The following is a 288,358-nucleotide window of genomic DNA, read 5'->3' on the forward strand; positions in this document are numbered from 1 at the left end:
GTAATTTCATTTTTAGTTGTCCATTCTTCCTTGTTTCAAACATTGCACGTATGAGGTGAGTCCACCTCTACAGGAAGGCACTCTGTTGTATATTTTCCCTACTTGTATAGAAGGACCACCTACAAGAAGGCATCCTGTGATGTCCTTAGGCTTCCAGGCCAGACGCAGCAACTGAAGGGGAGGAATAAAGAGTAGTAATTACTAAAACAAGGAAGAAGGAACTTACAGTAATGAAGTTACTAGTTAGTAACTAAAGCATCATCCATTCGCCCATTTCCTCACTACATCTATGAGGAATACCAAAGGAGCTCCTGAGATGGGGCTACAAGACAAAAGCCCAGCCTTAATGAGGTAAGCAGTAGTTGAAATAAAACCATACCTTTTCAAGACTTGAAATACAGAACCCCAACTCAAGGAACTCAAGACGAACAATGCACCATCAGAACAAAACATACATCAAACTTTGCCATATCCCATCTCTGAGAATATTAGACAAGAATCTAACAACATGTCCAAATTAATTTATGTAGCAATCCTACTGGCCCCTTAGCATAGGCATCCTGATCCACAGACTATGAAACAAACATGCCCTTAGGAATTATCTTAAGCCCAATGGGTAAGAAACTGTTTAAATGGAAAAAACAATGCTTGTAGGCAGTTGAGTTAAAAGCTATAATTCCATTTGACCTGAGTATAGGTCAAAAGGAGGATGAGCATATCACAGCCAGCTGTACACCATGTAAAACATAACTGCCACAAACAATATAGGGAATGAAATCTAATGGACAAACAAATCTTCTAAACAAAAATAAATATTCCATCAAGATTCATTCTAGCATGAACCACCTCAAGGAAGGAATGCTTAACCCCTTGCCTGCTGATGACGGAACCGCTCCCGTCATCAGCTGCGGTGGCGCTGTGCTGATGACGGAGCAGTTCCGTCATGGCCTGCTCGGAGCGCCTGCGCGGCGCGAATTCCGCGCCTGCGCTGAGCGTTCCATTGAGCGGGGCGGGCCATGACGGAACCGCTCCGTCATAAGCACAGCGCAACCGACGCTGGTGACGGAGCGGTTCCGTCACCAGCATGCACGCGCCGTATTTCCGCCCCGCCCCCTTAGCACTGCGGCGGAATAGCCGCCGCAGTGAAGGGGTTAAAGACCGACTACAATAATCCACTCTATACAGCCATTCTGGACAAAGCGAATAGTTATAGGAGCATCCCACAGTGTCAAAGATTAAGAAACACTGAAGACCTCCAACTCATAATGACAGCACCTTCAAGAGAAGTAACAAGGTGACAACAACAAACCTTGTACCTCATTGTGAAACTGGAAAGAGCCTCCTACGGAGCACCTTCAAATTTGATACAGCCGCTGTAGATCACCTAGTGCTCTAGAGTAATATAACGTTGTTGAGAAGCATACAACAGGAAGTAACCCTTTCTGTGCTGTAATATTCAGGGTTAATCAGTTGACCAGAAAATTGAATATCATGGTTAATACCTCAAATAAGTATCCAACTAAGAAAACGATAAGGAGAAAAAAATCCCTGTTCTCTGGAAGATCAAAGAATGCTACCCCTTCTAGGAGCATTCTGTCTGAAAGGACACTGTTATCAATACAAAAAACTGAAGAAATGATTAGAGCCATTTAAATCAATACCTGAGAAGTAGGCAGACCTAAAGAGTCAAAGAGGATCATACAGAAGCTCTGCTCTTGTAGAGGTGGGAAATTGAATTGGTAATTAAAGATTTTTACTTTACTGAATCCAGGGAACAAGTTCAAACAGTCCAGATCTAAGGACACATGCTTCCATCTTGAGCCGCCATTACGTCTGAATTCAAAGGTGCTGGACCTTGGCAATCCTTGTCAAAATAAACAGGACAGAACAACGTCTAAGTCCGACATTCTGAAGAAAACAAGAAAAAACCCCGAACTGCGCCAGGGCTTCAAGTGCTCCTTCACTTTTCTATTTAAAACAAACATAAAAAAGGCTGGATGCATAGCACTTGCCTGAGGAAGCTATTAATGTTTCATTTATTTAGAAAATCCTTTGGAACTTCTTGGGATGGAACTGAAGTTTCAGCTGATGCATGACTGAGTGGGTACACATCCTTAACCTTTGTGGTGAGACTCTGACCTTAACTACTAGGCCACCCGAGATGCTCTCCATATGTCTGACTGAGTCAAATCTAAAACAGGGATGTTTTCAACATAGAACATTTTACCAGTAGATAGAGCGGGTGAACTTTTTGTCTGTGCATCAGCATGGCCATGTCCGGGGCAGTGCTACTACACCACAGGGTGAGGATTTTAATGGGGGTCAAGGCAGATTTGAGAGTTTGACAGACAATTTTGTCAGATTTCAATTAGGTGTCTTTGGATTTCATGGAGGACAATACAATCTAGCAGGTCCAAATGTTTTGGATGCAGCAGGTGCGTTCGTTTTTGGACTATTTTGGGACAGAAATTGGTGTGCTGAGAAGTGGCTAGCACACTGGTTGAGACAGGAATGGAACATTGCATTGTTTTAGTTTTTTCCGCTGTTGGTGGCACTGGTGGTAGGGGTGGGCGGATATCTCCGTTCCACCCACGGAATGTGCATAACGGGCGTAACGGAAGTTGGCCGCCCGCCTCCCGCCGCCTCCTGCCCGCAGTATTAAATAACATTAAAAAGCCTTAAAATAACATTTAAAATAAAACTTACCTTATCAGCAGCACATCCCTGTCCATCGCGCCTTCTTTTGGGAACTGCGCATGTGCGGGAGCTAGCGCAAGCGCATTCCTGCGCAGTTCCCAGAAGAAGGTGCGATGGACACGGATGCGCCGCCGATAAGGTAATTTTTATTTTAAATGTTATTTTAAGGCTTTTTTAATTTTATTTAAAACTGCGGGCGGGAGGCGGGCGGGCGGCGGGCGGGCGGGCGTCTCGTAACGGAATTATGCGGAGAGTGCAGAGATTGGTTCAATCTCCGTGCCTCTCCGCGTAAGTCCCTTACGCGACTTACGCCCACCCCTAACTGGCGGTGTGGGGTGCCGAACTGCATAGAAGGACCGTGCTTTTTCATGTGGATAACATGACTGTGGAGGAGTTGGTAAACAGGCAGAAGGTGAGGGACTTGAGGGTCTTGCAGCTTTTGCAAAGGTTCATGCTGAGTTGTTTGAGGCTGAATGTGGTTCTTCGTGCCAAAAATGTCCCAGGGGCGAGTAATGACATTGCACATGCTTTGTCTCATTCGCAGTGGGGGCGATTTTGAAGACTGGCCCCCGGAGCGGACGAATGCAAGACAGAGCTTCCGGGCGAGATCTGGGCCTGGGGTGTGTAAGAGTGATAGGCCTGGTCGAGAGGTCTTTATTAGAATCCACAAGAAGGAGCTACAGGCTGGTGTGGTCTGAATTTGGATATTTCATGGAACAGTCTGCAGCAGCATCGAGCATGACCAGGCAGGACACTGAGCAGGGAGTGTTGTGTTTTGTGGGTATGCGACGTTTACAACGCAACCATTACAACGCCGTTCCATTACGACGTGGTCATAACAACGAAAGTTGTTACAACGAATTGCGCTGGGGGGCGCTCAAGGATAGTAAATCATTTAATTTACTATCCCAACACCTTCCCTACTATCCACGGGGACTGGTGTTGGAATAGTAAATTAAAATGTTTTAATTTGCGCCCCCCCAACGCAAGTCGTTGTAACGACTTGCGTTGTTACAACCGCGTTGTAATGGAACACGTTGTAAAAGTGTGCGTCGTAATGACGTACATCCGTTTTGTTCTATGTTGTATTGACAAGGGTTTGTCGCAGACAACAATAGCAGGAAACCTGGCAGGGATATCCCTCTATAGCAAATTATATTTTGGGTTTGATCCTGCCAAAGATGAGATTCTGAGCAGAGTGCTGAAGGATCGGGGGCATGAATTAGCGGTGGGGGGAGAGAGCTCTGAGGGAGGCCATGACATATGAATTGTTACAAGGCTTGTTGGGGGTGTTGCCAGAGTGTTGTAACAACATGTTTGAGGTGTCAGTATTTAGGTTATGTATGATTTGGATGTTTTTCGGGGCTTTCCGGGTCTTAGAGTTGTTGGGAACGGTAAAGCACACAGGAAGGTCCTATGAGAAGGTGAGATTGGATCAGGTCCGACTGGGGTTTTGGCTAAGTCAATCTAAGACGGATCAGGCTGGCAGGGGTAGTCTGGTTGAATGAGAATGGTTGCAGTAGTGTTTGTCTGGTACAAGAATGGCTGGATTATTTAGCAAGACCAGGGCGGCCTTTGACAGGTATTTACTACCATGTGTCAGGAGACCGGGTGATGGCGTTTCAGCTGCTGGCTGTCCCGTGCATGGTTTTAAGATGTTTGGGCAGGGACCCAGCCAGGTTTGGAATACATTCCTTCTGCATTGGCGCTGCTACAGCGGCGGCGCATTAAGGATGGTCTAGGGGTAGAATCCGCCAGATAGGGAGATGGAGGTCTAGGTGCTGCGAGAGATATGTGTGCAAATAAGGGAGGTAGAACCAAAGAATGGCGGGAGCAGGAAGTACTAGTACACAGGAAAAGGGGGGAACTGTTCTCTTCATACGCTAGATCTACTCCTTTATGTTGCAGGTTGTGTGAGCCGCCCAGGAACCAAAACGAGTACCTGGACCGTGGGACATTCTTTCGTGTATTGGGCAGCCAAATACACAGATTAACAGGTGTATGGTCATAACCTAGGTTTGAGGATCAGCCACCATGAAGTGTGTTGATGGGGAAAAGGAGGGATGCAATAGGGGGCTTTATTGCCGTGGTTGACAAAAGTGGTGCCGCACAGAGGCTGCCCAGGCATGCTGGTTCTACCCTTGGGTAAAAACGATTTGGTATGGCTATCAGGAATGACAATATTGCAACAAATGCAGAGGGATTTAGAGGCGATAAAAATGGAATCTGGTTGGAACATGCTTACTATGGACTGAGTTCGTGCCTTGCAAAGTGTGGTTTTGGAGCTGTCAAACACGCAGCCATTGAGAAAGCCCGCAGGAAATTGAATAGGGCAACAAGGATTTTCTTCTAGGAGAGAAGCAAACGAGTGATTGCTCTTGTGGGTCTAAAAGTGGAAGAGCCGTTATTGTTCAGGTACAAAAGGGGTGCACCCTTCGCAAATGGGGAATGCATACTCCATGATGGAGATGTAATTAGTAGGTTGTGGAATAAGTCCATCTGGTGCCACAGGGGATTCAGAGAGTGGACAAAAGGTGCACAAGATTCGGCTGGGGGAAGCAGTTAACCGCCCTATGGGGGTTCCCTGGTTGGTAGTACTTTGGAGGGGTGGTGAGTCACATACGGGTAGATCCACCGCTTGGGGGGGAACAGGTGACTAATGGCGGGGTGTGGGATGCAAAGAGCAACAGAGGAAATTCAAGAGAGGATGTTGGAGGGAAAGTGAAGCGCAGAATGGGGAGATGGAGGAGGTTGCAGAGTGAAAGGGGAGGAGTGAAACAGGTCTGATGATCTGAGGATGGATGGGGAGAATGTGGGTATGATGATAGGAAAGTGTTATACTTGCATTGATGTTTTTGGTTAATAATGTTAACTGTTACAACCATGTCCTAATAAAATGGCCTTTTACTCTTCAAGTAACAGTGTGGAGTGTAGTTAATGAGAGATGTCGGGTCCCGGGGGAAGTGGGGTCGCAGACCAGTCTTCCCCCGGGAATCTTTGCGCAGGGCCGGAAGGACATGATGGGGAAGGGATCAAGGGGTTGGGTAAAAGGAAGGGTTATGGTGGGATATAAAGGTGCAGGAGAGGAGGTCTCAGCCTCTTCCTGGCACCACAGGGGATGGATAGTTTAAGTTGGTCCTCCCACCCACCCTACAAGTTAAAGGGAAATGGGTGTCGGTGATGTTTAGCGTGCCAGTTTAAGACAGTTTGCAGGTGATTGGGGCAGCAGTATTTTGGAGGGGTGGTGGGGCACATACGGGCAGATCCAATCCTCAGGGGGAACAGGTGACTGATGGCGGGGTGCAGGATGCAAAGAGCAAAGGAGGAAATTCAAGATAGGATGTTGGAGGGAAAGTGAAGCGGAGAATGGGGAGATGGAGGAGGTCGCAGATTGAAAGGGGAGGAGTGAAACAGGTGTGCTGGTTTGAGGATGGATGGAGAAAATGAGAGGTATGATGATGGGAAAGGGTTATACTTGCATTGATGTTTTAGGTTAATAATGTTAACTGTTACAACCTTGTCATAATAAAATGGCCTTTAACCATTCAAGTAACAGTGTGGAGTGGAGTTATTGCACAAAAGCTGCCGAGCCATTGTCGCCTGGACAACAGCGACCCACTTGGGCCATCTGATTTCTTGCTGTTGGGGGGAGCTCACCCTGGGAAGTCTGGTCACCACTGCCTGGGTCTACTGAGGCCAATGGCGCTCCTGGGTGGAAGAATTATCAGGATACTCAGCGGTCAATTTTTATTTACACTTTATCTATTTACCAATCAATTTACCTTGGTCTGTGTTTAAAACTATTGATAAATACATTTCTAAATGTTCCTGGAACCAGAAAAAGGCAAGAATGTTCCTTTCAAAATATAAAGAACTTAAACGTGTTGGGGGGTGGGGGCAGTTTCCTGATTTGTATACATATCATCCTTCTTTATTTTTCATCCGACAGGCTTGGTTTTTGTTACTAGTACACATGATTTATTAATGCGTACATGGGTTACCTTAGTGAGATCTGCGATGTTTCCTTACTTTGGGGGTCATTAGGATGGCGGACGGACTTGAGTCTGTCCGCCATCGAGTGGCAAACTGGGACCTTCCGCAATACATGCGGCAGTCCCGCATACCAAATCAGGATGTGACCGCCATCATGGCGGCCGCATTTTGGTATTTAACATTGCGGCGGATGCTGCCCACAGCAGCACCCGCCACAAAACGAAAAAGCCATGTTGTGCATTTCACTGTACTACATGGCGAGCACCACACTGTGGCTGCCACTTGGTGCAGTTAAATGTAGGGGGTGCACCCACACCTTCCCACAACACAAGGGGGGCCTGCAACGGGCCCCTAGAGGCTTTCTCCACTAGCCTTTCCATGGCGCCATCGAAATGCCGGTTTTAGCCATCATCATAATTTGGTGGACAGTGCCTTCTAGGCAGCGATACCATTTTATGGTCCCTCGACTGCCTACCAGGCAATCTGAATGACTGCTAATGACGGACTAGTGGTCTTTCCGTTCGCCGTGGTCAGGAAACAATTCCCACAGCCATTTTAATTGGGCAGTGGGAATATTGCGGTCCGATGGCGGAAGGACCGCCACCACATGGCTGGAGGTGGCCGTCCTTCCGCCATCATAATGAGCCCCTTTATCTTTAATAAATGGCGGGCACACACCTTTATTTTCTTCCGCACAGCACAGCATATTTTACCCAGCTATAGTACGATTATCTGCTGTCGGGGTCAGCCTTGAGCTCTCGTGGCCAAAAGTAGAAAACAGCAAAGGTAGCCATCTAAATTATAGAATTTACATTTAAAAGAAAGCTTGTGAGGTCAGGTACATGGCGCATTCCGAGTTCCGATGTTGTTTGATTTCGTTCCTCCTGCCTCTTAACTCTGATTGCAATCATCTGCTCAGTGGTAGCCCCCCTTAGCTGCACGTGCAGTTTCACAGAGTGCACCTCTGTGAGAATACATTCTCCTCACTCACACAGCCCCTCTCCTCGTCTGCCTGGAAAGCGCTCCGCCAGCAGCGCGGGTCCACCACTTGTTCTGACTTTCTTTGCCCTTCGCCTGGTCAAAGTATGATGATGATAAAAAAGTCCTGGTCAAGATAGACCCGCTCTCTATGCCCAACCCTTGTTGCAACCATTCATCGGCAGATGAGATGTTACAATAATTGGAACCAGTATTTTTTTTAATTTGTACAACCAGGGTCGGACTGGGAACTCAAAGCAGCCCTGGCCATTATCTCAGACCAACCCCTGGGGAAGCACTGCCTGGCTCCGGGAGACTGGAAGCATGTGCTGCTTTTGTTACTGGAGGCCGATATTGCAGCAGCACTTCAAAACCAGCCCCCAACACTCCAAAACCGGCCCCACCCTTCCAGCCTCCCAGGGAAAAGCCCAGTGCCCGGTAGGGCTAGTCCGTCCCTATGTACAACTCCGCAATAAAATACAAAATAAAGAATGAAAGGAACTTGAAAAATGTCTAGACAGTGGGGTGTTGTATGGACCTTAGAAAGCAGATACACTTTACTCCACAGAGATTCAGTTTTTAACACTGTCCAATCATTCTGATGCCTGGGCTGCTTAGCTACACTTTTCAGGACTGAGTAGTCCGGCATTTTGAAAACCTACGCATGGTTTTCCAATAAACTGCTTGTATCGAATTCACAGAGGGAGTCAGTAATATTAGATTGTTTTGTTGAAGTTTAATGAAACCTGAGCTCAAGTTCGCATAGAAGACATTATTCGAAATGGACCCATTGGGATGGGAGTCTAGCGCTTGCTAAGTGACCGGCGTTTCAAACCCAACAGATTAGGCTTTGAGTTAACTGTGATGCAAAAGGGTGTGCTTGTGGAGCATTAAGATTTTTTTTAATAGTTTTTTTATGTTTTAAGCAGATATGAGTAGCACAATATGAGTGAGTGTGTGTTTTGTTTGCACTTGTGCAGTGCTTAATTTGTAAAATATTAAGTGCCAGGGCTCTGAACAGGAGGCCACTGCAACTTGCACCACCCATTGCTCCGTCATCGCTGCCAAAACAACTACTAACCATCTCTCTCACATGTAAATGCGACAGTTCAGATTATTCCAGGTCCCCAAAGCTAAAGGAATGGCTTGGGAGGCAGGCATTAGTAATTTTTTTATGTATATTGTTTTCCTAAACAACTGTTCTACTGCTCAGCTCTAAATTACATGAGCAGCACCACCTTGTGGCACACTGCCCTAAGTCTGGTGTTGACAATTAGGTGCCGGTGCCGAGCACCGGAAACCAAATAAGTGCCGGTGCTCAGCACCGGAAATCTCCGGCTCAAATTAAGCACTGCACTTGTGTAATATTTAAATACGTGAAGACAGATAATTGTTGTACACTCACAGTGTTCTAATAAGCAGGGACGCAGGAATTAATATGATTTTGCAGTTGTACCGTTTTTCGCATAATTATGGATTAGCTGCGTCTGCCACATAATTTACCATTTGCAACACAATCTGCAGATTTTCACAAAAATATTTTGTTTTTAGCTCAAACAGATCAAAAGTTAATTAAAACGCAGCAATACGTGTTGCACGCAGTGGAGGGCCCTCCATATATGTTAACAGTTAACCTTTCTGTTGCTTATTCCTTTGGTTGGGATTTAGGCTGGAAATAATGATGAGGTGAAACCTTTGCTCAGACAGCGTTAACATGAGTTAAAAAAAAGACAAAATAATGAAGTAATACTGTCACAAAATGTGACACGTTACACTGTCAGCCCTGTCGCATAATTTCGTGCTCACCTGCCACATGTTTCCAGTGGCCCTGCTATTATAACTTTTGTCTGTTTTACAGTCTTGCTGTCACTTCCTCATTTTTCGTAATAAACAATTGTATTTACATTTGAATTTAAACAAAACACAAGGTAAAACGACTATCTAGCATTTCTACATCCATTAAAAGGAGCAAGTAAGGACTTTTTGCATAATACCTAAAGAAAAGAAGTATACAGTTGTCTTCAAATGCTCAGTTTAGTAATTCCTATTTATTTGATAATCAATTTTGTCTCCCAAAGCATTTTGCTGTAACAAGCGCTTCTTCAGGGGGCACATATATTCTGAAAAAACTTCAGAACCCCAAGATTTAAATGGAATATATTTATGGTATTAATGTCAATAATATAATACTTTTTCTTTTGAACCATAATACAATCAAACACATCACATAATGCAGAACGTTAGTGACTAGAATAAAGTTGAAGCACGTGCCCTCTTGACAATGGCCAGTGAGTCCATTATAAAAGAATAAACGTCAACCCCACGCTTGTTAGCCTGAAATGCACTGGGAGAATTAAAAAAAAACACTCTTCATATTCCCTCAGCAATGCATTTTTCAAACATAATAAAAGCGGTAAGAAACTAAACATAAAAATAAGTAAACCAACGACAATGGTGTTGTTTTCTCAAGTGATTCGGACACATCACTGCATTGATTTATTTTGTTAATCACGCCTATTACACAGAATGGCTCCCTCAACACACAACTAAATCCCAGTCACAGACGACAAATCTGTTGTTCACAGTGACATCCGAGTGTTTTGTGTGAATCCAGCCCAGACTGCAGCGCGCATACCGATATTTCCCACATAGCCAGTGCACAGTTTTGAATTTAGATAACTACATGGTCACCTTACCTGCACCCCTCTTATCATTTTGGGGGTTAGGGCTAGGGTGGTTGACCTCCATACTATGGAACCGGGTTCGAATCTCGGCAGGGAAGCTCAACATACCGTGATTCTGAGCAAATCACTTACCCCCAGATGCATCAACAACCCATTTTGCGATTCCTTAATAGCGAAAAATACCGATTCGATATTAAGGAAGAGCAAAATGGAATACATCAAGAAATCACTTAAAAAATATCGATTTCTTAGAATTCCTTAATTGCGACTCGCAAATTGCGAGTCGCAATTAAGGAATACCTCCCCATTCATTCCTGTGGGCTAGAGGCCCTTAGGAATAAATGGGAAAACAATCTCAATTTGCGAATCGCAATTAGCGATTCGCATATTGAGACTGCGATTTCAAGGGTGCAGGGGTGTCCAAAGGACACCCTGTTGCACCCCTGAAATTGATCTGTGCACATATGTTGCACACACACATGCCCTTATGGGCATGTGTGTGCGCAACATGAAACTTTAAAAAATGCACTTTAGTGCATTTTTCAAAGTTTTTGAAAATTACCATGAAGTTGTACTTCATGGTAATTTGCATGCCCTATTAGCGAATTCGCTATTTTTAAAACGTTCATGCATTGCATTTAAGGAATCTCAATTTGAGATTCCTTAAATGCAAATAATCACAATTTAGCGATTTTGCAATTTGCGATTTTTGCATTTGGGATGATGAATCCCAAATGCAAAAATACCGGTCACAAAGGGGCTGATTCTGAGAATTTGCCCCTTTGCGAGCGGATTTGTCTTTGATGCATCTAGCTGTTAATCTCCCTGTGCCTAACAAAAAAAAGAAAAAAAAATGACGTGCCCTTCTGTAAGCAACTGGTGCTCATGTAAAGCGCTCTGATACCTTCGGATCAAGTTTGCGCAATATAAAAAACTCTGGATTTTTTTTTCTTTTTAAATGGAACACGCAGATTTCACAAATATTCCTTGCACCCACTACCATGTCTTTGCTTTCACTGCCATATTGGCAAAAAAAAAGGTGCAGTACCTTATGTGGCCAAACGAGATCCCTAGGGACACCTATTGACAGCCCCCTCCCCTTCTTCGTGCACATTAGAACAGTAAATGTTGCTGCACCCACAATAATGTGCTGCATAGGTAAATACATAGAAAGTCCCAAAGGCGAGACAGATTGCATTGCAAATGCTTATCTGGTCAGTGGCTCACAAAGTACCTTACCTTCTACTGATGGAGATTCCTCAATGATAGTGTCTTTGGCTATAAGGGTTGCTAGTGACTCTCTGATTTTCAAATATGGGAAGACTTCAGAATCTGCCAATTAGTACTCCTGCTTGTAAATGTAAATCTGTATTTGTAAAGCGCAAACTACTCACCCTTACGGGCCTCAAGGCACATGGTGCCGTCCTGGAAATTAAGTGAGCTATTGCCCAGAGTCACATGGTGCTGAGCTCCCACTGGAGCCAGGAATCGAACCATGAACACTGTGCTCCGAAGTCAGCTGCCCTGGCTGCTGCACCACACCTCTCCACCAGTGCGCCTCCAGACACATCCAGCCGTCATTGCTTCAGATATCTCCTAGAATGGTAATTCCTATCAGGTCCTATTTGGCAAACTGTTCCAGCCGTCCCACTTCCATAAGTGAATTGTTATGCCAGAGTGGAGTACGCATTGGAGCTTCTTTTACCAGTCTAAATATCCTGTGGCCTGCTCCCAGACTGCTTCCAGACTCAGAATCAGATATTTCGCGTGACGCTTGTGTGCGGGCAGGCGCTTTCAGGTCTCTCCTTAAAAATAACGCGATAGCGCTTTTAAATTTCCTTTTTGTGTATTTGTGTTAATTTTATTTAGGCATTGTATTCCCTGGTTTTAACTCACCCTATACTTGCACTGTAATCGGCTACTCACCGCCCTTGGCGGGTCCCCGATATCGCATCCCGAGTAGAGCGGCCATTTTGGGGGTAGAAGTGGACGCCTGGCGGCGCCATTTTTGTTAGCGGGCTAGCTGTCACCAGGACAGGCTAGACCTGCATTTAAGGCGGGCATTCTAGGCGGGCTCCCTTCATCAGATAATTCGCGCAACGCTTGTGTGCAGGCAGGCGCTTTCAGGTCTCCCCTTAAAAATAATGCGATAGCGCTTTTAAATTTCCTTTTTGTGTATTTGTGTTAATTTTATTTAGGCATTGTATTCCCTGGTTTTAACTCGCCCTATACTGGCACTGTAATCGGCTACTCACCGCCCTTGGCGGGTCCCCGACATCGCGTCCCGAGTAGAGCGGCCATTTTGGGGGTAGACGTGGAGGCCTGGCGGCGCCATTTTTGTTAGTGGGCTAGCTGTCACCAGGACAGGCTAGACCTGCATTTAAGGTGGGCATTCTAGGCGGGCTCCCTTGATCAGATAATTCGCGCGACGCTTGTGTGCAGGCAGGCGCTTTCAGGTCTCTCCTTAAAAATAACGCAATAGCGCTTTTAAATTTCCTTTTTGTGTATTTGTGTTAATTTTATTTAGGCATTGTATTCCCTGGTTTTAACTCGCCCTATACTTGCACTGTAATCGGCTACTCACCGCCCTTGGCGGGTCCCCGATATCACGTCCCGAGTAGAGCGGCCATTTTGGGGGTAGAAGTGGACGCCTGGCGGCGCCATTTTTGTTAGCGGGCTAGCTGTCACCAGGACAGGCTAGACCTGCATTTAAAGCGGCCCTTCTGACGCGCAGCGTTAGCACGCAGCGTTAGCGCCGGAGTCACGCCAGAGTCCAGCCCGTCTGCGCCCGTCCGCGCTAAGGACGGGAAAATGGACAGGATTCTTGGGGAGATATGCAGTTCAGAGGTAGATTTACATGCCAGTCATATATATACTATTCAAGATATGCGTGCCTTAAAACTATCTCGGATACCATGCCACTTCTCCTGCTCTCCTGAGGCACTCCGAAATTCTCCTTGCTGTGGCTGTTCTTTCAGCCATGATAGGCTGCCGATTGGCGACCCCCTCATACCTCCCCCCCTGTTCGCCTACCTTGTACCACCAGTCCCATGAAGGAAAGTGGTTTTCTCATCAATGCAAGATCTTTGGTGAGAAACAATATCGCTTTCAACGATTTTGTTTCGGCAAGAAAGCCCATTTGGGTGTTTTTAACAGAAACTTGGGCCTCAGACCACTCTGGCCCGGATCTGGTGGCTGCAACACCGGAGGGATATGCGCTGGCTAGGTTGTACAAGGTTGGGCGTAGAGGAGGGGGGCTAAGAATTCTCTATAAGACTTCCTATTCCTGTCGCATCTCTGAACTGTCTGGTCCTTCTGACCTCTTCCAAGACCTTTCCTTCTCAATTGGTCTCCCCAGGGCCACCCCTTTTGTGGGGGTATTGATTTATAGGTCCCCAGGTCCTAGTACTGATTTTACCCAATCCCTGCTTCACATCTTGGAACCCGATTTTGGTTGCGCCCAACTAACGGTCCTGGGCGACCTAAACTTCCACCTGGATAATGTGACTTCCAGAGATTCGTGTACTCTCCTGAACTCTTTATCTGCCTATGGTCTTCAGCAGTTGGTCAAATCTCCCACCCACCAGGCGAGTCACATCCTGGACGGGGTCTTCTCTAACAATCCCGGGCTACTGATAGGCCTCCCCATTCCACTGAGCTGGTCGGACCATTTGGCTGTCCCTCTGGAACGTCAGGAGGTTCCCTGTAATTTTAAGTGGACAGGCCCCAGTAAACTGGTACCCAGAAGAGACTTTAGGAAGGTCACTAATGCTTCTCTTGCCCCTCTGATTCAGATATCTGCCATTAGTTCAGCCAAGGATGTTAATATAGCCACTGCTGAACGGACGACTGCGGTCACGACAGCAGTGGATTTGTTGGCTCCTGTAACCATGCGTTACTCCGCCAGGCAGAGACCTTCTGCTCCGTGGTTTTCGGAGCCTCTAAGACTCCTGAGGCAGGGGTGCAGGAGGCAGGAAAGGCTTTGGCGGTCGAGATGGGATCCCCTAGAGAGGGAGAAACACAAATCTCTCCTTAAGGAATACAAGACGGAGGTTATTAGGGTGAAACAAGAGTATTTCACTCATCTTACGACCACTCTCACCTTCCCGAGAGATCTTTTTAAGATAGTCGACTCCCTCTGTACATTGCAAATGCCTGACCCTACAGTATGTTCACAAGTCCTCTGTGATCAAATCGCAGGATTTTTTCATACGAAAATAGTAGACATTTACTCGGCCCTTGACTCACAAAAGGTTTTAACACCTCCTCTCTCTTCTGGTGCTGTCCTTCATTCTCTCGAAGTTGATGTCCCTGCCACCACTGTGAGCCTATCTATGTTTCCTCCGCTCTCTCTCCTGGTCATGCTACCCCTGCTCTTCAGAGCTTTCAGAGGACACGCATTGGACTGCGCTGCGCTGTGGGTGCGCTGCGCTTTTAATTTCCCGTTTTTTCATCTTTGTTATTTTAATTTCTTTCTCCCCTGTTTTTAAATTCGTGCATCATTCCCTCACACCCGCACTTTAATAGTGGACTCACCGCTGCTTGAGCGGGTCCGGTTCTGTGGTTTTCGACACCTTGGGGAATCGGCCGCCATCTTGAGAGGGCTTGGGACGTTTCTGGGCGCCTTTCTGAGCGGTCTAGTGTTTTAGCTGACACGCGCTCTCCCTTCTTAAGGCGGTTTCTCAAAGGGGGTCAGCCTGGTCACGCTACCCCTGCTCTTCAGAGCTTTCAGAGGACATGCATTGGACTGCGCTGCGCTGTAGGTACGCTGCGCTTTTAATTTCCCGTTTTTTCATCTTTGTTATTTTAATTTCTTTCTCCCCTGTTTTTAAATTTGTGCATCATTCCCTCACACCCGCACTTTAATAGTGGACTCACCGCTGCTTGAGCGGGTCCGGTTCTTGGGTTTTCGACACCTTGGGGAATCGGCCGCCATCTTGAGAGGGCTTGGGACGTTTCTGGGCGCCTTTCTGAGCGGTCTAGTGTTTTAGCTGACACGCGCTTCCCTTCTTAAGGCGGTTTCTCAAAGGGGGTCAGCCTGGTCACGCAACCCCTGCTCTTCAGAGCTTTCAGAGGACATGCATTGGACTGCGCTGCGCTGTAGGTACGCTGCGCTTTTAATTTCCCGTTTTTTCATCTTTGTTATTTTAATATCTTTCTCCCCTGTTTTTAAATTTGTGCATCATTCCCTCACACCCTCACTTTAATAGTGGACTCACCGCTGCTTGAGCGGGTCCGGTTCTGGGGTTTTCGACACCTTGGGGAATCGGCCGCCATCTTGAGAGGGCTTGGGACGTTTCTGGGCGCCTTTCTGAGCGGTCTAGTGTTTTAGCTGACACAAACTCTCCCTTCTTAATCCTGCTCTCTGCGCGCAGCGGTATCGCGCAGCGGGAACGCCCTCATCGCGCCTGAGTCAAGCCAGAGTCCTGCCCATCTGCGCCCGTCAGCGTCCTGGAGGCGGACGGAGTGGCGGTAGGGGCTGGCTCAAGGCTCATGTATTCGGCGTCAGATCTACTCTCACTTAGGATAGGTAAGGATGCATGTCGAGTGGTCTTTCCTGGACGACACAGAGGCAAAAGACGGTGCCAGGGATGCGGCTGGTTACCAGTCAACTCCCCGGTGGTGGGGGCTGTCAGACCTAAGGCCAAGGTTAACTATCTGTGCCTCTTACTTAATACTCGCTCTTTGAGCAGGCATGCTCTGGATATCTACGAGCTTCTAGCTGTTGAAAAGCCTGTTTGCTTAATGCTTACTGAAACTTGGCTGGGGGAGTCCTCTAATCCGGACATTGTGACTGCTATTCCTTCTGACTATGTGATCTTTAGGCATGACAGACTGAATGGGAGAGGTGGTGGGGTGGCGATTGTGGTCAAGAGATCTGACTCTTGTGTGGTTATCCCTATGGAGACCATTTCTGGATGTGAATCCCTGGCGTTTTCTATCGCCCTATCTCCCCATCAATCCATCTCTGGGCTCCTGGTCTACAAACCACCAGGTCAGCTGGGGTCCTTTCACAAGGAGCTTCAGGTGCGGGCATCAGCGCTTTGTTTGAAGACAGAACACTGTATTGTGTTGGGGGACTTTAATATTCATATGGACGTGGGGACGGATAGTGACACGATTAAAATCAATGATGTCACCTTATCTTATCTTATCTTATAGAACCTGCACGCACGCTACCGCTTCTGTTAACTTTTTAACCTTATCTTTATTTTAATTTTAAATCGCCATAACCTGGCTTTTGGTCACGCTTCGCGCTAGTGCTGTAATTTGCGCAGACGCGCCTGTGTTTGGAGGGGAAAACTAGCGAGGCTTACTTGCACGATAATTTGTGGAAAACCCACCCACATTTGTGGGATTTAGTCAGTGGGGCTACTTTGAGGCTCGGGAGGCATACATCGCAGCGCTAGCCGCCATCTTGGGTGAGTGGGTTGGGAAAGTGGGCCGGTGACTAGGCGCCATCTTGGTTGGCGGGCTAGACGATCGCATAGCGGTCTCCAGCGCTCTGCTTCCGCATCTTGGCATTTAAGGTGAGCCCTTACTTCAGCAGGTAGATCTTATAGAACCTGCACACACGCTACTGCTTCTGTTAACTTTTTAACGTTATCTTTATTTTAATTTTAAATCGCCATATCCTGGCTTTTGGTCACGCTTCGCGCTAGTGCTGTAATTTGCGCAGACGCGCCTGTGTTTGGAGGGGAAAACTAGAGAGGTTTACTTGCACGATAATTTGTGAAAAACCCACCCACATTTGTGGGATTTAGTCAGTGGGGCTACTTTGAGGCTCGGGGGCATACATCGCGGCGCTAGCCGCCTTCTTGGGTGAGTGGGTTGGGAAAGTGGGCCGGTGACTAGGCGTCATCTTGGTTGGCGGGCTAGACGATCGCATAGGCGGTCTCCCGCGCTCTGCTACAGCATCTTGGCATTTAAGGTGAGCCCTTACTTCAGCAGGTAGATCTTATAGAACCTGCACACACGCTACCGCTTCTGTTAACTTTTTAACCTTATCTTTATTTTAATTTTAAATCGCCATAACCTGGCTTTTGGTCACGCTTCGCGCTAGTGCTGTAATTTGCGCAGACGCGCCTGTGTTTGGAGGGGAAAACTAGAGCGGCTTACTTGCACGATAATTTGTGGAAAACCCACCCACATTTGTGGGATTTAGTCAGTGGGGCTACTTTGAGGCTCGGGAGGCATACATCGCGGCGCTAGCCGCCATCTTGGGTGAGTGGGTTGGGAAAGTGGGCCGGTGACTAGGCGCCATCTTGGTTGGCGGGCTAGACGATCGCATAGGCGGTCTCCCGCGCTCTGCTTCCGCATCTTGGCATTTAATGTGAGCCCTTACTTCAGCAGGTAGATCTTATAGAACCTGCACGCACGCTACCGCTTCTGTTAACTTTTTAACCTTATCTTTATTTTAATTTTAAATCGCCATAACCTGGCTTTTGGTCACGCTTCGCGCTAGTGCTGTAATTTGCGCAGACGCGCCTGTGTTTGGAGGGGAAAACTAGAGAGGCTTACTTGCACGATAATTTGTGGAAAACCCACCCACATTTGTGGGATTTAGTCAGTGGGGCTACTTTGAGGCTCGGGAGGCATACATCGCGGCGCTAGCCGCCATCTTGGGTGAGTGGGTTGGGAAAGTGGGCCGGTGACTAGGCGCCATCTTGGTTGGCGGGCTAGACGATCGCATAGGCGGTCTCCCGCGCTTCACGGTGATAAATAACTATGGAGGACCCAGCGCGCAGCGTTGGCGCGCAGCGGGCGCGTCGTAGGCGCGCCGGAGGTGCGCCAGAGGTAAGCCCGTTTGCACCCGTTTGCGCACAGGACGCGCTGGCTGCTGGAAATGCTGCCTCGGTCCCCCTCATGCCCCTAACTCATACTATAGAAGATCTACTAGTCCCGTCCCCTGTTGTCACGGGAGAAACTCTTCCTTCTGTTACTGCCGGAATCCTCAATTCTCTGGTCTGCGGCCTGCTGAATGTGCGATCTTTATGCAGGCATCATACAGAGATAGCGCTACTCATAGAACAACATGAGTTAGACGTCTTATTCATGACTGAAACATGGACGAGGACAGATAGCGGTATAGAACTGGGACAAGCCTGCCCCCCAGGATACAAGATTAGACATAACTAAGGGTGGGCGGGCGGCTACGCTCCGTGCACGGAGTGTGCGTAGTGCCGGCTTCTACGCATTTTGCGTAGCAGGCGTAGAATCCGGCACTACGCACGCTCCGCAGACGGAGCGTATCTGGCCGCCACACGCCTCCCTCCCGCCCTCCCTAAATACTTTAAATTAGGAGTGTAAAAGAATTAAAAGGCACTTACCTTGCCCGCCGCTGCCCGCCGCGTCCCCGGGGCTCGCTATCTCCATTCTGCCGTCTTGTGTACTAATGCGCATGCGCGGGCGGCCGCGCATGCGCATTTCTCACGAAAAAATGTACACAAGACGGCAGCAATGAAGATAGCGAGCCCCGGGGGCGCGGCGGGCAGCGGCGGGCAAGGTAAGTGCCTTTTAATTCTTTTACACTTTTAATTTAAAGTATTTAGGGAGGGCGGGAGGGAGGCCTGCGGTGCGTAGTGGGGCTACGCGGAGTGCGGAGGTGGGCGTAGTTTCTCGCCCACTTCACGTAGCTCCGCGAAGCCCCACTACGCCCACTACGCCCAGGGTTAGACATAACCCTCGTGTTGGGGCTAGAGGAGGAGGTGTAGGACTGATTTATAGGGACTCACTGGACTTCTCCCAGTTTGAAATCAAGCAAATCAAGGATTATGAACTGATGGGGTTCTCTCTGAAGGGACAGGGTGGGGTACTATTAACTGGTCTCCTGTGTTATAGACCTCCGGCTGGCGGTACATCGGCTGTGTCCGACCTTACCGATCTAATGTATGACCTTTCCAACTCCCATGCCAGACTGATGGTACTGGGGGATTTTAATATGTGGCCAGATGGACCCACAGACTCAGCCTTTACATATCTCACACAGGCCTGTCGCAATATCAAACTAGAGCAGTTGGTTCTTTCTAAGACTCATCAGATGGGACATGTTTTGGATTAGGTCTTTGCTGACGCTGGCTAGGTAAAGGTTAGCAATATCCTTCCGCAGTGCTGGACGGACCACGCCCTAGTCCTCTTTTCGGTGGCTCTCCCGACGGGCTGCTCTAAAACTAGTAACACAGGAATGGCCAGGACAGGGAGACAATGGTCCAGGGTTCTGAGAGGCGCAATCTTTCCAAATCTGCTTGCTGAAGCTTTTCAGCTGGCAGACAACGCGGATGAAAGCTATAACGCGCTCAAAAACTGCCATGCCATGGTTTTCAAGGGAACTTCTTCAACTCAAACAGCAGTGCAAACAGGCGGAGCGGAGATGGAGGAGACATTATCTGGCATCGGATAAGATTCTCTTCAAACAGGAACGGGCAGCCTACAAAGCACAGATTAAGTGTGCAAAAGCGAGGTTTCTGGAGGAAACTTTACTGTCAGCCTCGAACAAAGCACAAGCTTTGTTTAAAATTGTCAACGAGCTGTCACGACCGGCCCGCGCTACCACCGCTATCCCAGCCTCTCAGCTACTATGCGATTCATTGGCCAAGGCCTTTGAAGACAAGATCACGACCATCCTGAGCAACCTAAATCCCACGACACCTGGGGCTGCTCATCCTCCTACATCGGAGTTGGAGGCTGGGAAAGCCAGGCTGAAAAGTTTGCCTCTCCCGTCTTTTGCAGAGTTTGTTGTCCTAGCGGATAGTGTATCCTCTGGGTCCCCCCTTGATGTACTTCCGCACAAACTCTGGAAAGTCTTTCGGGAAGAGCTGTACCCTCCTCTCCACGCAATTTGCTGCCAATCTCTTGGCTCCGCCCAGTTCCCGGACAGCTGGAAATTAGCAGTTGTTTCTCCATTACTGAAGAAAGAATCACTGGATCCCTTATGCCCCGCTAATTACAGACCCATATCATTACTTCCCTTTCCGATTAAGATCCTGGAAAAACTGGTCACAAGACACCTGTCGAGTTTTTTGGAAGTTAATGAATGTCTGGACGCGGCGCAGTTTGGTTTCAGAACAGCGCATGAAACCGAATCAGCCTTGGTGACTGTCTTGAGTGACCTTCGTTCGCGTGCCGACTATGGACGAGCAGCCTTTTTAGTGCTGCTCGACATGTCGGCAGCGTTCGATACGGTCAGTCATGCTATCCTGACCAGGAGACTGGAGGAGGTTGGGGTGACGGGCCTGGCCCGGGATTGGCTTGTTTCATACCTGGCCAATAGACATCAGGTGGTTGCCCTGCCCCCCTTTAAGTCCACCGTTAAAAGGGTTGGTCAGGGAGTACCCCAGGGCTCGGCCATCAACCCTATTCTTTTTAATCTGTACCTCCACCCCCTGGTCAAGCTAATCAAATCATTTGGCATTTCAGTCACCAATTACGCTGACGACACCCAGCTTATTTTCTCCTTCGAAGGGGAGAATGCGGTGTCCCTGGAGACCTTTCATAATTGCATGGTCACCACGGCAACATGGCTGAGTAACAACTCGCTGCAATTTAACAGCTCTAAGACAGAGGTGTTACACTGCTCAGTGGACCGGGTCCCTCGATCTCTACCACAGGACTTCTGGCCCCCCTCTTTTCAGGGCACGGCGGCAGCAGCTACCTCGGTCCGGAATTTGGGAGTGACAATGGAACCAAGTCTTCAACTGGACGGTTTCATTGACAAAACAGTATCCACATGTATGGGCCTGTTGCGTTCTCTCAGGAAGATTCTTCCTCTGCTCCCTGTCAATGCTAGATCAGAAGTAGTGCGCAGCATCATTCTAAGCAGTCTGGACTACTGCAATGCACTACTTCTGGGGGCACCTGCTATGGCGATAGGTAAGCTACAAAGAGTGCAGAATTTCGCGGCTAAGCTAGCACTTTCTCGCCGCCGTTCTGACTCATCTTCTGCAGCTCTTAGAGACTTGCATTGGCTCCCTATCCCTCAACGGATCGAATTCAAGGCGCTATGTCTGGTCTTCCGGGCTCTGCATGGCTCGGGACCGCTGCCCTTACAGGAGATGTTCACTTGGTACACCCCCGCAAGAGCTCTCTGTTCTGCCTCTGCCTATTTGGCGGTTGTTCCTAAGATCCGAAGAAAGCGAATGGGTGGCCGTTCGTTTGGTTTCACGGCATCCAAGCTGTGGAACAATCTGCCACCGTCGCTCAGATGCTCAGGAGACCTCCTTTCTTTTAAAAAACTATTAAAAACTCATTTATTTCCTAGGTTAGGATAACTGCTCCATGATCCTTCTTTTATCGTGTTTCAGGACCTGTTTGATCTCAGCGCCAGGATGCCCGTCGGGTGACAGTATGCGCTTTATAAGTGTGTTATACATACATACATACACCTCCCCCCTGGGCCTTATCCCCCAACTGGCCGTTCCGACTCATAACAGGGGCCACACCCTTGATCAGGTGTTTTCCACCACTCCACTTGATATGGCCAGCCCTGTCCCTGTCCTTTGGTCGGACCATTTTCTGATCAGGTTTCAGATTGTGGGTATTAGCAAATTACCTTCTACCACGTCGAGTTATCCTAGGCAGGCTGGTCAGGCATATCATCGGGTGACCCCTGAAAGTCTTGCTCAGGCCTGCTTGGTTCATCCCTGCCCTCTATCAGGAGACCTTGAGAGGGATCTCGATTTGCTGCAGGAGTGGCTAGTGGAGCGATTAGATGAATTAGCTCCTGAGATTGTTCCCCGGAAAACCTCTAGACGGACCTCCGCTCCTTGGTTTACTGAGGCATTGGCGCTGTCACGGGCGCAACTGCAAGTTAGCAGAAAGGCTCTGGCGCCAGCAGTATGATCCTGGGGCCAAGGTGGCCTATAGGGCCGCCATCGAGGTCTATCATGCCGACATCTTGATCGAAAAGAAGAATTATTTCTCTGCGAGAATTGAGACTGCTTCAAGTTCCTGCAGGGAAATTTTTACTATCGTGAAAGAGTTTATAACTCCTAAGGTCAGTGCGTCGCACCATGAGTTCTCCGAGCCGTGGGTGATCTCACTAGCTAGCTTTTTCACCACTAAGATCAAGCGGATTCAGGACTCTTTTCCATCTTTGGGCCCGAGTGATGTCACTATCCAGGGGGATCAGTTGAATTTGACAGCTGGATCTGAACCCTATCTCCTGGAGTTTCCATCGCTCTTTGACTCCGCTTCTTTGGATTTCCTGACCAAGCTCAAGTCTGGTTCACCTTTTGACCCTTGCTCTGCTAAATTCCTGGCTAGGGTAGTGGAGGTTCTGAACCCGCTGATCAATCCCATCCTTAATTCGTCACTGACTAGTGGCGTGGTTCCCGCGGCTTGGAAGCAGGCGATGGTTGTCCCGCTCCTCAAAAAGTCGGGTCTAGACCCTGAACTACATGCCAATTAAAGGCCGATTTCTCTCCAGCCTGCCCTTGCAAAGATAGTAAAAAAGCATGTGCATACTGTACTTTCTACTTTCCTTGAAACCCATAGCCTGCTGCACTCCACCCAGTCTGGCTTTCGGTCCAACCTAAGCACCAAAACTGCACTATTGGAGGTTATTGAGGCCATCAAGGAAGTGCTGGATGCAGGAGGAAGGGCCATGCTTGTAATGTTAGACCTGTCGGCAGCTTTCGACACCGTCCCTCATGAGGGTCTGCTCAGGGGGGGCGTGGCTTGGACGCCGATGGCGATGGTCGCCTGAGAGCTCGGCTCCGGGACTGAGCCCGTGTTGATTCTGCAGATCGGAGTCCGCGGGGCACCCTAGTCTCCGCAAACCGATGATCGGACCGAGTGGGACCTGCTGCGGCACCCGGTGCAACTCGTAAACAAGCTGTCCCGGCGAAAAACCGTAGTTTGGGGACCCGCGGAGTGAGACCCAAGATGGCGCTCGGACCTTCTCGTCTTCTTGGCCGGGACCCTCAATCCGGCGGAGCATCGTTGGGCACGGCGCACCCCCCACCTCCTATCTCCCTATGATGTGATGGACTGGGTGTCGCTTTGATCAGTACTAGAGCACGGTGACCGATCCTGGTCGGCCGGGAGACCGAACTATCGTGGTCCTCAGAACACGGACATCTGGCGGCCCTGCGTGTGGATCCAACCCCCTGCGCCGCACCCGGCTGCACCCCGCAGAGTGCCTGAACCCCATGGGCAGCACGGCGCCTTGGCGCCACAGAATCACCGGGGGTGTTGGTGATTCTCGTTCCAGATCCTCATCGGCCAAGCGGGCCTGCCCGACCTGGCGCCGATTGTCCCCGCCTCCTCCTCAGTGCCCATCGGCGATGCGGTGGTGGCGCGGCCCGAGGTTGCGGAAGACCAACAGGTCCTGGAGACCGGGATCGTCGACCCTCGGCTCAACGACAACCTGCTGAGAGAGACATAGTCGACGCCCGCATTCGGAGGTGCCTTTGATTGACTCCTGCGCCATGGGAAAGCCGAGAGGACCCAAGGGGACCACCCCGGCTGCCTCGGATTCGGAGGCGCCGGACAAAGATGATCGTGGAGAACCGGAGAGCTCTGGTAGCCCTCACTTGCAACAACAATTCGACCGGGTCCTAGAGGCGATCGCGACTACGCGCTCGGCCCTCCAGCAGGACATTGCCCAGGTTGCGACGAGCCTGGGCCTCCTTAGAGCGGACCATGGCAAGCTCTCGGACAGAGTCAAGGAAGTGGAGGGCTCAGTAAAGACCTTGGAGCCGGCACAGAAGACCCTGGCCGCGACGGTGAAGGATGCCCTGTCCCGGATTGAGGCCCTGGAGCGGCGAGCGGAGGATGCGGAGGGACGCAATAGGCGGAATAACATTCGATTGGTGGGCCTGCCGGAAAAGATTGAAGATGGCGATATGGTGGCCTACTTGGAAGCCTGGCTCCGGGACACAGTGGCCCCGGAAGGCCTGTCCTCCTTCTACACCTTGGAGCGAGCACACAGAGTCCCGGCGAGGCCGCCGCAGCAGGGCCGTGCCCCGCGACCGGTGGTAGCTCGTTTGCTGCATTTTCGGGACAGAGACCTCATCCTTAATGCCGCCAGACACAATGGCCCTTACAAGGTGGAGAATAGCCAGGTGAACATTTTCCCGGACTACACGTATGAGACCCAGCGCAGACGGTACTCTTTCCTGGCGATCAAGCGCGAACTCCGGAGCGAGGGCATCCAATACTCGCTCCTGTTTCCCGCAAGGCTCCGCATAATCGTTGATGACAAGACTCAGTTCTTCGATTCCCCGGAGGACGTCTGTAGCTGGCTCGAACTCTATAGGGCTGGTAAAGATGGTTTCAGCTCGTCATCTCAGTTGGCAGTAGAACCTGGACAGCGACGGCGGTCCAAAAGGATTCGGAGTCGCCGTGGGCAGACAGGCAGACCTTCGACTGTGGAGACGTCGGCGGAGCGGAAGGGAGTGTTGGAGGTGTTGTCTACGCTATCTGGTTCACGAGATGGCCCCATTATGGAGGAGACGGACCTTGGAGACGAGGGGGCACCAACAGACTCGGAGGAATCGGTGACCGACAGTGTCCACACGCCGGTGATCACGCCAAACTCGGCTGAGGACATTTTGGATGGACAGGGATGACGGGGTGAGCTACTTCCATTTGGGTGGGTGTCCGCAGCGGGGGTGGCAGGGGTAGACGATTGCTCGTGAACTCCGGTGGGAATAGGGGTGGGGTGCCCTGCTCATGACATAGCTTTTTGTTCCGGGCTCACTCTAGTCTCGGCAGCCCGAGAGTCGAGGGCCCAATGCCGGCGCCCAGCCCGCACCTAGCCCTTAAGGCCTTCCTGTGGTGGCGACTGCAGGATTAGTTTGGGACTGTGGGATTGTTGGGAATATGGTTTGGATGGGAACTAGATAGTACTATTTGGGTCCTGTTCTGGGGAGGGTGGGCAGGGGTTTGGTTCGGACGGGAGTTGGGGTTTTTTGGTTGGGGAAAATGGCCGCCATCAGTGTTGGGTTGACTGTTGCTCTCTCTTTGTTGGGACCGAGGTGGAGGGACCCAGCACGAACGATATGGGACAATGGCTGATGTTGCTAATGTGAAATGCATCACTTGGAATGTACGGGGCTTCACACTATGTCTAGACGTCACAAAGTCCACGCTTATTTAGTGCGTAGAGGGGTGCAAATGGCGCTGCTGCAGGAGACCCATCTCAACAAGGCGGAGGGGGCGGCGCTACAGCGTAGGTGGAGAGGGCAGGTCTTCTACACTTCGTACTCAGCGTATGCCAGGGGGGCGCTGATTTGGATCAGAGCTGGGGTTCCTTTTCAGGTTACGAAATCAGTGGTGGATCCAGAGGGTCGCTATGTGGCCATCTCAGGCACACTGGGGGGGAGGGACCTGAACGTTTGCTGTGTTTATGCGCCTAATGTGGACCAGCTTGCCTTCCTTTCCAGGTTATCGGGCTCGTTGGCCCACTTCTTCTCTGGGCCCCTCCTGCTCGGAGGGGATTTTAATTCAATAGTGGACGTGGAGGCCGACCGCTCGCACCCCCCCTCCCTGACTCTCCGGTTCACCGTGTGGCTAAAGGTAGGAGGGAATGGCAAATGCACTGGGGACTTACGGACATCTGGCGGGCACAGCACCCCGACACTAGGGACTACTCCTACTTCTCGGGCCTGCACGAGTTGCACGTCCGTCTGGATGGGTTTCTGGGCTCGGCGGAGTTGGCTTCCGCAGCGATCCGTTCTGAATATCTGACCAGGACTATCTCAGACCATAACCCTCTCCTGCTGGACCTTCGCTGGTTTCCCGGGGTTCCCGCTGTGCCCACCTGGAAAATGCGCCCGGAGATCTTGGAGGACTCAGTCTTTAAGGCGGACCTAGAGGATAAAATCTCGGAATATTTCGCGTCCAATGGGGGTACTGCGGGATCGAGGGCGCTGGAATGGGATGCCTTCAAGATGGTGGTCAGGGGCTACTGCATTTCTAAAAAGGTGGGCATGCGGCGAATCATCCTTGATGACTTGGCAGTGGCTGATCGGAAACTCTGTGAGTTGGAACTCCTCCGCCCCGGGCGTCCTGATCTTCAGGAGCGCACGGCAGCGGCGAAGGCGGCGGTGGCGGCGGAGGTCAAGCGGTTGCGCTGTTTCGACTATAAGGCCTATATTACTAGGTCGCTGGCGGAGGGGGACAGATCGAGCACGTTGCTGGCGTGGTTAGCTAACCCCACACGCCAGACCTCTCTAACGACGTCCATGCGCACGGCGGAAGGGACCGAAGTACACACTCAGCCTGAGATCTTGAGTTGTTACCTGCGCTACTATGAACGCTTGTATCGCAGTCGCTCCGCCGGGGACCCCGACCTGATTGAAGACTACCTGCGACCCCTGGAGCTCCCGACGGTGGAACCGGACGTAGCGAAAGCTCTGGGCTCCGACAACGAACTGGGGGAAATTCGCAGCGCCATTAAAAAGATGGCGAGGAATAAGACCCCGGGCCTAGACGGCCTTCCGATTGAATTTTATTCCGCCTACGCTGACCTCCTGGCGCCTAGGCTGCTGATAGTTTACAGAGAGGTGAAACGGCTGGGCCGACTCCCCGGCTCGATGTGCGAGGCCTTAGTGGTTCCCCTCCTCAAACCAGGAAGGGATTCGTCCGACCCGGCGTCCTACCGTCCTTTATCGATGTTGACGGTCGATTATAAGATACTGAGCAGCATACTAGCATCGAGGTTGCTTGGTCACATGCGTTCTCTGGTCCATGAGGACCAGGCCGGATTCATTCCCAAGCGAAACACAACCATGAACATCCGCAGGCTGTTCCGTTTGCTAGGAGACCCACTTGTGGACGCCCCATGCCCGGTAGTCCTTTCAGTGGATTTGGAGAAGGCCTTTGACAGCCTGGAATGGGACTACCTGCGCAATGTGCTGCTACGGTTCGGCCTAGGAGAAGGCTTTGTTAGGTGGACTACAGTACTATATGCCTCGGCGTCGGCCAGGGTGCGGGCAGGTCCGCTGATCTCCTCGCAATACCCGGTGGAGAGAGGCACGAGGCAGGGTTGTTCACTATCCCCGCTTCTCTTCGCGTTAGCGGTGGAGCCACTGGCGCTGCTGCTCCGATCGGGGGCTCACTTTAACGGTTTACGGACACCATCGGGCCCACAGTATGTCTCGCTGTACGCTGATGACCTGTTGCTTTTCCTTGAGGACCCGGTTGCTGCCCTGAATGGGGCTGCATCGGCGCTCACGGCATTTGGGGAGATCTCGGGCCTTCGGGTGAATTGGGCCAAGACCTGTCTGTTCCCGGTTCGCAGGGGAACGCCCAGCCCCGACATCAGCAGGGAGATTAGGTGGGAGCCTGACTGCTTTAAGTACCTAGGGGTGTACGTCTACCACGACCCGACTGACCTCCTGGATCGGAACATAGCTCGCAGCACCCGCGCGCTGCATGGTAGCATGAACTTCTGGGCTACTCTGCCGCTCTCGGTGGCGGGGCGGATCGCCCTGCTCAAAATGGTGGCGCTCCCCCGGCTGCTATACTATTTCCGTGCGCTGCCGATTTGGATCCCGCCGGCCACTTTTCGCCTGTTACGATCAATGGTGGTGGGATTCCTCTGGGGTTCGGGCCGCCGGAGAGTGGCCCTCAAGACCCTGACGAGGCCGAAAGCTGAGGGTGGTCTAGCGGTGCCAGACTTTGAGAAATACTACTTGGCAGCGCAGCTACAGACCTTCACCCAGGAGGTCGCCAGAGAGTTCCGAGGCCCAGAAACCGGGAGGGGCACAGGGATGGCTAGGCATGTTCTCTCCTTCATCGCGCTGCGACAACGTCTGGCCTTGCAGGACCTAACGCTCGAAGAGAGGACCATTCGACTGTGCTGGAACCGTGCCCACGCCCGGGGACAGTCGCGGTTGCCATATGCACCCGAACTGCCTCTGGGTATGTTGACGGCCCTGCCTCACGGCGGTGACTGGTCACGTCTGGCGGACTGGGAGGATGCAGGTCTGCAGCTGGTGGGTGACCTCTTCGAAGACGGGGTGCTACTGCCCTTTCGGGAGCTCATTGACCGCTTCGATGTTCCTCGTGGCGACTTTCTTTTGCACACGGCCTTGGTCCGGGCGATTCAGGCGCACTGGAAAAACGGACTGGAGGAACCTCCTACATCTCAGGTGTGCCAGTATGTTATGATGTCCGCAGGAACGGTCAAGGCGGTCACTTGCCTGTATGGCAGACTGATCAACGAGGGGCTGACCCCCCTCACCACCTTAAGAACCCGCTGGGAGGCGGACATAGGGAAGGAGATCCCGGAGACGACCTGGTCACAACTCATGGGGCGGGCCTGGAAGGGCACGCGCCACGCTCGCTTTCAATTGGTCCACTTCTATGTACTCCATAGGGCATATTTGACCCCGGCGAAGATCCAACAATACTTTGCCACGGACTCTGCGGACCGCCCCAGGTGCCGTGCGCCTGGAGCAGACCTCCTCCACATGTTGTGGTCTTGCCCGGGGTTGTCCTCCTATTGGCTTGAAGTGGGGGATACTCTGAAGGAGGTAACGGGGCGGTCCTTATCGGTTGACGCGGCGGTCGGGCTCCTACACTGGTTTCCGCATACCCCCAAAAATAGAATCTCTAGTAAATTTATCGATCTAGGGCTTCTCCTTGCCAAGCGGGAGGTGACCAGGAACTGGAAGGCAAGGGTTGGTCCAACGGGGGTTCGATGGCACAGCGAACTTTTGAAGTGGGCGGCGGGGGAAAGCACGCTGCGATACCAGCTAGCTAGGAGACAACACAACGCGAAGGCGCAGGAGGCAGCGCTAGAATGGGAGACATTAGTGCAGGCCCTCAGGGATTATTGCGCTTCCAGCGACTCCGACAGTGAAGATGCAGCTCGGCCCGAGTCCCGATAGGCGATTGTACTCTACATGTCTGTAGCATTTCCAGGGTTTCTCCCACGGATCCTCCTATGTCTATTTCCGTACACTGATGGCGGGGTTGGGGGGGGGTCATGCCTAGTTAATAGTTCCTTTTGGGGGGGGGGTTTCTTTTGCCTTTTTGTAGGATGGTTTGGAAAAGCAGATGACGGACTGTGGATCATTTGGACCGGCTTCGACCTCCTATTGAGTCCCCACTGGTAATCGCCGCCCGACCCTCGGGTTGTGGGCTGAATGGCTGTGTAATAGAATGTCTTGCCGAGGGGAGATAGGATGTGTTATACTTTTTCCAATTGAACTTATAATGCTGGTCCACTTTGTAAAATTTTTACTAATTCCTGCAATAAAAATATATTTCAAAAAAAAAAAAAATGAGGGTCTGCTCAGCAGGCTCCATAAGATCGACCTGAGGGGGACGGTGTTGAGCTGGTTTCGATCTTATCTAGCTGGTCGCTGGCAGGTGGTCTGGGCCCCTCCATACTCAGCCGAAGTACCGCCTCTGGAAGTTGGAGTCCCGCAGGGCTCAGTGTTGAGCCTGATTCTTTTTAATATCTTTATGACCCCTCTGGCAGTGCTGGCAGAGTCCTTCGGGGCTCAGATCGTGTCATACGCCGATGACACCCCGCTCCTTTTCACTTGTGGGAAGGGGGCTGAGTTTGACGGAGAGAGCATCCATGGGTGTCTTGGGGCTGTTTTTGAATGGTTTCAGAAAAACAGCCTCAAGTGCAACCCAGATAAATCGGAGGTGCTCTTCTTCAGGTGTCAGTCTGACCCTAGCTGGCAGGATTGGTGGCCGGTAAATATGTTCCCTCCCGCTTCTTCTTCTTTGGTGGCCAAGAACCTGGGGGTCAAGATTGACAACAGCTTGTTGCTTAAGTCCCAGATTCTTGGATTAGCCGGCACGTGTTATGGCCTCCTTAAAATGTTACGCAAGTTCCTTCCCCTGATCCCACTGGCGCATAGGAAGACTACAGTCCAGGCCCTTATTGGGTCAAGGCTGGACTATTTGAATGTTTTATAATGGTTTACCCGAATACCTACTCCAAAAACTTCAGGTGGTCCAAAACTCGGCGGCACGCGCCATTTTTAACCTGCATCGCCGAGCGAGAGCCTCGGACCTTTTACATTCTCTACATTGGCTGCCTATTTGGAAGCAGATTGTTTTTAAAGCACTTACGCTGGCACATAAGGCACTCCATGCTGTGGGAGCCGAATATATTCAGAAACAACTTGCATTCTACAAACCAACTAGATCTTTAAGATCGGAATCTCTTGGTTTGGCCGTTGTCCCTGTTGTCAAGAAGGCAAGGGTGGGGAAACGCTCCTTTAAACGCTTGGCGCCTCAGCTATGGAATACCCTGCCTCTGTCACGCCGCAGTACATCGAATCTGTTGGCCTTTAGAAAGGGTCTGAAGACGTGGCTTTATGAACAGTAACTTACTTGCTTGTTTCTCCCTTTTGCCTGCCCTCTGTAGTCTGTTGTGGGTCAGAAAGCGCCAGGACACTCCTCGGAGTAGCCGAGCACTATATAAGTCACCCATAACATTAACATTAACATGAACATTGACTTGCTTCTAAGCAAGCTGAGGTCAGGGTCTCCCTTTGATCCCTGTCCCCTTAAAGCCCTGAAGGAGTGCAGAGACACCCTATTGCCCCCGCTCTTAGACATCATGAACAGAGCAATGAGGGATGGTATTTTTCCCGACCAATGGAAGAGTGCTGTAGTTAAGCCCCTCCTTAAGAAGCCCACACTAGACCTTGATGTGCTCAAGAACTTCTGCCCTATTTCCTTGCTCCCAGCCCCTGCCAAGATGCTGGAGTCCCATCTAAACAAGCATCTGGCGGCGTTCTTGGACAACTCGGGACAGTTAGATCAATCCCAACACGGCTTCAGGAGGGCTCACAGCACGGAGGCGGCCCTGACGATTGTGCTTGATGACATCCGCACTGAGGTCGACCAGGGCCATACCTCCCTGTTGATTCTTTTAGATCTGACAGCCGCCTTCGATACCCTGTCTCCCTCTGTGCTAACATCTCGTCTGAGGGAAATAGGGGTAGATGGCGTGGCCTTGAGCCTTCTGGCTTCTTTTCTGAATCAGAGGGAGCAAAGGGTTAAGCTAGGAGACTTTCTATCTCCTCCCACTCCTGTGCAATGTGGGGTCTCCAAGGGTCGGCATTAAGTCCGACCCTGTTTAACATCTATGTGGCCCAACTTGCCAGGTTGGTGAGATCATTTGGGATGGAGATAGTCTCCTATGCGGATGACACACAGATCTTGGTGTCCCTCCCTTGTTCGGTGCACGCCCCTATTCATCACTTTAGAAGATGTATGGAGGGGGTTGCTGAGTGGATGATTAACAACTCACTCAAACTGAATGGAGAGAAGACAGAAGTTCTGGTCTTTGGTGGCAATGTTAACATCTGGACGGCCGAATGGTGGCCTCCTTCGCTGGGAACCTACCCTACTCCTACAGAGTCTGCTAAGAACCTGGGAGTAATCATGGACCTTGATCTTTCAATGGCACAGCAGGTCAATAGAACAGTAGCTACCTGTTGGGGCATCATTAAAGTACTTCGCAAAATCAAGCACTACTTGTCCCCACAGGCTCGTAAGCAGGTCGTTGTTGCATTGGTGGCCTCGCGACTTGATTTTTGTAATGCTCTCTACGCAGGGGCTAACAAAGGTCTCTTGCAGCGCCTCCAGACAGTACAGAATGCTCCTAGACTATCCTTCACCCCGGCGGCCAGGAAAACCCTACACTGGCTCCCTATTGAGTCTAGGATTGCCTTTAAGACCCTCTGTCTAACCTACGGGGCGCTCACTGGTAAGGGGGCTGAGGGCGTGAGGAAATTGCTGCATCCTTACGCTCCGGAGAGAGCTCTCCGATCTTCAACCAAGAATCTGCTGGTGGTTCCCCGCGTTCGCAGAACCAAATGGGGTGGGAGGGCATTTTCAGCTGTAGACCCTAAACTGTGGAATGGTCTGCCGCATGGAATTAAAACCCAGCCATCAGTCCAGAACTTTCGGAAAGCCCTGAAAACGTTGGCTTTTCTCCAAGGCGTATCCGTAGTGCTTGTTATCTGACTACTTTTGATATTGTTCTTTAGGCGCCTTGATGCCTCTGGGCTTAGTTGCGCAATATAAGACCTATTCCATTCCATTCCTCTGGATCCATAGGGGAAGTGCTGATAGTAAGGGGCAGGGCTCATATCTCCTCTCCATAAACCTTATTACAAATGCACTGCCGCTCCTTAATCATTTGGTGCCTCCCCTCAGATACATCTGAAGGATCCATGCTTGCCTTGCTAGTGCCATCACTTCTGAAATATTTTAACCTGTGCTTCCCAGATTGTTTAATACTGTGCTTCCCAGATTGTGTAATACTTAGCCCTATTGCAGGCTTTTAGATGTCAGAAGTCCCAATGATAATCTCTATGATTTTGCAAAACTCAGGGGCAGATTTATGAGCCCCTTGCGCCTCATCTGCGCTGCTGTTGCCTCACTTCTGTGACACAGCGGCAGCGAAAACCATGCGCCATGTTGCACCATATTTACAACGTGTCACATCTAGGGAGATGCGTCATGTTGTAAAACCCTGCGCCACATGAAAACTGCATCATGTTTCATGTAGGCATTCCCACGCGGGGAGAGGCGTTCCATCGCAGGAACACCTCAGAAAAGTGCCTGAGTGAAATCACTCAGTCACTTTTCAGATGCCACTGCGCCAAAACCTTGCGCCTGCTTGAAGCAGGCGTAAGGTGTGATGCACCTTGTTGAGGATAGGCAAGGTTGGAACAGTGCTGGAGTTGCGTTGAGCCCGCAACACAACTCCAACGCTGCGCCAACCTTACGCCGGCAGATGCGACACGCATCTGTTTATCTTTGCGCTATGATGCGCTGCATTGTAAATGCGGCGCATCTGTGGTGGCACAAGGGTAAACTTGCGTCACACATCTTTCCTGCGGCATCCCCGCTGATTTGCAGGGATGCACCAGGAAACATAAATCTGCCCCTCTGTCTTTCCGAACGCATTTATGACTAGGTTGTATTTTCTTAATTACTTTTTAGGAGCACTTGATACTTTTGGTAAGGGGCCTTATAGACATACTGTATTTGTAATATTGCCTCTTTTTTACCTTACCATGACGCACTTAACCTTAATAATTGTATACATTTTCTGTGGTTCAGTTCTGTCAACATTCCTTATGTAATATAATAAGTCACCAAGAGCATACAGACATTTCTGCCCAAGTTGTAATGACTTTAATTATTCACAGAATAAACTATATCTGGTGCAGAGACTAAATATCGAATAATAAATATCGACTTACCTGACTATCATTTTAAAAATATCCTGGCTCAAGAATATCGACAGACAAAATATTGTGGTGAAGAATATCAACTTTGGGTAAGTAATATTGATGTAAAAAATATCGAAGTGTTTAATATCGTTGGAAAAAATATAGATGAAAAAACATCGAAGTGTTTTATATCGTTTGCAAAAATATAGATGTTAAAATATTGATTTTGAATTAATGTTATGTATGTTAGTATATATTTTATATGTGTGTGATGCATGTATTATTTGTATAAGATTTGTATTTTTATGAAATGAGTACAATTTTTAGTAGTTATTAAAAAAAATTGTTTGAGTTTTGCATTTTTAGTTCCGTAGTGGGTTGTGGGTTTATAGAGGAATAGTAATAATTAGTTGTTAATTAATTTTAATTAATTAATTGGCAATTATTGATGTTAATTGTGTAAAAATTCTAGGTGTGTTGTGGTGTTTATGGGTGAAAATGGTGGGAAGGGTGGGAAGTAATTTTTTTAATAAATATTAGTTAATTAATTTAAAAAAATGTATTAGTAATTAATGATGGTATTTGTGTACTTCATTTTAGGTGTGTGTTGTGAATATTATAGTGTTAAAGAATGCATATTAAATCAATGTTTATTAATTATTTGTATACATATTAATTTGTCAAATGATTAATAATTATGTTAATTATGGAAATAAATTCAAATGGAAATATTTAGGTTATTTTTTATTGGCGTGGTGTTATAGGCTAGGAAATTAAATAAATTATTATTGTTTTTAAAAAATATATTTTTTTGTTAATGTTTGCTTATTACTCAATAACTCTCCCTCAGCTGACCGAAGAACATAGGCTGTTTCTACATGCAAGTATAACGGAGGAAGAGATCAGAGTACAATGTAATCCCTGATGGGCTTCCAATTGAGGTGTATCTGGGGATGCTGGATAAGGTGGTGTCAGTCTTAAAAAATGTGTCTAATAAAATATATATGCAGGGAGAAGGCACCCCAAGTTCATGGGCGGAAGCAACAGTGACCCTAATCTTAAAATCGAGTAAAGACCCTCAGAAAATTGAGTCCTACAGACCAATATCCCTGTTAAATTCTGATCATAAGGTCTTTGCCGGGATATTGGCAGCAGGGGTGGCTAAAATCATTAAGGCCATAGTGCACCCAGATCAGAGGGAATTCATAACCGGGAGACAGCTAAATGAGCTTACCTTTCAAGTTATAGGGGCAATTGATTTTGTGGTGGATAAGAAGGCCCCTCTCACGATAGTTGCAATAGATGCAGCAAAGGCTTTTGACCAGGTAAACTGGTCATATGGCTAGGAGACTTTACAAATCTTTGGTTTTCCAAGTAATTTTGTGCAGGCTGTGAAATCCCTTTACCTTAACCCTAAAGAAAAAAGTTTAGTCAATGGAGCACTGACGGACTGGTTTAGTATTTCAAGAGGCACTAGGCAGGCGTGTCCTTTGTCACCATTATTATTTAATTTATATATTAAACCCTTAGTCTGTGGCTCAGGGCTGATCCAATTATTAATCCCTTTAAATATGCATAGCTAGAGTTAAAACTTGCCCTGTGTGCGGACGATCTGCTTATGTATACATCTAACCCAGCAGAAGCCATACCTAGGTATGTTTTAGAAGCCAGCAAAATTTGCTAAAGTCTCAGGATATAAAATTTACAAGGATAAGACCGAAATAATGGAATGGAATCAAGCTAATGGAACTCAGGGGGCAAAGATCCAAATGAGATACCTTGGGGTCCACCTAGCCCAGAATTTAGAAGACATACCTAAAATTAACTGGGAGAGGGTCTCCAAAGAGGCGGGTAGTCTTTTAACATGCTGGGAAAACCTCCCTTTAAATATCTACGGGAGGGTCAACCTCGTTAAAATTATAATTCTGCCTAAAATAACTTTCTTGTATAGCTCGGTTCCATTAACTTTTAGCATAAGTGATATCGCTAAATTACAGGGTAAAATTGGCTCTTTCATATGGGCGACTAAAAGTCCCAGAATTGCATGGAAAAAGCTTAGGAGAGGTCTTAATATGGGAGGCCTAGCTTTACCAGACCTACTCACTTATTGTTACGCATTTAATTTTAAAAAATTTAGAATTTTGGCCAACAAAACTGGTTTATTATTTGATGTAATGGTACAGGACGTTCAGCAGGGGCAGGAGTATTTCCTTTACAAGTTCGGAGATCCTAAGTTCTACAAAAAAGTTAGACTTAAGATTCTGGGAGCAGCATTAAAGAATTGGATGAACATTAGAAGGGTCTGAAAATTCCGTATTATGCAGTACAGGCTCAAAGCGGGGACTCTCCCGGAACTCCCGAATGTCTGCAAGACCAACTCTGTCAACCACTTAAATTGGCCGGTATTAGTTTTTGGGGAGATCTTCTAAAGGACTCGCAGTTGGGAGTCACTATCCAGTTTAACTCGAGGGACACTGACAAGATTTAACTTTTATCAGTTATCCGCTTGGTGGGCAACGCAGACCTGGGGCACGGATGATGCCAACTTGAAATTTGATTCAGCCTCTAGAACAGATATCTGGAAATGGGAAGTTACCTTTTGGTACTGGACCCTTTTGGAAGTCGGTGAAGATGTGGAATCTAAAGTTAGAAAACTCTGGGGTGGTGATTCTGGAGGCAATGAACAGGAAATACGTAAACTTTGGTGTGACTCTATTTCCATGTTGCAGGCAGTAGTTAAACCATCTATATACGGCCCATAGAGTCTATTGGTCTCAAAAGAAACTATCTAGAGCAGCGTTTCCGAAACTGTGGTCCGCGGACCCCCTGGGGTCCGTGACACATTCCCAGGGGGTCCGCAAGAGGCAGTTTTAAAAGCACTGCAAAGTTCCTTGTCTAATTAGCAGTTTTAGAGCAACAATAAAAGTGTCAAAATAACGCCAGTGATTAATGCACCTGCTGGAGAGATGAGAGTTTTGTCCAGTTGCAGCTTTGAGATATCTAACGTAGCACAGAACAGAGGGTGCAAAGAACGTGTACCATGAATTTGAAAAAAAAACAGTGTTTTATGTGCATTGGACAGTGTGTTGCTGCTTTTGTCACAGATGTTTTTGTTACTATGCAGTTCATAAGTGACAATCGTAATCTAGCACACTGACCTATTAACTGTCATCAAAGAACTCCTTGCAAACTGCATAGTACAAGTTAGTAACTTATGTTTTTTCCAAGTCTTTCATTATCCCGCTGCTGCTAAAAAGGTTTATATGGGCAGAAATACATTTTTATTTTTTAAAGTCAATACTAACCACTAGCTGATGTTCTGAATCCCAAGTTTGCGCTTCTCTGGATCAAGCACTCTTTAAAAATGCCTACTAGTATGAATGACATGTGAATCCTACACATTGTAGTACCCTTTGCCTTATATAACATTTTCTATACACTGATTTACACGTATGGTTCATTGTCTCTATATCTATGTGATGTAAAGTGCTCTGACATCCTACAATGGTATGAGAGGTACTATAAAACAAAGGAAATACATGTGACAGAGGGGCTATGGAGAGATGAGAGGCACTGCTGAAGGATGATAATAAGGGAATTATTGAAAACACCCCAACAAAGATTGTCGAATCCTGGTGTATAGTCAGGTCTTAATTTACTATTCGTTAAAAGCCAATACAATCTATACTACTATTATAAAGAGAGAACTTGCACCTTGTGGCCAGGTAAACTCGGGAACCACAGCACCAATCACAACACCCAATACAGCGTTGGAAAGGGCAGTTGCAGCAGAAGGACATAGGCTATGCAGATGCACACCATATACATTTAAAATGTAAAAGAACCGTGCAAGCAAAGTAGTCCCTTGTGGGCGTGTCTGCATTGTGCTGTGGGTGTGTGCTGGGGGCGTGACAATCGCTGGGGACATTCCGTCACGAGTGTTGTTTTTTCTTCCCAGGTTCTATACATTCCTGCTCCCTTTAAATAGTAATTCAGTGGAGGTCCCATTCTCTTAGAACAACCCCAAGCACAGTTATGGGCAAAAATACAACTAAAAGGCCCTGCAAAGCATTATGGGATATGCTTAGCATAATTTTTAGCATTCATGAAAGGGTTTCAATGTTTTTGAATTTTACTCATCAGGGACATCTTGGGACGACGAGGTTAACTGCAGCTTGATGTATAATATTTTAAAAGCTATTGCATTTGCCTCATCAGGGACATCTAGGGACGGCGAGGTGAACTGCAGCTTGATATATAATATTTTTAATGCTATTGCATTTGCATCATCAGGGACATCTAGGGACATGAGGTGAACTGCAGCTTGATGTGTAATATTTTAAATGCAATTGCATTTGCCTCATTAGGGACATCTAGGGACCATGAGGTGAACTGCAGCTTGATGTATAATATTTTAAATGCTATTGCATTTGCCTCTTGGGGTTAACTGGGGAGAACGAAGTGAACTGCAGCTCTTTGTAGAATTATTTGGATACTATAATATTCACTTCCCACTGCTAATCTCATCCCATAATGGTTTGCAGGGGCTTGATCTCAAAATCATCACCTCTCTCACTGCTTGCTGGAAGCTAATTTCACTTTTGTGAAATGACTATATGCATTTTAGCATGTAGAAATACTTGTTATTTTACCTTGAATATATGAGGTTTCTGTTTTAATAATTGGAAATCTAACGGAACGAAATATTGCGGATTTATTGTACCAAGTTTGCGCCAATTCCGCCCACCCCTACTTTAAATACCCCTGCACCCCATAATCATAACCCACCCTTACTCTATAAAATACCCCAACACCCTTAAACACTAACCCATATTAACCCTAAAAATCTACACTGTACCCCAAAACCCAAACTTATTCCTAAACCCTAAAAATACCCCTGTACCCCAAAACCAAAACCTAGCCCTGAACACTATGAATACCCCTGTACTTCAAAACCAAAACATACCCCTGAACCCTAAAAATACCCCTGTACCCCAAAACCCGAACCTACCCCTGAACCCTAAAATACCCCTGTACCCCAAAACCCAAACCTAGCCCATAACCCTTAAAATACCCCTGTACCCCAAAACCCAAACCTAGCCCTGAACCCTTAAAATACCCCTGTACCCCAAAACCCAAACCTACCCCTGAACCCTAAAAATACCCCTATACCCCAAAACCCAAACCTAGCCCTGAACCCTAAAAATACCCCTGTACCCCATAACCCAAAACTATATCTGAACCAATAAAATACCCAAACACCCCAAAACATATACCTCAGTACCCCAAAACATATACCCCTATACCCATACTTGCCTTATCCAAACATTTTTAAAAAACATGCTTTTACCATTCATGCATTTACAACGAAATTCGTTGTAAATGTATGCGTGGTAAAAGCATAAAAAATGTAATGCCATGCGTTATAATGGCATTGCGGAGTCATGGTACTTTCATAATAAAAGTATGCGGAGTGATGGTCTGCGGAAAGAAAGTTGCGGAATAATGGGTGTTTACACTACCCCGGTAAGTACATTGGTGGCACGGCGGCCCACATCTCCAGCAACATACTCATAATTTTTCACCACCGATTTGAAAAATGCACAGGTCTCTCTCATTGATGGCCAGCACCGACATATACTTTTAGACACACCTCCCGCCACAAGTTCTAGAATTGCGAACTTTAGAGCTGGGGAGCTACGTTCGAATCTCAGCATCAGCTCAACATCCTGTGATTCCAGGCAAATTGCTTTGTCTCCCCGTACCTACCACAAATGAATGTGTTCTTCTGTAATGTAAATTGTGCTCATGCCATGATGTCGAGTTCGCGCTATATAATATTGCAAGGAAAAATAAAGTAGGGAAACGGGAGTTCACACACTACTGAATGCGCACTCTTAAGTGCATCAGCAGTGCACTGTGAATCGGAGCGTTTCACAGGCCTGTCACAGTTCAGAAATGCTATCAAAACGAAATCCTACAAAACAATATACTACTGGCCGGCAGCAAATCATACCCGGACAACGTCGGGACGGGCTGCTAGTTTATTATATAATGATAAATGTGTTTTAGACTGCACCAATGTTTCCTAAATTTCTTGGGGGGGGGGAGCCTCCCAAAGCCCCCTTGTAGTGGTCAGGTTCACTCACTGCACTTGGTGTACACCGTATGGCGACTGGTTTGAAAACATTTGCCAGGGCTGCTTTGGGTTTCCAGTCTGACCCTAGCAGGAGCAGGAGCCTCGTACTGCGAAATAAAATCAACCATTTAAAAGTTAGTCACGGAGATGCAGCACCAACTTTCCCATTAAAATGTTTTGTTTTTTGCAAATTATTTGAATATAAAATACTAAGGGGGATATTTACAACAGAAGTGCTGGTGCGTGCTGTTAGCTTCCTTGGCTTAACGGCAAGCTCTGCCACTTCGGAAACACCGGGCTGCACCATATTTACAAGAATATGGTGCAGCCCTGCATTTCCCCCTGTGTTGGTGCTACACTTAGCAGTGTAGCGCCAATGGGGCACCCTTGCACTATGTATGCAGTGGAAGATTGCTTATGTGCAGGAAGGTCCCGCTTCAATCTTGAAATTCAGTTTTCTCACTTCTATGTGTGCTGCTTAATGCAGAATACATGGACGTTACAAAATGGCATTTTTTTAAAATGGTCACCTTGCTGAACATAAACAATCCAAGGCATTTTGCTTTTTCCATGTGTGCTGCACAAAGCAGCAAACATTGAAAGACAAAAACGAGGAGAAATAAAGGATTTCTCCTCGGTTTTCCAAGTTAAGACCTGGTTTTCCCTGGCTTAATTTTGGCACTACCTCCTATTTATGCTGCCCTTGTAAATAGGGGGCAGCGTCAAAATGAATGGGTGTTGCTGTGGAACGCCCACCACAACACCCACACCCACTGCCCCCCCATTTCAGGCATTGTGTGATAGCGGACCTTATTTACAAGGCATCGTTAAGCCATGTTAAGTGGCTTAACGCTGCCTTGTAAATAAGGCAAAGCCTCAATTGCCATGGGAAAGTTGCAAAAAGTGATGTTCCCATGGAGATAGGGACTTCTAAGTATGCCCCTGAAATCCTTAGTAATTTGAGTATTTGTTTTGTGTGCACGCGTGTTTATTTTTTCTGAATTACTGTTTTAATGTTTGAAATTTAAATCATAGAAATTACTTGGGGGTCCCCGGCTTCCAGCGGTGACTCAGTGGTGGTCCTCAGGAGTCAAAAGTTTGGCAACCACTGATCTAGAGCAACCGGGAAGGAGTACAATTGTCCCAGGTGTTAAGTACCCCGCAGCAGATGACATCCATATGTTTGCGGATTGTCCGAGAACTAAGCAGTATTGGACTGAGGTAGAAGATGTGTTGCATCAGCAGGTCGAAGTTAGCCCCGGTGCAATCTTTTTCGGTCTTCCGACCAATTATCGTATGAATGCTCCTGCCTCCAAATTTGTGTTTTATGTAATAATTTGTGCAAGGAGGGAAATTTGTAGGGCATGGAAATCTGGATTCCCTCCGACCTTTGCTGAATGTCTGAAGCATATTATCTATACCAGCGAGTCTGATATGGCTTGCGATAATACAAGTATAAACAAGATTTGGGCGGCTCTAGTGGTCTGGAGGGAGATGTAAAGTTGGTCCTATGATTATGCCAGGGTACTGTCGGTCCAAATTCTCCTCAGTAACATATGGTCTTCCATGAGATGTGAACAGGAGTGGGAAGAGGAAATTGTATTATCTTGTAGGGAGAGCTCCTTTTTACTTTCCATATGCTTTACCCAAGGGTCGGAATCGGATGGCATGGATTGTTTGGAGAGCTTTCTTTAAGGCATGTATGAGGACAAAAAGAAAAAAAAATATTTGCTTATTTTAAATAAATATTTATTCATTTATTTATTTTAGGAAATAGTTCTACCTTTTTGATGTACGTAATTAATATATTTAATGTTAATGTTTAATATATGTAATCAGCTATTTTTAAAATATTGTTTATTTATTTTTATATTGTTTACATTTTTTAAATGCAATTATTAATTTTTGTTTCTCTGCTATCCAACACTTTCCTTACAGCTGCTCTCGCTGGAGTGGGAATTGTCATTTTTACCCTTTTGCTGTCCAACACTTTCCATACTGTTGCACTCACTACAGTGGGAATAGTAATTTTTACCTCTCCACTCTCCTGCACTTTCCCTACTGTTGCACTCACTGGAGTGGGAATAGCCATTTTACCCCTCCACCATCCAGCATGTTCCCTACTGTTGCGTGTACCATGAATTTGGAGAAAAAAAACAGTGTTTTATGTGCATTGGACAGTGTGTTGCTGCTTTTGTCACAGATGTTTTTGTTACTATGCAGTTCATAAGTGACAATCGTAATCTAGCACACTGACCTATAAACTGTCATCAAAGAACTGCTTGCAAACTGCATAGTACAAGTTAGTAACTTATGTTTTTTCCAAGTCTTTCATTATCCCGATGCTGCTAAAAAGGTTTATATGGGCAGAAATACATTTTTATTTTTTAAAGTCAATACTAACCACTAGCTGATGTTCTGAATCCCAAGTTTGCGCTTCTCTGGATCAAGCACTCTTTAAAAATGCCTACTAGTATGAATGACATGTGAATCCTTCACATTGTAGTACCCTTTGCCTTATATAACATTTTCTATACACTGATTTACACGTATGGTTCATTGTCTCTATATCTATGTGATGTAAAGTGCTCTGACATCCTACAATGGTATGAGAGATACTATAAAACAAAGGAAATACATGTGACAGAGGGGCTATGGAGAGATGAGAGGCACTGCTGAAGGATGATAATAAGGGAATCATTGAAAACACCCCAACAAAGATTGTCGAATCCTGGTGTATAGTCAAGTCTTAATTTACTATTCGTTAAAAGCCAATACAATCTATACTACTATTATAAAGAGAGAACTTGCACCTTGTGGCCAGGTAAACTCGGGAACCACAGCACCAATCACAACACCCAATACAGCGTTGGAAAGGGCAGTTGCAGCAGAAGGACATAGGCTATGCAGATGCCCACCATATACATTTAAAATGTAAAAGAACCGTGCAAGCAAAGTAGTCCCTTGTGGGCGTGTCTGCATTGTGCTGTGGGTGTGTGCTGGGGGCGTGACAATCGCTGGGGACATTCCGTCACGAGTGTTGTTTTTTCTTCCCAGGTTCTATACATTCCTGCTCCCTTTAAATAGTAATTCAGTGGAGGTCCCATTCTCTTAGAACAACCCCAAGCACAGTTATGGGCAAAAATACAACTAAAAGGCCCTGCAAAGCATTATGGGATATGCTTAGCATAATTTTTAGCATTCATGAAAGGGTTTCAATGTTTTTGAATTTTACTCATCAGGGACATCTTGGGACGACGAGGTTAACTGCAGCTTGATGTATAATATTTTAAATGCTATTGCATTTGCCTCATCAGGGACATCTAGGGACGGCGAGGTGAACTGCAGCTTGATATATAATATTTTTAATGCTATTGCATTTGCATCATCAGGGACATCTAGGGACATGAGGTGAACTGCAGCTTGATGTGTAATATTTTAAATGCAATTGCATTTGCCTCATTAGGGATATCTAGGGACCATGAGGTGAACTGCAGCTTGATGTATAATATTTTAAATGCTATTGCATTTGCCTCTTGGGGTTAACTGGGGAGAACGAGGTGAACTGCAGCTCTTTGTAGAATTATTTGGATACTATAATATTCACTTCCCACTGCTAATCTCATCCCATAATGGTTTGCAGGGGCTTGATCTCAAAATCATCACCTCTCTCACTGCTTGCTGGAAGCTAATTTCACTTTTGTGAAATGACTATGCATTTTAGCATGTAGAAATACTTGTTATTTTACCTTGAATATATGAGGTTTCTGTTTTAATAATTGGAAATCTAACGGAACGAAATATTGCGGATTTATTGTACCAAGTTTGCGCCAATTCCGCCCACCCCTACTTTAAATACCCCTGAACCCCATAATCATAACCCACCCTTACTCTATAAAATACCCCAACACCCTTAAACACTAACCCATATTAACCCTAAAAATCTACACTGTACCCCAAAACCCAAACTTATCCCTAAACCCTAAAAATACCCCTGTACCCCAAAACCAAAACCTAGCCCTGAACACTATGAATACCCCTGTACTTCAAAACCAAAACATACCCCTGAACCCTAAAAATACCCCTGTACCCCAAAACCCGAACCTACCCCTGAACCCTAAAATACCCCTGTACCCCAAAACCCAAACCTAGCCCATAACCCTTAAAATACCCCTGTACCCCAAAACCCAAACCTAGCCCTGAACCCTTAAAATACCCCTGTACCCCAAAACCCAAACCTACCCCTGAACCCTAAAAATACCCCTATACCCCAAAACCCAAACCTAGCCCTGAACCCTAAAAATACCCCTGTACCCCATAACCCAAAACTATATCTGAACCATTAAAATACCCAAACACCCCAAAACATATACCTCAGTACCCCAAAACATATACCCCTATACCCATACTTGCCTTATCCAAACATTTTAAAAAAACATGCTTTTACCATTCATGCATTTACAACGAAATTCGTTGTAAATGTATACGTGGTAAAAGCATAAAAAATGTAATGCCATGCGTTATAATGGCATTGCGGAGTCATGGTACTTTCATAATAAAAGTATGCGGAGTGAGGGTCTGCGGAAAGAAAGTTGCGGAATAATGGGTGTTTACCCTACCCCGGTAAGTACATTGGTGGCACGGCGGCCCACATCTCCAGCAACATACTCATAATTTTTCACCACCGATTTGAAAAATGCACAGGTCTCTCTCATTGATGGCCAGCACCGACATATACTTTTAGACACACCTCCCGCCACAAGCTCTAGAATTGCGAACTTTAGAGCTGGGGAGCTACGTTCGAATCTCAGCATCAGCTCAACATCCTGTGATTCCAGGCAAATTGCTTTGTCTCCCCGTACCTACCACAAATGAATGTGTTCTTCTGTAATGTAAATTGTGCTCATGCCATGATGTCGAGTTCGCGCTATATAATATTGCAAGGAAAAATAAAGTAGGGAAACTGGAGTTCACACACTACTGAATGCGCACTCTTAAGTGCATCAGCAGTGCACTGTGAATCGGAGCGTTTCACAGGCCTGTCACAGTTCAGAAATGCTATCAAAACGAAATCCTACAAAACAATATACTACTGGCCGGCAGCAAATCATACCCGGACAACGTCGGGACGGGCTGCTAGTTTATTATATAATGATAAATGTGTTTTAGACTGCACCAATGTTTCCTAACTTTCTTGGGGGGGGAGCCTCCCAAAGCCCCCTTGTAGTGGTCAGGTTCACTCACTGCACTTGGTGTACACCGTATGGCGACTGCTTTGAAAACATTTGCCAGGGCTGCTTTGGGTTTCCAGTCTGACCCTAGCAGGAGCAGGAGCCTCGTACTGCGAAATAAAATCAACCATTCAAAAGTTAGTCACGGAGATGCAGCACAAACTTTCCCATTAAAATGTTTTGTTTTTTGCAAATTATTTGAATATAAAATACTAAGGTGGATATTTACAACAGAAGTGGCGGTGCGTGCTGTTAGCTTCCTTGGCTTAACGGCAAGCTCTGCCACTTCGGAAACACCGGGCTGCACCATATTTACAAGAATATGGTGCAGCCCTGCATTTCCCCCTGTGCTGGTGCTACACTTAGCAGTGTAGCGCCAACGGGGCACCCTTGCACTATGTATGCAGTGGAAGATTGCTTATGTGCAGGAAGGTCCCGCTTCAATCTTGAAATTCAGTTTTCTCACTTCTATGTGTGCTGCTTAATGCAGAATACATGGACGTTACAAAATGGCATTTTTTTAAAATGGTCACCTTGCTGAACATAAACAATCCAAGGCATTTTGCTTTTTCCATGTGTGCTGCACAAAGCAGCAAACATTGAAAAGACAAAAACGAGGAGAAATAAAGGATTTCTCCTCGGTTTTCCAAGTTAAGACCTGGTTTTCCCTGACTTAATTTTGGCACTACCTCCTATTTATGCTGCCCTTGTAAATAGGGGGCAGCGTCAAAATGAATGGGTGTTGCGGTGGAACGCCCACCACAACACCCACACCCACTGCCCCCCCCATTTCAGGCATTGTGTGATAGGGGACCTTATTTACAAGGCATCGTTAAGCCATGTTAAGTGGCTTAACGCTGCCTTGTAAATAAGGCAAAGCCTCAATTGCCATGGGAAAGTTGCAAAAAGTGATGTTCCCATGGAGATAGGGACTTCTAAGTATGCCCCTGAAATCCTTAGTAATTTGAGTATTTGTTTTGTGTGCACGCGTGTTTATTTTTTCTGAATTACTGTTTTAATGTTTGAAATTTAAATCATAGAAATTACTTGGGGGTCCCCGGCTTCCAGCGGTGACTCAGTGGTGGTCCTCAGGAGTCAAAAGTTTGGCAACCACTGATCTAGAGCAACCGGGAAGGAGTACAATTGTCCCAGGTGTTAAGTACCCCGCAGCAGATGACATCCATATGTTTGCGGATTGTCCGAGAACTAAGCAGTATTGGACTGAGGTAGAAGATGTGTTGCATCAGCAGGTCGAAGTTAGACCCGGTGCAATCTTTTTCGGTCTTCCGACCAATTATCGTATGAATGCTCCTGCCTCCAAATTTGTGTTTTATGTAATAATTTGTGCAAGGAGGGAAATTTGTAGGGCATGGAAATCTGGATTCCCTCCGACCTTTGCTGAATGTCTGAAGCATATTATCTATACCAGCGAGTCTGATATGGCTTGCGATAACACAAGTATAAACAAGATTTGGGCGGCTCTAGTGGTCTGGAGGGAGATGTAAAGTTGGTCCTATGATTATGCCAGGGTACTGTCGGTCCAAATTCTCCTCAGTAACATATGGTCTTCCATGAGATGTGAACAGGAGTGGGAAGAGGAAATTGTATTATCTTGTAGGGAGAGCTCCTTTTTACTTTCCATATGCTTTACCCAAGGGTCGGAATCGGATGGCATGGATTGTTTGGAGAGCTTTCTTTAAGGCATGTATGAGGACAAAAAGAAAAAAAAATGTTTGCTTATTTTAAATAAATATTTATTCATTTATTTATTTTAGAAAATAGTTCTACCTTTTTGATGTACGTAATTAATATATTTAATGTTAATGTTTAATATATGTAATCAGCTATTTTTAAAATATTGTTTATTTATTTTTATATTGTTTACATTTTTTAAATTATTTAAATGCTATTATTAATTTTTGTTTCTCTGCTATCCAACACTTTCCTTACAGCTGCTCTCACTGGAGTGGGAATTGTCATTTTTACCCTTTTGCTGCCCAACACGTTCCATACTGTTGCACTCACTACAGTGGGAATAGTAATTTTTACCTCTCCACTCTCCTGCACTTTCCCTACTGTTGCACTCACTGGAGTGGGAATAGCCATTTTACCCCTCCACCATCCAGCATGTTCCCTACTGTTGCACTGTCTGGAGTGGGGCTAGTAATTCTTTTCCCTCCGCCATACAACATTTTCCCTACTGCTGCACTCACTGGAGTGGGATTTGTCATTTTTACCCATTTGCTATCCAACACTTTCCCTACTGTTGCACTCACTGGTTTGGCACTAGTAATTTTTTCCCCTCCGCCATCCAGCATTTTCCCTACTGTTGCACTCACTGGTTTGGGACTAGTAATTTTTATCCCTCCGCCATCCTGCACTTTCCCTACTGTTGCACTCGCTGGAGTGGAAATAGCCACTTTACCTCTCCGCTATCCTGCCCTTTCCCTACTGTTACAATCACTGGAGAGTGAATAATAATTCTTACCTCTCCGCAATCCAGCACTTTCCCTACTGTTGCACTCGCTGGATTGGGAATAGTAATTTGCACCCCTCCGCCATCCAACACTTTCCCTACTGTTGCACTCACTGTAGTCGGAATAGTAATTTTTACCTCTCTGCTATCCAGCACTTTCCCTATTGTTGCACTCACTGGAGTGGGAATAGTAATTTTTTCCCCTCGGCCGTCCAGCATTTTCCCTACTGTTGCACTCACTGGAGTGGGAATAGGAAATGTTACCCCTCCACTATCTAGCACTTTCCCTACTGTTGCACTCACTGGAGTGGGAATAGTAATTTTTACTCATCCGCTATCATGCACTTTTCCTACTGTTGCACTCACTGGAGTGGGAATAGTAACTTTTACTCCTCTGCTATCCTGCATTTTCATTACTGTTGTATTTATTGTACTGCAAAATGTATGTTTTAATTTTTTTTATGGTTAAATGTTTGAATTGGTTATTTCGTCAATTCAAAATATTGATATATGTATATATTTAATTTCTATATATTTAAATTGAAAAATTAAATAAAGTTAACAGTTAATAAATTATATTTAAGTACATGTATGTATATGTGTAAATTGTTATGTTTATATGTTTATATTTTTGTAATTACGTTTATTTGTTATATTTAGTAAAAATGTATATTACATTTATTTTATTTTGTTAAAAAAATAATATTTAATATATTTATTTTAAGTTATATATATTTTTAAGTTGATATTTTGTACATCTATATTTTTTACTTCAATAATTTTTATTCGACATTCTTGGACTTACCTGTTTAAATATAGGGAGTCAATATTTTGGTATTCTATATGTTTGCATCAGCATTTTTGTATATCGATGTTTTGTACATCGATATTTCATCACTGAACCTATCTATCCATCTGAATTATGTTCAGTGGTGTTGCCTGCGTGTCAAGGGCCATAAATGCAACAAGAACAAGCATCTGCAATGCAAAAGGTCTTGGATTTAGACAAGTTTGAGCTGTTAGCATTGGAAATGTCAAAGCCTTTTATTTATGTTTTGGTTTTTAAAACGTAAATAAAAGACATTGCCATTTACAATGCCAATACCTTTAACTCTCACAAATGCAAGATCTTTTGTATTCAAAATGCTTGAAGGTATTGCTGAGATGCCCCCTTCTGTCTCCCATGACCCCTGAAGAGCTCCCTATTTGTTACAAGTTAAATAAAGGAGCTGGTGGTCACACCTGTGCATGAGAGACCCTCTGCCCTCCTACAGTAAGAGAAACTCAGCAAAGAAAATAGTGCTTACTGACTAAAAAATACGTACCCTGTAATATCCGAAGTAAAAGGGACAGTCCTCATGGAGGTTACAAATAAAGACAAGGGGGTACTAAGGAGGGACTAATAAGCCTAACAACAAATCAGATTCCATCTTTTAAGAAAGGCACGGACACAAGCCAATGACAAATATGGGCGCAGAGTGGGCTGGGCTTCAAGTACATGCTCCAATACTGCATGGCTTGTAGCGCATGCGCTGCCCAGGCGCGACCTAAAAATGGGCCCCTCAGCTCTGTAGTAAAATCAAGGCAACTGGGGTGTAGTGGGCCCATCTCCTGCTCTTCTCCCTATGCCTGTTCAAGTCTTATGAATGAATGAGGTGTCTTATAAAGTGCACAGCTACTACTAGAGTGCCTGGATGCTGGGCAAAGAACGGGCAAGAAAAAGGAATCAGTCCTTAACCCCTTCGCCGCGGGACAAATTCCCCGGCGGTGCGAGCGGGTCGGGCTGGGCGTGGCGCTCGGGTACTCAGGACGGCTCCGGCCGTCATGAGTCACAGTAGGCGTGTGCTCATGATGGCCGGGAGTCGTCCGAACTCTGCCCACTGGGTAATTATCCCGCACAGGTGGGGAATTAATTGCGCGTGGGCGGAGCGGCAAGGTTCGGGCGGCTCCCGGCCGTCATGAGCATACTGAGCATGGAAGGTGTTAAACAGATGGCCTTTTAATTGTCTATGAAACAGTTTCTTTCTCTGGAATGCATCTGCAGGGGAAGTTGAAGGTCATTCCATTGTTTGGCTGCTAGAACCGAGCAGGCAGAGCCACCCCACTTCTTCCTTTTAGTGAAGGGGATACACAGAAGACAGGCTGACCAAGAGAGGAGGGCTCTTTGAGGGCAATGCAAGGTTAGCCTTTTGTACAAGTATGAGGGGCCAGTTTTACAGGAGGCCGAGCCTGCTATAGTCTGAGCCGTAAAGATGGTCCTTTTCTTTACTGGTACCCAGAGTAGCTGGATGTGGTACAGAGTGATCGAGGCATATTTTGGACGAATGAATAGAAGGCAGGCTTCCATGTTCTGAATCGTTTGCAATCTATGGATAAGGTAACCAGAAAGTCCAATGTATAGGACATTTGCAAATCCAGTCTTGACAGAATTAGTGCCTATAACACCGTTTTATGGGCCTCCCATGGCAGGAGTTTGAGAAGTTTCCTCAGCATCCTTAAAATCCAACAAGCGGATTTCCAGCTCAGTGGCTCCTCTTATCTTATGCCCGCCGACCTACCCCCTTCCTCACTCCTTATCTGGCTCCTTTCGTTCCCTTTCTTTTCTCAGGCCCCTTTCCACATTCTGTCACATATTCTTCCTTCATTTTCTTTCATCCCTTTCTTCTCTCTTCTCGTATTTTCGTATTTTCTGTCCCTCCGTGTCCCTCCTCCTCTCTCCATCTCCAAAAAGTAAGCGCAAAGCCAGCGCTCAGCCAGTCTCTAAATTAACTGCAGTTGCTGTAGTGCAAGCTGAGCCCCTCCCACCTTTGGGACCAGGTGCCACTGCACCAGCTGCACCTCTGGTTGCCATGCCAGATTGTGCTCGCATGCGGCTGCCTGCAGTGACTATATGATAAGAGCGTTAAGCTGCCCTGATGAGAAAGAGAGGGGGCACTGGAGGAGAGGGGCAGTGGGAAGGGCATGACATCTTTCTCAGAGTAAACAACTTGACATTTGTTCACGTTATAAGACTCGGCAAAGGCCCAGACGTTTTACATAAATAGGACTTTACGACATAAAATGGTCTGTATTCGTTTTCGCACGCTTGGCTGTCTAGACTTTACCTCATACATGGCAATATTTTATAAGAGGCAAGTAGGAGCAGGGCCGGTCCTAGGCATGGCCGGTATGGGCAGCTGCCCAGGGCCTCGTGCTCCTGGGGGCTCCGCCGCCGGCCCCACAGTAGATTGCAGAACAGGGGGCCCACTGCCAACCGGCCCCGGCCGCCCCGTGGCCCGTCATGAAATTAGGTTAAAGAGCGCTGCGCGCACTCGCGCAGCTGAGGCAGTAACTAATAACAGTCACATTACAGTAAGGGCAGGCAGTCCGTCAGTCACCGTGCACGGCGCACGCACCCTACAACCTAGCTTAGTGACCCCTAGATTAGTGGTGGTGGTGCCGTGCGCAGTGCGCGGGCGCCAGGCCAGGCCGTTAATGATGTGGGTGCCAGGGCCGTCAATCTGGTAGCGTGCGAAAGCGCTACCAATGACGGCCCTGGACATCATTTCAGCCAGCCCCCGCTCTGGAGTAGTTAACAGAACTGTGACGCAGCATGCACCCCGTACGCGCGCTCCCTTGCTAGGAGGAGGGTGGAGTCGGGAGTCGGTTCGGGACGGGCCCCGTTTGTGGATGTTGGTTGGCATAAGTTGGTTAACGTTACGTCTTAACACCATCAACTCTTATGATTTTCCCCCCCTGCGCTGAAAATCTGTAAAACCCATTGTTCATGACGAGCTCAGCTCGGCATGAGTGTACGAGAGGTGTACCTCATGACGAGCTGAGCTCGTCATGAGCGTCGAAGGGGTTAAGGTAAGAAGTGAGACCTCGGCTCCTGCTATATTATTATATATACACATTATGATGAAATTTCATACGAGAGAGACTCCTGGTCCATCGTTGTCATAAGTTTCTACATTAAGCCCTGAAATCCTTGCTGCGTTTCTTCGTGCATCACTGCAGGCATTCACTCATCGCCGATTATTTATTCATCATCCTGTACCGGGTCCCATTATCTAATTGCTGTTTCTTCATTTCAAAATTAATAAGAAAGTCGCATGGCTTGTGGCGTGTGTGTCATAAAAGCCTTTCTCCAGACTCCCAGATGCCATAGTCGCTGGCGAGGCACAGTCTTCAACTTTCAGCTCTCCCTGCCTCGTGTCGGTGCGTCTTTATGAGATATTTACCTTATATTGCGGTATCTTGCTTCAATATTTCTCTTATGTTGGGGCATCTTGTTTTGAGTATGTTTTTAATCCGTTTGTGGGTGTCGCTGGGAGGTGCCCACCTTCTCCCCAAACTGAGGCACAACAACCTTGAAGCTGTCACTGCTCACAAATTATGGGTCCCTCCGCTTGGCCCTATTCTGATTTCTTGGCAGGTACATGACATCACTTCCTGCGTTTCCTTCCTCCTGCCTGTCTCCCTCCCCTTATATAATCTAGTAGATGCATCCTTGTGTTATCTCTCTGCTCATGCCCGGCCCGGCTGTGGGTGGGAACATGGAGGTAGCTCACTACAAAGTCAGTGCCTGCCACCTCGGCGGTGTGGGAACTGAAACCAGCAGTGACAGACTGCCCCTGGCCCTCGCCACATGCAATCACTATTGGAAATTCCAGTGAACCAGTTTCAACTGGTGCTTCCTGCGTCTAGTCGCAGAGTATGTTTTTTAGACTTTATTAAACTATTGCCCGAAGAAGTTCTCTAGATTAAAAATAAATAAAAAAATAAACATGCATGCCTTTAGACATAGGCAAGGAGTTCCTGCGGATGAAATCAGCTGAAATCTACATAGGTAAAATAAGTTGCACCTAGTGAAGTGCGAGCTCTCCTACGCAGAGTAGAAAAGCAATGTGCTGTCTTCTGCATTTATGTCTGCAAGTCGCCAGGACCTCCTAAGTGATGAGTTTGGGCTACAACTCTTTGCTCTTTTTCTTGCACAGATTGAGCGCGTGGAGGGGGCAGGGACCAGGGGTCAATGTCTCTGACTTTTCGTGCCTAGGCAAGAGGTGATGGAATGCAGGAAAACAGTTTGAGGGGAGGGGGATTCGGGGACATACCCAGTGTCCTGCAGAAACGCACGCACCACATTGCCCCGAGACCTAAAGAGTGCAGGCTCATGATTTATAGATTTACTAGCAGCCCGTCCCGACCTTGTCCGGGAGCATTTAGGCTTCCCCTACCCCTGCCTGCCCCGACATTGCCCAGCAGCCCGTGGCCCTGCCAGCAGCCCGTGACCCGCCCGCCCCGTCCCCCACCTACCCCGATCATTGTTTTAGTAATTTCCCGTCCCCTGCCTGGCCCGACACCCGCGGATGTATGCCGCTACATCGGGGTCAGCTACATCGCACGCTGTAACATCGCATCTATTACATCGCTTCCTCCATTACATCGTGACCAATGACATTGCATCCCTTTGCAACGCGATTGCATTGCTTCCCATTGGCCCGAACATCACCCCGCAGTACATTACGTCGCAGGGCAAAACAACGGGGTTTTTGTGTTTGCTGCAAGAACCCACCTCTTCCCCTGCCCCCCCTTCCGTCCCCTTCGACCCCAAATCTTCTACTTTTATTACTTTGTTAGTATGGTATATTTTAATTTGTAAATTGCAAGTAATGTAACCCTATTTTTTTTTAACTCTTTTTTTTAATTTTAGCCTGTTTCGTGTAAGGAAAGCACATGCAGGTCTGGAGATCCGTCCTCCCTTGCAGGCCCAATCCATGCTTTTCCAGTTAGTCTTAATGGCTCACAAAATACCTCCTGTCTTTACTGATGGAGTTTTTTCACTTCCCGTTAATACACATTTTGCAAAAACTCGGTATTTGTCCAGTGCCACCTAATCACCCATAAGGGTCTCTAGACTTTGGGGGCCGCAGGGGAGATTACGTGAGCTATTGCCCTGAGTCACATGATGCTGAGCTGATCTGCCTCATTACGAGCAGCACGTGTATTTGCCATATGTGTGGCAACTCCTCTTACGGCAAGTATCACAATTATTTGTTTTGTAATAAATATCATCAGCTCCAACGTGTCAATAATTATTGGGGGGATAACGCTCAGTATTTAGTAAGACATGCAAACAATTTTGGTGCGGAAAGCAAAGAAAACATACATGTTACGCCCCCCCAAAATGAGTAGGGTGTTATTTATTGACCTCAATAAACGTTGACTCTGCATAACGTTATAAAGTGTGATAAATGCCACACCATTTACCAGACGTATGTAATGGGGGTATTAGACTTCGCACATTATCTCTCTACATTTGTTAAAGAATCTCTACAATTCTCAGTAAGTGGCAATTCAAATTTTTGAGTCCTTGTTAAATTGTTGGGACGATTCGGGTAATCTCTGCATCACGTTAGTTTTCAAGTGATAAGGAGTTTACCAATTTTCCTGAAATGTTGGCATTTGTGAGAAAAGCTGTGTAACAGTTGGACCATAAGCTTTGCCAAGAATCACGCATATGGGGTTAGACCATGCGGGGTGAGGGAAAGCGGGAAAAGGAGGTTCACTTGAAAGGGGATCTCTATGGGCATTGGGGTTTGGGGCATTGGGGTTTGAATATATTAATACGGCCGTCCTGCTGTGAAGACAGCACCATCCAATTCTTTCCGAGCCTCTCTTTGGTGCAGCGGATGGCAGCAGATAATTCTAAAAACTGGCATGGACATTCAGAGGCCCACTGGAGTTCAAATAACAATAATTGTAATTTTGGGAACATCGGCATAATACTAATTACCTGAGACACCCCACTTGGCCATTCACCTTCCATTCATCCATCCATTCATCCATCCATTGATCCATCCTTCATCCATCCGCACCCTACCAGCCCCACATCCATCCATCCATACACCCACCCATTCTTCATCCGCCCATCCATCCATCAATCCATCCATCCATGCATCCATCTTGCCTTCCACCTTTCACCCGTCCAGCCACACACCCTTCGTCCGTTCACCCACCCTCTCACCCATCCATCCACCGGCCCATCATCCATACATCATTCATCCATGCAACCATCTTCCATCCACCCTTTCATCCATCCAGCCTTTCTCCCGTCCATCCAACCACCCAGCGTTTCACCCGTCCAACCATACACCCTTCATCCATCCATCCATCCATGCATCCATTGATGTACATGACGAAACAGCTTTGAATGTACACGTACATGAATAATGATACAGCATACAATATTGACAGTATTAATGCCCTAACATCCTGAACATCGCATTTTTTTTTCTTTACGTAATTTCTCAAAAATGTTCATGTGGAATTAATTCTTTGTAGCAGTTGTTGCAAGTTCGGGATTTGAACTGCCGACTTTCCCCTTCATAAACGTTCCGTTTAGCTCTTTATACTATCATACATTTTTATTGGGAAGCTGGTATTTAGAGACCCAGCTTGTCTTCTGTGAATGGTTATTTGGACAGTCAGCGCTGTATTATATTGTTCGGCCAAATATTCATTTTTGTGCATTACAAACGACAGTCACTCACCCTCTCACCCATCCATCCACCTATCATTCATCCACCAGCTCATCATCCAAACATCATTCATCATGCAACCATATTATATTGTTCGGCCAAATATTAATTTTTGTTCATTACAAACGACAGTCACTTACCCTCTCACCCATCCATCAGCCCATCATTCATCCACCAGCTCATCATCCATACATCATTCATCATGCAACCATCTTCCATCCACCCTTTCATCCATCCATTTATCCACCCAGCCGTTCACCCGTCCAACCATCCACCCTTTCATCCATCCATTCATCCACCCAGCCTTTCTCCCGTCCATTCAACCTCCCAGCATTTCACCCGCCCAACCATACACCCTTCATCCATCCACCGTACATGGATGTACATGACGAAACAGCTTTTCATGTACACGTAACAGAAAAATTATACAGCATACAACATTCTCAAAAATGTACATTTTGCATAAATTATTTGTAGCAAGTTGGGGATTTGAACTCACGACCTTCTCCTTCATAAACGTTTCTTTTATCTCTTTACGCTATCATAAGTTAATTAAGAAAAGCTAGTCAGTCAGCATGGTATTTTTTTTCCCCCACATTTGTATCTTCATGTGCCTCAGCGAGGTATTTAATGTAAGCTCATAATGTTTATCTTCAGGTGACAGCATACAACATTCTCAAAAATGTACATTTTGCATAAATTATTTGTAGCATTTGTTGCAAGTTGGGGATTTGAACTCACGACCTTCCCCTTCATAAACGAATCTTTTATCTCTTTACGCTATCTTAAATTATTTATGTATCTTCATGTGCCTTCATGTGTTTATCTTCAGGTGCCTCAGCGTGGTATTTACGGGTATTAGCTCATAATGTTTATCTTCAGGTGCCTCAGCGTGGTATTTGCCGGTATTTATTTCAACATCGTACTGTTTGGATCAAGTGCCTCATATTTTAACAACTGTGTATTTATAATGTTTAGCTTCATGTGCCTCAGCGTGGTATTTGCCGGTATTTATTTCAACAGCGCCATCCAAATCATGTGCCTCAGCGTGGTATTTGCCGGTATTTATTTCAACAGCGCCATCCAAATCATGTGCCTCAGCGTGGTATTTGCCGGATTTATTTCAACAGCGCCATCCAAATCATGTCCCTCAGCGTGGTATTTGCCGGTATTTATTTCAACAGCGTCACCCAAATCAGCCTCCAAACAGCCACCCGATGCAGATGCTATGCAATCACGAGCGACTTAAAGGTCCATGCGATGTTATAGCATACGTCGTAATTCCATGCGTTCTGAAGCCTGCCGAGATGTCCTAGTCGCGTTGGATGGAAGCGCAATGCAATACTTTCGTTGCAACGGGTGTTTCCTGACACCCGCCTTCCCCGACACTGTCCCCGGAGCATTACCTGAGCCGCAGGTCCTCATTTCACCGCTCCTCGCGCCTCAGCCACCGGTCCTCATGTCTCCGCTCCACCGCTCTGCTCCTTATCGCCTGTCCACCGCCGCTCCTCCACCGCGCCATGTCCGCCACTCCTCGGACGCCTCTCCTCCCCGTGCTGATGTGAGCACGCACCTCGCGGCCGGTGCTACTTTGGGGGGACTACTTTTTTTTAAATATAAATATTGTAAATAACGTTTTTTTTTGTCATTTATATAGCCTATAACCATCTACACACCCTAACGATTTCAACGGTGTATTGGGTGTGTAGATTGGCGCTGTGGTTCCTGAGTTTACCCGCCTCAAATACTGAAAGTTATTACTTTATTATAGTAGTATAGATTAGGGGGGCCTCACATCTTCCCTTTCGCCCAGGGCCTCAGAAGGCCTAGGACCAGCACTGAGTAGGAGAATTAAAAAACAATAATCAGGAGATTGCATTTCTCTCATTCTCTTCTATTGATGCAGAAGTATTTTTCAGCCTGAATCTGGTATTTTGGCATGTATGATTTACCCATCAGTCATGGATCATGAAGGCAGCTCTGGAACACTTTTTAAACATACCTAATTTTGGTAAGCTAAAAATACTGGTCACACTAGTCAGGTGGCATTCCCGCCAAGAGGAGAAAGGTGTGACATAAGGGTCAGAGCTACCGACTTCGGAACTGGGGACTCTGGGCAAATCACCTAATCTCCCCGTGTTTACCAAAACCTGAATGTGTCCTTGTGTAATGTAACTGGTGCGCATGTATAGCGCTCCAATATCTCAGCGCTATATAAAAACTGCACACAAAAAAAACATTCGGCGGGACAGTTTCCTGCTCGGACTTGCGTTGTGTCCTGCTGGCCCGGGGCCTCCGGGCTTGCGTTGTGTCCTGCTGGCCGGTGCTGCTGGTTTGCCAATGATTGACAGAAAGACCGCCCCACCCCCTTCGCGCGCGCGTACTCGCAGAGCGGTGTGGAGCAGAAGGGACCCTCTGTGCAGCTGCGTCTACGACGGGGCTCTCGGGAGAGTGCGGGCTCGAGGACCTGTGAGCACGGCGCGTGCACTCTGAGGCAGGTAAGGAAGCAGGCGGTGTCGGGAAATAATGGACTTTTCACATTAAAGAATACATCTCTTGTTCCTTATATCTTGAGGAACGTGCACACCCTTATACTTTGACATCTTGTCAGTAAAATAGTACAACCTCTGTTAACTTTGTGTAGGATATTTGCGTAGCGCAGAGTAACTACCTGTTCGTATGGTTTCGAAGCGCGAGCAGAATCTGGGCTCCGTTCTGAAGCCATCGTATTTGTGACTCGAACGTGAATTTATTGGTATGGTCCGATTATATAACCAGGCCCACCCAAACTTTGGCCTGGCCCACCCAAACATAACCCTTGGCCCTGGCAGTGACGTCAGCAAGGCCAGCAGAATATGGCCACTGCAAGTTAAAACGTTCTTCGAACGTTATCTTTCTTTAGGAGTTGCGTGATTGGGCCTGGGCTCGCACCCCCAATCACGCATCTCCTATTAGGCAGGTGGGCTGTGTCCCCGCCGACTCGTGCAGGTACATTAGGGGCACTGCGAAGGGGACAAAGCCTTTCGTTGGAACTGGATTTGTGGATAATTAATTATTTTCTGCTGGTAAAGAGGAGTTTGTTTTGCCGTTTCGTTTTCCTGACCTTCCTGACCCCTTGAGCTGTTTGTTTAACCGATCCGTCTGTGACAGAGTTAGTAAGGAGCAGGTAAGAGAATGTGTGGCTATTGTGTTTTTTAAATCTGTAAGAAAGACATACTTAGAACGCCGTGTTTATTTCATTTACATCGTGTGTTTAAATCGTTGGTATCATTCATGAGTGGTTCTGCAAGGATGCACGACAACTAAATGTCCAAATAACCTTGGGGATTGTTGATCTTGCTGGAGAGCGTTCTTTTTTTTGGTTTGTAGTATTTAAATGAAATAGAACTGTAGTTAACGTGGATAGCCCAGTGGGTTACTGCCTTTGTCACAGAGATCCTTTGATACATAGGACAGTGTGATCAAAGACGTGTATACAAACCAGAATGGTATAATTAGATTTTTTTTTGTATTGCTAGTTAGTTCGAATTTTCCCAGTATTTCATTATTCTAATGTTGCAATACAGAGTTTGGGCAGATATAATTTCTAATCAGTATAGCCAACCACTGGGGTATGCTTTAAATCCTGTGTTTGTGGTTCTCCAGACCCAACCCTCTTAATACATATTGCCCAGCAACATGGATGAGATGTGATTCCTACACCTGGTAATCTTCATTAGCTTATGTGACATTCCCTACAGGCTGATTTGGATACTTTTATGAATCATTGTATCTGCATAATGTGTGTGTGATGTACATTACTGTGATACCCTACACTACGAGTAGCGTTATACAAGAAATAAAATGCATATGAGAGAGGGGCTATGGAGTGATGATGGGCTCTGTTGGAGGGTGGCAATGAGGGAATCCGAGGGGGCATCATGAGGGGTGGAGATACGGAGAGATGGAAGGCACTGGTGGAGGTTGTTTGTGAGGGAGTCTGAAGAGGAGGTCATGGGGGAGGGGCTTTGGAGTGATGAGAGGCACTGGTGGAGGGTAGTAGGAAGGGATTCCGAGGAGGAGGTCATAAGGGGGAGTTGCTTTGGAGTGATGAGGGGTAGGAAGGGAGTCTGAGGAGGAGATCATGAGGGGGTGTTGCTTGGAGTGATGATGGGCACTGGTGGAGGGTGGTAGGGAGGGACTCTGAGGAGGCGGCCATGAGGGGGGTTGCTTTTGAGGGATGGGCACTGGTGGAGGGTGGTAGGGAGGGAGTCTGAGGAGGAGGGCATGAGGGGCACTGGTGGAGGGTGGTAGGGAGGTAGTCTGAGGAGGCGGTCATGAGAGGATTGCTTTGGAGTGATGGGCACTGGTGGAGGGTGGTAGGGAGGGAGTCTGAGGAGGAGGGCATGAGGGGCACTGGTGGAGGGTGGTAGGGAGGAAGTCTGAGGAGGCGGTCATGAGAGGATTGCTTTGGAGTGATGGGCACTGGTGGAGGGTGGTAGGTAGGGAGTCTGAGGAGGAGGTCATATGGGGAAGAGGCTACGGAGAGATGAAGGCCAGTGTTGGAGGATGGCAATGAGGGAATCAGAGGAGGGGGAGGTCATGGGGAGGAGCTACGGAGAGATGAGGGGCACTGGTGGAGGATGGTAGTGGGGGAGTCTGGGAGGAGGTCATGAGGGGCACTGGTGGAGGGTGGTAGTGGGGGAGTCTGAGGAGGCGGTCATGAGGGGGGTTGCTTTGGAGTGATGGGCACTGGTGGAGGGTGGTAGGGAGGGAGTCTGAGGAGGAGGTCATGAAGCAGAGGAGCTTTGGAGTGATGAGGGGCACTGGTGAAGGGTGGTAGGGAGGGAGTCTGAGGAGGAGGTAATGGGGAGGGGCTATGGAGCGCTGAGGGGCACTGGTGGAGGGTGCTAGGGAGGGAGTCTGAGGAGGAGGTCATGAGCGGAAGAGGCTACGGAGAGATGAAGGCCAGTGTTGGAGGATGGCAATGAGGGAATCCGAGGAGGGGGAGGTCATGGGGAGGAGCTACGGAGAGATATGGGGCACTGGTGGAGGGTGGTAGTGGGGGAGTCTGGGAGGAGGGTGGCAATGAGGGAATCCGATGATGTCATGGGGGAGGTGCTTTGGAGCGATGAGGGACACTGGTGGAGGGTGGCAGTGAGGGACTCAGGAGGAGGTCAATGGGGGGAGGGGTTATGGAGCGATGAGGGGCACTGGTGGAGGGTATTTGTGTGGGAGTCTGAGGAGGTGGTCATGGGGAGGGGCTTTGGAGTGATGAGGGACACTGTGAAGGGCAGGAAGGGAGGGAGTCTGATGAGGAGGTCATGACTGAAAGGGGCTAAGGAGAGATGAAGTGCACTGTTGGAGGGTGGTAGTAAAGGTGTCTAGCGAGTAAGAGGTCAGTGGTGGGACACCAATAAATAATTTTGCACCAGCGCTATAATAGACCCTGTAATGTTTTTGCTTTTTAATTAGCAGTTGGGTCATTAGGGCCACTGCGTAACATATTTTAAAGTGTGTGCTAATTATATTTACTCTTATATTCAGGGTTTTCAGTTTGAAGGTGATTTTACAAATCTTTTTAGTGGGATTATGGAGAATGAAACCAGGTGGTGCCTGATATGGGGCTGGGGATCAAGGTTAGCTGTGAGTTAAGGTGCACGGTAGAGAGATTGTAGAAAATTGATTATCAGGCCTGGAAGGGAGTGTACTGCAGAGTCTGGGGTCAGATGGGGGTAATAGTGAAGAGAGATTCTCTCTGAAGGCTGGCAACGAGGCAGGCTGAGTAGTGTTACTTGCCTGATACTCCCACCTCAGAAACCTCCTCTGCCACACGGTCTGGAGAGTCCACAGAGGGAGGAGGCCACATATGGTCTGGGGAGGCCACCGATGGAGAAGGTCACACACAGTCTGGGGAGGCCACCGATGGAGGAGGTCACACACAGTCTGGGGAGGCCACAGAGGGAGAAGGCCACACACAGTCTGGGGAGGCCACGAGGTAGGAGGCCACACACGGCCTGGGGAGGCCACGAGGGAGGAGGCCGCTCATGGCCTGGGAAGGCCACCGAGGGAGGAGGCCACACTCGGCCTGGGGAGGCCACCGAGGGAGGAGGCCACACACGGCCTCGGGAGGCCACCGAGGGAGGAGGCCGCACACGGCCTCGGGAGGCCACCGAGGGAGGAGGTTGCACACGTCCTGGGGAGGCCACCAAGGGAGGAGGCCACACAAGGTCCTGGGGAGGCCACCGAGGGAGGAGGCCACACATGGCCTGGGGAGGCCACTGAGGGAGGAGGCCACACATGGCCTGGGGAGGCCACCGAGGAGGAGGCCACCATGGTCTGGGGATGCATCTTTGGGAAACCGCAGTTCAGAAACCACTAGCCAAATCTGGGACGTAGTCACCCAGATTTTGTAACCTGTTCTAAATGAGAGCTCTAGCCTGTAAGGAAATGAATGTGGACTCTTCCAAAGAGGTTACAGGGTTTGCAGCCGGAAAGCGGCATCACAATGTCTTTCAGATGAAGATGACCACTGCCTCCTAATATTACTGGACCTCTCATCTGCCTTCAACATGGTCAAAAGATGGAACCAAATGGATTTCATCAACAATGTTTTTCTCAGGTTTTCCTCCTTCCTTTCCTACCAACCCCAGTTTATTCACTTGGGCATCTGCACATCACAAAAGATCCCGATCATGTCTGGAGTCTCCCAAGCCTCCATACTGTCTCCTGTCATCTTCTACCTTTGCATGGAGCCGCTTGGTGCTCTGCTCACACATAACATTTATGATGAAGCTGGGGACTGATTCAGTTAAGGAACATAGAGGCTAGATCTGTTAAACGTTAACGCAATAATGCGTCTATGACCATAAAAGTATTATTTGATAGCTACGTAGGTCTGAATTCATTATCACACGTGACAAACACGGAAACGGAGAGGCCTGACTGGATAGTCGGAGCAGCGAAACAAGTTCGATGAGGCGCAAGCACTCACAACTGAAAGATTGAATTCAACCGTCATTAGAGACAGAGAACACCAACAAAACGTAACTCGCATCACTTGACAGAGAAAGTACATTTGGACTGGTTTCAAGGGAAAGCTCTCACTCACAATAGTGTCCTACACTTAAGTACCAGCCCTGAGGAAGACCTTCTTAGAATCCTCCTGGTCCCCCACCCCCCTACGAAGGTCGAAATGCGTCCGCAACCCCTCGCTCACTTTTTCACCTCAGGAGGCCAAGAGTATCGCCAGACCTAATTTATGAATTCATGGACAGACCAGTTTAGCCAATTAATAGTGGTTTATATTCCCCTAAAGTGCTCAAGGTACTCTCTGACCTCATCAGTCTTTGGACCGCTCATTGAATGATTATCGAGGATAAGTAGGGCTCTCTATCCCGATATATGTCTATAATGAAGTAGGACATTTCTGATCAATGTCTGTTGTTCAATACTGTTGAAGACTTGTAAATAACCATTTTTCTTGTATGTTTGTTTTTCATGTAAAGTATTTATTGTGCTACAGTCTAAAAATTTGAGAAAGACTAAAGAAACTACCTTGATGAAATAATCTAAAAATGTAATTTCTGCATTTATGGTTGCCTGTCTACCTACAATTACGAGTTGTAACAAGATATCAAGTTCATTTATTGAAAACTTACGGAGGTAATGAATTCAGACCTACGTAGCTCTCAAATTAGTACATTTATGGTCATAGAGGCATTATTGCATTCACTGCTCACACATAACAGCATCAAGATTCCCCAACACGATGATGATACACAACTCTACCTGAAAGTCTCCTCTGTTTCAGACATCCAGTGCCGCAGACACTGCTTGCAGATCATTCAGACCTGGATGTCCAGTACTATGTGAACCCCCAACTATCACCAAATGCCAAATCACTAAGATTCTCCATGAAAAACTAAAACAAAGACAGCATGGTCCCAGCTCTCTCATCTGGATGGTGGACCTCACACCTACTCCATTGCTGCCCATACTACACTCTGGCACCCCTTAGGGCACCCTACATGTCGCAGCATGTCTCGTCCCGGGCCTGAAGTAATATGACCACATCACTCGCATTCTGATGGAACTGCTTTGCCAGCCAGCACCATCTTGAAAACCAGCTGCTCCATTTACAAAACCATCACAACCAGCATCTCAGCTTATCTTGCAGACAGGCTCGCCATCTCTGGTGGTTCTCGACACACCCACACCCAGAAAACACTCAGACTGTAGATAAGAAGTATAAAATAAAAATAAACAAGACAACAAATCTTTTCCACCTATGCACCTAGGATCTGGGGAAGCGTCCCCTTATCCACCAGGGCTGCTCCATCACTGCTTCAATTTAAGAAAGAGCTGAAGTCTAACCTCATAAAAGAACACTGCATCACACTACATTAACAGCCCACATGTCAGCTTCCTCTCTTATTACTCATTGACTTTGTTTGCCGTTGACCATGAACAGTGCTCTGATGCCTTTTGGCTAGGTTAGCACTACAGAAATATCACACACATACATAACGTGCACATGATAAAGGTGCACAGCCAACTATGGGCCTCATTAGGATTGCGGTTTTTCCGCATCCTCTGGGCCGGCGGAAGTGTCCGCCGGCCCGGAAGATGCGAAAAAACCGCTGCGGAGCCTTCAAAGACCCCCCCGCCAGATTAGGATGGCTGGGGGGTCAGGAAGACCGTCCGCCGGTTTTCCGCCACGGTCGCCTTACGACCGCCTCGGAAAAGCTCTAATATGGAGGCGGTGTCTAACAGACACCGCCAGCCATATTAGGATGGGGGTAAACAGATGCCTTTCCGCAGTGGCTTCTCTGCCGTGGAAAGGCGTAAGGAGATTTCTTTGGGGGCCCGTTGTGGGCCCCCAGAGTGACAGGGGCGTGGGGGGTGCACATGGGGGGTACCTATGGTACCCCCCTGCATTTGCATGCATTTTTAACATTGCGGCGGGTGCTGATTCAAGCAGCACCCGCCGCAATGTTAAACATACAGGATGTGACCGCCAGGGTGGCGGTCACATCCTAATCTGCACGGAGGGACCGTCGCTGCCCCTGCGGACGGTCCCTTCTACTCTGGGGTGGCGGACGGACGAAGGTCCATCCGCCATCCTTATGAGGCCCAAAGTACCTAAACGGATAGCGAATAACCCAGTTATAGGGGCCTCAGCACATGTTCTACAATGACATCCCTAGATCTTCAATTACAGAGCCTTCATGACCAGCACCCCCTCATAAGCTCTCCACTGCTGGCTCTTGAAACACCTGCAGCCTAGAAACCATCAGACTGCTGCTAAGGTGTGTAAAAATAAAAGCAGGCCTTTCCCATCAATGCACCCAGGATCTGGAACACCATTGTCGTAGCCATCAGGACTGCCCAACCAGCAGGCAACCAGGTGGTTGGAAGAACTAGGGAGACTAGGCAAGAGTGGGGCAGAAAGACCCCTACAGCTAGAGAAATGGTGAGAATCCATTTCAAACCCAAAGGAAGAGCGAGAGCTCTGCCAAGTATTGTTGGATGTGTTACCTACAGTGCGTACACAGGCCAACATCTCACACGGCTAAGATATCTCTGTCAAAACTACCTTAGTTCTGTAAGGGAGAGGGTGCAAGATGCTTGGTGTCTTAGAAGAGAAAAGGGTTAGCACTGGTGGGTGACTAATATCAGGATGGAACTCCAAGAAAATATCAAGTCCTACTGGGCAAGTAATCCATAAATTCCTAGTAGGAAGGGGCAAGTGTGTGTAGAGGAAGGGCGATAAGATGTCTTACGCACAGAATGGCAACTGTGGGTAAAGCGAGAAAGCATTTTCTACTTTGTACTGGGCATTCCTTGCTTTCGCAAGGGGCTGGGCTTCCTTGGTGTGCTGAGGTATAAACGGGCAGTGGGCATTCACCATCGTGTCATCATGGGAAAGCATACTGAGTGCCACACTGGGGGATCTCGGGAATGTTTGCTTTAAGGTGACACAGCTGTACACCGGATTTATATTTCACCCCAAAACATTAATTTATAATTTCAGAGAAGTTGTGATATTCTGTAGTTGTAGTAATGCAGATGCAAGGTTTTTCCACATGGTCTAGGGTTGCCCTGGAGTCGAGCGGTGCAGTGAGGAGGTATTCCTCATCTTCTTAAACCAGGTCATTGATAGACAGATGAAGCTGCAGCATGAGGTCTGTTTTCTTGCCCTATTCCCGTTCCCTAAAAATAAGAGAGCCGCTTGCAAGTTTGCGGGCCTACCCATTGTGCTGGTGAAGAGGCACATAGCATGAGGTGGAAGGCTTCAGCAGGACCAACCCTGAGAACATGGAGTTCAAATCAGAAGCGATGAAAGGTCTAAATGTGAGAGTGCACCACTGCGTATCTAAGCTCAGAGGGGGGTGAGAAGACACAACTTGGCTGAATCCTCTGACATGCTTCTCACTGACATTGGAGAGAATCACACCTGACATAGCTTGGAGAGGCTAAATACAGCTTAGGAGTTAGCTTTGCTTCAGAACTACTGGCAAGGGTGTGTAGGAAATTAAGTATAATAATGAATACTTTGGGGCTCATTAGGATTGCGGTTTTTCCGCATCCTCGGGGCCGACGGAAGCCACCGCCGGCCCAGAGGATGCGGAAAAACCGCAGCGGACTGACCAAAGACCCACCGCCACATTAGGATGGCTGGTGGGTCCTGGTTTCCATCCGCAGCTTTTCCGCCGTGGTTGGCTTACAACCGCGGCGGAAAAGCTCTAATCTGGTGACGGTGTCTTTCCAGACACCGTCAGGCAGATTAGGATGGGATGTAAAACATGCTTTTCCGCGGCGGCTTTTCCGCCGTGGAAAAGCATGTGTAACTTCACTGCGGGGGCCCGTTGCGGGCCCCCTAGGTGAAGCGGGGTGTGGGGGGTGCACATGGGGGGGTACCTATGGTACCCCCCTGCATTTGTATGCAGAAAGCGGCAGGCACCGCAAGGTGCCTGCCTCTTTCTGCATGCAAATGCAATGACTGCATTTTTAACATTGCTGCAGGTGCAGCTTGAAGCCGCACCCGCCGCAATGTTGAAAATAGAGGATGTGACCGCCAGGGTGGCGGTCACATCCTAATCGCACAGGAGGGGACTCCGCAGCCCATGCGGACGTCCCCTCCTCCTCAGTGATCGCGGACGGACGCAAGTCCGTCCGCGATCATAATCGGCCCTTTAATGTTTAGTTATATTAATTTAATTGATACAATAATTATGTAAATTGTGTAATTAAGATATTGTTTAAGTCATATATTAGGTGTGAGTTGTTGCATTTGTAGAGGTAAAGTGTGGTAAGGTAATTAAATACAATTCTTTTATTGTCAGGTAAATATTTTTATTAATTGTTTAATTTATAATTATGTAACTAAAATTGTTACATTTATGTATTAGGTGTGGGTTGTTTCTTATGGATAAAGGGTGGTAAAGTAATTAAAGATAATTATTTTATAATCAGTTAATTATTATTAATATTTTAATTGGTAATTATTTATGTAAAATGTGTAAATGTTCTAATGTTTTTTAGATGTGTGTTGTGTAGTATGTAGAGCTATAGGGTAGAAAGTATTTTAAGTAATAACACATTTAAAAATAGTTAACTATTCCTTTTTAATTGTTATTTATTGTTTCATGTGTTAATTCTGTTGTAGTTAGGGATTTTAATTTTAATAATATTTGTAATTAATTTTTGATATGTATTAAACATTGTATTGCATTCGTAAATTGTATATTTTTTCAAAACAATTATATATATTATTCATATTTAAATATTTTTAGTGTGTGTATATATGTATGTGTGTATATATATATATATATATATATATATATATATATATTTGCTAATATTTTATGTTCTTGAAGTTAATTCGTCTGTTTCTAATCTTTCACAAAGTGCAGTGGGTGTAGTACATTTTACCCCTTTGCAATCCAACACTTTCCCTAGTCTTGCACTGGACGGAGTCGGAATAGTACATTTTACCCCTCTGCAATCCAACACTTTCTTTACTTTTGCACTGACTGGAGTGGGAACAGTAAATAATACCCCTCCGCAATCAAACACTTATCCTAGTGTTGCACTGACTGAAGTGGGAATCAGAAACGTTGCCCCTCCGCAATCCAACACACTGTTGCACTGATTGGAGTGGGAATAGTAAATTTGACCCCTCCAAAAATCCAACACTTTCCCTACTGTTGCACTGACTGGTGTAGGAATAGTACATTTTATCCCACGCAATACAACACTTTTCCTACTGTTGAACCCGACTGGACTAGGAATTGTAAATTTGACCCTCTGCAATCCAACACTTTCCCTACTGTTGCACTGACTGCAGAGCGAATAGTAAATGATATTCCTGTGTAACCCAACTGTTTCCCTACTTTTGCACTGCGTGTAGTGTGACTTGTAAAGTTTACCCCTCCTGAGTCCAACACTTTGCCTACTCTTGTATAAATTGTAGTGGGAAATGTATATGTGTAATAGTATATGTGTGAATTGTAAAATGTGATAGTTTACTTTATATTGGCTAAATTTACATGATCACATTTTTGTTTAGTTAAAATTATAAAATGTATAATTATGAATGTTTTATTTGTAGTAAATTATATTTTTTTTATTTTACTTAGGGCCAGATGTAGGTGGAAAGATACCGTTCGGTAACGGCCGATTTCGGCCGTTACCGACTGGTATTTGTAGTTTCAGATGTAGGGGCCTAAATATTACAGATTCTGTAAATTTACTGATTCCACATGTGTGTGCCACATGGCACACAAGCCTGATTCAGGGGTGCAACAGGGTGTCAAAGTGACACCCTGTCCCCCTTGTCAATTCAGTAATTTTACCAAATCGGTATTTACCGATTCGGCAATTGCCATTGGTTCCTATGGGCCTAAAGGCAATTACCGAATCGGTAAATACCGATTCAGTAATTACCGATTGTTACCGATTCGGTAATTAATTCGGTAAAAATACCTACATAGCATTTACCGATTTGTAAGTACCGAATTTGTAAAATTCGGTATTTACGAATCCGTAAATACTAATTACCTACATCGGGCCCTTAATCTTTTATTTGTTTTTAAATGGTTATGTACATTTCTTTTTAAATGGTTATGTATACACACATATATTACATTAAAAATACTAAATTATAATATAAATTAAAATGTATTTAATATTATTTTTAATTAGATATATGTCAATATATATAAATATATTCAGGTTCTCCTTTCCACCAAAAGCAGCTGAACTCTTGCCGGTCGGGTGCACTGCAACGTGAGGATGGACTCACGAAAATATTCCAAATAAACACTCCCAAAGGAAGAAGCAGGCACTAACGGGGACTCCCACATATTACTTCAATGTGTCTAAAAAGTAGATGCGTTTCGCTTTTCGCTTTTATCAATGCTGCCTGAACCGCTGTGACGTAAGGTCAAATACAGAGGGATTCTCGACATGTAGGCCGGTGGTTATATAACTTCGGGGAGTGCGGTCATCAGAACGATCTCTATGGATACAGTTGTTCTTGGAAATATGGTCCGCGGTACGGGCAAGGGGAACAATTAAGAGCGAAGTGAAATGGCTGAGAGTATCTGGCTCCTGGGGAATTCAGGGGAAGCCTATACAAGATTTCATTAATAAGGGAAGACTAAGTGCCAAGTCATAGGGAGGAGGCCACACACGGTCTCGAGAGTCCACTGAGGGAGGAGGCCACACAGGGTCTGGGGAGGCCACAGAGGGAGGAGTTCAGTCAGTGCAACAATAGCGAAAGGGTTTGATATGCATGGTAACATGGCGGCAAAATAAACCGGTATTCACTGCAACATTTTTTATTTATTTAAACTTTTACCGCGCACAGCTACCCACAGTGGGTTTCCCGGCGCTAGGGATAGACTGGAGAAGAATATATCAGATAGCCAGCATGCAGGTAACCAACTGCTTATGTGAACAACAGCGTTTTCAGAGCTCTGCGAAAACGAAGAAGACTGGTCTCTATTTTAAGGGCTGTGGGCAGGGCGTTCCAATATTTGGGACCAAGATAGGAGAAGGAACGTCCCCCCATCCTTGCCAGCTTAAATCTTGGTATAGAGAAATTGCCAATTTCCGAGGATCGTAAGGTCCGTTTGGGCCTGTAGGGTTGCACCAGCTTCTGTAAGTAAGTAGGTGCAATGCCTTGCCTGATTCTAAACATGTAGCATAATGTCTTAAACTTTATGCGGCTGGGGATTTTCAACCACTGAAGATCATACAAGGCAGATAATGCCGAAGTTCTTCTAGGAACATTCTTCAAGAGACGCGCGGCTGCATTTTGTACAACCTGCAATACTTTAACAGTGGCTACATCAGCACCCAAATATAGTATATTGCCGTAGTCCAGGCGAGATGTTATCAATGCCTGGACAACCGTTCTACGGGAGGGAATAGGGAGCATCCATAAAATCTTTTGTAGCCACCTAAGAGTGGAAAAACAGGTTGCTGCGACCTTAGTGGCCTGCTGCTTCATTGTTAACTTGTCGTCAATTTGGACGCCCAAGTTCCGTACAGCATGTGTGGGTACAGGAAGTGAACCCATCTCATTTGGCCAATGCTGAGGACCCCAGAGGTTCTTATTTTTCCCCAAAATGACCTCCTCTGTCTTCTCCCCATTCATTTTAAGACAATTCCTCTGCATCCAGTCAGCCACAAGAGTGAGGCCCGACTTAAGTGCAGAGGGGTTATTCTCGTCTTGTCCAGATAGAGAGAAGACGATCTGGGTGTCATCAGCGTAGGAGAACGGGGTCAGCCCTGCCTGTTCAACGATGTTAGCCAAGGGTTTTACATAAAGATTGAACAATAGGGGGCTGAGTATGGACCCTTGGGGGACACCCAGCTCTGAGGGACAGACCGCTGATGCCGCCTTAGGGGAGAAAACTTGAAAGGTTCGCTCACCAAGAAAGGAGGCCACCCAGGCTAAGGCCATACCAGTCACACCAAGAGACCGCAGAGAGTCGAGAAGGATGGAATGTGACACGGTGTCGAAAGCTGCGCTCAAATCCAACAGGATGAGCGCCATAGTTTCACCCTGATCGACACCGTGTCGGAGACTCTCTGTCACCCCAAGAAGGGCTGTCTCGGTCGAGTGGCGAGACCGGAAACCCGACTGGGAGGAATGTAAGAAACCAGAACTTTCCACCAGTTCAGTGAGCTGGGTATTGATGTGTCTCTCTAACACTTTAGAGAAGATGGGTAGCAAGGATATTGGACGAAAATTAGCAAGATTCGAGATATCAGCACCGGACTTTTTTAACAAGGGCACTACCATAGCGTGTTTCCATGGCTGGGGTACATGTGCCTCAGTAAGTGAGGCGTTTAACAATTTGACAAAGATCTGATGGGTAGAGGAATCTAATTGTTTAAGTATTTTAGCTGGAAGTGCATCGCACGGAGAACCAGAGCGCACACTATTTAGACAAGAAGAGAAAGAAGCATTGTCTAGAGGCTGCCATACAGAGAGTTTGGCGACGTCATTAGCATTAGCAGATGACTGTACAGCGCCAGATGCAAGAGGTGTTACCACCGGAGACGGGGTAAAGAGATCATAGATCAGGTCGACTTTTTTTACAAAAAAGTCAGCTAAGGATTGGCATCGAACCACGTCAAGCGCGGGGGGCGTAGGAATAGAGTCCGCTCCTGTCAGTTTTTTTACAACTGAAAAGAGCACCTTAGGGCAGTTTTGTGCATCTGAGACTAATTTTTTAGTAAAATCTGCTCTGACTGTTTTACAGCTATTATGGTAGCCCTTCAGAGCTTCTCTATAAGCTACTTTGCGAGTTGGAGAATAATTGCGCCTCCATTTTCTTTCTAAAATCTTACATTGAGTACGAAGGCACTTAAGCTTGTCGGAAAACCAAGGTGCAGGGGGATGATGAGACATAGTTTTCTTAGATGTCAAAGGAAGCCTGGAATCAACAGCATTATTTAACCACAGACCAACTGCACAACATCAACACAGTACTCTCTTCATTGCCCTTGACAATCCTCCAGTGGTAAAGCCTTTTTGAACAGCTTAAAACATGGTGGCAAGTGATTCATTTAATTTGTGATCAGCATTAATAAAGGTGAAAACAGAAATGCTTCTGCTGATTTGACACATTAAATTAATGTGTGGGAGTCCCCATGATTGCTTGCTTCTTCCTTTGGGAGTGTTTATGTGGAATATATTAATATATATGTATGTGTGACTTCTCGAATACAGTTATAAGTGTTATATTTTATTATAAAAACATAACATCAATTTCATTTTTATTATATTAGTGTTATTTAATATATGTAAGGTTTACTACTTAAATGTATGTATGTTTAAAAAAACGATATTGTAGACAATGATATTAGTGACAACGAATTATTTTCTTGAAAATTTTTGTAATTGTCATAAGTATAGTAGGACGATAATTTTTTACATCGATATTTATGTCACAATATTTTTGTTTGGCGATATTTTGAGAGTGAATATTTTGTCAGTGAACCGCATTCGACTCCCCCAACCACACCAAAAACTGCCTTTAAAAAGCCTGAGGGTCTGGTCGGATGACTCCCTTAACGGTGTCTCACAAGCAACAAAGTTTGAGGCAACATGCTTCGGCATTCTTAGGACGCTTGGAAAAGTTCTTCATCTACTCCACCCTCTCTCTGAGAGACTTGTAACCCAGGGTATACTCTCTTGTCTGGATTACAGAAACTACCTTTATCTGGGTGCTTCCAAAGACCTTACACAAATTAAAGATGGTGCAGAATTCAGCTAACTGAATTTTGCACAATGTCCCTTGAAGCCACAATGCTCCCCAAAGCCTCAAAGATCTTCTTTGGCTCCCTGTGGCAGAGCGGATTAAATTTAAACCCCACTGCATAGTGCATGGGGCCCTCCTGGTAAGAGGGCCACTGATCTCTGATCTCCCCCTGTTTTGCAGACGAACAGTGCACTCCTCTAATGCCTCTCTGACCAAGACCCCTCTCATCTAGATGGGGAGGTTGATCCTTTCACTACCAATGTAGCCAAATCGTGGAACACACACCCAACCTCCATGAGGTTGACATCGAATGGACTATTGTGCCGTAAGTCACTCAATTCGTGGTTATTCTAGAATAGCCCCCTCTGCTTCCTTGTAGCATTGCCTCACACTAGCAGTGCTGGGATGCTTAACGGTAGCTATGTGTTATATAAGTGTTAATAGAATAGAATATGAATGAGATAACAACAATCTACTTTGAGGTTCGTTTTGACATGTGAGATGACGGTTAAACCGAGTTCTTAATTGAATCCCGTCTGTAAACAAACAACTATGAGACTGTTAGCCGCACTCTAAGTGGAACACGCGCACTGAAAATCCTTTTTCTGATTGTACCTGGGCATCTTTTTTTTTAATCGTTTTTATTTCTACCTTTAACTGCTCTTAAACTTGAAATTGGTTACCTTCTGCACAGCATTGCACGCAGCACTTTATTTCCGAGCCAGTCCCCGGTCCACCATGGTCTTTAATGGCCTCTTGTTGTGGAGGAACGTAGCTCCTCCCTCTGCCCCTGTATTTTCTGGTCAGGGGCACAGAATTTAAACCAGATGGGTGCCCGGCCGCGAGCAGCGGGTGCGCAGGCGGCCCACCGAAGGCACGCCAAAGGCAAGCCCATCAGCGTCCCGGAGGCGGCTGGGAACTCTGCCGATTTAGTACTTCAACCGGATAAGGTATTAACCTACAGTAGAGAGACCCTAATGGAGCTTGACTCTATACATAAGTGTAAGAATGTGATCGACGTGTGGATAGGTGACTCCCTACCGTGCTGTCAGTACTTTAACTGGGGAGCTACAAACCACACTTTAAACAGCACACAAGCACCCAATACGCAGAGAAAGTCCACGCCTAATCAGGTCTCAGTGCTTCAGAACCAAGAGCACATAAATGCACTAATGCTTAATTGCCGGTCATTAAATAAACATGATTTATTCATATATGACATAAGTGAGACTAAACCAGATCTCGTGTTTTTGACCGAAACATGGCTATCGGATACGTCGAATCCGACAGTTGCTTCAGCCATCCCCCCAGGTTACTCCATTTTGAGGAAGGATCGCACTGGAAGTAAGGGGGTGGAGTTGCAATTATTAGCAAACTGGATGTCTCCATCACATGCATTCCTATGGAAGAAACTGAAGGGGCAGAGTGCCTTAGTTTTCAAGCTACCCTCTCCCCCCATCAGTGCTTAGCAGGAGTTCTTATATATAGATCCCCGGGTTACGCAGGGGCCTTTTTGAAGTCCCTTAGCGATGCCATTGCACAAGTGGCCTCTAGATTTAAACAGTTTCTTGTTTTGGGGGACTTTAATGTACATATGGACAAACAGGATACCCCTGACACCATCTCTCTGTTGGAATCCATGGCCTCACTTAATCTTGCTGCATATATCTCTGCCCCCACGCATGTTAAAGGTCATACCCAGGACCAAATATTTTACAATTGTATAATTCAGACAGAGGTTCCCCTACCTTTACTATGGTCAGACCACTACCTAGTGGGTTTTAGGTTATCAAAACTAACAAGGCATCCACTGTCCCAGGTCCAGTGGCCGTCTTTTACATCTAGGCCTTTTCACAGAATTACCTTGGCTGCCCTCAAATATGAACTAGACCAACACCCTCTTACGCCGAGCGGCAATTTAGAGCAGGGTGCCAAGGCCCTAGCTAAGTGGGTCTCGCAAGGGAGCCCCTTTGATCTCTCGCCCTCTTAAAATTACTAGATGCTCAGCCCCCTGGTTCAACGATATCCTGCGACAGTATAGAAGGGATTGTAAACATCAGGAAAGAGTATGGAGGAAAGACTTTAGCGAGGAAAATAAAAGGAATTGCATAGAAGCCTTAAGAGACTACCATAAAAAGATACAGGAAGCTAAGAAGAGCTTCTTTGCATCTAAAATTGAGTCCTCAGGGAATAAGAGCAGAGAAATCTTTAATATTGTTAAAAGCTTCTCTTCACCTAGTGCTGCGACAAGACACTCCTCTCCCTCAGCCGATTGGACTGGAAAGTTAGCTAATTTCTTCCACACGAAGATTATAACAAATCAATCTTCTTTTGATGTCTTGGTAGAGAAAGATGTGCAGGCCTCTACATCGACTCCCCCCCCCAGAATCAGGTGGGCAGCACCTCCCTTTCCCTCTTTCCCCCCTTGTCCTTAGAGACGTCCTTGTCAATTATCAAGGGCCTCAAGTCTGCCTCACCTGGGGACCCTGCCCTTCTAAATTCCTGGCTTCAATGGCGGAGATTCTGAATCCCACAGTGAATAGCATTTTGAACGTGTCTTTTCATAGTGGTTTGGTCCCGGTAAGCTGGAAGAGCGCAAAAATAATTCCCCCATTAAAAAAACCTATGGTTGATCCCATGGAATTATCTAACTACAGACCCATCTCTCTGTTGTCTTTCTTTGGAAAGACAATAGAGAAATTTGTTCACTTGGTGATTAGCGATTTTGCAGAAGCCAATAACCTTCTTCACCCGAGTCAGTCTGGTTTCAGGTAGAACCTTAGTACAAAGACGGCGCTGCTGGAGGTCTCCGAATCTATCTAAGAGACCGTTGATAAAGGAGGCAAAGTGGTCCTTGTTCTTTTGGACCTCTCTGAGGCTTTCGACACCCTCCCCCACGGTGACCTCCTGCAGAGGTAACGCGAAGGTGGACTTGGCGGCAAGGTGTTGAAGAGGTTCTCCTCCATTTTGAAGGATGGAAACTAAGAGGTCTGGTTGCCGCCATTTGCAGCCAGTATCCCGCCCTTGAACTTCGGCGTGCCACAGGGATCTATCTTGAGCCCAGTACTTTTTAATCTGTTCATGGCTCCTCTGGCTACCCTGGCAGAAGCGTGTGAGGCTATGATTATATCCTACGCTGACGACACTCAACTGCTGTTCACTTGTAAGAAGGGGGAAGAGTTTAATGGGGAAAATAAAAATAAATGTCTAAGAGAAATCTTTGCCTTGTTCAAACACAACCATCTTAAATGTAACCCGGAAAAGTCTGAAATTATCTTTTTTGACACCCCACCTTTGTACGCCTTGAAACAATGGTGGCCTACTTATATGTCTCCCCCCAGTCAGCAGTTAGGACTGTAAAAAACCTGGCAGTGAAAATGGACGATGCCTTATCTATGACACCTCAAGTACAGTCGGTGGCAGGCATGTGTTTTGGTCTCCTGAAAATGCTCCACAGGTTTCACTTTCTATTGCCGACCTCTCACAGAAAGACGGTCGTTCAGGTCCTTATCACCTCCAGATTGGACTAAGGCAATGTCCTCTATCTGGGCCTTCCAGAGTTCTTGCTGAATAAACTACAAGTCATGCAGAAGGCAGCGGCCAGGGCAGTCCTGGGACTCGGACCTAGAGACCGGATCTCCCACCATCTGAAGAATCCGCATTGGCTGCCTGTCCATTGCAGAATACTCTTCAAAGCACTGGTCCTGGCTTTCAAAGCTCTGCACGGCATGGGGGCGCATTACATCCGCAGAAGAGTCTCATATTACGTGCCTGGCAGAGCCCTTAGGTCAGCACACCAACACCTAATTGTCACTCCTAATTGTCTCAGAAGTCACCGTGTGGGATGGTCTTTTCAAGTGCAAGTGGCTAGATTCTAGAACAAGCTGCCTCTTCAGCTTAGGCAGGCCACAAACACACTAACGTTCAGGAAACAACTGAATTATTTGTTCCAGCAAATAATGGCCGCTCACCCTGGTACCGATGTTCTCCCCCTCTTAGCCTCTGTATCTTTCTGTCACAACACTCTGATGAGCAGCTGCGCGCTCTACAAATTCATTTTCAAAATGTAACATTTAACATAGCTAATTCTGTCAATAAACAGTCAGTCACCCACAAAGCCTTGAACTCCTCCTTTCCTCGCCACCTAGCGAATAAACTGAAAATCTCTGGAGGCTCTAGACCATCACGTAATGCGGAAAACTTTACTGCTGGAACCTCCCACTTTCAAGAAGGAAAGATCGATGGCCCAATCTTTTTCAGGCAACGCGGGGAGAATCGGAGCTCACTTCCGCCTCAGCTCTGGACCACCACCTCCCTCCAGGCCTTCAACACTGACCTTAAAGTTCTCTTCCAAATTTAATTCACACCTTCTCTATTATCTGAAGGACGACCTTCCATTATAGTGAATCCTTTTCTCCATGACCTTGAAAGTGCCTTCCCAGTGTGTTCTGCCATTTATTGCAGTATTATCCTTCTACCTGTCTTTAGTACTCTTTTGTAACATGCACACATCACTTTTCTCTTGTAACACACAGTTTGCTACCTCTTACATTTTGTTTGCTTTCGATACCTACACAAGTGCCACCAATGCCTACGTAACGTTTGTTCTTGTGTTTGAGTGTCTGCCATATATTGCAGTACTACACCTCTACTTCTACTTTGTACACTTTTGTAACCTGCACACATGTCACTTTTTCCTCCTGTAATGCACCTTTTCTACCTCTTGTATTTTGTTTGCTCACAATTGTCACTTTTGCCTCATGTTACTTAACGTTTACTTTTGTAATTTGCTTAACTTTTAATGTTCTCCTCATGTATCAGTTCTGTTCCTAATGTGAAGCGCTCTGAAACCTTTGGGTAAAGTTCACGCCATATAAAAATGCATAAAATATATAAATAAAAATGCTCAAGAGATAAGTAACATTCCTTGTTTTTAAAGGGGGAGTCTGCTATAGGGGAATTAAATTAGTGTTGAATCTGGTTGAGCTCTTCACATGGCACAGGGGAAGCACAGGTGTTTTCCTGTCAGCAGTGTGTGGAGGGGAATTCAGAGCATCATTTCTGCAGCTGAGAGAATATGTGACTCCTATCAGGAAACACAGCCAGATTCTGGAGAGTTAAGTGAAATTCCCTTTCTTGAAGTGTAAAGGCTGCTGTGTTTTTGAATGGCTGTTCTACTTCTCAAAGGGTGGAGGATAAGCATATGAAAAGGTATTTCAACGCAATTGGAACTCCAATCCTTGTTAATGTTTTCCTCAGTGTTGCTACAATCAACAGCTTTCAGATACAGAATTTGTTTCCTGGAGTCACCATGTATTTTTCAGAAGTCAGTTTTGGGGTGAAGTCTCTCCTTGATGATGTTGACAATGGGCGACACAAGCCTGCCGTGACATCTCAGTGGAGAGTGACTGTTCCTCTGATTTCCAAGGGTGTTTGTGCTGCGATACGAGTGAGGTACTTCATTGGAGGTGTGCGCATGTTGGGTTTAAGCACTCTAGTAGCAGCGCTGACAACACTTTTTAACCCCTTCCATGCTCATGATGAGCTCAGCTCGTCATGCAGCACAGTGCTCCTGTGCTCATGACGAGCTGAGCTTGTCATGACCACACCCGTTTTCATTGCTGTCCAGCACAGCAGAGGGATCTCTCAAGCAGCGATGTGGTTAACTTCAACCTATAACAAAGTTTTCTTTATTTTACTATGTTACCTTTTGTATCCAATGAATGGTGGTAGGAGGGTTTAAATGGCTTTACAGGGTCCATCGCATGATTTCCATTGTGTATTACACATGCACCTATCAGGAAGACAGCCTTTTTTTTGCTTTTTAGGTTTGGCATTAGCCAACGCCTTTTGATTTAAATAGATTTAAATTGATTTAAAACACATATATGCATAATATACTTATTTAGAGGCTCTTTTAGCCAGCTTTCTTCATCCTTTGGCCTGTTGGTGTGTTATTCATGTTTTACCTCCACCCACTATAGCATACACCATGGGTAAAGGGGGTCAGCCCACTTCAGGCCCTGGATAATTCCACTTTGAGCACAAGGAGCATATTCACATCCAAGCTAGTTCCCTTTTGGGTTAATGTTTTTGTTTTTAATTTATACTTTGTTGTTGTCTTTGTGTTTAGACTCCGTTGTGACAGCAGGGCACTTTATACCACTTTACACCAGATGTGAATACAGACCATTTCCACACTTTATCAGTTCCTGTCTCATGCTAATGCTGTTATAAATTCCTTTAGGGAAAGTCCCTTATTGATTGGACTTTCTCAGATAAGCACAAGACACTCCAAAAGTAATTTTACGGCTTAACAGATTGCGTTCATTTGAAACCGTTCTGCATTGTTATCTAACGCTACAATATTCTACATTTGAATTCATAAGCGGACAATTCTCTAGAACATGTTTATTTTAATTGAAAACATGTTTTCTCAAAATCACTAGTGGTTCCTTCAAAACCTGCCCAGGAAAAAAAGTCTTTATTGTGTTTAGTTTGCATTCCACCTTTATTTCAACTTTTTTCTTTCATTGTTTAATTCTTTCATTCCTTCTCTCCTTCATCCTTTTATTCCATCCTCTTTTCTTTGCCTTTCATTCCTCCTTTCATTCTTGTCTTTTTCTTTCATTCTTCCTTTTCCCCTTACTTTCCTTTTTCTTTCCTTTTTTCATTCTTTCATTCTTGCTTCCTTTTTTCTTTCTTCCCTTTAGTCTTGCTTTTCTTTTTTCCTTCATTTTTTCATTCTTTCTTGCTTTTATTCCTTATTCTTTGCTTTCATTCCATTTTTCCTTCTTCTCTTTTTTGCCTTATGTCTTTCTTTACTTCTCTCTTGCTTTCTTTCTCTCTTTATCTTTTTTCTTCTCTCAGTTTTTCTTTATTTCTCTTTCTTTCCTTCTTTTATTTACTTTTATTCCTTCCATTTTTTGCATTCTTTCTCTCCATTCTTTATCTTAACTTTGATTTTCCTTCGTTTTTTCTTATCCTCCTTTTTTCTTTCCATCCTTCTTTCTTTTACTTCTTTCTTGCCTTCTTTCTTTCCTTCTTGTCTGCTTTCTTTGTTGAGCCTTCTTTCTTTCTTCCTTTCTTTCTTCCCTTCAGTTCTTCCTTTCTTTTTTCTTCTTTCCTGTTTCCTTTCCTGCTTTCATTCATTCTCTCTTGCCTTCCTTCTTCGTTTTATTCTTCCTCAAATGCAAGAATCTGGAAACCAATGGCATAACGGTTGGCTTTTTTAAGGTCTGTGTTAGACAAGACTTTATGATTTTACTACAGCAATGTGCATGACACAGTTTCTTATAGGGATTTTTAGCCAAACTTCATCCATTTATCTGTGGTTGTGCAATTCACATTTTTCTTCAACCCACTTAAACAGGCATTAAGGAGCAACGTTTCACCTCACTTCAGCCATTGGCTGACTTTACTGTGAGCTAAGGCATGTTGTTCTTTCACAAGGAACACCTCCTCACACACAGCAGTTCCCTTCAGTGCCAGGGATTACTATAGTAATGCATGCTTTTTTGAGACTAAAAGACGCCTTTTCCTTTGGTCAATGTTTTTTTTTAGATTGGTAAACACCCAGAAGCTTCCAGAGCAATACATTTTTACAGGAGCCATAACAAAACAAAACAAGAATTGCCAAAAGGCTGGCACACAACGTCAGACCTATTGGGCTTTTCCAATGCTTGTTAGTTTTTAGATTGGCAGTTTAGAAGTTTTCGCATAAAAAGTAGATGCATTATATGGGGAATAAGCGAGGTGTGTACAGTAAGTCAGAAATGATGTTCAGAATCAACATATGCAGGTAGGACTTAATCCTTAACTCTTTACTTCCTACCTACATTTCGCACCTTTCCAACATATTTGTATAGGTTTTTCCATGATTTACATTTTCTGTGTTTTTAATGTATACGTCATTATCATCATGCTGTTGTCCTTCAATATTTGCTTGCAGCATTCAAACAAGCTACTCTTAACCAACAACTGTCATGTTCTACAGCTCCTTGCTCCTACACAAGTAGTTACTTGTGAGCATGTTTTCTTCTTTAAAGCTTCACCTTACCATACAGCATTCCTTTAAAGCCAAGCCTATTGGCATTATTGTGAGATTGTCTGCCTGTGGTTGAATCTTTCATTGCTGCTCAGGGTTTCTCCGCTTGCCCAATAACAGAAATGGACTATGCCCTGGGCAGGGAGGCGAGCCAATCAGATACCGAGAGACACCCCCGAAGTCACAAAGTCCAGGTTCAGTGAGGTTTACTTTTAACACTCACCTGCCATGCTAGTACTGTGGAATTCAGTCAGAATCAGTTGTACTAATGTATGATGGTAGGATTCTGTTATCAAAATTGTACATTAAAGTCTATTTTTGCACATTTTAAATGACTAAATGCACAAACTGGATTCTTTTATTTAGGCACCGCCTTTCCGGCAGGGATTTAATTAAGGATTTTTGCTGAAAACTATGAAGGTGACTGAACTCCCAGATTACACGCCCCAGTGACAACATCGAAAAGAGTGATGTCCCGATAAGAGTGATGACTCCTCTGCGTAACAACTGAGACAGCCGTGCTATCCCTCAGGCTACACACCTCCAAGTAACACCTCAAACAGCACTCATATGCCTCAAGAAACCTTCCTCCCAGGAACATATTATAGCCTTATAGCCCGCCGTAGAGGGCTATACCGGCTATTAAAGGCCCCCTCCAGCGTTAAACAAGGGAGAGGGACTTTAATGGCCGGTATAGCCCAGCTACGAAGGGCTATAAGGCTATTAAAACATTCTGCCACTAGAGGGCAGAATGTTCTAACAAAAAAGAACAAAGTCTTATGGGAGCGCAGGGGATTGGAATCCCCTCAGGCTCCCTGAAGCCTTTGTTCACAGCCAGAGCTGTGAACAAATAAATATTGGAATGTTGGAGCTCCAGGCTTATACCAGCCATTATAAGCCCAGAGCACTCCATTGCTTTCAATGGAGCTCCCAACATTCCAATGTTCTAATAAATAGCAGTGCTATCCCTCAGGATACGTCCCTCACAGTAACACCTTAAAACAGCCGTGCTATCCCTCAGGATACGTTCCTCCCAGTAACACCTTAAAACAGCAGTGCTATCCCTCAGGCAGCCCTCCTCTCAGTAGTAGCTTGGCTATCAGTGATATCCCTCAGGCTACAGTCCTCCCAATAACATCTTAGTGACTAGTGAGTCCTGCGGGTCAGGTGCATTCCAATAAAACCTGACATAGCAGTGATATCTCTCTGTCTACATGCTTGTCTTTTTTAAAAAATATATTTTTATTTGAGTTCCCCGCCCCCCCATTTTCGTTGTACAGAACACAGAAGAAAATTCATTACATTTTAACATCCAGGACTTGTCTGAAATCATAGAAAAATTATACAAATAGATCAAGCATAAGAGATGAAATATAAATGAATGCAGAGCAAGACATACAATTACAATAAAACAGAAGTTTAGCACAATTTGTTTTCTAATCTACCCTGGATCTCTCTCTTTCCACTTCTGTATATGATTCCATATCTCGTTTCCAAGTTTCTTGCCTATTCTGCCCCTCCTTGCATAAATCGCTTTCTCAAGGTTAAAGGCAGCTAATAGTTTCTTTAACCATTGATGGAAAGTGGGTGGCAATCGGTCTAGCCATGCTGTAGCAATACAAAGTCTTAAAACAGCCATAGCCACAAAAATAAAATACTGGTAATTAGTCTTACCAAGACTATCCTCTATTCCTAGGAGTACAAGTGATGGTGTTAGGGTAATTTCTATTGTTAGTGATCTTTTAAGAAATACTTAAACTTCCACTTGGGTTGTTTTTAAGTGTGGACAAGTAGCAAACATATGGACTAAGTCAGCCTGAGTACTGTCACATCTTGGACACGTAATGCCAGCTACTCCTCCCCACTGCGCCAACCTGGATGGAGTGTAATACAGAAAATACAGCGTTTTAAAGTGCTGCGCCTGGAGTGATGCTGAGCATAGTAATTTCTGCTCTAGTTCCAAGGATCTATAGAAACTTTCCTTCTCTACACCCACTTTTTGTATCCATTCGCCTTCATATTTTTCCAGATCATCTGGTTGATACTCTATTAATTCGGAATAAAATCTTTTAATTGTACAATCTGTACCAGCCTGTATAGTGTTCAAAATTGAATTTGTTGCAAATCCCGCCGGCCCTCCAGTTTTTGTCAAAATAAAACTTCTAATTTGCAAATATTTAAAATAATGGTTAGTATCTAACCTGTATATTGCTTGTAAATTATTAAACTGCATCACCCCCTGTGCTCCTATCAGATCACCCAATCTGTAAATCCCATGGTTGCCCCAATCCGAAAACACTGCCCCTGAAAATATATCACCAGGAAAATTAGGATTATTTCTAAACCTAGTATAAGCATTATATCTGCCTAGGCCAAATTTTTTCGAAAAAGAAAACCAAATCTTGTAAGCAGCCATAACCGTTTTGAATTTAATTCTCTTAAAATAACTATACTCTGTAAACTTCAACAGGAAATTTTCCGCTTGATCCCCTAATACTAGTGAATAAATTGCCAATGTTCCTAACTTAGAATATCCTTCACTCTTTGCTCCTCCAAGCAGACCTGTCATATATTGGAGGCATGATGCCCAATAATAATATTTTAAGTCCGGTAGGGCCCACCCCCCTCGTGCCCTCGGTAATGCCATGTATCTAAGCACCCTTCGAGTCTTCCCATGTGCCCACACAAATCGATTTACCATATGTTCCAAAAGCTTAAACCATTTTCCTTCAAATAATAAGGGTATGGCCCTAAATAAATACAAAAACTTTGGGAGAAAGATCATTTTGACTATGTTGGTTCAGCCTACTATCGAAAAATGTATATTATTTAGTCTGTCTAAATGCTTCTTAGCTTTATTTATTATTGGCGATATATTTAACTCCACAAGGTTGTCTAAATCTGGGGTTATTGTTACCCCTAGATAAACTTCACTTTGGACCACCCAGCAATCAGTACAATCTATCTTGTTATTTTTAATAATTTGTGTTTTTGCAGTATTGAGGGCGTAGCCAGACACTTCTCCAAATAATTGCGCTTCTACCTCAACCAACTCTATAGATTCTGTGGGCCTAGATGTTACAATCTCCACATCATCAGCATAGGCCAGGATTTTGCAAGGGCCCCTACCAGTCTCTACTGGGGAAATATTGTCATTTAATTCTATACGCCTTATATATGGATCCATATAAAGGGCAAATAAAAGCAGGGAACAAGGGCACCCCTGCCGTGTACCCCTCTTTATCTGAAAAGATAACGTATACCCTCCGTTTACTCTTATACGAGCGGTCGGTCCTGCATATAGTACCTGTAGGGCTTTCACTATTCCCTCCCCAAATCCCACCCTTCTCAGAATAAACCAAAGAAAGTTCCAGGAGACCCGATCAAAAGCTTTTTCAGCATCCAATAACATCACAGCGAGCGGGTCTCCTGTAACCTCTGCAAGATCAAATAAAGTAATAACCTTTCGTGTATGATGAGTGGTACCCCTCCCTGGTATAAACCCATGTTGATTAATACTAACCAGAGTGTCAATTACCTTCGCTATTCTCAGGGCGAGTATCTTCGAATATACTTTTGTGTCTGTGTTCATTAAGGTTATTGGCCTGTAAGACCCAGGTTGGTTTGATGGCTTGCCTTTTTTCAAGATTATAACAATGTCCACCCCTGCCCAGCTATTTGGAGTTGATATTCCTGTCTGCGCTTGCTGCATTGTGGCAATGAAATCCTTTTTAATTATATCCCAAAATGTTTTATAAAATTCCAGTGAGATTTGATCAGGTCCTGCAGCTTTCCCTGACGGGAGGCTGGGTAAAGCAGTCAATATTTCTTCTGGTGTAAACAAAGCCTCCAATATATTAGTCTGTTCTTCTAATAGAGTAACTACCGGTATGTTATGTAGATAATTACTTACTTTGGGAATATCAGTCAGGCAATCTTGATCATACAAAGAAGTATAACATTTTCTAAAGACTTCTTGGATCCCTTCAGAGTTTGTGACTATTGTTCCTGCTTCATCCTGTGTCTCTCTTATTTGCCCCATAGAGACATTCTGTCTTGTGTGAATAGCAAGTGTACGGCCAACGGTTTCATTAAATTCATAACATCTTTCTCTGTTTGCTAGATATATTATCGCTGCCTTATTAGCTATACCCTCCTCTGCCTCCATCCTTGCTTTTGCTATTCTAATCAATAGTTGATCTAATGGGGCACCTCTAAGCACACTCTGAGTTAATTCCTCCTCTGCCTCTGCCACTGCTTGAACCAGTTCCGCCTCCCTTTGTCTGTCCCTTCTTCGGCTTGCTACACTAAAGCTTATTGTCTCCCCTCGAATGGCCGCCTTAAATGAGTCCCACATATTCCCTGTTGCCGTACTGCCTCTATTGATGTCTAAGAAACTCCTGATCCAATTCCTCATATGCATAATATAGGCATCATCCTTTAGTAGCTCTCTCTCAAATGTCCAAGCTCGGGCCAAGTCAGTGCTCACCCCAATATTTAGTGTTAACATCAGGCGATTATGATCGGATATTATCCGCGGAAGTCTTTCAATCTTAACTTTAGGTTGCAGAGAGTATGAAATGAAAAAATAATCTAGTCTAGCACAGACTTTATGTGGGGCTGAGTAATAAGTAAATCCCTGCTCAGCAGGTTTTAGGGCCCCCATACATCCACTAACGCATTATTCCTTATGAGGTTATATAGTGAGCACCAAACTCTCTTTTTCCTGTCGTGATAACCCCCGCCAGGCGCCATTCCCAGTCCTCCTGCCCCATTATTATGGAAGTCCCCAGCCAGGATTACATTAGGGGACCAGGTGGCTAATTCCAGATCCAAAAATCCAGAATATCCGGATCATCTTCCGTTGAACCATAAACGCAGCCTACAGTAATCCATTTCTCATTAACTTTACACTCTATTAGGACCCATCTCCCCCATTGATCTTCGAGCTTCCTCCTTACTATAATATCCCTACATTTCGCTAATATTGCCACTCCTCTATTCTTAAACCCTTGCTAAGAATATGCTAATACGGTGAATCCCAGTTGTTCTAATAGGTAACGTTGCCCCCCTTCTACATGGGTTTCCTGTAAACAAACCAAGTCCACATTTAGGGATCTTAACGACGTTGAAACCCTCTGCCTTTTAATTCGGTCATTTAGACCGCAAACATTGACCGTAACTACACGTATACTCATTAGTGTACATCAAGTGGATTTCCCATCAGGCTCATACCAGCAATAAACAGTATTTTGACATTTATCTCTTGCTGAGATACATTCTCCCAGTTATACACATCAATTTTTTCCCTGCTGCCCTGCATGTGATAACACAAACAAAAAACACTGTGCTCTGTACCCCTCCTCCATCCCCTTCCACCCTTCCCCCCCTCCCACCCCTCCCTTACGGGCAAATAGGTCAGTCCTGCCCTATGCGTGACAGCTGTAGCCCCAAGTGTCACCCGCCCATCCTGCTCCCGCTCCTAAAATAATCTTCACATGCCTCTGAGATACACCCCGCTAGATGTTACTGCTGCTGCTAAATTTTAGGCCAAATTTTACCCTTAAACTCACCCTTTTTTCCTGGATTATGCCTTATTACTTCCGATGTTTGGAGGCCACCATCATAGACTTTGAACCTTCTTTCCTCCCTTTCACCTCATCCAAGTATGCCTGCCCTTTGATCTCCGAAAAGAAAATCTTAGTATGCCCATTACCTATAACTTTAAGGCGACAAGGAAACATTAAATAGGCCTCACAGCCGATATTTTGAAAAGGGGTTATCATTTGCCTCATGCGCCATCGCCTTTCCACTGTCGCATGACAGAAGTCCGGCCGGGCAAAAAACGTTGTGCCATTGTAGGATCGTCTGGCCTCAGGTTTGGCTTTATCCATAATTTCCTGCCTTAATAGGAAATTTCCTACATATATCAGAGTCGCTCTCGGTTTATGTGATGTTTGCTCTCTCCTTTGTACCATAGGGAACCTGTGAGCCCTTTGTATCTCACTATCCCAATTCCAGACAGACAATTCTGGAAAAGCCCCCTTAAGTAAAGTAACAACAAATGCTCGCACATCCTGCCCCTCTTTTCCTTCCGCGACCCCTAGAAGTCTAACATTGTTCCTTCGCTGTCGATTTTCATAGTCCTCAAGCTTCCAATGGACATCCGACGCCATCTTTTCCTGCTCGTTTTTGAACTCATTCCATTTCCCAACATCCTCCTCTAGTCTCTCAGTTCTTGCTTCCACTTCTGTGACCCTGGCTTCCATGTCTACATAGAGTTTATTCACCTTGCGTAGTGAGCCCTGTATTTTTTGGTTGGCCTGCTTCGCCCTCCGAGACTCACTTCTTGCCTCCCCCTGCATTTGTTTCAGAGTAGCATAAAGCATATCCACGGTGGTTGTCTGTCCTGGGGTGTTTTTCTGAGTTTGAGGTAGAGTATTGCCTCCTTCTTGGTAAAGCTGGGAGGTTGCTGAGTAGTCCCAGTCTAGCTTTTTGGATACCTCTGCATGGGTCGGACCCGCATTACTCTTTGCCCGGTTATGTGATCTACTCTTAAGACTTCTCAGTGGCTTGGTCCTCGGTTTTGTGCATACCTTGTTCTAATAAATAGCAGTGATATCCCTCAGGATACGTCCCTCACAGTAACACCTTAAAACAGCAGTGCTATCCCTCAGGATACGTTCCTCCCAGTAACACCTTAAAACAGCAGTGCTATCCTTCAGGCACCCCTGCTCTCAGTAGTAGCTTGGCTATCAGTGATATCCCTCAGGCTACAGTCCTCCCAATAACATCTTAGTGACTAGTGAGTCCTGCAGGTCAGGTGCCTTCCAATAAAACCTGACATAGCAGTGATATCTCTCTGTCTACATGCTTGTCATTAAAGCTCGGGATAGCAGTGATAGTCCTTCCACTATACGCCCTCCCTATTGGCTTAAATAGCAGTGATAACACTCAGATTACTCTTTTCCCAGTAACAGCTTGGATAGCAGTGATATCCCTCAGGTCAGGTATCTCCCATTAACACCTTAAAGAGGATTGCTGCTCCTAATCTGCACTCCTTTCAGTATTACCAGGTATGGCAGTGATATGAGGCTACACAACTCCTATAAAAACCTGGAACAGCGGGGATATCCCTTAGACCACCCTCATCCCTGTTGCATCTTAGCAGTGATATCCATCAGGCTAGCCACCTCTTAGTAAAACCTTATAGCAGTGACATCCCTCTCGCTAGGCCAGTGGTCTTCAAACATTTTAATGCCTTGTCCCCCCCATCCCCCAGTGACAAAATATAATTCATCGGGGCCCCCTCACATTTTTTCACAATTGTTATATTTAAACATGGCAAATTAAATAGGTCTCGCCAAATTTTAACACAAGATATATATACTATTCTGGTCACGTCGTCCTTACTATTATGTGAAAGTTTCCACAGTGTGATTATTAAAAATGGGGTTGGAGAATATTTGGAGTCCCTTCCACTTCTCCCAGCCAGGATAGAAATGACAAAAGATGTTAGTGATGGCCCACTACAGAGCAGCTTTGTGCCGATTTTTTTTTTTTTTTTTTTTTTTTTTCCCCCCCCCCCGCTTAATACAAAGCACTGCTATCAGCGTAATGCTTCCTTAGGCCAGAGCCCGGATTCCCCGCTGGGATTACTTGAGGTCCCCCAAAGGATAAGGTGGGGGGCCACCACCCAGTTTGAAGACCCCTGGAAAAGGAACTTTCCAAGAAATCCAGGAACACTTACATCCCTCTAGCCACTAACACCTTAGATAGCAGTGATATCCCTCAGGCGAGGCACCTCCCATTGATACCAGGAAAAGTAGTGATATCCCTCAGGCTACTCTCCTCCCAGTAACAACTTAGATAACCGTGATATTCGATAGGCTAATGCAAACTAAACAGATGATGGACGGAATGTTGAACAATGCACTCCTTCACCCTCGGTCAACAGATCTGGGATTAATCCATCATTCTTTTGCCCACCACGCCACCCTAGTTTGGACCCAGCCATATGCATATCAGTCTTTTCGTTTTACTTGCCATTTTTTAATATACGAAGACCTAACAGGGATCGAATATTCCTGTTACCCCTGAAAACCCTCGACGCCACCAATACACTTGATGTACATTCAATATTTCCCTATTAGCAAACAATGATGGAACTGGTACCTACTCACACTATAATTATTGTTACATTATGCTCCTCTTTCTGACTTGTTTTACTTATTATAACGAGGGCGGACGACCCATGAAATAGAAAGGAGGGACACAAATGTGCCTTTCTATATCTATACCTGCCCTCTCAGAAATGGCGCCCACTTAAACATACAACAGATTGACATCATCGATGTCTACGTAAGCCATTATAATCCCTCCTCTCCCGGGGTCACGTGTTCGTACACGAGAGACGACCGCCGGGAACCAACAGAGGAGGGATTGCCTACAGCGGGTAAGCGAGATTTCTTCCACCGCTGTCTCTTAGTTTCTAGGTGCCGCATGTGATTTAAAAAAAGCGCCGGTTACCCTGGCTTATGGCGTTTGTGGTCAGGACGCCTTTCTAAACTTAGTTCGTTCTTATTTATTTAACAGCATACCGTCGTAGAGGAACGTACCCGTTTCCTCATTGTGGCTCATCTATTGAATCCCCTCCCGGCTTTCCGCTTTGCAACAAAGCGAGATTCAGGTAATAATTCTCTGCAGTTTACACTCAACATGCGATGGGGCAGCTAGTTTTCAGGACCATTGTGAACTAAAACATTTTCTGTGACAGCATATTATGGCTCGTCTAAACAATTACTTATGATACATTTACAATCTTTATTCTTTGTCTAGCGCCATTAACTATAATCGTCAGCGCCATTGGGAAACGAGCACCAAACTGACGAGAGACACAATCTGTCAAGTCTACTGATTTTTCTCTCTACAATATCGACACAATTAAAACACTTTTGTGGTAAGATAAGTACCTACCTGCTGCCCTTTATCCTGTCATGGATAAACCCTATTCCTACGCGCATTTTCCTCATTTTCGAAGCCTCCTCATAGTTTTATTTCCCTTGCTCTTTTCTCTTCCTTACTTTGTACAGCCAGAACAGCGCTAATAAACCCAGACTTACTCCGACCAGACATTGGATTTGGAGTTTAAGGTAATACCTATCATCCATGCATGATAATTTTCTTGCATGGACAGTGCTGTCTGGATCTTCACTTCTTAGAGACATTTTTTGCTCTACCAGTTTAAGAGGCCATGCTTGATACCTCCTCACCACACACTTTTATTAAATACTCTTGACATCTCACTATATACCTCCCACTACCACAAAAACCCTCTAATTTTAGGACCACTGTGTACGAGTGAACCACGACCACACACAGGTCTTTTAATTTCCATTTCACTCACTACGTGCACACTAGCACTATAGACTAATCACCAATCACTTGCTCCTAAATGCAAGCATCATTATCACTCCCACCAACCGTGTACGAAATTACACGCACGTCACCTCTGCATGTTGGATGCACTTTTGTCACCATGTGCAGTTTTGAGATAAACATGAATACAGAATGACATGCTCACATTATTTTGTATCACCAGCCCTGAGGAGTCGTGTTGACTCATCCGTGCACGACGAAACACGTGTCGGCGAATGTTACTATTCTCAAGTCTGGAGAAAATAAACATCTTGCTGTGACAAGAAGATTTACACCAAAGAACCTGCTTCTGCGCATCTTTTTGCCCTTTTGGTCATTGTACCGCGATTTGTTTTCACACTTGTAGTTGCGAGAGCATACTTATGTTAATTTGCTTTGTCTTTGGACTTTTTTGGACGGTTAAGGGTGTTTGCCGTCTGCTCTGTACGCACTACACAACGATACCCCATTTTCTGTATACACACTGTAACGTTTAAACCCAGGTAGCGCTCCCCCGGAATCCTAACTTTCTAAAAAAAACCCTGCACAGTACTTTTCTACTGGTCCTAGGATTGGGTGCCTCCACGTTACTAACTCTACTATTGCAATAATTATCTAGCTGTTTAGTGTCCATCATAATATGGACAGGGACAAAGCAGCAGCAGATCTCTTTGAAAACCTGGCCAAAGGCATGCCCACACACCAGGCATCGGCCGCAGCGGGTCCTGCACGAATTGAGGGTCTTAGAGACAAATTCATAAAATTAGAGAAGCTCAAGAAACAAGAAAACTCAAGGTGGTGGGATGGGGCCACTCTTAAGCACTATCTAAAACTCAAGATAGTGCCTAGAGGCTTACGGTCCCATATCTTCCCCACCTATGATGATCTCGACCGAGATCTCATGACTAAATGGGAAGACTCTTTAAATCAGAACTCCACCACACTTATGGACATCCTTATTGAAAGTGCTGACCGGAAAACCACTAAATTACAGACAGAGATCTCTAACATAGAACAAGAGATTAAGGATCTTAATAAACCTGAGGCCACCGTAAAGAATTATACCCTATTAGATGAAATTCTGCTTAAACACCAAACAGAGATCAAAAACAGAAAGGCACGCCAAATCAAGAGGGATGAGGCTGACTACAAGAATGGTAGGGTTTACACCTTTGATCGCAAATATGACTCGCTGATCCCCAGACCTAAAACTAATTCCCAACCCGGGAGACCCGCCACTTCCAATTCTGCTCACTCCAGCACCACCTCCCTGAGTTCTACTGGACTCAGTGACATTGAGAACGAAATCCTAGCTAATGCTGAACCTAACAATTCGACCTTTTTTTTAGAAGTGGAACGGGTGAGGAAGGGCAACAGAACCCAGCCACCAAAGGTCGCTGCAGACCCAAACCCCATAGGGGTAAACGCAGGAACAAGCGAGGAATATCGCAGAAAACTGAGATCAGGGACTCAGAGGAACTAACCTCTCTGGTTGATAATGTGCAAGTTATCAATCTGTCTTCGACTTTATTGACACCAGAAATGATTTCCCTACTCAGTAAAGGCCTTAACTTCAACCCCTATGCAACGGGTGATATATGTCAGACCAAGATTGACCTTTTCAAATTTACACGTAACCTGAAACTTAAAAAACATTTTATGGGATCACAACAGACACAAAAACAGCCTACACTTGTTCCTAATGTATTTGACGATGTACCTTTGACTATTAAAGATGTACAAGCAACACACCTGCTTCTTTCTTTGACAGACAGAGAAGATAGTCCATTAGAAATGGAACAACTACTAGAAGAACTAGATGTTGAAACTGATTATAGTTTAACGAGTGGTCTGAAAAGCAAATCCAAATGGACACCGACACTATCTGGTGGCAACTCTATCGATAACTTTCACAAACATGTTCTGGATGATCTGAACAGAACTAACATCAAGAATCTAAACACAAAGTTCAGATACAAAGACAATTTAACTAGATGTGAACGCACGGCACTTTCAACTCTTAGTAAGAACCCCAATATTATCATTAGGGAGGCTGACAAAGGGGGTAATGTGGTGGTCATGGATCTAGTTGACTACAACAATGAGATCCTTGGCCAACTGAGCGACTGCTCATGCTATGAATCACTCAACTACAACCCCATGGGTCCAGTGACTAAACTAATTAATGAACAACTACTACACTGGAAGCAATCAGGTCTTTTAGATGATAACGAATACCTCTATCTCAAAGTTCACAGACCTACACATCCCTGGCTGTACACCCTACCTAAAGTCCATAAAGACTTACCATTTCCACCTGGTAGACCCATAGTGTCAGGGATTGGGGGCCCTACTGAAAGAGTCGCAGAATATGTGGACCTTTTTTTAGGACCCCTTGTAAAAAACCTTCCTTCTTTTATACAAGACTCGAAACATATACTAAACATCATGGCCGATATTGACTGGCAGAAGGACACTATACTAGTAACCATGGATGTAGTGTCCCTGTACACCAGCATTAACTTAGACCTAGGAATTGAAGCTATTACTAAAGTTCTTTCCAACAGACCAGCTTCACTATGGGCACACACAAACATGCTAACACAAATGATGAAGATCATCTTGGAGAATAACTTCTTCATGTTTGATCGAAAATGGTACCGTCAGAAGAAAGGAGTAGCCATGGGCTCTAAATTCTCACCCTCCTTTGCGAATCTCTTCATGGGTGCATTGGAGGCTGACCTTATTTGGGGCACCAAAGGAACACAATACACTGACTCCATCGTCTTTTGGGGTCGATACATAGATGACTGCTTTCTCCTGTGGTCCGGAACGGAGGAACTCCTGCTATCTTTCTTCGCATACCTTAACACCAACACATGGGAAATCAGCTTCACCATGCAGCATAGCTTAACCAACATTGAATTTTTAGACTTAGAATTCTATGTGAAAAACAATCAGTTACATTCGAAACTTTTCAGAAAACCAACCTCATGCAACTCCGTACTACACGCTTCCAGTTTTCATCCCGAACACCAGATACGATCAATCCCCTATGGGGAATTTCTAAGGGCCAAACGGAACTGTAGTGAAGCTTATGAATTTGACCACTGCCTAACAAACATGAAAAATAGATTTCAAAATAGAGGTTACTCTAAAACTTCTCTTAAGAAAGCTGAGTCAAAAACTAGGGCCATCACAAGACCTGATTGTCTAAAAACACGTACGGAGATGGAATCCCCCGATCAACACATAAGATTCATAACTGAGTTTAATGCTTTGAACTACTTCACCAAAAAGAGTCTGAATAGACATTGGAAACTTTTAAGAGAGGACCCTACACTCAAGGAACTCATTCCAGAGAGACCTTCCATCACCTACAAGAAGGGTTTTACCTTAAGAAACAAACTAAGCCCTACCGTTCCCCCGAACACTTCAGCACAGGACTGGCTGTCCACACGGGGCCTTGGTTTCCACAAATGTGGATTCTGCTCCATGTGCATATGGGGGAAACACGGCACCAAGAATTTTGTTGGACATGATGGAATGGTCTATCAAATTAAATACAACATCACTTGCCTCAGCAAGTTTGTAGTATATATAATCGAATGCCAATGTGGCAAGATTTATGTTGGTAGCACCATCAGGGCTCTCAAAGAAAGGGTAGCTGAACACATGAGAGCTATACAAAGGAGGGATCCCAGATACCCGGTAGCCCTTCATGTTGCAGAATGTCAACCCATAGAGGATGACATCAAAGTACGTGTTTTTGGGATTGATCTGATTCCCCTTAATATCAGAGGGGGTAACCGTGAATTGACTCTCAGGCGCAGGGAGGCCACATGGATCATGCGCTTACAGAGCGTAGAACATGGGCTGAACTACGATCCTGAGCTCCAATATTTCCTTGGAGATTAGAATATTACCGGGGGGATCCTTGGTGCACACAATGACTGATCTTTACTGTAATGCATATATGTGTTCTAACTATGATAATAGATGACTATATGAGATGATTCGTCTGTCTAGGAGTTAAATGTAATCTAATTCTGTTTTTTACTGTACCAAAAAAGAAATGTTTTTGCAGAATATATTTTGCAATTGAACTAGATATCTCGCTCATATTGTAAGCGGATTCATATAAATGCTCATCATTCGTGAACGCTTAGTAAATATGACACATCTCGATGCCCATTTATGTAAACAGAGACTTTGGGCTAACATGAATGTACTGGTATATGTACAACACTTAGAATATTGGGGGTATGGTGTGTCCTCTCTCCTCACCTCCCAACCTAGTGCACAAACCATTCAATCATAATCGGCACGTCCCTGCATGCCCAATACCACACCCTCACCTTTTCGTTTTACTTGCCATTTTTTAATATACGAAGACCTAACAGGGATCGAATATTCCTGTTACCCCTGAAAACCCTCGACGCCACCAATACACTTGATGTACATTCAATATTTCCCTATTAGCAAACAATGATGGAACTGGTACCTACTCACACTATAATTATTGTTACATTATGCTCCTCTTTCTGACTTGTTTTACTTATTATAACGAGGGCGGACGACCCATGAAATAGAAAGGAGGGACACAAATGTGCCTTTCTATATCTATACCTGCCCTCTCAGAAATGGCGCCCACTTAAACATACAACAGATTGACATCATCGATGTCTACGTAAGCCATTATAATCCCTCCTCTCCCGGGGTCACGTGTTCGTACACGAGAGACGACCGCCGGGAACCAACAGAGGAGGGATTGCCTACAGCGGGTAAGCGAGATTTCTTCCACCGCTGTCTCTTAGTTTCTAGGTGCCGCATGTGATTTAAAAAAAGCGCCGGTTACCCTGGCTTATGGCGTTTGTGGTCAGGACGCCTTTCTAAACTTAGTTCGTTCTTATTTATTTAACAGCATACCGTCGTAGAGGAACGTACCCGTTTCCTCATTGTGGCTCATCTATTGAATCCCCTCCCGGCTTTCCGCTTTGCAACAAAGCGAGATTCAGGTAATAATTCTCTGCAGTTTACACTCAACATGCGATGGGGCAGCTAGTTTTCAGGACCATTGTGAACTAAAACATTTTCTGTGACAGCATATTATGGCTCGTCTAAACAATTACTTATGATACATTTACAATCTTTATTCTTTGTCTAGCGCCATTAACTATAATCGTCAGCGCCATTGGGAAACGAGCACCAAACTGACGAGAGACACAATCTGTCAAGTCTACTGATTTTTCTCTCTACAATATCGACACAATTAAAACACTTTTGTGGTAAGATAAGTACCTACCTGCTGCCCTTTATCCTGTCATGGATAAACCCTATTCCTACGCGCATTTTCCTCATTTTCGAAGCCTCCTCATAGTTTTATTTCCCTTGCTCTTTTCTCTTCCTTACTTTGTACAGCCAGAACAGCGCTAATAAACCCAGACTTACTCCGACCAGACATTGGATTTGGAGTTTAAGGTAATACCTATCATCCATGCATGATAATTTTCTTGCATGGACAGTGCTGTCTGGATCTTCACTTCTTAGAGACATTTTTTGCTCTACCAGTTTAAGAGGCCATGCTTGATACCTCCTCACCACACACTTTTATTAAATACTCTTGACATCTCACTATATACCTCCCACTACCACAAAAACCCTCTAATTTTAGGACCACTGTGTACGAGTGAACCACGACCACACACAGGTCTTTTAATTTCCATTTCACTCACTACGTGCACACTAGCACTATAGACTAATCACCAATCACTTGCTCCTAAATGCAAGCATCATTATCACTCCCACCAACCGTGTACGAAATTACACGCACGTCACCTCTGCATGTTGGATGCACTTTTGTCACCATGTGCAGTTTTGAGATAAACATGAATACAGAATGACATGCTCACATTATTTTGTATCACCAGCCCTGAGGAGTCGTGTTGACTCATCCGTGCACGACGAAACACGTGTCGGCGAATGTTACTATTCTCAAGTCTGGAGAAAATAAACATCTTGCTGTGACAAGAAGATTTACACCAAAGAACCTGCTTCTGCGCATCTTTTTGCCCTTTTGGTCATTGTACCGCGATTTGTTTTCACACTTGTAGTTGCGAGAGCATACTTATGTTAATTTGCTTTGTCTTTGGACTTTTTTGGACGGTTAAGGGTGTTTGCCGTCTGCTCTGTACGCACTACACAACGATACCCCATTTTCTGTATACACACTGTAACGTTTAAACCCAGGTAACGCTCCCCCGGAATCCTAACTTTCTAAAAACCCCCCTGCACAGTACTTTGCATATCAGTCTTGCCCTGTGCCTCATGGGAACAGTTCAGCCTGAGCTGCAAAGCCAGGTCCTCCCTGAACCAGAAACATGCATTCTGGGACAAGTTTGGGGTTATCACCCCTCAAACGCCAAGCTAGCTTGAATCCAGTGGCAAAGTGAGCATGGGACTGTTGTCTGGGCATACCCTTCCCAATTAGGGTGACACAAGCAAAAGGAACAGATGATGGCCGGAATGTTGAACAATGCAACCATTCACCCCAAGTCACCAAATCTGGGTTTAATCCATCACTTCATCACTAGAGGCCCCCCTAGGGGTGCACGCCCCCCAGTTTGAAGAACCCTGAAGATGGCACTTCAGAGTAAAGCCAGGAAACTCTTATATCCCTTAGCCTACCCTCCTACCAATAACGCCTTAGTTAGCTGTGATATTCCTCAGGGCACCCACCTTCCATTACTCCAACTCCTTAGATAGCAGTGATATCCCTCAGGCTATGTGCCTCCCTTTTTACATTTTAAATAGGGTTGGTGCCTCTAAGCTATACTCCCACCAGTATTTTCATCTGTAGCTGTAATGTCCCTCACACTTCCTTAAAGGAACACCTTAAATAGCAGAGTTATCCCTCAGGCTACACACCTTCCATTAGCATATGAAATAGGACTGCTGCCCTTAACCTGCTCTCCTAGTATTGCCATCTTTGGCATTAATAACCATGAGGAAGTGCACCTTCCATTAAAACCTGGGATAGCAGTGATATCCATAAGACTACACTCCTCCCAGTAACAGTTTAGATAGCAGTGACATCCTTCAGACTATGTACCTCACTGTTAGAACTGACAGCATTTAGGGGCCGATTCCGATGTTGGACGGACCGGAGTCTGTCTGACATCGGTCAGGAACTGGAACTGAATGACCTCTTGTCATCGGTTCCAGACCTGCAAGTAGGATGTGACCAGACCCTGTTTAGTTGCATGCCTATACCTTTCAATGGGAGCATGCATTCCAAACGGAATGCAGGGTCTCATTGAAAGAGCAAAGGTGCAGTTCATTCCTGCACCCTGGCAGGAATCAACAGAGGGGCACCTTAGGTACCCCCTAGGCCGCCATTCTGTGGCCTTGCACCCTTGGGGCCCTGCTGGGGACCCCCAAAGACAGTTTCCAATGCCTTTCTGTGTCGAAAAGGCCGAAACAGAAAGGCAGTGGGAAACTGCCATCATAATCCCTCGAGCGGAAAGACCTGGCAGGGGGAGTTCAGAAGGGTTTCCGGATGGCTGATGGGCTGAGCCCATTGGAAGCCATCCCGAAAACCAAGTCGGATTCCTTACCGACCGAGCCATTCCGATGGGCTCGGTCGGGAAGGAATCTGAATGGGCACATGCGATGTGGTTAGGATGGCTCCAACCGAGGGTTGGAGACATTCCTAACTTCATCGGAATCCGCCCCCTTACTGTTGTCTCCCTCAAACTTTTTGCTTTCTCCCCTCATGTTTGCAGAAATTCCTTTTTGTGGACCGTAGGCCTCTGTGCACTTTACCACTGAAAACTAGTTCTATAGTGAGGCAGGGACATATGAGCATTGCAGCGGTTCCTGCACTCCCCAACAAACACAGCAAAAGACTGGGGGGGCCCTGATGGAGGGTCCAAAGAGAGGAGAGAATGCACGAGCCCTAGCTGAAGGCCGGTCCCCAGGGAGAGAACTGAACAGCAGCCACCACTGTCAGAGGTACACGGGGAGCCTTCCTGGGTGGGGTGAAGCCAGGGAGCCCCACATGGCATTTCGGACACCTCAGCAGTGCCTGGGTGGGGAGAACACACCTAGGGCATACCATGGCCTGTTATAAAGGCCCCAAAGCGCAGGCTTCCAACCATCTGGACCAATATCCCTTTACAAAAATGTACTTTATCCAGCCTTTCAATTTATAGACCCCTGGCCCCTCCAAAGCCTTTATTACAGGCTTAATTAACCGGATGACCTAATATCGAGGTAGCACTTACCTGGCGTATGACCTGGTCAGACCAGAGTCAGATCCCTATGTCCTTAGTAATATCGAACAGCAGTGCTCTCCCCGGCAATACCTTTAGGAAAAGACCCCAGCACAAATTAATTCTGGCAGAATTTAGCAGCTACATATCTGCCATCTCCCCTGAGTTAGATAACAGTGTGGATCGCCTTGATTCCAAGGTAAAGATTTAATTCACCTCAGCTCTTGACAAGTTTAGACCCCCTGTCAAGATCAAGCCAGAAGCAAGCTCTCTGTCACTTAGTTTAACGAGGAGTTGGTGGCGGAGAGAAAACACAGCTAAGTGCTCGAGCCAGCCTGGAGAAAGTCCTATGACGCAGTGACCAAAATAACGTATATGAGTGCAATCAAAGTATACCACAAAGCAATAAGGAAAGCGCGAGCGGAATTCTTCTCCGATAAGATTTTAAATAGCAATAAAACTCAAAATAAATCTTTTCCATTGTATACAGTTTTAATAAACCTGTAAACCTCAACTGAAGACTGCAACAAGATAGCAGATTTGTTTAATTGAAAAGATCAATACTATTGTTAATATGGAAAACAATAGTGTGAATATGGAAAATGATAGATTCATCTGTGAAAACGAATTCACGTCCCTATTAATGATATCGGCCGTCGTGAACTCCACAACAATCCCTACTCGCAAATAGTTAGGCAAGCTCTGAGACCCAGGCCAGGGGTTACTGATTTACAGTTCACAGATGGGATGGCACGTTAGTAGAAAAAATCCCACAGACAGGAATCACTAGATCAGTCCCACAGATAGGTGCAGTGACATTACAACGGCAAGGGAGACTGGCCCTAATAAAGCACACATGGCCGGGAGGTGCGCATATTCCTAAAACACAATGAAGTCAGATGCAACATGAGTTAGGAACATTCGCAATCAGAACAGAGCACACGCAGTGATCACACGCTCCCCATGCTGGACATCCGAACATGTTATCCACAGGCCACATTGTGTCTGTGAAAGGTCGAGGCCCACCTGTAGTAACCATTTGACAATTAATTTATGACTCTAATGCAGAAACCAACATTCCTCACCATATATGGCTCTCCGGAGAACTTTTACACCCTGATGAAAACTGTATTTAAGAAGGATCCCAACTGAATGTAAATTGAGACAGTCCTCAGACCTTGTGCATGTAACTGTTCTCCTGGCTGCTATGTTTAACTAAACAAACATTTCCTGTGTTGCCAAATGCCTCTTGCCTCTTTTTTTTTTTTAAACTAACTTTATGGAAGTTTTACAGCAAGTACATCCTTCTTCATAATCAATCAGATCAATGCAATGGAAAGTATACCGGTATATGATGGTTTTCCACAGTAGATTTTCCATGGTAGATTTGGGAAGAAGGCACACCTGCCCAGCCCAGGATTCCCGAGCAATAGCTTGCTGAAGGACTCGCACGCTGCAACGCTTCTCTGCAGCTAGCGCTACGCGCTTTTTAAACGCCCGTTTTTTGCATTTGTGTTTACTTACTTTCTTAACCCCTGATTTTACTAGGGTCATCTCGCCCCTCTCCTGCACCATAATAGTTATTACACCGCTGCTTAGCGGGTCCGGGTCTGTGGGCTCTCGATTTGTTTTACAAGCGCGGCCCTCTTGGGTGTGGTTGTGCCGGTCTGGAGCCGCCTGTTGATCGCTCTAGTGGTGCGGCTGTCTCACGCCCGCCCTACTTAAGTTCAGTCCTCTGGGGGTCATCTAGCACAGGATTCCCGAGCAATAGCTTGCTGAAGGACTCGCACGCTGCAACGCTTCTCTGCAGCTAGCGCTATGCGCTTTTTAAACGCCTGTTTTTTGCATTTGTGTTCTTACTTTTTTAACCCCTGATTTTACTAGGGTCATCTCGCCCCTCTCTTGCACCATAATAGTTATTACACCGCTGCTTAGCGGGTCCGGGTCTGTGGGCTCTCTATTTGTTTTACAAGCGCCGCCATCTTGGGTGTGGTTGTGCCGGTCTGGAGCCGCCTGTTGAGCGCTCTAGTGGTGCGGCTATCTCACGCCCGCCCTACTTCAACCTGGCCTCTAGCGCGCAGCGGTGATGCGCAGCGGTCGCGCCCTCACTGCGCCTGAGTCGTGCTAGAGTCCTGCTCGTCTGCGCTCGTCCGCGCTAAGGAGGCGCTAGGGTAGGGCCCTATAGCTTGAGCTTGACCTTGACCTTGACCTTACCTCTTCTTTTCTTTACTTAGGTAAGAATGTATTCTAGAGCCGAGTTACTTCACTTCCGCTACAGTTCTGTGCCCTGCTCTCATGCTCCTCTACATCCACTCTGTGGCCCTTTTCAATGCCCTGAATGCGCTTTCCATCTTATACCCCCGGCCCCTATTTCTGCCCACACGATGGTTTCCTTAGAATCTTCTAATATTACGGCGTCCTCCCAGGTGATATCTCAGGGTCTTTTCGACCTTAAGGTATGCCACCTCAATGTTAGATCTCAGGTTAAGCACCATTTGGACATCTATAATTTTCTTGCAGAGGAGACTCCTGACATTCTTTTCATGTCAGAAACATGGCTTCATGAGGAGGCTCTGGCTGCAGTCAATCTGGCTCTCCCCTCTGAGTATTCGATTTTTTCCCTCATTCGTAACTCGAGAGGTGGTGGCATTGCGGCTGCGGTTAAAACCTGCTACCCATGTATATGGAAGGCGACGGACATAGCCGTCTGCGAATCCGCCCATTTCTCTGTCACCATTAGCCACCACTTTACTTTTTCCGGCCTACTTATCTATCGGCCTCCCGGTCTGGATGCTGCCTTCAGGTCAGCCCTTCCTGATGTAGTCGGCACACTTGCCTTAAAAGCCGCCAATTTTAGTGTGGTGGGTGACTTAAATCTCCATTTTGATTCTCTCTACTCCCCTGCTGTTAGTTCTATTCTTGCCGACTTGGAGGCTCTCCAGCTATTCCAGCTAGTTAAACACCACACTCATGTGGGTGGTCATATCCTGGACCCTTTTTTTACTAACTTAACCTCGGTTAAAGTACTGCCCCCGAAGCCTATGGCCTGGACTGACCACCACCTAATTGAGGCACACCTCGCACTCAACACTTCTCCCCTTAAAGTCCCTACTCCTGCTATTCTCAGACGTCCCTGGAAAAAGCTGAAATTGGCTGATTTTCATCAGCTTCTTGGTCTTCACCCTTTAGGCCCCTTTACAGATGTGGAATCTGGTTATGCTCTCCTTTGTAATTGGCTTACTAAAGCTTTAGATAGGTGATTCCTATCTCTGTGAGTAAACATCGTCGCACCGAATCTAGCCCCTGGTATGATGATTCACTTCGGCTTTTAAAAATATCCTGCAAACAAGCTGAAAGAGTTTGGCGCAAGTCTTATCAGCTTGAAAAGAAAATGTTGTATCTTGCTAGGATCAAGAATTATCATAAAGCGATCTGTAAGGCCCGCGCTGCCTACTTTTCCCTTGAATTCAGTACCAGTACTAACCCGACTAAACTTATATTCAAGGTGCTTAAGGATCTTACAGCCAGCAGAGCCTCAGCTGCCGAGATCTGTTCTCCTTCCCACTGTGAGGATCTGGCCGCTTTTTTTGTAAAAAAGGTGAAGGACATCTATTGTTCCTTTTCTGGCACTACTATGTCACCTGAGAATCAGGGAATCTGTCTCTAATACTACTACGTTCCTGTCTCATCTTCCAGAATTTACGAAGGAGGAATTTAACAATATTGTAGTCAAAGTTAAAACAGGCTCTCCCACGGATCCTCTACGACCCACTCAATTCAGAGAGTCCGCTCCCTTCTGTCTTCCTCAGCTACTAGATCTTGTTAACCTATCACTATCTTCAGGTATGGTCCCGGCTATCTGGAAACAGGCTCAGGTTATTCCTATCCTAAAAAAAACCTGCCCTTGATCCTTTGAAATTGGAGAACTACCGCCCCATTTCCCTCCTTCCCTGGGCTGCTAACTGACCGAGACCCACGTTAATACCATCTTATCTAACCATCTTCATTCTGAGAATATATTCGATCCTTCGCAGAATGGGTTTCGGCCCGGTCACAGTACCGAGACTGCGCTGCTCTCTATGGTCAAACATCCCAGGACTTTGGTCGATTCTGGTCACACTGCGGGACTGGTGCTTCTTGATCTCAGTGCCGCGTTTGACACGGTCTCCCACGCTGTTTTATTACAGCGCTTGGTTGAGGCAGGTGTCGAAAATGTGGCACTTGAATGGTTTCGATCTTTTCTATCTGGTCGTACCTTCAAGGTTATCACTCCACCTTCTGAATCTAGACCTTACTCAATTGACCAGGGAGTTCCGCAGGGCTCGGCCCTCAGCCCCACTTTATTCAACCTCTATGTGCAGCCGCTGGCTGCTGTCGCTAAGCGTTGGAACCTTACTATGGTATCCTACGCTGACGACACGCAGCTGGCGGTTGCAATAAGTGGGGCTTCTGACCTTGAGGCTGCCAAGTTCCGTGAGGGATTTCTCTCAGTGGCCCGATGGATGACAGACAATTACCTTCAATTGAACGCCAAAAAAACCGAGGTGCTCATTGTCGGTAAGCAGAGTCATCTTTGGGGTGATAAATGGTGGCCATCTGAACTCGGCCCGACCCCTACTCCTGTCATCAAGGTTAAAAACCTCGGGGTCTGGCTTGATTCTCAACTCAATTTTGTCACCCACACTAAAAAAGTGGCCACCACCTGTTTTGGCACTCTTCGTAAACTCAGATCTACTTTTAGATTTTTTGACGCTCCCACTAGACAGCTAATTGTACAAGCCACGATTTTGTCCAGGTTGGACTACGCAAGCTCTCTTTTGCTTGGAGCTAATCAGGCTGAACTTCTAAGACTCCAACGCGTTCAAAACGCTTCCGCCAGGGCTCTGGTAGGCCTACCCAGATTCTGCTCGGCCAAAAAACCTGGAGCATCTTATCTCTCCGTATATTCCCACTCGCTCTCTGAGGTCCTCAAGCCTTCATTTGGCTATAGTTCCACGCTTCAAGAGGTCCAGATCCGGCGGCCGCTCCTTTCGTGTGCTTGCTGCCAGGTTGTGGAACTCTCTCCCTGTTCATATCCGTGCGCTTGACAACCTCTTGGCCTTTAGGAGAGCTGTAAAAACCTTCCTCTTTCCTCTGGATCTCTAATGTTGTTGTGTTTGCTCATTTTGGTATTGCTTTGTCCGGTTTCTGTTCTATTAGCGCCAGGACGCCCCTTTGCTGGGGCATCTGTGCGCTCAATAAATTCGGATAACATAACATAACATACATCACAGTTGCAGCAAAAATCAAAAATTCACAACAATAATCCATAAAAGGAAAACAATTTCCCCATACCCTCTCATGCCTGTGAGGACACCTCTATGGGGTGTAAATGAATTTTTCTTGTTGCGCGCCCCAGTTCACTCCCTTGCGCCATCACTGGATTAAGGAGATGTTAAGCTGGTTCCACAATCGGGCCACATCTGTCTTGGCTACCAAACATGCTCCTGCAGCCCAAGCAGGGCAATCAGAGATTCAATGCAAGGGTACGATCCAGGACTGCCGAGAGCTCCTGGGCCACCTTGACCCAAAAGGGATGTAGTGCGGGCACTCCCAGGCCATATGCAAGAAAATGGCTGCAGGGAATGTGCACTGTGCACAGATATTAGAATAAATGAGAGAGACCCCTTTCAACAACCAGGGGATTAGGGTACTTTTAACTAGTAAAAAAGAGAGAAATCACTTGGAAGACCAAATACCTTATGCTGCTCACAACATATATAGCTCATGTATTAAAACAACCATCTAATGTTAACACCATAGATTTCAAAATGTCATTATAATTATATTTTTATGATAATTAAAACCACATAGTCAATATTACACCAATCAATTTTAAAAAATACATTTAAAAAACATTTGTTACTATTTCATATTTATGTACACTTCAATAGCATGTGTCTAACACATGATACTACCAGAGCAAATTTAAAATTAAACAAATAGATAAATCGCCCCAAATCATAATTTCATAAACATGAACAAATCATAAAAGGAGAGACAAAAAAGACAGACACTAGTTTTTGTCATAAAAACACACATTGGGGATTCACTTAATCCTTGGCCTTTCCTAGGTATATTTAAACTTTCATAACTACAGGATCGGCTGCTTCCCTTGATTGTGTGTAATAGAGCGTTGACGCGTTTCGATGGATTTACATTCAATAGACCATCTTTATCAAGACTTAAGTTAATGTCTCTCTTGTGGTAGGCACTGGTTGGTTGCCACTTTCATATGTTACCTTATTTCAAATGTTTGGCTATTTCCATCACTGGCCGAAAATTCATTTGATTCTGAGACACATGTATCTCCTTATTTTTAAAATCCGGATGTCTCTTATAGAAGGGGGGATGGTATTTGCTAATTTGAAGTGGTCCAGTCAAATCAGTTAAAATTCAGCTTCGACTTGCATGTTTGCTGTCGTATTTATGTCACCTTGCTTGCATTTCAGAATGGAGACTTCCTTATTGATACTGATCTCGCTCACAAATCGGGAATCAATTCTACTTCTCTTGAATGTTTATCTCGAACATAGGTGCCGGGGTTGGGTTTTGGCGTGGAGTGTTCGTTATTTTGTTGACACGAGACAGCTCCTTAACGCTATTGTTGGTCCTTTTTCGTAAAGCTCGTCGTTCTTCAAATTGGCACCCACGTCCCAGTCTATTAGGCCACCTGATTCTCTCAGAGGAGTGGGCAAGACCACAGAACATTTTCAGACTTGTGTAGAAATTCAATTGCCCAGTAACAAACACCTTCATGGCTTCATTATATTCAGCGGAATAGTGGCGTAAACGGCATAGCTCATATGGTTGAAATGTCATGGATCATGTAGGAGAAATGTCCTGACACAGAGTGAGCATCTCTGTTTTATGTGTCTCCAGGATACTTGCATGCCTCGCAAGACATATAATGACTCAATTGAGAACCATATTTGTTGAGGCACTTTTATCTTTTATCTGAGGAGTCCATGCCCCGTTGATGTGAAGGAGGGCTCCTGCCTGTGGCCTAGAGACAGCTTTGGCTGTACTGCCTGCCTATGTTTTTCAGGAAAATCATATAAAAATACATACATACTTATATAGGGGTTTCCCACCATCACTGTCTCACCATTGGTCTGTTGACATGTCAGTCACACTATACTCCTTCCCACCCAAGCAGAAGGTATAGATCATCAGACTAGCCCACTCCAGCCATTGGATGATCTCGCTTTGAGAGACTGCATTTTTCCCTTTCACATGTAAACAAACACCTATAGTCTAGGAAATAGTTTCCCAAGAATAGAACTTTAGACACACTGCACTTCATAATGACCAATAATCCCTATGAAGAATAAGGTTTTTAACAACTATTTTCATAACACTCAAGAAACTTATTGTAAATTACAATGTTGTTTCCTCACTAGAAACCTGCTTTTGTATATGTATCCTACAGAAAATGAGCAGCAGTCATTAAAGTAGCTACAGTATATATACAAAGTTCTAGGCTGAAGCCACACCCTGCCTCAGGTTTGTCATTGGCATTTCAACCACTGGTATTTAACTTGAGTGACCTTTAGTTACTACTTGTGGAGCTGCAGCTTTTATAAAGAATATTTCTCCGTATTGGAGTGTGGACACTAACTCCCAACACCACTGCCCTGGTGCACAACTTGTACTTCTCGAAGCAAAAACTCATTAGTTTTTGCATACAATGACACCACTTAAACATAAACAGACAAAATGAGTTACACAAACGCACTTTAACTTACCAATGACTAAAAGTTCCTATAAGTAGTAGCGTGTAATCACTTACTGTGATAGAAATCAAGAAATGCATTAAATTATGTCATATGACTATTTTGAACCAACTTTCTTATCTTATCTTAAGTGACATTTATAGAGCGCACTGACACCATAAATTTCCTGGCGCTGAAAGAAAGAGTGCAGAGATTGCGAGGGGCGTACTAACCAGTTAGGGTGAAAAGCAGAGTTTTCAGAAGTTTCCTAAAGTTCAATAAGGAGCAACTTGACTTGACTGATAAGGGAAAAGGGTTCCATAGTTTAGGGGCCAGGTAAGCAAACCTGCGGCCGCCAAACTTTTTAGGTTTTACTGTGGAAGTGACCAGCAGGTGAAGATAAGCCGAACGGAGGTTGCGCACCGGACGGTGCTGCGTGATCAGCGTTTTAAGGAAGACAGGACGGGTGCAATGAGGAGGCTTAAAGGTCAGGCAGCCAATCTTGAAGGCCGCCCTTTGCTCAACTGGCAACCAATGTAGTTTGTGCAATAGTGGTTTCGCTGATTCCCACTTTGGGGTTTTATAGATAAGTCTGGCAGCCTGGTTTTGTACAATTTGGAGGCGGCGGAGCAATGACTGAGGGAGTCCATGGTATAAGGAGTTCAAAAAGTCAAGGCGGGATAGTACCAGGGAGACCACAACCTGGACCAGTGCTGCATGTGGTAGTAGATGGGATATTTTGTGGATTTTACGCAGTTGAAACATACTGGAGGAGATCACAGCACCTACTTGGGCCTTGAGAGAGAGCTCTGCATCGATGATAACCCCCAGGCTCTTTACCACACTTGCCGGGACAGGGGGGGAGCCCAGCTCCCTGGGCCAGAATTGAGGGCCCCAGTATGCTGGACTGTTACCAGGAAGGATGAGCTACGTTTTCCCTGGATTTAATTTCAATTGGTTGTGATTCATCCACGACTGTATATGGGTCATCACTGCTTGGAAACTTTTGGCAGCATCAGGGGAATCGAGAGGGAAAATGATCTGCAAATCATCAGCGTAATTAAACCCTGTGATATCCCACATTTTAAGCGAGTAAATCAGTGGCCGGAGGTATAGATTAAATAGGAGAGGAGAAAAAGAGGAGCCCTGGGGGACTCCGCAAGTCGTGGGTACCCTGGCTGCATTAAAAGGACCCAGATGAACGGCTTGTGCTCTGCCAGTGAGGAAAGACTCAATCCAATTAAAGGCGGGTCCCTGGATGCCGGCCTGTCCGACACGGTGGAGAAGGATGTTATGGTCCACTGTGTCGAAAGCGGCCGAGAAATCTAGTAGCACGAGGGCCTGAGGTGACCCTTTGTGGGCATTCTCCCTCAAGGCGTCCAATACTGCCAAGATGACTGTCTCGGTGGAATGGGCTGGCCTAAAGCCGGCTTGATTAGATTCGAGATAGCAGGAACTCTCGATAAAATTTGAGAGGCATCGGGTAACAGCCTCAAGGAGTTTGGACAGATAGGGCAAGAGGGAGATGGGACGATATTTGGAGGGATCGACAGGATCCGCACCTGGTTTCTTCAACAGGGGCACTAGAGTAGCCTCTTTGAAGCAGCTAGGGACTGTGCCGGTGCTGAGAGAGGCGTTCAACAAGGGCAGTAAGCAGTCCGGTAATGTGAGACAGTCGTCCCGGAGGACAGAGGGAGGGCAACAATCATTGGGGGACCCTGATTTGACACGGGCCGCCAGCTCAGCGAGGGAGTTGGGGTTAAGAGTAGGAAACTGATTGAAGGACAGCTGGTTAATGGGGGAAGTGTCTGATAGCCCCACAGGGGTGAGAGGAGGGATGGAGTTCTTGATGTTGACTATTTTCTCGATGAAAAAAGAGTTCAGAGCATTACAAGTCTCTTGGGATGGGGCCTGAGTGGGAAGGATTCTGTCGTCCGTGGTGAGCTCGTTCATGATTTTGAAATTTTTTTTAGGTTTGTTGTCGGCTGAGAGAATTCTGTCAGAGATGTGTGTGGATTGGGCCAGGGAAATTGCGCCTTTATAACCTTTATGGGCCGCCACGAAGAGCAATCTGTCAGAGTCCAAGTAATTGCGTCTCCAGATCTGTTCTAGCTGACGCACCTTCAATTTCTGTTGTTTGAGGACGCTGGAGAACCATCTATGTGAGTTACTGTGTCTAGTGCGTGGGAATTTGGTGAGAGGGGCAAACTGGTCACTGGCCACCTTTAGCCAGTTGCAGATGTCCTCTTCCATTACCTCGACATTGGCATCAATGTCGGTGGTAGGTCGAGTCTTGGCTAAGGCAACGAGGAAGCCTTCGGAGTCATAAGAACTTCATTTGCGTGATGACCCGCCTACCAAAATAGGGGCCTTGACCCTACCACTGACAGTGATGGTAGTATCGATTAGATGGTGATCTGACCAGATGCAGGGGGAGATAACTGGGCAGGATAATACGAACTCATGAGTCCAGATGTGGTCAAGGGTGTGACCCTTTCCATGAGTGGGCACGGAAATTTGTTGGACAAGATCGAGGCTAGATAGAGCTTCAAATAATTCCGTGGCATGAGAGCCAGCCTTCTCATCATTGAACCAGTAATTGAGGTCGCCGAAAAGAGCAATTCTGGTGTGATGTGTCATTAGATTAGCTAGCTGTTCAGCCAGGGAAATAGGAAACAAGGGCATGGAATAGGGGGGCCGATATAGAAGTATGATTGTGAAGGCACCAACCTCTGTTTCTAGGCTAATGACAAGATTGTCCACCTCTGGAAGAACAAGTGAAGCAGAGGAGATAAATCTAAATTGTTGCAATATGATGGCTGCCACCCCGCCCCCGGTGCGGCCCGAGGGGCGGTCAGCACGGAGGATGTAATAGTCAGAGGGGAGGGCCGCAAGGATGTCGGGATGGGAGTTGGTGGTAAGCCAAGTCTCTGTAATTGGCAATATATCAGGTTTTTCCGTAGTAAGAAGGATACAAATGTTTAAATGGTGCTTTACCAGAGAGTGTGTGTTCAGATACATCACACGAGCAGATGTCACACTCCTTATAGGCTCCACACCGTACTTGCAGCTCTCTGGAGTACTAGATGCCCTACGAGCAATGCCAGTGGAGTTGATCTGCCTCACTACACCAGGGGAGAGCGGCTGAAGCGTGGTTTGTAGCTGACTGAGGAAGTTTGGTGAATATGAGAGGGATTGATCAGCATCACTGGCCCCTGGGCCCGACCTGGCACGGACGGGCGCAGACGGGCTTGCCTTTATCGCGCCAAAGGCGCACCGCCGGCGCGCCTTCTGCGCTCCCTGTAGGGGGGGGACCATTTTATAATTGCTGGGGTGGGAGGGGCCGAGCACTAGACCGCTCGCCCGCTTCACACCCAAGATGGCGGGCGCTAAGAAATCGAACCCCAGGCAGCATCAAATCGGCTGCAGTGGGGCTGTGGAGCAAAGACCGGGTAAGCGCTGGAGTAACTGACAGTCTTACGAGTGCCACAAGTTAAAACCCAGATTTAAGTGCAAAACTAAATAAAAGTGCATTTATTAAAATATACAGGCATAGAATACAATGCGAGCATACAAGTCCCGGCTTCCGCCTCAGGACAATCACACGCACGCTATCAAAAAAAACTTTGGCACATAGTGTCTCACATCACTCAAGGCCTTCAAGGGATTTGATTCAAAAAAGAGATCAGTTGTTCAATTTACTTTTAGGATAAAGTTAAATAACCTAATGTATAAATCATGTAGTTAAATACACACAATCAATTTATAAAACACATAAAAACATATAAACATATAAACAACAAAACACAAAGGTGTATCAAAAAAGAGTTTTATCAAAAAGTTCATTGAGTCAGCAATAAATCAAAGAAGCAGGTAAGGAGATGCTGATATGAATAGCCTAGTAGCAAATAATCAATAATACAGCAAAACCTAGAAAAAACATCTATCTCAGAAAACAAAGTGAATCAAACACTGTAGAGATAAGATGAAGGTCGACGTTTCGGTCTCTCTACAACACAATTATCGAGACCATCTTCAGGACTGTTGTCATTAAAACACTGCTGTAAGCTGTGCTGTAATCTGTAACATAAATATTAACAATTACAAATCCATTCTAATTAAAAACCATTACTCCATACACCCATGTGACAAACCTCACTACAAAAATATGTGACTTATGAAGACTGGACATAACTTACAATATGACAAATTCAACTACACAAATACATGACTAACTTAAAATGGACAGACACTAAATGCATATAAACAATGTATAACTGCATTATAACATTTTCAGAGAAGCATATACATTTAAGCAACGTTCCTGACTCTTAACGGGCTCATATTTTCGAACTGGTTATGCACATCTTTTTGGCGCCTATCTTTTACTTAGAGGCGAAAAAAAACCATAGTGGAGAAAATGCAAGTAGCATTGTTGGTTCAAGTCACAAAAATAACCGAGTCTTCTGATGGCATATCAAGGAATCGAATATTGAATTTTACAACATAAATATGTCATCATTTGACTGCAGCAAGCCTATAGAGATAAGGTTGTAAAGGCGAGGGCACGACCGTTACATGTAATGATTATCAAATAATGTAGATGTTTCACAAACATACCCAAATTGAATGAGATACCACAATGTTGGTCTCAAGGCAAAGTTTAGCGTTGGAAGCCTGGACGAGATTCCTGCATAAAAAACCACGTGCTTAGTACACATCTCGTGGCGAAAAGATATAGAAAAATAGCACAAAGTCTGGAAAAATTACCTATGTAGAGAACACAATCGTCCCGTAGGTGAAAGCGCCACGGATACACTGGTAGATAGGTATTGGATGGTGAATGGCTCAAACAATGAAGGATGCTTAAACAATCTAAATATTTAAAGAAAGGAGCGACTGTCAGTTTAGTGTGTCTCAAAAAACTCTACAAATTAAAAAACGACCTCGGTTAAACCCACCTCTATGGTGTGGAACTTGGAGACCAAGGAACCTTTTTAGCATAGAATATTTGTGTCCACAGATATGGGATCTACAAAGGAAATAGCGAAACCTGCTTAGACAAATCAATGTCTTAAATGAACGCACCGTAGTGCATAGCTACCTTGTGAGCTGGTGCAGTTATCCAAATGGTGGTTACTGGGCGCTTGACGGCTTCGATTCTGTATTTACTGCAAAGCCAATATATGACAAAAGGTCAATTTTCATGGTCTATAGACCATGAAAATTGACCTTTTGTCAAGCGCCCAGTAACCACCATTTGGATAACTGCACCAGCTCACAAGGTAGCTATGCACTACGGTGCGTTCATTTAAGACATTGTTTCAAGGCTTATATTTGTCTAAGCAGGTTTCGCTATTTCCTTTGTAGATCCCATATCTGTGGACACAAATATTCTATGCTAAAAAGGTTCCTTGGTCTCCAAGTTCCACACCATAGAGGTGGGTTTAACCGAGGTCGTTTTTTAATTTGTAGAGTTTTTTGAGACACACTAAACTGACAGTCGCTCCTTTCTTTAAATATTTAGATTGTTTAAGCATCCTTCATTGTTTGAGCCATTCACCATCCAATACCTATCTACCAGTGTATCCGTGGCGCTTTCACCTACGGGACGATTGTGTTCTCTACATAGGTAATTTTTCCAGACTTTGTGCTATTTTTCTATATCTTTTCGCCACGAGATGTGTACTAAGCACGTGGTTTTTTATGCAGGAATCTCGTCCAGGCTTCCAACGCTAAACTTTGCCTTGAGACCAACATTGTGGTATCTCATTCAATTTGGGTATGTTTGTGAAACATCTACATTATTTGATAATCATTACATGTAACGGTCGTGCCCTCGCCTTTACAACCTTATCTCTATAGGCTTGCTGCAGTCAAATGATGACATATTTATGTTGTAAAATTCAATATTCGATTCCTTGATATGCCATCAGAAGACTCGGTTATTTTTGTGACTTGAACCAACAATGCTACTTGCATTTTCTCCACTATGGTTTTTTTTCGCCTCTAAGTAAAAGATAGGCGCCAAAAAGATGTGCATAACCAGTTCGAAAATATGAGCCCGTTAAGAGTCAGGAACGTTGCTTAAATGTATATGCTTCTCTGAAAATGTTATAATGCAGTTATACATTGTTTATATGCATTTAGTGTCTGTCCATTTTAAGTTAGTCATGTATTTGTGTAGTTGAATTTGTCATATTGTAAGTTATGTCCAGTCTTCATAAGTCACGTATTTTTGTAGTGAGGTTTGTCACATGGGTGTATGGAGTAATGGTTTTTAATTAGAATGGATTTGTAATTGTTAATATTTATGTTACAGATTACAGCACAGCTTACAGCAGTGTTTTAATGACAACAGTCCTGAAGATGGTCTCGATAATTGTGTTGTAGAGAGACCGAAACGTCGACCTTCATCTTATCTCTACAGTGTTTGATTCACTTTGTTTTCTGAGATAGATGTTTTTTCTAGGTTTTGCTGTATTATTGATTATTTGCTACTAGGCTATTCATATCAGCATCTCCTTACCTGCTTCTTTGATTTATTGCTGACTCAATGAACTTTTTGATAAAACTCTTTTTTGATACACCTTTGTGTTTTGTTGTTTATATGTTTATATGTTTTTATGTGTTTTATAAATTGATTGTGTGTATTTAACTACATGATTTATACATTAGGTTATTTAACTTTATCCTAAAAGTAAATTGAACAACTGATCTCTTTTTTGAATCAAATCCCTTGAAGGCCTCTCTACCCTTTCACTTAACTACCCAAGCCCTCAAGGGTGTAACTGGGTTTCTCACTTTCTGTGAACCCTCACATCACTCAAGACACCCTTTTTAAAACGAGCTGGAATTGTTTTTTAGTGAGTGTTCGCTATCTTCCTAAGCGTGCAATCAATATCTGGGATCTTTTTTCTTCCTCCACCCCGGATATCGGGTTTCTAACGGAGACCTGGATTAAACCAACCAGCGCTCCTGATATCGCGATTGCGGTACCAGATGGCTATCATTTCCTAAAAAAAGGATAGGCCAATTAAAGTAGGTGGCGGAGTCGCCATAATCTACAAAGACCCAATAAAAGCTACTTTATTTGACACTTTTAGTACCGATAAAATTGAAATTTTGGCTTTTAGACTTGGACTTCACCCACAGTTGAGTTAGAAGGGAGTTCTTGTTTACCGTCCCCCTGGACCTATTTCCAATTCTATTTCACACCTGCTAGATATATTGGCACCGAATGTCCTATCATCGGATAAATTTGTCCTTTTGGGAGATTTTAATATCTATATTGATAATCAAGAAGACTTAGATGCTGGTATTTTCTCTAAGGAAATGTTAGCTTTAAACCTTACAATAAGGAATGATGTCCCTACACATATTGCAGGTCATATTTTAGACCAGGTTCTTTCTAACTCATCTGACCTAACTTACATCTCCACTGATCCCCTTATATGGTCAGACCACTACGGTATAGAGTCAAAATATCGAGTTTTTTATTTCGAAGTACATTAATATTGATTCAAAAATATAGAATGGACAAAATATCGAATGGACAGAATATAGACTACAAAAATATCGACTAGAATAGCATTAATATTGATTCCAAAATATAGAATGGACAAAATATTGAATGGACAGAATATAAACAACAAAAATAATGGATTAAAGGTAAGTAAGTTAATATAAATTTTTTTAAGTGTTTTTTATGTTACTATATGTGTGAAAATTGTATATTTATTTTATAATTAATTTTAATTTATTCATTTTATGGTATTTTATTTTTGCTTAGTATAAATCAGTAGCGGATTGTGGGTTTATAGGGGAATAGGGTGGGAAGTAATTTAATTATATTTAATTAAATATGTTAATTTATTTATTAGTTTTTATTTTGAATTAATTGTTTATTAATTGGTAATTAATTAAAATGTAATTGGCAATTTATTTTAATTAATTGATCAATTGATAATTATATTACATTAATTTATTTTCTGTAGCTGGTTGTGGGTTTATAGGGGAATATGGTGGGAAGTAATTTAATTATAATTAATTAAATATGTTAATTTGTTTATTGGTATTAATTGTTAATTATTAATTGGTAAATAATTAAAAATAAATTGGTAATAAATTATAATTAACTGGTTAATTGATAATTATTTTATATTAATTTATTTTCTGTTGCGGGTTGAGTTTATAGGGGAATAGCGTGGGAACTAATTTAATTACAATTAATTAAATATGTTAATTTATTTATTGGTATTTATTTTGAATTAATGTTGAATTAATTATTAATTGGTAATTAATTAAAATGTAATTGGTAATTAACTTTAATTGATTAATTGGTAATTAATTAAAATATAATTTCTAATTAATTTTAAATAATAATTAAATGTTAATCATGTTAATTATATTTATTTTCAGTAGTGGGTTGTGGGTTTAAAAGGGAATAGGGTGGGAAGTAATTCAATTATAAATAATTACATTTTTTAATTCATTTATTGGTTTTTTTTTTAAATTAATTATTTTCTTATAAAAAACGAATAATTGTAATTGGTATTAATATTTAATTAATTGTCATTCATATATGAAGTATATACGTTCACTACTGTTGCACTCTCTGGAGTGGGAATAGTAATTTTTACCTCTACGCTATCCAACGCTTTCCCTACTGTTGCACTCATTGGAGTGGGAATAGTAATTTTTATCCCTACGCTATCCAATGCTTTCTCTACTGTTGCACTCTCTGGAGTGGGAATAGTAATTTTAACCCCTACTCTATCCAGCGCTTTCCCTACTGTTGCACTCATTGGAGTGGGAATAGTAATTTTTATCCCTACGCTATCCAATGCTTTCTCTACTGTTGCACTCTCTGGAGTGGGAATAGTAATTTTAACCCCTACTCTATCCAGCGCATTCCCTACTGTTGCACTCACTGGAGTGGGAATAGTAATTTTTACCCCTACGCTATCCAACGCTTTCCCTACTGTTGCACTCACTGGAGTGGGAATAGTAATTTTCACCCCTATGGTATCCAATGCTTTCCCTACCCTTGCAATCACTGGAGTGGGAATAGTAATTTTTACCCCTACGCTATCCAACGTTTTCCCTACTGTTGCACTCTTTGGAGTGGGAATAGTAATTTTTACCACTACGCTATCAACGTTTTCCCTACTGTTGCACTCATTGGAGTGGGAATAGTAATTGTAACCTCTACGCTATCCAACACTTTCCCTACTGTTGCACTCACTGGAGTGGGAATGGTAATTGTTATCTCTACACTATCCAACGTTTTCCCTACTGTTACACTCTCTGGAGTGGGAATAGTAATTTTTACCCCTACGCTATCCAACGTTTTCCCTACTGTTGCACTCTCTGGTGTGGGAATAGTAATTCTTACCCCCCGCTATCCAACGATTTCCCTACTGTTGCACTCACTGGAGTGGGAAAAGTAATGTTTACTGCTACACTATCCAATGTTTTTTCTACTGTTGCACTCACTGGAGTGGTAATAGTAAATTTAACCCTCTCGCTATCCTATGGTAAATATATTGTATATTTTATTATTAATACTATTTTTATGTATATGTGTTATATATTTTTTTATTATTAAATTATATTAATTATCTATTAGTTTTAATGTTGTTTAAGTGTTTTTAAGTTTTATTATTTTTAAATTACTTTTAACTATTTAAAAAAGTCGATATTTTGACTATCTATATTTTTTACATCGATATTTTTGATTCAATATTTTTGTACTTACCTGTTTGGAGATAGGAAGTCGATATTTTGGCATTCTATATTTTTAACTCGATATTTTTGTATATCGATGTTTTTGACATCGATATTGTGTCAGTGATCCGACCACTGCAATGTCTCTTTTGACAATTTAAAATCCAAGGAAACAGATAGTAAAAAAGGCCCCGCCCACCAGGACCTTTAGACATTGGCACAAACTATCCTCCAATACATTTGGTGAATTAGTCACCTGGAATGGGCAGAAATATGATCCAGACACACTGGATAGTCACTACACGACCTTTCACAATATTGTGAAAACTACCCTGGATGCATTAATTCTGGAAAAAATATCTAACACTGTTTCAAATTGCATTCAGAACACCTGGTATGCACCTGATCTCAGGATGGAGAAGAGCAACTGTAAAAAACTTGAACTTAATTTGTGACGTACCAAGGATTCCATAAACAAAGAACGATATAAAATGGCTTTGGTTAAATATCATAAAAACGTCAAATTTGCACGTAAACACCAAATCACTACACAACTGGAACAATCAGGCAACTCTTTCAAAATGCTTTTTCATATTCTCAATACCTTTTATAATCCCAAAGTCCTTAATACAGAGGAGGAACCCACTCAACTCCTCTGTGACAGGATTGCAGACCATTTAAAAAAAATAGAAGATATATATAACAACATAATCTCCTCTGTCAATAATCAGTGTGACCTTGGCACTGCCCAACCTCTTGATCTTCACGGACAGGGCACCCTTAAAGAATTTTCAGGACACAGAACTTCTACTTAAATCCGCAAAATCTGGTTCACAAATTGATTTAATCCTAGCTAAATTTGCTAAAAAACTAGCAGCTGAACTGGCAGACCCGCTCAGCTCCATTTTTAACCATTCTATTAAAGAAGGCAAACTCCCCAAAGCATGGAAAATTGCTGAAATTATGCCCATTCGTAAAAACACCAAACTGGCCTCGGACATCATTACTATCGTCCTATTTCCCTGTTACCTCTATACAGTAAACTGCTAGAGAACATGTTAACACCCATCTTTCGGCTTATTTGGATTCCACCAACTGTTTGGACTATTCCCAGTCTGGTTTTCCTCCCAGACATAGCACCAAACTTGCTTTGGTTAAGATAACTGATGACAATCGCATGCTAGCGGAGGCAGGTCAGGCAGTAATTTTAGTGCTGCTTGACCTATCCGCCGCATTCGCCACCATATCTCATCAAATCTTACTAGAAAGATTACGTTCCATAGTTGTCCAGAATACTGCCTTGAACTGGATACAAGATTTCCTGACAAATAGTACACAAATAGTGAACCTAGGTCCTTTTCAATCTAAGATCAGATATGTTCCAAAAGGGTACCGCAGGGCTCTTGTCGTAGTCTGTCTTTATTCAATGTGTATGTCGCCCCATTAGCAGCTCTTCTTGGGAAAATTGGAGTTTTCCCAATTTCCTATGCGAACGACACACAATTGATCTTTACATACAATAAATATACCATCAACATTCAGAACGTGTTCTCAGAAGGCATGATAACAATTACCTCCTGGATGAGGAATAATTTCCGGCAGTTAAACGCAGGAAAAGCGGAAATCATGCTTTTTAAGGATGCTATCACTAGGTGGTCCCCCAGTTGGTGGCCAGAAGAATTAGGTTTGGCTCCTACACCAAAGACTGTTGTCAAAAATCTAGGGGGTCTTAGTAAACAGAGATCTTAACCTGGAAGATCATATTGCAACCATTAAAAGATCCTGTGTCTATGCGTTGAGCCTGCTTCGAAAGATCTTTCACTTCCTCCCAATCGGAACACGGAAAACACTAATCCATGTTTTGGTTCTCAACCGCTTGGATTATAGTAACGCTTTGTTAATTTCTGCTAAGGATTCTGATTTACAAAGTTTACAAGTAGTGCAAAACACTGCTGCACGTTTGGTGGCTAGTGCCCCCAAGCGTGCCCCCTCTCTTCCTTTACTACACAACTTACATTGGCTTCCTATCTGGCAGAGAATCCATTTTAAAGTGTGCTGCATCGAGTTCAAAGACCTCAATCACATGGGCCCTACTTATTTGGCCGAAAAGCTAGTCAAATATATTCCAGCTCGTACACTTCGTTCAGAGGGTAAAGGCCTACTCGTCATTCCTCGAATTAGGCAATCCAGATTAGGAGGATAATCTTTCACCTACATAGCCCCCCTGCTATGGAATCAATTACCTCTGGAACTTCGCCTGGATACCAACTATTTAGCATTCAGGAAAAAGCTTAAGACTCCTCTCTTTTAGTATTGAATACTTTCACTGTGTTGTACTGCTCGCTGTCCTTAGCGCGGAGATACCCCATTTGGGGTGAGTCAGGCGCTTTATAAATGCTATAAAGAAATAAATAATGAAACCTGTCGTAAACAGGCTCAAATGATTAAAAGAGCAATAGTGGGTATGCAAATTTATATGTTAAAGCCACATCCGCTCAGTTTGGTGCGGCTCTTTTGAAGCAGATGCATCTGACTTGAGTGGGACCTCTGTTGACATCAAGTAGAACTGTGACTTCATGTAAAAATAACAATGCTTCATGTAAGAATTTCAATGCTGTTGCATTTGTCTTGAGAGGGGCACCTAGTAGCGACTAGTAGAACTGCAGCATCGTGAAAGAATGTCAATGTTTTTGCATTTAGCTCTAGAGGGACACATGTTAATAACTTGTGCAACTGCAACTTATGTAAGAATTTCAATGCGTTTGCATATGTAAGCTCTAATAATGCCTCGAGGAACTCCAGCACTGGGAAAACCATCTGATATATCTATATATATCCATCAAAGAAAGCTGCCTGTTGTGGCATGAGCCGCAAGACAGGTAAAGGTTGCGCCAAACATCTTTTATTGCAGGGAACAGCGGGGGCAGTGTCTTTCAGCACAAAGGTATGAAGTCCGGATTCTGCCACGCGTTTCGTGATCTGGTCACTTCTTCAAAGGTACCGGAACAGCATTTAAGAGAGGTGATCGTAGTCCTTCATTTCTTCCTACCCATGTGGGTGTGGCTACAAGGCATTCTGGAAATTGAAGTCTATTGTATTACCCAAGTGGGCCCTCGGTAAAGTGCTGGCATAATACACATTAAAATCCCAAGTGGGTAGTGGTGTAAGACATCGAGTCCCCACATGAACACCTTATTCCTGCAACAAACGGCTCCTGTCTCCTTAACGATGGCGTCATCACAGGAATGCATACGGCATCAGGGCTCCTTCCGCGACCCAGGCAGGGCCGCAAAATATCCATCAAAGAAAGCTGCCTGTTGTGGAATGAGCCGCAAGACAGGTAAAGGTTGCACCAAACATCTTTTATTGCAAGGAACAGCGGGGGCAGTGTCTTTCAGCACAAAGGTATGAAGTCCGGATTCCGCTGACGCGTTTCGTGATCTGGTCACTTCTTCAAAGGCACCGGAACAGCATTTAACAGAGGTGATCGTAGTCCTTAATTTCTTCCTACCCATCTTAGGCGTCATCATAGGAATGCCTTTTTGACTAAACAGCCAGACTCTAGGCGCCCCCTCACAGTGGTTCTCCTTAGAAAGATTAAATTAGGACACCATAATTGAACTGGAAACCATTGTATTTTCACTGTATATATTTGCACCTTGCACCCTGCGCCGCTCAAGCTGTATCTCTTGTCACTTGCGCTGCCGTAGTGTCACAATTCACTGCACTCGTGCACCTTGTACAACCCTTTGGGCTGATACTTGTTATCTGTCATTTGTTTAATTGCTCACACAGTGCTGTAATTAATTGTGTTTATTGGCCTCCCCCCCCTTTGTTCCCCCCTCCCATCCTTTCTTGATTATAACATAAAATGATGCTTTTTAGCACTACCTTGAGCGAAATACTTGACTCCTTGATTCTTTTAGGATAATACTGTATAGATATCCTTACCAGTAATTCATTATTAATTTGTGTAATTATACCCTTTGGGATATTGTTTTATATGCACTTTCTTAGACCCCAATCCCAATCGGTTGATGGGTTCATACTCCTGTTTCTTTACACACACATCACAGGAATGCAGACGGCATCAGGGCTCCTTCCGCGACCCAGGCTGGGCAGCAAAATATCCATCAAAGAAAGCTGTCTGTTGTTGTGTATTATGCCAGCACTTTACCGAGGGCCCACTCATACCTTTGTGCTGAAAGACACTGCCCCCGCTGTTCCTTGCAATAAAAGATGTTTGGTGCAACCTTTACCTGTCTTGCGGCTCATTCCACAACAGGCAGCTTTCTTTGATGGATATTTTGCGGCCCAGCCTGGGTCGCGGAAGGAGCCCTGATGCCGTCGGCATTCCTGTGATGATGCCTAAGACGCCATCGTTAAGGAGACAGGAGCCGTTTGTTGCAGGAATAAGGTGTTCATGCGGGGACTCGATGTCTTACACCACTACCCACTTGGGATTTTAATGTGTATTATGCCAGCACTTTACCGAAGGCCCACTTGGGTAATACAATAGACTTCAACTTCCAGAATGCCTTGTAGCCACACCCACATGGGTATGAAGAAATGAAGGACTGCGATCACCTCTGTTAAATGCTGTTCCGGTGCCTTTGAAGAAGTGACCAGATCACGAAACGCGTCGGCGGAATCCGGACTTCATACCTTTGTGCTGAAAGACACTGCCCCCGCTGTTCCCTGCAATAAAAGATGTTTGGCGCAACCTTTACCTGTCTTGCGGCTCATTCCACAACAGGCAGCTTTCTTTGATGGATATTTTGCGGCCCAGCCTGGGTCGCGGAAGGAGCCCTGATGCCGTCGGCATTCCTGTGATGATGCCTAAGACGCCATCGTTAAGGAGACAGGAGCCGTTTGTTGCAGGAATAAGGTGTTCATGCGGGGACTCGATGTCTTACACCACTACCCACTTGGGATTTTAATGTGTATTATGCCAGCACTTTACCGAGGGCCCACTTGGGTAATACAATAGACTTCAACTTCCAGAATGCCTTGTAGCCACACCCACATGGGTAGGAAGACATGAAGGACTACGATCACCTCTGTTAAATGCTGTTCCGGTGCCTTTGAAGAAGTGACCAGATCACGAATCCGGACTTCATACCTTTGTGCTGAAAGACACTGCCCCCGCTGTTCCCTGCAATAAAAGATGTTTGGCGCAACCTTTACCTGTCTTGCGGCTCATTCCACAAAAGGCAGCTTTCTTTGATGGATATATATATATATATATATATATATATATATATATATATATATATATATATATTTCCCAGATCGCCCGGTTTACCTCGGCAAGAAAAGAGCACAGACCTCCGTGGCTTCGTCAGCTGAACTTTTATTAAGGTTCCAGAATCAGCACACTAACAGCCATTATGCGTTTCGTCCCTCACGGGAGACTTGATCACATGACGCGCTTCTGATAAGCCAGTAGGTTTAAATATTTTTGCAATTTTTTTCTTTTTTGTGATGCTGAGACCACGTGATTAAAACTTTTAAAGTGACAGTGCTTACTATAACATTATGAAGTGACAGTGCATATTTCTTCACCCGTTTGTCAATTAGTTGACGTAGGAGAGTGGACATAAGTATTGCTTGAATGAGTAAGAAGAATTCATATAGTAACTTAGACATCTACCTATTTACATATATCAAAATATAAACATATAAATATACATATAAATATGAATATAGATAAATGAATGATTTATAAATAAATTCATTTTGTAAAATACCTTTGTCTTGGATTAATTATATCCTGCACATATGCAAATGAATAAATCATGTTCAATATATATACATAATAAATAGCGAACTAGATAATCAGGATTTCTAAGTACATTATGTGTTGTAGAGCCTTCATTAAATCTGGAAGCCCCAAATCCATATATACAATTACTTTTTACCACTTGTTATCAGTAATATCACATCCTCATATTATTACATCAATTAAATCAGTTTAAATACTTTCAATGATTATTTCTATAGGGTGTTCCAAAAATAGGCATGTGCAAAAAAGTCAAAAAATTAATAATTACCCAACTGTGCACAACCAAATAAATGATTAATTTAAAAGCAAGATTTGTAAGCAGCTGCAAAGTTTATCAAACTGAAATCAGATTCCGTCTTGTGGTATCTGAAATGAAGAACATACAAAACATCTATTCTTAAAATAGTTATTCTTAAAATAGTTGTTGTGAGCAAGCTTTGATTCTGTTGTTATTTATAAGTGACTACTCCATATTAGCTGTGTCTGAATAATTTAACATGTGGTTGTTCCTAAAACCCTTTATATCAATAAATACATATATAAACTCCTAAAAATGACATATGAAAAATAAATACCTAAAATTTCACACCACCACATGAGTTTGAGCATCGCTACTTTAAATGATTGATATTAGGTTCAATTATCGTTTGTCATGTACAGTTCCAATTTATATTTATATTTCAAGGCTAGAGTACAGTTCCTCCATGGCATTTACACCTCCCGGGTGTTTAGTATCGAGGTTCAGGATATATAACATTTCCAATCTACGAAGGGCCTTGGCTCTGTCTCCTCCTCTTTTATTTATCGGGACAGAGTCTATTAAATAGTATTTTAGTTCCTTCGGATTACCACCATGTTTGTCATTAAAATGGCAAGCCACTGGGTAGGAAGGGTCATTGTTTTTAATTGCCTTAATATGTTGTAGCACCCTTTTATGTCCTTGTAAAATGGTACTTGCCACATATTTTAATCCGCACGTGCATTCCAATACATAAGTTTCATGGTCTGACTTGCAATGTAATGCCATGTCAATGGCAATTTCCTTTTCACTAAAGGGGGTTTTGTATTTTGTCATTGAAACCCTGTGTTGACATGCCTTGCATGTTTTGCATTTGAAAAAGCCATTTTGCTGGCATAACCAAGTATTTTTGACTGGTGGGCCACAAGGATCATTTTTTACCAGAGTATCTCGCAAGGATTTGCCCCTGCAATATGTAATCGCCGGATGCTGGGGAACTGATTTGCCAATGATTGGATCTTGTTTAATCAGGTGCCAATTTTTCTTTATTATTTTTCTGACTGCACCCTCCTGTCTGTTAAATTAACGAATGAACCTTAATTTTTCTTTGGAGTTGCTTTTGTTAGACTTCTCCTGTTTAGTTTTCAGGAGATTGGTTCTGGTCTCTTGGTTGCTCTTGTTGAGAGCTTTATCTAAGCATTTTTTGCCATAACCCCTATCTTGAAATCGTTTTATACAATGGACCTGAACTTGTTTTAAATCCTAGTCATTACTGCAAATATGTTTTATTCGCAGTAATTACCCATAAGGGATGCTTTGAATTAAGTGCCCAGGATGGGCACTGCTCGCGTGTAAAATAGAATTGCCTGCGGTTGTTTTGCGATGCAAGCGAGTCTCCAGTTTACCTGAATTGATATATATCTCCATATCTAAAAATTCAGTTTTATTGCTAACGCATGCACTGAAGTTGTTGCGTGCTTATCTAGGTTCCTGATCGATACTGTGACCTTATGCCCCTATTCGGCTATAAATCCATTTATTCCCTATATTGGCATAACCGTTCAAGTGCGATTTTCTGAAAAGTCATCTCTGGCCTCACACGAACAGAGCCACATTCCAGCATGACTCTCTGCTACTTCCTTTGCGACCAATTAGTGCAATGACAGAGCAGCAGTCACTATCTGATATTCCTAGATAACACTCCGAGTTCTTCAACAAGATAAAAACTTAGCAAACCTGGAAATCCCCGCTTGCTATGTTTTGATTAGTAATGGAACTCTAATGAGCAACTGATAACTGTCACTTCCTAGTGACATCTTTAATTGACGTCTTATGTCCAGCAAACTTGCGTCAAACCCGGCACCTGTCAGGTATAAATATTACCAACGTTGCCTTAAGCAATGAGCGAACCTGTTGCTGATGCTAGCTGCCTGCATGACCCCGTGTTGGTAACAACTAGCACTCTGTCGCTGCAGCCTGCTATCCTGTGGTGGTGAAGCTGCTGATTACCATTATCGCCGCTAAAGCGCGACCTATGGTGCAGTACGCTTGAGGAGCCGAGCAGCCGTCCTCTGCGAAGACATCCAGCCCAGCTGCCCGCGGACGCTGTCACCCCTCCTTCCTCGACGCGCTGAGAGAAGCCGCTGCATTTCTCGTGCAGAGAAATCCAGTCCCGGCGCTTCCGGTTTACCCTCGCGGGTGACTGGGATATCGAGAGAGACCCCTGAAGGAGATACCAATCCTCCATCATTCTATTCAGAGGTATGGTGTTGACTAAACCCTTAGACGAGAATTCTTGAAACAAACCTTGGCAAAACCAACTTAACTTAAGCTACTTACTTGCTCCCCTTCTCACGTGTTAGGCTTAGGTCAGGCACACTGGGGTAGGCTTAGTTAGAAGCACCAGTTGAGTATGTTAGCCTAATGTATATATGACTGTATATATGTTTTATTACTTTTAAACCATTGTATGGCTAAGAAACCATATCAATGCTTTTACAGTTCTATTTCGCAATACTTATCTTACTGTACGTACTTTTTATAATAACAGTTATTGCAATTGTGGCAATACATTTCTCTTGTACGAGAAGAAAGACTGTTCAATAAATGTTAACCCTTATTGATACACGCCCGTCTCTCTATTCTCTACATACTGTGAAAGTAAACTGCACTAGACTGACTGAGTGAAATCTATGTCTATTGTTTCACACGACCCTAGAGATCGACTCTTGATCTGAGGAGCAAAGTTGTCATGTTGCACGGTTGTTGGAAAACTGAATCCCTTCTTGTCTGTGCCAAGGAAGCTGATCACTTCCTATGCAGAGAAGAAAGTTTCCAGTGACCTCTGAGCTAGTTGGTAACACAACCCAATTAAGTTTAGCATAGTCAGTGGAGGCCTGGAATATCCGCAGTTCCACGTCAATACTACTGTTTATGTTATTCCAATGCGCAGGGCCTAGTGGGAAACTAGGAACTACACTACAAAGTTAACGTTTAATTCATTTGTATTGATTTCTTCAATACATTTTCGCGCCTCCTCCTCCTTGCCCTGCCATATCAAAAAGAGATCATCAATGAATCTCCACCAAGTTCTCATGTGTTTGGCCATTGTTTCCCAGTGTTCGACCATGAGAACTAGCTCCTCCCACCAGCCCATATGCAAGCAAGCATAGCTGGGGGAGAAGCTGGCTCCCATGGCCACACCTCTAGCTTGTTGGTAATAATTATTCTGGAATAGGAAGATATTGTTCAACAGGCAACTTTCTGTCATATTCAATAGCATATCCGTATGCTCACTATGTTCTGGGCCTCTTCGTGATAGATAATATTTGACGGCTCTGAGACCATCTTTGTGTTTGATTGATCTATATGAAGATGTCACATCAAGTGTAATTAACAAGAAACCATCATTCCATTCGAAGTCAATCATTTTTTGTAAAAAATCACCAGTATCACGAATATATGATTTTATAGATTGAACATGTGTCTGAAGGAAGAAATCAATATATATAGAGGTTCTTTCAAAACTATATTTATCCAAAAACCTACTTCCCACAAAGAAGATGCAGCGGAGGCCAGAGGGGGTTCCTTTGGAAACTCTTTATTGCTCAGGTGCACAAATTTGGTTGCGGCGAATGCATTTCGGCAGATATGCCTTCTTCAGCGCCCTACACCAAAAGAGCCTATGCAGTTGATCGAATAGTCCTGCTTTACTTGTGGTGATGTTGACGACATTAGGCTCCTCCCCAGGTTCAATCAGCTCACCTGTTGGAGATCGCGAAAACATTGAGCAGACTCCAACTCCCAGCATGCAACATGTTCATGCTGCCGGGTCGGTGGTGTGGGGGGTAAGTCCATATTCATACCGGCTCTAATGTCTATAGTAGGTTCGGATGGCGTGAGTCTTTGGAGTGCACCCTCGTCTCAAAGAGCCTCCTCGGGTCCCCTCGTACTGCCGCAGCCAGACAGAAAGGGAAAGTATTGTGCAGGGACAGCCATGTCGGCACACAACGTCCTGACAGAGGTAAAATACCACACTCCGCACTGGTTCTCCCCTCTGTCACGGCGGACACCGGATCTCCCGATACCTCAGGCATACCGTATACTGCTGGGCAGCATGTTGCCAGTCTTGTCCGGATCACTTGCACGGCAGGGCCATCGGTACTGAGCTCCAGGCTTGGCGCAGAATAAATCCAAAAACCTACTTCCCCCAAAGAAGATGCAGCGGGCGCCAGAGGGGGTTCCTTTGGAAACTCTTTATTGCTCAGGTGCACTAATTTGGTTGCGGCGAATGCATTTTGGCAGATATGCCTTGTTCAGCGCCCTACACCAAAAGAGTCTATGCGGTTGATCCGATAGTCCTGCTTTACTTGTAGTGATGTTGACGACATTAGGCTCCTCCCCAGGTTCAATCAGCTCACCTGTTGGAGATCGCGAAAACATTGAGCAGACTCCAACTCCCAGCATGCAACATGTTCATGCTGCCGGGCCGGTGGTGTGGGGGGTAAGTCCATATTCATACCGGCTCTAAAGTCTATAGTAGGTTCGGATGGCGTGAGTCTGTATATATAGATTTCATTTTCACAGACCTGCAATTCCTCAAGACGTTCCCTCTCGAATCAGATGATAAATCTTCAGATGGTTTTCCCAGTGCTGGAGTTCCTCAAGGCATTTTAGAGCTTTCAGACACAAAAGCATATATATATATATATATATATATATATATATATATATATATATATATATATATATATATATATATATATATATATATATATATATATATATATATATATATCTCCAAACCAACTCTACAAAAAAGAGCCGTGACCTCAGCTGGGGACAACATGGAGACCATTTATTTCCACAATTTTGGCGAATGCATTTCGGCATGGAGATGCCTTCCTCAGCGCCACAAGTTGTTCAGGAGGTGTCCAGTCATGCATTGCAATTGTCCTGCAGCCTATATTGGCCATGTGACCCAGGCTCCGCCCCTGTTGTGAATAAGCCACCTGTTGCAGTTCTTTGTGTAATCCCGAACTGCAACTCCCAGGATGCAGCGCTTGGCTCCCAGGTAGGTGTATGCATGGAATGTCAACCTAGTGGTCGGGCGGGATGTAGAAATTGCCGGGATGAAGACTCCTTCCTCTGCTTGCTGAAGAAACAAAGCGCCTCCTCGTGTCCCCAGACCGCTTCAACCCCGAATCACAGGTGCCAATGTTCGCGGGGGTTGCAGTGTCATTGCATGCCGCCCAAAACAAAGAACAATGTCCTCGTCACCGCATCATTTCTTCCTGTGCAACAGGTGGCTTATTCACAACAGGGGCGGAGCCTGGGTCACATGGCCAATATAGGCTGCAGGTCAATTGCAATGCGTGACTGGACACCCCCTTGAACAACTTGTGGCGCTGAGGAAGGCATCTCCATGCCGAAATGCATTCGCCAAAATTGTGGAAATAAATGGTCTCCATGTTGTCCCCAGCTGAAGTCACAGCTCTTTTTTGAAGAGTTGGTTTGGATATTGTCTGCGTGCTGCCAGAGACGCAATTCACGACCCCCGCTTCTCCAAAGTTGGCTCGGACCCTTCTGGCATTGCTTCGGCTACAGTGTGTGCACCAAGGTATTGGTATGGCCTGAGCCCGCCTCGATGGACAGGAAGAAATGATGCGGTGACGAGGACATTGTTCTTTGTTTTGGGCGGCGTGCAATGACACTGCAACCCCCGCGAACATTGGCACCTGTGATTCGGGGTTGAAGCGGTCTGGGGACACGAGGAGGCGCTTTGTTTCTACAGGTATAAATATAAGATCTTGGGCAGAAGCTGCATCTTTATAACATTGCAGCGGCCTATAACTGTTAAGTGTAAATTTTCCATCCTATCTAAGTCTAGTTTTGCCTTTTTTATTAATGGGGTCAGATTTTCCTCCACAACCTTCGATAAATCGGATGTTATGCTAACGCCCAGATAGACCGCGGACTCTATAACTCTCTCAGCATGAATAGTAACAAATTGATTTACGACTATTTGTGTTTTCCCTTGGTTCAATTTGTACCCTGACAGAAGACCATATTTTTTCGCCTCATCCTCAATTTCCCCAATTGCTATTATTGGTGTTGATGATGTGATTGCTAAATCATCTGCGTATCCCAATATTTTGGTCTCATATCCATTCAATACAATTAGGCTGATATTTTTATTTTTTTCTATATATCTAATAAAGGAATCAATATAACAAGCAAAGATTAGAGGGGAGCAGGGACATCCTTGCCTAGTCCCACGTTTGATTTTTTTTGCCTCGCTCAGTTCTCCCCCCACTCTCAGTCTGATATTCGGATTTTTATAGAGGGCCTTTAATGCTCCTATACATATTTTCCCAAAATTACATTTGTTCATTGTTGCCCATAGAAAACCCCACGAGACCCTATCGAAAGCCTTTTCGGCGTCCAGAAATATTAAAGACATAGGGTCTCGTGAGGCATTCGTACCGTCCAGCAATGCAAACACCCTTCTAATATGATCGGCGGTACTCCTCCCCGGTATAAACCCGTGCTGCCAGGGTGAAACTATCTTCCCAAGTACCAAGCTCAGCCTGTTTGCCAAAATTTTAGAATAGGCTTTATTATCACTATTCATTAAGCTGATTGGTCTGTATGGCCCAGGATCCGTAGAGCTTTTATTCTTTTTTAGAAAAACCACCATTGAAGCTTCTCCCCAAGACCCCGGAGGGGCGGCGCCGTTTTGTATGAGGACCATAAGTCTATAAATGTCTGCTTCTAAGGTCAGAAAGAACTTCTTATAAACTCTAGCGTTAATAAATCAGGTCCAACTGCTTTCCCTGACGGAAAATCGTTAAAAGCTCTTTGTACTTCTTCTAAGGTAAAGTTAATCTCCAGCGAGTTGTTGTCCTCCTTTGTTAGTTTATCTAATGAGACAGACTCTAGATATTCCTCAATTTCCGCTATATCTGCTTCCCCGTTATCCTGGCTATATAATTTCTTATAAAAGTTCCGGAATACAGTGCAAATTTCCTTTGGGGTTTTTACTATTGCCCCTGCCTCCGTAGTCATTTCTGTTATTTGCCCCTGAGTAGCCGCCTGCCGAGTTCCAATCGCTAGGATTTGTCCTACCTGTTCATTATATTCGTGTTGCTCTTCCCTCCTCGCTAGGTATTTACCAGCTGATTTTGCGGCATATGCTTCACCCACTGCTGCTTTTGCCATAGCTAGTTCTTGCGTTACTTTTGTCATATCTTCTTTCTTTCTTATGCTTCTTACCAGTTCTTCCTCTAGCTTTGCTACTAGACTTTTCTTCTTCTCAAGATCTTCTTTTTCCTGCTTGCTCCGTCTAAGAGAGTAGCTTAGCGTTTCCCTCCTAATACCTGCCTTCATTGCATCCCATACTATTTGGGGTGAACCTGTGCCCCTATTGTTTTCCAGGAATTCTTTTAACCAAATTTCCATGTGATTAACATAATTTGTACCCTGTAGCAGAGCTCTCTCGAAAGTCCAACTAATTATACATTTCTGTGGATATGGTATAGAGATCTCCATGGAAAGCGGATTATGATCTGACATCAATCTGGGCATTTTTTAAACTTTCACCATCTGTATCAACGAGGGAGCGATCAAGAAGTAATCTAACCAAGCTAGAGGTTTATGGGGGGCAGAATAGTATGTACTGCCTCCCCCTCTGTTTATATGTTCCCAAATATTGATCAGTCCATTATCCTGCATAAGCTGTATCAACGCTCTGTGGGTTTTTTTCTTTTTACCAGTGAACCTTGCAGGATCATCCATCCACAGCCCATTAAGGCCATTTATATTTAAGTCGCCACAAAGTATAATGGGGAGAGGCCAGTTGGGTAATTGAGAATTTATATGAATTAGGGTTTCTGGATCATCATTTGTTGGTGCATAAATAGAGCATAAAGTAAAATGAAAGCATTAATGTTGTTTTTCTTGTGTGTGAGTACATTTCCATATAGTCGCCAGTTTGCTGGAAATTTGAAGGAATTTAAAATTGGAGTCTAAAAATTAAGTGGATATCCTCATATTGATTTGTGGCAGCAGGGTAAGTTCATCAAACAGAATATAGTATGGACGATGGGTGGCCCCAACTAAATTTCGGAAATCTCCAATCTTCCCATTTAAATTACATTTTATATATTTTGTTGTGAAATAAATCATATATTTCACAATTTGCGTATTTCTTTGATGAATGTTTGTTTCCATAAATTATTGTATTGTTAGTCTATTTCCTTCATCAAAATTAATTTGTTGGGTTGCCCAGATTCCAGTCATGATTAAATGTGGGTCCACAGAAGTTAAAAGGTTAAGAATTATTGCTCTAAAGGGTTGGAGATTTCCTTCTCTCAAAGTTTGGAGTAAAACTCCATCTGGGGTAGAAATGTAAAGGGAACACCCCACCATTGGTGGAAGTGTGGGCAAGTCGGTTGTTTCTCCATAGAAAAAAATGTTTTCCCAGGAAAAAATAAATAAGAGTTAAACTGTATTTATCTGAAGGCAATTTTGCTTGCACTATTGTATCATTTGTACAGTCACGCACATGTGAAATTTTTTGCATGAGTATGTTTTAATTTCCCAATTAATTACAAATATTACATTTGCAAGATATAAAAAAACTGAAACTGGTCAATACATAAAACGGGAACAGTGAGGCCTAATTATCCTTCCAAAGAGCAAGTTTGGTTGTCATTTTTTCAAACTATGTCCATGAATTCTAAAAAATTACCAGTTAGATTTGAGTCACAACTGCTTATTAAAACTATGACAGATTGACTGCTTTCCCTAACATTTAGACGTTACAGGTCTTAATGTTTTTCACCTCTGAGCCGTTTGTTAGATGTACATACACAATACATTAGTTACTACTCCTCACCCAACATGCAAAGCCTACATTTGATATCTTTTGTGCCTGTTAATTTCTTTGTATCCCCTGTGCCGTGTCCTGTTTCCTTCCTGATTGGCCGCCTACCTCGCCGCCCTCCGCTCTCGCTTCCCGCCACCGACATTGGCCCCGCCCCTTTTTCTCTTCTGTTCCCTCCCCGCTCCCGCCTCCCAGCTGCTCCGCCCACCCGCGCACTTGGCCTTAAATGGCGACCGTGCAGCGCAGGTGAGTGTGACCCACTTGTGGGACACCCCCGCGCCGCACGGCCACCAGCTGCTGCGTGTGTTCCCCTCTGCCTGCCTTCTGCCTCGCCGCCGGCCTCGCTGACGCCGTGGTCGCTCCCCTCTGGTTTCCCAGTTGTTTTGCCCTAAATTTGTGCTTGTCTGTTTCTGCCGTCTGCGCGCGTATTTTGCTGTTTTTCCTTGTTTTGCCCTAAATTTGTGCTTGTCTGTTTCTGCCGTCTGCTCGCGTATTTTGCTGTTTCTATTTGTTTTGCCCGTAATTTGTGCTTGTCTGTTTCTGCCGTCTGCTCGCGTATTTTGCTGTTTTTCCTTGTTTTGCCCTAAATTTGTGCTTGTCTGTTTCTGCCGTCTGCTCGCGTATTTTGCTGTTTTTCCTTGTTTTGCCCGTAATTTGTGCTTGTCTGTTTCTGCCGTCTGCTCGCGTATTTTGCCGTTTTTATTTGTTTTGCCCTAAATTTGTGCCTGTTAATTTCTTTGTATCCCCTGTGCCGTGTCCTGTTTCCTTCCTGATTGGCCGCCTACCTCGCCGCCCTCCGCTCTCGCTTCCCGCCACCGACATTGGCCCCGCCCCTTTTTCTCTTCTGTTCCCTCCCCGCTCCCGCCTCCCAGCTGCTCCGCCCACCCGCGCACTTCGCCTTAAATGGCGACCGTGCGGACGCGCAGCGGTCACGCGCAGCGGGCGCGCCGATTGTGCGCCGAAGGCGCGCCAAAGGTAAGCCCGTCTACGCCCGTCCGCGACCGGATCGCGACCAGCGCCAGGACCCCTGGCCCACGAAGACCCCGACCGACCCGCCTGACGTACTCCGCCGCCACCCTCACCGCTCTCAACACCGGCCGACTCCCAGAATGCCATCAAGCCTCTCCACAACGTACCCACGGACCCTTCAGCTGCCACGCCTGCAAGTTCACCTGCATCCGGACCTGCCTCGCACCAGCACCCACCAAGCCGAACACCAGCAGTACCCACCTCAAGTGCATCCTGCTCAACACCCGCTCCATCCACAGACATGCCATCGAACTCTGGAACCTCCTCGACACCACAGCTCCAGACGTTGCCTTCCTCACGGAGACCTGGATGAACGCCTCTTCAGCTCCCGACATCGCCATCGCCATCCCAGAGGGCTACAAGATCGTCCGGAGGGACCGAAACGCCAACCAGATGGGAGGAGGCATCGCCATCATCCACAGGAGCACCATCCGTCTCACGACCAGCACCGACAACTCCCTGACCACCGCCGAACACCTGCATTTCCAGATCCACACCAACCCGAACACCACCCTCAGAGGCACCCTGATCTACCGACCCCCTGGACCACGCACACAATTCAGCGAGGACATCGCCGACTTCGTCAGCCCACATGCCCTCCCCTCCGCTGACTACATCCTCCTGGGAGACCTCAACTTCCATCTGGAGAACAACAACGACCGCAACACCAGCACCCTGCTCGACAACCTCACCAACCTGGGACTCAAGCAACTGGTGTCCACCCCCACCCACCTCGCCGGACACACACTCGACGCTGTCTTCTCATCCAGCAAGGACATCAACTTCAGCCACACCACAGAGCTTCAATGGACGGACCACAGCTGCGTCCACTTCACCTTCAAGAAAACAACGACCCACCACCACCAGCAACAGACCGCCCGCAGAAGCTGGAACAAGATCACAGCAGACCAGCTCGCCACCTCCCTGAGCCAGCACCCTCCTGCCAGCTCAGCGAACCCCAGCCAGGCCGCCGACAACCTCACGAAGTGGATCAGCAACTGCGCGGACGAACTCGCCCCACTGAGGACCCCGCCCAGCAGACCCGGCAGCAAGAAAGCCCCATGGTTCACCGACGAACTCAAGAGCTCCAAGAAGAACTGCCGAGCCCTCGAGAAAGTCTGGAGAAGGGAACCGACACCGGACAACAGGACCTCCTTCAAACTTGCCACCCGGAAACACCACCAGCTGATCCGCGCCGCCAAGAAAACAGCATTCAAGGACCGGTTGGACAACAACGCACACAACTGCAAGGAACTCTTCAACATCGTCAAAGAGCTTTCCAACCCCAGCGCAGGAAACAACGACATCACCCCATCGCAAGACCTCTGCAACTCCCTGGCTTCATACTTCCACAACAAGATCGCGGACATACACAACAGCTTCAACAACCAACCAACGCACACCATGACCGAACAACCACCCCCCACCACCACCCTCCACGCCTGGACCCCGATCAGCACCGAAGACACCATCCGCACGATGAACTCCATCCACTCCGGATCACCGACCGACCCCTGCCCTCACCACGTCTTCAACAAAGCCGACGCTGTCATCGCACCCCACCTGCGAGACATCATCAACACATCCCTCGACACCACCATCTTCCCCGAGAGCTGGAAACACGCCGAACTCAGCGCCCTACTCAAGAAACCAACAGCGGACCCCACCGACCTCAAGAATTACCGCCCCATCTCGCTCCTCCCGTTTCCAGCCAAAGTCATCGAGAAGACCGTCAACAAGCAGATGGCCGCTTTCCTCGAGACGAACGGATCCCTCGACCCCTCACAGTCCGGCTTCCGAGCCAACCACAGCACCAAGACCGCCCTCATCGCCGCCACCGACGACATCCGAGCCCTGATGGACAATGGAGAAACAGCGGCCCTCATCCTCCTAGACCTCTCCGCGGCATTCGACACGGTCTGCCACCGCACCCTAGTACGGCGCCTCAGCAACGTCGGAATCCAGGACAAGGCGCTGGAGTGGATCACCTCCTTCCTCGACGGGAGAACACAGAGAGTCCGCCTACCACCGTACAAGTCAGAGGCCACCGAAGTCATCTGCGGCGTCCCCCAAGGATCATCTCTGAGCCCCACCCTCTTCAACGTCTACATGAGCCCCCTCGCGGCCATCGTACGCAAACACAACCTCAGCATAATCTCCTACGCCGACGACACCCAGCTGATCCTCTCCCTGACCAACGACCCCGCCGCCGCCAGAGCCAACCTGCACGAAGGGATGAAAGAGGTAGCCGAGTGGATGACGACCAGCCGCCTGAAACTGAACTCGGACAAGACGGAGGTCCTCATCCTGGGCTCCTCTCCCTCCGCCTGGGACGACTCCTGGTGGCCTCCCGCCCTGGGCACCGCACCCAAACCGACAGACCATGCACGCAACCTGGGCTTCATCCTGGACTCCTCCCTCTCCATGACCAGGCAAGTCAACAACGTCTCCTCGGCATGCTTCAACATCCTACGCATGCTACGGAAGATCTTCTGGTGGATCCCCACCGAGACCAGGAAGACCGTCACCCAGGCCCTCGTCACCAGCCGACTGGACTACGGCAACGCCCTCTACGCCGGGACCACCGCCAAGCTCCAGAAGAGACTCCAGCGGATCCAGAACGCCTCAGCCAGACTCATCCTCGACATCCCACGAACCAGCCACATCTCCGGACATCTGCGAGACCTTCACTGGCTCCCCGTCAACAAAAGAATCACCTTCCGCCTCCTCACCCACGCACACAAAGCCCTACACGACCAAGGCCCGAGCTACCTCAACAGCCGAGTCAACTTCTACGCTCCCAACCGCCACCTCCGATCAGCCAACCACGCCCTCGCCGCCGTCCCCCGCATCCGAAGAGCGACTACAGGAGGAAGGTCCTTCTCCCACCTGGCCGCCAAGACCTGGAACTCCCTCCCGACCGACCTGCGCCTGACCCAAGACCACCTCTCCTTCAGGAAGAAGCTGAAGACCTGGCTGTTCGAGCAGTAGCGGCTCCCCCCCCCCCAGCGCCTTGAGACCCCACGGGTATGTAGCGCGCTTTATAAGTGTCACTGATTGATTGATTGATTTTGACAACCATAATGGAAACCTTATTCTATCTAACTTTCTTGTTTGCTCTAGACTATGTGGTCGTTCTAGATATTTTTGTCTTCCATTGTTTTCCTACTTGCTGACAACCATCCTTGTGTGCTTCTAAGTCCGCTCAGTCTTCAAAATGTGACATAAGTTTCACCTGGTTAAGTATTTATTTTTAGGTCACGCCTGCAAGAGATATTGTATACAATTAGGGGCTTGCAGCCCGACCATTGCTTAACATTGTTGGCTTAACTGTCACTCTAATTTGCTGCCTTCTAATTGACCCGCGCCTGCTGGTTTCACTTCCTCTTCCTTCGGCTGGAGCATGGACCAAGTACTGATTTCAGCTTGTCCTTCCATGATCGCCCTGTGATTGAGGTACTACTTTTATTTTTTCTGCAACACACATTTCAAAGAAGCCCTTTTCTCCTTTGAAATGGATGTGTATTGTGACAACTGATGTTATCTGCTTTTTTCCGACTACAGATCTTATCTGCTTCCAAATGTATTTTTGCTAAGACAAGGAAATGGGTGCAATTGCTTTCTTTATGCGATAGAATGTTTTGCCAACCATAATTTTCTTTTTTATGTAAGGGGAGACTGATTAGCTCAGAACCACAAGGGTGCTGTGCCGAGACCCAATAAGCATTGGCAAAGCCAGTAGTTCTCACTGGTGAGTCTCTTGGTTCTGCTATTGACTTTGTACATGCTATGCACCATGGACACTCCTGACTTTGACAATTAATTGTAGCCATGCTGTATAGCAGCATGACTGTCATGCAGCATGGCTAAAAAAGTTAAGAAAAAAAGGACTAGGATTCATCCAGCGCTAAAGTACTTTTTAAAAAGTGCATTAGCAATATATTCATCACCCTGAGACCCTCCAACACCATGGGCCCCTTTAGCTGTCGTAACTGTAGATGGAACTGTAACCACACGAAGCCTCCTACATCTGAAGACACACCTACTCAGGATTACTCATGTATTTATGTCACTGCAAGGTCCCTCCCCAAACACTCTATTGAAATATGGGATATGCTACAGGATATTAAATCTGACTTTGCTTTTATCACGGAGACTTGGCTCGGTGAGCACAATACCCCGGATATTACTGCAGCCCTACCAAATGGGTACAAAATTATTAATCTCAATCGATCAATTAAGAGAGGTGGTGGGGTGGCCATGATATTTAAAGACAGCTTTTCATGTTGTCAAGAAACAGTCACACAACTAGGCAAACATGAAGTTTTAATTATCTCCATCTCTATCAATACTCAGGTGATCCTCGGAGGCGCGATCATTTATAATCCCCCAATAGTACAATTGACTTTAGCACCCAACTCCTGGAACAAATTCTGCCACTCTGTCTCAACCATAAAAACATTATAGTCATTGGTGACTTTAATGTTCATTTCGATCTACCGGATAACCCCCTAACTAAACGCCTTGCTACAGACATGGAAATTATGCAACTAACGCAGAAAATAGCTCGCCCCACACATAGAGCGGGGCACATGTTAGATCTTATATTTACTAACATAACGAATACTAACATTACAAATATAACACCTTTGACATGGACGGATCATTATAGGATAGATTTTACATTAAACCTACCTATAAAAACTAAAAGACTGTTAGCTCAGCCGACTAACTCTACTAAATGTTGGAGTAAGTTCTCTATGGAAAAATTTAAAGAAGAGTTCTCTTATAATCTCAACTCTGAAATGACATGCGAAGAAGAAATTTGTCTATTGCTTGGCAACATAGAGAAAGCACTGGTACATTGTTCACGGATCCGCGCAATTGATCGATCTAAACTGAAAATCTCTGAGAAATGGTATGGTCCAGACTTAAAAATTGAAAAAAGAAAATGTACTACACTAGAGCATAAATGGAGAGTAAGTAGAAACCCCGAAGACAGAGCTACTTACAAACATCAACTGAAAATATACCATACCTCCATACGAAAAGCAAAGAGACTATTTTTCTCAAAAAATACTAGAGAATAAAAACTCGTCCAAGGAGCTTTTTAAAATAGTAAAAGAAGTCTGTAATCCCCCCAGTCTCACATCTAACTTGACGCCGTCACAAGAAAATTGCTAAAAAATTAGTGACTTTTTCAGTGAAAAAATTGACAAAATATATGCTTCTTTTACAAATAACAGCCAGGCCCCAGGCCCCTGTGGTGTATCAGACTGACTCTACTCTGCAAGGCAGCTGCTCTACCTTTGGCCCGTTTTCCGAAGACGAGGTCACCAAAGCCATGTCAGAAATCAAATCAGGCTCGCCATGGGATGTCTGTCCACACTATATTTTCTCTCAATTAACTCCCATAATTGGCCCAGCAGTCACAAAAGTTCTTAATCAGTCCCTGGAGCAAGCTGTATTCCCAGAAGTTTGGAAAAATTCAGCGGTAATCCCATTACTAAAAAAAGCTGGTGCGGATATAAACGACCCAGCCAATTATTGTCCTATTTCACAGCTGCCCTTTCTATCTAAGGTTTTAGAAAGATTGGTAACAAAACAACTGTCAAGTTTTCTGGAAACCAATAACCTACTAGACGTCTCCCAAACCGGTTTTAGATCAAATAACAGCAGAGACAACGCTCCTGGCTGTAATGGACGATATTCGAATGCAGGTCGATAAAGGCAAAACGGCTGCCCTGATACTCCTTGATTTATCAGCGGCGTTTGATACCGTGTCCCACAAACTGCTAATACACATGCTAGCCGCAAAAGGAATACAAGGTAAAGCCCTGAATTGGCTGGAGTCTTTTCTATCAAACAGATCCCAGTCCATCTGTTTAGGCAACTTTACCTCTACCCCTCGAAAGATCAAATATGGGGTACCTCAAGGAGCAACATTGAGCCCAACATTGTTCAATGTATAAGTTTCCTCACTGGCGTCGATTGGCAAGAAATGGGGCATTAATATCTGCTCCTACGCTGACGATACTCAGCTGATGGTAACCATAAATGGCGCAAATGACGCCAAAAGTAGCCTGCAAAACTGCTTGTCAGAGCTATCCAATTGGATGCATGGCCATTATTTGAAACTAAATGCTGACAAGTCAGAAATTCTCCTTTTCGGTGGAGCAAAACAGCTCTGGGATAACTCTTGGTGGCCAGATACCTTAGGTACTCCACCTAACCCAACATCATCTGCTAGAAACTTGGGAATCCAGATGGACACTACTCTATTGATGAAACGCCATGTCACCACAATATGTGGCAAAGGATTTGCCATACTAAAAAGATTGAAACGGGTCTTCCCCTGGATCCCACTGGAATGCAGACAGATCCTAGTCCAGTCGCTACTAGTTAGCAGGCTGGACTACGGCAATTCACTATTTGTTCGTATGTAGGACTATTTATTTACAAAACTACAATTAGTCCAGAATGCTGCAGCTAAGGCTGTTTGCAATAAAAGAAAGTATGATTCAGCCACAAACTGCTTGAGAGCCTTACACTGGCTGCCTATGAGACAAAGAGCCTCATTCAAAATGCTATGCATCGCCCATAAAACATTACATAATACTGGCCCTTACATTCTGCAGAATAGAATTCAGTTCTATGCTCCAGCACGAAACTTACGCTCACAAGCCTCAGCCAAAGCAGCCACCACACGGATCAAGCTATCCAGGATGGGCGGACGTGCTTTTTCACACATTGCGGCCAAATGTTGGAATGATCTGCCCATCAATCTCCGACTTACGGACTGCTACCCCATCTTTAAGAAAAAATTAAAAACTGCATTATTCCCCATATCAGAATAATCAGTAATCTCTGGTGAATCGCCCATGGTTTACTGCTCAATATTGCAGCGCCGTGATATCCTGGTAGGATGAATGTTGCGCTTTATAAGTACACATAACAATAACAATAACAGTTCTTTTTCAACATGAGTTGTATTCAGAATGCAAAGCGCCCATGCTGCTGTACAGCATGGCTACAAAACATTGAAAAAGTCAATAACTCTCAAGGGTCGAGACCTATTATCTTCGCTAATTCTTGTTTATTTTGTGATGGTAGCAGACCTCTGTTCCATATTATGTTAAACTACGAGTTCCGTACAGACACCTCCAAATGTGTTCCAGATGCTTGGGGGGTTATTTATTTTGAGCTCCAGAAGTTTCTAGTTGAGACACTCTAAGCTTAGAGCAGTCAGTGCTCGATTTGAGACAGTCATTGTGGGTGCGGTTACACCACCACTCCTTATTTTAGTGAGTGCCACTTATTGTTACTCATCAGACCTTTAACCAGAGCAAGAAAGAGAAATCCCAAAAGGGGTAACAAAGAGGAAGAGAAAGGCAGGAAAAGAGCAACAAAAGAAGGAAGCAGCGATGAAAAGGAAACTGCTATCAATCAATCACGACATTTGTATAGCGCATTACTCACCCGGAAGGGACTCAAGGCGCTGGGGGAGGGGAAAGCTACTGCTCGAACAGCCAGGTCTTGAGCTGCTTCCTGAAGGCAAGCTGGTCTTGTGTTCGCCGAAGGTGGGTGGGGAGGGAGTTCCACGTCTTGGCTGCCAGGTAGGAGAAGGATCTTCCACCGGCGGTGGCTCTGCGGATGCGTGGTACGGTGACGAGGGCGTGGCTGGTCGATCGTAGCTGGCGGGTGGGCGTGTAGAAGGTCATGCGGTCGTTGAGGTACTTGGGGTCCAGGTCGTGGAGAGCCTTGTGTGCGTGGGTGAGGAGTCTGAACGTGATTCTCTTGCTGACGGGGAGCCAGTGCAGGTCTCTCAGGTGTCCGGTGATGTGCCTATGTCGGGGGATGTCGAGGATGAGTCAGGCGGAGGCGTTCTGGATGCGTTGGAGTCTTTTTTGAAGTTTCGCTGTGGTTCCGGCGTAGAGGGTGTTCCCGTAGTCCAGTCGGCTGGTGACAAGTGCCTGGGTTATGGTCTTCCTGGTTTCCGTGGGGATCCATCTGAAGATCTTGCGGAGCATGCGCAGGGTGTTGTAGCACGAGGATGAGATGGCGTTGACTTGTTTGGACATTGACAGGGAGGAGTCCAGGATGAAGCCCAGGTTGCGTGCGTTGTGCGTCGGTTTGGGAGAGGTGACTAGGGCCGGGGGCCACCAGGATTCATCCCAGGCGGAGGGTGATGATCCCAAGATGAGGACTTGCGTCTTGTCCGAGTTCAGTTTGAGGCGGCTGTTCCTCATCCAGTCAGCGACGTTTTTCATCCCTTCATGTAGGTTGGCTCTGGCGGTGGTGGGGTCGCTGGTGAGGGAGAGGATGAGCTGGGTGTCGTCAGTGTAGGAGATGATGTTGAGGTTGTGCTGGCGTGCGATGGCTGCGAGGGGGCTCATGTAGACGTTGAAGAGGGTTGGACTGAGAGACGATCCTTGTGGTACGCCGCAGATGACTTCGGTGGCCTCTGATCTGAACGGAGGAAGGCGGACTCTCTGGATTCTTCCGGTGAGGAACGAGATGATCCATTCCAGCGCTTTTTCTCGAATTCCGATGTTGCTGAGGCGCTTCACTAGAGTTTGGTGGCAAACGGTGTTGAATGCCGCAGAGAGGTCCAGGAGGATGAGGGCCGCTGTTTCCCCGTTGTCGATCAGGGTTCTGATGTCGTCGGTGGCTGTGATCAGGGCGGTCTCGGTGCTGTGGTTGGCCTGAAATCCGGACTGCGAGGGGTCGAGGGATCCGTTCGTCTCGAGGAAGGCGGCAGGCTGTTTGACGGTCTTCTCGATGACTTTGGCCCAAAAAGGAAGGAGCGAGATGGGACGGTAGTTCTTGAGGTCGGTCGGGTGCCGTTGGTTTCTTCAGGAGGGCGGTCAGCTCGGCGTGCTTCCAGCTCTCCGGGAAGGTGGCTGTGTGGAAGGAGGAGTTGATGGTGTCTCGGAGATGGGGTGCGATGGTGGCGTCGGCTTTGTTGAAGACGTGGTGTGGGCACGGGTCTGTTGGTGATCCGGAGTGGATGGAGTTCATCGTGCGGGTGGTGTCTTCGGTGCTGATCGGGGTCCAGTTGCAGAGGGTGGTGGTGGCGGGCGTTGGTTCGGTGGTAGGGTGCGTGGTCTGTGCGTCGAAGCTGTTGTGTATGTCAGCGATCTTGCGGTGGAAGAACGAGGCAAGTGTGTGGCAGAGGTCTTGCGAGGGAGTGATGTCGTTGTTTCCGGCGCTGGGGTTGGAGAACTCTTTGACGATGCTGAAGAGTTCCTTGCTGTCGTGGGTGTTGTTGTCCAGTCGTTCTTTGAGTGCTGTCTTCTTGGTGGCACGGATTAGCTGATGGTGTTTGCGGGTGGCGTGCTTGAGGGCGGTCCTGTTGTCTGTGGTGTTGTCGAGTCGCCAGGCTTTCTCGAGGGTGCGGCAGTTCTTCTTGGATTCCTTGAGTTCGTCGGTGAACCAGGGGGTTTTCTTGCTGCCGTGTCTGCTGGGAAGGTTCTTTTGTGGAGCGAGGTCATCGGCGCATTCGGTCAGCCACTTGGTGAGGTTGCTGGCTGCCTCGTTGGGGTCCGTTGTGCTGGTGGGACGTGTTCTGGCTGAGGGAGGCGGTGAGCTGCTCGGCGGTGATATTGCTCCAGCATCGGCGAGGGACCTGTTGCGGGTGGTGTTGAGTCGTGGTTTTTTTTTAAGCCGAAGTGGACGAAGCTGTCGTCGGTCCAGTGGAGTCCGGTGGTGTGGCTGAAGGAGATGTGCTTGCTGGATGTGAAGACTGGGTCTTCACAATTAGATAAATGTATAGGGCGTGCCTGTTGTTGGATTACAACGACATGAGGTGGATTGAATACTACACAGTTTTGTATCCATCACTCCTGATATTCTAGCACTTCCGGGTAAAAAGTTGAGCTTCAGAAATTATTGTTTTACAAACTAAGCCATGGTAACAGTATAACACCTTCATGATGGTGTATTGCAAAGGCACCTGGGCTTCGGAGCGCTATCTGAGAGTTTAAAGTCTGTATGAGTGACATTGCTCTATGTACAGCCATGTTGAAAGCTTCCAATGAAAAGTCACCAGACCACAAGTTAGGGTAGGCATCAATTTACCCCATTAGTATGAAATGGATTGGGTTTAGGAAGGGCCTTATGCCTTGTTCATTAGCCTCTAGAAGAAAGGATTAAGCCCCGAGGCTGTGCTATTCATTGCCAATAACTACACTTTAGTGCTTCCATGTTCTTCCAACTATTAACCCAGGAGTTGGTAGCCATTGATTTGTTTTTGATGCTATCTGGTTCCCATTGCCCATTTGTGTTGTCAATGTTGCTTGTTTACTCCTTTAAAACGTTCTCCTTTAAATGTTCTCAGGAGCTCGACGGCTGTCTTGTCAAAAATCACGGTATTATCTGCATATTGCGATATGTTTAATAACTGGCCAGCAAGTATAGGGGGAAAGGAATCTGCATTGTGAAGGGAAGTTCCTAAGTCGTCTCTATACACATTTCAAAGTAAAGGAGCTAAAACACAGCTTTGTTTCAGACCTTAGTTTTTTATCCTTTCCATAGAAAGGGCCAATCTAATCTTTACCTGGGTGTTAGAAACTGGCCACTAGATCGCAATCGTAGTACAGCTACTGATTCTGATCTGCAGGTACAACTCATTTCAAATTTGAAAGCACATCACTACCCACCCCATAGTGTCAATTTGGCATGTAAGAGGGCAAGGAACGATAATTGGGCCACCCTATTTGAACCACGGACTCCATCACCTGTGTCACCACTTTTACGTCTAATTCAAACAAAATACCATAAATGATACAGAACCAATGGTCAATTTTACAGACCGCTCCCTTGTTTTCCCATTCCACGCTTTGCCTTCAAACGCACCAATAATATCAAAGATATGATTGTCCACTCCAGACCACGAAGGGCTACCAGACCTGAACAACGATGCCTCTGGGATCTGCCCCCGTTCATAGGACACTATCCAGGTTGCTCGTGTGGTGTAATGTAATAATGTAACCCATTGTTTTCTATATACAACAGACAGCCTTGCTACTGTGAAAATAGATTTTTGGGATTTACACCATAAGGACATGTTTAACATTAAAAATGTACCTGTCTTACTTTTAAATACTATGCACCCTGACTTCTGGGTGATAAGGCCTATTTAGAGGTGACTGACAAATATTTGAAAAGAGGGTTTTGTCCTGTAAAAAAGGGTTACATTGACAGGTTGAATTTTCAGTTTAAACTGCAAAAGCCTGATTAAAACGGTAGGCCTACAGCTATGTTTGCATTGTCTCTGTAGTAAGTGGTAAAATGGGTGCTGAGTACACTAGTCACATTTAGCTTTCAGGCCCTGGACACAGTATGTATCATATACTAGGGACATAAAGGTACGTAAAACATGCCAATTAGGGTAATCCAATTTCATCATGTTGCAAGGGGGAATACAACATTACCACAGGTTAGTAGGGGTAAAGTGCACAGAATTCTACAGCCAGAAAAAAACAGTCAAGGCAAAAAATCTAGAAGTACAGCACACAGAAGATGGACATTTTCGACAGAGGTACTTACATTAAGGCTGATAATTGCTCTACGTAATGTGGAAGTAATGTCCCAATGTGTAAATATTTAAACAGTTTACCATGATCAGTTCAGTTTTTAAATCAACAAATGCAGTGTGTAACAGGTTGCACGATCTTACAACCTTTTGTGTATCCCTAATTGGAAAATCGTGAAACCGTTTTAGTCACATTCGGGGAAACGATTGTGAAATTTGTAAATCTGGTTGCATGTGAGGACAGAGAACACATGGCAGCAGGTTCTTTTTTTTCTTTATAAATGGCTCCATATTCACTCCAAATCTTCATCTTTGGAAAACGCCAATGTGGGCTTATGTTCCTGACCTGACATTCTTACCTTGGACCACAAAAAGAAGTGTCTTAAGGCACTTATCCCTATATGGGTAGTGCTTGCTCTGTACCTAGAGGTCATGACTTATGCTGGTGCAATGATGGTATTGAAAGCATTTACATTGTTTGATGTTCATTCTGAGAAAGCTGAATCATGCTAATTCAGTCTCATATTTTGTTCTTTATTTCCTAGAAATTTCAGGGATCAGCTCCAAGATGGCAGATCTCTGGGTGCTTCCAAAGGTGTCCCTTGTAGATGAACCCGTCAGAATCTTCGTCTCTGGTCTGGAACCCAATCAGCTGGTGACTCTCAGGGCATCACTGGTGGACGAGAAAGGATTCCTGTACAGCTCAAGCGCGTTCTACCGAGGGGATGCTGCTGGAGAGGTGGATCTGGAGAAGGCAGCAGCCACTGGAGGAGATTTCCGCGGTGTGCTGCCCATGGGCCTCTTCTGGGCCTTGAGCTCCGAGAAGCCTTTCCACCGGCTCATCAAGCGAGATGTGATTGGAAGCCCCTTCCGGATCACTGTGGAAGTTTTTGATTCAGTTCAGTTTGAACCATCACCTTCCATCACACCTTTGGCCAGCCAGACGATTGAGCGGTGGTACGTGGCACCTGGAGTGCGACGGATAGCGATCCGGGAAGGCAGGGTGCGTGGAGCCCTTTTTCTACCTCCAGGTGAGTGTTCTTCCACCAGAGTTTTGGTTCGTTTATTAGGTGCCGTTATTTGGCCCTCTGTGTTCGCCCAGAATCATTTGCCATCAGTAACACTTCAGCTAACTGCTCTAAACAGTTGGATCCTCCTTCCAGATTCTGTCAATATTTCAGCAGGGTAAACATTTGTTATATGCTTTTTGTATATTGCAGGGGTTGTGTTTTCAATTGTCTCCTGGTGCTGAGGTGCAGAACATTGTCTGCTGTTAGAACAGTGGAAGGGCTCTGTAGTTGGAGGACAAGTGCTGGAACTGTCCACCAAGTCTGATGTGAGTGTCTTAAATTACTGTGTGAGGGGGATAGATTGAACATTTTTGGAGATCACTGTGACTGGTTGGGGATCGACTGTGAACTTTGACAGTCTTACACTGTGGAATCCCTTCAAATAAAGACTGCTGCCAACAGACGGCTGGTGTGCACTGTTGGCTAGTGCATGAAATCACAATTTCAGTATGTTGCCTATGGTTTCAAAGACGGCTGATCGAGGGAGTGGTGTCCGCATGGAATTAGGAAGTTGTGTTTTTATGGCATGTGCAGTTATGATGGTGATGGCAGTTCTGATTTCCTGGGCTTTATTCTATGAAGAATGTGAACAGATCATTGCACATCTGAGAGTTCGCAGGCGTGATAGAGCACTGTTTCGTGCTAGACTAATGGCTTCATTACAAGTGTCTCAGTCTGAGGAATGTTAATTCTGCTGTCAGCTTAACTCTGGGAATCTCCTGAGAAATGAGAGGTTACCAGGGAAATTGGTATTTCCAGGTTCAATTCCTTTGGTAGTTCCTCATTCACTCTGCGCCACATGTACGACCGTCAGGTTTTGTAAATCACAAATTGCGATTTTTAGCAACTTGCAATTTGTGACTCGCAAAAACTGATGTACAACCATGTCTCAGACTCTGTTTGTGTTTCCCAAATGGGTCACAAGGGACCTTCCTCATTAATATTCATGAGGCAGGTCGCAATTTGCGACCCTTTGGGAATGGCCAGCACTCACAGAGATGATGGCCTGCTGGGGTCCGCAGACCACCATGTCTGTGAATGCTTTTTAAGCAAAGCAGTTTTTTTCAATTGCAGCCCATTTTCCTTAAAGGAAAATAGGATGCACTTCAAAAATGAAAATGCATAGTTTTTTTCATTTTTTTAGAGTGGGCAGTTGTCCTGCTCTGATCAAAATATTTGAGCCCCCATTCACAAGGGGGAAGAGGTCCCTTGGGGACCCTTTCCCATTTGCCAAGGACTTACCGCCAATTTGAAATTGATGGTAATCTGTGAATGTTTAGCGACCGCATTCCGAGTTGCAAAACATTCATACATACCAGTGTGACTTGCTATTAGGTAGAGATGCCCTTCACACAGCCCTTCCTAATAGCGACTTGCGAACGCTATTTTGCGAGTAGGAAATAGGTTACTGACTCGAAAAATAGGGTTGGTACAGAAGAAAATACATTTCACCTGTCGCAAATGACTCAATGGGTTGTTTGTGACCAGTTAAATGCGTTGTACATCTGGCCGTCTGTCATTTCCTCCAGAGATGTCAGCTACTTTTAGCAGCTGAAAGGTTTGCAATGAACATCACAGTTCTTTGGGGTTTCTGTGGACGTTTTGAATCCTCACTGTATTCTTACTCACCTCTTCATGCAATCTGGGACACCCATAAAAATAAGTTTTCTGTTACCTGAAAAGACAAAATTGGAGCTGAAGGAACAGATGGTTTTGTTTCATGAGGAGGTTTGGGAATCTGTGTCACATAGACATGTGCCACCAACATGTTATTTTTAGCTCAAGGGTAGCACATTGTACCAGTTGTTGAATTGGGGCATGCATTTATTTTTCTGAAAGAGGACATTTTTTAGCCTGCTTATGCGATGGTTTCTGTGAAAAGTGGTGGGTGTTTTGGAGAGACCCTTCAGAATTGCGTTCTTGATTGTGGCAAAGAGGTTTTTCCTTGTTGGAGCAGATGAGGGAAGTAAACCTGTAGGTTTATATTTATTAGAGGTGGGTGGTTTATGAAAAGGGCAATGTCCCTGTCTGGCCACTTACTGTAGCAGCATTTTAAGGCCCTGATTAAGCAGCCCAGTAAATTGGCCAGATGTTCCTGACTTTTGCAGTTACTGGTAAGTTAGGTATACACAGGTGGGGAAATCCAGTCCACTACAAGTTGACCCTAGGCGTCCACAGCAGAATGAGGAATTATTGGGGGAGTTGGTAATTCTCGGTCCGGATCCCTCAATAATTACCCATTACCCATTTTCCCCTCTAGTTTCACATAGAGAGTTTTGCTGTTTTCAGCAGCTGAAATGTCAGAGTTATAGTTATGCAAGCCGCTGTGATCTCGCGGATCTCATTATTTTGATTGGTCCAGTCACCGCGCTGTCTCCATTGTTATTAAGAGGCCACTGGTAATGAGACTCTACGTGAAAAACTGTCGCGGCGAAGGAACTTGGTACTCCATTGGCCTACTCATTAGGTTTTCCTTTAAAGTGGACCAATCCTGTGGGACACTTAGATAAGGGGATAAGAAGAGGAACGCATGCTGACAATTCAACTGGAAAGAATGCACCAAAAACCTCTTGTAAATTCGAGCACATCTGTTCTTTATCCAGTGATCAAGTTCACGCCAAGGCTAAACGTTTAAAAACATTTGGGAAGGCGAGGGACCATGCAGATCAACCTTATTAGTTGAACAGCAGCAGCAGAGACAGCCTTTTCTTCTAGTCATGGTACATGCTAAACAACCAGTCCAGGAGACAGGCCAGGGAATGGGCAGCAAAAACAGATTATGATGTAGCCTTCGTTAACCAAAGCAGTATCTCTCATCCGTTTGCGTGTTGTGACAGACCTTTTGGGGAAATATGACAAGACGCATAAGACTCATACTCTTTACTATGGTTTCTATGGTTTCAAAGATGATTTTCAAGGAGGTGCGTCAGATAGGGTGGCAGGCCCTGACCTGGAGCTGCCGACAGAGAACCTAGTCTGCTCTCCACTTGGTCTGTGACCTAAGAAAGATACTGGCACTTACAGACTCATTCACAACCTTTCGCCTCCCACGTGACTGACATCTAGTCAATGACGGCCTAGGTTCTAGTAGGTGTGCCCTGAACAAGCTGTAAGCACTGTGCAGGGATGCCCTAATGGCTACGTCTGACATTCAGAAAACGTTTAGGCTGTTGCCTGTATATCCGTAAGATTTTCACCTGTCCAGTGTCACTTTTTTTTTGTTCAAAATGTTTTATTAAATTAATTTTATTTGCTTGTATAGCACCTGAATCCCCCCCTACGGGGTATCTCCGAGTTTGCGGGCAAATAGGGAAAATGTTAATACTGAGAGAGATATCTACAATACAAATGTTTTCAAGGACTTTCTAAAACAGAAATAGTCTGTGAACTGCCTCAATGTTAACGGGAGTGAGTTCCAGTTCCGAGGGGCAAGGTAAGAGAAAGCCTTAACCCTCGGAACTTAACATGGAACCATAAGGAACATTGTGCCACAAGAATCCGGAAAACCAACCCCACCATCACATTTGGGCAATTGCTAATTCTTAAGACTGATTTGTGCAGGTTTATTATTCCAGATGAACTGAGTAAATAGTTTATATAATTTAACATAAAAAGTGAATGGGAAAGAAAAGGGTAATATGGACAATAAGTAAAGAATTTGTGGAGTTATAGACATTTGATTCGCCTCAATACATCCCCACCAATTTAAATGAAGATTAGATCATCTATCCAGTTTCTCTTTGGTATTAGCTAAAATTGTGGAACAATTTGTTTCAACTGTATCTTTAACCAAATCAGTAAATGTTACTCCCAAATATTTGAGTTTTTTGGGAGACCACACTATATTAGTATTTGCTAACATTATAGAATTACAAAAAACATTTAATGGAAAAAATTCTGTCTTATTAGTATTCAGGGAGTAACCTGAAAATCAGCATACTTATGAATGATATCGAGAATAATAGGTATAGAGGTAAGCGGATCATTAACATATAATAACACATTGTCAGCGTATGCAGGAATTTTAATGTTAGTGTTTTTCAAAACAATAATTATGTATTTATCACTAATATGGAAAGACCATAAGAGGGGCTATATTGCAATAAGAAAAAGTAAAGGAGAAAGAGGACATCCTTGGCGAGTGCCTCTATATAAACAAAATGAGGAAGAGCACACACCATTGACAAAAATGGAGGCTGAAGGGGCTGAATACAATGCTTTAATCGTATTAATAAAAATAGGACCAAAACGAAATAGCAATTGCCAATTAACCTTATCAAATGCATTTTCTGCATCTAAGGCCATTACACCAATTGGACAGCTGGAATCTTTAGTAAGAGATAAGGCATGACAGAGCAATCGGGTATTATGAGCGGACAATCTACCTTTCATAAAGCCAGTCTGATCAGGTTGTATAATATTGAAAAGTAAGGGTAATAATCTATTTGCTAAAGTTGTGGCATAGATTTTACAGTCCTGATTAATTAGAGATATGGGATGAAAATTTGATACTAAAGTAGGGTCTTTATTAGGCTTAGGAAGAACTATTATAGTGGCTTCATTAAAAGATCCTCCATCATGGAAGTATGCTGAAACTCTGTAAAAAGGGAAAGTAAGATAGGGGAAAATTGGTCCTGATAACTTTTTATAGAATTCAGCCGGAATACCATCTGGACTAGGCGTTTTTTGGGATTTTAATGCATTAATTTCTGCAATAATTTATTGAACGTCAATGGGATTATCTAAGGTTGATCTATCAAGGTCAGAGATCTGAGGCAATTGACAAGGATTAAGGAAATCAATGATAACATTGTTATGAGGGGCAATAGGTTAGTGATAAAAAAAATTGATTTTTCTTTTGAAATAAGTAAACTTGCTCTTTTACTAAGCATACAATTATATTCGTATCTGTATTTCTGAAGTTGGGATTTATATTGCTGATCTCTAGATGTGATACAAAGTCTTTCCACAGATGCAATATGGTTTTATAATTTGTAGACGTGGGAGTAAAAAGAATTATTTTCAGGATCCATAATAGAAATTGAAACTCCACGAATGTAAGCTTAAAAAGCATCCCAATGTATACATTTGGAGGTGTTGCATGAATTGTTATTAAACAAAAATCATTAATAGCTGAGGCCATTTTTTTAGAATTAGTTGTATTAAGAACTATTTCAGAGTTAATTCTCCATCTTTTATTAGGAGTGTGAGGTTCAGAAATACATACAGAAAAAGAAATTAGAGCATGGTCCGAAACCGTAATAGGGTGTATAACTGACTCACTAATCATAAATTATGTGAAGTCAGTAAGTAATCAATTCTAGAAAAAGAAGAGTGAGCATTAGAATAAAAAGTATATTCTTTGTCAGTAGGATGTTCCAATCTTCAAAAATCAATCAATTTGGTAACAGAAAGGGAAGATTTCAAAGCAAAGAACGCTTTGTTAGGCCGAAATTTAAAAGCAGAAGACTGGTCCAATAAAGCATCTCTGATGAGATTAAAATTACCACCCACTATAAGGGAAATATGACCAATTTTGAGTATTTCAGCAGAGACGTAAGACCAGAAGGCAGGATCATCAGATGTAGGAGCGTATACATTGACCAAATTTAAAATGAGTTAGTCAATTCTAACTTGAGCATAAACAAATCTAACGTCTGCGTCATGATGATGAGACAATATTGTATGACCTGAAGGTGGTTAAAGGAAATACATGTCTTGAAGCGCCCTCTAGGGGTTGCTTATATAATTGCAGTTTGATGGTTGAGAATGTATGAAAAAAACCACGAATACTGGTTTTACCTATTTTAAATGCTTTGTTGGTTTCCTGTAATGATAATAATTATTACTTCCCACATTATATATGGCATTTTCCATCTGCCAATGTACATATAAAAAATTAGTGCATAGTATTTAGTTGTTTATGTACTAAATGTACTTCTCCTTTTCTAAAGATAAAGTACTGAGTGGAAAATCATGTATTGAGTGTTATTGCGTGCCTGCGAATGGTGATTACTAACCCACACCACCTCCCCTGAGTAGGTTTTGGAATGCTCTGCCTCCCTACCCTGAGAAAATCCAGTGCTGCACTGGGGTTCTTGGTTCCCAGTAAGGACAATTGCGGACCTATCCCTTGTGCAGGCCACACAACTAATAGCCCAATTTCCTACAGTAATGAACTTAGTCTAAGGTGGATGTGTAGTCTACACACTGCTTGTCACCCATGAGGGTATCCAGAGGCTGATCAAGGGTGACGGTATCCAGGCACTTATCAAGGGTGCCTTGGACCCGAATGCCAGCGAGGAGTATGACCCCGCATTTTATCAGGTACTAAAAACAAATAAAGGTAAGGTACATTTAGTCCCTGACAGGTCTTGGCCCCATAGCTACTCCACTGTCCATGATATCTGTTTGTATAACTTAGTTGCTCCTTTCGTGCACTCTACTCTGCAGGCGTAGCAAAGACAGTAAGAAAGACTTCTTCCAGTAGGCGGTTGTGTGTTTGGGACACAGATATAGGCTGTCACAATAATTACTCCAAAGCGTTAACATAGGGCAGAGCTGTATATTTAAAAAGTGTTAGTCTTTATTAAACACAGGAGGGCTGCACAACAAGTGAAAATGATGATCAATAAACCAAACCAGGATGTTCCAGTAAACTCTGGGGTCAATAGACAGCCCAAAAGGTATTATCTTTTTTTAAAACCAAGCTTTTAATATTTTTCAAAATCAGTAACAGCGCTTAATGTGAATCACAAGAAAGCTTTCCGTTTAGGAATTGGCTACCCCAACACCAAAATCCTGCAACGCTACAAGTGAACTTGGAATCCACATACAGAGAAAACGATTTTTGTTTGTGAAAAAACTGCTTCAAAAAATGTTTCTATCCTTTTGAGAGAAAAATATTCTTAATTTCTTCATAAATTCCGAAAAGTAGTTAACTTACTAAAAAGTGTAAACTTGCTCAAACAGTGGAGGTTCCCTTTGTGAATCAGGCCCTGTGTTTCGCACTGAAATCTCATCTGCTGCCCTCCATAGGTCTTTTATAGACTAGTTTCAGGGGACAGGAGGAACCCTCCACAGCGGGCACTTTTGCCAGTATTTATTTTTGCCTCTCTTAAATCCACTCTTTTTCTTTTTATATGTTATTTTCTTTATTTTCACTTTCCCTCCCATCTTTCGTAAGTTTCCTCTGTCGATCTCAATCTTTTAGTTCATGATGGCTCATGTGATTCACTTTATTTCCAATTGTATCTTCCTTCGCCTTTGGTACTTCAGATAAGCGCATACTGTTATTCTGCTGTTCAACCACAGCACCTGTTGATGCGAGTGGGGTGTGGAATGTCAAAGGGTAGCGTGGCACTGAGTTTTGTGTGGTCTTCTGGCCATTTTAGCATTGATTCAAGCATAGGGGGCATTGCTGTAGTCCATGTTGCTGGTGAGGAGTGCTTGGGTGATGGTTCTGCAAATGTTGGTGGGGAGCCATTTGAAGATCTTCTGGTGCATTTGAATGTATGGAAGCAGGAGAAAGAGACTGCATTCACTTAGCCGGTCATGGTGGGTTGGTTGTCCATTCCTCGATTCGCTTTGTGGGTTCCCTGGAGGGTTGTGGGGTCGAAGTTCTGCAGGAAACCAGATAGAATCCCAGAGCTGTGGTACTGAAAAATCTGGACCCCGCTATTGTATAGTACCGAAGCCCTACACCCGTGTCAAAAATGTCATCGGATCATGACGCTTTTGGTATTGGCAGACCGGTAATGAATGGGATACTATGCACCAGCATTTGCGTCACGATCGAGTGACGCAAACACCCTGAAATCGTAGTTTTCGTCTTTAACCCTTGGGTTCCATTTTGTGAGCGGCATGCATTTTGTGATTGCCCTTACATAGTCAAGTGACCGCAGCTGAATTTCATACCAAAGGACACGTACACCTCTGCTGACTCTTCTGTGACCTGGGCAAGCTGGAACCATTGCCCCAAGCCAAACCTGTTAGGTCAGTTCCTCTTCCAGTGGCCGAACGAGATAGCATCGAAGCACAACAGGCCATAAACTGTTCGCATCGCACACACACCCCCGCCCAAATCTTGCTCACACCTGTCTTTACTCTTTTCTCTTCCTTTTCTTTATGATGGCCTTGTGAATTGGAAGCACCCCTCATTCTTACAACAGGTTGTGGCGAAAACCTGTTGGGATTGGATCTGTTGAAAAGATTACATGCGACTTTGTACTGTTCTCCTTCGTGAGTACAACTTACACTGGGTAAGAAAGTGGTTTCTCCAATGTACCTGTCAAGGGAAAAGCTTCCAACAGAATTGTCTTCTCTTCCAGATTTACTTTGGGCCACTGGCACTAATGATGTGGGTCTCTTGGAAATAGCGCCATATGTTATAACATTAAAAATGAATGTTAGAATGCCACGCCATCCCCAGTACAAAATCTCTAGCGAAGGTGAAAAGGCGTTGTTAGCAATCATTTATGATCTGATTGAGAAAGATGTCATTGAAGAGACAACAGGCAACATCTGTAATAGTCCTGTTCTGCCGGTTCTGAAGCGTAATGACCCTTCCCAGCCACCTGTGTACAGATTTGTGATTGATCTTAGAGAAGTCAATAAGATTGTTGTACCGCAGTTTCCGGTTGTACCTGATATCACTGCCCTATTGACTATGATTCCAGCTTCAGCCACTTGGTTCTCGGTGATTGACTTAAAGAATGCTTTCTTCAGCATCCCGATTGCTGAGGAGAGCAGGGATATTTTTGGCTTCAGTTTAGGAGGCCGAAGTTTCCGCTTCAAAAGCGCTCCTCAGGGCTACTGTGAAAGTCCATCTATATTCAGTCAGGCTTTGAAATCACAGCTTGACATGATTGTTTTACCTGACGGCGCTACCCTTATTCAGTACGTCGATGATTTGCTAATAGCGGCAGATACTGAGGATATTTGTAAAGAAGCCACATTGTTGTTGTTGCGTCATCTGTGTGAGTTGCGCCACAAAGTCTCTCTTTCAAAATTGCAATATTGTCGACAAGAAGTGACCTACTTAGGTCACCTCTTATCGAAGGAGGGAAGGAAACTGACCCCAGAAAGAATTCAGGCAATTCCAAAATTGAGTGTCCCAAGGACACAGAGAGAAGTGCGTGCTTTCTTGGGCATTACTTCATACTGCAGACAATGGATACCAAATTTTTCCTTGTTGGCCAAACCTTTGGTGGCATTAACTCGTAAAGATACACCGAAACCCATTCCGTGGTCTGAAGAGTGTCAGAAAAGTTTTTCCGAATTGCGTGATGCATTATGTTCGGCTCCTGTGTTGGGTAACCCCGACTACAGTAAGCCTTTTACATTGTATGTCCATGAGAAAGAAGGTTGTGCATTATCAGTTCTGACACAGACTTTTGGGGACAAACAGCGTCCATGCGCATACTTTTCGCCAACTTTAGATCCGGTAGCTAAAGCGTTGCCAAGTTGCTTGAGAGCCACTGCGGCAGCAGCTGTCTGTATTCGACAGTCTGCTGGGTTAGTAATGAATAAAACGCTAAATGTCATGGTCCCACATGCAGTAGACATTTTGTTAAACAGAACGAGGACACAGCACTTAACTAGTGCTCGATTGTCAAGTTATGAGCTGACACTATTAGCGAGTCATGTAGACATAAAGAGATGCGATACACTGAACCCAGCCACGTTATTACCCATTCCAGTAGAGCTAGACGAGGTCGAAGAACATGACTGCTGTTTTAGAACAGAAGAAGAGACAAGAGGGAGAATAGATTTACAGGACACTCCTCTTCCTGAATGTGATGATACCTTATGGGTTGATGGTTCATGTTTCAAGTTGCCAAATGGCGATACGACTGCAGCATACGCTGTGACGACGTTACATACGATTGTTGAAGCTGCACGTATCCCCCACAATTCCGCGCAAGCAGCAGAATTGATTGCACTTACAAGAGCATGTGTTTTGGCGAAAGGGAAACGAGTGAATGTGTACACGGACAGCCAATACGCCTTTGGCGTGGCTCACAGTTTTGGACGATTGTGGCGTGAACGTGGGTTCCTGACGTCACATGGCACTAAGATCCAGCATGGTCAGTTAGTGAATGAGCTTCTTGAGTCACTGACCTTGCAGTTACAAGTTGCGATTGTGAAATGCAGTGCACACAGAAAGGTCACAGATGATGTTGGTCGTGGAAATGCGTTTGCGGACGAAGTCGCGAAAAAAACTGCAAGGAATGTGATGAGTCGAATGTATGTTGCGGGTCCGACGAGATGGGTTCCGGATAGAGGGATGTGTGAAGACACCATTGAAAGTGTGAAATCCATTCAATCTGAAGCAACGGAGAAAGAACTAAAGGTCTGGAAAGAGAGAACGGGTAAACTGGATGCGAATGATTGTTGGATTGAATTGTGAGAGCATCAGAGATGGCTGTTACCCGATGCGTACGTGCTTGCAGTAGTTACGATGGCTCATGGAATGGCTCATATAAGTGTGAAAGGGATCTGTAAGTTGTTGGCCCCAGTATGGCAAAATGATGGAATCCCTAAATGTGCAGAGAATGTGGTCAAGAATTGTATGGTGTGTCTGAAATGCAATCCTGGTAGGGGAACCCCAACTCCAGCTGGTCATTTTGCGCCTCCAACGTATCCGTTCGAGGTTTTGCAGCTAGATTTCATCCACATGGAAAGGTGCAACAACTTGAAATACGTACTCGTTGTTGTTTGCGCCTTTTCAAAATGGGTCGAGGCGTACCCCCTGAAGGACAACACTGCCATATCCACAGCCAAAGCCCTTGTCAAAGAGTTCTTCCCCAGGTTTGGAATGCCGAGAATGGTTTGGAGTGATAATGGGAGTGAATTTGTGGGTCGAGTGATGAAGAAAGTGTGTGAGGGGCTTGGCATACAACCGAAGTTCCACGCTGAAAATCACCCCCAATCAGCTGGACTAGTAGAGTGCTATAACGGCACTCTAAAATTGAAACTGGCCAAAATTCAAGCAAGCACAGGTCTTAAATGGCCTGACGCCCTGCCCTTGGCACTCATATCCACGAGGATGACTGTTCACTTTAGAATAGGACTTAGTCCACATGAAATTGTGTTCGGCCGCCCGGCCAACATATGGGGAGTGCCAAGATCCACTAGGTTTAGCGAAATAGAGCATCTTGTACTGCTTGACTACCTCTATGAATTGACGGCTAAATTGCGTGTTTTACACCAACAGGTCCACAAAATTCTACCTCAGGCTTCTGAGGCTCCAGGGCATCCCATCGATCCTGGAAGCTACGTGCTGGTCAAGAACTTCCAGCGAACAAAGAACGACCAGCCCCGGTGGACCGGCCCTCATCTAGTCCTTCTCTCGACAAGATCTGCCGTTCGAGTTGAAGGGAAAAAACATTGGGTCCACGGAAATCATTGTAAAAGGGTCCCACTGCCTCTTCCATATGACCGGTGGGTCCAGGAGAAAATTGCTGACTCCGAAGCCGAGACTGTGCCTCGCTTCCTACCTTTTAGCGATGCACGTATAAAAGGAACGATTTCTGAAAAGGAAAGCAATAACATTTTGCAAGAAGCTGTGCTTCCATCGATCCGATTGAACACTACGGAGCCTGAACTCTTGTTTTTGGACCAGACATCGCCTGGCAGGAACCGTTACAATTTGAGGCCAAGACCCATGACTATGGACAGATAATTTTTTTTCATTTTATTGTGCAGCTCTCATCTAGGAAACTTGCTCGTTTTTGTTTTTCGAACCGCCATCCGGTTCTGCTGCTAGGGTCGCGGTTGCCACAGTCTTTGGTGTGCAGCTGGAGACGGTTAGGTCGACAGTTCTGTTGGTTCAAGGGAGTTACCCTGGACTGACAGAAGCACTCTTCAGCAGAAACAACCTACCACCGCGGGCAGCAAATTAGAGTGGATGGAGTTTTCTGAGATGAAGAGACCTGCCAGATCCTCGAACTTTGAGGCAAGAATATGCACTGTGATGGCAAAAACACGATTTTTGATAATATGCATTTTTATGTTGTGTAGTATAATGATGTTTTTAATAGGCTATGCTTTATTCACCTTTCGAGTCTCATTTGCACCCTCTACACAGCCCATACCTCCTCCTACTGTTTCCTCGCACTCTTTTCACCCTCTACCTGAACACGAGTCTGCCAGAAGATTGGAATTCATAAATAACTCATTCGTTCAGCTCCTACACCAACACCAGGTTGTAATAAACACGACAAATTGTTGGGTATGTGGACTTATGCCACACACGACCGATAAGGGTATCCCGTATTTTGTCTTGCTATTTAGCTATTATGGTTCTTTGTGGGCATTTCAAACAATGTTCCTATTCGCCCTCGAACCATATTCCCCACGTTCCATAGGGAGCAACTCGAGCAACAAAGCACTAATAGCAGGAATCAGAAATATGAGCAGAGATATCGACACATATAGAACGCTTCCCAGAGACGAATTGAAGGCCTGCAGTAGATGGAATATAACAAAATACGGAATTTCCTTAAGTGAGAGCCAGCGAGCAAAGAAATCCTCCCCAATTTGGATAGTACCCCATCAAGGTCACCTATGTCTGCAGGGAAATGGCAAAAACCCCAGAGCTCAGTTAGGGAAGAGTGCCTGTACCGAGACATATATGTCTTCCCATCTCAGACCTCCCCTTCATTTTCAGCCGCTAAGGGTACATATTTCATCTGCCATGATAGAGCATATACATGGCTGCCCCCTGACTTTTCGGGCACGTGTTTCATCTCATTCCTGTTGCCACCCACCTACACGGCCGCGGCAGATTACCATAGGACAAGGACAGTTAGGGGTGTCGTGAGTAAAGACGACACTGCGGACCAAGAGTTTGGGGATTTCGCAAAAGGTTTTCTGCCGTTTTGGGGGCCTATGGTGAATAGCAGGAACATTCGCCAGTTGACAAGGTTAGTTGAATCCACCGTGATCGAAACGGCTGGTGCCCTTAGTAACTTGACTGCAGAGCTCCAGTCGGACCGCCTTATGACTCTTTAGAACAGGGTTGCCCTTGATGTCGTACTCGCAGACCGTGGTGGGGTATGTAAAGTCATCCAATCCAGTTGCTGCATCTTCATCCCAGATAATGCTCCGACAGTATACCAGGCCATCTCCAACCTGCATAAGATCTCAGAGTCCATTCACGTGGATGAAGGAGACTGGTCCTTAATGGGGTGGTTCTGGGGACTGATATCTGCCTGGGGATGGAAGATTCTGATAGCCGTTGGGATGATCTTAGCCATCCTTTTCCTGTTCTGTCTGTGCGTACAGTGCGCTCCTGCAATATGTGGCCTCTGTGCTACGTCATGTGTAAGGAAACCTGTATCAAGAGATGAACTAAGTAATAGGATGATGTTACAGCAACATCTCAGTGACTTTATGAATACAGATCTAGACTCCGATTAGCATGAGTATACGTTATTGCCTATGCAAGGGCAAAAGGAGGGTCTGTGGTACTGAAAAATCTGGACCCCGCTATTGTATAGTACCGAAGCCCTACACCCGTGTCAAAAATGTCATCGGATCATGACGATTTTGGTATTGGCAGACCGGTAATGAATGAGATACTATGCACCACCATTTGCGTCACGATCGAGTGACGCAAACACCCTGAAATCGTAGTTTTCGTCTTTAACCCTTGAGTTCCATTTTGTGAGCGGCATCCATTTTGTGATTGCCCTTACATAGTCAAGTGACCGCAGCTGAATTTGATACCAAAGGACACGTACACCTCTGTTGACTCTTCTGTGACCTGGGCAAGCTGGAACCATTGCCCCAAGCCAAACCTGTTCGGTCAGTTCCTCTCCCAGTGGCCGAATGAGATAGCATCGAAGCACAACAGGCCATAAACTGTTCGCATCGCACACACACCCCCGCCCAAATCTTGCTCACACCTGTCTTTACTCTTTTCTCTTCCTTTTCTTTATGATGAGGAGGAGCCCGGTTTTATTGAGGGTACACCGATATCTGATGAGAATGTTGGGCCTTGCCGGGTAATTTATTACGAACTGGACACACTGAAATGTGGACTTGTCATCATGACTCTGCTTTTTCTTTGTAGTGAAAATATGTGAATAGCCCACTGTAAATCTAGGAATGTTTGCACTCTAGATCTAGGAATTCTTGCCTGAAGCCCAATATTTCGTATAAAAAGAGAAGGTTGGCTCTGTAAAAACGAGCAGTCTCCTGAGAATATACACACCGTGTTGTTGTACTTCTAGGACAGCTGTTACTTGGTTGCAGCCAATAAATTCGATCTTTGACTTCACCTAGAAGACTCTGTGTTTCTGTGGTCCGGAACAGGGAAGGACTCGAGGTCTTCGGGTGTTGTCCCCTGGAACCGCCGGGTCCATAAAAACCCCGTACCTTAGTGCGAGGTGTCTTTCCTGACGAGTATTCTCTGCCTTGTCTGTTTTGAGCTTGAGGCAGCTGGTTTTCATCCTTCTGGTGACTTCAGGCCGAGAAACTGGCCCTGGTGTTTGGATCTTATTAGAGTGGGAAAGTAGGGGCTGGGTGTTTTCAGCATACAATATGATGTTAATTCAGTGGGATAGGATGATGCTAGCGAGTTTTGTAATGAAAATGGTGCTATGAAACTGCACTAATAACAGGCATGTTCAAGAATTAATGGAAGGCCAAGATGAAGAGCCAAAATAAAGGGCATATTCAACTTTTAACATCCTTTTGATTATGCGTTTCTGTAAACAGGAATTATCCATAGAAAGTAACAAATCAATACCTCACTTTGGCTCAGAAAATGAGTTGTTTGCAAGCTTTTGTCGCTTGAATGTGTGTGAACAGAGTAATCATGATTTTAGCTAAAAAAAAAATAGCTGATCTCAAAATCTGCATCAAGCTTTGCAGGAGCCTGCAGCAAAGGCACAACTTGTATGAGTAAATACCCTATCCTAGAATGTATGTTCTACCCCCCATAGTCTCTGCCATTGTAATCTGGTTCTGGCTAAATACCTTTGTTTATAACAGCTTCTCAAGACAAAGCTACATGGCATACACCATTATTGCATTTGACCACCTTCCTTTCCAGATTTCTAAATTCACTGTTCACTGCTTTGATGTCTTTTGTGCCACAGGAGATGGGCCCTTTCCAGGAGTTATTGACATGTTTGGAGGCGTTGGGGGTCTCATGGAGTTCCGCAGCGGTCTTCTTGCCAGCCGAGGCTATGCCACACTCGCTTTGGCCTACTTTGCCTACGATGACCTGCCAGGGTCGCTGTCCGAGGTGGATCTGGAGTACTTTGAAGAAGCTGCAGACCTCCTCTTGAAGCATCCCAAGGTATGTCCTCTCTTGACTCCTACCAGTCAAATACCGACTTAAGGTCCGCCGCCGCAATACTCACTCATTATACTTCCATCAGAGACACAGCAGGTAGGAGTCACAGTGATAGGTAATGGACAAGTGTAGAAAATGGCCAGAAATGGCTTCATGGAATGTGCGTTAGATGGAGAGGAATGAGGTATTGTTACTTCTAAATGTCACTTTTCTTAAATTAGATAGTTATTACAAAAAAATAGACAGGATTAGGGAACTTTATTTAGAGTGAGGTGGCGGTTGCCCCCCAATGGGGAGAGGAAAAAAAGGCAATCCCACCCAATAAGAGAATGTGTGTATATATATATATATATATATATATATATATATATATATATATATATATATATATATATATATATATATATATATATATATATATCCTACTGGCAGTCGCCAGTAGGTATAGATAGTTAGGACCTAGTTACCATAGGAAATTCCGAACATTCTATTGGGAATAACTTTGGCGCCGGTTGAGGGATCTGCCTGTAATTTTCCTTAAATTTGCATCACTGCGCTGCGCTCCTTCCCTGAAAGTTTTGGGGGGATTCATCAAGCGGGGGCCGAGAAAAAAGGGGGGTCCCAAAACGTGTTTTTCCCATGTTAATTTTCATAGGGACATTCTGACAAGGCTACAGCTCTAACGGCTGAACTGAATTTTACCAGATTTGGCAAAATGGTAGGGACTGGTATGCAGCAGTGCCTTTTGTATGTTTGGTGTAAATTCCTCCAGTAGTTTTTGAAAAAATTGAATGTGAAATGTAACGCAATGCAATTTTCCATAGGACCTTTAGACACGGCTACAGCCCGAACGGCTGAATCGAATTACACCAAACTTGGCAAAATGGTAGGGACTGGTATGCAGTAGTGCCTTTTTTTATATTTGGTGAACATCGCTCCAGTAGTTGTTGAGAAAATTGAATTTTCCCAAATTATATATCTATGAGTGGGACACCATGAGTGCACGTAAGCTTACCGTACTCTGTACCTTCCCGAGTATGAGCTGCATGCTGATTGGCTGCCACTGTCTGTCAACACTCCAAAACAGAAATTGTTGGCAGCCATCTTGTGCCTCGGTAGACTGAGGCACAGGAAAGCAGAAAAACAAACGTGTAGAACTCAAAAAGGGGGAAGGGTAGAAGCACCCTGACACCCTAGGCCTGCTCAGGGGGTCCCACAAGGCTCCCCCAGGCCCCCCCAAAAAAATATGTTTTTCAGAAAATCGCGGGGGTATGCCCCCTTTGCATATTGTGCACCTTTGTTTCACTGCTTTCCTGTGCCTTGGTTCTACCGAGGCACAAGATGGCTGCCAACACTTCCTGGTTTGGAGTGTTGACAGACAGTGGCAGCCAATCAGCATGCTTTTCACAGGAAAGCAGCATGCTCATTGGCTGTCAACATTTCTAACCAGGAAGTGTTGGCATTCATCTTGTGCTAGGTAGACTGAGGCACAAAAGAAGCAGAAAAACAAACGTGTAGAATGCAAAAAGGGGGCAGGGTAGAAACACCCTGACCCCCTAGGGCTGCTCAGGTGGTCCCACAAGGATATTAACATATTTAAACGTTATCCGCTAATAGAATTAGCAATTAAAAAAACCTTGTAAATTCACTGAAAAAACCATAGGTTTCAGGCCTTGTATAGTTAGGAATTAGCATTTAAAAAACCTTGCAAATTCACTGAAAAAACCATAGGTTTCAGGCCTTATATAGTTAGGAATTAGCATTTAAAAACCATTGAAATTGCTCCTATATAGTTAGTTGTACTAACTATATTTTGCGCACCCGCAATCCACAGCTGATGATGTCACATATTACATCATTCATGACATATGATGGACTACATCTCCCAGAAAGCAGTCACACGCATAGTCTAATTCATAGCAGCTGCATATCAGCGTGCGATGGGACTTAAGGAGGTGGGTGTGGCCCTGTGCGTCCTTCGACTGCAACGCCTCTGAGGAAGTGAATAACGAAACGCGTCAGGCGGCAGATGTATTCTTTTAGGAACTGAGGAACTAAGCTGTGCAACCTGAATAAAATCGCTTCTTTGGGGAAAAGCGTGTCGTGTTGGGAGTGCTGCTCGACTTGGTCACCCCTTGGAGCTTTGATGTTTAAGCGGCAGGCCAGCCGCTGAGCGGGCACCACCCCAAGCGTAGGGGGCCACTACCCTGGATGATGCGGGGCTTGTAGTGGCACACGACATAAGGATAAGCGCAGCCCAAACCCTTGGGGCAAATATTCAAGGAAGCAAGATGGACTACATCTCCCAGAAAGCAGTCACACGCATAGTCTAATTCATAGCAGCTGCATATCAGGGTGCGATGGGACTTAAGGAGGTGGGTGTGGCCCTGTGCGTCCTTCGACTGCAACGCCTCTGAGGAAGTGAATAACGAAACGCGTCAGGCGGCAGACGTATGCTTTTAGGAACTGAGGAACTAAGCTGTGCAACCTGAATAAAATCGCTTCTTTGGGGAAAAGTGTGTCGTGTTGTGAGTGCTGCTCAACTTGGTCACCCCTTGGAGCTTTGATATATATATATATATATATATATATATTCACTGAAAAAAACTATAGGTTTCACACCAGTTATAGTTAGGAATTAGCATTTAAAAAACCTATTAAATTCACTGAAAAAAACGTAGGTTTGACACCAGTTATAGTTAGCTGGAAATTTTACTGACATAAAACCATTGAAATTCCCACGTTATAGTTAGTTGGACTCACTATAACTTGCGCGCCTGCAATGCACTGCTGATGACGTCACATATTACAAAACAATCCTAACTATAACTACCTACTGGCGACCGCCAGTAGGTAATATATATATATATATATATATATATATTGGAAGGGGATCTATAAGCTAAACTGAAAGCATATTTTCTGTAAATTCACATTATCTTTCTCAGTCATGTGAGAATGAAGTCTGACATTCTCAGTAAAACATGTACATCCAACAAGGACAGAGACTGTCAGTTGATTCATTTGTGTTCTACTGCAGCCTCCTAGAGTGTTCTAAAGAACAACTAGAGCGCTAACAGTCCTACTTATTACAAAGGTATAGCACACCTGAAGCCATCGTGATGGGAATAAAGTGGTAAGTCTTAAAACATTTATTTAAAAAGGAACAAAATGAGGGGGTATAATATGCCATAGAAAGTATTATTAATGCTGCAGAAAGAAAAATTAGGGCACATTTTGAGTGACTTCTCAAATCCTCTTCTATTTCATTAAAAATTTCTGACATGCAGTCTCCCAAGATGGCCACCAGAGACAAAAGAGCCCATATGTAGCCCAAATATCACCCAGATGTAGCCCAAGTATAGCCCAATGACAGAATGTCCCAGAGTGTTCTAAAGAACAACTAGAGCGCTAACAGTCTTACTTATGACAAAAGTATGTCACACCAGAAGCCATCTTGATTGGAATGGAGTGGTAAGTCTGAAAACATTTAATTTAAAAAGGAACAAAATGAGGGGGTTCATTGTGCCATAGAAAGTATGATTAGTGCTTCAGAAAGAACAAATTAGGGATCATTTTGAGTGACTTCTCAAATCCTCTTATATTTCATTAAAAAAAATTCTGACATGCAGACTGAAACATTCACTTTGAATACCAGCAGTTGACTTCCCTGGTGAGCAGTAGCTTTACTACAGTGATCTAATGAGCAACTAGAGTGCTAACATTCAGAATTTATGGCAAATGTGTGACACATCTGAATGCCTTCTTGATGGAACCAAAGTAAACAAGCATTGAAAATGCAATAGATCTCGCCCTCGTTTAAGTTAAAGCCATTCTGTTTGTAATGAGGTGGCTTTTTCGCTTTGCTTTTTTTAGTGTTTTTTAAACTTTCATGTAAATAACATGCATCTGTATGCATATATGTATATGTATGTATGCATGCATTTATATTTGTATTTATATAGATATACAGATTAAATATGTTTATGTATATGTATATATATATATATATATACATACCCATACATATATATAAATGCATATCCATATATATGCATATATATATGTGTATATGTGTGCGTGTAGAGAGAGGTAGAGAGGTAGAGGTGTAGAGGTAGAGAGGTAGAAGTAGAGAGGTAGAGACTAGTAGAGAGAGGTAGAGAGGTAGAGAGTAGAGAGTGAGTAATAGAGAGTAGAGTGAGTAGTAGAGAGTAGTAGAGAGCAGTAGAAAGAGTAGCAGAGAGTGAGTAGTAGAGAGTAGTAGAGTGTATAGTAGAGTGAGTAGTAGAGAGTAGTAGAGAGTGAGTAGTAGAGAGTAAGTAGTAGAGTGAATAGTAGAGAGCAGTAGAGTGAGTAGTAGAGAGTAGTAAAGAGTGAGTAGTAGAGCGTAGTAGAGAGTGAGCAGTAGAGAGTGAGTAGTAGAGAGTAGTAGAGAGTGAGTAGCAGAGAGAGAGAATAGTAGAGAGTAGTAGAGAGTGAGTAGTAGAGTGAGTAGTAGAGACTAGTAGAGAGTGAGTAGTAGAGAGTGAGTAGTAGAGAGTGAGTAGTAGAGAGTGAGTAGTAGAGAGTGAGTAGTAGAGAGTAGTAGATAGTGAGTAGTAGGGAGTGAGTAGTAGAGAGAGAGTAGTAGAGAGTAGTAGAGAATGAGTAGTAGAGAGTGAGTATTTGAGAGTAGTGGAGTAGGAGAGAGTAAGTAGTAGAGAGTAGTGGAGAATATTCCAAAGTTTGGCACAGCACCACTTGCACAATAAGTCCAATCAAATCATATCACTTAAAATCCTTATTGAAGCGCTGAATCTTGGTGTATATTCAAATGCTTGTATTTTCCTTAAGTTTATGTACCACAGCCAGCCGAAACGTTTCGTTCAGTACAACAGAACTTCTTCAGGGCGTTCTTATTTCCTTCAAGTTATGTCGGTATCCTGTTGTCATATAACTAGTTATTTCTTCCAAATGTTAGACGAGACGTAAGTACATTCTTATTCAAAGTGACTAGGTATCAATTTTACCCACACAATTTGGGCAGACTTGAGTAATTTTAAGCATCCTCAAAGTCAGTCTTTCAAAAATTCCAAAGTATAGGACATGATAATCCAAATCCAAATGTTTCTCAAGAAAAGTCATTTTCAATCGTTCGGAATATCGGTGTTTAGGCAGATATGACCCAGGGACCCCCAGTATGCAAGGGGAATTAGTCCCCCCTCTGCAAACGCGCCAGTGGCCTGCGTTGCAGAGAGGTGTAAAAAGGGGCATAGCCTGCTACAGTGTGTAGCAGTAAAACCCAGGTGGTGTTGCTTTCACCAGATCGGGGCCAGAGCTGCTGTCAGTTTACGTCTCAGTAATGAAAGCCAATTTGACATTATTGTCCCCCAGTAAGAGCGCACATTCCGAACTATGCTTCAATAGTGATCTGGCATTGAACATAATACATTTCAGGCTGCATTCACAAAGGAGAAGGGGTCACCTGGGGACCCTTTCCCATTTTCTAGGGCTTTACCACCCTTCTGATAGCTCACAATGCCCCACTCAATCCTCCAAACCCATCTGGGTAAAGGTGATTCTCCAGGGAAGCCGTGGAAACAGGGGATACCCCTTTTGCTCAGTTACCCATGCATGCCAAGGTGAGATACAAAGATGCAAGATATGTTTTCAATACATCTATTGAAAGAATTGCAATCTAGTATATAAAGAGTAAGCTGCAATAATTAGAGAGATTAAAGAAAGCAATTTCATCAATATTACGAACATGGTAAAAAAAGATAAACAATCCAACCATGATGTATGCGATTCTAGATGTTCTGGAGGTTCCTACCTAATCCTCTGTCTATTTCTGAGAGCATAGTTGTAACCCTCTGCCTGGCCTAATCTTAGGGATGAGCCCCAGCTCCATACCTGGATAATGTTTCAGGAATCAGCCTCGCTAGTAGATGGCAGTCCTCTCAGGGAGCAGGCAGGTCAGCGCCAGCCAAGCTACATGTCACACAGTATGCATCCCAGGATCTTCTTGGCTCGAATGCCCTCTGCCCTCCTTGGGTCAGTGCATGATTTATAAATTAAACCATACTATATTGTGAATACAATTCTAATGTAGTGATGTGTCTTGTTGATATAAGCTGCCTCCTGAATGGAAAACACTAGTAGGCATATCGTTTACCTCGCTGCATGGTCTTGGACAAGAAATACTTATTATATTGGTGCGAAAGCTGATTAAATGAGCATTGTGTTCCTTGCTTTCCTATAATAAAAGCATACTGATAAAATGTGTAAAAAGCCCTCTCTAAAAATCAGCCACGCTAACATGAATAATATCTGGATTAAAACATGAACTGCAAGTGCTTCCCATCATTTGGTGAGGAGTTTTTAGGCTGCTGTGGTTTCACCATCTTTCTAGATCCTAGCAGGGTCCTGGTAATTGTAGGTTTAGGTCACTCCAAGAGGTACACTGTGTACCCCCAAGCACACCCTCCCACTCACATCACCCTTCAAAAGAGAGATGCAACGAGCTTGCCACTTTTTTAAAAAACAAAGTGGAAAATATATATAACTCACTACAGAAGTGTCCCATGGACAACGTCGAAGTGAGACAGGACAGCTCTGATATGAAGGGCCAACTCCCCAGCCCAGAACAGCCTGGACCTTCATTACCCCCTTTATTAGGTACCTTCCCAGCATTGAGCAAAGAACGCACAGGCCTCCTCCTAAGTAACATTAAATCTGGATCTCCACTCGATCCCGCTCCTCCCCATGTCTTCAGGGTGAGGATCCCATCCTTTCCAAAATTGCTGACTTTATCTCGCTATCCCTAAGCATGGGGATAGTGCCCAAAGAGTGTAAGCATGCCACAGTGAAGCCCCTGCTCAAGAAGCCTCAACATGATCCTACGGTACTGGGGAATTTCCTCCCCATCTCACTACTACACATTCTGGGTAAAGTCGCTGAGAAACATGTCACTAGCATCATCTCTCAATTCCTGGAGTAGAATAACATCCTGCACCAGACATAGATGGGGTTTCGCCCAGAACATAGCACAGAGTTGGACCTCCGAGTGATTACTGAGAAAATGAAACTGATACTTGACCAGGGGTGAGCTGCTGCGATTCTACTTTTGGATCTTAGTGCGGCTTTTGGTACCGTAGATCACAAGATCTTAATACATAGACTCAGATAGATAGGGATCCAGGATAAAGCCAATCAATGGCTTGCCGATTTCCTAAGTGACAGATCGTCCCAGTGTATGGAATCGGCCATCCTCTCAGACACTCTCCCGGGCCCTTATGGAGTACCTCATGGCTCGGTGCTCAGCCCGACCTTGTTCAACATTTATCTGAGTCTTCTAGCAAATATTGTACAGTAGTATGGCTTGTCAATTATTTCTTACACTGATGACACTCAGCTAGTGGTCTCATTGTCAGAAGGGATGAATTCAAACCATCTGCAGCTGGTACCATGCATGGAAAAAATAGCAAATTGGATTCCTAACTGTAGCCTAAAACTGAATGGCGACAAAGCAGAGTTGATATTCCTGGGCAATGGCTGGGATCAGTTGGTCAAGGGGTTGGGGTTTATCCCCCCCTCCTAAGCCATCCATAAATAACCTGGGGATGTTTCTAGACCAGAATCTCTCAATTGAATCACAAGCCAAAAAATATTGGCAACCTGTTTCGGTATATCAATCAATCAACCAAGACATTTTTAAAGCGCGCTACTCACCTGTAAGGGTCTCAAGGTGCTGGGAGTCAGGGCCTTTACTGCGTGAACAGCCAGGTCTTGAGTAGCCTCCTGAAGGTTAGTAGGTCTTCGTACTGCGGTAGGAGGATGGGGAGGGTATTCCAAGACTTGGCTGCGAGGTAGGAGAACTATCTGCTGCCAGTGGTTGCTCTTCGGATGTGGGGGACGGTGGCAAGGGCGGGGTCAGCGGAGCGGAGCTGGCGGTTTGGGGTGTAGAAGGTGAGTCATTTGTTGAGGTATGCTGGTACAGTGTTGTGAAGTGCCTTGTGTGCGTGGGTGAGGAGCTTGAAGGTGATCCTCTTGTTCACGGGAAGCAAGTGTTGGTCTCTCAGGTGGGGTGTGGTGTTGCTGTGGCGAGGGATGTCGAGGATCAGGTGTGCTGAGGCATTCTGTATGCGTTGCAGTTGTTTCAGTAGTTTGGCTGGGGCTCCCGTGTAGATGGCGTTTCCGTACTCCAGTCTGCTGCTGACAAGGGCCTGGGTGACCATTCTTCTAGTGTCGGTGGGGATCCACCTGTAGATCTTTCGGAGCATGCAGAGTGTGTTGAAACAGGAGGATGAGATGGTGTTGACTTGCTTGGTCATGGAGAGTGTTGAATCCCAGGTTGCGTGCGTGGTCGGTGGGTGTCGGTGCTGTTCCCAGGGCCGTCGGCCACCATGAGTCATCCTAGGCAGATGGGGTGGAGCCAAGTATGAGGATCTTCTTCTTGTCCGAGTTCAGTTTCAGACGGCTGTTCTTCATCCATTCGGCAACAGCTTTCATTCCTTCGTGGAGGTTGGTTTTGGTGGTGAGAGGGTCCTTGGTGAGGGAGAGGATCAGTTGTGTGTCGTCGGCGTGGGAGATGAAGTTGAGGTCGTACAGTCTGGCGACGTGGGAGAGCAGGGCAGTGTAGATATTGAATAATGTCGGGTTGAGGGAAGATCCTTGGGGTACGCCGCAGATGATCTTGGAGGCTTCGGATCGGAATGGAGGGAGCAGGACGCTCTGTGTTCTGCCGCAGAGGAAGGAGGTGGTTCAGTCCAGTGCTTTTCCTCAGATTCCTGCATCTTGGAGACAAGTGCGTAGGGTGCAGTGGCAGATTGTGTCGAACGCGGCTGATAGGTCCAGGAGGATGAGGGCTGCGGTCTCGCCGTTGTCCAGCAGGGCCCTGATGTCATCACCATGACCTTTGTCGGGAACCGGGAGCAGGGAGATGGGCGGAAAGTTCTTAAGGTCCGTCTTGAGGTCCCTCTGGTCTGTCTTGGGTTTCTTCAGCAGGGCCAGGATTTCGGCATGCTTCCAGCTCTCCGGGAAGGTCACGAAGGGGATATTGATGGCCTTGCGGTGGTGGGGTGCGATGGTGGCGCTGGCTTTCTTGAAGATGTGGTGAGGGCACGGGTCTGAAGGGGAGCCGGAGTAAATGGTGCTCATGACTTTAATGGTGTTGTCATTGATGTTGGTTCAGGTGAGTAGGGGATCACCATGGGTGGTGGCCGTGGGGTCTGAGGTGTCGTTGGCTGCCATGGTGGACTGGTTGTTGAAGCTGTCGTGGATGTCTGCGATCTTGCGGTTGAAGACGGAGGCCAGGGAGTTGCACAGGTCTTGCGATGGTGGGATGTTGTTGTTGTTGGAGCTGGGTTTGGAGAGTTCCTTCACAATACTATGGATTATCCGGAAGATCACAGACCTAATCCCAGAACAGGCTCAGAAGACAGTGGTTCAGGTCCTAGTGGTCTCATGACAGGACTACAGCAATTCCCTGTATCTGGGTATGTGATCAACAGGCTACAGGTTGTCCAAAATGCTGCAGCTAGGATGCTCCTGAAGATCCCCAGACAGGAATCAGTGAGATCCTGTCTGAAAAAATTGCACTGGCTACCTATTCAAACTAGGGTTAGGTTTAAAGCGCTCTGCCTAGCCCAAAAAGCCATGCAGGGTAGATGTCCTGCCCTGATAAAATCCCTCATCTCCCCATATGTCCCAAATAGGTCCCTCAAGTCCTCATCTGATTTCCTGATGAACATACTAAAGAAAACGAGAACACGATGGGGTGGGAGATCCTCCTCACACCAGGTCCCAAAGCTCTGGAACTCAATGATCTCTGAACTGAGACTGGCTAAAAATGAACAGTGTTTCAGGAAAAAATATAAAACTTGGTTGTTCCCATAATTCTGTAGTAAGTAGACACCGAACAATTTTGGAAAGCTCAAGGAAAAGCTTTATTGTTATTACAGGTGCTGCTCAGCAGCTGGCTCCATCCACAACCAAACAGCAGCTGCCCAACATATTCAAAGTACAGAAATCCATGTTCTAAGGTGGAATACTCACAGCCAGAACATCATGGCACGAGCATTCTCAACATATGGAGAATAGAGAGGTCCACTACATTAGCCTCCTCCTCAAACAGAAACAAGAAAGAAAAGAAGAGAAAAAGAACAAGAGAAGGAAAAAGTAGGAAAAACAGAACAAAGAGAAAGATACAGCCTAATGGTACTTAGCTGGATCAAAATGCTGTCAGCAACTTTTATGTAAGCCAACCATTGGAGGAAGAGAAGAGGAGAGACCCTCAGCTCAACCACAATGTTAATCTTGATCTACAGAACATCCAGTGATTATTACAATTCCAGAAACATTCTACCAATTCTTCTGATTAACTCTAACAGCATTACCACAAACTTTATCCTCAATAAAGGATTCAGAGAATTTTGAGCTTCCTTTTTACTGTGAACAGGGATTTTCACACGTACTACGTCGCCAACAACGAATGATTGCAGAAAAGATTTTTCTGGCATCAAAATAAGATTTCTGGCGAAATTGGGCTTGGGACACATTGTTTCTCACAACCCTATCCACATCACTCACAGAATCCATCTTCACCGCCTTAGACATCCATCCAGGACAAACTTTAGAACTACCTCGTAAAAGTTCAAAGGGAGATATTTTGGTAGACGAGTGGGGCTTGGTTTGATAGAACCATAACATGGATTTAACAGCATTCTGAACATTACACTTTTCTGCCAACGCCCACTGTACACAGTTGTTGAGAACCCTTTTCATGCATTCCAACAAACCATCAGTTTGTGGGTGATAGAGCGCACTCCTAGAATGTGATATGCCTCCTTGGCGTAGAAAAGATTCAAACTCCTGACTGACAAATTGTACTCCATTGTCACTTACAATAGCGGAAGGAAAACCCTCGTGCAAGAAAAGATCTTTTAAAAAGTCAATCACATTCCTAGAATTAGGTTCACCAATAAAATGTACTTCGGGCCATTTTGAATAATAATCAATGGCCACAATCGCAAATCGTGAAGTAGAAGGAAGCATTTTAAAGGGACAAGGTCAATGCCAATCTTCTCCCACGGCTTGTCAAGGAAAATCAGTGGGTTGAAGAGGAGGAGTTCTGACATTGAAACTCTTTTCAGAATTAGAACACACTACACACTCACCAACAAAACACACCAACTTCTGTGTCCATTTGGGGCCACCAGAAATATTCATGCAATCTTCTTTTGGTGAAAGTTTTACCCAAATGTCCCTCGTGCACCATTGATTAACCTAGCTCTAATCGTATTAGGCAGGACCAACCTTTCACCACGCACCAATAGACAATCCTCCACAGAAAGTTCCAATGAGATTTTTTACAAAAGTCTGCGGAGAGTAGTGTGCATTCTTCTCTCTTGGCCAACCATTCTTCACTCAGTTGATAACTGCACAAAGTAATGCATCCTTGCAAAGTTCATCTCTCCATTCTGTTTCATTCACAGCACACATGTCATCCAGCACCAGGAAAGCAACAAAACAATCATCATCATCATCATCATCATCGTCAATGACTTCACAATCTCCTTCAAAAAGAAACCTGGAAAAATAATCAGCCCTTACATTCTGGTTTCCAGGAATATACGAAACCGAAAAGTCAAACTGCAACAACTTTGTTGACAAACGAGCAATCCTTGGTGTATGCTCCTTTAGTTTATCTCCTGGGAGAATCGATACCAGGGGACTGTGATCTGTGCGCAATTGGAAATATTTACCCCAGATATAAGGACTAAACTTCCTTATGGCCCACCAGCACGCTAATAACTCTCTTTCAGTGACTGCAAAATTCAATTCTGATCCACGTAGCACTCTAGAGGCATACCACAACGTATGCTCAGTCCCGTTAACATTTTGAGTGAGGACAGCACCTAGGTCAAAACCACTAGCATCCACAGTAATAGTTCACATTGCGTTGGGATCAAAAGGTTTGAGGACCTTTGGACTAATTAACCGATCCTTGATCCACTCAAACACATCCTGACAGCGATCATCCCAGAGAAAAGGAAAAATGTTCTTGAGCGTGTTAGACAAAGGTTGAACTATAGAAGCATAGTCCGGTATAAACCGTGAGTAAAACTCACACAGTCCAACAAACGACTTAAGACCAATCTTATCTCTGGGAGCAGAACTGTCGACAATAGCAGGACTGTCTGACATGGTGTTGAGCCAAAACCAGGTTTTGGCTCAACACCATGGTCAGAAAGTACATGTCCTAAGTATTCCACTTCCTGTACTCTAAATACACATTTTTACTTCTTTAAAACAACACCGCCTTCTTGCAAAACATCAAGGACACGAAACATAATGTGATCATGTGAGTCACATGACTCACCGGGAACCAACACGTCATCCTGGAAGACAACAACACCTTTTATTCCCTTAAGCATGTTCAACATAATTCTTTGAAATACTGCCGCCACATAGGCCAGCCCAAATTGCATGCGGCAGTATTGAAATGAACCAATAGGTGAAACAAATGCAGTAAGGTGCCTAAAAGAAGGTTCCAAAACCACATGGTGATAAGCTGATGCCAAGTCTATTTTGCTAAACCACTTTGAACCCTTGATTAGCGACAACATGTCAGAAATCTTTGGGAGAGGATGGGAATCTATCCAAATATTTTTTATCAAGACTGCGCAAGTCAAAACAAACGTGAATGTCACGATTCTTTTTCTTCGCAATGACTAAGGGGGATAACCAAAGGGACGATTCAATAGGCTCAATGATTCCTTTCTTGCAAAGACCGCTAAGTTCTTGTTCCAATTGATCCCTAACACTAAACGGAACATTTCTAAGCCTGTGCTTAACAGGTATTGCGTCATCCTTGAACTTAATGACATGAGTGAATCTTTTAACTTGTCCAAGACCTTCACCAAGAACAGAAGGGTAGCATTCTGTTAATTTATCGACAAAGTCATCTGAACGAAGAATGGAAACTTTATCTCTAGTGCCAGTTCTAAGTACCATCTTGAACAATCCCTGGTGAAACCACCAAAGAATGTTTAATCCTTTGATTGCCACATACACTTTTCCAAGAATCTTTCTGCCCCTAAATTCCAGTGTGTCTTCAAAATATCCAGCTAGTTCATTGCTCCTCCTCTCGTACGAAACTGGAGATCTGTCTGGAGGCTTCAATGAACGAGACCCCCAAACTTCTTTAAACAATTCCTGAATTAACATAGTTATCCTTGCCCTGAGTTCTTACAGCTGATCTCAACATCAACATAAGGGTCCACACACTCAGAGGTGTCACCTGTATCCCCCACAACAATAACGTTGTCTCTCAGGTAATCTTGTATGTTGTTGTAATCATCAGGAGAGCATTCCGGGATGGACACATGCGCAACAGATGAAGAAGTGTTTGAGACATGTTTTGCATCAAATGGAGAGCAAAAACTATGCTCCCATTCTGACATACCTTAGTAAAATGTCCCAACCTCCTGCATGTTCTGCAAACCACATTTTTAGCAGGGCAAGGTCGTCCTGATTTGAAGTGAGGAACATTACCACATTTAAAAAAATATTAGTTTGTTTAAAAAATTTGTGTTCAGAACGTACTGACACACTTTTTTTAACATCCTTTGCCCTTACAACAGTTACCGATTCTTCTTTCGTGGCAGTGACCCTCTCATTCAATTCCTTTACAGAAGACTGAAAGCTCAATACTTTTCGCAATTCGAATTGTCTCCTCAAGAGAGGGACTACCCAAAGATAGCAGTTTCTGCTGAATACTTTTATCAGGACATTTACAAATGTACTGATCTTTTATTATTTGATCTGTAAAGCCCTCAAATTGATATTCTGCGCTCAACACGCATAAAGCAGATATGAAATTCTCAACATTTTCACCATGTCTCTGTTCTCGTTTGAAAAACTTGTGTCTAACAACAACAAGACTAGGCTGAACATCAAAACGCAAATCTAACTTCTTGACTGCCTCCACAAATCTATATCTTCATCTCTTACAGCACGTACTAAAGGAGGTAAGTGTTTAAACACGGATCTCCCTTCAAACCCCAGAGCATACAGAAGCAGACATTTTTTCCTTTCAGCCCTGTATCAAGAATCTCCCATAGCACCCAGGTAATTGAGGAAAGCATCATGCCATTTTTTCCATGAAATGAGAGGATCTCCAGGCAATTCAAGAAAAGATGGAGGTGGGGAAACGGACTGCATGGTTATTACTAAATAAGAAAACTAAACAGAATATCACGCTAACATGTTCAGCAGAAAGCCATAAATAACAAGCATGCTTACGATGCTAGAATGTTTTAAATACAACCTAAAATTAACACTTTTTTTTAAGCAGGTAAGTTGTTTAAAAACAAGAATTGAACTACTCAATTGACATGCTTGTTGTGCATATCACCGCATTTCCAAAGCAAACCTTTTCGCAAATCCTTGTAATGTACGTTGTGTATGTCACAGTAAAGACAACATAACTAAATATTCTTTTGGGATGTAACATACATTGAAGAATGAGCTGAATTCAGTATTTAATTGTTCATAAATTGCATCTAGAATGCATCTGTGGATGTCAAACAGCTGATCGTCTAACATCCGATGTGCACATCAACGATGCGCGATGACAAATTGCCGACTGTAAAATACCTGCTTAGAGTCCGCTGACAAACCCCTGTTCCCAATTTAAGTAGTGTCTGGTGTACGCATCACCGATGTGTGATACACGTCGTAAGCTGCTAACTGGAATGCTCCTGTTTGGTGTGCGTGTCACAGACGACAAGCAGTCAAACCCTTAACAGTCGACTATAATGGTGTGGTTATCACCGATGGTCAATAATTAAATAAATAAATCCTTCTCTTTTTTTAAAAAAACTAGTCAAACTTGTGCTTCTGAAAGTCTTTTCTTCCAAGTTTAATTTTCACAACACACACAAGATGGTGGTTACGTAGTGCGTAAATTCACGTAGTATAACCCGCTCTAAAATGGCCGAAAACATTGCTTGAAACGCAAAGCGGTTCACAACCTTAAAATGTCTTCCACGTTGCGTAGCCACAACAAAGATGGTGCTGAATGGATCTACTCTGAAAGACTAGTGCGCAGACATCACGTCATACATTAAGTCGTGAGGGTGAAACAGTTTCCCTCGATGTGCCTGTGCCGCAATTTAAATGAAACGTTATGAACAGTACTTCATTATCCTTTTGCTTCTCATTGGGGTAATCGATCGCACATCAGATGTTGAAGTTTCTCTTGTTGATCTTGAGACCGTCAGGGGACGGCAACGAAAGAATGAGGTCAAATCTTATTCCGTGGGTTCGGCAGTCACCTGTAGATCGTCGCCTTGAAAAATTTAGTGAGTAGACACCGAACAATGTTTGAAAGCTTGGAAAAGCTTTATTGTTATTACAGGTACTGCGCAGCAGCCGGCTCCATCCACAACCAAACAGCAACTGCCCAACATATTCAAAGTACTGTTGTCCATATTCTAAGGTGGAATACTCGCAGCCAGAAAATCATGGCACAAGCATTCTCAACATGAGGAGAATAGAGATGACCACTACAAATTCCCTACCTCTACCTTCTGCCTCCTCTCAGTAGCGCTGGGAAGCCCTCCGGTAGCAATGCGCTTTTTAAATCCCATAAATAAAAACAAGCAAAACAAAACCCCGAATCGCCAGGCAGACCGGGCCACCCACAATGCCCCAATTTGACCACAGTGTGCCAGGCCCTCTTGTCACTTCCATCAGACACTAATGGCTGTAAAATTTTGTCATTACCCTCCTGGGGCACTAGAGTGCTCATTTATCACTGGTCTGGCATATCTCAAGTGGCACGGGTCCCAGACATTCAACTAGCCACTACAGATGCCTCAGGTGGGGACGGCCTCACCTGTCGCCGCCCCACATCCTAAAGATGCACCCCAGGGCCAGTCACAGCACTTCAGTGTCCTCTGGGCACAGACTCCAGCCCTCCTCACAGAGACCGACCTCCATGGGCCCTCAATCCACAGCACAACACCGGATGCGCAGTTCAGGCTAGGCTTGGCCTACCTTGAAGGAGGGACTCAACAATCCGAGTGCCCAGACACTCCCAAAATCTACCTCAGCAATTAGGACCATGGGGAGGAGGCCACAAGGTGCACAAGGTGAAAATTGCTACACTCCACAGGTCAGAGGGGGCTCTCACTTAGCGGGCCTTGCCTGCCACTCACCTCTCCCGGGCCAGGCCAGGCTTTGCCTGTGGCTCACCTCTCCCAGGACAGGCAGGGCCTTGCCTGCCGTTCACCTCTCCCAGGCCAGGTGAGGCCTTGCCTGCCACTTACCTCTCCATGGCCAGGCGGGGCCTTGCCTGCTGCTCACCTCTCCCTGGCCAGGCCAGGCCTTGCCTCCCACTCACCTCCCTCGGGACATGCAAGGCCTTGCCTGCCGCTCACCTCTCCCGGGACAGGCGAGGCCTTGCCTGCCGCTCACCCCTCCCAGGACAGGCTGTGACTTGCCTGCCGCTCACCTCTCCCTGGCCAGGCGGGGCCTTGCCTGCCGCTCATCTTTCCCTGGCCAGGTGCCCCTCGCCTGCCACTTACCTCTCCCAGGCCAGGCCAGGCCTTGCCTGCCACTCATCTCTCCTGGGACAGGTGAGGCCTTGCCTGCCACTCAACTCCCCCGGACCAGGCCAGGCTTTGCATGCCGCTCACCTCTCCCAGGACAGGTGGGGCCTAGCCTTCCGCTCACCGCTCCCGGGACATGCGGGGCCCTGCCTGATGCTCACCTCTCCCAGGCCAGGCAGGGCCTTGCCTGTCACTCACCTCTCCTGGCCAGGTGGGGCCTTGCCTGCCGCTCACCTCACCTCTCCCAGGCCAGGCCAGGCCTTGCCTGACGCTCACCTCTCCCTTGCCAGGAGAGGCCTTGCCCTCATCCCACCTCCCTCTGGCCAGGCGGGCCTTGCCTGTCGCTCACCTCCCTGGGGCCAGGCGAGGCCTTGCCTGCCACTCACCTCCCTCGGGACATGCAAGGCCTTGCCTGCCGCTCACCTCTCCTGGGACAGGCGGTGACTTGCCTGCTGCTCACCTCTCCCTGGCCAGGCAGGGCCTAGCCTGCTGTTCACCTTTCCCAGGCCGAGCTTGGCCTTGCCTGCCACTCACCTCTCCCGGGACAGGCGAAGCCTTCCTTGCCGCTCACCTCTCCTGGGATAGGCGGTGTCTTGCCTGCCACTCACCTCTACCGGGACAGGCGAGGCCTTGCCTGCCGCTCACCTCTCCTGGGACAGGTGGGGCTTTGCCTGCCACTCACCTTCCTGGGGCCAGGTGAGGCCTTGCCTGCTGCTCACCTCTCCCGGGACAGGCGGGGTCTTGCCTGCCGCTCACCTCTCCCGGGACCGGCGTTGACTTGCCTGCTGCTCACCTCTCCCGGGACAGGCGAGGCCTTGCTTGCTGCTCACCTCTCCTGGGACAGGTGGGGTCTTGCCTGCCACTCACCTTTCCCTGGCCAGGCAGGCCTTGCCTGCGCTCACCTCTCCCAGGCCAGGCCAGGCCTTGCCTGCTACTCACCTCTCCCGGGACAGGTGAGGCCTTGCCTGCTGTTCACATCTCCAGGGAATGGTGGGGCCTTGCCTGCCGCTCACATCTCCCTAGCCATGCGAGGCCTTGCTTGCCCCTCAACTTTCCCAGGCCAGGCTTGGATTGCCTGCCATTAACCTTTCCCAGGCCAGGCTTGGCCTGGCCTGCAACTCACCTCTCCGGGCCAGGCGAGGTCTTGCCTGCCGCTCACCTCTCCTGGGACAGGTGGGGCCTTTCCTAACGCTCAGCTCTCCCGGGCCAGGCGGGGCTTTGCCTGCCGCTCACCTCTCCTGAGACAGACGGTGCCTTGCCTGCTGCTCACCTCTCATGGGACAAGTGGGGCCTTGCCTGCCGCTCACCTCTCCGAGGCCAGGCTTTACCTGCCACTCACCTCTCCCGAGACAGGTGATGCCTTGACTGCGACTCAACTATGCTGGGATAGGCGGGGCCTTGCCTGCCGCTCACCTCTCCTGGGACAGGCGGGGTCTTGCCTGCCGCTCACCTCTCCTGGGACAGTGTATTGATTCACTTAGTCATTATAAAGGTGATTTCAAGAAATATAGGTTTATTTGAAGTACTTCACCCACAATCAGGAGCACCTCTCCAGCACGGAGTCCGTTCAGCAACTGACTAAACTGAACGAACCTCCAGCTCACGAAGACTCCAGACCCCAGGTTCAAGGCATAACATACCAAGTTACATGTATAACATTCTTATGGCATTTCCTAACAATTAACATTAATAAAAAACGATTACATCACAACTACATCACCTTCACCTTTATCCAAAACAATACACACACAAAAAATAATAATACATCAAGATTAATAAGTAATATATTCATTGTACCTAACTGGAGCTCTTCTAATTCTTCCACTATGACTAAAAGTGGTAAGGGAAGAATTACCATCAGAAACAAAATTCTCATTACCATGACATTGAACATTTTCGTTAACTTTCGGTTGCAACCAGTGAGTCCAACCACAATTTTCTGACATCTCATTGTTTTTTGCACTATTAATTAGTTTAGCTTGATCCTCAGACAACTTCACCAATTGTCTTAAGTTCCACCAACCTTTATCACCCAAAAAAGCAGCACCCTTGCTAATTTAACAAATCTGAACTGGGTTAGAAAATATTGAATTACATTTTGAGATTTTAAAAGGTTTTTTAATCATCACCCAGTCACCAACACAAATCTCAACGCTTCTCATACCATTTGTCCTATCAATATTTCTCTGCATGAAAACTTGTTTCTCTTTGACTCGGTCTGCTAGTTTTTCCGTGTCTAGACCTTCTTTATTAACACCGTAATTTTTCTTGTCCAACCAAGAGGAGAATAAAGTGAACCTTCCTCCCCCTTAAAACTTCAAAAAGGGTAACCTCGGTTGTACAATGTGGGGAAGTATTGTAGTTCCACACTTTTTCGTCTAGAAACTTTTCCACATCTAAACCAGACGCTATAGCCATTTGAATCCCCTCCTTCAAGATTTTGTTACCACGTTCCACTAACCCGTTGGAAGAAGGTGAGTAAAGTACTACTTTTAGTTGTTTAACATACTGCAACGCTAAAAATGTCAGCATTTTCTCTGAAACAAAATGGGTCCCATTACCTGTCACTAGTACCTTAGGCACCCCTTCAAGAAAAATCACTCTCTTCAAAAATGAAATGGTATTATCTGAATTAGAGTCCACAAATCTATAATACATCCATTTTGAATAGTAGTCCATTGCTAAAATAAGGTATTTAATTCCCTCAGGCAAAATATTATATGAGCCTGAAAAATCTAATCCTACTTTTTCCCATGCTGAACTGGGAAACTGAGTTGGGCATAAAGGAGTAGAAGAGGTTTTCCAGTGCTTGTCCGAAAAGCCTACACTCTTCACAATTATTCACTGCCAACCTAAATAGGGCATCTAAGCTTGGCTACCAATAATGCATTTTAATCCTCATACAAGTTTTTGTAACTCCGAAATGGCCTTTTTATGCCATTGTTACTATAGAATTTCTAATCTCAGTTGGTGGTACAAATGTATCCCGTCTTAACAAAATGTGATCTTTTACGGATAACTCATCAGCTACTTGAGCAAAATTTCTCAACTCCCTTGATAAATTCCTCACATCAGGCCAAATTTTGGTTGAAAATTCTATTGCTTTGGGCAAGACAGAATCCTTCAAGCAAGCTTCTTTCCAATCCTTTTCTGATAACGTTAAATTCCATTCATCAATAGCATCAACCACTATTACACACTCCGCCTCATCCTCAACCAAATCATCCTCATCATCTATTTCCATTGCCATCCTTGACAAGCAATCCGCTAGGAAATTCTTTCCCCCAGAAATGTGTTGTACTCCTAAAGTTTAGACACCAGTCTAGTTAATCTTGGGGATAAATTACTACTGCCTGACACATTGCTAAAAATAAAAGAAAGGGGCTTATGATCAGACAAAATTAGAAACTTTCGTCCCCAAATATACATTTAAAATTTTTGAGCCGCCCAAACACAGGCGAGAGCCTCCCGGTTTTATTGTACTATAGTGTCTTTCAAATTGTTTCAGTGATCTCGAGGCAAAAGCCATCATTTGCTCCTTGCTGTTCACTTCTTGACTCAAAATTGCCCCTAGCCCATTCCTGCTTGTATCCACCGAAATGATTGACATACAGTCGTCACAAAAAGCATGAAGTGCTTGAGCTGATACAATCAAATCTTTCACCCTCGAAAAATCCTCATCCAGTTCCTTCGACCAGAGGAATTTTTGTCCCTTCTTAAGTAATACTCGAAGTGGTTCGACAATCTGAGCATAATTGGCAGCAAATCTCGCATAGTATTCCGCGAGACCCAAAAATGAACGTAGAGAGTCTTTGATACTGGGTGCCTTTGCCTCTTTCAAAGCTCTAATAACTGAAAATGTTGGTTTAGTACCCGCTTTCGAAATTGTGTGACCTAAGTACTCCAACTCATTCACACCAAACGTACATTTATCTTCTCTAACCATCATACCATGCTCCCCCAACACAGAAAGCACTTTTCTCAGTAAAATATTGTGTTCATCCAAGGTTTTTCAAAAATTTAAATATTGTCCAAATTACCTTGAACTCCTTTTAAATTCCTGAATAGTGTGTTCATAAGTCTCTTAAAGACACTCGCCGCCGGTACCAGGCCGAAAGAAAGTCTCAAAAACTTAAAAGCTCTGAACGGAGTAACAAAGGTTGTCAGCTCCTGAGGCTCCTTTGACAGAGGCACCTGATGATAGGCTGATTTTAAGTCTATCGATGAAAACCATTTTGCAACCCCCAAAATTTGCCTACAACTCATGGATTCTGGGGAGGGGATGACAGTCTATTGAATGTTTTTATTAAGACCCCTGAGGTCTGCACATAGCTTTATCTCGTTATTTTTTTTACGAGTGACGACAATGGGGACGACCCATTGAGAAGACTCTGTAGGTGACTGATTCCATGTAGACGCAAGTCATCCAGCATTTTTTTTAACTCACCCCTTACACTCAATGGCACAGGACGAACTTTATGTGCCACATGGGTAGCACCAGGTAACAAGTTAATTTTATGTTCAACCCCTTTCACCAGTCCTACCTTGTCAATGAAAACATTTTTTAATTTGTTTAAAAGATCCCCATGATCAATTTTCGAATCCTCAATATTGCAAATAGGCCACTCTCTAACCCTAATGAGATTATCTTCTCCTGGTACCAAATACAATCCCATTTTTGCTAGATCTTTCCGGCCTACAATGTTTTTTCCCTTGATTGCCACGTAAATTTCTGGACAAATAGATCTTTCCAACACTTCCAAGTTGCCCATGAAATACCCCAGCATATCAATATCCTTTTCCCCAAATGCTTTAGGGTTAACATCAGTTTCAGACAAAACAGTTTCCTTTCCCCAATTCTCATAAAAAGTGGTGTCTCGAAGAATGGTGATAGGCGAACCAGAGTCTGCCATAACCTGTAATTGTACCTCATTGATAATAGCCTGACATAAAGGCCCTTTGATCTGAATTGGCTCTTCATTTATATCAAGAGTTAATAAAAGATTGTCGAGAGACTCCGAACAATCTTCTAAATCAACACTGCTAACTTTAATTGAATTTTTTTTCGGAAATCTACAAACGTTCTGAAAATGGCCTACCTTTTTACAGATGGAACAACATTTACTCAGAGCTGGACATCCTTTGAAATTACCTATGTGAAATTTAGAGCCACATCTATAGCAAAAATGTTGACCTTTTTGTTGGAACGGCTTCACCATTTTATCCTTAGAACTCAGAGCATATAAACCTTCTTCATTATATTCATCAGCGACTAAGTTAACCTTAGTGGTTGTTTCTGCCATCAAGGCTTTGGTTGAAATTACGGACCTCTCAATACTTAAAGCAAGATCTATACCTTCTGAGAGAGTAGTATTTTTATAACTAAGTATTCTTTCTTTAATTTTATGTGAGGCACAATTAAATACAAATTGATCTCTGATGTAATTATCTAAGAGTGAACCGAAGTTACAAGAAATAGCTAAAACTCTTAAAGCTGAAATATATTCTTCAACCTTCTTGTCCTCCTTCTGCTTACGTTTGTAAAAATGATGGGCCCGATTCACAGAATGGACTTAAGACTCAATCCTAAACTTACTACTATTTTGGTATTCACAGAATGCACTCACTACTTTTGGCATTCACAGAATGAACTTACTACTTTTGGTATTCACAACAGTTAGGATTTTGTCTTACGTTTATCTTAAGACAAACTTAAGACAGACTTAAGACAAAATTCTAAGTTAAGGCTGTCTTACGTCTGTCTTAAAAATTTTCAGAGCGGATTGCTTGTCAAGGATGGCAATGGGAATAGATGAGGATGATTAAGTTGAGGATGAGGTGGAGTGTGTAACAGTGGTTGATGCTATTGATGAATGGAATTTAACGTTATCAGAAAAGGATTGGAGTCTCCTAATATTATGTTAGAAAGACGTGGGGCCCGATTCACAGAATGAACTTAAGACTCAATCCTAAACTTACTACTATTTTGGTATTCACAGAATGCACTTACTACTTTTGGCATTCACCGAATGAACTTACTACTTTTGACAGTCTTAAGACAAACTTAAGACAGACTTAAGACAAAATTCTAAGTTAAGGCTGTCTTAAGTCTGTCTTAAGTTTGTCTTAAGACTGTCAAAAGTAGTAAGTTCATTCGGTGAATGCCAAAAGTAATAAGTGCATTCTGTGAATACCAAAATAGTAGTAAGTTTAGGATTGAGTCTTAAGTTCATTCTGTGAATCGGGCCCCACGTCTTTATAACATAATATTAGGAGACTCCAATCCTTTTCTGATAACGTTAAATTCCATTCATCAATAGCATCAACCACTGTTACACACTCCACCTCATCCTCAACTTAATCATCCTCATCATCTATTCCCATTGCCATCCTTGACAAGCAATCCGCTCTGAAATTTTGTTCCCCTAGAAATGTGTTGTACTCCTGAAGTTTAGACACCAGTCTAGTTAATCTTGGGGATAAATTATTACTGCCTGACACATTGCTAAAAATAAAAGAAAGGGGCTTATGATTAGACAAAATTACAAACTTTCGTCCCCAAATATCCATTTAAAATTTTTGAGCCGCCCAAACACAGGCCAGAGCCTCCCACTCTTATCGTACTATAGTGTCTTTTAAATTGTTTCAGTGATCGAGGCAAAAGCCATCGTTTGCTCCTTGCCGTTCACTTCTTGACTCAAAATTGCCCCTAGCCCATTCCCGCTTGCATCCACCGAAATGATTGACATACAGTCGTCACAAAAAGCATGAAGTGCTTGAGCTGATACAATCAAATCTTTCACCCTTGAAAAAGCCTCATCCAGTTCCTTCGACCAGAGGAATTTTTGTCCCTTCTTAAGTAATACTCGAAGTGGTTCCACAATCTGAGCATAATTGGCAACAAATCACGCATAGTATTCCGCGAGACCCAAAAATGAACGTAGAGAGTCTTTGCCACTGGGTGCCTTTGCCTCTTTCAAAGCTCTAATAACTGAAAATTTTGGTTTAGTACCCGCTTTCGAAATTGTGTGACCTAAGTACTCCAACTCATTCACACCAAACTTACATTTATCTTCTCTAACCGTCATACCATGCTCCCCCAACACAGAAAGCACTTTTCTCACTAAAATATTATGTTCATCCAAGGTTTTTGCAAAAATTGAAATATTGTCCAAATACGCTTTTACTCCTTTTAAATCCCTGAATAGTGTGTTCATAAGTCTCTTAAAGACACTCGTCGCCGATACCAGGCCGAAAGAAAGTCTCAAAAACTTAAAAGATTCGAACGGATTAACAAAGGTTGTCAGCTCCTGAGACTCCTTTGACAGAGGCACCTGATGATAGGCTGATTTTAAGTCTATTGATGAAAACCATTTTGCAACCCCCAAAATTTGCCAACAACTCATGGATTCTGGGGAGGGGATGACAGTCTATTTAATGCTTTTGTTAAGACCCCTGAGGTCTGCACATAGCCTAAGCTTGTTATTTCTTTTTTTACGACCGACGACAATTGGGACGACTCATTAAGAAGACTCTGTAGGTTGAATGATTCCTTGTAGACACAAGTCATCCAGCATTTTTTTTAACTCACCCCTTACACTCAATGGCACGGGACGAACGTTATGTGCCACAGGGCTAGCACCAGGTAACAATTTAATTTTATGTTCAACCCCTTTCACCAATCCTACCTTGTCAATGAAAACATTTTTTAATTTGTTTAAAAGATCCCAGCGATCAATTTTCGAATCCTCAATATTGCAAATAGGCCACTCTCTAACCCTAAAGGGATTATCATCTCTTGGTACCAAATACAATCCCATTTTTGCTAGATCTTTCCGGCCTACAATGTTTTTTCCCTTGATTGCCACGTAGATTTTTGGACAAATCGATCTTTCCAACACTTCCAAGTTGCCCATGAAAAACCCCAACATATCAATATCCTTTTCCCCAAATGCTTTAGGGTTAACATCAGTTTCAAACAAAACAGTTTCCTTTCCCCAATTCTCATAAACGTGGTGTCTCGAAGAATGGTGATAGGCGAACCAGAGTCTGCCATAACCTGTAATTGTACCTCATTGATAATAGCCTGACATAAAGGCCCTTTGATCTGAATTGGCTATTCATTTATATCAAAAGTTAATAAAAGATTGTCGAGAGACTCCGAACAATCTTCTAAATCGACACTGCTAACTTTTATTGAATTCCTTTTCGGAAATCTACAAACGTTCTGAAAATGGCCTACCTTTTTACAGATGGAACAATATTTACTCAGAGCTGGACATCCTTTGAAATTACCTATGTGAAATGTAGAGTCACATCTATAGCAAAAATGTTGGCCTTTTTGTTGGTAAGGCTTCATCATTTTATCTTTAGAACTCAGAGCATATAAACCTTCTTCATTATACTCATCAGCGACTAAGTTAACCTTAGTGGTTGTTTCTGCCATCATGGCTTTGGTTGAAATTACTGACCTCTCAATACTTAAAGCAAGATCTATAACTTCTGAGAGAGTAGTATTTTTACAACTAAGTATTCTTTCTTTAATTTTAGGTGAGGCACAATTAAATACAAATTGATTTCTGATGTAATTATCAAAGAGTGAACCAAAGCCACAAGAAATAGCTAAAACTCTTAAAGCTGAAATATATTCTTCAAACTTCTCGTCCTCCTTCTGCTTACGTTTGTTAAAATTATGGGGCCGATTCACAGAATGAACTTAAGACAATCCTAAACTTACTACTATTTTGGTATTCACAGAATGCACTCACTACTTTTGGCATTCACAGAATGAACTTACTACTTTTGGCATTCACAGAAGTTAGGATTTTGTCTTAAGTTTATCTTAAGACAAACTTAAGACAAACTTAAGACCGACTTAAGACAGACTTAAGACAGACTTAAGACAGACTTAAGACAGACTTAAGACAGACTTAAGACAGACTTAAGACAGACTTAAGACAGACTTAAGACAGACTTAAGACAGACTTAAGACAGACTTAAGACAGACTTAAGACAGACTTAAGACAGACTTAAGACAGACTTAAGACAGACTTAAGACAGACTTAAGACAGACTTAAGACAAAATTCTAACTTAAGACGGTTTTAAGTCTGTCTTAAGTTTGTCTTAAGACTGTCTTAAGTTTGTCTTAAGACTGTCTTAAGTTTGTCTTAAGACTGTCTTAAGTTTGTCTTAAGACTGTCTTAAGTTTGTCTTAAGACTGTCTTAAGTTTGTCTTAAGACTGTCTTAAGTTTGTCTTAAGACTGTCTTAAGTTTGTCTTAAGACTGTCTTAAGTTTGTCTTTAGACAAACTTAAGACAAAATCCTAACTTCTGTGAATACCAAAAGTAGTAAGTTCATTCTGTGAATGCCAAAAGTAGTAAGTACATTCTTGAAAGATCAATCTGATGTGTATTCTGAGAACCAAAATGGCAGCACTTTTTTTACGCAGCGCAGGATGGCTCACTGCAGCTCCAAGATCATCAACACCCTGCTTACGTGTCATGCGCCATACGTCACCAGTATTCTCGGAACTTGAGAACGTCCGAGCAGAGTGACAGGATCAGTAGAGTGACGAGGAAACAGAACGTAGGTAAGCCAACGCGTTCCTTGTATACTTTCAAAACAAACCGGTGCCAGGGTAAGTGGGAGTCAAAATCAGTCCAAATGACCAGCGCAAATGACGCCTTCAAATCGTTGTAGAGGATGCAATAATCCCAATCGTTATTACATCATCGGACCAAATCCACGAAGGTAATGCGCTTCCCGCATCCAATATTATGCAATTCACCGCTACCACTCATGTACAGAGCACTCCACAAATCCAATCCATAACTCTAGCCACCACGACTCTAAACCGCTGTAAATTTGGTGGACTCTGACAGGGAAAAGAGCAGGATTGTTTGCATGGAGACATTTTGCATAAAGTTGAAGGTTATTTTCCCAGGAGAGAAATTCCACAAATTGTTGCGTGGGTCGGTGGGTGAAGTATATCCCGATCGTCGCCAATATGTAATGATTCACTTAGTCATTACAAAGGTGATTTCAAGAAATATAACTTTATTTGAAGTACTTCACCCACAATCAGGAACGCCTCTCCAGCACGGAGTCCGTTCAGCAACTGACTAAACTGAACAAACCTCCAGCTCAAGAAGACTCCAGGTTCAAGGCATAACATTCCAAGTTACATGTATAACATTTTTATGGCATTTCCTAACAATTAAAATTAATAAAAATGATTACATCACCACTACAGACAGGCGGGGCCTTGCCTGCCGCTCACCTCTCCGGGCGGGGCCTTGCCTGCCGATCACCTCTCTTGGGCCAGGCGGGGCCTTGCCTGCCGCTCACCTCTCCCGGGCCAGGCGGGGCCTTGCCTGCCGCTCACCTCTCCTGGGACAGGCAGGGCCTTGCCTGCTGCTCACCTCTCTCAGGCCAGACGGGGCCTTGCCTTCCGCTCACCTCTCTCTGGCCAGACGGGGCCTTGCCTGGCGCTCACCTCTCTCGGGCCAGGTGGGCCTTGCCTGCCGCTCACCTTTCCTGGGACAGGCGGGGCCTTGCTTGCTGCTCACCTCTCCTGGGACAGGCAGGGCCTTACCTGCCGCTCACCTCTCTCAGGCCAGGCTGGGCCTTGCCTGCCGCTCACCTCTCTTGGGCCAGGCGGGGCCTTGACGGCCGCTCACCTCTTGGGCCAGGTGGGACCTTGCCTGCCACTCACCACTCCTGGGCCAGGCGGAGCCTTGCCTACCGCTCACCTCTCCTGGGCCAGGTGGGGCCTTGCCTGCCGCTCACCACTCCTGGACCAGGTGGGGCCTTGCCTGCCGCTCACCTTTCCTGGATCAGGTGGGGTCTTGCCTGCCGCTCACCTCTCCCGGGCCAACAGACAGTAGGCCGTCACTGCACTCAGGCCTCAGGGTGGCCGGCGGGACTGAAAGACCAGCACTGCTGAGTGCCTCGTCAGCAAGTGATCCGGGCCTGCATGGATGTTGATGCTTGTTCGCTCCCCGGGTCCTCTTTGCGTGCCTCCGCAGCCGGGAGTCACACCACAGCGGCGGCTCAGTTGGTGTCATTCCTCACTGCGCCGACTGCCGAGGGGAGCAGGCCGCACACAAGAAACAAGGCGCCGCAGGCCCAGGACGCCATCTCTGCTCTCAGGACCCAGAGCAGTCAGCAGGGCCCGGGAGCCCCGCACTGCTACGTTCGTGCAGGGAGGCAATCTGAGCCCACACGGATGTTGGCCCCCATCCGCACTCCACAGGTCTTCTTTGGGTGCCTCGCAAGCCGGAGACACACCGCAGCATTGACCCGGACGTTCCTGCTGTAGTGCCGGGGGCACAGGGGCAGTGAGGACCTAGGCCGCAGAGTGGGGCCTGACTATTGGTGGTTAATAACTGACACAGACACTGACTGCTTGCTAGGGACGAAGACCATGAGCGGTCTCGCGCCTGTTTATTTATACCCAGGGGGCTAACCCGCCCTTGAGGTGCATGCATGCGTGTAAGGACGGGCCGGGTGGCTCCGTTACTACATCCCTCCAAACTCACAGATCAATAGTCCAGGTCATGGGACTTTCTTGAAGGCATTCCGTTCGCAGGCATAGTCTCTCAGTCTTTGGCTGGGAGTCGGGTTTGGCCTGAGATGGTACCTCTGGCTCAGTTGATTCTCCATCACTCCATCACCTTGAGACTGCTCTGCTAGGCCCTGGGCCTCTCCCGGGCTGCCCTCCATGATGTTATTGCTCTCAGGCTCAGGTCTCGGTGGGGACATCTCCCCTTCCCGCTGGCTTGTCGGCACCTCGGTGTCCATCTGATCTTTGCTCGCGTGCTCCGCATCCTCAGATGTTTGGCTGGCTTATTCGCGTTCGAGGGACGCGCTTGAACCATGACACGTTTCGTGTCACGGCTCTCGTGCCTCGGGTTGCGGATACCATGGTGCCTTGAACATTTACGATCTCCCACACCTCGGGTTTATACTTCCAGTTGGGATGTATGTTTTTGAGGACAACCTTGTCACCGACCACCAGGGACCTGGGTTGGGCTCTCCGAGCCCGACTGACCTTTGCACCATGCCGGTACAGTCGGCACACAGTCCCTTGGCACTTTCTTCAACAGCAGATGCGCCAGGGCACACCGAGTGGTGGAGTGTGGTGTTTGCCGGTATGCGCTCAGGAACTGGGACATACATTCTTCTGCGTCTTCAAACTTCTCAACTCCAATTTGGAGGGCACGGTCCAAGGTCCTCATGAACCTCTCGATCTCGCTGTTCGCTTGATGCCATTGCGGGGTGACTTTTCTGTGATGTATTCCTCTCGCGGTCAGATACGTTTGGAAGTCTTTTCCTTGAAAAGGTGGACCGTTGTCTGACTTAATTTCCTCGGGCAGGCCCATCATGGCGAAGATCTTTTCCATCGCTTTTCTCACGTGCACGAACGCGGTAGAGGGTACTACCTCTACTATTGGAAATCGCGAGTAAGAGTCTATCACCACAAGCGTGTGGCGGCCATCTGGGAAGGATCCAAAGTCTACACTGAGCTTCGACCATGGCACTAGACAGGGGTCCTCAGTGATCACCGGATGAGGGGCTGGGTCCTGACCCGTGATGGTGCACGAGTGGCTGTTACTTATTTCTTCTTCTACTGCCGAGTCCATGCCGGGAAACCATACCTTGCTGCGCAGCCGTGCTTTTGTCTTTGACTCCCCTTGGTGGCCTTGGTGGGCCAGGCGTACTACGTCTTTCTGGAGACTGTGTGGGATCACAATTGTTGTACCACAGAGGACTATCCCATGTGGTCCCACGCTGAGTTCACTCTGGGTCCTCCACATCTGTTGCCTTGACTGTTGTTCTGCGGCTGTGAGGGCACTGACCCCGTCTAGGAAGTGTTTCCAGTTGCGGTCTGTTAACGTGGCCTTCACTCGGGTGAGGCACTCATCTTCATCTGTGGCCTTCCTGATGGCTTCCAGCGTGAGGGCCGCTGGGCACGCCTCCTGCGACAGAATCTTCACGAACCCCTCGGCTTCCTCCGTGTCTTCTATTGCGTGGTCGGTGGCAGCTGAGCCTGGGTGTCTCGATAGGAAGTCCGCTGGGTTGTCCGCCCCAGGACGGTAGATGACCTCAAACCGATAGGTCTGTAGCTGCACGGCCCACCTCTCGATGCGGGGAGGAGCGAGTCTGGCCGTCCCTGCAAACAGTGGCACCAAGGGCTTGTGATCCGTGGCAACTTTGTACTCATGTCCATATAAGTATAGGTGGAAGTGTTGGCACGCCCACTTGATCGCCAAGGCCTCCCGTTCAATCTGTGCATACCTCATCTCGGTTGCCATCAACGCCCGACTGGCGTATGCCGTGGGCACCCATTCATGCGCTTCCGTCTCTTGCATGAGGACAGCCCCAAGACCAACCAGGTTTGCGTCCACAACTACCTCCGTGCGTCAGTGTGGCCTGAAGTAAGCCATGACCTTGTCATCGATCAGCGCCTCCTTGACAGCTGTGAATGCTTCATCTTCCTTCGCGGACCATGTCCACGGTTGTCCCGTCTTCGTCAGCATGCGTAGGGGTTCCGTGAGGGATGCCAAGCCAGGGATGAAACTGCTGCAGTACGTGGCCATCCCTAAAAAGCTTCTGACCTCCGTTGCCGATGTTAGTTTCGGCGCCGACCTGATTGCATCTGCCTTTTTCGGGTCCACCTGGAGTCCATCCCTCAAGAATATGTACCCAAAGAATTCCACTGACTCTTTGTAAAAAGAGCACTTGGTCCGGTGTATGGTAAGGCTGTGGTCCGCCAGGCGTTGTAGGGTGGCGCGGAGGTGTACATGATGTTCTTCGAGTGTTTTAGAGAAGACTAGGATGTGGTCCCTCAGATTTATTACTCCCGACAGTCCTGACAGAGTCTCTCTAAACGCGTTCTGGAAAACCTCCGCGGCTGTTGACACACCAAAGCTTAACCGCTTGTGCCTTCGAAGGCCGACGTGCGTAGAGAACGTGGTTATGTTGCGGCTATCCGGGTGTAGCTTGAGCTGGTGGTACCCGGCATTTAGATCCAGTTTCGAAAACCACTGAGATCCATTCAGGTCTGCTACGATGTCTCTCCCTTTTCACAGCTTTATTCGGTAGGCGCATGTCCACGGATAAGCGTATGGCACCAGGCTGTGTGCTCTCAGATGAAATGGCACTCGTCTGTGCCTCAACGCAGTTGGTCTCACTGTGTGGTCCACATGGAGTTTGAATGTCTTTCCTTTCAGCCGGCAGAGTCCTTGAAATAGGGCGGGGAAGTCTTTCAGCATCGCGTCCGCGTGCAGCTCGGGTACTTGTCGTGCAAAGAATACCAGTTGGAGGTCTTCGGCTCTGTGGCAGCTGAGCAGCATGCCCCGCCTTCCTCCGGTCACATGGAATCTTGTCTTCACCTCCTGGTCATTGCAGGCGGCAACTACTTCTATTACTCCTCTCAGTGGAAGCGGGTCGTCGTTATCGTAGGTGAAGATTTTGGCTTTTGATGGTGCTAGCGTCGGACGTGGAGACAACTTTTCATACTGGATGCTGTCCATTACATTCACGGATGCCCCCATGCCAATCAGCGTTTGTACCTGGGAGCCGGCTATTGTGATTTCACACATGGGGGCGGTCTTCTCCTTGACCCTTCCCTTCCTACGAATGAGACAAAAAAAACGTCGTCGTCATCTTCTAGGTGAAATGCCGATCGTGCAGTGTCGCTGCAGGGTCCCGGGTCTTCCAGCGCAACTGTCGCACAGCATGTGCGGGGCCCCTTGCATTTGCTCCTGGGCGTCGACCGGCGCTGCTACGGCATACTTTCTCAAAATTGTTTGCTTCCCACAGTTCGAGCATACCTTGCCTTTCGCGAAACATCTCCCTCCAGCTGGGTGGTCCATGCCGCAATTTCCACACGCTGCGCGCGGCGTTGTCGGGGTATTTCCTCTCTGACCTGGTGGTCGTCGGCGGATCACGTCTACCTGTTCCTCCTTAATGACTGGGGCCTTTGCCGCCGTTCCGGGATGGTTTAGAGCAGCCTGCATCTCGTCCGCCCTGGCGTTGGAGAGCTCATGCGACCTTGCCAGAACGACGATCTCATCTAAAGATATCCGAGGTTGCCTAAGGATGAGGCGTCTGAGTTGCACTGACCTGCAGCCCTGGATGAGTTGCGCTCGTATCTGTAGTTTTTGGTCTGGCAGTTCACAGGCTGTTGCAAGTTTCCTCAGCCTTCCGATTCACCCTGGCATGCTTGGCATAGCTTAGACCATTCGTAGTCAGGATTTACTCTTGGGTCGAAGTATCGATTTAATGCAGCGACTGCCGCGTTGTAGTCATGGGCTTCGCCTCTGTCCGGCAGCGTTTTGAATAGCTCGTAGAGTTTGTCACCTCCATAGCACATCTGCAGTGAGCGTTTCACTCTCCCATCCGTCTCTCTGACTCCTGTGAAGTAGTGGTCGAGTCTTCCTATCGATAAGCGCCATCTCGCTGCCGTGAACGGGTCCGAGAGTTCGCTGAACGGTGGGAGGGGCTCCGAGACCATGGCCGGGAGGGGCCGGTGTGGCGGCTGCCGCTGGGCCTGCGGCATTTGCGTCGACTGGAGGCTGTACATCGCCCTTAGGTCCAGCTTGTTGAGGGGCCTGCTGTATCACTGGCACGGCTGCGGCGCCTGAATTGCCCGCTGGTTGCACGCTCATGCTGTGTGACGTGTGGGCACGTGGCAGAAGACTGCTACGCCGAGATGTGCCTTACTGTGGTGAGGGTAGGCGGGGCTTCTCTGCAGTGGTTGGCGCCATGTGGCGCGGTTCCTGGGGCCTTCCAGGCACGTGCAGCGCCAGTCGTGAGGATGCTGGTGCCAATGATTGCCCACTGTGTGCGCCACAGAGCACGTGCTAGGCCAGTGTGGTGTGTCCTGCAGTGTAACAGGCTTTGGGCCTTGAAGTGTCCCGGGCTCTGAGGCTTCACTAGGAGGTGGGGCACTAGGCCGTGAGCGCTGCTGGCACGTTGCCGCCACTTCTCCTGGCGGGGCCCGAGTGGAATGTGCTCCCGTGTGGGGGCCGGCAGCTGGTGGGCACTTGCTCTTCCACCTTGTCCCCAGTGTTCTAGCTGCAAAGCGTGGGAGCTGATCTCTTCCCCCCCCCCCCGACGCGCACAGGGCCCAGTATGTGCCTGCCTGACACGGGGGAGGCCGAATTAGTCCCCCCGATGCGCCCGGGTCACCCTCCGGTCACGTGCCCGCACTGCGCAAGCAGCACGCCCACTCAGGAGTGCGGCGGCATGATGTTGCACTCCTGGAGCTACGGGGCTGGGCGGGGCCGCTGCCGCATGTGCCGCGAGCTTCGTCAACAGCGGCGCCACGGCCTGGCGCGCGTGTTCTGCCAGGTCACTCTTCTGTCACACTGCTGTCCGCAGGACGAGTGGGCAACAGGGTAGCGGGGTACACGCCCGCACTTGCCGGCCTTATGCCGAGGGCTTAAGCGCAACAGGCGTGAGCCCTCCAGGCAGAAGACGGAAGAGGCGATGTGTTTGCTCGGAGGCGAGGCGTGGGATAGGACCCGCCTCGTCGACAGTTTAGTGCCAGGGGCACAGGGGCAGTGAGGACCTAGGCCGCAGAGTGGGGCCTGACTATTGGTGGGTAATAACCGACACAGACACTGACTGCTTGCTTGGGTCGAAGACCACAAGCGGTCTCACACCAGTTTATTTATACCCAGGGGCTAACCCGCCCCTGAGGTGCATGTGTGCGTGCGTGCGTGTAAGGACGGGCCGGGTGGCTCCGTTACTACACCTGCTTCTCGCTGTGGGAAGGGTCCCGTTCTTACCAGCAGGCAATCAGTGGCCCAGTAATGTCAGAGAATGTGAGAGTGGTTGAGGCACCTTACCAAATATCAAGAATGGTCTCTGGAGCACTGGATAATGCTGGGTGGAGGCGTACCTGCACTCACCCGAGACATCTGCTCCTGCTGCCATCTTGGCCACGACCTTGATCATAGTAACAAACGTAACATCAGCAAAGTGTTGGAAGGCCGCTCTGTAGATTTCTGACTACCCCATCTCCTCTCCATAGTGGGACGAATCTCACTAGCCAAGATGGTATTCCTTCCCTGCTGCCTATGAGTGTGCCCGGTCCCGACATTTTCTCGACTGGACAGGTTGAGGTGTATACACTGGTCTAGGGAAAAATTAGATATCCATGGGTTGAGGGGGGGGGATAGGGCTGCCAAACCTGTTCCTAAATCGTGTCGCAGCCCACCTCCAACATGCGGTTCACTGGTTTCAGGATTGTCCATGATTGGAAAAGTCACTGGTGGCAGGCATGCACTCAAGTCACACATCACCAGGGCAGTCCGTCATGGGTGGGGGACCCTGAGAAGTTTACTGTTTTTCATCCGTCAGGTAGCAGAAACCTGTCACAGGGTGGTAATCAAAGTCCTAAAAAGAGCACCGTTTGCTATGACTCTTCCCTGTTGGTCCCTGAATTCTACCAAAATACGCCCACTGATTTGTCCTTCCTTTGATGGCAGGAGGGAGTGCATATAAGAACAAGGGGTCGGTCTATCAACACCAGAGTCGTATCCTCCTTAGAGGGGGAGGAGCAGTTTAGATGGGGGCCTGGGAGGTTTCTGTAGTAGGTGAGGTTGGCATATACGGCCCAAGGTATATCCTATACAAAAGGACTCAAGGAACACACAGCATGCAGCGGCTACTAAAGATGACCAGATGAAGATAATTAGACCTGTACCCAGCCTCGGTGTAGGCTAGAGGTTGGAACACAGACACACGAGAGATCGCTGGGCTCCAGAATTGTCAGCGTCTGAATGGAAGAAGGCCTGTGAACAAGTTCAAAATGCACCTATCCCCAAACACTAGATCTAAACTGGTACAGTGTCAAGACCTGCATAGGACATACCATACCCTAATAGAAATCGACTCTGAGTGCGAATTGCGCCTTATGTTTTTTCACCTCACCTAGACCTGTCTGCACTTGGAAAGATTTTGGAGGGAGGTAATGGGGATATTGGGAAATCTTACTGGTATTTGCCTAGATAATTCCATAAAGGTATGTTTGCTTTGAATATTCTTAAAATGAAAACTGGTACAATGGCACTCCGAAGAGTGGGCCAGGGGAGGGTGCTGGCAAAATGCAGAATGGGATCCTTTGAGCGTCTCCCAATGCACCGGAAGTGACTACATGGAAAAAGGTCTTCATTGAGTGGGCCCTTGCCGATATATTAAAATCAATGCACAGATGAAAAACATACAGAGAACCTTGCAGTATGGAGTGAAATGTTAACCAGATGCATGGATCCCTCAAACAACAGGCCACCTTGAAAGGTGATAGGGGTGTTTCAGTGATTGGAAATTCCCAGTGGGTGGAAGTACTGCTGAGACTAAGATGACAGGTGGGAAATGGAGCAATGTTGACCAGTTCTGGTGGCGCTATGTTATGTTTGTTACAAGCTATGGAGTCTGAACTATCCTTGTATTGTAGTCTTGTATTTAACAAAACTTTAATAAACAGAGTTTCAAAAACAAGGGTGTGTCGAGTTTAGGGATCAGGGATGGGGGCAGTTTAGGTGTCTTGAGGGGATTTTAAGAGTCAGGGATGGATGGTGTCTAGGGGTTGTGAGGGGTCAGCAGATTAAAAGCATCCATATATATTGTTTGACAATGTGAACGACATAAATCACTGAAATCAATACGACTAATAACCATTGCATTTACAGCTTAGAAAATAAATAAGCATCAAGAAACACATTTTCAAAAAAGATATTCAATGAATTGACTTCTGTGAAATAGTAAATGCCATTCATTCTGAAAATGTCCATTAAACCGTATAAGTACATTGGTTTCTCACTTATGATATTCCATGAAAACGTTTTTCTAGTCATTGGGCCTGACACTACCCTGGCTGCCACAATAAACACTAACCTGACCTTTTGGGTGAGGGATACCACGGGTGCCATCCAATTCCACCAATCAGAGAAGCACAACACCTTGTGCCAAAAAACATTCTGATAGACTACTGTAACTGCAGAGTACTGTCAAATCTTCTGTAAATGGAATAGCTAATTTCTCTCTCTAGTTCGACTGAAAAACAGCCTAGGTGAAACTAACAATGGTTAATATTTGGGATGTATTATTAGATTGTATTTTATTATCTTATGAAAACTTTATCTGGGTGATTGGATATTCAAACTAATAAATTTATAAAAGAATGGTATAAAAACGTACTGTGTCAATTATAATTGCATATCCCATTTACACCTTAACTTGAGCATTTTTGGTAAAAAAAAATGAAATGTAAAGGCGATAATTTTAGTTTGTACCAAAACAAAGAATGAATTTGCTTTTATTCAACATTCTTTCTAAAGACTGCTTTTAGCCTTATCAAATTAATAGAGAGTTGTAGGTCAGAAAATACTAGAATAAAAACATTTTATGTTTTTGAAGAACTGAGTGGCGTTTATCACACTAAGGGCCCAATTACCATGCTGGCAGGAAGGGCTCTGACCGTTGGTCGGAGCCCTCCTGACCGCATTGTAATCTGCTATTCGGATTCCCTTCTGACCAAGCCATTTTGATGGGTTCGGTCGGAAGGGAATATGATTCGGTTTACCGAATGAGAGCCCATCCGAAAACCTTCCAGTAATCCCTTGGCCGGCTCTTTCCGGATTTCAGCAGCAGTCTCTCACTGCCAATTGTGCTGACCTTTCCAGCACAGAAAGGCATTCGGAAACAGCTTTGGGGCCCACAGCAGGGCCCCCATGGGTGCAATGCCACTGAATGGCGGCCTAGGGGGCATCTAAGGTGCCCCCCCTGTTGATTTCTGCACCCAGTGCCTGCCATGGGGTGCAGTTATGAACTGCACCTCTGCTCTTTTCAATGAGAGCATGCATTCCATTCGGAATGCATGCTTTCATTGAAAAGAATAGGCATGCGACCGAACAGGGTCCGATTGCATCCTAATTCCAGGTCTGGAACCCATGATAGGAGGCCATTCGGTTCCAGTTCCTCACCAATGTCGGACAGACTCTGGTCCGTCCAACATTGGAATGGAGCCCTTAGGGTTGTTGTCATGCTCTTGGTAAAAGTCTGTAAATAATGTATTGTGTTGTCTGTGAAGAATTACAAAACAATGTTGGAAGACAGGAGAAGTTGTGACATGACACAATATATATAAGTCTTTTCTAAAGGCTCCTTGTAAATCCTCGTTTATGCATATTTTATTCCATGTGGTCAAATTACCACTGCTCCTTAAGTTTGCCACCTCATCCATGACATTCACCTTTCAGTGGATGTCTTCAAATCAGGATGCTCAATCTCATATTCTGGCAATTATTTTATGATAAACCACTTGTTTCTGGCAGTAAAGCTAAAAAGACAATGGTATGTCCTAATCACAAATGTATTTTTTTTCAGGTCTTGGGTCCCACTGTTGGAGTGGTGGCCACCTGCAAAGGAGCGGAGATTGCCTTGGCCATGGCGACATTCCTAAAACAGGTGGGAGCCACGATCTGCATCAATGGTACCAACAACATCAATGGCACGACACTACGCTACCAGGACCTCTGCATTAAAGGTCCTGCTTATAGGGTGGAGTTTACTCACATCACTGATTCTGGGGCGGTGGATGTGCATGATATTTTTGTGGATCCCAGGGCACCAGAGCATCAGGACAGTCAGCTCCCCGTGGAGAGAGCCTTGGGTCCGATACTTTTCATCGTGGCTGGTGACGACAGAAACTACAACAGCAAACTGTACGCGGATGAGGCGCTGGTGCGGCTGAAGAAGAACGGGAAGACGAATGGTCACCTCCTGTTCTACCCAGGTGCTGGACACCTTATTGAGCCTCCAGGGTCTCCCCTTTGCAGAATATCCCACTTATCCAATTTTCCCAAGCCGGTGGTGTGGGGAGGAGAGTTGGAAGCCCATGGCAGGGCACAGGAACATTCCTGGAAGGAGATACAACGCTTTCTCCATCACCACTTAGGATACCCAACTTATAGCAAGCTGTGAAAGCCTGTATATCTTTGAAGAGAAATAAAAAATAAAAATTTGTAAGAGCATGATCTATTTCCTGGATCTTATAAAACACACAAAAACCAACAAAACAATAAAAAATTTTCTTCACCACTGAAAACCATTTCAGACGTGCGGTATGAATTTTGCTTCTGTAACTGAGGGATGCATAAATGCACTAAGTATGGAAATTCATGAAACATGTTTGTGTCACTGTACCTGAACATGCACATGTGCAAAAGTCCAAGTTACACACTTGTGCAACAAAATGGGGTTAGATGTGGTTACGGCTTGGACAATTGTGACGCATTCCTTGTCCACTAAAGGATGTGAAGCAGTTAGATGCCTATACATACCGCTTCTAGTTGCACTAATCCAATCTTAGTTAAAGTATTAAGTGGAAGTCCCCAGGGGTGACTTCTTGCTTCAGTGTATTCAATTGTGCCAGGACGATTCTTAACTGTTGTCGAGCACAAGCACATCTGCAGGTGAGTGTTAAACACCTTCCAAAGGCCTTAGACTAAGTTATCAGAAATATGGGTGCATCACTGAATTGCCAGAAGGCACCATCCACTTTCAGATCCAGCAGGAAGCTTTTTGTGCAACCTTGGGCAAAAGTCCTCTCTGGATTACATGCTTGAGTATGATGACGGAAGATAGTCATAGGATAGCCGTATGCATATTTTCACATCCATACATTATACAAATATGTTTGTCCTCCGTAAAAAACGTGTGATGTTTTGATTCCTTCTTTGAAACATCTAAGTCAACTGAACACCTTCTCCTGGTATTTAGCGACTGAATGACTAAATGCAGATAAGGGTCTTCTTTTCATATCAAATATTATCCCCAGCCACATCAATCAATCAATCAATCAATCAATTAATCAAGCAGTACTAGTATAGCGCAGCTTATCACTTGTGAGGGAAACATCCTTAACAACGCGGTCAGTACACCGCAATACTGTTACATCACAGTCATTACAACGACCGCGATGTAACCACGCTATGCCATTACAACGCAAGTCTTTACATCGACTTGCGCTAAATGGCGTGCTAATATTAAAAATAGTGTAGTTTACTATCCCAACACCTTCCCTACTGATAAGTGGACTGGAGTTGGAATAGTAAATTACACTTTTCTAATGTTAGCACGCCACCTAACGCAAGTCGATGTAAAGACTTGCCTTGTAAAGGCATAGCGTGGTAACATTGCAGTCGTAACAAATGCGATGTAACAGAACGCGTTGTAATAACACGTGTTGTAACATCATACAACTACTCGTGAAGGTATCCAGGTGCTGGGCTGTGGGTCTCAGTCAATGAGCCCGGGCCTTGAGTCTCTTCCTGAAATCTGTCAATGAGGATGATTTTCGAAGGTGGATTGTAATGGCGTTCCAGAACTTGGTAGCAAGGTGGGAGAAGGATCGTCCTCCGGTGCGGCAGATGCATGGTGTTTGTGCAAGGGTGAGGTGAAGCGGAGCGGAGGTTTGTGGTTGGTTGGTGGATCTTCAGTGGTGGTTCATGTATGCCGGTCATTGGTCTGGAGGGCTTTGTAGGCATGGGTCAAAAGCTTGAATTGGCATTTTTTTCTGGATGGGGAGCCAGTGAAGGTCTCTCAGGTGCTGCGTGATGTGTATGCTTTTAGGCAGGTTGAGGATCCGCCTGGAGTATTCTCATGAGCCACATGCCCAGGAAAGTGTGGCTAGGAACCACCGTGCCTATGTATTGTACTTGCTCCCCTTCCCTCTGATTGAAACACCAGCCATAGGCTGATGTTTGCACACAGATGTGGCAGGTCATCAACGTATCCATCAGTACCACCCCAACCCTGCTCTAATGTATGAAAGATCTACTTCCACCTACAGAGCCCGCTGCTTCTCCCATCACTCGTTGGCTGAATGTTTGCCTTTGACCCTGAGACTTTCGGTTCAGTTTACGCTGAATAACTGCCACAAACGTACACACATATGTAAATACTGATCAGATCCATTTCACCCGCATCTCATTCAGAAGAGCCATCAAGACTTTCCTCAACCCCAAATCAGTAAGCGAATAAGCTGCTTCCTTCTCTTCAGTGAGGTGTAAGGAAAGGTGTGCATTCATGATGTAACTGATGGCTCACAGATTACAACATTATATCAAGCATCCATGACTTAGGCAAGTGAGTGACATCACAGGCAATGTGTGTAAGTGTGAGTCAAGCATCAATAACCTGAAAAATACTTGCAAAAAATCCCTTAAAATCCCGTTTAATATTGGTTCTTGCATTAGTTTGCTGCTAGTATGACTCCTATGTCTGCTCATTCCCTTTCCATGGTCAGTTGCTCTCTAGTCCAAACCCTGGCTGCCTGAAGGCAGCTTCATGTATCCACATTAAGCTTCACGCATGCTAACAGTTTCTGACATGCTTGTGAGCAACTGAATAAATAGGATATTTCTTCCCTATCTTTCCCTACCGTACACTGATGTCAGTATATGTATGCGTTGGGAAAGATGCAGGGTGCAGCTGTGGTGAAAACACACCACCCAACTCATGTGAAGTATAATAGTAGATACAGGAGAGGTGTGTTTTCATGTTCCATTGGGTGCCAAATAAGAACCATGGCCGCATCAGAATTTTAAACTATTCTGTAGAGGTGACTTCTGCATGTGTAAGAATCCCACGGGAAGAGCTAAGAGTTAGCACGAATAGGCCACTGTGCTTACAACGAACGTCATTTTGAAGCAGCAGGGCTCTGCCTTCGTGTCTTTTGGCCTGCTAAAGAGCAGTATTGTTCTTGCCTATGTTGTCGTAGGTGTACTACAAAATAGTTAGCTCCATGTTGAGGCTGAAACATTTTGAACTGTTTCCAAGCCTGACAGGGCACACAGGTGTTGATTCAGAGACCAAAGGCAAGTGATAATGTGGAGTCTGTTTTAAAATTGTAGTGTGTAATGTATTAGAAATCAAGCATATGCTAACAAAAGCCAACTTCATGCTTTCTTCCATTTTTAATGTGACATTGTAATACTCTATGTGATCCCTGCCGCAGTTATTTTCCTTGCTGTAATAAAGAATTATGGGCTTACACTGAAAGGCTGAGGCTTTCACACTCACGCTGAACGTGACATAACTCATTAAGGACAACCTGGCTTCCAAGACTGCGTCACATACTATGTATCCAGTCATGTTACCTGAAAGGACTCTGTAGTGTCCGTCTTGGTATAGAAACACACGGACAACGAGTGGATGATTAAGACCTTTTTTATTGTCGTCCTTCTCCTTCCTGGGCTAACGGCGAACTGCCGTCCCTAGCCCCAGCTCCTCCCTTTCCGCCCGCCCTTGTCCCACCTCGGGCATGACCAAGTGCCTTGCTACTGTGGTCATCATTACAGACTCTGAACCAAACAAAGTCGTATTATGAGAAAATCTTTGAATGTATTTTGTAGTATGTTTTTTCTCGCTCCTTCCCCATTGGTGCCTATCCTGGGAACATTGTTCTTGTATTATGGACTGTGTCTTTCATTCTTATTGATAAGGTCACAGCTTTATTTTAATGTGCTAGAGTCAATGAAATAGAGACAGGTCCAGTCAGGGAGCACCAAAGTCCGTACAGGAACTACACGTCTCCCGGTCCAAGTAAACATTGCGTGCTGACAATAGCCAAAGTTATGATTATGAATTGTAATAAATGAAACAGTTCACTTTCTTTCATAGCTCTGTGTATACCAAATTAAAAAGCCTACAGAAATAGTTAAAATAAAAAATATAGACGCCTGTGGTAGGAAAGGTGTAGACATAAGGAGTAGCCAGTGAGACAAGTGGCACTACGACTAGGACCTGCACATCTGGAGAGATGAACCAGCCTCTGCCAGAAGGAATAAGTGCAACACACACTAAAGCTCACTCACCCAACATCACCGGAGTAGTGTGTGAGGGAGTAGGTGAGCCAAGTGGGAAAGGCCGAAGTTTTTGGGGTCTTACGCATGGACCTGGCGTGGAGTCATTTTTTGCCCCTTACAAACAAAAGGGAGACCTTTCTTTTCTTAGCTGCCACCTTGTTACCTTGCTATTCACACAACTTGGAGACTTTCCATTGCCGCTCTTACCGCCCTGCAGGCAGTCGGCTTTGCGGGACGCTCTTGTGCTGCCACTCAAGTTGGGAACTGCCTGACATCACCCTGGGAGAGGAATACAACCCCGAGGGAGTTAAGGGGAGGCGTGGTCTCCGTGCATAAAGCGCTGCCTCGCCACATGTGACACGGGACGACGCCCGTACGAATTCCTGACCAAGGGCGGACCCGTCTGAGCCCATCAGAGACTGGCAGAGCCTGGGCTGGGCCACCCCCCTAACGTCCGTCTGTAAGCATTGTACTTGTCAGCCCTTGTTGTTGCTGATTTCAGGTTGCAGCTATAATGAACAAGCGCAAGGCGGGGGTGGGATTTGGAGTTGTGGGGACACTAAATGTGTTCCTTTCCAGGGCCAAATCAGCACTGATCCACAAGATCAAGCTGACCGAACGCAGACTGTCGCTGGAACCCCAATTACCTATGAGCAGTATAGAGCCATTGTCTCTTCTTGATTGAACTGCCACCAATGATGTATTCTCACTGTCTAGTCACATGTCATTGGCACTACCACATTCTCCACCCTCCAACTTGCGGAGCACAGCCCACACCTCAGAGACCCCTATGGTACACACGTGGAGCCAGAAGACTAGTTAGGTCCTTGGGGTGGAACCGCCTTCACAAAAAAGGAAAGCTCGAGGTCCCCCTAAGTCCAACCAGCAGGTATCTAGAGCTACCAGTCGTAAGGTGGGTGAAAATGGGAGCGAAGGTAGCTTAAAGACCAATACTGTTCCCAACAATGCTTTTATAACCACTACCACCTCCGCAACAACTGTCCTATCATCATGCCCGTCTGACGCTGCATTCTGCACATGGATAGAAAACACACTCCTAGCCCTGATCAACCCGCTCCTAGACGAATTGATTCTGATAGAAGGAAGGTTGGCTAAAATAGAGCAGTGTATTTCTAGCAACCTGCTAACCAATCCCAATATGCGGCAGGGGGAAGGGACAGACCCTCAACTGGTGAGTTGAGCACACATCAGGGCACTCATACTGTACATTTCCCCATACCCCCAGCTGATGTAGCATCTGGGGCTAACCAATCCTTGCATCCCACTCATAGTGGTGTACCCCCTCCACCAGCTCAGACAGCGGGTCATTCATGTACTCGGGCTCCTGAGCAACGTGCTATTAGCAATTCTAATGTCCACACGTCTCTACATCTCCCTCTGGACTCGACACCCTACACAGTTGTTTTGGCCAATGTCCCAGTGATACCGTCTACTACGCAGGAACATTGATCTAGATTGAGGAACAAGACACTACATCTGTTGACGGACAGGACAGGTATAAAGCATGACCTCTTCCGCAATTTAAAAATGGCTCGAAGAGTACCATGGATTGGTGAATCACACAAGTCCCTGCCTGGGGACTGTGTGTTCCTAAGTTTTCGGTCTCCGGGTCTGGTTCAACATAATATGGACAGGGCAGGAAATCGACAAATCAAGAGGAATGATATTAACATCCTCCCCCAAGGCTTTTTCTACCAACCGCCTGCAGATAATAGGTGCAGTACATGGGCGTGGTATTAAAAGTGTATGGCAAACATAACTATTCAGTCCCTACACATAACCGTTTTGACACTTTTGCCTCCTTAGGGACATCAATTGACTTGGTTCTAATACCAGTCTATCCTCTACAGGCACACACGATTTAAGGCAAATTTGTGAGAACGTTTTAGAACCTAATTCTCCGAACATCATGGAACCCACTCCAAACTGGAACACTAAACAGGTAGGCGCAGGATACGTGGGAGGCATTAACACCTTGGGGGACAAAGGACAAGGCGGGGTGGACAGGAGTAGTGTAGCGACGGGGATCAACTTCCCACACCTCTCCTAGCAGTGTTTCTCATGCCCAATAGCGGATCTGGTCAGATGGATTTGGATAATGCCAACTCTCCCAACCCCTTGGTTACTCCCAACATTCCAAACCAAGTGCCAAATAAAGCAAACCTATCATTAGTCACCTGGAATATTGCTGGTCTTTCTTCTTAAACCTCCTCTCCCGAATGGTCAGCATTTATCGACAACCACGATATTTGGGCAATTCAGGAAACCTGGGCACTAGAACAAATTTATCACCCAGGCTTCCTTAATTTTTATAAACCGACCATGGGGGGTCAGAGGGGTAGACCCATAGGGGGACTCGTCTTCTGGGTCAGACAGCAAGCAGGCTACAAAGTGGAGGAAGTCCAGATCGACAGAAGGGATATGTTAGTCATCAGACTCCGGATGGGTAATGTTCGGGAAATATTGGTTATCAATGTCCACGCAAGAGGGACCCCAGGGGGTAGAGGTTCTAGTACAGTTGCGTTCTTAGATAGTTCCTTAGATCAGTACAGGGGATGCAGTAATTTAATAATAGTAAGGGATTTCAACTGCACTCTTAACCACGAGGATGGCAACCTCAGTATTGAGGAGGACGCACAATGGGACATTCTGTCCCTTGATCTCCTGCCTATAAAAAGATGGACTGAGTCTGCATTAAAGCTGAGAGGGCTATGCCTGGAACGGGGAGTAAGGGCTGTGAATGGGAGGTCTAAGTCAGAGAGGCGGGGCACTCATACTTTCAATAATGGGTTGAGAAGCAGCCGTATTGATTATATTTTTCTTAATTTGGAGTTCTGGTACATGGTAGTACAGGAATGGATCGAAAGTGACCACAATCCCCTAGTACTATCACAGCAGGTTTCAGGTCTTCCCATATACAATTATCAGGAAACTTTGAAGGGAACTGTAGAAGTTAAGCTCACCAACGACTGCAGGAGAGTCAAATGGGCTAAGGTAATTGCCAATGAATGGCACCTATAAAAACTCAAAACTTTTTTTACTGAAAAGATAAAAAAATCAAGGAAAGAATACTGTCCAAAGGCAGACTCGTGGTACAATAAATCCTGCAGAGAGGCCTACAGGACACTACCACGAGCCATTAGATTAAAGAACATGTACGACATTAGAAAGGCAAGGGCTGGGCACAAGCTAACCTTAACGCGGGCCAAAAGAGTCTGTGACGAAAACCATTGGCAAGATCTGCTTAGGGCCAGTAAGGAAAAAAATATGGCCAACTTTTGGCATCTTGTCAAACAGAGCAGTGGCGTACCAAACCAAGCCCCTGGCAATCATGTCGCTCCCAAGCTATGGACCTCACATTTTGAAGCTCAGTTTGCTGACAGTGATGATAGCATCGACCAATTCATTACGCCTAACCCTTCCGCCAACCTGCATTTTTCCAGGTCAGAGGTTCTAAATGCCCTCAAATGAATCCCGAAAGGCAGGGCTCCTGGCCTAGATTGTATACCAGCGGATCTGTTTGTGCACAATGGGGATAATTGGGTGACCTTTATTCAGCTACTGGCTAATGCCATAGCTAGTGGTTCCCCCATCCCGGAAACGAGGTCTGGAGCAGAGATCATCCGGATTTTTAAAAAGGGGGATCAATCTAAACCTGGGATCTAAAGGCCAATAAGCCTCATCGACTGCATTCAAAATATCATAGCTAGGCTGTTATTAGGTAGAATCCAGAAGTGGATGGATGAAACAGAGATTATTTCACCATTACAGGCGGGTTTCGGCCACATACTGGCACTACAGACCAGGTGTTTAGGTTGATGATTATTTACTGGTAGGTGGTCATTGTAGAAGGGGGTACACTATACGCAGCTTTTATCAATCTTAAATCGGCATTTGATTTGGTCCAGCTTGTTGAGGGGCCTGCTGTATCACTGGCACGGCTGCGGCGCCTGAATTGCCCGCTGGTTGCACGCTCATGCTGTGTGACGTGTGGGCACGTGGCAGAAGACTGCTACGCCGAGATGTGCCTTACTGTGGTGAGGGTAGGCGGGGCTTCTCTGCAGTGGTTGGCGCCATGTGGCGCGGTTCCTGGGGCCTTCCAGGCACGTGCAGCGCCAGTCGTGAGGATGCTGGTGCCAATGATTGCCCACTGTGTGCGCCACAGAGCACGTGCTAGGCCAGTGTGGTGTGTCCTGCAGTGTAACAGGCTTTGGGCCTTGAAGTGTCCCGGGCTCTGAGGCTTCACTAGGAGGTGGGGCACTAGGCCGTGAGCGCTGCTGGCACGTTGCCGCCACTTCTCCTGGCGGGGCCCGAGTGGAATGTGCTCCCGTGTGGGGGCCGGCAGCTGGTGGGCACTTGCTCTTCCACCTTGTCCCCAGTGTTCTAGCTGCAAAGCGTGGGAGCTGATCTCTTCCCCCCCCCCCCGACGCGCACAGGGCCCAGTATGTGCCTGCCTGACACGGGGGAGGCCGAATTAGTCCCCCCGATGCGCCCGGGTCACCCTCCGGTCACGTGCCCGCACTGCGCAAGCAGCACGCCCACTCAGGAGTGCGGCGGCATGATGTTGCACTCCTGGAGCTACGGGGCTGGGCGGGGCCGCTGCCGCATGTGCCGCGAGCTTCGTCAACAGCGGCGCCACGGCCTGGCGCGCGTGTTCTGCCAGGTCACTCTTCTGTCACACTGCTGTCCGCAGGACGAGTGGGCAACAGGGTAGCGGGGTACACGCCCGCACTTGCCGGCCTTATGCCGAGGGCTTAAGCGCAACAGGCGTGAGCCCTCCAGGCAGAAGACGGAAGAGGCGATGTGTTTGCTCGGAGGCGAGGCGTGGGATAGGACCCGCCTCGTCGACAGTTTAGTGCCAGGGGCACAGGGGCAGTGAGGACCTAGGCCGCAGAGTGGGGCCTGACTATTGGTGGGTAATAACCGACACAGACACTGACTGCTTGCTTGGGTCGAAGACCACAAGCGGTCTCACACCAGTTTATTTATACCCAGGGGCTAACCCGCCCCTGAGGTGCATGTGTGCGTGCGTGCGTGTAAGGACGGGCCGGGTGGCTCCGTTACTACACCTGCTTCTCGCTGTGGGAAGGGTCCCGTTCTTACCAGCAGGCAATCAGTGGCCCAGTAATGTCAGAGAATGTGAGAGTGGTTGAGGCACCTTACCAAATATCAAGAATGGTCTCTGGAGCACTGGATAATGCTGGGTGGAGGCGTACCTGCACTCACCCGAGACATCTGCTCCTGCTGCCATCTTGGCCACGACCTTGATCATAGTAACAAACGTAACATCAGCAAAGTGTTGGAAGGCCGCTCTGTAGATTTCTGACTACCCCATCTCCTCTCCATAGTGGGACGAATCTCACTAGCCAAGATGGTATTCCTTCCCTGCTGCCTATGAGTGTGCCCGGTCCCGACATTTTCTCGACTGGACAGGTTGAGGTGTATACACTGGTCTAGGGAAAAATTAGATATCCATGGGTTGAGGGGGGGGGATAGGGCTGCCAAACCTGTTCCTAAATCGTGTCGCAGCCCACCTCCAACATGCGGTTCACTGGTTTCAGGATTGTCCATGATTGGAAAAGTCACTGGTGGCAGGCATGCACTCAAGTCACACATCACCAGGGCAGTCCGTCATGGGTGGGGGACCCTGAGAAGTTTACTGTTTTTCATCCGTCAGGTAGCAGAAACCTGTCACAGGGTGGTAATCAAAGTCCTAAAAAGAGCACCGTTTGCTATGACTCTTCCCTGTTGGTCCCTGAATTCTACCAAAATACGCCCACTGATTTGTCCTTCCTTTGATGGCAGGAGGGAGTGCATATAAGAACAAGGGGTCGGTCTATCAACACCAGAGTCGTATCCTCCTTAGAGGGGGAGGAGCAGTTTAGATGGGGGCCTGGGAGGTTTCTGTAGTAGGTGAGGTTGGCATATACGGCCCAAGGTATATCCTATACAAAAGGACTCAAGGAACACACAGCATGCAGCGGCTACTAAAGATGACCAGATGAAGATAATTAGACCTGTACCCAGCCTCGGTGTAGGCTAGAGGTTGGAACACAGACACACGAGAGATCGCTGGGCTCCAGAATTGTCAGCGTCTGAATGGAAGAAGGCCTGTGAACAAGTTCAAAATGCACCTATCCCCAAACACTAGATCTAAACTGGTACAGTGTCAAGACCTGCATAGGACATACCATACCCTAATAGAAATCGACTCTGAGTGCGAATTGCGCCTTATGTTTTTTCACCTCACCTAGACCTGTCTGCACTTGGAAAGATTTTGGAGGGAGGTAATGGGGATATTGGGAAATCTTACTGGTATTTGCCTAGATAATTCCATAAAGGTATGTTTGCTTTGAATATTCTTAAAATGAAAACTGGTACAATGGCACTCCGAAGAGTGGGCCAGGGGAGGGTGCTGGCAAAATGCAGAATGGGATCCTTTGAGCGTCTCCCAATGCACCGGAAGTGACTACATGGAAAAAGGTCTTCATTGAGTGGGCCCTTGCCGATATATTAAAATCAATGCACAGATGAAAAACATACAGAGAACCTTGCAGTATGGAGTGAAATGTTAACCAGATGCATGGATCCCTCAAACAACAGGCCACCTTGAAAGGTGATAGGGGTGTTTCAGTGATTGGAAATTCCCAGTGGGTGGAAGTACTGCTGAGACTAAGATGACAGGTGGGAAATGGAGCAATGTTGACCAGTTCTGGTGGCGCTATGTTATGTTTGTTACAAGCTATGGAGTCTGAACTATCCTTGTATTGTAGTCTTGTATTTAACAAAACTTTAATAAACAGAGTTTCAAAAACAAGGGTGTGTCGAGTTTAGGGATCAGGGATGGGGGCAGTTTAGGTGTCTTGAGGGGATTTTAAGAGTCAGGGATGGATGGTGTCTAGGGGTTGTGAGGGGTCAGCAGATTAAAAGCATCCATATATATTGTTTGACAATGTGAACGACATAAATCACTGAAATCAATACGACTAATAACCATTGCATTTACACCTTAGAAAATAAATAAGCATCAAGAAACACATTTTCAAAAAAGATATTCAATGAATTGACTTCTGTGAAATAGTAAATGCCATTCATTCTGAAAATGTCCATTAAACCGTATAAGTACATTGGTTTCTCACTTATGATATTCCATGAAAACGTTTTTCTAGTCATTGGGCCTGACACTACCCTGGCTGCCACAATAAACACTAACCTGACCTTTTGGGTGAGGGATACCACGGGTGCCATCCAATTCCACCAATCAGAGAAGCACAACACCTTGTGCCAAAAAACATTCTGATAGACTACTGTAACTGCAGAGTACTGTCAAATCTTCTGTAAATGGAATAGCTAATTTCTCTCTCTAGTTCGACTGAAAAACAGCCTAGGTGAAACTAACAATGGTTAATATTTGGGATGTATTATTAGATTGTATTTTATTATCTTATGAAAACTTTATCTGGGTGATTGGATATTCAAACTAATAAATTTATAAAAGAATGGTATAAAAACGTACTGTGTCAATTATAATTGCATATCCCATTTACACCTTAACTTGAGCATTTTTGGTAAAAAAAAATGAAATGTAAAGGCGATAATTTTAGTTTGTACCAAAACAAAGAATGAATTTGCTTTTATTCAACATTCTTTCTAAAGACTGCTTTTAGCCTTATCAAATTAATAGAGAGTTGTAGGTCAGAAAATACTAGAATAAAAACATTTTATGTTTTTGAAGAACTGAGTGGCGTTTATCACACTAAGGGCCCAATTACCATGCTGGCAGGAAGGGCTCTGACCGTTGGTCGGAGCCCTCCTGACCGCATTGTAATCTGCTATTCGGATTCCCTTCTGACCAAGCCATTTTGATGGGTTCGGTCGGAAGGGAATATGATTCGGTTTACCGAATGAGAGCCCATCCGAAAACCTTCCAGTAATCCCTTGGCCGGCTCTTTCCGGATTTCAGCAGCAGTCTCTCACTGCCAATTGTGCTGACCTTTCCAGCACAGAAAGGCATTCGGAAACAGCTTTGGGGCCCACAGCAGGGCCCCCATGGGTGCAATGCCACTGAATGGCGGCCTAGGGGGCATCTAAGGTGCCCCCCCTGTTGATTTCTGCACCCAGTGCCTGCCATGGGGTGCAGTTATGAACTGCACCTCTGCTCTTTTCAATGAGAGCATGCATTCCATTCGGAATGCATGCTTTCATTGAAAAGAATAGGCATGCGACCGAACAGGGTCCGATTGCATCCTAATTCCAGGTCTGGAACCCATGATAGGAGGCCATTCGGTTCCAGTTCCTCACCAATGTCGGACAGACTCTGGTCCGTCCAACATTGGAATGGAGCCCTTAGGGTTGTTGTCATGCTCTTGGTAAAAGTCTGTAAATAATGTATTGTGTTGTCTGTGAAGAATTACAAAACAATGTTGGAAGACAGGAGAAGTTGTGACATGACACAATATATATAAGTCTTTTCTAAAGGCTCCTTGTAAATCCTCGTTTATGCATATTTTATTCCATGTGGTCAAATTACCACTGCTCCTTAAGTTTGCCACCTCATCCATGACATTCACCTTTCAGTGGATGTCTTCAAATCAGGATGCTCAATCTCATATTCTGGCAATTATTTTATGATAAACCACTTGTTTCTGGCAGTAAAGCTAAAAAGACAATGGTATGTCCTAATCACAAATGTATTTTTTTTCAGGTCTTGGGTCCCACTGTTGGAGTGGTGGCCACCTGCAAAGGAGCGGAGATTGCCTTGGCCATGGCGACATTCCTAAAACAGGTGGGAGCCACGATCTGCATCAATGGTACCAACAACATCAATGGCACGACACTACACTACCAAGACCTCTGCATTAAAGGTCCTGCTTATAGGGTGGAGCTTACTCACATCACTGATTCTGGGGCGGTGGATGTGCATGATATTTTTGTGGATCCCAGGGCACCAGAGCATCAGGACAGTCAGCTCCCCGTGGAGTGAGCCTTGGGTCCGATACTTTTCATCGTGGCTGGTGACGACAGAAACTACAACAGCAAACTGTACGCGGATGAGGCGCTGGTGCGGCTGAAGAAGAACGGGAAGACGAATGGTCACCTCCTGTTCTACCCAGGTGCTGGACACCTTATTGAGCCTCCAGGGTCTCCCCTTTGCAGAATATCCCACTTATCCAATTTTCCCAAGCCGGTGGTGTGGGGAGGAGAGTTGGAAGCCCATGGCAGGGCACAGGAACATTCCTGGAAGGAGATACAACGCTTTCTCCATCACCACTTAGGATACCCAACTTATAGCAAGCTGTGAAAGCCTGTATATCTTTGAAGAGAAATAAAAAATAAAAATTTGTAAGAGCATGATCTATTTCCTGGATCTTATAAAACACACAAAAACCAACAAAACAATAAAAAATTTTCTTCACCACTGAAAACCATTTCAGACGTGCGGTATGAATTTTGCTTCTGTAACTGAGGGATGCATAAATGCACTAAGTATGGAAATTCATGAAACATGTTTGTGTCACTGTACCTGAACATGCACATGTGCAAAAGTCCAAGTTACACACTTGTGCAACAAAATGGGGTTAGATGTGGTTACGGCTTGGACAATTGTGACGCATTCCTTGTCCACTAAAGGATGTGAAGCAGTTAGATGCCTATACATACCGCTTCTAGTTGCACTAATCCAATCTTAGTTAAAGTATTAAGTGGAAGTCCCCAGGGGTGACTTCTTGCTTCAGTGTATTCAATTGTGCCAGGACGATTCTTAACTGTTGTCGAGCACAAGCACATCTGCAGGTGAGTGTTAAACACCTTCCAAAGGCCTTAGACTAAGTTATCAGAAATATGGGTGCATCACTGAATTGCCAGAAGGCACCATCCACTTTCAGATCCAGCAGGAAGCTTTTTGTGCAACCTTGGGCAAAAGTCCTCTCTGGATTACATGCTTGAGTATGATGACGGAAGATAGTCATAGGATAGCCGTATGCATATTTTCACATCCATACATTATACAAATATGTTTGTCCTCCGTAAAAAACGTGTGATGTTTTGATTCCTTCTTTGAAACATCTAAGTCAACTGAACACCTTCTCCTGGTATTTAGCGACTGAATGACTAAATGCAGATAAGGGTCTTCTTTTCATATCAAATATTATCCCCAGCCACATCAATCAATCAATCAATCAATCAATTAATCAAGCAGTACTAGTATAGCGCAGCTTATCACTTGTGAGGGAAACATCCTTAACAACGCGGTCAGTACACCGCAATACTGTTACATCACAGTCATTACAACGACCGCGATGTAACCACGCTATGCCATTACAACGCAAGTCTTTACATCGACTTGCGCTAAATGGCGTGCTAATATTAAAAATAGTGTAGTTTACTATCCCAACACCTTCCCTACTGATAAGTGGACTGGAGTTGGAATAGTAAATTACACTTTTCTAATGTTAGCACGCCACCTAACGCAAGTCGATGTAAAGACTTGCCTTGTAAAGGCATAGCGTGGTAACATTGCAGTCGTAACAAATGCGATGTAACAGAACGCGTTGTAATAACACGTGTTGTAACATCATACAACTACTCGTGAAGGTATCCAGGTGCTGGGCTGTGGGTCTCAGTCAATGAGCCCGGGCCTTGAGTCTCTTCCTGAAATCTGTCAATGAGGATGATTTTCGAAGGTGGATTGTAATGGCGTTCCAGAACTTGGTAGCAAGGTGGGAGAAGGATCGTCCTCCGGTGCGGCAGATGCATGGTGTTTGTGCAAGGGTGAGGTGAAGCGGAGCGGAGGTTTGTGGTTGGTTGGTGGATCTTCAGTGGTGGTTCATGTATGCCGGTCATTGGTCTGGAGGGCTTTGTAGGCATGGGTCAAAAGCTTGAATTGGCATTTTTTTCTGGATGGGGAGCCAGTGAAGGTCTCTCAGGTGCTGCGTGATGTGTATGCTTTTAGGCAGGTTGAGGATCCGCCTGGAGTATTCTCATGAGCCACATGCCCAGGAAAGTGTGGCTAGGAACCACCGTGCCTATGTATTGTACTTGCTCCCCTTCCCTCTGATTGAAACACCAGCCATAGGCTGATGTTTGCACACAGATGTGGCAGGTCATCAACGTATCCATCAGTACCACCCCAACCCTGCTCTAATGTATGAAAGATCTACTTCCACCTACAGAGCCCGCTGCTTCTCCCATCACTCGTTGGCTGAATGTTTGCCTTTGACCCTGAGACTTTCGGTTCAGTTTACGCTGAATAACTGCCACAAACGTACACACATATGTAAATACTGATCAGATCCATTTCACCCGCATCTCATTCAGAAGAGCCATCAAGACTTTCCTCAACCCCAAATCAGTAAGCGAATAAGCTGCTTCCTTCTCTTCAGTGAGGTGTAAGGAAAGGTGTGCATTCATGATGTAACTGATGGCTCACAGATTACAACATTATATCAAGCATCCATGACTTAGGCAAGTGAGTGACATCACAGGCAATGTGTGTAAGTGTGAGTCAAGCATCAATAACCTGAAAAATACTTGCAAAAAATCCCTTAAAATCCCGTTTAATATTGGTTCTTGCATTAGTTTGCTGCTAGTATGACTCCTATGTCTGCTCATTCCCTTTCCATGGTCAGTTGCTCTCTAGTCCAAACCCTGGCTGCCTGAAGGCAGCTTCATGTATCCACATTAAGCTTCACGCATGCTAACAGTTTCTGACATGCTTGTGAGCAACTGAATAAATAGGATATTTCTTCCCTATCTTTCCCTACCGTACACTGATGTCAGTATATGTATGCGTTGGGAAAGATGCAGGGTGCAGCTGTGGTGAAAACACACCACCCAACTCATGTGAAGTATAATAGTAGATACAGGAGAGGTGTGTTTTCATGTTCCATTGGGTGCCAAATAAGAACCATGGCCGCATCAGAATTTTAAACTATTCTGTAGAGGTGACTTCTGCATGTGTAAGAATCCCACGGGAAGAGCTAAGAGTTAGCACGAATAGGCCACTGTGCTTACAACGAACGTCATTTTGAAGCAGCAGGGCTCTGCCTTCGTGTCTTTTGGCCTGCTAAAGAGCAGTATTGTTCTTGCCTATGTTGTCGTAGGTGTACTACAAAATAGTTAGCTCCATGTTGAGGCTGAAACATTTTGAACTGTTTCCAAGCCTGACAGGGCACACAGGTGTTGATTCAGAGACCAAAGGCAAGTGATAATGTGGAGTCTGTTTTAAAATTGTAGTGTGTAATGTATTAGAAATCAAGCATATGCTAACAAAAGCCAACTTCATGCTTTCTTCCATTTTTAATGTGACATTGTAATACTCTATGTGATCCCTGCCGCAGTTATTTTCCTTGCTGTAATAAAGAATTATGGGCTTACACTGAAAGGCTGAGGCTTTCACACTCACGCTGAACGTGACATAACTCATTAAGGACAACCTGGCTTCCAAGACTGCGTCACATACTATGTATCCAGTCATGTTACCTGAAAGGACTCTGTAGTGTCCGTCTTGGTATAGAAACACACGGACAACGAGTGGATGATTAAGACCTTTTTTATTGTCGTCCTTCTCCTTCCTGGGCTAACGGCGAACTGCCGTCCCTAGCCCCAGCTCCTCCCTTTCCGCCCGCCCTTGTCCCACCTCGGGCATGACCAAGTGCCTTGCTACTGTGGTCATCATTACAGACTCTGAACCAAACAAAGTCGTATTATGAGAAAATCTTTGAATGTATTTTGTAGTATGTTTTTTCTCGCTCCTTCCCCATTGGTGCCTATCCTGGGAACATTGTTCTTGTATTATGGACTGTGTCTTTCATTCTTATTGATAAGGTCACAGCTTTATTTTAATGTGCTAGAGTCAATGAAATAGAGACAGGTCCAGTCAGGGAGCACCAAAGTCCGTACAGGAACTACACGTCTCCCGGTCCAAGTAAACATTGCGTGCTGACAATAGCCAAAGTTATGATTATGAATTGTAATAAATGAAACAGTTCACTTTCTTTCATAGCTCTGTGTATACCAAATTAAAAAGCCTACAGAAATAGTTAAAATAAAAAATATAGACGCCTGTGGTAGGAAAGGTGTAGACATAAGGAGTAGCCAGTGAGACAAGTGGCACTACGACTAGGACCTGCACATCTGGAGAGATGAACCAGCCTCTGCCAGAAGGAATAAGTGCAACACACACTAAAGCTCACTCACCCAACATCACCGGAGTAGTGTGTGAGGGAGTAGGTGAGCCAAGTGGGAAAGGCCGAAGTTTTTGGGGTCTTACGCATGGACCTGGCGTGGAGTCATTTTTTGCCCCTTACAAACAAAAGGGAGACCTTTCTTTTCTTAGCTGCCACCTTGTTACCTTGCTATTCACACAACTTGGAGACTTTCCATTGCCGCTCTTACCGCCCTGCAGGCAGTCGGCTTTGCGGGACGCTCTTGTGCTGCCACTCAAGTTGGGAACTGCCTGACATCACCCTGGGAGAGGAATACAACCCCGAGGGAGTTAAGGGGAGGCGTGGTCTCCGTGCATAAAGCGCTGCCTCGCCACATGTGACACGGGACGACGCCCGTACGAATTCCTGACCAAGGGCGGACCCGTCTGAGCCCATCAGAGACTGGCAGAGCCTGGGCTGGGCCACCCCCCTAACGTCCGTCTGTAAGCATTGTACTTGTCAGCCCTTGTTGTTGCTGATTTCAGGTTGCAGCTATAATGAACAAGCGCAAGGCGGGGGTGGGATTTGGAGTTGTGGGGACACTAAATGTGTTCCTTTCCAGGGCCAAATCAGCACTGATCCACAAGATCAAGCTGACCGAACGCAGACTGTCGCTGGAACCCCAATTACCTATGAGCAGTATAGAGCCATTGTCTCTTCTTGATTGAACTGCCACCAATGATGTATTCTCACTGTCTAGTCACATGTCATTGGCACTACCACATTCTCCACCCTCCAACTTGCGGAGCACAGCCCACACCTCAGAGACCCCTATGGTACACACGTGGAGCCAGAAGACTAGTTAGGTCCTTGGGGTGGAACCGCCTTCACAAAAAAGGAAAGCTCGAGGTCCCCCTAAGTCCAACCAGCAGGTATCTAGAGCTACCAGTCGTAAGGTGGGTGAAAATGGGAGCGAAGGTAGCTTAAAGACCAATACTGTTCCCAACAATGCTTTTATAACCACTACCACCTCCGCAACAACTGTCCTATCATCATGCCCGTCTGACGCTGCATTCTGCACATGGATAGAAAACACACTCCTAGCCCTGATCAACCCGCTCCTAGACGAATTGATTCTGATAGAAGGAAGGTTGGCTAAAATAGAGCAGTGTATTTCTAGCAACCTGCTAACCAATCCCAATATGCGGCAGGGGGAAGGGACAGACCCTCAACTGGTGAGTTGAGCACACATCAGGGCACTCATACTGTACATTTCCCCATACCCCCAGCTGATGTAGCATCTGGGGCTAACCAATCCTTGCATCCCACTCATAGTGGTGTACCCCCTCCACCAGCTCAGACAGCGGGTCATTCATGTACTCGGGCTCCTGAGCAACGTGCTATTAGCAATTCTAATGTCCACACGTCTCTACATCTCCCTCTGGACTCGACACCCTACACAGTTGTTTTGGCCAATGTCCCAGTGATACCGTCTACTACGCAGGAACATTGATCTAGATTGAGGAACAAGACACTACATCTGTTGACGGACAGGACAGGTATAAAGCATGACCTCTTCCGCAATTTAAAAATGGCTCGAAGAGTACCATGGATTGGTGAATCACACAAGTCCCTGCCTGGGGACTGTGTGTTCCTAAGTTTTCGGTCTCCGGGTCTGGTTCAACATAATATGGACAGGGCAGGAAATCGACAAATCAAGAGGAATGATATTAACATCCTCCCCCAAGGCTTTTTCTACCAACCGCCTGCAGATAATAGGTGCAGTACATGGGCGTGGTATTAAAAGTGTATGGCAAACATAACTATTCAGTCCCTACACATAACCGTTTTGACACTTTTGCCTCCTTAGGGACATCAATTGACTTGGTTCTAATACCAGTCTATCCTCTACAGGCACACACGATTTAAGGCAAATTTGTGAGAACGTTTTAGAACCTAATTCTCCGAACATCATGGAACCCACTCCAAACTGGAACACTAAACAGGTAGGCGCAGGATACGTGGGAGGCATTAACACCTTGGGGGACAAAGGACAAGGCGGGGTGGACAGGAGTAGTGTAGCGACGGGGATCAACTTCCCACACCTCTCCTAGCAGTGTTTCTCATGCCCAATAGCGGATCTGGTCAGATGGATTTGGATAATGCCAACTCTCCCAACCCCTTGGTTACTCCCAACATTCCAAACCAAGTGCCAAATAAAGCAAACCTATCATTAGTCACCTGGAATATTGCTGGTCTTTCTTCTTAAACCTCCTCTCCCGAATGGTCAGCATTTATCGACAACCACGATATTTGGGCAATTCAGGAAACCTGGGCACTAGAACAAATTTATCACCCAGGCTTCCTTAATTTTTATAAACCGACCATGGGGGGTCAGAGGGGTAGACCCATAGGGGGACTCGTCTTCTGGGTCAGACAGCAAGCAGGCTACAAAGTGGAGGAAGTCCAGATCGACAGAAGGGATATGTTAGTCATCAGACTCCGGATGGGTAATGTTCGGGAAATATTGGTTATCAATGTCCACGCAAGAGGGACCCCAGGGGGTAGAGGTTCTAGTACAGTTGCGTTCTTAGATAGTTCCTTAGATCAGTACAGGGGATGCAGTAATTTAATAATAGTAAGGGATTTCAACTGCACTCTTAACCACGAGGATGGCAACCTCAGTATTGAGGAGGACGCACAATGGGACATTCTGTCCCTTGATCTCCTGCCTATAAAAAGATGGACTGAGTCTGCATTAAAGCTGAGAGGGCTATGCCTGGAACGGGGAGTAAGGGCTGTGAATGGGAGGTCTAAGTCAGAGAGGCGGGGCACTCATACTTTCAATAATGGGTTGAGAAGCAGCCGTATTGATTATATTTTTCTTAATTTGGAGTTCTGGTACATGGTAGTACAGGAATGGATCGAAAGTGACCACAATCCCCTAGTACTATCACAGCAGGTTTCAGGTCTTCCCATATACAATTATCAGGAAACTTTGAAGGGAACTGTAGAAGTTAAGCTCACCAACGACTGCAGGAGAGTCAAATGGGCTAAGGTAATTGCCAATGAATGGCACCTATAAAAACTCAAAACTTTTTTTACTGAAAAGATAAAAAAATCAAGGAAAGAATACTGTCCAAAGGCAGACTCGTGGTACAATAAATCCTGCAGAGAGGCCTACAGGACACTACCACGAGCCATTAGATTAAAGAACATGTACGACATTAGAAAGGCAAGGGCTGGGCACAAGCTAACCTTAACGCGGGCCAAAAGAGTCTGTGACGAAAACCATTGGCAAGATCTGCTTAGGGCCAGTAAGGAAAAAAATATGGCCAACTTTTGGCATCTTGTCAAACAGAGCAGTGGCGTACCAAACCAAGCCCCTGGCAATCATGTCGCTCCCAAGCTATGGACCTCACATTTTGAAGCTCAGTTTGCTGACAGTGATGATAGCATCGACCAATTCATTACGCCTAACCCTTCCGCCAACCTGCATTTTTCCAGGTCAGAGGTTCTAAATGCCCTCAAATGAATCCCGAAAGGCAGGGCTCCTGGCCTAGATTGTATACCAGCGGATCTGTTTGTGCACAATGGGGATAATTGGGTGACCTTTATTCAGCTACTGGCTAATGCCATAGCTAGTGGTTCCCCCATCCCGGAAACGAGGTCTGGAGCAGAGATCATCCGGATTTTTAAAAAGGGGGATCAATCTAAACCTGGGATCTAAAGGCCAATAAGCCTCATCGACTGCATTCAAAATATCATAGCTAGGCTGTTATTAGGTAGAATCCAGAAGTGGATGGATGAAACAGAGATTATTTCACCATTACAGGCGGGTTTCGGCCACATACTGGCACTACAGACCAGGTGTTTAGGTTGATGATTATTTACTGGTAGGTGGTCATTGTAGAAGGGGGTACACTATACGCAGCTTTTATCAATCTTAAATCGGCATTTGATTTGGTGCCCGCGCCAAAATGTGGTGAGCTTTTACGGATATGGGGATGCCGTTGGAAATATTGGCTATCCTAATCACCCTCCACGATTCCAATTTTGCTCAGGTTCGCTGGGAAATAAATGGGGACGTCACAGACAAGTTCCCTATTTCCAAGGGGGTTCGCCAGGGGTGTGTTCTCGCACCTACCCTGTTTTCTCTATTCATTAACAGGGTCGTCCAGTATTACTGTACCCCACAGATCCCCTAGCCTGGCAAGCATGGAGATACCACTACTAATGAATGCGGACAACACTCTGACACTTTCCAAGACCCAGAGGGGCTGCAGTCAGCACTTATTAGGTTTAAGGTGTTCTGCCGCGATCATGACCTTGTGGTAAATGTGGAGAAGAGCCAAGTTTATGGTTCTCCACAATCGTAAAGTCATCAAAGGGAGTGTTTTTATGAATAAAGTCCAACTAGAAGAGACTGAAGTTTTCACGTACCTGGGAATCATGTTAGGAAGAAAACTAAATTGGACAACCCAGATTGATATGATGGCTCTTAAACACGCCCAACTGACAGGAGTACTTATGAAGGAACAGAGACTTTCCAATGCTAAGCCTGTGGTCCCTGTTATACAGATATATAAAACTAAAATCAGCACCTTGGTATTATACGGGGCGGAGCTGTGGGGCTTTGAGGAACTAGCACCCTTGACTGCAGCCCAAAATAAATTTGTGAGAGCCTAATTAGGTCTCCCACAATCAACACCTTTGTTGCCTCTTTATCTAGATTTGGGCTGCCATAAAATCAAGGATATATCTCACTACAGACCTGTGGCATATTGGTTAATCATGAACTGTCCCTGTACGCCCAGGCACTTCTTGAAACCAGGGGGGCTGATAGTTCATGTAAGAACACCTGGTTAAGAAGGTTCAAGATACCTTGAGTGATATGGGGATGAGTAGCTTTTGAGAGAATCCCACAGGTAACCTTTTTCTTTCAAACAAAGAGTTTAAGACTGCCTACTGGAATATGATTATGTTGAAGCGATTCTCATCTCCAAGGAGGCATACGCAGACGAGGGAATTTCTGGAGCATAAACAAGAGTACAAGTATGAATGCTAATGGGATTTAATTACTGTACCTAACGATAGGAAATTGTACCATCAGTTTAGAGTGGGTTCCCTCCCAATTAAATCCTTCACTTGTAAATGGCACTCTTTGAAAGAAGAAAAATGCACTGTATGTCCATTAAAGAAGGAAACAATAGCACATGTTCTGTTTGTTTGCCCCCCTTACAAGCTTCCCAGATACAGATGGCCCAAACCAATCTGTTCTAATCTAGGCGCAAGGTCGGGCATAGAGGCGCTAAGGATCCTAAAGTCAGACACATGTGAGCCTATAGCGATTGCCGTTGCTAAATGTTTGGGATGGATGTGGTTCATTCGAGCAAAAATGACGGGGGCACCATGGTCGTCACAATTTTTATTAATAGCTTTAGTAATCACGAGTTTATATTCACTTACTCTTATTTGCTCATGTATATGAATTCCCCTCTCTAACTATAGAGCTAGTGTTGTAGTTCTCCAAATCGCGAAAGCCCCCTTAGGGGGCACACTAATGGTTTATGGAAATTGATATTTATCTTGCTTGACTAGTTTTAATGCTGTTTTATTCTTGTGATCTATTTTGCTACAAGTTTTAATATGGTTGTATCAAATGGTTTTATATGAACTTGTTAGATTATTAATTATTGGTGTGCGGTGTCTTTAATGATTTTGATAATCAAAATAAAGACCAATTGACTGACTGACTGGGAAAACTGTAACAAACTCAGGTGGGTGTCGCTTCGGGGATTGTGGCATTCTTTGTAACCTTTAAAATGCTTAAAGTGTAAAGCGCCTGTAACTCTCACAACCCTTCCATATTTAATAAGGAGTGCAAGACTCACTATGCAGCCCAAATTGCACGCCAACGTGTTAAATCTGAAATTTCCCAGCTTGGACACTGTTTAGGGTCAGTTTTATATGGTTGCAGCATTGCATTTTCCTGCATCTAAAGGATAAATGTTTCAATTACATAATGCTAATTTCATTTCTCTGTATCCAATCTTCATAGTTGCAAACATTAACATCTATGAAATAAGTCCACCTCTCCAGGTAGGTACTCCATATTAAAATGGTCAGCTCATCCCTCACCTTTCAATAGTGGTAAAGAAGGACCATCTACAAGAAGGCATCCTGTAATGTCCCCAAGCTCCCAGATGGCCAGACCCATCAAATGAAAGGGGAGGAATGAAGAGTAGTACATATTGTAGCGAGGAAGACTACATTTGCATTAATTATACCTTTGCCCCTCTCCTGAGATGGGCCAACAAGCCAAAATCCCAGCCATAAAAAAGTAAGCAGTTGTTGAAATAAAGCCCTACCTGTGCAAGGGTTACAATACAGTTCCCCAACACAAGGAACTCCAGCTGAACAATGCACCGTCACAAAGAAACATGCATCCAACTTTGCCAGATCCAATCTTCTAAAATTTAAGACAAGAATCTAACAACATCTAAAAAAATAATTCATCCAACCATCCTACTGGTCCCTTAGCAGAGGCATCCTGAGCTACAGTCTATGAAACGGGCATGGCCTTAAGTATCGTATTATGCCCAATTGGTAACAAACAATGACACCTGGTGGACAAACACATCTCCTAAAACAAAACTAAATATGCCAATGGGATTCATTCTAGCTTGAACCATCTCAAATGAGGTACACCGAAAGACAGACTATCATACATCCACACTATACATCCACTCTCTGGACCCAGCAAGAAGTAATTGGAGCATGCTACAGTGTCAAAGTATATGAGAGTATACCTTTATAAGATAAGGTAAAAAGAGGCTGCAATAGTGAGACTTCTCATATAACTGAATCAATAGCAGAGGCTAGCCCTTATCGCAGCGAACCGTGAGCCCCCGACCTTGACTCAGATCTAATATTTATCCATAAAGAGTAAATTAGTTATTATTGGGATGTAATGACAGAAAAAAATGCATACAGTTCATATAATGAAAATAAAAGTAGTTTATTTCGAATCATTAATTGGGTGAAACAGAAATCAGTATATATAAAGTTACTTCTGAGAGTATGATTAATTTGCCATCACGTAGTACATTTCTCGCTCCAGTGAGCCACAAAATAATTGACACTTTTGAAAACCTAGTAAAACAAGTAATCATGTCAAACTTCGAAACACTGCAACCTGACCGTGAAAGACAGAAGCATCCTGAAGAAACTTGCCAACAATCAGTCCATAACTTGTCAAAACGCCGACAAAGGTGGCGCCTTAGTTATCATGGACAGTTCATACTAACTAGAACAAGTATTGCTCCATGTTTCCGACACCAATACTTTTGCTAAATAGGATTACATTCCTACTAATGAATTTGCATCGCTACTGTTGAAAGTTGTACAGAAAGCATTTGACGAAGGTTTCATTACAGACAGAGTTAAAAGATACTTGATACAGGAGAATCCCAGGTCACCATCATTATACATGCTACCTAAAATTCATAAAAATCTACAAAAGCCTCCATTCAGACCTATCATTTCCACCAAAGGCAGTATCCTTGAACCAATCGGAAAGTTCATTGACAAACATCTACAACCTTTTGTTACCAATATTCCATCATACATTCGAGACACCACGCCATTCAAACCAATCCAGAAGATAGCTCTGTATAGTTGACGTGAAATCACTGTACACTTCAATTCCCCATAACCTCGACATAGAAGACATTGAGCGAGTTTTACTTGATTCCAACATGGAACCCAAACTGCAAATCCTGTTGATGGAGCTGCTCATGTCCACACTGTATTAGAGTTATTTCAAATGGAATGAAAACTGGTATCTACAGTTAAGCGGCACTTCCATGGGCAATTGTGCAGCTCCAGTCTACGCCAACCTGTTTGTGCACTACTTTAAACAACAACACATCTTGAATAAACTCATGTGGCTAGAACATGGAAAGATTTTTCTCCTCTCCATTGATGAAATTTTTATACTGTGGTCAGGAACAGCCAACACTCATGCAATTTCTAGAACAACTTAATGATATTGAAGACTGCATACAATTCACATGGGAATACAATCAATGTTCAATCAATTTCTAAGCATGGGCGAAATTTTCGAAATCGCTGATTTTTTTGCGATTTGCCCTGGAAAACTTTCTACTGGCTAATCCAGTAAGTGCTCCCTCTTTGGGTAAATGTATAGTTCTTTTACTACACTGCAGCTGCGTAAAGGGCCAGAAGACGTGTCTCCAGTGACCATGTGTGCCTGTAACACAGGCACAGGCACACATGTTCACTGGAGACACATCTTCTGGCCCTTTATGCAGCTACAGTGTAGTAAAAGCACTATGGGGCAGATTTATAAGCCGCTTGCGCCTCTTTTGCACTGTAGTTGCGTCACTTTTGTGACGCAGCGGCAGCACAAAAGATGCGCCATGGTGCTGGGTATTAACAACGTGACACATCTGAGAGATGTGTCACATTGTAAAGCCCTGCGCCATCAGGAGGCGCTACGGCGCAGGGGAGGGCGTTCCTGCGCAGGAACACCCCCTAAAAGTGGCTGAGTGAAATTTACAAGACGTCACTCAGTCACTTTTAGGCCAATGCCGCGTCAAAACCCTGCGCCTGCTTGAAGCAGGCGCAAGGCTTGACGCAGCATTGGGGAGATAGGGCCCCCCAGAGCATTGCTGGAGCTGCGTCCAGCTATGCTGAGAGATGCGTCACGTTGTAAAGCCCTGCGCCATCAGGAGGCGTTCCGGCGCAGGGGAGGGCGTTCCTGCGCAGGAACGCCTCCTAAGAGTGGCTTAGTGAAATCTACAAGATTTCACTCAGTAACTTTTAGGCCAATGCTGCGTCAAAACCCTGCGCCTGCTTGAAGCAGGCGCAAGGCTTGACGAAGCATTGGGGAGATAGGGCCCCCTAGAGCATTGCTGGAGCTGCATCGCGCTTGCGACGCAGCTCCAGCAATGCGCTGCTTTTACGGCACAGATGTGTGACGCATCTATGTTGTTTTTGCCACATGGTGCGCCGCATTGTAAATGCGGCGAACCATGGGTGGCGGAGCTGCGGCGCACAATAACTGGCGCATCCCTGGGGATGCGCCAGTTATTGTAAATCTGCCCCTATACATTTAGCCACGAGGGAGCACTTACTGATTAGACAGTAGAAAGTACTCCAGTTGAGTAGAGGTATTGCACAAAACGGTGGCATCTTCGTGGACAAACACGCAGGGCGGGATTCATTCTGCCCCCTGTTAGACTCGTTTTTTGTGCCCTTCTGCCCTCTGTTAGACTCGTTTTTCCCTTGTTTTTCTGCCCGTCTGCTCTCTGTTAGACTCGTTTTTCCCTTGTTTTTCTGCCCTTCTGCCCCCAGTTAGACTCATTATTTGTGCCCTTCTGCCCTCTGTTAGACTCATTTTTCCCTTGTTTTTCTGCCCTTTTGCCCTCTATTAGACTCGTTTTTTGTGCCTTTCTGCCCTCTGTTATTCCCTTGTTTTTCTGCCCTTCTGCCCTCTGTTAGACTCGTTTTTTGTGCCCTTCTGCCCCCTGTTAGACTCGTTTTTGTGCCTTTCTGCCCCCTTTTAGACTCGTTGTTTGTGCCCTTCTGCCCTTTGTTAGACTGCTTTTTGTGCCTTTCTGCCCTCTGCATCACCACATCATCACTCAGCACCACCACAGCACCACTGAGCACAACCACAGCATCACTCAGCACCACCACATTATCACTCAGCACCACCACAGCACCACTCAGCACCACCACAGCATCACTCAGCACCACCACAGCATCACTCAGCACCACTCAGCACCACCACAGCGTCACTCAGCACCACCACAGCACCACTCAGCACCACCACAACACCACTCAGCGCCACCACAGCATCACTCAGCGCCACCACAGCATCACTCAGCGCCACCACATTATCACTGAGCACCACCACATTATCACTCAGCACCACCACAGCACCACTGAGCACCACCACAGCATCACTCAGCACCACCACGTTATCACTCAGCACCACCACAGCACCACTCAGCACCACCACAGCATCACTCAGCACCACCACAGCATCACTCAGCACCACCACAGCACCACTCAGCACCACCACAGCGTCACTCAGCACCACCACAGCACCACTCAGCACCACCACAACACCACTCAGCGCCACCACAGCATCACTCAACGCCACCATAGCATCACTCAGCGCCACCACATTATCACTCAGTACCACCACAGCACCACTCAGCACCACCACAGCATCACTCAGCACCACAACAGCATCACTCAGCACCACCACAGCACCACTCAGCACCACCACAGCACCACCCAGCGCCACCATAGCATCACTCAGCACCACCGCAGATTCCGCAAGCGGAACGAATTTTCAGCCCATGCTTATCAATTTCCTGGATGTTAGAGTACTTTTAGAGCATGGCAAATTTTCCACCACCCTATTCCGCAAAGAGACAGACCGTAACAGTATTCTACATTACACCAGTTTCCACAGACCAGGCCTTAAGAATAATTTACCCTTCTCTCAATTCCTGAGAGTAAAACGGATTGTATCAGAACCATCAGAATGTTCCAAACAAATTGATGACATGTCCACAAGATTTAACCCCTTCGATGCTGATGACGGAGCGGTTCCGTCATCAGCATCGGTTGGGCTGTGCCGATGACGGAAACGTTCCGTCATCAGTACAGCCCTGGGGGGGAGCGCTGGCGCTCCCCCCCTGGGGCATCGATCCTGGTCTTTTAAGCAGGGGTGGCAGCGGAAGACTTTCCGCTGCCACCCCCTGGCCCCCCACGCTTCCTGGTGACGTCAGCGCGCACATCATCAGTAAGCGCTGGACGCGCTGGAATCCATTTCATTCCAGCTCGTCCAGGAGACAGGTTCGTGTTTGCTGCTCCGGTGGGGCGGGGGTCAGTTTTTTGGTGCCTTGAGGCATCGGGGGGGGGAGGAAAGTGTGTTTCCTCTCCCCTGATGTCCCAATGCAGGGCATTCCTGGTGCACGATCGCGCACAGCGTCGAGATCATGCACCAGGAATGCCCCACTAGACACCAGGGATTGTTAGTTTTGCCGCAATTGTGTTTAGGAAGCGACCCCTTGGGCAAGGGTCGCTTCCTTTTTGGGCCAAATAATTTTTCAGACTTTTCTGCCCCCCCTGGGGCAGATAAGCCATTTTTTTGGCCGATCTGCACCCAGGGGGGGGCAGAAAATCCCACTAGACACCAGGGAATGCATTTAATTTATAAAGGAAGCGACCCCTTGGGGAAGGATCGCTTCCTCGTGGCCCTTATTTATTTTTAGACTTTTCTGCCCCCCCCCTTGGGGCAGATCGGTCGTTTTTTGGGCCGATCTGCACCCAGGGCGGCAGAAAAGCCCACTAGACACCAGGGATTTGATTATAATTATAAAGGAAGCGACCCCTTGGGGAAAGGTCGCTTCCTAGTGGCCCATAATTTTTTTTAGACTTGTCTGCAGCCGTTTTTTGGGCCGCATCTGGACCCAGGGGGGGGGCAGAAAAGCCCACTAGACACCAGGGATTTTATTATATTTATAAAGGAAGCGACCCCTTGGGCAAGGGTCGCTTCCAGGGGGCATTATAAATATTGTAGACTGTTCTGCCCCCCCCCCTAGGGGCAGATCGGCTGTTTTTTTTACTGTTTCTGGACCCAGGGGGGGGATAGAAAAGCCCACTAAACTTCAGGTTTTTTTTTTTATAGGGAGCGACCCCTTGGCCAAGGTTTGCTCCCTTGGGCCCATTTGTTTTCAAAAGTATGTTCTGCCGTGTCTTTATTTGGCCTCTCTGCCCTCCGTAGGGTTGCTTCCAGGGGGCCCACATTTATAATGATTTATATTCTGCCCCCCATGGGGACAGACACCCCATTTGTGACATACCCTGTGACATAGCCTGTTGTAATGTGTGTTGTTTTTGTTTCTTCTAATGTGTATTGTTTTATTTTCTCTTTAGATTGTTGCAGTGTGCGGTTCCGTTACTGGTGGTTCTGTTGTTCTGCTGTTTGTGTAGTGGCATGTGTTTGGTAAGAGTCCTTTTTTTGTTCAATTGTAATGTAATTGTTTATTTTGCAAAGTGTGTAGTAATACGAGTATGTTTGGTTTCTGTTTTTTGTGATTGTAAAACATGCTTTGCATTTGTTTTTGATGTGTACTTCTGTAGATGTAAGTTTTTGTTTCTTCTTTCTAGTGGGATACCGTTGCCTATTTGCTGTGTCTTTGCAGAGTAGGTGGTGGTGAGTGTAGTTGTCTCTTGTAAGTGAATTGTATATTTTTTCTAAATATAGATATTTGTGAGAAAGGCTTACATTTTTTAACTTACTTTGCACAGTGTTGGGGTTGTTGAGTTGTTTGTGCAGACTCCTTTATTTGTAAGGATAATGGCTAGCTGCCGGATTACCGCTCAGCAAGTTGTTGGAATGCTTTTTGATTCTTCCTCTGACCATGGTGCTGATAGTGACTCTGATTCTGAGGCAGAGGTGGGAGGTGAAGATTCTGGTAGTGAGTTTTCTCTGCGCATGGCATCGTCTGATGATGAAGATACCCTGAGTGCTGATGAAGCTATTTTTGGTGTGGATGAAGTGCCTGTGGTAGAGGAGGACATTGATGTGCCGATAGTTCGGCAAGAGGCATCTGTGGTGCAGCGTGGGGCTGCTAGACTTCACGTTGGTGTAATGCGGCAAGAGGCAGCTGGGCGGCAGCCTGGGGCTGCTAGACTTCCAGTTGGTGTAGCAAGACAAGAGGCAGCTGGGCGGCAGCCTGAGGATGCAAGACTTGTCAATGAAAGTTCTGACCTCTGGGTTGCCCCAGGCATGGTGCAGCCGGCATTGCTTGAATTTACTGGTGTTCCAGGGTGTAACTTTTTGCCAATTGATTTTTTCAAGTTGTTTATGGATGATGTGTTTTTGGCAGAGATTGTAAAGCAGACTAATTTGTATGCAGAACAGTTTTTGAGGGAGAACAGTGCCAGCCTTAAGCCCCACTTTCGAGCTACCCGGTGGACTCCCACAAATTTGGAGGAGATGAAAAAGTTTTTGGCTTTAACTTTTTTGATGGGCTTGCTTAGGAAACCATCAATGGCTTCATATAGGTCTACTAGTCCCTTGATGGCAACAGCTATATTTCCGGCAGTCATGAGGCGTGATAGGTATTGGCTTCTGCTTCGGATGATGCATTTTGTTGACAATGGATGCTTTGCCACGAGATTACCCTGATTGTGACCGTCTTTTCAAGATTCGGCCTGTCCTTGATCATTTTGTTGATCGATTTTCTGAGATATTTTATCCTGGGAAAGAAATTGCAGTGGATGAGTCTTTGGTGTTGTTCAAGGGCCGCTTGGTATTTAGGCAATATATTCCTAGTAAGAGGGCACGCTATGGAATTAAGCTTTATATGCTGTGTGACAGTCAGACTGGCTATGTCTCTAATTTCAGGGTGTCTACCGGTAAGGAATCCAGGATTAACCCCCCTGGTTGTCCGTCCACTTTTGGAGTGACTGAGAAAATTGTGTGGGAACTTGGTAGAGGACATTTTAACAAAGGCCATCATTTATATGTAGATAACTTCTACACTGGTGTGCGGTTGTTCGGGGAATTGGCCAAAGTGGACACTGTTGCTTGTGGCACAATCCGCTGTAACCGTAAAGGTTTCCCGAAAGAACTTGTTTGTCAAAAGCTTGCTCGGGGACAGTGCAGTGCATTGCGTTGTGAGGAGATTTTAGCTGTGAAGTTTTCATACAGGAGAGATGTGTACATGTTGACTTCCATACATGATGAAAGCACAGAAGCGGTGACTGTTTGGGGTCAGGTTGCAGAAGTGCTCAAACCTGTGTGCATTATGGACTATAATAGGCACATGGGTGGTGTTGACAGAGTAGATCAGAGGTTGGAACCGTATGCTGCTCTTCGTAAGGCTTACATTTGGTACAAGAAGTTGGCTATCCATCTTTTCCACTTGACAACCTTTAATGCTTTTGTTGTGTTCATGCAATCTTGTCCTCAGTCAAAGATGACTTTTGTAAAGTTTCAGGAGTCTGTAATAGGCAGCCTTGTTTTAGTGGAACAGGCAAGTGTTCCTAGAGTTGTAGTGGTGGAGGATGTTGCCAGATTGAAAGATCGCCACTTTCCTGATCAAAATCCTCCTAGAACCACAAAAGACTTTCCCAGTCGGAGATGTAGAGTCTGTTGGCGAAGAGGTTTGCGGAAGAAGGTTCGTATGGACTGCCCCGACTGTCCTTCTAATCCCGGGCTGTGTGTGCCTGCTTGTTTTAGAAGTTACCACACGCAAAAGAAGTTTTGGGAGCATCCATGAGTGGTAAACTGAACAGTCTGGTCTCTATTCTTTAAAACATATTGTTCAGTTTCAAAGTTGGCATTTGTGTAGTGTATTTAGATTTAGTTGTTGTGTTAGTAGATTTGTATCAATTTGCAATTTGTTTCTGTTTTTTATTTGTATTTAAAAAAACTAAAGTATGATGTTGGTTTGCGTGTAGTGTCCATTGTCTGACGGTGTGCATGGTTTGGCGCTTGGCTGGCAGTGTCTGTGGACTGGTGCTTGGCTGGCGGAGTCTGTGGACTGGTGCTTGGCTGGCGGTGTGCGTGGTCTGTTGTTTGGCTGGCGGTGTGCGTGGTCTTGCGCTTACCTGGTGGTGTGTTGGGATTGGTGCTTGGCTGGTGGTGTGCCTGGGCTGGAGCTTGGCTGGCGGTGTGTGTGGAGTGGCGCTTGGCTGGATGGTGTGCGTGGAGTGGTACTTGGCTGTCTGTGCACGGAGTGGTGCTTGGCTGGCGGTGTGTGTGGAGTGGCGCTTGGCTGGATGGTGTGCGTGGAGTGGTACTTGGCTGTCTGTGCACAGAGTGGTGCTTGGCTGGCGGTGTGTGTGGAGTGGCGCTTGGCTGGATGGTGTGCGTGGAGTGGTACTTGGCTGTCTGTGCACTGAGTGGTGCTTGGCTGGCGGTGTGTGTGGATTGGCGCTTGGCTGGATGGTGTGCGTGGAGTGGAACTTAGCTGTCTGTGCACGGGGTGGTGCTTGGCTGGTGTTGTGCGTGGAGTGGCGCTTGGCTGGTGGTGTGTGTGGAGTGGCGCTTGGCTGGTGGTGTGTGTGGAGTGGCGCTTGGCTGGTGGTGTGCGTGGAGTGGTACTTGGCTGTCTGTGCATGGAGTGGTGCTTGACTGGCGGTGTGTGTGGAGTGGTGCTTGGCTTGCGGTGTGCGTGGAGTGGTGCTTGGCTGGTGGTGTGTGTGGAGTGATATTTGGCTGTCGGTGTGCGCTGAGTGGTGTTTGACTGGCGGTGTGCATGGTCTGGTGCTTGGATGGTGGTGTGGGTGGACTGGCGCTCGGCTGGCGGTGTGTGAGTAGTTACTTTCTGTTGGTCACTATACACACTGCTAGTTGAGTGACACTCCACGCAGTCCATCATTTTGTGTAGTTGCAGTGTCAGAAATGTGGGCGTGTGAAAGTGATGGTCCCTTGAATGGTGCTGTCTGCTGGTGTGAGTGTTGTAATGTGATGGGTCCGCGGCTGGCGGTGTGAATGTTTTGTATGTGTCACACGTACGAAAGGTGTATGAATGGCCTGTAAAGAGTTTAGTGCCTTGACGTGGCTTTACAGCTCACGAGCTGTGAGTCAGTTGTTCAGTTTATCATACTTTCAATTATACGCCGGGTATTTCATTTTTGTGAAATTACTTGCGAATACAATTGTATGTACTGAATCATCACTCACCCTCATGCCAAATCCAACCAGTATGTGTGTGTGCTTGCGGATTAGATGGCTGTGCAGTAATATTTGTCTTTTTTCTCTTTCTGAAGTAGGGTGTACCTTGTCCCTTTTTGTGAATGTTGTAATGTGTTGCTTTTCCTTCCGGATGGTGTCAATGGTCTGGTGTGTATCAGGTATGAAAGGTGCGTGAATGGTCTGTAAAACGGTTGGTGCCTTGTCGTGGCTTTACAGCTCACGAGTTGCGAGCCACTGGTTCAGTTTTTATGCATTTATTTATTGACAGAGCATTTCATTTTGTTGAAATATCTTGTTAATAACATTTTATGTACTGAACCATCACTCGCCCTCGTGCCAAATCCAACCTGTATGTGTGTGTCTTTGAGGAATAGATAGCCGTGCTTGGATGTTTGACTTTTGAGTAACTCTGTACATTATAGCTATAAATAACTTACTAAATTTAGATATTATTGTTAAACCATGTGAGTATATGGTCATGTCTTTCTGGTGAATTCTATTTTTTTTTATCCACAATCTCCTGCAAACTTGAAAATGTCTGTCACAATTTCCATGCAATATTGTCCCAAGAATCGCACGCTCTCAAATTGAGAATTTAATTCATTCAAAACAATTTGGTTTTGCAAGGGGGTTCCCATGACTTTTTGGCCTGGGGCTCGGCGGGCATCTTTGGAAACTACCAAACCCAAACAGTTCTGAAAACTAGACACCCGGGGGAGTCCAGGGAGGTATGGCATGCGTGGTTACCCCAACGTCTTCCTACCTTGAATTCCTTGCAAACCTTAAAATTGGGTAAAAAAAACACTTTTCCAAATTTTTTTTGCGTGGGATCTCTGTGCCGGCACAAATGTCCTACCACCCAGCGTTTCCCTTGTTCTCCCGAGTAAAATGATACCTCACTTGTGTGGGTGGGCCAAAGGCCTGTGACTAAGGAGAGTTGCTTAATTTGTCAATCCTTAGACACTACGTTTTTAAAAAATTCATTTCTAGCCTGTTCTGCTTTGGGGCACCCACACAAGTGAGGTATCATTTTACTCGGGAGAACAAGGGGAACGCTGGGGGGTATGACATTTCCGCCGGCACGGAGATCCCATGCAAAAAAGTTTGGAAAAGTGATTTTTTAACCTAATTTTAAGGTTCGCATGGAATTCTGGGTAGGAAAACGTTGGGAGAACCATGCATGCCATACCTCCCTGGACTCCCCCGGGTGTCGAGTTTTCAGAACTGTTTGGGTTTGGTAGTTTCCAAAGATGCCCGCCGAGCCCCGGGCCAAAAACTCAGGTGCCCCCCCCAAAGAAGAAGGTAATTTTGCTATAGGTTATTTAAATTTCTCCACCGTACGATTTGGACCTTTTCCTGTCACAGCCACTATGCCTACCCACGCAAATGAGGTACCATTTTTATCGGGAGACCTGGGGGAACGTGGGGTGGGTGGAAATTTGTTGATCCACGCAGATTCCAGAACTTTCCACCACGGAAATGTGAGGCAAATGCATTGTTTTGTCACTTTTTTAGCTTTGCAAGGGATTCTGGGTAACAGAAACTGGTGGTAGGCAGTCGAGTCACCCCATCCTAAATTCCCCTAGGTGTGCAGTTTTCAAAAATGTATAGGTTTGCTAGGTTTTCCTAGGTGCCGGCAGAGCTTGGGTTCAAAAACGAAAGGTAGGCTCTTTGCCAAAAAAGGGCACTTTTTCACTGCAAAATTGAGGTGCGACCATGTTGCGCTTTGCACTGTTTCCTGTCGCAGACACTAGGCAGACCCAGGCAAGTGAGGTACCATTTTTTTCGGGAGACCTGGGGGAACGCTGGGTGGGTGGAAATTTGTTGATCCACGCAGATTCCAGAACTTTCCACCACAGAAATGTGAGGAAAATGCGATTTGTATGTCAATTGTTTAGCTTTGCAAGGGATTCTGGGTAACAGAACCTGGTGGTAGGCAGTCGAATTACCCCATCCTAAATTCCCCTGGGTGTGTAGTTTTCAAAAATGTATAGGTTTGCTAGGTTTCCCTAGGTGCCGGCAGAGCTTGGGTTAAAAAACGAAAGGTAGGCTCTTTGCCAAAAAAAGGCACTTTTCACTGCAGAATTGAGGTGCGACCACGTTGCGTTTTGCACTGTTTCCTGTCGCAGACACTAGGCAGACCCAGGCAAGTGAGGTACCATTGTTTTCGGGAGACCTGGGGGAACGCTGGGTGGGTGGAAATTTGTTGATCCACACAGACTCCAGAACTTTCCACCACAGAAATGTGAGGAAAATGCATTTTTTGTCAATTTTTTAGCTTTGCAAGGAGTTCTGGGTAACAGAACCTGGTGGTAGGCAGTCGAGTTACCCCATCCTAAAATCCCCTGGGTGTGTAGTTTTCATAAATGTATAGGTTTGCTAGGTTTCCCTAGGTGCCGGCAGAGATTGGGTTAAAAAACGAAAGGTAGGCACTCTGCTAAAAAAGGGCACTTTTCACTGCAAAATTGAGGTGCGACCACGTTGCGTTTTGCACTGTTTCCTGTCGCAGACACTAGGCAGAACCAGGCAAGTGAGGTCCCATTGTTTTCGGGAGACCTGGGGGAACGCTGGGTGGGTGGAAATTTGTTGATCCACGCAGACTCCAGAACTTTCCACCACAGAAATGTGAGGAAAATGCATTTTTTTTGTCAATTTTGTAGATTTGCAAGGGATTCTGGGTAACAGAACCTGGTGGTACACAGCCGAGTCACCCCATCCTGAATTCCCCTGGGTGTGTAGTTTTCAAAAATGTATAGGTTTGCTAGGTTTCCCTAGGTGCCGGCAGAGCTAGGGTTCAAAAACAAAATAGGCTCTTTGGCAAAAATGGGCATGTTTTCACTGCAAAATTGAGGTGCGACCACGTTTGCGCTGTATCCTGTCGCAGGCACTAGGCAGACCCAGGCAAGTGAGGTACCAGTTTTTTTGGGGAGAGCTGGGGGAACGCTGGGTGGGTGGAAATTTTTTGATACACGCAGATTCCAGAACTTTCCACCACAGAAATGTGAGGAAAATGCGTTTTCTTTGTAAATTTTGTAGCTTTGCAAGGGATTCTGGGTAACAGAGCCTAGTGGTAGGCAGTCGAGTCACCCCATCCTGAATTCCCCTGGGTGTGTAGTTTTCAAAAATGTATAGGTTTGCTAGGTTTCCCTATGTGCCGGCAGAGCTAGGGTTCAAAAACGAAAGGTAGGCTCTTTGCCAAAAAAGGGTACATTTTCACTGCAAAATTGAGGTGCGACCACGTTGCATTTTGCGCTGTTTCCTGTCGCAGGTACTAGGCAGACCCAGGCAAGTGAGGTACCATTTTTTTTGGGAGACTGGAACGCTGGGTGGGTGGAAATTTGTTGATCCACGCCGATTCCAGAACTTTCCACCACAGAAATGTGAGGAAAATGCGTTTTTTTTGTCAATTTTGTAGCTTTGCAAGGGATTCTGGGTAACAGAACCTGGTGGTAGGCAGTCGAGTCACCCCATCCTGAATTCCCTTGCGTGTTTAGTTTTTAAAAATGTATAGGTTTGCTAGGTTTCCCTATGTGCCGGCAGAGCTAGGGTTCAAAAACGAAAGGTAGGCTCTTTGCCAAAAAAGGGTACATTTTCACTGCAAAATTGAGGTGTGACCATGTCGCGTTTTGCGCTGTTTCCTGTCGCAGGCACTAGGCAGACCCAGGTAAGTGAGGTACCATTTTTTGCAGGAGACCTGGGGGAACGCTGGGTGGGTGGAAATTTGTTGATCCACACAGATTCCAGAACTTTCCACCACAGAAATGTGAGGAAAATGCATTTCTTTGTCAATTTTTGAGCTTTGCAAGGGATTCTGGGTAACAGAACCTGGTGGGAGGCAGTCGAGTCACCCCATCCTGAATTCCCCTGGGTGTGTAGTTTTCAAACATGTATAGGTTTGCTAGGTTTCCCTAGGTGCCGGCAGAGCTAGGGTTCAAAAACAAAAGGTAGGTTCTTTGCCAAAAAAGGGCTCTTTTTCACTGCAAAATTGAGGTGCAACCACGTTGCATTTTGCGTTGTTTCCTGTCGCAGGCACTAGGCAGACCCAGGCAAGTGAGGTACCATTTTTTTGGGAGGCCTGAGGGAACGCTGGGTGCGTGGAATTTTGTTGATCCACACAGATTCCAGAACTTTCCACCACAGAAATGTGAGGAAAATGCGATTTGTATGTCAATTTTTTAGCTTTGTAAGGGATTCTGGGTAACAGAACCTGGTGGTAGGCAGTCGAATTACCCCATCCTAAATTCCCCTGGGTGTGTAGTTTTCAAAAATGTATAGGTTTGCTAGGTTTCCCTAGGTGCCGGCAGAGCTTGGGTTAAAAAACGAAAGGTAGGCTCTTTGCCAAAAAAGGGCGCTTTTCACTACAAAATTGAGGTGCGACCACGTTGCGTTTTGCACTGTTTCCTGTCGCAGACACTAGGCAGACCCAGGCAAGTGAGGTACCATTGTTTTCGGGAGACCTGGGGGAACGCTGGGTGTGTGGAAATTTGTTGATCCACGCAGAGTCCAGAACTTTCAACCACAGAAATGTGAGGAAAATGCATTTTTTTTGTCAATTTTTTAGCTTTGCAAGGGATTCTGGGTAACAGAACCTGGTGGTAGGCAGTCGAGTTACCCCATCCTGAATTCCCCTGGGTGTGTAGTTTTCATAAATGTATAGGTTTGCTATGTTTCCATAGGTGCCAGCAGAGCTTGGGTTAAAAAACGAAAGGTAGGCAATTTGCCAAAAAAGGGCACTTTTCACTGCAAAATTGAGGTGCGACCACGTTGCGTTTTGCACTGTTTCCTGTCGCAGACACTAGGCAGAACCAGGCAAGTGAGGTACCATTGTTTTTGGGAGACCTGGGGGAACGCTGGGTGGGTAGAAATTTGTTGATCCACGCAGACTCCAGAACTTTCCACCACAGAAATGTGAGGAAAAAACATTTTTTTGTCAATTTTGTAGATTTGCAAGGGATTCTGGGTAACAGAACCTGGTGGTAGGCAGCCGAGTCACCCCATCCTGAATTCCCCTGGGTGTGTAGTTTTCAAAAATGTATAGGTTTGCTAGGTTTCCCTAGGTGTCGGCAGAGCTAGGGTTCAAAAACCAAAGGTAGGCTCTTTGCCAAAAAAGGGTACATTTTCACTGCAAAATTGAGGTGCGGCCACGTTGCATTTTGCGCTGTTTCCTGTCGCAGGTACTAGGCAGACCCAGGCAAGTGAGGTACCATTTTTTTCGGGAGACCTGGGGGAACGCTGGGTGTGTGGAAATTTGTTGATGCACGCCGATTCCAGAACTTTCCACCACAGAAATGTGAGGAAAATGCGATTTTTTTGTCAATTTTGTAGCTTTGCTAGGGATTCTGGGTAACAGAACCTGGTGGTAGGCAGTCGAGTCACCCCATCCTGAATTCCCCTGCGTGTTTAGTTTTTAAAAATGTATAGGTTTGCTAGGTTTACCTATGTGCTGGCAGAGCTAGGGTTCAAAAACGAAAGGTAGGCTCTTTGCCAAAAAAGGGCACATTTTCACTGCAAAATTGAGGTGCGACCATGTTGCGTTTTGCGCTGTTTCCTGTCGCAGGCACTAGGCAGACCCAGGCAAGTGAGGTACAATTTTTTTTAGGAGACCTGGGGGAACGCTGGGTGGGTGGAAATTTGTTGATCCACGCAGATTCCAGAACTTTCCACCACAGAAATGTGAGGAAAATGCATGTTTTTGTCAATTTTTGAGCTTTGCAAGGGATTCTGGGTAACAGATCCTGGTGGGAGGCAGTCGAGTCACCCCATCCTGAATTCCCCTGCGTGTGTAGTTTTCAAAAATGTATAGGTTTGCTAGGTTTCTCTTGGTGCCGGCAGAGCTAGGGTTCAAAAACAAAAGGTAGGCTCTTTGCCAAAAAAGGGCTCTTTTTCACTGCAAAATTGAGGTGCGACCACATTGCGTTTTGCGTTGTTTCCTGTCGCAGGCACTAGGCAGACCCAGGCAAGTGAGGTACCATTGTTTTGGGGAGACCAGAGGGAACGCTGGGTGTGTGGAATTTCGTTGATCTACACAGATTCCAGAACTTTCCACCACAGAAATGTGAGGAAAATGCGTTTTTTTTGTCTATTTTTGAGATTTGCAAGGGATTCTGGGTAACAGAACCTGGTGGGAGGCAGTCGACTCACCCCATCCTGAATTCCTCTGGGTGTCTAGTTTTTAAAAATGTATAGGTTTGTTAGGTTTCCCTAGGTGCCGGCAGAGCTAGGGTTCAAAAACTAAAGGTAGGCTCTTTGTCAAAAAAGGGCAAGTTTTCACTGGAAAATTGAGGTGCGAACACGTTGCGTTTTGCACCATTTCCTGTCACAGGCACTAGGCAGACCGAGGCAAGTGAGGTACCATTTTTTTCGGGAGATCTGGGGGAACGCTGGGTGCATGGAAATTTGTTGATCCACGCAGATTCCAGACCTTTCCACCACAGAAATGTGAGGAAAATGTGTTTTTTTTGTCAATTTTTTAGCTTTGCAAGGGATTCTGGGTAACAGAACCTGGTGGGAGGCAGTCGAGTCACCCCATCCTGAATTCCCCTGGGTGTGTAGTTTTCAAAAATGTGTAGGTTTGCTAGGTTTACATAGGTGCCGGCAGAGCTAGGGTTCAAAAACGAAAGGTAGGCTCTTTGCCAAAAAAGGGCACATTTTCACTGCGAAATTGAGGTGCGACGACGTTGCGTTTTGCACTGTTTCCTGTCGCAGACACTAGGCATACCCAGGCAAGTGAGGTACCATTTTTTTGGGGAGACCTGGGGGAACGCTGCGTGGGTGGAAAATTGTTGATCCACGCAGATTCCAGAACTTCCTACCACAGAAATGTGAGGAAAATGCATTTTTTTTGTCAATTTCTTAGCTTTGCAAGGGATTCTGGGTAACAGAACCTAGTGAGAGGCAGTCGAGTCACCCCATCCTGAATTCCCCTGGGTGTCTAGTTTTCACAAATGTATAGGTTTGCTAGTTTTCCCTAGGTACCGGCAGAGCTAGGGTTCAAAAACAAAAGGTAGGTTCTTTGCCAAAAAAGGGCAAGTTTTCACTGCGAAATTGAGGTGCGACCACGTTGTGTTTTGCGCTGTTTCCTGTCGCAGGCACTAGGCAGACCCAGGCAAGTGAGGTACCATTTTTTTGGGAGACCTGAGGGAGCGCTGGGTGGGTGGAAATTTGTTGATCCACGCAGATTCCAGAACTTTCCACCACAGAAATGTGAGGAAAATGCATTTTTTTGTAAATGTTTTAGCTTTGCAAGGGATTCTGCGTAACAGAACCTGGTGGGAGGCAGTCGAGTCACCCCATCCTGAATTTCCCTGAGTGTGTAGTTTTCAAAAATGTATAGGTTTGCTAGGTTTCCCTAGGTGCCGGCAGAGCTAGGGTGCAAAAACTACAGTTAGGCACTTTGCCATAAAAGGGTAAATTTTTACCTGCCAAATTGAGGTGTGACCACGTTGCATTTTGCGCCATTTCCTGTCACAGGCACAAGGCGACCCACACAAGTGAGGTACCGTTTTTATCGGGAGACGTAGGGTAATTCATATTTGTAAAGCAACTGTTATTACCTTTTGAGTTCTCATGCCTTTCTCCCTTCCCAATGAAAGACATTGTGTAAAAAAAAATATTTTTGAAAAATTACCAATAATTCTCAGGCTAGTATGAGTATTCCCAATTTTGAAAATGTGCAAATTTATACTGTTTCTAAACTCTATAATTTGTACCCAATTCAGAAATACATAGGTGTCTTTCATACCGATTTTTCCATGTATACATTTTCAAAGAATAAGTGTTCTATACCCAGTAAATAAAAAAATACCATTGCAAGTTGCTGCTCAGTTTTTGGCTCTGGGTTCGTCGTGTTCTTGGTGAAACTACAAGTCCTATATATCCCCACAACCAGGAAGGTCAAACAGATGTAACGGTATATTGCTATCAAAGAGCTTTCAAAATTACAAGAAGGTATAGGTGAAAACGTTGAGACAAAAGGCAGTTTTTTCAACTAATTTTCAATTATTCCAATATTTAACTGTTAGTTTCTATAAAGAAACCTTCATGGATTTAGACCAATGACCCCTTTCTGAATTCAGAATTTTGTCTACGTTTCGAAAATGTATAGCTTACCAGGATCCATTATTTCTTTCAAACTCATTTCTGCCATTAACTGGAAGGAGGTTGAAAGCTCTAAAAATAGCAAAAATAGGCTATGTCCCAGAAAAATGCCAAAACTGTGTGAAAAATGTTTGCTCTCTGACAAAAGACTGTCATTCCCTAAAAGCTGAGAAAATGGAAATTTCAGCCCCACAAACCCTTTTTTGATAACGTTTGCAGGGAGAAATCCAGAGGCTTTCATTTACAGCCCGTTTTTCCCATTTTTTAAAAACAAACTAACATTTCACTGTATTTTGCTTAATTTCTGGGACCCCTCCAAGGAAATCCACAAACCCTGGGCACCTTTAGAATCCACATGATGTTGGAAGAAAAGGAAGCAAATTTGGCGTAGATACCTTATGTGGTCAAAAAGTTACAGGTGCCTAAGCGCACACTACCCCAAATCACCAATAAAAGGATTAGCACAGGAGGGGAAAGGTCTAGCAGCGAAGGGGTTAAAGACTGTGGATATCCGACTGAGACCTTGGAAACTGCCAAGAACAGGTGTGATGCCTTCAAGAGACAGGATCTACTGTCAGTGAAACGGAAACAAGATATGAACCGCATGGTAGTAGTGTCCAAATATTCAACCACCAGCAACAGATATCGCAACATCATTTTAAAATATTGGCCATTGTTAAATAGGGAACCTGACTTTAGAGTTCTCTTTGAAAAAAAACCATTTTCTCGTACACCAGAGGACCCAATTTAAAGGATTTACTCACACGCTCCTCCGGAGACCCACAAACAATAATATACAAATGTTTGGTACCATGTCATAACTGCCGCAATTGTCATAATTCTATACCAGGCAACAGTATTCATCATCCCATGAAAGGCACTACCATCAAACTGAAAGTCAATGCCACATGTAACACATGTCGAATGTCATATACTTACTCAAAAGCCCCTGTGGCCTATGTTATGTTGGCCACACAGAACGGAAAAAACATACCCGCATTCTGGAACACAAAAGCAACATTAGAACCAAGAACGCCAAATCCACCATGGCCACACAATTCATGAAGAAAAGACACAATGTTTTGCAACTTCAATTTCGCGTACTCGAAACCATAAAGCAGATTGAAGGCAGCAGTAACAAGAACAGACTCTTTCTGAGAGAGAATTTTTGGATACTTTACTTATGCACTGTTAGACCTGACATCATTGGCTTGAGTCTCTCCTCCATTTTTTCTGTTTGCCTCTACTGTGTTACGATGTTTTGCTGGTATATGCTTTGGGCGCTGTGTCACTGCTGATCAGTGCCATAGCGCAAGTGCTCCCTATGTTAAAATGATGTATCTGTTGTATCCATGTTTGGCTTGTTTTGGTTTACTATCAGTCCCTAGTCTGGGGCACCAGGAGTGCCGGGGCTTGTAAATTCGAATGCCGCTCGTGGGCTTGCAGCACGTGTTGTGCCACCCACAGGAGCGGCCTTGTAAAAGAATGTCTACGGGTCGGTCATTGCGAGACCCACGTGCAGTCTTGCACTGTCACGTCGGCTGCGCAAGTATACCTACCTGCCAGCCCCTCCAACCTTCCCTTTAACTTCATGTTAGTCACCCCTATGGTAGGCCCATGGGCAGGGTGCATTGTAAGTGTAAGGTAGGACAAGCCTGACCAAGTTGGTCTGTCCTGATAGTGAAGTGCCGCCATCTTAGGGCTTCACTATTGCGAGGTAACCTGCTCTCCGTTGGATAGAATGGGCCGCCGGGATTATTAACGCTATAATCCTAGCTGGCTCGGGGAGCATGGTGCAATGTCGAGTTTGGTATCCCTGAACTCGGGGTTTAATTACGCATCCGTTGGTGTGGATGGTTTTTGGACTCTGGGTTCGAAAATAGCACTTTTAGAAAGTGTCTATTTTCTTGTCTAACCATATCTGGTCTCTGCTGGTCTGCGTGTATGTGACAGGAGCTGGGTGGCTCCAAGAGGTCTGGATGAGTCAGTGTGGGATGAGTGGGCCATTACGTTGAGAGTAGGGGGAGAGTAGTTGTTGATAGCCTGCCTTGCCTGATACAATGCTGGCTCCACCTCCTGCCGAGCGACTGATGGCTCTGTACCTGCCATGGACGATCCTAGCCCCACCTCCTGCCAGGAGGGCGATAGCTCTGCTCCTGCCAGTGTCAATGCTGGCTCCACCTCCTGCGGGGCGTCTGAGGACCCGGCCCGGCTCAATGAATAGGCCAGGTGCTACTGCCTAGCTCCACCCACCACAGACCCAGGGTGTTGGGAAACCCCCGGCATAGACAAAGGGATCAAAGACGAAAAGGGGTATAAGAGAAGGACCCCTGAACCAAGAATTTAGATCACTTCTGACAAGGAACCCTGTAACCAAGGACAAGAAGCCTGCTGATCTAAAGGACTGCTTACCCCTTCTGCCAGTGTGCTGTTGTTGGGGGAATCCTGCAGCGCTTCTTTATTTTTGCCAAGGAACCAGGAGAGAGGAACTGTGTGTGTACTCTCACGCTTGCTAAGAAAATCTCCAAGGACTGGAAGAGTGCCAGTCTCCTGCCGAAGTCACAGGGCTAAAGGACTTCACCTGCTACAAAGTGCTATCTGCTGGAAGTGTGAATCCAGCATCTCTGAAAGAACCAGCAACCACGACGATCGGACGCTGGGCCCAACCGACGCCAGCAGCAACGCCAGTGAGTAGGAGTACGGCTCTAACTCCAGAGGACCTCGTGTCTGCCCCGCTGCTGACCGCATCAACCGTGTGCCCTTCGACGCCGTGAGCGCTGCTCACTCTGTGCAACTGCATCATCGACAACGCCTGCTGAGGCCTGATCGACACCAAAGACGCGACGCCGGATTGCTCGACGCCGCTGATCATCGTGTGCTTCATTTTCCTAAGGTACTGTGTTGTTGGAGGTCCGTGTGACTCCAGGCCCGACGCAGCGCTCCTCGCGGTCGACGCCGAACCTGTGGATTATCTCTGCCCGCGTTGTGTAGCTCCCGTGTGAGTTACCCTGTTGCTAAGAACTGTGTTTCCAAGAAGAAGATTTGCTTGATACTAAAAGACTTTTGTGCTAAAGAAGAAACTACCTTTGAACTATCCCTTTTTCCTTCCTGAACGTATTTATTCCGATTGTGTACAGTTTTGCCGTTATTTTGGTCTTGTGCTAAGCCTTATATAAAAATACTTATTTTTATAATACTACGGTGTCGTGTCCATGTGTAGTGTATTCACTGTATTACTGTGCGTGGTCAGAATTGCTTAACACACAGCCTCTGAGATAAGCCTGTTCTGCTCTGCCAAGCTACCAAGGGGGTGAGCAGGGGTTATCGAAGGGTGTGAGCCCCTTGCCCTAACTAGAAAAGGAGTGTCCCTATTTGTCAGAAGTGCATACCTCTGCCAACTAGAGACAGCCGGTTCTAACATTGGATGCAGCGGTGAGGATTTGGACCTTGCATTTATGACCCATGTACAGTGATTAGTGTGCGCTACGTAGTGAAAGCAGACCATAACGCAGTCACAATCTGATTCGGAAGGATCCTATTTTTGTTCTCCGCTTTCCTGAAACGTGATTTTCTGAACACTGCCAGTTTAACCATGAGTGACAACGGAGTCACTGCCCCTGCTATCGTTGTTGTGGAGGAGTTCGAGAGGAGTAAGCTAAAAAGATACAAGAAAGATGAGCTGAAACACTTTTGCAACCAGTTTGAAGTTCCTACCACCGGCCTCTCGAGAAAAGATGATTTTTATAAAGCATTACAGGCCTGGTGGGAATCCAGAAATCCCTCTGATGTGGTGGTGGTACCCACAGAGGAAGGGGATGAGGAGGTGCCAGTGAATGGACCTGTGCCCTCTCCCGGAAGCAGTGTTTCCTCCAAAGGTCTTTCCCCTGAAGAAAGAGAAGAAAGGGCGAAAGAGCGAGCTTACAACATGGAGATGGCAAGGCTAAAGATAAATGGGCAGTTGGAGTTAGAAAATGCAAGAGGTAGAAGGGAAGCTGATTTAGAGATCAAAAAGTTGGAGTTTGAACGAGAGAAGTTAGCTTTGGAGCGTGAAGCCAGGTTGAGGGAACTGGATATCCAAGCTAAAAAGTTAGAATTGAATCCCTCTGGTGGCAGCACTCCATCCGAGCCTGCAGAAAGTAAGTTTTACTTCCCGAAAGATGTGATCAAAGATTACCATAAGAATGAAGATATTGGTCAATGGTTTAAAGCATATGAGTTAGCATTGTTGGCCCACCAGGTCCCTGAGAAGAATTGGGGAGCGGGGTTGTGGGGTCGCTTTGTGAATGAGGGAAGAGATACCCTGTTAGACATGCCTGTTGCGGATAGGATGTCGTATGCTCATATGAAAGATGCTTTAATGTTGCGATATGGTTTAACCCCCGAGCAGTACAGACAAGCTTTTAGAGAATGTAAGAAGTTGCCTGGTACGACGTGGGTTGAATATGTGTCTTATTTTTGCAGAGCCATGGATGGTTGGGTAAAGGGCAGCAAAGTGGAAAGTTATGAAGCTCTCTATGATTTGTTTGCGTGGGAGCACTTGTCTAATAACTGTTTTCCAGAGCTGCGCCAGCACCTGATTGATAGCAAGATATCTAACCCTAGAAAACTTGCTGAGGAGGCGGACCGCTGGGTCAGTACCAGGGTCCACAAGGGTCCAGCGGGAGACTCAGCCAAAGGTGGGCAGGGTCCCCAGCAGAAGAGTGGGGGGGACAAGGGAAAACAGAAGGAGTCTCAGAAAGGGCCCCAAAGTAATCCCCAAGGGAACCAAGGGAAGGGTTCCCAGCCTCCCCCTGAGAAGAAGTCAGGGGCCCCGACGGGTAAACCTGTTCATAGGGGCCCCCTAACCTGCTACGGTTGTGGGCAGGTGGGACACCGGTTTTATGACCCCCAGTGTCCCAAGAAGGATTCGAATGCACCGCCGCGTGCACCCCCTCGTCAGTTGGCAAGTGTAGCCTTGGGAGGGGAGGAGATGGTTGTCCATGGTGGGAGGGGTCCCGCAGAAATGTCCCTGGTCTCGCTAGGAGACATGCAAATGGTCCCTCCACCCCCTCTGCCTAGTAACACTAGTAAATATAGGCAGTGGGTGACCATTAATGGCCATAGAGTGGAAGCTCTCAGAGACACCGGAGCGAGTGTGACAGCTGTCAAGTGTCACTTGGTTCCCCACGCATTCTACCCCGTGATAGCTGCCGATAACTCCCAGAAAGAGTGTGAGGTGGCTCAGGTTTCCTTTGAATGGGGGGGAGTTTCAGGTACTCTTCAGGTTGCTGTGAGGCCCGCCATGCCTGTCGACTGTCTCCTGGGCAATGATTTGGAAGACTCCCCTTGGGCTAAAGTGGAGCGAGCGGCGCATTTGAAAATGTTGGGTGCGCCAGAGTGGGTGTGTGCAACCACTCGATCCATGACAGCGAGTAAGGGTGTTGATGGGGTCCCGGAGCCTGAAAGTACGGCCCAGGACCCAGCTGTGAAGAGAAGAGGCAGGAGGCGCGGGAAACCGGCCCCCGTTGTTCCCGTGGTCCAGAAGGAGGTAGACCCTGAGGGGGATGCCCTGGAGCCCACAGGGGAACAAATTGCCGAACTGGGAGATCTGCCCGAGCTGACCCATTGGCAGCAGGATGGTGGTCCCTCCAGGGAGGAATTCTGTGCGGAACAGAAAGAGTGCCCTTCTCTTGTGGGCATGAGGCAGCAGGCCTCAGCCCAATCCTCAGGTGATCAGTCAGGGTCACATTTTGTGTACTGGGAGAACGACCTCCTGTATAGCGAGCCTAAGGCTGCTGAACCTGGGTCAGCCCGTGTGCTGGTGGTCCCCCAGCGCTTCAGAGCCTTCCTACTGGGTTTGGCTCATGACGTACCGTTAGCTGGACATCTGGGGCAGGACAAGACCTATGACAGGCTTGTCACCCATTTTTATTGGCCTCAGATGCGGAGGGATGTAGACATCCATTGCAAGACTTGTCGCACTTGCCAGGCAAGTGGGAAAAGCGGAAGGAAGCAGAAGGCTCCCCTCCAACCTTTTCCGGTGGTCAGCACCCCCTTTGACCGGGTGGGTATTGACATTGTTGGGCCCCTGGACCCCAAGACAGCCCTGGGCAACAGGTTCATCCTGGTCTTGGTGGACCATGCCACGAGGTACCCGGAAGCCATCCCTCTCAGGACAGTGACGGCCCCCGTGGTGGGACGGGCACTGATGGGTGTTTTCTCCCGGATGGGGTTCCCCAGAGAGGTGGTGTCCGACCGAGGCACCAACTTCATTTCGAACTATATGAAGTCTCTGTGGAAGGAGTGTGGGGTAACCTACAAGTTCACCACTCCTTACCACCCTCAAGGAAATGGGCTGGTTGAGAGATTCAACCGGACCCTGAAAGGCATGATTATGGGTCTTGAAGAACCAATGAGGCGGAAATGGGACGTCCTCTTGCCATGCCTGTTGTTTGCTTACCGTGAGGTGCCGCAGAAGGCTCTAGGGTTCAGTCCCTTTGAGCTCTTATACGGTCACCCGGTAAGAGGACCTCTGAGTCTGGTCAAGGAAGGCTGGGAGCAATCTCCCAGGAAACCTCCCCAGGATGTATACAGCTACATGCTGGCCTTTCGGAACCAGACTCGGCGCTTCAGAGAACTTGCTCAGGCAAATCTGGAGGCCAGCCAGGAGGAGATGAAGCGATGGTACGACCGGAATGCCACTCTGGTAGAGCTTCAGCCTGGTCAGGAAGTGTGGGTCATGTCCCCTGTGGAACCTTGTGCGCTCAAGGACAGGTGGACTGGACCGTTTAAGGTTGTGGAGAAGAAGAGCGATGTCACCTACTTGGTGGACTTGAAATCTCCCAGGAACCCCTTGCGGGTCCTGCATGTCAACCGTTTGAAGCCCCACTTAGAAAGGTCCGAAGTGGGCATGCTCTTAGCGACCGATGATGGAACGGAGGAGGAGAGTGAGCCTCTTCCTGACCTCCTGTATGCTAAGGAGCAAGACGGGTCAGTGGATGGTGTGGTCCTCTCTGACACACTGACCCTTGAGCAGAAACAGGATTGTCGCCACCTGTTGGGACAATTCCCGGATCTGTTTTCCTTGGTTCCGGGTGTCACGCATTGGTGTGTCCATGACGTTGACACCGGAGACAGCCCTCCTGTGAAGCACAAGGCTTACAGGGTGACTGACAAGGTCAGAGCGTACATTAAGGAGGAGGTCTCCAAAATGTTCGCGTTAGGGGTGATTGAGTCCTCCAGCAGTCCTTGGGCCAGCCCAGTGGTCTTGGTCCCGAAGGCTGCAGCGCCTGGTGCTTCACCAGAACTCCGGTTCTGCGTGGACTACCGAGGGCTCAATTCAGTCACGAAGACTGACGCGCACCCCATCCCCAGAGCTGATGAGCTCATCGATCGGTTGGGGGCTGCACGGTACCTTAGTACGTTCGATTTAACGTCTGGGTACTGGCAGATCGCCTTGACTGATGGGGCCCAAGAGAGGTCAGCATTCGCCACACCAGATGGGCTATACCAGTTCCGAGTGATGCCCTTTGGGATGAAGAATGCCCCCGCCACCTTCCAGAGGTTGGTCAACCAGGTCTTGGCTGGACTGGAGGAATTCAGCGCCGCCTACCTGGACGACATCGCCGTGTTCAGCGCCAGCTGGGAGGAACACGTGCGTCACCTCCAGGAAGTGTTGTTGGCTCTGCGCGGAGCAGGCCTCACAATCAAGGCCAGTAAGTGCCAGATTGGGCAGGGTTCTGTGGTGTACTTGGGGCACCAAGTAGGGAGCGGCAAGGTTGCCCCCCTGCAACCCAAGATTGATACCATCCTGGCTTGGGCACCGCCCAAAACCCAAACACAGGTGAGAGCCTTCTTAGGACTCACGGGTTATTACAGGAGGTTTGTCAAGGATTACGGTAACATTGTGCACCCCTTGACTTCGCTGACTTCCAGGAAGCAGCCACGAAACGTGATCTGGACTGATGCCTGTCAAACGGCCTTTGACACCCTGAAAACTGCAATGTGCACAGCACCTATACTCCAAGCACCCGACTTTTCGAAAGAATTCATTGTTCAGACGGACGCTTCAGAGCATGGCGTGGGGGCTGTTCTAGCTCAGGTGAATGAAGAGGGCCGAGACTTGCCTGTAGCCTTCATCAGTAGGAGGTTACTTCCCAGGGAAACGAGGTGGAGTGCGATAGAGAGAGAAGCATTTGCTGTGGTCTGGGCGCTGAAGAAGCTAAGACCCTACCTGTTTGGGACTCACTTCCGGGTTCAGACAGACCACAGGCCCCTCAGATGGTTGATGCAAATGAGGGGTGAGAATCCAAAACTGTTGAGGTGGTCCATTGCTCTACAGGGGATGGACTTTACGGTGGAACACCGCCCTGGTACAGATCACGCCAATGCTGATGGTCTGTCCAGATTTTTCCGCCTTAGTGATGAGAACTCCCTAGGTTAAGGGTAGTTCTCCCCACATTTCAGCTGGAGGGGACACGTGTTAGACCTGACATCATTGGCTTGAGTCTCTCCTCCATTTTTTCTGTTTGCCTCTACTGTGTTACGATGTTTTGCTGGTATATGCTTTGGGCGCCGTGTCACTGCTGATCAGTGCCATAGCGCAAGTGCTCCCTATGTTAAAATGATGTATCTGTTGTATCCATGTTTGGCTTGTTTTGGTTTACTATCAGTCCCTAGTCTGGGGCACCAGGAGTGCCGGGGCTTGTAAATTCGAATGCCGCTCGTGGGCTTGCAGCACGTGTTGTGCCACCCACAGGAGCGGCCTTGTAAAAGAATGTCTACGGGTCGGTCATTGCGAGACCCACGTGCAGTCTTGCACTGTCACGTCGGCTGCGCAAGTATACCTACCTGCCAGCCCCTCCAACCTTCCCTTTAACTTCATGTTAGTCACCCCTATGGTAGGTCCATGGGCAGGGTGCATTGTAAGTGTAAGGTAGGACAAGCCTGACCAAGTTGGTCTGTCCTGATAGTGAAGTGCCGCCATCTTAGGGCTTCACTATTGCGAGGTAACCTGCTCTCCGTTGGATAGAATGGGCCGCCGGGATTATTAACGCTATAATCCTAGCTGGCTCGGGGAGCATGGTGCAATGTCGAGTTTGGTATCCCTGAACTCGGGGTTTAATTACGCATCCGTTGGTGTGGATGGTTTTTGGACTCTGGGTTCGAAAATAGCACTTTTAGAAAGTGTCTATTTTCTTGTCTAACCATATCTGGTCTCTGCTGGTCTGCGTGTATGTGACAGGAGCTGGGTGGCTCCAAGAGGTCTGGATGAGTCAGTGTGGGATGAGTGGGACATTACGTTGAGAGTAGGGGGAGAGTAGTTGTTGATAGCCTGCCTTGCCTGATACAATGCTGGCTCCACCTCCTGCCGAGCGACTGATGGCTCTGTACCTGCCATGGACGATCCTAGCTCCACCTCCTGCCAGGAGGGCGATAGCTTTGCTCCTGCCAGTGTCAATGCTGGCTCCACCTCCTGCGGGGCGTCTGAGGACCCGGCCCGGCTCAATGAATAGGCCAGGTGCTACTGCCTAGCTCCACCCACCACAGACCCAGGGTGTTGGGAAACCCCCGGCATAGACAAAGGGATCAAAGACGAAAAGGGGTATAAGAGAAGGACCCCTGAACCAAGAATTTAGATCACTTCTGACAAGGAACCCTGTAACCAAGGACAAGAAGCCTGCTGATCTAAAGGACTGCTTACCCCTTCTGCCAGTGTGCTGTTGTTGGGGGAATCCTGCAGCGCTTCTTTATTTTTGCCAAGGAACCAGGAGAGAGGAACTGTGTGTGTACTCTCACGCTTGCTAAGAAAATCTCCAAGGACTGGAAGAGTGCCAGTCTCCTGCCGAAGTCACAGGGCTAAAGGACTTCACCTGCTACAAAGTGCTATCTGCTGGAAGTGTGAATCCAGCATCTCTGAAAGAACCAGCAACCACGACGATCGGACGCTGGGCCCAACCGACGCCAGCAGCAACGCCAGTGAGTAGGAGTACGGCTCTAACTCCAGAGGACCTCGTGTCTGCCCCGCTGCTGACCGCATCAACCGTGTGCCCTTCGACGCCGTGAGCGCTGCTCACTCTGTGCAACTGCATCATCGACAACGCCTGCTGAGGCCTGATCGACACCAAAGACGCGACGCCGGATTGCTCGACGCCGCTGATCATCGTGTGCTTCATTTTCCTAAGGTACTGTGTTGTTGGAGGTCCGTGTGACTCCAGGCCCGACGCAGCGCTCCTCGCGGTCGACGCCGAACCTGTGGATTATCTCTGCCCGCGTTGTGTAGCTCCAGTGTGAGTTACCCTGTTGCTAAGAACTGTGTTTCCAAGAAGAAGATTTGCTTGATACTAAAAGACTTTTGTGCTAAAGAAGAAACTACCTTTGAACTATCCCTTTTTCCTTCCTGAACGTATTTATTCCGATTGTGTACAGTTTTGCCGTTATTTTGGTCTTGTGCTAAGCCTTATATAAAAATACTTATTTTTATAATACTACGGTGTCGTGTCCATGTGTAGTGTATTCACTGTATTACTGTGCGTGGTCAGAATTGCTTAACACACAGCCTCTGAGATAAGCCTGTTCTGCTCTGCCAAGCTACCAAGGGGGTGAGCAGGGGTTATCGAAGGGTGTGATCCCCTTGCCCTAACTAGAAAAGGAGTGTCCCTATTTGTCAGAAGTGCATACCTCTGCCAACTAGAGACAGCCGGTTCTAACATGCACGATACAGCCTAATGGGCTTACTGACAGAATGGAGTACTTGTGTTATCTTTAACATACCATCTACTTTCATATCATGAACATGGACCTTTCATAATAATAATAATAAACAATCTTTATTTAGATATAGTTTCAAGTTTTCAAGTTTATTTATTTATGATAACGGAACTCAATTGAGGTCCACATAATAATTCAAACAAACAATAAAAAACAATACCGTAAAAGAATACATGATATCAGTCTGTCAATATAACGGCAGAAAACATTTAAATTAATGAAACAATTTAAAACAAAACATTTCATTTGGAGGGTTAAACATTGCTTCAATAAAATCGGAGGCTATAAGGATACCCATTTGGAGACACATAGATCTTAACCATTTACGTCTAAATACCATAAGTGCCGGACAGACAAAAATGACATGATACACGTCCTGGGGAGCGTAATTACAAAAATCGCAAATATCAGAACCGCCGTACCACTTAGAGAAAAGACAGTTCAGAGGGAGTAAATTATGCCTTAGCAAAAGGGTAAATCGACGTACTCCATGAGGGAGATTCCAGGAGATGTATGGCTGGAATTTTTTCATTGGACAAAAACTACTGATAGGGAACATTCCTCTCTTCAATTTACATGCCCCTCTATCTACTCTATAACCCAGCTCCCAAGAAGCCGACTTTAAGACCGACTTTAGTTGGGCCGCGGACAGTGAAAAAAGACCCAATTCATCCAACTGCAAGCGTACCCGGCATTCCTTTAGCTATGTTAAAAACCCAATGCACCACACTCGCAACTGCCTGAGCCCAAGAACTACGCAAACCGAATTCCTGTCTCAGAGAGGACGTGGAATTCGCAGTGCTTACAGAGATGAGGTTACGTAATATTTTCCCTTCAGTAGAATCCAAAAAATTCCAACCTATCATATCTACTGTTTCTAATCCATACATAAGGGATGCGGGGATTTTTGCTCGGTATACCTCAAGCAATATAGAGAAGTGCCTTCTACCTGTCGCCTTATAAAGAGAAACAAGGCTCTTCCCTTGCGCAAGAGCTTTCCTACTATTGTTTTCGATATGGGCTGTGTCACTTAAACTACTCGTGACAATTTTTCCAAGGAAAGGATAAGATTTGACCACTTCTAGTCTTTCGCCCCCAACAGACCAATAGTAATTGTCATATTTGGATTTTTTCCTTCCCCGGAAACACATTATTTTGCTTTTAGTAGTATTTATTTTTAAAAAATGGGACTCAGCATAGGTGTTCAAGGCATGTAGGCGACCATTCAAACCCTTTGGAGTAAGGTCCAAAATTAAAATATCATCCGCGCACATTAGGCACACTATTGGGGTTCCCCCTAAAACTGGAGCAATGCAATTACTAGATAATAATAAATCCTGGGGGAGGTCAGCTATGTATAAAGAGAACAGCAGAGGAGCCAATAAGCAACCCTGCTTAAGTCCGTTAATCGTGGGAATAACCCTAGATAGTCCTCTCTCACCTCCCATTAATACTCTACACCAAGTAGCTGTATGCAGAGCAATAATTAACCTTAACAAACTAATGGGCATCCCTAGGTTAAATAACTTACTCCACAACAAAGATCTATCCACCTTATCAAAGGCCGTGGAGAAGTTAATAAAAGCACCATATATACCTCCTCCACGAACTATGACATATTTTTCTGTCAAAACCTGGAGAGCGGTAAGATTGTCTTGGGTACCATGTTCTTTCCTAAAGCCAGTCTGCTCAAGTGGTAATATTTCTAGCAAAGATACCCAGTCGTTTAGAGAATTAAGTAAGCATTTAGCAAAGACCTTGCCAATGGCATCTAGGAGGGCAATTTGTCTGTAATTTTGAGGTAAATCTCTTGCCCCCTTTTTAAAGAGAGGAACCAATATACCCCCTTTCCATGAATGCGGGACAATGCCTTTGGTAAAGCAGAATTTAAAGACTGGATAAAGAATTTTTCCCCATAAAGTACTATGGGTTTTTAGCACCGAAATAGGGATTTCATCTGGGCCCATTGCACCAGATGAGCGTAGACCCTTAATGGCGGAAACAATTTCCAATTCGGATGGGGGACCATAGGGTAACAAATCTTCCTGTAGCTTATCGGAGTTAAACATCACATCATTTCCACTGTATAAATGCAGAATAAAATCAACCCAAGATTGCTCATTAATAGATATCGGTAAGGGTCTAGATCTTAGCCCGCATCCTTCTCCAATCAATGATCAAAAGATCTTAGCCTGCCCACTTCTGGATGCCTCATGGAGTTTAACCCATAGGGCATCTTCTTTATCCCGTTTTAGTCTGGCCTTTATCCTATTTCTCCTTCTTCTCAAAAGAAATATTCTTTGATTACGTTCGGGAATAAAGAGGAGGTACTGATCCCTAACCAGCTTATTTATTTCAATGTTTAAATAGCAAAGGTCAGAGGGGATTTTTGGAGTTATCTTCCCAGGGGGAGACCTTTTTACTTTAGATTGTAAGGTATGTAAAAAGGAAGCAAAACACAGTAGTTCACTCCCTTCCCATAGGAGTAAGTTCTCTACAGTGTATTCCAATATGCTAACCAAGTTTTTAATAGTCCTTGGATTCCAATAACATTTCCCTTTTCTATTAAAGTTCAATAAGTCATCCCCAATTTTCCATGAATCCCTTTGAAATGGTGTTACATTTAATTTGACGGACAAAACATTATGATCACTGAGATCAGTGATAAGTACAGTCAAATCCTTCAGAGAACTAAAGAAAGAGCTATCTACTATCATGTAATCAAGGATCGAGCCGCCATTCCTTGATTTATGGGTACAATGAGCGGGACTATCCGAAGGAAGCCTTCCATTAATTATGATTAGGCTGTGGGGTTTTAGGTTTAAACCTATAATAACTGATAAAACCCCACTGAAAGAGAAACAACCCTCACCAGTGAAAACATGTAAACACTGAAAAAACACCTGCACAACCACAAACTAAATGCCATTCAAATAAAGGAAAAAGAGTGAAAGAGTCATTTTTTTTCATCCTGAAGGGGCCAATACAATGTAACTTTATTATACAAGCTAACAGTAAGAAAGACTGGCTAACATTATTCTGCTTGAGTTTTGATGTTTAGGGATGCCACTAATTTCTTTCTTTGTGTGGCATCAAAGAGTCATCCCAACTGTGTCCTTTAGCTGATTGTTCTCAGTTCAAGGGGCTATGAATGCTATATTATCCATGTGGCAACCGTTTACAGAATTTTGGCTGAGTGATGATGCCAAAGGCAAGAAATGTGGTGATCTTTGGTCCCATATTGATAGTGATGTAAAAAAGTACTCTCTACTGCATTATTAGATTTTTACAGGAAAACATAACTGCTGTAGTGGACATGATAGAAAAAACTAGAGTATGAAAAAACCCTTGTCTGCCAAGTGTTCAGCATAATTGGTGTAGATGTGAAACATCTTCCAGAGAGTAGGCTGGGCGGCACCTTTAGTGACTTTGGCACTGCAACATGTTCCATGTTAGAGTGCTTGCCACTTGGTAAGCAAAGCAATGTTGAAGAGCAGTTCAGGAACATTTATTTTACAATGTATGAGAAATGGCTTGCAATGATGCATTGAAATGTCCCTTCACCACCAATTTCATTTGAAGTCAATGACATCTAACTGTGGTACTCTGTACAAGTTCCGGATCCCTTCAGTAAAGGGGACAAGCGCCAGCTCAATGCAAATGTTTCAGAACCTGCCATGAGAATCGAAATGTTCAAGTGCACCAGTATTGGCATGGAAAGCTATGTCAGTGGCCAGAGTTAAGAAATTGTGTACTGGCTGTTTTAGCGTTGCCCATCTCAAGTGCCAATGTTGAGAGGGCCTTTTCACAGAAGTTTACATGGGAAGGAAAGAGCAAGCACACATGACCAAAGACTCACTGAAGAAGTATTGTATGGTGTACTACAATAAGTTTAATTTACAAAAATCTATTTGGACCTCATTTACACTATACGTACACTGTCTATATACCATGTTCTATCAGTGCTGAAAGCAAGCAATAATAAAAGTAAAACGTTCCATAAACACCGGAAAAAATCTTTTTTTGTTGTTTTTAGTGGCGCGAAAATATGTAACCACTGATAACTGTTTTTTAAGCTATTGAAATCACTGAAAAAACCCCACCAGAATTTACCAAAAATAGAAACTGAAAACAGGAAAGCCTAATTATGATACAATCTACTCCGGATAGACTCTCCAAGATTAGTTTTCCTCTTTTATTAGTTTTAATGTTCTCTGGGAATACGGCTTTTGGTATCAGGAGTGATTCCTCCTTTAACTTATTCCTGAATAAATCCAGGGCACTATTGGATATTTTACCATTTAAGTCTCCTAATAGTAAAATATGAGGAGGAGACATAGATTCCTGAAGGTTTTGTATGAAAGAGCAAATGGACTTTATACCGGCATTATAACATACATCTGGAGGAATGTAGGCATTTATTAGCACAAATGAGTTCTGAGGGGCATCTATTGCTAGTTTTGTTATAGTTATTGCCTGAAATAATTTATTCGGATCCAAATAATGGGAATAATTCCAATTAATTTTATTGGACAATAAACAGGCTAGTCCTCCCTTTGCTCGCCCTCTCGCAGAAGGGGTGGCACTACCCTCTAATACATAGAAATCTTTTCCCACCGGGAATTTACCCACCAACCAAGTTTCCTGCAAACAGATCACGTCTGCCTCTAAAGATTGCAAAAATAACAACTTTTCTGGACTCTGTGATAATCCAGCGATATTCCACGATATTATTTTTAAATCAACGTTAAAAAAGGGTATTAATTCTGGATGTGAAACCAGATTTGTTTGATAGAATAGCGGGTAACCAACTCCACTCCAAATCGGCGTCCTTTACCATAGTTTGTTTTATAGGCTGAGGATTATTTATGAACACCTGTCGCTCATTTTTTATTATACATATTTTTAATTCATCCGGCACTACAGAGGATCCCTCTGAGGGACCGGAATTTATTCTCTGAAAAGATAACATTTTTTTGGATCTTCGGCTTCCTATTTTGACCGGAGAGAAAGGATCAACGTCAATCCCCCGTATTTGAAATTCCTCGGCCCATTGTAAGACATAATTTGTTATCAATTTGGAGTAAAATTTTACCCGTGCAATCTTTCCTCTCTCTGTATTTATTAGTGTTATTACGTCTAGGTCTGCAGATTGGATTCGTTTTAGGCTCTCTATTTCCCGAAAACAATTAACCAATACAGATCTATTTAAAATAAGATCTGGATCAAAAAGAGGTATGAAGTCCAAAAAGAGTGTCCACATTTTCTTTCTTCTTAGGCTCCATCTTAGATTCATACTCAGTTGCAACCACATCTGAAAAGGGAATGGCCAAAGGATTAAGAGTTAGTTTTAATTTTGGATCAAGAATTGGTTTTGAATGTGGATCATTCACCATTTTGATCTGCTCATCACTACATGGCTGGCTTGGGTGAATTAGAGTTTCATGTTGTGACTCTGTGGGGACCAACTTCGTGGTACCCACTGGATCATGCAACGAATTAGATTCAGAGACCTTCAGATTAGAATTTTCCAAAGAGGGATCTAAATCACATTCAAAGGTGATTTTCCTTTGCCTTTTTTTTTATAGAATCTACGGTGTGGTTTTCTTTTTTTGCCTCTTTGTTTTTTTGGTACTGCTGTTACAGGTTTTTTCTTCTGTGTCGGAGAAACCTTATTGAAAGGCATAGTAGGTGTTGGTATTTCTTTGGGGAATAAAAATAGGAAAGATGGAAGGTGGGATCCTAGTCGAATTATCATCTGAAATGGTCTAAGCCTCAATCTCTTGGTCATTGAATGCCACACAATTACCATTAATCGGATTCACATTCCTATTTATGGGAGATTCGGAAATAACCACTGTGTGAGTGTTAATTTTAACCAGAGGATCTAAAACTGTGCCAGAAAGGGGTACCTCCAAATTTGTTTTAATGCTCGTTTCCTCATTTACTTCCTTACTAGGATTTTTTGTGAGAGTCGCTATTTTTGGAGGTATAACAACTTCTGGTCCTTCTTTATGACTCAGTAGCGCTTTTAAAATCAGGGTTACTGTATCAAATACAGTATCAGACCCACTAACTAATTTTTCCAGAAGCTGCAGGATAGACGAGATAAGCTGCTCTAGAGAGGTCAAGGCTTTAGATATTAAGTTATCATCACGTTGGTAAGAGTTTGGGGGATCTTTAATTCGTATGTGAACGGGGCTAGGGAAAGAGTTCACTTGAGAGATGGAAAACTCAGAATTTTTAGAGGGAGTGCCACTAAAAAGATGTAACCTAGGGGTTGCTACAATATCTTGTGTAATGATAGTGTTCTGCACTTTGATCAATCGTTCCTGAGACTTTTATATCGGGTAAAGTAAAATCCTCTGGCAGAAAATTTAAAGAAGAAGATGTATCAAGATGATTTTTTGGTCAGCCTTAAGGGGAAGAGGGAAATGATCTACTACAGCCGCGGCAGAAGGAGCAGAGATGTTACCTAAGTCAGCAACACTTGCTGCTTTGGCTTGAGTTCCGAACAAATAAACAGAGTCTCCCACTTGGTTCTTGAAAGGAAAATCTTCTGTAGGGGGCAGGTCAGCTATACCCGATAAGGTATTATCCTCTTTAGTACCAACAAGGGCCCTCACCTGCTCTTTGTTGTTGATATCTTCAGCATTAGGCCCCTCCCGCACTACTTTATCCTTTCCCTTGTCCCATAGAGAGTAGAGTTGACATTTACTTTTTAATTGCAAAGCTGACCCATCTTTATTCCGCAGGGGATTGGATTTAGTCTTAGAACAAGCTCTGCCGACTATTACTCTTCCCGATCTTAATTTTTTTGTCGTCATTATGAACTAGGAGGAAAAGTAGAAAGTAATACTTAAATAAGATAGAATAAGAATAATATATTCCACAAGCAAATAAGTATGATTAAAATGGCCCAGAGAATAATAATAAGGGGAAAGAAAGAGAAATGGCCCAGCCCAGCCTCAATCGGCCTCTGTCGGTCTCAGTCGGTCCCGCCCTTGTCCCGGGCTTCTCCCGGGCTGCTCCTGCGCGCTCCCGCGTCGCGGGGAATAGCGCTTGATTTTATAGGTGGGGTATTGGGCTGATGGTGGGGCGGGGCGAGCAGGGAGAGCGGCCAGATGTCAGGAGGCTCGGGTTACCGGGACATCTGGGATATGAAGTCCGGGACCCGTCGCTCGCAGCCTTGCTCGCACTCAAACACCCACAGAAACAGTCCCGAAATCCTCAAAGGCAGGCACGGCGCTGCGGGACCCGCGAAGCGAGTTCCGCGAGTTGTGAAAGAAAAGGCTAGGAAAGCCAGCAGCAGGAAGCTCTCCAAAATCCAGCCGATATCCCAAAGCGATTGACAGGCAGAGTTCTTATCAGGCTGATGGTGGGGCGGGGCGAGCAGGGAGAGCGGCCAGGTGTCAGGAGGCTCGGGTTACCGGGACTTCTGGGATATGAAGTCCGGGACCCGTCGCTCGCAGCCTTGCTCGCACTCAAACACCCACAGAAACAGTCCGGAAATCCTCAAAGGCAGGCACGGCGCTGCGGGACCCGCGAAGCGAGTTCCGCGAGTTGTGGAAGAAAAGGCTAGGAAAGCCAGCAGCAGGAAGCGCTCTAAAATCCCACCGATATCCCAAAGCGATTGACAGGCAGAGTTCTTATCAGGCTGATGGTGGGGCGGGGCGAGCAGGGAGAGCGGCCAGGTGTCAGGAGGCTCGGGTTACCGGAACTTCTGAGATATGAAGTCCGGGACACGTCACTCGCAGCCTTGCTCGCACTCAAACACCCACAGAAATAGTCCCGAAATCCTCAAAGGCAGGCACGGCGCTGCAGGACCCGCGAAGCGGGTTCCGCGAGTTGTGAAAGAAAAGGCTAGGAAAGCCAGCAGCAGGAAGCGCTCCAAAATCCAGCCGATATCCCAAAGCGATTGACAGGCAGGGTTCTTATCAGGCTGATGGTGGGGCGGGGCGAGCAGGGAGAGCGGCCAGGTGTCAGGAGGCTCGGGTTACCGGGACTTCTGGGATATGAAGTCCGGGACCCGTCGCTCGCAGCCTTGCTCGCACTCAAACACCCACAGAAACAGTCCCGAAATCCTCAAAGGCAGGCACGGCGCTGCGGGATATTTAGATATAACACAGATATCTTTAAAGGAAAATTACAAAATTCACATTATATACAAGCTGTTTAAAATTTGATAAAAAGCTGCAACACTTCGATAACCATAATAAGAGTAGAGATCTCCCACATCCTGAACCTCCTGGTTCAATGACATTCCTTAAAAAGATACAAAACAGAGTTTTAAAAAGTAATGTACAAAACTATTCAGCCATTTTTTTGTTGCTCTGAAAAAAATGCAACATACATATAAAAGACAAACCTGTGTACTTTGAGGTACAATTTGATGGGTTGGCCTATCAAGTTGCAGAATATAATGATCATTTCATTTCATCATCCCTGAAATTTTATTAGCAGGGCCTCATTTGCATAAAGTTGCGATATGCTTGCTGAATAAAAGTTATTAGCCGTATGTTTAAGTCTGTATTTTCGGGGTTCAGAGCAGCAATAATGACTTGCCTACATGTCCGAACACCCAGCCTATTCCACTCTACTTTGAGTTTACCCCTGCGTTGAGAATTAAGAGCTGGGCAAAGACAAACCACGTGCAACAGAGTTTCAGCTGCCTTGCCGCACCCTCTACAGATTAAGTTTTCCACCGTACATCGCCAGGGGGGCAAATCTTGTAGAAAACGCCAGTCACCCATTCTGATTGCAATGAAACTACTTTTTAAATACAATGAATATGTGCAAGACTGGTAAGTGGCGGGGGCTAGCCATCTGTATGAATTCACTATGGCCCAAGCATGGCTACGTTTGGTAAAGAGTGCCTTATCGATTATAAGTAGGCTTTCCTGTTTTCAGTTTCTATTTTTGGGAAATTCTGGTGGTGTTTTCTCAGTGTTTTCCAGTGATTTCAATACCTCATAAAAACAGTGCTTTTCAGTGGTTACTCATTTTCGCGCCATAAAAAAACAATTGAAACAGTGTTTTACCGGTGTTTATGGAACGCTTTGCTTTTATTATTGCTTTTCCCATTTTTCGTCAGAAATTGTGTACTGTTCTACATTTCAGAAGCTTAATACAGTCATGAAATACTTTCCATTGTCCTTTGATTCTGCAATGCAATAGGTTTCGCATTGTAAATGACAAAGCCTTTTTTATTAATGTTTTAAATAAAAGGCATTGTTATTTGCAATGCCAATAGCTCAAACTTGCGTAAATGCCAGACCTAATGCATTGCAAATGCTTGTTTTAAATGAGAGCGTGAATTAATCACTCAGCAAGTTGGAAGTTACAGTCTGTGTTCCAGAGTCACTACCCCTCTTCTGCTCAAAGAGTGTTGCACTCCACGAAGGACATGGTCACCTGACTAGTGCAGTGTCTGCTTTTTAAGCATGTTTCTGGTAGCCTACCAACTCTGATAAGGACTTGGTCAACATCAGTTGCATAGTTTGAGTTTGCAGTTCAATGAAGACGGGGAATCGCGCACATTTAAAAAACAAGCATTGGCACAGGCAATAGGTCTCACCTTGAGGAGCACAAGGTTATGAGTGGGGTCGGCAATTGGGTTGCTACAGGTGAAAGTTTGTTGGGAAAGGGGCTCTCTTCCATGTATTGAATAAGAAACATGGCAGACTAAAATTAAATCCTTCTCAGTAGGGAGCCAATGTAATCTATGAGTGAAAACAAACACATGCTCCTGTCTCCTCAAACCAAGTATTAACTGGATGACTGAATTATGTACTACCTGAATTTTGGACAGCCCAGCATTTGAAATGCCAAGATAGAGACTATAACGATAATCCATGCTTGACGGAATGAGGGCTTGTACAGCTAATTTCTGACTCTAGAATGAGCAAGCATTAACAGAAGTTTTGTTTGTTAAAACAGATAATGCCTTTAAGCTAACTTGTGTTCCCTATCTCTTCCCTAACCTGGTCTGTCCTGTTTGTTCAGGAATCCAATTTAGGCGGGAATCTCGGTAGACACGCCCTGCCCGTTGCAGGGGCTTGAACACACAGCACTGCCAAGTACCACACATCAGGCATTACACTAACGCATTTTAATGTGGTGATCCGCATCACTGCATTAAAATGCATTAGTCACACATTTTTAGCGCCTTGACCACCTTCGGGATTAAGCCCGGGTGAAGCAGGTAGTGACTGCAGTCACACTGCAAACAGCAGCTCTGCGTTCAAGTTTTAAATTAATCAGGGTTCCTATGCGATATGCAGGGCAGCTCTGGGACAGGAGCATGTGTGTCTGAATTGAGCAGGGCACCGAAGTCGGCTCCGAAAGCTGCTCTTCCTGCTGCCTTTAAATTGCTCTGTTTCGGTCAGCACCACGGTCTCGCAAGGGTGCTTCTAGCCTCCCCCTGCCTGACACTATACGTTCAGACGACCCACGCTGCACTGCACAGCCACCCTGTGGTACTGTCAGTCACTGCTGTGCTAATCTGTGTGTTATGCGCAGATTGTGCTGCAAGGTCCGTCAAGGTGACTCATACAGGGGCGACGCAGTGTTTCATGGGGTTAGATGTGGGCCTTCCTTGGTGAGGTCACAGGACTGCTAGTGCTGCTACTGGATGTGGCGTTAAATAAAGCGGGGATGATAACAGCCCATCTGATTGTTTATTCTGCCTGTTGTACAGTTCTTGTGTCTATGCGCTAAAATGCCCCCGGCGGCAGAGTGAGGCGAGAGAGCTTGGCACCGACCCGGGACTCCGAGGCAGCCTTCGCTTCCATTCACTCTAGGGGAATAGTTGATGGGGACCAGTACAGTCAGGCTGGAGGCAGAAGAAATACTCTGAGATCCCATACACTGGGGGTCGAGGAGCATCAGCACATAGGAGGTGCAGCAACGTGAGTCAGAGTCTGACAGTGAAAGCTATGCCCCCAAAACATTGGCAACAATACGAAATGCTGCAGACAGACCCTCTGCATAAAGCGGATGGCTGAATTTACATGTTGAGGTAAGCTGCTGCTGCTTACGGTCACCTGAAAATATGCGTTTTGTTTTTGGAAGAGATGAATGCACATTTTAAAAAGGGTAGTGTTTTTTTATCACCTTAAAAACGTTTTCAATAAAATATAAATATCAAGTTCTGCATGCGCATTGTAGGCACATAGAAGGGGTACTGATCTTCTTCCACCTCAAGCTCACAGCTGCACTCAACTGCTGCCACGTAAAAATTGTGTACAATTCAGCAATGAAATAACCCCGTTTGGAGCAGTTGGGTCCTACAGTGCCTTTCCATTTCTGGTGCTTTAATGCAGTTTTAAGATCTTAGAATTTCTTGTTGAGCAAATGGGTGTAATTTCTGATATTTACACGTTCTCCTTCTCTACATTGCTTGATTTTGCTAACTGGAAAGTGTCATTCATAGTCATTGAATATCACTCCTAAAAACACCGAGATTATAAAAATGCCACACATAAGGAATCTGCAACCTCGGCAGCTATGACCACCCTAGCATTCTATGTCAACTCTGAGAGCAGCAGGGGAGCCCTCGTTTTGCGTTATCTTTATTGAAGTGAAAGCCGGTTTGTAGAAGCTGGAAACAATAGAGATAAGGGGTGAGTATTTTCCTTCGCGCCCAGCAGTGGGCCGTTTATACGCCTGCAAAATAAATTATCTTTTGCAGGCGTATAAACGGCCCACTGCTGGGCGCGAAGGAAAATACTCACCCCTTATCTCTATTGTTTCCAGCTTCTACAAACCGGCTTTCACTTCAATAAAGATAACGCAAAACGAGGGCTCCCCTGCTGCTCTAACAGGCTAGTTGTAACTTCCGTTTAGAGACACACAGTGCCATCAGCCACTCTTTCCAGTTTGCTGCTGCAGGTTCAGGTTGCCACTTCCTCGCATTAAAGAAGAGAGGCACATTATTCAATTACGTGCTGACATCGGGTTTCTAGATGCATAAATCGGGAGGCGGGAGACTAGCCATCAAATCGGTAGTCTCCCGCCTGAATCAGGAAGGGTGGCTTGTATTTCAACAGCATTCTTTAGAGCCGGTTTAAAAGCGTATCAAACCACACTTGAGCACTCTTGCAAGCATAGACTAAACTGTGCAGAGAGGGCCACACACGCCAGGGTTCAACGCCATCAAGGAAGGCAGTGGAGGGCTGTGCTAGGCGAGAACTAACAATCCAGAAACGAGCGCACAACCTCTTTCTCCGGCGCCCGTCCCCCACCATTACTTTATTGACAAAGCCTTGTTAAGTAAATGGTCTTTTGAAAGACCTGTTAAGTACTCCAGTGCACCCGGCCTCAGTAAGACAGCAAACCACAACTGAACAGCTCCTCTCCCCCCACGTGAGCCAGGCAGGGGGCCTGGTGTTACTCTCACCCTTGGGCCATTCACACCTCGTCTGCCCATTTGAAGAAGCAGGGCTTTCCCCTGACACCTCCGTGCCAGACATCACAGGCAGGCAATGATTTGCATTGCTTTGGCACCATCAAGTGGTCAAGAGGCGCAACAACAATGAAAATCGGTGAGACTCGGTTTAAACCAGCTCAGCTGATTTTCATTCAGTAGGGTATTTTCGTTTACATTCGGTTTTAACCGAATTCCGAACAGCCTAATTATAAGGGAACTCTTTCTCACGCATTTTTTTAAGCCGGTTTTAAAAGCTGACCGACTGGGGTTAAGGGCCCATAGATCACTCGCCGACATTTGATGAATGTAGTCCTTAAAAAGGCAACCAAACGTACCTCCAGGGTTTTTCTGGTTGATTTCTAGCCAGACTATAGATTCTAATGTACCTAGGTCCGCTTGCCTCAGTTTATGAGAGAGGTTTAGATATGTACCGATGTTAGAGGCCTCATAATTTAGTATCCCTAGCTCTAATCTTACCTGAGCTGTGGATGCGGAGTTTGTCAGATGGAGTACCTTTTTATAAATTTTGGTTGTGTGTTGATTTAAGGCAGTGTTCAATTTGCCCCTGAATATCTCTATACCGTATGATAAGGTGGGGCCAGTTTTTGCTCTCAGAACTTCTAAGAGTGGCGAGAGAGTTGGGCCAGAGAGATTTTTCGAGAGCTTAGCTAATGACACCGCAAGGGTGATTGCTTTAACTGCGATCTCGTTACGGTGTTTGATAAGGTTCCCCCTAGAGTCCAAATGGACACCTAGGTATTTGTAAAAGTGACCTATGACAAGGCTTATGTTGTTGTATGACCAACCTCCACCAGTGTGCCATTTCCGGCCGAATGGGACAACTTGTGTTTTCTTTAGATTGACCTCTAGTTGGTTCATGATAGTGTAGCTGTGCAGTTTATCGAGGAGCCTTTGCATCCCGACCCTGGTAAGGCTAAAGAGAACCAAGTCATCGGCATATAAAAGATTACTTAGTGCCGTGCCTCCTACCTTAGGGGGATGACTGTTGGTTTCATCCAGTGTCTTTGACAAGTCCGCTATGAACAGGTTAAAAAGCATGGGGGCCAGCACGCATCCCTGCTTCACACCTCTTGTTGTCGAGATTTTCCACAAGAGATGCGTGCCGGACACCAGCTTCACCCGGACCCAAGTACTAGAGTGGAGTTGTATGATTGCCTCTAATAGTTTATCAGGAATCCCCCATTTCCTCAGCTTTTCCCATAGAGTAGCTCTCGGGCCCCTGTCAAATGCTGCTTTAAAGTCGACCTTTCATCTTTTCTGTTATTGTTTTAACTCGTTGATTTATAAGCAGTCTATCTGTGGCACTATTGTGTAAATTACCATTGCTTTTCGAATCAAATACTGTTATCTGTTTTTTACTGGGTTTTTTTTAGAACACTTGTCTGATTTGTTGTACATGTCCATCCACACACGTCACATTCACACCTGATACCCTTCATCCCTTTAACATCTCGCGTTTCTAACATGCACTCCCTTTCAACGTGGCGGGCCACTTTTTCCCGATTTGGTCCTTTCTTTATGTTTATTAAAACACATCGGGATGTCAGCCCTACAGCGTTTGTTTTAACTTTATTAGTTTGGTGTTTTTCACTCGCCGTAAACACTTGCACCTTCACTCGGCACGCCGGAATGCAACACCGGGACACTTGTTTGTCCTCGTAACAGTCTGACTAGTAAGTACCTCATTCTGAGGACCCATTGTATATCTGTCCCATTATTTTTACCGCCATGGTTTATTAACCTGAATCTTGTTTCTCTTCAGAGATCACAATTCTTTTCCAGCTGGCATTACGTGAGATACTCTAATCGTATGTTTTGCTTTAACCGACTTGGTATCTTCCCTGCACGCGGTCTTGCACGAGTTTTTTCACCCATTTTTTTGAGCTTAGTGTCGTAATCATTTCTTTGTACTGTGCACATTACCACCTAGTTTCGCAACCGTTCCAACATGTCTCTTTGATAATGTTTAACATGTCATGTTCACTGGTCTAATACTGTCCACACCGCAATGTCTTCTATTATGCCACTCTTTCGCAACTGGCCCAACACAGCACGTTCTTGTGTGTTCTTCGCCATTGACCCCCTACTATACGCAGCGCGATACCTTTCAAGCATTAATTTTACCTTTGGGGTTTAACACATGATGCATAACTCTCTTCACTAGTTTCCACGTATGCTCATGACGATTATGTATAACTTTCCTAATGTTTTGTCTTGAGACTACATGAGGTTCTTCTTTCTAAGACCCAGTACAATTGTTATTTTTGTCTACAGAATGTTCCCCTGACGAAGGGCAGAAGTCACGCCCGAAATGCATTGGGATCAATTATGAATGGAGATTAACATTGCTTTGAATCATTGAAGCATATATCTGATCATTATGAACTTTATAATAGTGACGACTGTTTGAACAGAAGGAATTTTGATATGGACGGTTGGTGATTAAATCAATCGACAATCTACTTGGTTGCACAACAATTCTTTTTTTGTTCACAACATAATTAAACTACATACTCGGTTTCCTACGCTGTGCACAGGGGGACAAATCCTATGCAGGGGTTGCATCGGTGGATATTTGGACAACACTTTTAGGAACAGAAAGTGAAGCCCCAGTAGCACACAACACTTTATTAGTGTCTACATTGGATATTCCAGGTTGTGCGTGTTCTATCTATTTTTAGTTTGCCATCATCGTCATCATAATTATAAATGTATATTAGTATTATATTTGAAAAGGGTATGAATAACACACAAATTGTATACAATGCAAGCTATTTGTTCAAACACAGCAACTCATTACAATGATTTCATCGAGATTGAAACCAAAGATTGTGATTTTAGCTTATACATCCAAAAGCTCATTCTTTACCTAAAGTGTTGTTCTCTATTATCACCTTTTCTGTCTTTATGGATGGTAAAGACAGCTAGAAATTTAATGCCACTAACTTCAGTTTTACACTTGGCATTCTGAATGTTAATAGAAACCAGATATCAATTATAAAGCTTTTTTTAATGCTTGCAAATGTTCCTTTGTTTTCTGTTTGACTGTCCTTTTGTTAGATACAATATGCAAACAAATGATGGATGGAATGCTGAACAAATCATGCATTCACTCCCAGTCAAGAGATCTCGGTTAAACCCATCATTCTTTTGCTCACCATGCCACCCCAGTTTAGACCCAGCCTTATGCAAATCAGTCTTCATCCTGTTCCTCATGGGAACAGTCAAGCCCAAAATGCCAAGCCATTTCCTTCCTGGACCGGAAACAAGCATCCTGGGACTGGTTTCGAGCTATAATCCCTGTCATTGGTACATTGAGTGTGGGTTTTTACAGGGATAACTTGGTCCAGAGAGTGCTTGATTCATGGGGCGAATTTGTCATTAGCTGCTAGAAGATCCATACCCAAGTCAGGTCTCGCAACACTAAGGGCATACTTCCATTTCTCACTGTTCAGTTTTGACTGAATGAGATCTCTGTAGGTGAGGTTAAAGGTATCATCAAGTTACAGAAAGCATCACAGCGTTGTCAACAACAGCAGGATGCATAGATATACGATGAAAATAAAAGGAAAAATGAGACTTCCTATAAATAAAAATGCTGCTAATAGAGTACTCCCCTAGAAGACTCCTCCCATACAGTGAAGGAACTCTTAGCTGTTATGTCTTTTCTATTAAGCTTACTGTGAATTTGGTTGTAATATATATAAACATCTCACAGTCTAAAGAAGTGATATTGCCCTGACTGAATTCTTAATATAATTCAACGTTCATGTTGTTTTTAGGGAATTCGAATAAGGTGCTGCTACCACCTTTCCATATGATGAAAATATTGTCAACTAAACAAAGCCAAAGAAGATGATTGGCTTCAAATTTTTGAAGCTCCATGTGTAATGTCCACTCCTCTCAAAACACTACATTAATAATGAGGAATACGGAGGATTGAACATGGAACCCATTACAGTCCCCCTGATTTGCTGGGCCAATGTCATATCATAATAAAGAAAGTTATTAATTAGAACACATTCAGAGAGTTCAATTAGAGGTTTTGTATAAATTAAAAGATTGTGGATCTCATATTGAGAATTTTTTCTCATACAGTGAAGTCCAATTTTATGTTCAGAGTTACTAGCAATAGGTCATTCTCCCAAGGGATGTCATTGATACATCTGTGGAAGTCTTTAAAGTCCTTAATATATAAAAGAAGGCATTTCGCTAATGGTGCAATGAAAATGTCTACAAACTCAGATACTCCTTTGGCAATGGAGTCTTGCCAGAGACAATGGGTCCTTTTGGAGGAAGATGCATACTTTTGTGCATATTTGGCAAAAGGTAACTGGCAGAAATCCTGAGATGGGCCACAATGAAATAGCAAACATATATGAAATTCTCAGGTAACGCCATTTAACAATAATCACAAACAGCTTATTTTACACTTTTGTTAATTCTAGCAATGAGGTTTGTCTGTAACAGTCAGTATCATTCAAATGTCTTAAAGCCTCTCTATTGTCATAATCTTGGACTACAATACCGCCACTCTTGTCAGCATTCCTAATCATAATGATAAGGTTGTTTTATCACAGTCGTTTAATATTATATTTTTCTAATATGTGACCCTTTTCTGTTCAATTTTAGTTTTTCACTTTTTGTTCTTAACTTTCCTCCCTTTAATCTTATTATTTCTTTCACATGTCTCTTTGTTGTTATTTGTGGTGCAGGGCCTGTGATTTCTGGCTTTAAAGTTTTCAACACTGAAGAAGTGACTCACTAAATGCTTTAAACCATGAAACAAATAGACCTTTTGAGTTAGCGGACTGTTTTCCAATGCTGTTTTCCTCCTCATTAATGATGGCAGTAAAATTTTGAATTTGAAAAAAAGTCTCAAGCCTCTAATTTGTCACTAATTTGCCTCAAACAGTAGAGCTTGTAAGGGGCTCTACAATCCGGAGACTTTTTTCAAAGGGTTCTATCATCTCCGATGTGTAAGGTACCATTCTCTGTGCTCCAGTGTGATCAGAAACCAGACTGGTAGTTATGCAGAAGGTGGTTAGCAGTGATATGACCTTAGAGTTGAACACAGTTAGCTTTTTAATGATCTTGCTGATAAATTGCAGTGTGTCATGGGTTGGTAATTGGTGAGTGCACTTGGGAAGATGCCATGCGAGAGGGGCACATTTGCATTAGAGAGTAAGTGTGAATGCATTCCCCAAGAGAGTTTTGATGAAGGAAAAGATTCACAAAGTCTCACAGATGTCATTTATGGCTTGGGGAAGGAGAGGGAAGATGGCGAACTGACTCTGCCTTGGAGAGAGCATCCCGTACCTTCTTCGACTTTGCTACTGCGTTTCATCGACTGCCCAGCATGATACTGATATGTGCTAAGGATTAAGGATTAACCTGTGCATCTACCTGATGTGCTGGCGATACAACGTAGCCACCCACGGTCACCTCCAGTTAATCAGGCAAGGTGGTTTAGTGGGGCATCCTATGCCATCTCAGGCTTGGGAAGGTTGGTGGCAGATTTCGGCATGGCCTTGTAGCACCTAGCAGCTAAAGAGGAGGACGCAATGGGTGCATAATTGAGGCAGCAGAGGTGGGCTCTGCACTAGCAGCGAAGTCACAGTGGTGAATAAACATTCAGTTACTTCCAAGGTAGTTGGAGATGTCATGTTAGTTCCCCAGCCTTCCCCAGCCTTCCTGCACAGCGGAGAGCAAGGTGTCACTTTAGAGGTCTGGGTAGAGATCTCTGAGCCGGCTGCTCTGCCTGATCTAAGTAACATCAAGATTGGCTTTCTCAGAAATGAGCTGGGAGTGGTATCAGATGTCTGTCCACCCTGAGCCACTTGCAGGTGGTGGTGCCTGATCACTTGAACTCCCTGTGTATGGTTACAGTTCAGGGTGTTGGTAAGATCAGGAGGTGGACCTTCTTTTCTACTGTGACTGGATCCTGCTAAGCTGGACCTGACACTTTGATAGATTTGGAAAGCTCCACTTCTGACACCTCTGGAAGGTTACACAGGGAGTTCGAGTGATCAGGCGAGGGAAAGGAAGGGGAGGGGACAGCAAGGATAATAGGATCTGGATATATTAATTTGTGGTTGACCCCTTCCTTGTAACTCCTTAAGTGTTTATGCACACATATGGTCCTATTTGATATATCCACTCAGACCACAATTTGAAACTAAGAGAACTGAAATGAGGAGAGAAGGAACTCTCTCTAGTTCTTAGGACAACAAAACCCAAAAAGTAACTTGTCCTACGGGGTTTTGATTCACATCCGAGGCAAAGAATGTTAAGGACTGAACAAACAACGTAACCTCTAAATCCTTAGTTGGGATGTTCGGGAAGTACGTAGTGAAATATATCCAGGAGAAAATAATGTTAGAGAAAGAGATTGTCAGTCATGCAAACAGTAATACGTGGTACTCCCCACTGTGGTATTCCGCTGTCAAATAATCCCACATACGAGTATACAACATTACACAAGGAAATGCACTCACGGTAAAACGCGGATGCGACCACCGCCGTATTCCGCTGTACTATTTGAATACCAAACAAGCTAAGAAACGCACACACAGCAATACGCGGTTGTGACCACCGCCGTATTCCGCTGTGCAACAATCCACAAGCAAACAATGAAAATAGACACACGGGAATACACGGTTTTCCTCACCGCTGTATTCCGCTGTGTCTTTAGACAGAAATAGAGCTAAATTCCCAAAGGCAACAAAAATAGCTCCAACAAAATGGAACGGTAATACGCGGGAGCACCGCCATATTCCGCTCCTAAAATGAAAATAACAAGAACGTCCGTAGGTCTTGCAAAACGGTGGAAACCGGGTTCCCCGCTACAATCAGCAGCAGTACTCACGGACTTCCTTTAGGCACCATATTCCTGTCAGCGATCTCCCCTGCAGATTAGCTCCTTCGTGTCGCCATCGAAATTCCTTCTCCCAGATGAGAGTGAGAGAGATTAACAGCAGGCTCAGAATCATGCGCAACTTCCTGGGCGACGCCGGAGCCTAAATCCCCACTCACAGCGAGCATTCTGGGAAATGTAGTTTTGGCAATGTTTCGTAGGTGCAGCTCGCCAGGAACCTGACACAAAGTGGATGAGCCTTCTTACTACGATTCTGCAGGTTTTGTTCACTCAACGAGCAGAGGCTCAAGAATATTATACACAAGCAAATGCAGATAGTCGGGAGATAAAACAGGCATTAACGGATGTCACTACCAAAGTTATTTCGCTCTCCCCAGAGGTTTCAGATTTACAACAGCGGGTGACAGTGGAGGAGGAGGTGAACTCTGCAGTGGTCAAATCAATAAAAACTCAGGAAACCCAAATGGTGGGGAAGGGGAAGATTGCAGGGGAAGATTGAAAATCTCGAGAATCGGCAACACCGCAACAATATCAGGGTTTTTGGCATAAATGATGGGGGGGGATGCTCAGATCCTAGAGCCTACAGGGTCAGGCTATTTCAGCAAGCGTTCCCAGATTTTCCACTTGGAATATGGACTCACAGGCTCAGTATGCACACAGACTACCAATTTCAGTAACTCAGGGACCCCAAGCCAAGTCATAGTATACCTCGATCAATGCTCTTGTACATCTGTAGCTTCATACTCCAACCTACTACACCTGTACAGGTAGACTCAATCTCTATCCTTATTAGACCCAACCTATGTAAAGCCCTGATGGACAGGAGATGGAAGTTATGACAGTGGATTGATCCTCTTAAAGCAGTTTGCACACAGGTTATATTGCAAGAGCCTGCTCATCTCAAGATTATTAAAAGACGGTCACTCGCACGTTTTCTACACAGAGACTGAAGCTAAACAAGCCCTCTCTAGGTGGCAATCAGATACTTCATAAAATGTTGGGGTGTATTTTCATCTTATCTGTGTAGTAATATGAAGATCAGCATTCTCTTTTCTTCTTTTGTTTCCGTCTAGTAGTGGTCGAGGAGGTTTGCTTTCTGCAGGTTGTCAGTCACCAACGGTAGGGAGGGAGGGTGATTCCTTTTTCTAGACACGGGGGAAGGGCAGAGCTGGGTGGGTTTGGGGAAGAATGGAGAGTCGCTCTCCCACTTATTCTATCAACATCACTGGAAAGGGGGGGTAAGCGGGCTGTATAAGGGCCAGTTAAATTATCAAAATATTTACAAAGATGGAGTTTTGAGAAAGAAAAGGGTGGTATAAATAAAGAACAAAATAAATGGAAAGATAGTATGAAGAAGATTATTTAATGTTTAAATTGAAGTATATGTGTTGGAATGTTGCAGGACTAAACCAATCTAGGAAGCATCATGTTGTATTCTAGTGGTTTCTTCTGTCCTCCCCCCTCCCTGCCACCATGGAACATTACATGCATTGTTCCAACATTCCACTGCTGCCTTCAGAGGCAGAGTTCTAACTGTGAAGTGGGCTAACTGTGAAGCTGACTGACTGTTGGTGGTGGTCAATAAAGTGTTCCTCAGTTCCTTGTCGCCATCTCCGGTAGGCACTTATTATTGGTTCTTGGTCTGCAATTCTTTCATTTCTTGCTTTATGGCTGCATTAAATATGGCGTTACCCCTACCCTTTCTGGATGAAGAAGGAGATCCAGCCATTCCATGGAAAGAGTGGAGAGTAATGTCTACCTAGCTACACTGAACAAACTAGAGAAACATTTTGGGAAAGCCAGAAATGTGGTGCTGGAAAGACACACATTTTTCTCCAGAGTTCAGGATAAAAGTGAGAAGGTCAAATCTTATATTTCTGCTCTAAAAGGGCTTTCCAACACATGTGATTTTGAAGGGGTAACAGAATCTCTTATTGGAGACCAATTGGTTAGGTGCACAAACAACCATAAGATACAAAACAAACTGTTGGCAGGTAATCCAGATCTTAAACAATCTACAGAAATCGCATTAAGTGTCAAACACAGAGCAGAATGTATAAAATAAATAAATTTGAGTACTCAGTCCCGCCATGAAGTAAATGCTATTACTAAACAAGAATCAGCAAAGGAAATAGAGTTGAAACAAAGAAATCAAATGAGTACTAATTTCAAAACTAAGTGTTATAGGTGTGGTAACCCAGCACATTTAGCGAATAATCCTTCTTATCCAGCGAAAAATGTAATTTGCCACAAGTGTGGAAGAAGGGAACACCTAGCTAGAGTGTGCCTTGACAATAATCCTAAAAAAGTTTCCTCCATAGAATCAGAACCTACACCAGTAGATGCTAAGTTAGTATTCCAAGTAGAAGACAATGATGGCATGGTCAAGTTTCCGGAATGCACCATCCCCCTGGACAATAAATTGGTCAGAGTTTTTGATGACTCATGTTACCCATACACCCTGCTAGACAGTAAGATGTCTGAAGGGTTGTTTCCTAACAAGCTGAGCACCCTCGCAGAAGCAGACATCAAACCAAAGGATATGGGGGAGATGCCATTTTCCTGTTAGGCATGACCTCTATGCAAATTGAATATAAGGGTAGGAGCACAGTGGGCAAGATCTATGTAACTGAAAAAGGGTCCAACCTACTAGGGTGGAAGCACAAAAAAGACGTAGGCATGAAACTTGATCCCAATAGTCATGATCAAGTCCTCTTAGTGGATCGATCAGTTTGTGGTCAGGCAATCTCCGAGGAATTCCCAGAAGTCTGCATTGCATAAAACTTGAAGACAAAGGCAAAGCCATTGCCCATTAGGTAAGGTCAATTCCACATGTAATGCAAGAACCCCTAGGTAAGGAAATAAACAGGTTGCTGGAATTGGGGTTCATAGAACCTATAGAAAGTTCCCAGTTATTGGCCCCCATTGTAATTACGTCCAAAGCTGCCAGTAAGGATGTCAGACTTTGCATTGATCTCAGGGACCTAAATAAAAACATTTGGGTAGATAGGCACCCGTTACCCAGGATACATGAGGTTTTAACTCTCATTAAAGATGCTAGCCATTTCAGTGTCCTTGATTTATCGTCGGCATATCACAGGTAGAGTTACATCCCAATTGCCGACACCTTACCTCACTTATCACACCTTTAGGAGCATTCCAATATCTCTGGATGCCTTTCAGATTAGCCTCTGCTGCGCCTGTTTTTCAAAGAATCATGCAGCATGTGCTCAAGAATGTTCCGGGAATACTGTGTTTTCAGGACGACATCCTAATATTTGGCAAAGACACCAAGGAACACAATAACAGATTAAGAAACGCGTTACACAAGTTGAGCCAGAACTCAGTAGAATATCTAGGTCATACTATTTCCAGTGAGGGAATCAAATCTAAAATGAACCTGGTTGAAGCCATTCTTGATGCAGCTGCTCCCACCAATGTAGAAGAGCTAAAATCCTTTTAGGGATTATCAGAATACTATTCAAAATTCATTCAAAACTATGCAAGCAAAGTGGAACCGTTACGCAATCTTCTCAAGGCCAAACGATTGTTCAAATAGAATGTTGATTGCCAAATTGCATTTTTGGAGATAAAAACATGCATTACCAAGGTACCTTTTTTAGGTAGGTTTGATCCCACTAAAACTACCTATCTGTCCACCAATGCCAGCAATAAAGTTTTGGGGGCCAATCCTACGCAAAAGATGGGGAACATGGAGCAAGTAGTGGCTTTTGCCTCCGGATCATTAAAAGGTGCCGAACAGAACTACTCAGTAATTGAAAAGGAGGTGCTAGCCTGTTTCGGGGCAGTTAACCACTTAAAAAAAATTCTGTGGGGCATACATTTCACTATTAAGACTGACCACAAACTCCTCACTTATGTGTTTACAACTAAAGGTTCCACCAGAATGACCCCCAGAATAGCTAAATGGATGATGGGACTGGAAGGATTCAATTTCAAAGTCGAATAAATACCTGGAAGGAACAACTTAGTAGCTGATTTTCTGTCTCGTGCTCCTCTTAATACTGTCTGTAACACAAAAGAAGAGGAAGACAATGTAGTAGTCCTGGAAGTAGCAGTATTGGACAAAAAACAAAAAAAGGGGTGGCCGGACCAAAGAAGCACACTACTTGAACCTGTTAGCAAGTTTTGGGAGGTGAGAATTGAGCTTTGCATAATCAATGACACAATCTACCAAGGAGAAAAAACTGTACCCCCTGAGGGGATGAGAGACAAAATTGTCAAGTAAGCACAAATGGGACACTTAGGACAAAGTTTGACTAAAAGCAAAGTACATGAAGAATACTGGTGGCCTGGAATGGACACCATGGTAGAGGATGTAGTCAGGAATTGCATAGAATGTGCTAAAAATGACAAAACGCTTTCAGTAAGAAAACCTCCCTTTTCGCCTGTTCAAGTCCCTAACCGTCCGTGGTCTAAACTGGTGCTAAACATTATCGGACCTTTGAATCTCAGGCAGGCGAAAGAATGTTTCATCCTAGTTCTTATAGATTATCACACAAGATGGGTGGTGACTAAATGGGTGAACCTATTCGACACCAAAGCTCTTATCCAATTTTTGAGAATTTTTTTACGAAGAAGGTATACCGGATACTATTGTAACAGACAATGGGGTCCAATTTAGATCAGACTTAATGTAAAGCTTTCCTGCCAATCTACACATTACCCATCTGAAGACCAAGTTGTACTGTCCCAGAACTAACGGGTTAGTAGAACGAAAGAATAGGGTCAGTAAAGAATGTCTATAAAGAGCAGAAGCCACTAATGTAGCAGCGAAACAAGCCTTGCAAGATATGATATGGGCCTACAGAACAGCATTGAACACTGTCACATGCATTTCACCGTTTATATCCCTAAATGGAAGAAAACCAAAAACCTACTTCACAGCGGGATTGCTGCACACTGTTAACGATTGCAAGGTAGACAGATCAGACATTGCCAAGAATATTGAAGCACATCAAGAGAAATACAAAACGAGGTATGACTATAGTAAAAATGTTCGCATAGATTTGCCAGTTGCAAGGAGGAAAAGCCACTCCCGGTTTTCTGAACCCATCAAAATTACTGAAGTAGGAAGAAATGCAGTTCAATTGTAACATGGACAATCATGGGGAATAGACAGAGTGGTCAAATACAACCATCCACAAATGGGTGGGGGAGTAGCTAAAGCCTCACCTATTTGCCCTGACTCTGCTCGCAGATCATCAAGGAACACTAGTTGCCCCTCATGGCATAAAGACTTTAAAGTTGGTTCATTTCATTGTTCTTTTGTCTCTTGTATGCAGGAGCCTGGTTGCCCTTATGGCACTAGTACCCTTGCTGTAACTAGTATGTATTTCCCTTTTCCCTTTCCCTGCTTTCTTTTCCCTTCTGCCCAGGGATGTGTGTTGTATTCTAGTGGTTTCTTTTCTCCCCCCTCCTTTCCCTGCCACCATGGAACATTCCATGCATTGTTCCAACATTCCACTGTTGCCTTCAGTGGCGGAGTTCTAACTGTGAAGTGGGCTAACTGTGAAGCTGACTGACTGTTGGTGGTGTATTTCAATAAAGTCTGGAGTTCTCTTACCTGATTTCGTGGACTTGTAATACATCAACTCATATGTGAAGAGCTTAAGGCATTTAAACCACAGATACTTGGTTTAACTGAGACCCATTTTCCCTAAAAAGATAGACATATGTTTTAACAATTGGAATATGATGCTTTAACATTTAACTCTGAGACATTTTCAATTCGAGGTGTTGCCTTAATGAAATCTAAAAACTTAGCTGTAAACATACTGTATACTTCAGCAGATTTTAATGAAAGATAGGCAATAGCGCAGCTGTCAATCAATCAATCAGGAGTTTGTTAAAGCGCGACTACTCACCCGTAAGGGTCTCAAGGCGCTAGGGGTGGGGGGAGTGCAGGTTCCATTCCATCAAGGAGGGGGTCTGTCGAAGAGCCAGGTTTTGAGGTTTCTTGCGAAGATGGGGAGCGATGTTGTCTGTCTGAGGTGGACCGGAAGGGCGTTCTATGCTTTGGCCGCGAGGAAGGAGAAGGAGCAGCCTCCCGATCTGGTCTTTCTGGTGCGGGGGACCACGGCGTAGGAAAGCTGGGCTGATCGTAGGGTCCTTTGGGGTGCGTGGAATTTGAGTCGGCTGTTCAGGTATGCTGGTCCGGTGCCGTGGAGGGCCTTGTGTGCGTGGGTGAGCATCTTAAAGGTGATTCTCGCCTCGACGGGGAGCCAGTGGAGTGTGCGCAGGTGCTGGGAGATGTGGCAGTGTTTTGGCAGGTTGAGGACCAGTCTTGCGGCGGCGTTCTGGATGTTCTGTAGCTTGCGGATGAGGTTTTTGTTTATTCCGGCGTTGAGTGCGTTGCCGTAGTCGAGTCTGCTGGTGACCAGGGCGTGAGTGACTGTCTTTCGATGTTCGAGGGGGATCCATTTGAAGGTCTTACAAAGGAGGCGGAGGGTGTGGAAGCAGGAAGATGAGACAGAGTTGATCTGGCGGTCCATTTTGAGCTCGGAGTCCAGGATGATTCCCAGGTTGCGTGCGTGGTCTGTGGGGGTTGGCGGGTTTCCGAGGGCGGTGGGCCACCAGGTGTCGCTCCAGGCGTCGGGGTTTGGGCCCATGATGAGCACTTCTGTTTTGTTGGTGTTTAGTTGTAGGCAGCTGTTTTTCATCCATTTGGCGACGGCTTCCATGCCTTCTCGAAAGTTGCGTCTGGCGGTGTTGGGCTCGTTGGATAGGGAGAGGATGAGCTGGGTGTCGTCTGCGTATGACACGATGTTGAGTCCGTAGGTTCTAACGATGGGGGCAAGTGGAGCCATGTAGACGTTGAAGAGCGTCGGGCTGAGGGAGGAGCCCTGGGGGACTCCGCAGGTGGTAGGTGTGGGGTCCGAGAGGAAAGGGAGGAGTCTGACCCGCTGCGTCCTGCCGGAGAGGAAGGAGCAGATCCAGTCGAGGGCCTTGTCCTGGATTCCTGCATCGTAGAGTCTGCGTATTAGGGTGCGGTGGGAGACTGTGTTGAACGCCGCTGATAGGTCGAGGCGGATGAGGGCTACTGTTTCTCCTTTGTCCAGTAAGGTGCGGATGTCGTCTGTTGCGGCGAGGAGGGCGGTTTCCGTACTGTGGTTTTTTCTGAAGCCGGATTGGGAGGAGTCGAGGGTGTTGTGTTCTTCAATGAATGTGGCGAGTTGGCTGTTGATGGCTTTCTCGGTGACTTTCGCTGGGAACGGGAGCAGGGAGATGTGTCTGTAGTTTTTGAGGTCGGTGGGGTCCGCTGAGGGTTTCTTTAGGAGGGGGTTGACCTCGGCGTGTTTCCAGTCGTCGGGAAACGAGACGGTCGCCAGGGAGCGGTTGATGATTTGGCGGAGCATGGGTGCGATGGTGTTGGTGGCTCTGTTGAAGATGTGGTGGGGGCAGGGGGTCCGTGGGGGTCCCTGAGTGGATTGACTTCATTGTCTTCAGTGTGTATTTGGTGGTGAGGGCTGTCCAGTCATCAATTGCTGGTTTCTGGGTGTCGGGGGTGGTTGGTGAGGGTTCAATGTGTTGGTTGTCTTCGTCGAAGTTGTCGTAGATGCTCTTGATTTTGTGGTGGAAAAAGATGCTGAGTTTGTCGCAGAGGTGTTGTGAGGGAGGGATGTCGGTAGACTCGCTGGTGGGTTGGGCGAACTCTTTGATGATGCTGAAGAGTTCCTTGCTGTTGTGTGCGTGGGTGGAGATTCTGTCTTCAATCGCTTTTTTCCTCGTTTCTCTGATGAGTTGATGGTGGACGTTGGTGGCGGCTCTGAAGTTGTTGTGGGCTTCTGTGGATTTGGTGTTTCTCCAGGCCTTTTCGAGGCGGCGGCATGTGCGCCTGGACTCTTGAAGTTCGGTGGTAAACCATCTGGCTTTCTTGGCACGGGTATTGTTGTTTTTCTTGAGGGGGGCTATGGTGTTGGTGCTGTCTGAGATCCATCTATGCAGGGTTCGGGCTGCGGTGTTGGGGTCGTCGTTTTCCGCGATGGTTGGGGTGGAGTTGTTGAGTGAGGAGGTGAGCTGGTCATCGGTGATTTTGGTCCAGTTTCTTTGTGGAAGCAGGTGCTGGTGTCTGTGGATGGTGGGTGTTCTGAAGGTGAAGTGGACGCAACGATGGTCGGTCCATGGGAGTTCGGTGGTGTGGCTGAAGGTGATTGAGTTTCCTGTAGTGAAGAGGGGGTCGAGGGTGTGTCCTGCTGAGTGCGTGGGCTCGGTCACGATCTGGCGGAGTCCAATGTTGTGGAGGTTGTCCAGGAGGCATGTGGTGTTGGGGTCCAGTTGATTGTCGAGGTGGAAGTTGAGGTCTCCCAGCAGGGTGTAGTTGGTGGATGCGATGGCCTGCGGGGAGATAATGTCCGTGATGGAGTTGGCGAAGGGTCTGCGGGGTCCAGGGGGTCGGTAGATGAGGGTTCCTCGGAGGGCGGCGGTGGGGCTGGCCAGTATCTTGAAGTGAAGGTGTTCCATCAGTTTTGTGGACTCGTCAGGGAGTGTGCTCAGGCGGAGGCTGGATTTGTGGACGATGGCGATTCCTCCTCCTGGGTGGGTGGGGCGGTCCTTCCTGGAGATCTTGTATCCTTGGAGGATGGCGATGGCAATGTCCGGTCCCGAAGTGGTGTTGGTCCAGGTTTCGGTGAAGAATGCTACGTCTGGGGTGGTGCTGTCGAGGAGGTCCCAGATTTCTGTGGCGTGTTTGTGGAGGGATCGGACGTTGAGGAGGATGCATTGCAGAGTCTTCGGTTCGGTTGTGTTCTTGTGGGCGGGTTGTGCTGGATCCGTGTTCTTGGCGGTGCTGCAGGTGTGCCGGCAGAGGTGACAGCTGAAGGGTCCATGGGTGTCGGCTGGTGATGCTAGCTTGCAGTTGTTGTTGCAGCCTGGGTTGAGTGCGTGGAGTGCTGCTGGGTCGTAGCGTTGGCGGGGCGGAGGTCCAGGGTTCCTGGTGCTGGTCGCGGACGGGCGCAGACGTGCTTGCCTTTGACGCGCTTTCGATGCACCAGCGGCGCGCCCACAGCCCGCGGCCGCGCAGTGGCCGCCATTAATTAGGAGTCGGGGAGGGCTGGACAGCTGGGAGGCGGGAGCGGGGAGGGGAGCTGGATTGGGCCGGTCGCGCTTGGAGGGGGGAGGGGCCGCGGGGGCAGCAGTGGCGGGGAAAGGTAAATGGAGGAAAGAAGGGATAAAGAAAAAAGGGAAAATAAGCAGAAATAAGCCACAAAAGAGCAGAGATGCAGAAAAGAGCAGAAAGGTGAAAGATAGAAAGGGTAGAAAAACGAGTGAAAACAAGTGAAGGAGCAGAGGGATCCTGGGACAAAAAGTCACCATATGCGTGATATATGGCCCTAACATTGAAAACCCTGACATATTTGATTTCCTGTGTTCAGAATTATTAGAGCGGATGGAAGATGTAATAGTAATGGGGGATTTAAATTGTATTATGGACCATAGGATGGACTCTACAAATAGAAAAGCGCAGGCAAGGATGGGTAAGACACGCGCCTCTATATTTGAACTTAGGAAAATTCAGCAGTAAAATGATGCTTAGAGGACATTACTTCCAAGTTTACCAGGGTTTGTGTATTACCCATTCCCTCACAAACAATACTCACATTTCGACAATATTTTTGTTAAAGGCATAGCTATAGAAAGGCATAGCTGTAGAAAATGCCCATATTGATGTCTCTCTTGAAATCACATCAGACCTTAATCCTGTTATGTTAACAATACAGGTAGGAGTAGGAGGAAGAGATGGTCATTGTTCATTTTCATTTCCTCATCATTTCCTTAGTACCCCAGAATATTGTGTGCATCTTAGAGTGGCACTGGGGGAATATATAGGTAATAATAGGGGTTCCGCTTCGGCATCCGTTGTTTGGGACTGTATGAAGGCATATATCAGGGGTGTGACTCTTCAGTTCATTCTAGTCCAGAATAGGCGTTTATATCAAGAAGCTGAACAATGTCATCTTGACTGTTTAGATACAGAATGCCAGCATGCACAGGTAATTATGGTCAGGGATCCTACTGAGCAGTTGCTATATCTTATTTTGATAGAGAAGCGGTACATGTTAAATAAAAGGCTAACTGAAAAAGTAGCTACCAGCTATAATAAACATAGAATATTACAATAATAAGACAGTGATAAAGTGGGTTGGCTTTTGGCAGCCAGATTTCTGAGAAAAAGGCTAGATCCAACATCAAGCGTATTAAAGGGGAGTGAGGGCTGCTTCATTCACAGCCACAGGCTATTGCAGATAAATTTGGAATATTCTATGAAAGAATTTATGGCGAGCTAGCAATACACACCAATCTTAGCTTCTGTGGATATCTATAAGAGAGTCAACTACCTTAGCTTGACACTCTGGAGATGGTACTGCTTCAAGGGGATAAAGGATTAACCGAGGTTGAGGATGCTATTAATGCTTTGCCCTCTGGTAAGGCTATGGGTGAGGATACTATTCCCATTGAGTTCTGAAAAAATTTCAAGGCTATCTTAGCACCTGAGCTAACCGATCTAATTGTGTATATTACAGGGGGGAAGCCCCCATATCTTGGAGAACGACTAATGTAGTAGTATTTCCCAAAAAGGGCAAACCACCAGAGGAGAAGCTCATATTGACCAATTTCATTGATTAACTCTGATGCAAAAATCTTCTCCAAAAAATTGGCAAACCGTCTGGCCCCTCTTATACATGGTTTAGTCTCAGATCAACAGCATGGGTTCATTCCCGGTGAGAGACACCTTGGCCCATGTCAGCACTGCCATTGCAGCCTTCGATGTATCAGGTAAACTAAAAGAAAAGATCAGCATAATTATGTTAGATGCAGAAAATGGGAAGCTCTCTGGTCAACCATGACTACATTTTGGCTCGGAATTCGGTTTATATCCTTTGTGTAGACATTGTATAAGAAACCTGTATGCCAAATGGTACCTCGTCACCTTTATTTTAAGTACAAAAGAGTTCACGGCAGGGGTGCCCACTTTCTCCGTTATTATTCGCTATATATATTGAACCATTTACTAGACATCTTTTTCAGAATGTGGGTATCCATCCAGTAAACTTAAATGGTATGAATGTTAAACTAACTACGTATGCGGATCATATTGCAGTCTTGTCTAGTAACTCAGTAGAAGCCTTAGCTTGTAATACAGAAGAGGGTGAGGTCTTTGACGTCTTTTCTGGATGTAAATTCAACTTGACTAAAACAAAGATAATTCTAAACTTCCAACCTGACATCTTGTTAATAGATCCAGGGATTACAGCCACAGCCACATATTTAGGTATATGGCTTAGTAGTCAGGTAGAAGATATATTCACTCTTGGACATCGTCCATAAACAACGATACGAAGGAACTAGGTATGTTCAGGGTACAAGTGTCCCCGACTGTTCCATATGATGGGGCTCTGCTGTATCGACCACCAGGCCCCAAATCGAAACTCAACTTTACCACGGCCCTGACAGAAATTATTGCCACGCAGGCCATTACCTCCAATAACTTCATATTATTGGGTGACTTTAACTTTCATGGTGAAGTCAAAGATAACCCAGAAGTAAATACACTTCTCTCAAATTTGAACGAAATGGGACTTAGACAGATGGTAACAGGTCCTACACATTTGGCAGGTCACACCTTAGACCTCATATTCACTAATTCAGAACTGCTGGAAGTACAGCAGCCGCAGCCGCTTACTTGGTCAGACCATTATCTAGTCCAATTTTCCCTACAATTTCAAGTAGGGCCAAGAAATAAGGTTAAGCCCCCATACCCGCAAGGACAGTATAAAAGACCATGGCACAAACTGAAGTTAGATAGTTTTACCAAACCTTATATAGATCAAGCCATAAAAATGGAACTTGTGGATAAAGATCCCTCAGCGATGTTAGATAGTTTTAATTTAGCCCTAACTAAAACCTTGGACTCAGTGATCCCACAAAAAAAGGCCACATTATCGCCAAGGGGACCCTCGGCCCCTTGGTACACAGAGGAACTCAGGTCCCTAAGAACAACATGTAGAGCTCTCGAAAGAAAGTGGAGGAAGGGAAAATTACAAGGAGACAGGACCGTATATAAGAGTGCACTAGCCCATTATCATCTTGAAATAAATAAGGCTTGATGCGTCCATATTCAAAACCAGATAGAAAACTCTAAGAACTCGTCCAAAGCCCTTTTTAATATTGTTAGAGACTTCTCTTCACCCTCAGTATGTAAACAAGTACCAGTAGAATCTCAGGACTTATGTGATTCCATTACATACTTTTTTCACGAAACAATTTAAAAAATCTATTCAAATTTCTTGGATCAAGACACAGATGTGATACAGGAAAAAAGTTAGGCATCCCCCTCGTACCCAACGGAGCCTCGCTCAACCATTTTAAGCCCATTTCCCTCCTGGAGACGACAAAACTGCTATACAGCCAAATCAGGATCCCCACAGGACATTTGCCCGCCCAGTACAATGGCTCTTGTATCCTCGGTCTGTGCCCCAGCCGTCCAACGAATTTTTAATACATCAATTGAAACAGGCATCATCCCTGGGGCCTGGAAGGAGGCGTCCGTCCGGCCTATTCTGAAGAAGCCTACTGCAGACCCTCTGCAGTTGAGTAACTACCGGCCAATATCCCTGCTACCCCTACTGGGGAAATTGCTGGAATCTAATATAAATACCCAGCTTAGTCAATATTTGGAAGCTAATAACTGGCTAGATCCTTCCCAGTCGGGATTTCGCTCAGGGTTTAGTACCGAAACTGCAAAGCTGGCCGTTACCGACTCCTTAAGGTGCACCATCTATTCCGGGGGCTCAGCAATCCTAGTCCTCCTAGATCTCTCCGCGGCCTTCGATACGATATCTCATCGAAGGCTAGCGGAGAGACTAGGTGAATGTGGTATCGGGGGCACTGCCCTACAATGGTTGAAAGACTTCCTAAGGGACAGATGGCAAACCACCACGCTTGGACCATTCACGTCTAAAAACAAATTCTTGCTAGATAAAGGGGTACCACAGGGATCGTGCCTCAGTCCCACCTTGTTTAATGTTTATCTGTCCCCCTTGGCTAAACTCATCCAATCCTTTGGCTTTGAAACAATCTCTTACGCCGACGACACGCAGCTGTTGTTTCCAATTGGTAACAACCCTCCGGATGAGAAACAACGTTTTACGGATGGGATGGATGGCTCAACACCCAAAATGACTTCCGAAGATTCACGCTGGAATGTTCCGAAACCAGTATTCCTTTCTTAGATGTGAAGATAATGCCAAAAGATGATGGTCTAATAACTGAACTGTACAAAAAAACAATGGCATGTAATTCACTTCTCCCATTCCAGAGCTACCACCCACGCGCACTTCGTGAGTACTTACCCTTCGGACAATTTCTCCGAATACCTTGATGGAGAAATATAACGAACATGCAGAGGCACTCTCACAAGACCTATTGATGAAAAAGTATCCTGCACAGTTAATCCGCAGGTCCAAAAAACGAGCGGCTAGCAACAACAGAGAGGCACTACCGGAGAAGACAAATAAGAAAAAAACAAATCCAAGACTCACTTTTGTGAATACCTTTTCGAGCTTTTCCATTTCAGTTAAGAAGAGCATCACTCAGCATTGGAAAATACTCAACACTGCGGATAACGAACTTTCTCCTCCCTTGTTCGCATATAAGCGTAGTGCCAAATTGGTACATACACGTCCAAAGGAGATTCAACCCAAGATTACACAACCTGTGTTGTGGAATCTCCCACCAGTGATAGGGCATTTCCCCTGCGGTACATGTACAGTATGTCCGCAAACTGAGAAAACCATGGAGATTAACACGACCATGGAAGATCATGAAGCACACTAATTGTAATAGTGAGCAAATCATTTACTTGATCTGGTGTCCTTGTAATCTCTGGTATGTCAGAATGACTACCAGAAAGATAAAAACAAGGATACAAGAACATAAAAGTACAATTAGATGAGGGAAACGATCTACTAAATTGACCAACCACTTCTTGGATAAACATCATTTAGACACTGAATTGCGATGGGTAGTTCTAGAGCAACCGTGGACACCCCCGCATTTGACAGATGTGTCCAAATTTCTTATTCGTAAAGAACAACGCTGGGTCTATAAAATGAGAACTGATGTGATAGGCCTCAATGACGAAAAACCATGGTTAGCATTATAGGCCACTAACCCACTTACTGACCCTATTCTCTGTGCATTTGCTAGATAATAGTAGACGTTCAGTTATGTTCCAGGGTCATGTGGTAGCATCATTAATTCTCTGACCACATCTAGTGTAGACCAACAAAGGTTTAAATGAAAGATCAGCCGCTCTAATACTTACAGTAAGCAACCAGCTACACAGATATCATGCTGTAAACAATACGATTTAATCCATTTTTTGGTAGCAACCTATTCGTTAGTACACTAAGTGTTCCTAAAAAACTGTTATGCCGAAGTAATTCTCATGGCATACTTAGGGTTGCCCTCTATTTGGTTATAATACCATATGATATGGATTTACACCATCATCATCGCGCCTGATTTGTGCATTCAAACACGTGTTTATTGTATTTTCCTAATAAGGAGAGACAAACTACTTCATCTACGAGTGGGGCTGTATGATTTACACTGCTCTGTATATTCATCATTAGATCGAGGTTCAGCCTCGATGTTGTGCGTTGACACAAGGGCACAATTGAGACACTAGTCTCTGCCGGGAGCGTTTCCACGATCGTCCAGTAATATGGTTTTTAGAGACAAGGATCACTAGATAAAATAGCCTTGATGACTAGTTCACAAAGTTATATATTTCTGGAAACATTCAGAGCCTGTAATTAACATCAAAACAGCAGTATTTATAATGAACAGTGTAGTGTCTGTACTCGCGCACGCGCATAGATACTCTCGCACATATAGTATAGTGCGTGGTTCTTAGCGAGTGCGCAATGACTTTAAGATCAATTTACAGGAATCTCCAGACCTACTAAAACACGAAAGGACCCTCTCCTCTCGCGCTCGTTTTTGCAACATAAATAAGCCTAACCTGCTCCATGTCGGTACCTCCCGGGGCGAGCTCTGCAGTGACCGAGGTACCGACGGACAGGTAAGCCTTAGACTAGAATAAAGTACTTAGATTTAGATGTTGACCCTGGTTTAAGCAAATGGGAATAGGAAATACCTTATGAAATCCTCTCCTTATTATTGTTTGAGATGTGTTCTTCCGTATTTGGCCTGTACAGATTCAGACTAGGAGTTAGGAAAACTAATATGGGTATTATTGCTATAATTGACTAGTACCAAAGCAGTACTTTTTACCCTTATATATGCAATAGATAAGTGTATAACATCAAACTAATTGCATGTGGTCTGCCAGGATACCGACTGATGCATTTAGGCCCCTTGCGACTACCTAAACATGTTGATGGTGTCAAATGGACATACATTTGTGTTTTGAAATCACAAATGAATTGATAAATACCAATGGTTTTTCTCGCAGCGCGGGGCCTCCATCCTGAGCAGCCTGCCAGGTTGAGGTGAGGCAGGGCTATCCTACTTTTGAGGGTAAGTCCCAGTTTTTTGTGACTAGCAAAAGCACATATAAGCTATTGATATTGATATGATGTATACATTATTAGCCAGCATGACATTGATGACATTATTGTTTGCTTGTTCTCTCTTTTTCTTTCAAATTTACAGATACCTTGTGTATTACCTGACAAGAAGATACAGGAATGCTGGTTTTGTATAAATAATTCATTATTATTATCACAATTGTAGCAGCAGCAATACTATTACAACTGGTCCTGAAGAAAGCCAACGATACAGGGATTTGATCATCAGGCTGACATGTTGACCTCAATGTGACAGTGGTTATAAATCCATACCACTGTGTTGCTTTACGTTTTAACTCTGCCAGGGAGAGCACAAAAATAAAACTGATGTTAGTGTATCTATCCTAGACAGTTTTAACTTCACTCTTTTCACTTTATTTTTTACACGGCGCTGCAACCTCACGACACCCACCATTCTCTCATATGGGAATTAGTACCCATCCTTCCCTTTAAAACAAAACATCTCTGAGCTCCTTCATAACAACACAAAGTAGTAGCTCCCAGTGTTGACTAGGATTTCTTCACTGGTAAAGAGGACCCTTATGATGAAGCATGTCACCCTCGGGTGAGTGAGGGTTCTAATCCTTAAGGGATGATTCCCCTTACTGATTGACACTTCTTTTGTTTTAGAGAGGACACAAATGATGGTATATCAATGGTTACACTAATGCTCCGGATAAGACTCGAGGTGATCTATGTATTTGTGAAATTCTGAATTGGGGAATCTTCACCTCGTGGGTCTTTAAACTTGTTCCCTTGGACCCCTAATCCACAGTAGTTTTGTATACTAAATTATTAATACCCAAACATTGCCAGATTTTCTCCATATTATCATGATATTTTCAGAAATATTGGATTACCCCATAGTATAGTAAAGTTATTAAAAGTAGGTAGGAAGTATTTTTTACACATATCCTGCTATATCCTTGATATGTCCCTAATTATTTTTAATCCAACCCTCTTGTAATAGTTTGGGTCTGTGATCTTACGGAGCATAAATCTGATTGATGGCGCACATGGCAGGGGGTAGTCCAATGAGGACAGACTGGCTTTACGTCCTATTAACAGCTCTGAATCTGTCCAGCAAATGACACCCAATAGTACAATTTGAAATCTGGGAGCTTGAATCCCCTTAGTTTGTATCCATCCCCAAATAAAACTGCCTATTACACTTTCTAAATGCTTAAATAAAGAGCCTGGTACCTGTAATGGGATTGAACTAAAAAAATATAAATATATGGGTAATATATTCATTTTTATAACATTGAACCTACCAAGGATACTGAGAAGAAGCAGGTGCCAGTAATGTAACTTATCCATCACCAGTTTTAGGAGTGCCTATAATGTTATGTTATGTTAGTAATTCTTGTATCACGCGTGAATCACCCAGGGGCATCTCAGCGCTGTACCTGAAGGAGGAAACTCAAAGGGGAAAAGAGGACTGGCGTTGTACAGAGTGTTAAAACAGCCAGGTCTTTAGTTGTTTTCTAAAGGACATGTAGTTTGTGGATTCCCACAGTGTCAATGGAAGCGAGTTCCAGTATTTTGGGGCTACAAACGAGAATGCTCTGCCTCCTGTGCGGGTGAGTCGAATCCTGGGGACAATCAGAAGGGCTAGGGAGTTGGATCTAAGGGTACGTTCGTTTAAGTGCTTGGTAAGTTTATTTCTAAGATAGGCTGGGCCCTCACCTCTGAGCGCTTTGAAAGTCAGACAGCAGATTTTGAATACGGAGCGCCTTTGGATTGGTAGCCAATGTAGCTGTTTGAGAAGAGGAAGAGATGGAGTACCGGGAGGACTAACTAAGACCATTCTGGCGGCCGTGTTTTGTATTACTTGTAATTTGGCAAGGGCTGTGTTTCCAACCTCTGCCAACAGGGCATTGCCATAGTCTAACCTGCTTCCTATCGTAGCCTGCACTACAGTTCTCCGGTGTTCCAGGGGTAAGTATGGAATAATTCTCTGCAGTAGCCGTAGATTGTAATAACATGAGCCTGTAATGTTCTTTATATTTTCCTTCATGTTTAGCTTGGCGTCTAATTGAATTCCCAGGCTTTTACAGAGGAAGATGGTGTTGGTGCTTCACCCAATTTGGAGGGCCACCAATTGGCAGTCCAAAGGTGTGCGGATTTCCCCAAGAGCATTAGCTCTGTTTTTTCCGGGTTGAGTTGTAGGCACTGTTCCCTCATCCAATCCGCGACCGCTGGCCACTGGATTCAAGATAGCCTGGCTTATGAGGATTATGAATCCGAAACCGGTCCCAGGATGCTTGTTTCTGCTCCAGGGAAGACAAGGCTTGGCAGTTCGGGCTGGACTGTTCCCATGAGGCACAGGGTCAGACTGATTTGCATATGGCCATGTCTGAACTGGGGTGGCTGAGTGAGCTAAAGAATGGTGATGGATTAAACTCAGATCAGTTGACTGGGGGTGAGTGTTTGATTTGCTCAAACGCTCCGTCCATCATCCCCTTTTGTATCGCTTTGTTCGCCCTAAGTTGGCAGGGTATGCTCAGACGTGAGTCCCTTGATCACTTGGCCACTGGATTCAAGATAGCCTGGCTGATGAGGATTATGAATCCAAAACCGGTCCCAGGATGCTTGTTTCCGGTCCAGGGAAGACAAGGCTTGGCAGTTCGGGCTGGACTGTTCCCATGAGGCACAGGGTCAGACTGATTTGCATATGGCCATGACACAACTGGGGTGGCTGGGTGATTTAAAGAATGGTGATGGATTAAACCCAGATCAGTTGACTGGGGGTGAGTGTTTGATTTGCTCAAACGCTCCGTCCATCATCCCCTTTTGTATCGGGAAGTAATTCTCATGGCATACATGGGGGTTGCCCTCCATTTAGTTACAATACCATATGATATGGATTTACACCATCATCATCGCGCCTGATTTGTGCAGTCAAACACGTGTTTCTTGTATTTTAATAATAAGGAGAGACAAACTACTTCATCTACGAGTGGGGCTGTATGATTTACACTGCTCTGTATATTCATCATTAGATCGAGGTCCAGCCACGATGTTGTGCGTTGACAAATGTGCACAATTGAGACACTAGTCTCTGCCGGGAGCGTTTCCACGATCGTGCAGTAATATGGTTTTTGGAGACAAGGATCACTAGATAAAATAGCCTTGATGACTACTACACAAAGGTATATATTTCTGGAAACATTCAGAGCCTGTAATTAACATCAAAACGGCAGTATTCATAATGAACAGTGTAATGTCTGTACTCGCGCATGCACATAGATACTCTCGCACATATAGTATAGTGCGTGGTTCTTAGCGCGTGCGCGATGACTTTAAGATCAATTTACAGGCATCTCCAGACCTACTAAAACGCGAAAGGACCCTCTCCTCTCGCGCTCCTTTTTGCAACATAAATAAGCCTAACCTGCTCCATGTCGGTACCTCACGGGGCGAGTTCTGCAGTAACCGAGGTACCGACAGACTGGTAAGCCTTAGACTAGAATAAAGTACTTAGATTTAGATGTTGACCCTGGTTTAAGCAAATGGGAATAGGAAATACCTTATGAAATCCTCTCCTTATTATTGTTTGAGATGTCTTCTTCTGTATTTGGCCTGTACAGATTTAGACTAGGAGTTAAGAAAACTAATATGGGTATTATTGCTATAATTGACTAGTACCAAAGCAGTACTTTTTACCTTTATATATGTCAAATAGATAACTGTATAACATCAAACTAATTGCATGTGGTCTGCCTGGATACCGACTGATGCATTTAGGCCCCTTGCGATGACCTAAACATGTTTATGGTGCCAAATGGACATACATTTGTGTTTTGAAATCACAAATGAATTGATAAATACCTATGGTTTTTCTCGCAGCGCGGGGCCTCCATCCTGAGCAGCCTTCCAGGTTGAGGTGAGGCAGGGCTATCCTACTTTTGAGGGTAAATCCCAGTTTTTTGTGAATAGGAAAAGCACATATAAGCTATTGATATTGATATGATGTATAAATCATTGACCAGCATGACATTGATGACATTATTGTTTGGTTGTTCTCTCTTTTTCTTTCAAATTTACAGATACCTTGTGTATTACCTGACAAGAAGATACAGGAATACTGGTTTTGTATAAATAATTTATTATTATTATCACAATTGTAGCAGCAGCAATACTATTACAACTGGTCCTGAAGAAAGCCAACGATACAGGGATTTGATCATCAGGCTGTGTCATATAGATACTTCTTTATATATACTGTGTTAAGTTAGCATGGGTTTATTACATGTTTAAACGCCATTTTTCCCTCGGCTTCAGTTTGCACACGACACATACTTGTTGTTGTAGCTTTCAACTTAGAACAGTGATGTGATTTATTTGAGAATAATGTGTTATTATTCTGATATCAGTTTGCTTGGTACACTGTCTGAACAGTAAGTGCTGAACCCTCTAAGAATAACTAGATACAAGGTTGCTGGGAGGTCTGATCTTCGCACCACATTAGACATAACATAAATACATTTGCTGCCAACATTGGGCTCTAAGCGGGTTTAAGATAGAGTTACAGGAAATGCAAGAACACACTTGATGCTTCGCATGCAGAGAGCTGGTAGCTGATGATGTGATCCTCTCCTACTGCTATTTAGAGGTATGGGCCCGCCCTGCTAAAACCCATAAGAGACCTTCATAATATAATATAATATGCTAAATAGGGAGGTGAGAAATAGGTGTTGTTAATTCCTATTAATTTCAGCAATATAATATGCTATCACCGTTTGCGTACTATGGACTAGTAACTATGCTGATAACTTTGATTTTTATAATCTGTTTGTTAGTATTGTACAAGATACTGCGTTTGAGAACATTGCATTGATTAATAAATATTTCAAATATGCACGTGTCCTCTTTACTCCAAGTTCTGGTTTGAAATGATTATAGAGCGAAAGAGTGTTCATGTGTTCCACGATACCTGAGGTAACCCAAGTTCATGTTCTGGTTTGTCTAAGTCATTGGTCAGTTTGTTATGACCAATGAGACACTGTAGCTAGTTCGGTAAGGGGATTTTGGATACTAAGGTGAGTTTTGGGTCACCCTAATTCACTAAGGTTCTAGATCTCTATGCACAGTTCTGTGGAAGAACGGAAACCCTGCTACATGGCGCCCATACGTTGTTGGCCTTATATCATGACACTCGAGTAGTATATAATTCAAACCTTAACCCCTTCATTGCCGTTTCTGGAAAACGGTGGTGTCGGAAAAAACCTACCTATTTTTGAAATAGGTCTTTTCAAGCTTGAATCTATCTAAAACGGTTTCCTTGAATTACTACCCAGTTGTGCTACAAAGTTTGCTTTGTTTTTTTCTCTTTCCTGTGCAGTCATGGCCCAAGCCGTGGACATTCCGCAGCATAGTCGCATTGCGGTGCGAGATCATTTGCGGGCATATAATGTTCCTGCTGAGGGCTTG

General features: G+C 45.4%; 1 protein-coding gene across 5 annotated transcripts; it reads left to right on the forward strand.

The window, feature by feature from the left end:
- The first annotated feature begins 33,541 nt into the window (after window positions 1–33,541).
- On the forward strand, window positions 33,542–196,342 carry LOC147740938 (acyl-coenzyme A amino acid N-acyltransferase 1-like). 5 transcript variants are annotated; one of them, XM_086952228.1, is made up of 4 exons: window positions 33,542–33,624; window positions 142,890–143,375; window positions 158,525–158,727; window positions 195,725–196,342. In XM_086952228.1, the coding sequence occupies exons 2-4, from the start codon at window positions 142,913–142,915 to the stop codon at window positions 196,319–196,321; spliced, it is 1,263 nt and encodes a 420-aa protein (XP_086808354.1). In that variant the 5' UTR covers window positions 33,542–33,624; window positions 142,890–142,912; the 3' UTR covers window positions 196,322–196,342. The 5 variants fall into 5 exon arrangements, with proteins under 5 accessions (XP_086808354.1, XP_086808350.1, XP_086808352.1 ...); XM_086952224.1 differs by lacking the exon at window positions 33,542–33,624 and adding an exon at window positions 57,129–57,384; XM_086952226.1 differs by lacking the exon at window positions 33,542–33,624 and adding an exon at window positions 57,290–57,380.
- Window positions 196,343–288,358: the final 92,016 nt, after the last annotated feature.

This window comes from Lissotriton vulgaris, chromosome 1_1, assembly GCF_964263255.1.
Source record: "Lissotriton vulgaris chromosome 1_1, aLisVul1.2, whole genome shotgun sequence".
Taxonomy (NCBI): domain Eukaryota; kingdom Metazoa; phylum Chordata; class Amphibia; order Caudata; family Salamandridae; genus Lissotriton; species Lissotriton vulgaris.

Bases quoted from the DNA above. Each gene is read 5' to 3' on its own strand.
- LOC147740938 (XM_086952228.1), top strand. From the start codon at position 142,913: ATGGCAGATCTCTGGGTGCTTCCAAAGGTGTCCCTTGTAGATGAACCC. The intron at 143,376-158,524 runs GTGAGTGTTCTT...TTTGTGCCACAG, and splicing joins AGCCCTTTTTCTACCTCCAG to GAGATGGGCCCTTTCCAGGA. The intron at 158,728-195,724 runs GTATGTCCTCTC...ATTTTTTTTCAG, and splicing joins TCCTCTTGAAGCATCCCAAG to GTCTTGGGTCCCACTGTTGG.